We start from the raw sequence: 288,358 nt of genomic DNA on the forward strand, positions 1-288,358 counted from the left end.
ATAGAGAGGGGCTAGGGGGTGGGCCAATTTCTTGATTTAACATTTTCTCAGTTTGTCATGGTCTCAAATCTTAAATTCAGTGTACTACATTTCTGCATCAGTTTGTGATATTATTTATTTCCACAAAATATTGCCAGCATTTTCGTGTGCATTTTCCCTAACATAAACTTTTTGTATGCAATTTTGCCTGATTTACACATTTTTTCCCCAAGCAATCTCCACTAATATAATGTATTTTATGTTATTTTAACCAGTATGTGCATTTTTATTATTAGGGATGCTCGCTTCTTGGGAGAAAAGCAATGACAAACCTAGACAGCATCTTAAAAAGTAGAGACATCACCTTGCCGACCAAGGTCTGTATAGTTAAAGCTATGGTTTTCCCAGTAGTGATGTATGGAAGTGAGAGCTGGACCATAAAGAAGGCTGATCGCCGAAGAATTGATGCTTTTGAATTATGGTGCTGGAGGAGACTCTTGAGAGTCCCATGGACTGCAAGAAGATCAAACCTCTCCATTCTGAAGGAAATCAGCCCTGAGTGCTCACTGGAAGGACAGATTGTGAAGCTGAGGCTCCAATACTTTGGCCACCTCATGAGAAGAGAAGACTCCCTGGAAAAGACCCTGATGTTGGGAAAGATGGAGGGCACAAGGAGAAGGGGATGACAGAGGACGAGATGGTTAGACAGTGTTCTCGAAGCTACCAGCATGAGTTTGACCAAACTGCGGGAGGCAGTAGAAGACAGGAAGGCCTGGCGTGCTCTGGTCCATGGGGCCACCAAGAGTCAGACACAACTAAACGACTAAACAACAACAAAGCATGCAGAGTACTAGCCTTTTAGTAGGCTGTTTGTTTGTTTGTTTGTTTGTTTGTTTGTTTGCAGAGTAGTGAGGTTATTTACAAGACTGATATATCCCTATTGGAGGTTGCTCTCATATGGCTCAAACTCATGTTAGTAACATATTGGTCAAACTCATGTTAGTAACTTTGAGAACACTGTCCAACCATCTCGTCCTCTGTCGTCCCCTTCTCCTAGTGCCCTCAATCTTTCCCAACATCAGGGTTTTCTCATGCTTATTTTGAAGAAAAGTGGTTTGCACTGAAATTGAGCTGTGTGGTGGTGGAGAGACAGAGCAATACATCCCTTTTCATCAGGCAGCATATTCACCTGTATGAAATTCCCAGTCACCTGTGGCTACCAGGCAAGTTGCAGAATCCAAGACTGAGGCATTTGATTGATCTGTGGGGTTCACAATGTTCTATGTTTCACCCTAATCGGAATTCTGATTTGACTGGGATAAGTTCCAAAATTAATTCTGGAATTGTAGCGTGTGTGTTTAAAAATTGCTATGTGTGTCTAAAAATTGAAATTTGGGCCCGGTTTATGTAATAATAATAATAATAATAATAATAATAATAATAATAATAATAATAATAATTTTATTATTTATACCCTGCCCGTCTTGCTGGGTTTCCCTAGCCACTGTGGGCAGCTTCCAGCAAAATCTAAAAACATAATAAAACATCAAACATTAAGAAAAAAACCAGATTTTCTTGGCTGATAATCTCTTTTTATTTGTTTATTGTAAGCTTCAGGTTGGAATGGCAGTGGGCTCCACAGCAAATGCAATCTGCACCATATTGGCCCAGGTGATTTCAGAGTCTGCTGAGTACCCTCTAGAGCCAGCTGCAAGATGAATGGGCTGCCAAGATGTAGCTAGTTTCCCCCACCACCCAGGCCTGCACACACAGGCATTTGGTTAGTAACTCTAGAAACATAAAATCCTATAGACATCTTTGGATGGAAAAGTGAAAAGGTAAAATCAATGGGGCAATAAAAACAGCCATGTCTTTTCGTCACATTTTATGACCTCATCACAAAGGAGATCCTCTGGGTTATCATTCTTCGCATTACACTGATAATGGACTGGGCTTGATAAGCTTACTCTATCGCATTATCTTTTGAACTGGTATATTTTACAGTATAGCTCTGTAACGGTCTTTTGTTGTTGTAATGAAATCTATAAGTTTGATGCCATTAGAAAGCTATATAAAGTCTGCAGCGCCAAGGTCAGTCCAGGGTTTTTTGCCTAGTAATGAACATACTGTACAAACAAATAGTTGCACTACCATTTCGATTCGACACTACACTTTGCCTAAACAGAATTTTCAGAGGGAATGTAGAGGTAACTTCCTCAGCAGAACATCTGAGAAATACTGGAGAATCAAAAAGATAAGCACTGTTTTTTCAAGGGATGTTGTGCATTTCTTCGAACTATTGGGGGGGGGGATATTTTAGGCTAAGTTGGGCAGTTGGTTCAGTGCAGATGTCATCTGTCTTTCATCACCACATAGATATACTGGTGGGAAATCAAAGCTGTTGACTCTCCTGTCACTGGGTGAAGTTGACAAGGAATGGGACCAGAGTTGCCATTGATGCTTTGCCTAAAGCAACATTTCAAGGTGAGCTTAGAGGTTCCTACCTGGGATGAACATTGAAGGGATTTCAAAGGAAACCCCAAAGTCATAGGATAAGATTTGTGGAATTTCTTGGGTGATTTCTACGTCTGCTGCTGGCATGTGTCGTTTGTTTTGTTTAGTCTGTTCGGTCCCATTATGGCATGGTTCTGAATTTTTCAACAAGTGCACCTTGAAAAACATTTTAATAAAAGCAGGGCCTAATATTCGCTCCCCTGCCATGGAACCATTCATCCCCCTCGAAAGGTTTGAAGCCATCTGGCAACTCTCAAACTCCCTCTCAGTAACCAGCAATGATGCTTAGTGTTGGGAAGCCAGGAAAGCAACACCATTCTGCTAGTGCCACCAGGGACTCAACTACATTAGAAAAAAATAACATTGTAAATGTGTTGTAACACTGTGATACCAGATGGTGCTGTAGAGCTGAAATCGGAACTCCATGAAATTTTCCATTGTGAGCTTTAAAACATTTTTTTCCAGAGCATTTCCAGAGCAATTTTAATAGCAATTATAGCAAATTTCCAGAGCATTTCCAGAGCAATTATTAGGGTCTTAAAACCCTAATTAAAAATGAAACTGGCAGGGCAAAAGTGGTACACAGCACCGCCTTCCCCTGCTCTAAGTAAACATTAGGGCTGGACTCCAAATTGATTCAGGACGCGGGTGGCGCTGTGGGTTAAACCACAGAGCCTAGGATTTTCCTATCAGAAGGTCGGCAGTTTGAATCCCCATGATGGTGTGAGCTCCCATTGCTCGGTCCCTGCTCCTGCCAACCTAGCAGTTCGAAAGCACATCAAAGTGCAAGTAGATAAATAGGTACCGCTCCAGTGGGAAGCTAAACGGTATTTCCGTGCACTGCTCTGGTTTGCCAGAAGTGGCTTAGTCATGCTGGCCACATGACCCAGAAGCTGTACGCCAGCTCCCTTGGCCAATAAAGCGAGATGAGCGCCACAACCCCAGAGTCAGCCATGACTGGACCTAATGGTCAGAGGTCCATTTACCAGATTGATTCAGGAGCTCGATCCAGATTGGTCTGGCCCCCACTGGGGCCCACTCGAAGTGCTATACTGAGTCTGCAGTAGGACTAGCACAAGGGGAGGGGGCAAGCATTGCAATGCAGTTGAGGATTTTTCTTTGAAAGGGAAAAAATGTTCTGAATTTTCTTACATGTTGTATGCTTTGTATCGGCAATAATCGATGGTCCCCATTCAAACGCACAGACAATTGTGTAATTTAATGCAGAAATTCTTCTGAAGCTGCTATATTGGTGATGCTCCATTGCACATCACAGAATCATAGATTCATAGAATCATAGTTGGATGGACCCTGAGGAACATCTAGTCAAACCCTGTGCAATGCGTCTAAAGCATTGTTTCGCTTTGCATACCCAATTGCTCGACATAATGCACAATTAAGCTGTTGCTTTTGTGTGTGTGCATTTAGTAGATCGAACAGCAGTGTTCACAAGCCTGCTGCATGCCCAGGGCACTTAACTGCATTGTTGAACATGCAATTTTCACTTCAGGAAAAGAAGTCGGTGGGTACTTGCTACACCTTTCGTTCTGCCCAACTTCACCCTGTCTCTCCTGTACTCCTTCAGTGCCTCATTGGGCAACTCCAGATATATATTTCACAGCAGTACATTTCAGAGTGTGAAGTGACAAATAATTTGATCTTTAATTAAGTGGAGAAATTAAATTGCTTCTCAGATTCTGTGAGTGAAGACCTTGGTAATCAGTAGACAGAAGTGTGAAAAAACATATAAAGTTGTTTGATTCCATATAGATTTGTCATAGCCATTCAAGGAAGGTTATTGACATTTCTGTGTGGCTCTTGAGATGAACTCTGGTTTTTAAAGAAATTGGAGCAATCTATTAAGCATGACCTTTAGCTATTGTTACCAGGATAATCTGTAGTAGATTCACCCCGCCCATGACTCCTTGAATCTGAGGGGAGTGAGACTTTGTGCTGGCCATCAGGCAATGCCTTTTTTCACCTGCCATGCCTCACTGCCCAGCCCTAAGACCCTTCAGAACAAAGTTGCTTGTTAAGTATGATTGTTTAATTGTACATTGAAATGGAAAATGACTCTGTATAGCTCTGTATGTATGCTGCTAAATGCCTAGCATGGAAACTTGCACTGTAGCTAAACAAATGAGTTGCAGAGAGCTTAGCAGGTTGATAATTAACTTAGAAGGTATCTCTGCTACTCTGTCATGAGGTGTTTAACATTAGATCACATGGAGTGTATTCCATTGCAAATCTCCATTTTCTGTGATTTGGTCTTTGTTCTCTCTCTGAAGCACCTGAAGAGAAAGGATGCTGTTAATGTCTCTCTCCAGGAGAACACAGGCTCAAGCTGAAATACTGGCTGTGTATGGGCAGAGTTTTGTATTCACTTCTGGCTGAAGCTATGCTTAGACAAGCATATGATGTTCTGCAACTATCTGGATGTAACTTTATTGTTTTAAGTGCCTATTTTGGAACAAGTTCTGTTAGTAAAGCTTTTGAACCATATTTTTGGTCTAGACAATTTTTATTCCTGAAAGAGTCATTTTTTATTCACCCTATTGCTTTCAAATGTGCAATATTAATCACCACAATATTATTTTCATAGGCATTTATAAGTGTCTTTTTTTGCTCTTTTTGTGAGCTGAGTGGAAGATTATGAGTCCTGGAGTTGGGGAAAATATATAGGTGAATTCAACAGTGCTTAGTTTGTTTTTGGTCATTAGCTTATTTATGTTGTTAATTTGTTTTGTGGGTTATAAGTGCTGTATTGCTTTGTGAATCTTAGAATATGACTTTGGTTGTGGTCATGCTGTTTAGCTTCTCTTAGTTGTTTTATTAATAGTGTTTTATAGAAGGTGATTGTTTTACTGATGAGCTCTAATTGTCACTGATGATTTGTTAATTGTTTTATGTTGTATTTATGTTGCAATTGTATTTATGTTGCAATTGTGATGTTCTATTGTGTTATTGTTATTTATTGTTGTTGAGCTGCTTTGTGACTCCTGTGAGTGAAAAGTAGAATAGAAATGGAATGCAATGGAATGAATGAATGATACTTTCACTCAGGATGGAAATAGTTTCAGGACTAAAATCTTTCAAGAACAGAAATGCTACAAAGGCACAGTACTTTATTTGAGGATGGTCTCATCACTTTAATTTCTTCTTCTAAGGGGAAAAAATAACACACACACACACACACACCATGTTGTGTGGTGCTCATGCATTTATGATTCCTTGGAATTTGCTGAATTATATTAGGGAAATGGTTTAAGTAGAGTTGCAGACCCTGGGAATAGTTTATTTATCTTAAAATGAATATCAGAATAAAACATATCAGCTCTCTTGAGACATTCTGGAAAAATTCATCTGAACAAAGGATGATGGTGAGGAAATTGTGAAATTAAGTAATCCAATAAGAAGATTAAAAGATTCTGTTGGCATCATGGACAAAGTAGTCCCTTATCAATAATCCTCCCCACAGGTAACCAATCAGCTATTAACCTGCAAAATATTTCTCCAGAAGGGAATTCTGCAGTAAACAATCCTGATATAACATTTGCCTTTAAAAAAAGAACCCACACACCATCTTGTTTACAAAAAGGAAATGGAAAACAGGTTCACAGCATGATATTTACTCTGAATCACAAGGGCCAAATGGAACATTATTCTGATAAATTAATTTCCTGGGTAGTGCTATAAAAAAAAAAAACAGCAGCCAAACAAAACTTATTTGAAGACTTAACAACTTTCATCTTGCAGTTCTAGGCCCAATGCAAACTTTTCAGAGTTATTTCACGTATACTACACATCCATTTCATACAAAATATACAAAACATACCTACCCATTTTTTACAAATGCGCACATTGTCCACATGCTTTGGAATGACAAGAGCAGTTTGTTTATAGAGCGAAAAATATTGTGTGATCCAGCTTTCTGTCTGGTGCATATACCACCTATCTCGGGTTTTGAATTTAAGTTGCTGAAACCACAACAACAATTTATTATTTATACCCTGCCCATCTGGCTGGGTTTCCCCAGCCACTCTGGGCGATCCCCAACAGAATAATAAAAGCATGATAAAGCCGCTCTTTCAGGTATACTCAGGTATACTGAGGCAGTTTAGGACTTTAAAGGTCAACACCAACACTTTGAAATGTACTTTGAAACGTACTGGGAGCCAATGTAGGTCTTTCAAGGTATAAATTCAGACCCCAAACTTCTCATCTCCCATGCATCTGGCTATGTCCAAATCCAAACTCTTCTATGTCATGGTATTACAGGGCTCAGCTGTTGATCCCTTATGATAAAAATGATATTGCAGAAGTCAAGTCAAGGCATTTAACTCCTATCTTTTAAGGGCCAATACATAAGGCAAGGATGGTGGTACTTTGCTGGGGTGTGGATTCCGAGAGAACTGGACCAATATCTCCAAATATAAAGAGAAGGTACTTCTAGGACCACAGAAAAGCGGGGACAGGGACAGGGAGGCTTCCTTGCTAGCCAGCCTTCCTGCCTGGAGCAATAAATGGCTCGATCCTGAGGCAAGTGTTGGATAGGTTTGAAGGGAAATAATATTTACATGTATGCCGCTCTGAGCCCGACTTCGGCTGGGGAGGGCAGGATATACATAAAATTTATTATTATTATTATTATTATTATTATTATTATTATTATTATTATTTCCATAAATGAGCAGTAATGGTCAATATGTATGACTGTGTGTCCTCTTAAAAGGCCCAGCTACTGGACAATTTATACCCTGAAACCCAGCTATAGTAGAATGGTATTTGTATAGAACTTCAGAGTATTGACAACACTTTTGCTTTCAACACATTATTTTATTGCAATCCTTACATTTCAAGAACCCTGTAAGGCAAGTCAATTTATGTCATCATCACCCTAGATTGTCGCTAAAGGGACTGAAAGCAAGAGGAATGGCTTGCCTAAAGTCACAGGTATTTTTTGTACTGAGCATTTCTTGGTTCCTGTCTATCAGTTTGCTTTTTGGAAGGAGAATCTGCCCCCATGGGAGTTTTCCCATTTTTGGCACATGTCCATGGTTGATGACTCCTATGATACACATTGGGCACTTCCTGATTCCGACTATAATGGACACCTGGGAGTAAGTCTCATTGAACTTACTTCTGCGTAAACATGACTAGAGATGCACTGTCTCTTAGACACCACACTATATCAGCTGTACCTCAGAAATAGGTCGTTGTTTTTGCTTTCCATTCTTCAATCAAGCAAACGATTATTTGTGTTCAATTTTGGTCACATGGAAACCACTTCCCCTTTCAGATGAAATATCACCCAAACTTGAAGAGGCAATATGTCCAAAGATGGACATGAGACATTGAGGAAGAAAAAGGCCATCTTAAACTCAATTCCATAAAAACCTATAAACACAAGGCATGAGGTAGCACTAAACAAGGACAAAGAAAGAAGTGGTCTTCATGGCTTAGATCCACACACAACATTTCTGTAATTTGAGTCTTAAAGATGTGATCAGTTGCTATAAATTTAATATCAGAATTTCCTGCTTCTAAGTTACAGAAATGAGTGCCATCCTCTCCAATATAATTTAATGTAAAGCAGCTTTTGTGTTCTCGTGACCACTGTTTCCCTCCCACATTAGAGCAATCCCAGAATACAATTAAATATTGGGAGGAAACTTTATAATAAAAATGCTTTTCCTCAAAGGGGAGGAGGGAAACAGAAAAAAAAAACTAGAAAACACACTGGGGAAATTAACAAGCTTCAATGCACAAAACTTGAGATAATTAAAACAGCATTTGAAGTCCACTGATTCTACTATCACAAAAGGAAAATTCTGGTCAAATAGCAGGGATGCGCATTGGATTTATACAAATCCCAAATCTCAAGGTGAAGTGGGATGCCTCAGAGTAATTTTTGGGCTTGAAAGAGGCGAAACTGGGTCTCCGTGATGCAACATGAGTCAAAGCAGGGATCCCTGAAGCAATATATGACACCTCAGTGATCAATACATGAAAAAAGGTTGCAAACAATGATCTCCTGTCAGTGAAAGAAATGAGTGGTATCTAACTAATGTGTTCCATCAGCACAAAGATGGACGCTTGTGCAATGGAACTCATCCTCCTCTCCTGTTGCACAAACAGAAATCCTGGGCCCTGACGGAACATGCTAGCTGGCCACTGACCAATGTCTCTAAATTCACCATAATCCCACAAAGGTTAAAAAGGTAAAGGACCCCTGGACGGTTAAGTCCAAACAAAGGCAACTATGGGGTTGTGGCGCTCATCTCGCTTTCAGTCTGAGGGAACCAGCGTTTGTCCACAGACAGCTTTCCGGGTCATGTGGCCAGCATGACTAAACCTCTTCTGGCAAAACAGAACACCATGATGGAAACCAAGCACATGGAAATGCCATTTACAGTCCCGCCAGAGTGGTAGCTATTTATCTACTTGCACTGGTGTGCTTTCGAACTGCGAGGTTGGCAGGAGCTGGGACAGAACAAAGGGAGCTCACCCCGTCGCAAGGATTCGAACTGCCAACCTTCCGATCAGCAAGCCCAAGAGGCCCAGTGGTTTAGACCATAGCACCACCTGTGGCCCCAATAATCCCCCAACACCAGCATGGAATAAGATGGGAGAAGGAAGATCAACAGAGTGAGGAGAGGGTGCAAAGAGAGAAATCTGTAGTGATTGACATGTCTAGCTTATAATCAGAGGGAACACTTTAGCCAGCTGCAATTCCAGTGCTTTGGGAGAGGGAGCAGCTGTGGAAGAACAAAATATATGTCTCTAAACTTAAGGAGGATGCTGGGGGGGCACTGAGGCAATGCTAAAGCCTCAGTGACTAACAGGTGAGGCATGTAAGAGGCAATGGTTTTACCTAGAAACTGAATTCCTTAGTTGATCCCACCACAAACTCAACTTTAAAGGTATCTAGAAGGAAAGACGCTGGACCTATTTGGCAGATTGCTTATCCTGGAGCACCTCTCCAATGTCTGCAATTTTCATACAAAATGCTATAGGAGAATAAGTAATTCCTACACTTATACTGTAATGGCGCTGATTGTAGGAAATCCACCGCTTTCTGAAATTGGGCAGGATTCCTAACTTCACAAAGGGAGATCTTGTCTCCAGTTCCACCCCAAAGTTTATATATTTTATTTTTAAAATCAAAATGTAAAGGTGTCTAATACAGTAGCCTCTGAACATGCACCCCTGTAATTCAGCAGACTTTATTCACTCTGGCAGGGCTGGAATGCCTGAAAATTTCAACTAATTCTGTCAAAAGGAGAAAGAAATATTATAGTCTTTAAAAAAGTTTCCCAAAATTCAATTGCGGGAGGGAGGGTACAAAGCAGACTTGGACCCTGAGCCTAACTGGGCAGTCTTTGAATTTGTCCAAGCTAAATCAGGCTGTTTTTACAAAGAACCCAGTCAGAGTCTGAACTTAATCTTGTGGCCAGTACACAGCCCTGTCACACAGAAGTGGCCCGTATACAATAATGCTTGACAGAGTCTTGCTGTACATGACATTTAAGGAGACATTTCAGAGTTCAAGGAAGGTTCTGGTTGTATCCTTAGGAGTTTATAATGTGTAATAGCTGCAATTTGGTTCTGTGTGGTTAGATACTAGCAGTGCTATCATGTAATGTTAAACTGACGTTTTGCATATATAAAGCTCAGGAATCAAACCACAGTATTTTTAGTTTAGAAAGAAATCACAGATAGCAGGAGATGGAGACAGTAGATAAAAGCACCCTTGAAACCTGATAACCACATATTGGGGATAAGAAAGGATGTTCTAGAACTACAACTGAGAAACAACGAGGTCCTTTTAATGTCATACTTCTTCTGAAGCCTGTGCAAAGATGGAACTCAGTTCTGGCACATCTCAGGTGGGCGCCATTGCCATTGTAAGAGAACAAGAGAGGCATTCATGGTGAGTTGTGGCACCTCCTTTTCTAGGAAAATAGCACTGACAAGGGTTGCCACCTTTGGTTAGACAAAATAAAGGGCAGGTCAGGAAAAATATGGGACAGGTCAGGGAGTGGGGAATTGGGGGCCTAAAAATTACTTTACCTGGTACAGAAATGACTTCAAAGCAATCCATTGCAATGGCACACAAGGTTTACAGTGGTTTATTCAATGCGGGGGGGGGGGTGAGTACTGTGATTTACAACTGTAAGAAAAAGATTGCATATTACACATATAGTTGGGCTTTGTAATGCTAATTGGTTTCCACTGGCACTGGAGCAGGCCTGTGCTGCTGCAAACCCACCTACCCCTCTCTAATTTTTATTAAATTTTCTGTTTTACAATTTAAAATACTCATTTTACACCCTTAAGGTATCAGTGGCTTCCCTTCTTCTCTTTCCATGCTTCATTTTACACAAATCCCTGCATATTTTACGAAAACTATACCATTCAGTATTCCTTTATTGCATCCATCAAAACTTTGTTTACACTGTTGAATTGATCTTAATGCCGCTGTCATTTTCAGGTGTACACAGTTATTTCCCATTTATTCAATAATCGTTTTCCAATCTCCTTTAAACGTATGCTCTTCTTGTTCTCTTATTCTATATGTTAAGTCTGCGAGTTGTGCATATTCCATCAGTTTAAGTTGTCTTTCTTCTTTAGTTGGCACCTCGCTCGTTTTCCATTTTGGGGCCAATAAAACACAGGCGGCAGTAGTGGCATACATAAATAACCCTCTCACACTCTCCATCCCTCTCCCGCCTCTGCAAAACCACTCCAGTTTTGCAGTGTGGTGTAGTGGTTAAGAGTGGTGGACTCGTAATCTGGGGAACTGGGTTCGCGTCTCCGCTCCTCCACATGCAGCTGCTGGGTGACCTTGGGCTAGTCACACTTCTTTGAAGTCTCTCAGCCTCACTCACCTCACAGAGTGTTTGTTGTGGGGGAGGAAGGGAAAGGAGATTGTTAGGCGCTTTGAGACTCCTTCGGGTAGTGATAAAGCGGGAAATCAAATCCAAACACTTCTTCTTCTTCTTCCTCATTGGGCCAAATCACCCTCAGCAATAACATTCTCCCCTAGGGAAATACAGCATCTTCTCTTCTTCCAGGAGGGGAGGGGTGTGGCCAATCTGGCCCCCTCCCATACATGGGGGAGTGGCATCATTCACGTAGATGATAAATTTAAAAGGAAAAGCATGACAGTTCCCAGTCTGTAAGATGCCAATGCCCTTACAGAATTTCATGTCTTTAAAAAGAAGTTTGTCCCTTTTATTCCCCATAAATCAATGTCAGCGACAATAAAGCGAAAGGCACAAAAGGAAAGTAACACTGACGAAAGTAATAACTAAGGTCTGATCAGCCAGTGTTATTAATCCAATCCCAGTTTTTATCACTCAGCAGGAATTTTCTGAAGACTTAATATTCTCTTATATAAAAGAAATGGGGGAGATTGAAAATGATTAAAAAATATAATTGGAGGAAAATATTCATTTCAGCCATAAATGAAAATTGGCAATGAATGAACAATGAATTTCACCATGTGCTCAGTAATGCTATTTAAGGGGAAACTATAACAAAGATTAAAATATGCTGAAATAGATTTGGGGTGGGGAGGCAAGACATGCAGGTGTCTTAATTTCTAATTAGGTACTTTGAAACAGTGAGCAATTTCATTATGACTAAATTGTCCTTACATCTTAAAGCTGTTTCAACAGTTGAACAATTCTAATCACTTCACCAATGGAATCCAAAGTTTGAAACAGGTTTTTTTTTCAAAAAAAAGAAGAAGAAAAAAGATTGCTGACAACATACACACTGTATTTAAGGAGATATCTGAACCCTTGGAAAAACACAAAACAGGAAAACACTGACAGTGCAATCTTGTGCCTATCTCCTCAGAAGTAAATCCCACTATAATCAATGGGGATTACTCCAATGTAAGTGAATAATGGACTGCAGTCTTATTTGCTTGCTTGTCTTAAATCACATACTTATTTTCCACAAACCTCATGAAACACGGTTGTATGCTAAATACTTTCTTGTATTAAAATGGATTTAGGCCTGTGGGTCATTGCCAATTGCCTGGGTTCATTCATTCTAAAATAAAGCCGAAACTCAACATCTTCATGAAGTTTAACCTAAATGACTAAATTCTTATTATACTCAGGGCTTTCTTTCAGCCAGAACTTGCCAGAACTCAGTTCCAGCACCTCTCAGCTGAGTGCCATTGCCATTATAGGAGAACAAGGGAGGCGTTCATGGTGAGTTCCAGCACCCCTTTTTCTAGAAAAAATAGCACTGATTATACTTTATTGGATTTCCTTTGGCCCAAAGGTTTCGTTAATACAACTGCATATAGAAAAGTAGGGTAACCTGTACCACTTTTTTCTCATGCAAAGGTTCAAAGAGGACCAGATTTGATGAAGTGAACATGCGTGAGGGCTGACCAAAGTGGTTGAGCTTTTTTTCTACAATTTTACCCCAAAGTTGTTAAGACTGAAGTTGTTGAGCTTTTTGGGGGGATTTTACCCCAGGAAATAAACTGACGCAGGGGCCAGATTAAACTGACCAGTGGGCAGGACTAAGCCCCCAAAACAGACTTTGGACATGCATGTCCTAGCATCTCTGCTGTGGGGAGGAGAAATCCTGGAGACCTCCTGCCAATCATTGTTGACAGCTAGATGCAATGGTGTTTTGACTTGTTATAATTGTCAGGAGTTCAGCCTACACTCGAGTAGGACCCTGGCAGAGACACATGCCCAACTAGCATGTTCCCTCCTTCCTGGTCGATCATTCGGGAGCTTCAAAAGCTTTCTTCTGCCTGAACATCACAGCGACCGATGCCAACCGACATCGGCACACTTAGAGATCCGCAGAGTTTGTGCACCTTGCATGACAGAACTCAGCATTTTGGCTAATCTACTTTATTTACATATAAACATACATGGAGCACTGCAACATGGCTCCCTCTCTCTCTAGCATCAGACAGCAAAGAAAAAAAAGAACAAAGGACAATAGTCCCACTCCATGGAACACAGTAACACAAAAATCCTGTTTCTGTCACTTCCCACTCTGTGGAGTCAAAACATACACCGTCATGTGACAGACAAAAATCCCATGACTGAAATCATGATCAGGAATTCCAACAATAATACAGGTTCGTGTGCTTGTGATGAGAGGAGAGCTTTCTGCTGCTGCTGCACCAAGGAGGCTTCTGGTAACAACAGATCCCAACATGCTCTGCTAGAGAGCTTAGGATTCCTCTCTCAATAGGTATAGGATTGCAGCCTTTAATGGAAAAAAACAGACAAACCAATACTTCCCCCCTCCGAAACTACAAATGCCTATAAACAAAATTATTATTTGCTATTAAAATAGCAAAACTGAACTGCCGGTAGCCTGCTTTCATTTCAACATAAATAGATCTGTATAAGCATGCAGATTCTTAACCTGCCAAGCCAAATAATCCATTTGAGTAATTTCATCATATGCAACTTAACCTCTGTTCACAATAAGGGAAAAAAGAATATAAGTAGCTAATAATTTTATGTATTATAGCTATTTAATGAAAACAATAGAATGGGGAAAACCAGAGATCTGTTCAAGAAAACTGGAGATATGAAAGGAACATTTCGTGCAAAGATTACAAGGCTGTATATTGTCTCCCTGCTTGTTTAACTTATATGCAGAATTCATCATGCGAAAGGCTGGACTGGATGAATCCCAAGCCAGAATTAAGATTGCCGGAAGAAATATCAACAACCTCAGATATGCAGATGACAATACTTTGATAGCAGAAAGTGAGGAGGAATTAAAGAACCTCTTAATGAGGGTGAAAGAGGAGAGTGCAAAATATGGTCTGAAACTCAACATAAAAAAACCCCTAAGATCATGGCCACTGGTCCCATCACCTCCTGGCAAATACAAGGGGAAGAAATGGAGGCAGTGAGAGATATTACTTTCTTGGGCTCCATGATCACTGCAGATGGTGACAGCAGTCACGAAATTAAAAGATGCCTGCTTCTTGGGAGAAAAGTGATGACAAACCTAGACAGCATCCTAAAAAGCAGAGACATCATCTTGCCAACAAAGGTCCGTATAGTTAAAGCTATGGTTTTCCTAGTAATGATGTATGGAAGTGAGAGCTGGACCATAAAGAAGGCTGATCACCGATGAATTGATGCTTTTGAATTATGATGCTGGAGGAGACTCTTGAGAGTCCCATGGACTGCAAGAAGATCAAACCTATCCATTCTGAAGGAAATCAGCCCTGAGTGCTCACTGGTAGGACAGATCGTGAAGCTGAGGCTCCAATACTTTGGCCACCTCATCAGAAGAGAAGTCTCCTTGGAAAAGACCCTGATGTTGGGAAAGATGGAGGGCACAAGGAAAAGGGGACGACAGAGGACGAGATGGTTGGACAATATTCTCGAAGCTACAAACATAAGTTTGACCAAACTGCGGGAGGCAGTGGAAGACTGGAGTGCCTGGCGTGCTCTGGTCCATGGGGTCACGAAGAGTCGGACACAACTAAACAACAACAAAACTATTTCATATATCCATATTGTTTTATATTGCTACATACATTCCCATGCAGGTTTGTTTAAGAAAAAGCTGAAAATGGGAATCCAAAATGTAAAAGTTGGAATATGTATAACCCATCCATCTCTTGCTTTCACAACATGGTTGATAACTTGATAACACAAAATCCTATATATCCTTAGCTAGGAGTAAGTGCCACTAATATTTTTAAAGAAATGAAATAAAATAAACGTATTTCCTTATATTTTTACATTTTGTGTGTGGGTTTATTTTTCAATGTTGCTGACCTCTAGTGTAGGATTTTGTTCCAGCACTGAACAACTGCTTCCCACTTTCTTCCATGCTCTTACACTGCCTATTCCACCCAGCAGTGCCATTTGCCTTCCAAAAGATACAGGTAATTTGGTCCAAGTCTTTAAAATGAAGCTTAAAATAGTTTTGGCTGATCAATCACAACAGGGCACAAATAATTCCACTCCCCCGCCCCGGCTTCAAGTAGTTTTCCAGAAAATGACAGAACTGTTGTAAAGAATGGAATTAAATCTTAAGAGACAATGTGGAATGAAAATTAAAATCCAGTCTTCTTAACACTTTTTAGAAGTACAAATCTAGCTGTCAAAATATAGGACAGGGATACAGCTTGATCAGATGCACAGGCAAGGACTGTTACTGCAATATTTTGATCAACGCGCACGCACCACTGGCAAGATTTAAGCAAAGGAAATCAATTGCAGAATATGAATAATGTGCCTATAATACTCTAGCTAAAGGAAAGAACCTCTCTGCGTATTGATATAGTGTGTAAACTCCAAATTGGCCAATTGATTATTAATTACCCCTGGGCAGATTGAAAGTCAAAGGGAGCTCTGCTGATATATCTAAATGAGGACAAGGAATGCAACCATAATGCTTTTGGGGGGGATTCAAGCATCAGTAGTTTGAGAACGGCAAAATGATATTATGGTAATGAAGACTCACTCTCCAAATGTCATCCATGGAGAAGCATACAGGGCCACACTTGCCTGGGTTTCAGTAAACACTTTGATTTGGGGTGGATTCCAATGAACCGCTGAGAAAGAGACTAATATGCGGAACCACCAGCAGCGATTTTCCTTGGGGCTGAAATTAGGGATGCTCGAGGAATCTGGCTTCTATGGAGTCTGATGCGAACTGACCTGATCTGCTCCTCCTAGACTGATGTGCAGATCAGAATGTGCTTATCCTTCAGAATTTGCACGTCTCCAAATTTTAAGATACTGCTTGAAGCCGAAACTGTAACAATATATATAAAGGTGCTGACCTTTAAAGCCCTAAATGGCCTTGGTCCAGTATATCTGAAGGAGCATCTCCAACCCCATCATTCTACCCGGACACTGAGGTCCAGCTCCGAGGGCCTTCTGGTGGTTCCTTCTCTGCGAGAAGCCAAGTTACAGGGAACCAGGCAGAGGGCCTTCTCGGTAGTGGCACCTGCCCTGTGGAACGCCCTCCCACCAGATGTCAAAGAGAACAACTATCAGACTTTGAGAAGACATCTGAAGGCAGCCCTATTTAGGGAAGCTTTTAATGTTTTATGTATTATGGTATTTTAATATTTTGTTGGAAGGCGCCCAGAGTGGCTTGGGAAGCCCAGCCAGATGGGCTGGGTATAAATAATAAATTAGTGTGTGTGTGTGTGTGTGTGTGTGTGTGTGTGTGTGTGAAAACACATATTTTAGGCTAAAAGATACATTGTATACATTGCAATAATACATATATTCAACAGAACACATGCAAAATTGACATGAACCAGAGGAAGAATGACCCAACCATTCCTAGTTAAAATGTTCTAATGTAGGATTCCCCCAGCATCTGGTGCTCATCAAATGCTTTGGATTACAGCTACATTCATTCTGGACCATATGCTATGCTATCTGGAACTGACAGGAGTTGTAGTCTAGAACATCTGGCTGCACCAGGTTGGGTAGGTCTGCTCTAATACATCATAAGCGTGGCAGATCTAGAGTGATGGATGTTCTGATTTTGCAAAAACCCTCCAAGATTCAGACATACAACATGATGCTAAAATGTGACTTAAACCCCCTTTGTTTAATTTGAGTTACTACTCTCATGATCCCTAGTACAGAGAGGGCATTTTCTGATTTGAATAAACCCCCTCGGATACTGAATGGTGGCTTACTGTAATCCTGTTTGGAGCAGAACACTTCATTCATCCCAGGCTGTCATGTATTGTGCCCACTCCCCTGGAGGGAAATCTCAGCGCCGCCACACAATTTCACTCTCTGGGGCTCTGGAGGAATATTTTACTCTAAACTTAGAGAAAGTGAAGCAGACAGATTGAGAAGGGCGAAGGGACAGAACAACATGAAGGGAGGAATAGAACCACTTGGAACTATTGTTATGGTATTCTAGAATAAACTGTGTATGACACCAGGATTTCCATGTGGGAGGGGGCGCGCAAATTTGATCCAAATAGCAGTGATGGAGGAGGAGTGGCTGCTTGATCCTGCGGGCTGTTGTTGTAGTCAAAATGCCTCCCCCAGCTGCATTCCCATTGTTGCTGGCATCCATCCATCTCGAGAGACACTCAAGTGCACCTGTGGAGATGAAGTCAAACCACTGGATAATCACAGCGCCTGCTGTGGTTACAGAGATCAGTTACTCGCAACTGCTGCCTCCTGCATTGTTTCTGCTGCATTAGCAGCAACCGAGTGACCTCTCTGGAGCACAAGCCTGGGAAGTAGGTACAGAGGTCCCAGACGGCAAGACACCCCCCCTTCTTGGCCTCACTGATGTGGGCCAAAGAAAGGAGAGCAATACATATTTGGCACCAGTTTGGCTGCAGGAGTTTCCGGAAGGTGTCATACAAGGCACCATCCAACCATCTTAGGAACTCCACTCTGGATTTGTGTAGAGTTTACCCCTTAGCCTTTTTGTCTCCTGAAGATGAGGTTGAGGATCAGAGTTTTCCTTCTCATAAATGGGTTACCTTCCTAGGTTGACGAGCCCCATCTCCCCCTCATTTCTCTCTACAGCACGTCCAGAAACTGGACCGTTGGACCCACTATTGGTATTGTCCACTCAATCCACCAGAACTTTCCTTCACAAGCAAGGGAAGTCCCTAACTCGCCAAGGGTTTGAGACCTATTAGCTACCCTCCCCTGGTTTAGTCAGCCAGTTGAAACCATTTCCTGGAGAATGGCAGCTGCCAGATGCTTCTAGAGAGCCAGTGTGGTGGTAGACTCGTAATCTGGTGAACCGGGTTCACGTCTCTGCTCCTCCACGTGCAGCTGCTGGGTGACCTTGGGCTAGTCACACTTCTCTGAAGTCTCTCAGCCCCACTCACCTCACAGAGTGTTTGGTGTGGGGGAAGAAGGGAAAGGAGAATGTTAGCCGCTTTGAGACTCCTTGGGGTAGTGATAAAGTGGGATATCAAATTCAAAATCCTCCTCCTCCTCCTCCTCCTCTTCTTCTTCGAGCCTCAGGTAAGAACTGAATGCAGGTTGGGGACCAAACTTGGACAAACCACCTCAGAAGGAGCATGACCCATCCCCTCCCAGATGTACTACCCCTCCCCAAACACCCCACGCACTGCAGATGCATTACAACCCACACAGTAAAGGCTATGATCACCTATTTATAATGTGTACATGAAATTAGGAAAGTTACATAAAAACAGCAAAGCCTCTTTCTTGCGTTTCTTTCCCCCTTCACTATCAATAATAGTTACAGATAAATAGTCCAAGATATTAATGTAAGTAGCTCTGAAAATTTGTGCATCTACCACCCTCCCAGTGGAAGAAAAAGCCCAATATGAAGTGACAGGACCAAACAGCCCAATAATAACGGGGCATGGTCAGTGGACATGGAACGCTGACTGTCGTAAGGTCAGCAGTTTGAATCTGAACGACAGGGTGAGCTTCCATTGCTTTCTCCCAGGTCCTGCCAAATTAGCAGCTCGAAAGCATAGCAGCACAAGTAGATAAATAGGTACCGCTGCGGTGGGAAGGTGAACAGTGTTTCTGTGAGCTCTGGCTTCCATCATGGTGTCCCATTATGCCAGAAGAGGTTTAGTCATGCTGGCCACATGACCTGGAAAGCTGTCCGCAGGCAAACGTCAGCTCCCTTGGCCTGAAAGCAGAGATGAGCCCCGCAACCCATAGTCAAATTTGACTGGACTTAACCGTCAAGGGGTCCTTTACCTTTACCTTAATTAAAAGGGGAAACAAGTTGAAAGGGGAATGGCATGCTTTGGGTGGAAACCTAAACAGAACCACTTCACTCTGCAATTGTGTTGCAGGATCCCATTTGTAGAACATACAGTGGTACCTCAGTTTAAGAACAGCCCTGTTTACTAATGAGGCAGTGGGAGGCCTCATTAGGGAAAGTGTGCCTTGGTTTAAGAACAGTATCGGTTTAAGAACGGACTTCCGGAACAGATTAAGTTTGTAAACCGAGGTACCACTATATTATGTTTTATCTTATACTTTTTATTTTGCTGTATGCCCCTCATTCATATAAGATTCACCAAATGGGCCCCATCAGCATAAGCCCTATGTAAAGATTTCTGTTTGCATAATGGGCCTTTCCCCCTCTTTCCCCACCTCCCATAATTCACAGGAGAACCCCCAGAAGCAGCATATGGGGGGCAGGGGAGATTGTTCTGCCTGGCAAGCTGAAATACTTGAGCAGATTGGACTTTCATCTTAGTGTGACACTGAATTCCATCTTGACTCTAATAACCCAACCACCCCTTGTTTCAGAAAATAAGATAAGGGATCTTTCTTTTTCAGAAATGTTCCACTCCAGCAGATAAGCCTTTTCCTTTTGCAAAAGCAGTGGGAGTGAAGATTGGGTATAAGCAAATGTGTTGCTTAACCAAATCATAAGCTTCTGGTGAGCATTTACAAAAATAACTCTGTAGTTTACTGTGTTCAGTAATATGATTATGGGTATAAACAGTACAACTTACAACCAAGGAAATTCAGGCAGATACATCTATTATCCTTTTCCAAAATGGAACTACATCTGCCATCTTTTGAAGACCATGCATATTGCCTAGGCCACGTGTGGGGAAACTGTAACCTCCCAGATGTTGTTGAACTTCAGCTGGCTGGGACTGATGGGAGTTGGAGTCCAACAGCATTTGTAGGTTCCACAGGCTTCCTACCCCAGTTTAGGAAATATACACTTTTTCTTTTCCAGGCTATCAGTATATGCATGTTCTTTGATGTGTTTTGGACACTAAGCATAGTCATCCTGCAAATGAGAACACAGAGCACGCTTAATACAAAACTTTCATGTGGACATATTTTCTGACATCTCATTTGGTCTATGCACCAGGAAATCTACAAACATCTATGAATGTATGTATGTTCTCTTGGAGACTTTGCATATTGACCAGAAAATGTGTACGTGTCTCCATGTTGCTATTGTTTGCACATTTTCCATGATGTCAGATAAATATATACAGTGACTGGCATTTGTGCAGTCACTGTATATATTTATAATGTGATTCAACTTGCATTAACCGCATCATGTGTGCATTTTGAAAATTGATTCAAAAAACGTGGTACTAAACCTTGTAAGCAATCTGCATATATGAAATAAAGGTGTTTTATAAGCAACAGTGGGGATAACAAAATGAACATTTGATTGCAGCGGCTAAAATATGAAGAATCTAAAGGACTGCCAAGAGCCTTCCTGAATAGTTCAGAAACAAAATGAATAGGTTTGGAAAAATATTATGAATTGTTAGTCAGAAAGGAAAAAGTAAGAACTCTGCTGAATCCATTATTTTCTGACTTTCATTATTCATAAAACTCAATTATGTTTGCTACAAGATAAGTGATTAATGCAGATAAGTTATAGTGATATCCATGACAAGAAGACAATCAAGTGAAAAATGTTTCTGTGCATGGAAAATTGTGTCTGTGCATAGAATGTGTTCCTTCTTATTCACATACAAAATATTCCGTTCTATGTTCTTGTAGAATAAATGTTCCAGAGGTCTAAGAAGCAGGAACAACAACAGCCACTGTGATCTAATGACAGAGACAAGGAAATCAGAACTTCAGTAGATCCCTGCTGGAACAGACCAAGGCTCCATCGAGCCAAGCGACCAACCAGATATCTAAACTAGAACACAAGAGTACTATCCCAATCACTATTCCAGCAACTGGTATTGAGACTCATACTGCTTCTGATACTGGAAGTAATAAATAGCCAGCATGGCTAGTGCAGTGGGCCCTCCGGATATGAACTTAATTCGTTCTGGGGGTCTTACGTACCCCGAAAAGTCCGCAACATGAGGCGCCGCTTCTGAGCACACAGACAGTGCAATAGAGCACTTCTGCACATGTATACACTTCCAGGTTTGCCATGTTCACAACCTGAAAGTTACGTTACCGGAAGGTAATGTAACCCGAGGGTCCACAATATATCTGCATGCTTATTCAGCCTTCTGCATGCTGTCATTGTGGATGAGGGTGGTGCTGTGGTCTAAACCACTGAGCCTCTTGGGCTTGCCGGCCCTGATAACAGATCCACAAAACATGAACAACAAGAATTCAATCCTTCTCCTGTCAGACCATTTACCTAGCAACAGATTAAATCAAATATTCCAGATCTTGCCAGGTAGCCAAAACAATTCCCCGGGATGTGATGCAGATGATGAACTTGGAAAGCTATAATCTCTTCAGCCCTCTCTCCACATTTTAATTGTGTTGCATCAGATGTTGGCAAAGTGAGCAAACAAAAGTCTGGGAGAGATTGGGAAGACTCCAGGAAAGCTGGCACCTTGTCAGCAAGTCATATTATGTCTAATTAAAAAAAAGAATGAACTAGTATCAGAGGGCCAGAAACCATCATTGACTTGAGATGAAAGAGATTTGAATTTAGTAACAAGTGCTAGGCTGAGATTGGCAAACAGCAAGAAGGCAACTGGAATCTGAACTCTTGCGCATGGACACTGGGAGGTGGACCAGGATCTTGAACACCCTAAGGCTTGTTACCAGAAAACAGCACACATATCATCTTAGCTTCAGAGCAAAGTTCAGCAGCCCTTTCAAAAAACTAAAACTATGGTCCTTTCCCACACACTTAGAACTAAAAGACTTTTAGAAGACATCTGAAGGCAGCCCTGTTTAGGGAAGCTTTTAATGTTTAATAGACTATTGTATTTTAATATTTTGTTGGAAGCCGCCCACAGTGGCTGGGGAAACCCAGACAGATGGGTGGGGTATAAATCATAAATTATTATTATTATTATTATTATTATTATTATTATTATTATTAAACACATTTAGTTGGAAGAGTGACCTGGAAAATAGTCTGTCAGTCCACAGGAGATGATAATAACTGTTAGGGGTCTATACCAGCCCTGTGTACCTCTTAAATTATGAGTCAAATATATGAGGGTGAGATTTTCACACTCCCAAGTTGTATTGTGACATTAATAAGGTGCCTCAATCAGACCTTCTGAGAGTCCCAATTTGCTCTATGGACTAAGATATTCCTGCATGTTGCATTTTTAAAGCAACCAATGTATTGATGTTGAGAGGTGTGTGTGTGTGTGTGTGTGTGTGTGTGTGTGTGTTAAATGAAACTAAGGAAACACCCTGAGCCTGAATAAGAAGGGAGTGGGGAGATGAAGGTATATTTAATTTTGACAGACAGATCTAGGATTTAATCACAGTGAATTATTTCCCCATGGCACTCCAAGAACATTGAAATAAATATTTATATATTTATTTTATTTTCCTATGAATTTAGGCTTCCTCCTTTGCAAGACAATTGAGAGGGTTCTGTCTTCCAGAGTGAAGAAGGTATATCCCTAAAATTCCATCGGGGAGTGGTGGTGGAATGGAATGTAAAGGTAAAGGGACCCCTGACCATTAGGTCCAGTTGCTTTATTGGCCGAGGGAGCCGGCGTACAGCTTCCGGATCATGTGGCCAGCATGACTAAGCCGCTTCTGGCGAACCAGAGCAGTGCATGGAAACGCCATTTACCTTCCCGCCGGAGCGGTACCTATTTATCTACTTGCACTGGCATGCTTTCGAACTGCTAGCTTGGCAGGAGCAGGGACCGAGCAACAGGAGCTCACCCCGTCGCGGGGATTTGAACTGCCGACCTTCTGATCGGCAAGTCCTAGGCTCTGTGGTTTAACCCACAGTGCCACCCGCATCCCTATAAAGGTTGCCTACAGATGGGTTAATCTGTCAATTTCATTTTCTCATTTTTTCCAATGCTCCGTTCAGTTCATGACATTTCTGCATCCGCATTTTACTGGACATTTCTCCAAATATCATCATCATCATCATTTTATTTGTATGCCACCTTTCCATAGTTGAAACTGCTCAAGGCGGCTTACAACGGATCTCCAGAACGAATTAAGTTCTTAACCCGAGGTACCACTGTATACACAATATGTCCAGCCCACACCCCTTAGGCCCCCTGCCGCTCGAGTCTCGCTGAGGCGGCAGTGAATGTGTCACTCCCTATCTGACTCTCTTCCTTCCTACATGCTTTTGTATGTGGTTTCCCCATAGAGATACACACATTTATGCATGTGCTTTTTCAAAATGTAAGGCTATCTTCACAAATTCATGCATCGCTATGCACGCTCTTCCCCAATATTTGTAGCTCCCTGCCCTCCTTTACATGGGCTATCTCATCACAAAAGTCAGAGTAGCGCAAATTCCAAAGGTTCGCTGAGCTCCAGTTCACCTGTTGCTTTGGGAGGTGTGAATTAGGTTCCACCTTTCTTCCCCATCTTTTCTTGTGTGTATATAGCCTTTTGTTCTGAACCGGGAGATTAGCCTGCTATATTTTCCTAGGGAAAACGAAGCAGGGGGAGGCAGGAGAGAAGCTGTACCATTTTGCACTGGGAATCATACTATCTCCTCTTTGAGTACCTACTTTACAGCTCAGAGTTAACCATTAGAGCCTTTCATGCTTTATTTTCACGGTGTAATAGTGGCTTCATAATGGCACATCAATAAAAATTGAGCAAGTTTGGAGTGGGACAATTTTAAGTACTAGAAATATGCCAGAATGTTTGGAGATTTAAAGTTAAGCAGGATCATTTGTGTCAATCTACTGTCAAGTGGCTGGCAGAAATCTGTAGGGTTTTATCCTCATTTGAAAAGAATGAATAAAAGAAGAATTAAAATAGATTCCTAAAACCGAGCTCTCATTGCTAACACTGGGAATTAACATTGCTAGTTGCTTTCTGGGATTGATAAGGGCCTGCAAGAAAAGAGGGGAGCTTTCAAGAATTACACTTCCATTCACTCTAAAAATTAAAATGGCTTCTTTTTTTTTCACATCCTGCCCATTTGAACTATAAGTGGATGATCTCCATGTCACACTTGTTTTTTTTTTTTTTTATAAATTTTTTTATTGCTTTTTTCCAGAATCTAAATCCATCATCAATAACACAACAAAAGCGGTTTTACAGAAAGAAAAAGAAATTAAACAAGAAAAAATTCATTTTTCGAAGTCTTTTTTTTTTTTTTTCATCATCCACTGGACTTCCCCATCTCCTCCATCCCTGCATTCTTTATAATAAATATAAACAGCAAATTAATACCTTGTTTCCTGTGTTTTTGTATTTTCATCTAATTATTCACTCTGAAATTAAAACTTTTCTCAATCATTAACTTTGTTTCTATCAACTCCGAATTTCAATACTGAAGCATATTTACCTCAAACCTTAGCAAATTTTTAACATTCATATATCTTATAATGTTTTTGTAAATAGTCCTTAAATTTTTTCCAATCCTCTTCCGCAGCCTCTTCTCCCAGGTCTCGGATTCTGCCAGTCATTTCGGCTAGTTGCATATAGTCCATCAGTTGTGTGTGCCATTCTTCCAGTGTGGGTAGCTCCTGTGCCTTCCAGTATTTAGCTATGAGAATTCTTGCTGCAGTCGTTGCATATAGAAAGAAGGTTCTGTCTTTCTTAGGTATCCTCTGGCCCACAATGCCCAAGAGGAAGGCCTCTGGTTTCTTCTGAAAGGTATACTTAAATACCTTTTTCAACTCGTTATAAATCATTTCCCAGAAGGCCTTCACCCTCGGGCATGTCCACCAGAGGTGGTAAAAAGTTCCTTCAGCCTCCTTACATTTCCAACATTTATTATCAGACAAATGGTATATCTTTGCAAGTTTGACTGGGGTCATGTACCACCTGTACATCATTTTCATAATATTTTCCTTTAAGGCACTACATGCCGTAAATTTCATACCGGTGGTCCATAACCTTTCCCAGTCCTCAAACATAATGTTGTATCCAATATCTTGTGCCCATTTTATCATGGCTGATTTGACTGTCTCATCTTGAGTATTCCATTTAAGCAGCAAGTTGTACATTCTTGAAAGCACTTTCGTCTTAGGTTCAAGTAATTCTAGTTCTAATTTTGATTTTTCCACCTGGAAACCAATTTTTTTATCTTTTTTAAAGACCTCTAAAATTTGGGCATAGTGAAACCAGTCTCGCACCTTCCCTTTCAATTTTTCAAAGCTCTGCAACCTCCAAGTGTCACCCACTCTTTCTATTATTTCACAGTATTTTGCCCAGCCACCCCCCATATTAAGTATTTTTGTGGCTTTAGCCTCCATCGGTGATAACCACCTCGGAGTCTTGTTTTCAAATAAGTCCTTGTATTTAGTCCAGACAGAAAACAGAGATTTCCTTACAATATGGTTTTTAAACAACTTATGAGACTTTACCTTGTCGTACCACAAATATGCATGCCACCCAAAAGCATTGTTGAACCCTTCCAGATCTAGGACATCAGTGTTTTCTAGCAAAAACCAATCTTTCAGCCAGCAGAGGGATGCAGCTTCATAATACAACCTTAAGTCCGGCAGGGCAAAACCCCCTCTTTCCTTTGCATCTGTTAATATTTTAAATTTTATTCGGGGCTTTTTGCCCTGCCAGACAAACTTCATAATGTCCCTCTGCCACTTTCCAAAACATTCCACTCTGTCCACGATCTGTAGGGTCTGGAACAGAAACAGCATTTTTGGCAATACATTCATCTTTACTGCTACAATTCTTCCCAACAAGGAAAGTTTCAATCTTGACCAGATTTCTAGATCCTTTTTAATTTCAGACCAACATTTTTCATAATTATCTTTAAACAGATTCAAATTTTTCCCAGTCAAGTTGACCCCCAGGTATTTCACTTTATTAACAACGTTTAGTTCTGTTTCCTTCTGAAACCCATCTATTTCTAAAGGTGTCAAGTTTTTTGCCAAAACCTTAGTTTTTTGTTTGTTTAACTTGAATCCCGCCACCCGACCAAACTCAGAAATTAATTCCAATACTCTTTTTGTGCTGGACACCGGCTCCTGTAATGTCAAAACCAAGTCATCTGCAAAGGCCTTCAGTTTATATTGTTTTCCTCCGACCTGTATTCCTTCCACCTGCTGATCCTTCCTGATCAAATTTAGCAAAACCTCAAGGACAGAAATAAATAGCAAGGGTGATAGGGGGCACCCCTGTCGTGTTCCTTTTTCAATTTTAAACTCTTCTGTCACCACATTGTTTACTATCAATTTAGCCTTTTGTTCTGAATATATTGCATCTATGCCATTTTGGAACGCCCTTCCCACTCCCATCCCTTCCAAATTCTTCTTCATAAATTTCCAAGATATATTGTCAAAGGCCTTCTCCGCGTCTATAAATATCAAAACTGCTTTTGTATTCAAATTTGTCTGTAGAAGTTCCAGAACGTCAACAATGTTCCTAGTATTATCTGACAAATGCCTGCCAGGGAGAAAGCCTGCTTGGTCTTTATGAATAACTCCATTTAAGACTTTTTTCAATCTATTTGCCAAAATGTCAGCAAAAATCTTGTAATCCACGTTTAGGAGTGAGATGGGACGGTAGTTCTTAAGTTGAGTCTTTTCAGATTCCAATTTTGGTATCAAAGTGATGAATGCCTCTTTCCACGATTCTGGTGCCCCCTTCCCTTCCATAATTTGATTACATACCTCCATCAATGGCTGAGTCAGGTATTCCTTCAATATCTTATAGTATTTGGAGGTAAGTCCATCTGGGCCCGGGGATTTGCCTAGTTGCATGTTCTGAATGGCATTTTCGATTTCCTGTTGGGTTATTTTATAATTCAGGTCAGTTTGTTTGTCTTGTGTTAGTTTTTGTAGGCCATAGCTTTTTAAAAATTTATTTATTTCAGTCTCCACTTGGGGTCCTTGGGAAAACAATTTTTTAAAATATCTCTGGAAACACTTTCTAATTTCCTCTGGTTTCTGAATACATTCTCCTTCAACCTCTAGATTGGTAACAAAGTTCAGTTTTTGTCTCTTTTTCAGCTGCCATGATAGCAGCTTCCCACATTTATTTGCCGATTCAAATGATCTTTGTTTCATCTGTTTGATTTTCCATTCAACTTCTTGATTTATCAGTTTTGCATATTGTGCTTGATGGAATTTTATTTCTCTCAAAACTTCTTTTGATTTTGGATTTAGTCTCAACTTTTTCTCTCCGTCTTTTATCCTTTCCAAGATCTTGTCCTTTTTACCGTTCCAGAGTTTTTTCTTAATAGAATTCTGCTGTATCAGAAACCCTCTCATAACAGCTTTGCTTGCGTCCCAGATTGTTTTTTTTTCCACCGAAGTGTTCAAATTTAGTTCAAAGTAGTCTTTCATCGTCTTTTGGGCCTTCTTCACTATCTCCTGGTCTCTAAACAATGCATCATTCATTCTCCATCTGAAGGATCCAGCTGGTGTAAGTCTCAAGTCCATTTTCAAGGGGTTATGGTCGGAGCAAGTTTTAGGGCAGATCTCTACTTTTTTGGTCTTGGGTGCCAGTCCTCTAGATATCCAGATTTGGTCGATTCTTGTCCAGGATAGGTGGGCCTCAGAAAAGAATGTTCCCTCTCTACCTAGGGGGTTCTTTGTCCTCCAGATATCAATCAAGTCCATATTGTCTGTGAGTTCAAAAAAAGTCTTTGGTAGTCTGCCATCTTTAGTCACATTTTGATTTTGTGACTTATCCATGTGTGTGGAGACAACCCCATTCATATCTCCCATCAGAATGATGTTATTATAGTCCATATGGTCCAGCATTGTCTCATGCAGCTTCCCATAAAATTCAGATTTCCCCTCATTTGGTGCATAAATTCCAATTATCAAAAATTTTTCTCCTTGTGATTGTATTTCGATCGCCAAAATTCTTCCTTGTTCATCTTTGAACACAAATTTTGGTGCTAGGCTCTCCTTTGCATATATCACGACTCCCCTTTTCTTTTCTTTAGCTGATGAAATAAATTCTTGGCCTAGTCGCTTGTTTATTAGCACTCTTCTGTGGAGCCTAGTCACATGGGTTTCCTGGAGACAAATGACGTCTAGTTGTTCTTTCCTCAAAATGTGAAAAATCCTTTTCCTTTTTTCAGGGGAATTTGCCCCATGGATATTCCAACTAAAAAGCTGCAGAGACATCCTGGATCAGCTTGTTAGCCGATGGGGTTGTCTCCCTTCTCGTCTATGTCTGGAGGTGGATCTTTTGTACCAGGCGTGGGGGGTGGCCAGGTACCTGCTGTCCCTTTTCGAAGGTCCTCCCCGTGATCGTTTAGGAATTTTTCTTGCTCTTCTGCTGTTCTGATTCTCACCTTCTTCCCTTTCAAATTAAAAGATAATCCTTGGGGGAATTCCCACCTGTAAGGGATTGTGTTGTTTCTTAATAATCTTGCCAGATCCTTGTATGTAGTTCTTAAGTCCAACAATTGTTTTGGTATGTCTCTGAAGATTTCTGCTGTCTTTCCCTGTATCACCAATGGGTTTTTAAAATGTAGGCCAAGTATGTTGTCTTTTTCTTGCTTGTATCTCAATATGATCAAGCAATCCCTTGGTTTATCTTTCTTGGCCACTCTTCCCAATCTAAAGGCGGTGACGATTTTGAAGTCTTTCTCTTCTGCCAAACCCCAGAACTTGGATATTTCTGCAGTCAAAAAGCCAGCCAAATCTTCCTTTTCTAGTTCTGGAATATTTCTAATCCTAAGATTACTTTCCCGGTTTTTCAGCTCCGCCATAGACAGATAGGCCTGTTGTTCAGTGACCTGTCTACTCAGTGGTCTTACTTCCCCTCTTAATTCCTCAATCCTTTTTTTGTTTTGGTCTGCTTTCGTGTTTGCGTCCTCAGCTAATTTTCGGTTCTCTGATATAGTCTTTTCAAAATTTCCTATCGCCTGTGTGTTTTGAGCAACTTGGTCTGTCAACTTATTAATCGTTGCTGTAACCTGGTCAAATTTAGCCGCTTGTTCATCAGCTTTCTTATTTAATGCTGCCAGTTGATCCAATATTTCCTTAGAAATAGGGTCTAATCCTCCTGCAGCCATATCCTCCAAAACTGGCTGTTTAAATTGTCCTTCTTGCAGACCTGTCACAATTGGAACAGATGATCTACGTGGCTGCACAGGCAAAGTTGATTGCAATAGTTCAGTTTGTTTTGCTTTCTTGGCAGCCCTTGTTTTTCCTGCCACACTCATTCCACAACTGTCTAGGTTTCAAGGTCAAATTGTAAATCCCATGGGAAAAGCAATCATCCAGGCAAAAAGATTTCCAAAACAACCAGCAGTTCTCAGAGGTTTATATTTCCACAATCCAGCAGGGGGAGCTCCCCAAAAGTTTCCACCATTTAATTCCCAAATATGGTAAAATCCAAAATAAGGGGGGGAAACCCTCTAAATTCACTTTAAACTGCAGATGATAAAGGTTCTTTGCGAAGGTGTGAACAACAGTTCCTTTTTTGTAACTGCAAAGTAGCCCAATGTAACTTTATGTCTCTATACACAGTTGCCACAGTCTGATGTTACTTTGTATCCAGGCAGCCCGTGAGCTGGGGCTTATAACTTTATAATCCACCAAATATAGAGAGGTATAGCACAGTCTCACAATCAAATCCAAACTTGCAGGGTAAGTTCCAACTTCTTTTAAACTCCTTTCAACGCTTCCGCTTTAAAAAAACTTTGCTCAGTACTTTAAACAGGGACGGAAGACTGACTTCCTTTTTAGCGTCTCCCGCTTTCAGCCGAAATTCACCAATTTGATGTCCAAATAAAGCCTCAAATTTCTTACTCACGAGTTTGTTGTTTCCAATCAAATGTTCAAAGAAGAAAGGTCAGCGCTCATCAGCAGCAGCCGCGCGGCTTCGCTTCCGCGGAAAGAGCGATGGATTCACAGCACCGCTACCCCCTCCACGTTCCGGAGCCCCTTACGGGGTCCCTTCTGCGTATCCGAGGTCGCTCCTGGTGCCCGCCGAATCCCACGGCCACGGGCTCACTCTACCCGTGGTTTTCCTAAACGGGTCGTCGCTGTGCCGCAGCGCACGACCCTTTTCCGCGGAGCCCCTCTTCAACAACTGAAGAGGACCGCCATTGCTGTTTCGCGCCGCCTCCGGAAGTCTCCATGTCACACTTGAAGCCTTCTTTTCATTAGTTTATTGACTTCATACAGAAGTCTCCTCATGTACATTTGCCAACATAAGTTTCAGCCAATGTGATAAATCCCCATTAAACATTTCAAAAAAATGTCACTTCTCTGAGTGACTTGTTGTTATGGCAGGAGCTTAACACCAGTCATGTAGAGCCAAAGTATTTTGTTCCGAGTTATCAGCTTTGCATTTCCTGTTTGCATATATGATCATCCACAAATTGTTTGGTTTGTGAGAATCTGCCATGCTCATTAGTCACTTTTTTCACAAAAGCAACCCAAAGCTACTAACAAACTTTGTAATAGCATAAAGTAGTGCAAAAACTAAAAGCAAGTATAAAAAGCGAAACAAAATAAAAAGTTAGAAACACACACATTCTAGCAGGTGTGACACATTCTGTTCCATTAAAAGAGGCTACAAATACCTAAAACCCTCCAAACTGAGGTGCAGAAACCTGGATAAAATGAAACATTTTGGCCTGGCACCTAAAAATGGAAATGGTTCTAGGTGTATCAACTGGGGTAGAACCTTCCACAAAGAGGGAACAATGACAGAAAAGGTCTGTTCTAACATTGCCGCCCTCTATACCTCCCGTGGAGAGATTCCACAGAGGAAGCCCTGGGGTTCCGAATGCTATTTCCAAAAGCTTTCCGTGCATTGACAGTTGACAAGGCCCCAAAATATATATGATGAGAATTAATACTCAGAAAATGTATACAATAATAGTAACTTTTGTACCTTTACTATTGGGTATTACATCTTGACCCTAAAGCAGGGTAACAAGAGAGTTGTCTCTTCCACAGGTATAAATGACAGGTGTTATGTACTGAAGTTCTCACCCTGGGCCAGCAGGGGGATACTGTAGATAGTTCAGGTCCTCATATGCAAATAAGGGATCGAAAGTGACGTTCAGTGATTGGATAGTTACAGAAAATGGTTACTGTTGCATTGTAGTCGAGCTCTATATAAGCAGGCTGGCTGAACCCTTCAGTTCTGTTCTGTTCTGGCCTGTGAATAAACAAGAGCTGTTTGAAGTATCGCTGTGTCGTCTGATATGTTCACCCACAACTTAACAATAATGTAGAAAGGAAGGGTGATTTACGTAATATTAACTAAAGGACAGAAGATGAGAAAGTATAAGCTGCCCATTACTGGGCCCCCAGGACAACAGTGATGCTTCTGATTCTCTGTATGGGCATGGAGGCAGTGCAGAATCCAGTTAAGAAGGTAGGTGTGCTAATATCATTATCATTGGTGTATGTTCATCCATATTATCACTGTGACAACCTTAAATTCCTGAAAAAATGAACCTCGTGATATTTAACATTTTCTTTCCACTTACATATGACAGCCTTGAATTTTGAATTGAGTGGCTCAGCGGGACCCTCAGAGGGGCAGAAAAATCATGTTCCAATATTGAAAGCGTGGTAGCCAATCAGAGGAGAAGTCTTTCAAGGCACCCAACAGTTAAGCTCGAAATAGGTCCTTTCTCCTAAAACCACTTTGCTTTATTTTCAATCTGGGAATAAAGACTATTTGAAATGCGGTGTGTCATTAGCAACGCTCTTAATGTAGGTCTCTGTTCTTCTCATTCCAGGTTTTTTGTTGGGTTTTTTTTTTTGGTGCCCCAATTTCTCATCTTTTCTCCCACTTCTGTAGTCATTTGCAGCAGTAATTTTCACAAGTGAAAATGTAATCCCTGCCAGAGCGTCGATCAAACGCCATTTGCATGCTGTGAGGAATGTGGTGAGGAATGATGTGAGCATCATGGACTTTTGGTGGACGGGGCTGAAGGCCTCATTACTGATAGATGACACAGCTCCCCTCTCACCCCTTTCCTGCACATCATCTTCCTGCATGTTTAATTATTTGTTGTTCCCATCTCTTTAGAAGCTGAACACTCCTTCTGTACCACTGAGGACTTGTATAGTTTGGGATGTGGGACACTTTCCTGAGAAATGTTGCCTGGCTCATCAAAACTATGTTAGCTTCCCTCAGTGGTTCTTAAATGTTTTCTTTTTTTCCTGAAGAGGTTTTATCAGATGTTTATGGCTCTCCTAGAAAAACCAGAAATTGCTTTGAATCAAGATCATACCTCTCTGGACCAGGAAAACATGAGGGGGGCAGGAGCAGGGACAGATTGAGGTTTGATGAGGCCCTAAGCTACTGAAGGTAATGGGGCCCTTTATATGTCCAGCTGTCCTTAGTCAACAACAAATTGTCACTGTTTTTTTGTGTTGAATATATGCTATATGGTATCTAAGCGGTGATATTTTAGGGAGCAGGCTAGCAGGCGAGGCCCATGACTTACATCATAGGAGCCTACACAACACAACACAAAACACTGTTGCTGTGTGTGGGTTTTATTTTATTTGTTTTTTATCTTATATTTTGGAAATGTACATCCAGGGGTTTTTTCCCCTTCAATTTTTTTGGGGGGGTCTCCAAGAGAGTGGGGCCCTAAGCTATAGCTTGTTTAGCTTATACGTAAATCTGGCCCTGGGCAGGAGCTTGCTATGTTCCCTCTGCTTATTGCACGTCATTGTACAGTGGTGTATGGTGTACTTGTGACATCTTTAGGCAGTGCTTTTTCTGGGGGGTACGCAGGGGTACGTATACCCCTAAACGTTTTTTGAATCTAAGTTTGGCCTCATTGAGGGGCAGTATTTCAATATGAGTAGGAAAATGAAAGTACCCCTAAACATTTGTTTTAGAAAAAAGCGCTGTCTTTAGGAATAATAAGCAGAAACGGTAGCATTATCCTGTTCTCTGGGCCAGGGCCAGGAAACTAGGATCTATTCTAAAGCAATGAATGTATGAAGCAGGGTTGTTGATGGGTTATGGTTGGGGTGGGGACATGGTATGATGAGAGTCTTGAGGGTTAGTTGAGAGGTTTGGAAGGCCACATTCTACTCCTAGGCTTGAGGCTCCCAATCCTTGCTAGGCTCTCCTCACTTTCATTCTTGATCATTGGAGGGGGGAGGAACTTCTCCAAGAATTCTTTATAGCCTAATCTAAACTGTTGTGTTTTCTTTCAGCATTTTTTAAAATTCTTGACGCTTTACCAAAAGAGGACCCTTCCATTTCATTCCTGATTTGGTGGCAGTCTTAAACGTAGAACCTAAATGCAGACCCTCCAAGAGTTCCTGTTTTCCAGGAAAAGTCCTAGATTTACAGATTTTCACCACTTCTGATTTGATCCCAGAATGTCTAGCCTTTCCCTATTTTCATCTCAGAAATGTTGGTGGGTATTGAGTTAGGTTACCCCCTAAGCCAATGAGGTAAGTAACTATTCAATCTTTAGAAGACACCTGAAAGCAGCCATGTATAGGGAATAGGACATCCCTATTTTCATCAGAGAAAAGTTGGAGGGTATTCTATTTTCCTCAGAGAAAAGTGGGAGGTTGCTTGAAATCACTTGAAGCAGCTGTGATCTACAGTTGTTTGATATGGCCCTCTTTTGAAACCCCTGATGTGTTGCCCACACATCTGGTTCTGTTCAGAAGAACTGTCACTGTTCAGAAGAAATGGTAGAGCACTCATTCAGAAGTTCCAAGTGTCAGTCTCTGGCTTCTCCAGTTAAAAGGATCTGATGGGAAAGTGATGAAAAAGTGTTGGGGAAAACCAGCCCAAGACTCTTGAAATCTACTTTTAGTCTCCAAGGAGACCATACTTAACTGGGCAGAGTACTTAACTGTGTCAAGGATGTACAGTAGCTCTCTCCACACAGAAGGCTGGACACTCTGACAGGTTTTATAATCTTTGGTTTTATTGCTATTTACACAAGAAATTCCACCACCCTCATAATCAATCCTCACCGGAGCTGGACATTGGTGCGATTAAGCCTCTGAGCCTAGGGCTTGCCGATCAGAAGGTCGGCAGTTCAACTCCCCACGATGGGGTGAGCTCCCGTTGCTTGGTCCCTGCTCCTGCCAACCTAGCAGTCTGAAAGCATGTCAAAGTGCAAGTAGGTAAATAGGTACCACTCTGACGGGAAGGTAAACAGCATTTCCGTGCACTGCTCTGGTTTGCCAGAAGCAGCTTAGTCATGCTGGCCACGTGACCCAGAAGCTGTACGCCGGCTCCCTTGACCAATAAAGCGAGATGAGCACCACAACCCCAGAGTCGTCCACGACTGGACCTAACGGTCAGGGGTCCCTTTACCTTTACAACTCCAGCACAGAATACGACACCCTTTTCCTGCCTCTCGTCTTGCTTCACATCTGTCCCTTCTTTTTCCTAAATGACGTGCACAGGGAGATTCATAAACAGCCTCATTGCCTGAGTTTGAACTTAACTCCTGCTGTTGCTCTGCCTCCCTCTCCTGCTCTCTGCCTCCCTGCCTGTTTTCACTGACAGGGCTTCTCTCCCCCTTTTCCTCCTCAGCATCTCCATCTGCTCTCCCTGCATCTTCCTCTCCCTCTTGTTCTGGATTTCCATCTTGGCTCATGTCAGGTAAGACAGGAGGCTCCCTGATAGACTGGCCTGATAAAAATTGGCTTCCCATGTGAGGCTGGGTGGGAATGACTTCTGTAACTTCCTTGTGACACAGAATCTTGTGTGCCATACGAACAACCTGAGGAACGGCTTTGAAGAACCAATCTTAGCAAACAATAAACAAGGCTAATAATGGCTACTTGCCATGGCTGTTATGTTCAGCCTCCATTGCTGAAGGCAGTATATACTTCTGAGTACCAGTTGCTGGAAATCACAACTGCAGAGAATCCCATTGGCCACTGTGAGAACAGGATGCTGGGTCAGATGGGCCTGTGGCCTGATCCAGTATGGACCATCTCCTGTTCTTATCATTTAACGTCAAAGAGCCCAATGAAATTATCTCAAAGTCTGGGTAAGGATTGCTACAACTCTCTTTTGGATTTTGAATATAATGTTCCAGTAAGCGCTGAAAGATGATTTTTGAAAAACGGAGGGGGGGAGAAACCCTCACCACTAGATGGATTCTGACCACTGCCAAGGAAGTCAGTTTATATGGTAAAACACATTTGGCCCCTGGGCTACTGTTCTGAAAAATAGCCTACCTCCCACAGAAAATACACATGTTCTATTTAGTTATTTGGGTTATATGTATAAAATTCAATAGAAATACTTTCATAAAGAAAATACAAAACTTGACCTGCCCTGTTACCTATAATTCCATCCTCTCATCCACAAAGGTCATAAGACAATGTTCTTAATGATGACACACAGTTTTTAATATGACTTGATGATGTAGTAATTGATTTAAAATACATGCTGTGGTTGTAGGATGAGTCACATCCTATTTCAATTCCAATCTGAAGGACAAAGCAGACCTTTCTTCCTGGCATCTAATCTACCAGTTCAGCACGCATTTCCATCTCATTACTGTATAGGTTAGTTATTAAATAAAGCCTATTTTGCAAACACAAAGGGAAAAAGGCATTTGCAGCTATAGCAGCAATGGGAAGAAGGGAATTTCAAGCTCTTTAGAAATTCATTCATGCCTTTGTATAGCCCCCAACTCCATTCCCCAGGGCAGCAGATGTAACTCCTAAGAGAAGATGATTTAAAATATGTAGAGGAGACAAATCCAAAAAAGAACTATGACTAGAGGAGCATAGATTAGTGTACAGCTTATTAGAGCTCAGCCAATAATTCACAGTAAATAACTGACTCAATGAATTTAGTCTCATTTGATGCTTGTGTCTGTGCGGAGAATGAGATTGCCTCACATTCATTTGCTCTCCTAAATAACACAGGCACTCTTTTTTTAGGTGAAGCTTTTGCCTCTCTCTCTCTCTCTCTCTCTCTCTTGATTATTTAAATCTTCACAATTCATACTGTGTTTTTAGTTCACTGTCACACAGCACTATTTATCTTATCATTTGGAGACATCTGCTACCATGCCCCAGGACTCCATAAGAAGAGCCAAACTGGGCCAGCCTTGTCTACCATGCTGTTTCCCACAACTGCCTCTGGGAAGCTCAAGGGCAACATATGAAGGCCACACTCCTCTTCTATTGTTACTCTTCAGCAACTAGTATCAGGGTGAGCTCCCATTGCTCTGTCCCAGCTCCTGCCAATCTAGCAGTTCAAAAGCTTCTTTCTTCTTCTTCTTTGGTGATCACTCATAGCTGAGTAAGATTGTCTTCCATAAACACAGTTTTAACAACAGGTCCATAAGTGACTGTGGAGGCCAATTCTGGAACCACACGTCCTTCCACAGTGGGGACATTGGTTTCCGGGCGGAAGTTGATCTTGGTGAGGGTTTGCCAAGCGTGCCTTCCTCTTAGCACATTTCTCCCTTTTGTCCTGTCTTCGAGTGTCTTCAAAGCCCATGACACCTTTGGTAAAGGCTGTTCTCCCACTGGAGCGCTTGCAGGCAAGTGTTTCCCAGTTGTCTGTGTTTATACTACATTTTTAAAGATTTGCCTTGAGACAGTCTTTAAACCTCTTTTGTTGACCACCAGCATTACACTTTCCATTCAGTGCAAGTAGATAAATAGGTACCGCTGCGGTGAGGCGGTAAACAGTGTTTCCAAGAGCTCTGGTTTCCGTCACAGTGTCCCATTGCACCAGAAGTGGTTTAATCATGCTGGCCACATGACTTGGAAAGCTGTGGACAAACAATGGCTCCCTCGACATGAAATGAGATGAGCGTGCACCTCATAGTTGCCTTTGACTGGACTTAATGGGGTCATTTCCCTTACCTTTTTTACCTTATCCAAAGGTTTACTGTGCATGACTTCAGATGCATATGCTTAGGTAGTAGTTAGGCATCTTAGAAGCAGAGCTGGCTCTGCCATTAGGCAGGGAGAGCCAACTGCCTCAGGCAGCAGAAGTTGAGGGGCAGGGAGCAGAGGAAACTATTTTAACAAGACAGAATGTCCTAAGTTCAAGTGCAGTGAAGGGTGCTACCTATTTACAGTGTTGAGGTGTGATTCAACGGCTTTGAGGAGAGGCACCCATCTTACCTTTTACCTCTTGGGACAAAATGCCCTGCTTATATAAGTAGAAAGCAAATATTTAAATAAATCATCACTGAAACGAGCAGCTACCCTTGTTCTAACTAGCTCTTTCCTTTAATTCACACTCACCAGGTTGCAGCAGCAGCACTCCAGATACTGCAAGTCCGGGATGGGGAACCTGTGCCCACTCCAGATGTTGTGAGCATCTGTTTCCTTTCAGATGTTGTGAGACACAATTGGCCATGGTAGCCGAGAGTGATGTAAATTGGAGTACTTCCATCAACATCGGGGGCACCACGGGTTCCTCATCCCTGCAATAATTGAAAAGGGAGGGAGGGTGACCGGGTGTCTCCACCCCTCCTCTCTCTAGTCCTGAGTTACTAGCCTTTTGAGGGATGGGGAAAAACCTGCAGGGTTGCACTTTTAGTGGATGCAGCAAGGGTGTCCAAAGGATGCTAGATTGACATGTGAATGTGGCATGAGTGGAGCACCAAGAAGAGCAGGTGAATGTGCAGGAAATGGACCCCGAGAAGATACTGAAAATGATAGTGTAAAATCTGCTAATTTTTTTGGTTCCCTCTGTATTTAATTTCATAGTGCTGGCACTGAAAAATGAAATTAATACAGTATTATCTTTATTCTATTCAAATGTCTTTTTTATGGGCAAGTAATCTCATTTTAAGGGTGGCCCATAAACATAAATATTGGACAATAGTTTGTGTTTGCATATAAATCCCTTTTAAAATCAGCATCTGCATTTTATTCTTTTTTTTTAGGGGCTACTCCGTGCCCATATCCTCTTTTCTGTGATCCATCTATTGAAGTCTCAATTAAGTACAGGAGGAAAGAACCCTGAGCAGTTAGGCAAACTAATATCCAAGCAGCAGCTGTAGAAGATAATAGATGGACTTACATTTTTCATTTTAATCACATGGACTTGATGAATTATTTAGAATCCTTAAATGTATAATGCATTCAAAGCAGGGAAATGGACCGGGTTCCCAATGATATTGACTTCCAAAGTGCTATATGGAGAGGTAAAGTATTAAATTTTTAAATATTCTGATCTTAATCTTTACATCACAGACTATCAGGGTATTGATTGGAGCGGTATTCTGGCTTTCTTCTGGTGAAAGCCATTTGGAGATATCACTAGCTGTCATTCTGGGAAAATGCATTATTGTATTTTCTTTATCTTTCAGCAAAATCAGAGGCTTACAGAATTTATTTTATCAGAATCTCCCTGCCCCGCCACCCCCACTCTCTTCCAAGCATGCTGTGTGATTCTAATTTTCAAGAAGAATGGTTTTCTTTGTTCCATCATTACACTGGTATGAAGATGCCTGTTTAACTACTTGTACGAGTTGCATTTGACTTGAAACTCAAACATCTCAACAGGAAGGAAGGAAGGAAGGAAGGAAGGAAGGAAGGAGGTCAATAAAAATTAAACTGGGTGGTGTTAAGGCAAAAAAGGAGGACCAGTCTCAAGATGCTGGAAGAGGGGACAGTGGGTGAAGAAAAAGCTGTGAGGGGAGGGGAGGCCCTTTCCCCATCCTTTGGACACACTGGGAAACTGAACAAACCTGCTGTACCTGGAACTGGGTCTGGAGAGTTCAGCTGAATGGGACAAAGCCATGGGCAGTCTGAGGAAGAACCATCCACCTTGGGCCTGCCTAAAAAAGCAGGACTAAAGTGAGAGTCTAGGGTGATGCCCACTGTTTCCAGGAACTCTTCACATTCTGAGACTTCTTCAGGTGAGAGCCCAGAGGCTGAGAGGGAGGGTGTGTCAGAAGGAAAATAAATTGATACTGATTTATATATGTATTGGGATGCGGGTGGCGCTGTGGGTTAAACCACAGAGCCTAGGGCTTGCAGATCAGAAGGTTGGCGGTTCGAATCCCCGCAATGGGGTGAGCTCCCGTTGCTCGGTCCCTGCTCCTGCCAACCTAGCAGTTCAAAAGCACAAAGTGCAAGTAGATAAATAGGTACCACTCCGGTGCGAAGGTAAACGGCGTTTCCGTTCTGGTTCGCCAGAAGTGGCTTAGTCATGCTGGCCACATAACCTGGAAGCTGTACGCTGGCTCCCTCGGCCAATAAAGCAAGATGAGCGCCGCAACCCCAGAGTCGTCTGCGACTGGACCTAATGGTCAAGGGTCCCTTTACCTTTACCTATATATGTATTAGTAACTTTGTATTAATGTAACATATGTGACTGTATTTTTGGAATACTTTGTTTACATTCTCTGCTGTTTCTTCAGTTTTTTTATACACCGCTTAGAGATGTTTTAAATATGTTAAGCAGTATAGAAATTAAATAATCAATCAATAATCCATGCTGAAGAGTACTTGGGTGACATTACTATTAAACATAATTGTATATCAAGAGTGTGGTGGTGAGGGCTGCCATATTAGGGCTGCCATATTTCAAAAGGTGAACAAAAGTTGTTGAGCCTTTTTTTGCAGGGGCAAAATCTTTTTAAAAGAGAGAGAGTTTTTGATGTATTTTTAATTAAATTTGCCAAAAACGACACTTCCGACATAGGCTGCCATACACCCGGAGTTTCCCAGACATTTAAACGATATCTGCCTGGATGCGGTTTACGAGGGCAAAATACTGAGTGTGTCCATGAAATTCTCAACATATGGCAACCCTAATATATCTCGCATGGAGATCTTAAAGATGTTAGGATTTTGCACTGACTGTATCTATTGATTCCCAGAATAAATGTTAAATTGATGTATGTCTTCAATTCTCCACATCACTTAGCAAGACCCATCAGCAATCCGTATCCTCAGGCTTGGAAGACATTCCACCTGCAAGTCATTACAAGGCAAGATGAGGCTGCACTGAAAATTGGGCTTGACCCATAATGGTGCTTGCATTCTCCATCATCTAGAAATTGCTGCAGGAATAGGGAGACCTCTCTATGAGATTTCCATATCTCCCCAGTATCAGGAGCAGCACTTCCCAGGCAGGGAAGTTAATTGCCTCGGGCAGCAAATTCTGCGGCAGTGGCAGCCTCACAGCCATTTATCGTGACCCTCCCCCTGCTTCTTGTTAATCCCCTCTGTTGTAGCTCAGAGTTATTTGTTAAGCCTCCTATATCTTCTGTAAGCTAGCCTGCTGTTCTCAGGTATACCTGAAGACGCTATCCCATTGTCATTGTAGAAGTAAGATTTCACTTCCAATACCATCAGCTTTTGCTCATGGAATTTTATTGGGGAGGGGGCTTTTCCTCGAGAAGTAAAATCTCCTGGGCCAGTCCTAGTCCTGAGTGCTACAAACCCTGGGAAAGGTAGTAAGTTCACAAAAGTTTCCAAACTTTGGTTTCCAAAGTTTACTGAAAACTTAGCTTTCATCTCAGACATCTGGGAAACCAGAAGACAATGGCAATGTAATGGATGCCATAGACTGCTTAAAAGAATGACTGCTGGACCAAGAATTTAAATATTTAATTTGAAGAAGTTCAGTGTTTTGTTTTAATTAGATGAACTAATTGTATGGCCATTTTTCAACTTAAAGATTAATGGCTTTGCAGATTTGGGAGAATCAATCATTGTGCCAACTTTTCTTTATGGGGTGTGTCTGGTACCTAAAGGAATATTGTGAGGGATATTTTAAACTCCCACCTCTGTGTGTGTGTGTTTTATATAACAAAAATAATGCCTAGCCCCTTGAGCAGAGCATCACCTTGGGTGATATGAACATGGAACAAACTACGAGGGTGGGTATTTTTAATATTCCTTGAGTAACGAGAGAGAACCTGTGGAGATGTTGGCATCTGCATTGTTCCAGATACATGCAATGGTGTTTCAGAGCAGGATATTCACAGGGAAACCAAAATGCTTGCTTACAAAGCTATTGTACTACCAACCTTACTGTATGCTTGTGAAACATGGACCACTTATAAATGCCATCTCCAGCTCCTCAAAAGATTCCATTAACGGTGTCTCCGAAAAATTTTACACATCACTTGGGAAGACAGGCAAACTAATACCAGTGTACTGGAAGAAGCAAAGATCACCAGTGTTGAAGCAATGATTCTTCAACATCAACTTCGTTGGGCTGGTCATGTTGTGCAGATGCCTGGTGATTGTCTTCCAAACCAACTACTCTATTCCAAACTTAAAAATGGAAAGCGTAATGCTGGTGGTCAGCAAAAGAGGTTTAAAGACTGTCTCAAGACAAATCTTTAAAAAATGTAGTATAAACACCAACAATTGGGAAACACTTGCCTGTGAGTGCTCCAATTGGACAACAGCCTTTACCAAAGGTATCATGGGCTTTGAAGACACTAAAACTCAAGACGCAAGGGAGAAATGTGCTAAGAGGAAGGCATGCTTGGCAAATCCACACCGTGATCAACTCCCGCCCGGAAACCAGTGTCCCCACTGTGGTAGGACATGCGGATCTAGAATTGGCCTCCACAATCACTTACAGACTCACTGTTAAAACCGTGTTTATGGAATACAATCTTACTCGGCTGCGAGGGATTGCCAAATAAAGAAGAAGCTTTCCCCAATGTAATTCTAATGTCAACTTCAAGGGGCTTAACAGTGGCCTGATTCCATGCAAGAGTTTTTATACATAGAAATGTCACCACAAGGTGATGTATTGGCCGGAATCTGCATCTTTTGCTTTCTGCACAGCTGCACAAAATTATAAATGCATGCATATTGAATGGCAAACATTACATTTGTTCAATGTACCTAGCGGAGAAAGAATCAATGTGCCTAATCCATTTCGGAGGAGACAGTGCAAACAGTTAAGGGGAATAGGGTCGGGAGAGAAGAAGAGAGTTACAAATTGCAACTGACTACTGGCAAATCACCGAAAGTTGCCAGTAACAATTGTTTCTAATAGAGGTAAGTGAAATATCAAGGCACCATCTTCAAAGCTGTAGAATTTTATTAGTCAAGAGATCCATTTCCTAATTACTGTCCCCTTAACTTGCTTATCTGACCTTAAAGGTGTTGCTGGGAAGGTCATCAATAAAGACTACCTTTGAAAAGGAGAACAAGCAGTTTAACATAAACAGATGGTTCTGCTGAAGCAGCAAGAGCAGCCCATTGTGATTATAAGCTGGAGCTAGTGCTCTCTTGCATATTCATCATGGAGGCTCACACCCTTAAATCATGCCGTGTTTATATATTGTAGCATCACCATTGATCACATCATAATAATGCAGGGAATAAAATGACGGGAAACGCAGGACAGAATATTTTATGGTGGCGAGAGATGCTCATTTGTGCTGAAATGGAAACCTAGAATGGTGGGATCTTGAAACTGCAAGAGATGCACTCCCATCATGCTGCCATTGTTACTATTCTCCCTATTTTCATCCTTATCACCATTTCACACATCTAATAAAACAAACTGAATATGATTATCATTGTCATTTTCTATTGAGGTTGAAAGAAATAATTATTTATGACACTAAATTATTTGTCCCGTTTTACGATACTTATCAAATCCTATCAAAAAGAACAGGTGAAATGTTTTAATGTGCGTTGATTTCTATTCTTTGTTAAAGCAAAACATCCAGCGTGAAAACACAAATTAATAAATTCAGTACAACTTATTAGAATCAGTCTCTTACAGGTTAAATGAAATGCAAATTAATTTAATCGCCTAACATGTAAGTCTAGATCCTTGAACTTTATACTTTATCAACCAAATCCAAAATCGTGCCACTTTAAAAATTCTGATAATTTGAGATCTGAAGCTTTAAAATGGAAGATTTATTGTTATTTCTCTTCAGCAGAAGCAAGAATCATGCTGATTGCACACACACTCAGAATAAAACATCAGGACATGGCTAACTAGTCTTGGGTTCGCTAGGACCAGCTTTATTAATTGAAGGTGATGTGAAGGAACTCTTTTGATCTCTTCCCTCTGTTTAAGAAGGTAAATCCTACCCTTGCCTGGCTCTCTTTGGACAGAGTTGTAACTGCTTTCATGACTAGCCTGCTTGTTAGTTACGCAGAGACATCTTTCTCAGGTGGTGCAGTGGGAAAGGTGATGGATTTGTGCCCCTTACTGCACAACCCAGCCACCTACCATTTAGCAATATCTTTTTTTATTTCTTTTTTTTTTACCAACAACCAAAACACAAACAGTGAAACCCCCCAGGCGGCTGATACATTGGGTATACATAATCAATAATAACATATTCAAATCAACCATATGTACACTTCTATATACCTTAACACTCCTCCCTCCACAAGGTTTATTTAACTTTTAACATTTTTATTGCCCCATATTGTTCAAACCTACCCAAATAAATCAATATCTTCTCAAACCAATCCTCCTCTTTCTCACTGACCTTAAATCCTTTCATTCTGTGTATCTTCACAGTTAGATATTCTAAAATTATAATATTATTCAGATTTTCCTCCATTGGTTCACCCCTAGCTCTTCATTTTTCCATTTACTCGCTATAACCTGTCTGGCTGCAGTTACCATCAATTTTACCCATTTACATTCCTCTTTTGTTTTTAACTCGGTGCTGCTCAGACGAATAAGAACCATTAATTTAGATATTCCCAGCTTCCTACTCACAATTCCCGATATTTCTGTTTCCAGAATTCATTAACTAACCATTTAGCAATATGAACGCAGCAACACACATCCACCAATGTCACCGAGTTTCCATCTTGGAGTGGATGTGAGGGCGATCTGGCTGAGACATCTGTCACCCCATTGATCCATCTTGGAGCTAACACACACCCAGACCCTGATTACGCTGAGGAAATGCCGCATCAACAAGAAGCAACCAAGCAAGGCACAGATGAGGCGTCTGAGAGCAGCTCAGTCTGTATCTGAGTGAAGAGAAGATAGACCAGAATCAGAAACGATAAAAGGGTCGCTTTAAAACCTATCAATCGCTTTTGTCTCCTGGCCACTGCTGAGATGGTATTTGTCATGGTGTCCTTTGGTTGCCCACTCTTGATGGTCCTGAAGCACAGCAGAGATGAAGGCAGCAACACCCTTGTCTGCCAAGCCACTGGGTTGGAGAAGAAAATATAGATTTTAGGCCCTGTAGAGTTTCTGGTGTGAGGCCTCCAACATCTTACAACAGGGATAGGCAAAGTGGTGTCCTCCAGACTTAGTAGTAGTAGTAGTAGTAGTAGTAGTAGTAGTAGTAAAATAATAATAAATTTATTATTTATACCCCACTCATCTGACTGGGTTTCCACAGGGACTCTGGGCGTCTCTCAACAGAATATTAAACCATGATAAAACATCAAACATTAAAAAAATTCCCTAAACAGAGTTGCCTTCAGATGTCTTCTAAAAGTCAGATAGTTGTTTAAGTCCTTGACATCTGATGGGAGGGCGTTCCACGGGGCAGGTGCCACTATCGAGAAGGTCCTCTGCCTGGTTCCCTGTAGCTTCACTTCTCACAGTGAGGGAACCACCAGAAGGCTCTCGGAGAAGGACCTCAGTGTCCGGGCTGAATGTTGGGGGTGGAGACACTCCTTCAGATACACAGGGCCGAGGCTGTTTAGGGTTTTAAAGGTCAGCACCAACACTTTGAATTGTGCTCAGAAATGTAATGGGAGCCAATGTAGGTCTCATCAGCACAACCACCATAGGCAACGGTTAGTGGGGATGATGAGAGTTGTACTCCAGCAAGATCCAGAGGGCGCCATGTTGACTACCCTGCCTTACAATATGCCACACACTCTGAATCTTCTTCATTACTCAACACAGTTACAAGAAGTCCATCAGAACTCTTCACTAATCGATTGCATATGCAATTTGTGACCTGCTGCCTTTAGAATGGACTTCTATTAACTCCAGCATACATTGCAGAACATCAGAAGTCATGGGCGTGATCGCTACGCCAACATTTTAAAAGTATTTGGCAGAACACTAGCATAAGCTCCCTGCCTCTTCAGAGTTTGCTGCAAACAAAGAAATAGCAGAGAATAGCTAGACTTGGAAGGGTTTACAGAAAGAATGGCTCCCCACCTTGCCCTCGTGTATTAGCAACATTAAAAACAAAGGTTCTTCTCGAGAAAATAAAACTCAATAAGTAAAGGACAAGCCCAACAAAATGGTACACATATTTATAACCACACAACTGGGCTTCTGGCATAATGGGTTACAGTTTCACAAACAATCAATACAAATTATTGGATCTAAAATTACTTTTTGATTACCACTGTGAAAATACAAGCTGTTTGAGTCATTCCTCACACTATTGATTTTACTCTGCTGTGTGTGTGTGTGTGTGTGCGTGTGTGTGATGTCTTGAGCCTCCATTCTATTGTGAAAAGCCAAGAAAATATACAAAGAATCAAACAAGAGACTTTGAGGGCAGTGACAGTTTCTCTTTTCTGTTAATTCGTGAGTTTTGTTCAGTGCTTTAATTTTTTTTTTTTTAAGGAAAACTTTTCAGAGGCAGGCTATACTTCCCAAGCCACAAGAATTTTATAATAAGCTCTTAACTTGTTCATCCATTTTGTGTATTAACCTTTATCACTCAGCAGCAGCTCCTGTCATGTGGCACTTTGCTTCCTGCTGGTTCCCATAGCAATGATCAGGTCAGCTGTTGTGGAAGAGACCAATATGCTAGTGCCAGTTGTCAAGGCTAGCAAATGGGCTGCTTAATTTTTCTCCCTTCGCTGTCAAGTTGTCAAACATTAGGCTGTTCCCGAGTCTAATTTCTCAAGAGGAAAAATGTTGTGGCTACAGAAGTGGAGGAAGTGAAAACAGAGGAGAAAGGAGAGATGTTGCTGCCTCAGAAGCTTAGCCAGCCCCTTGTGGTGGAGGACAACAATAATAATAATAATAGGTAATACAGTGGTACCTCGGGTTAAGTACTTAATTCGTTCCAGAGGTCCGTACTTAACCTGAAACTGTGCTTAACCTGAAGCACCACTTTAGCTAAGGGGCCTCCTGCTGCCACGCCGCCAGAGCACAATTTCTGTTCTCATCCTGAAGCTAAGTTCTTAACCTGAAGCAATATTTCTGGGTTAGCGGAGTCTGTAACCTGAAGCGTATGTAACCTGAAGCATATGTAACCCAAGGTACCACTGTAATAGGCTCCATGTAGAGTGTTGTATGCACTGCAGAGTAGTAGTAGTAGTAATAATAATAATAATAATAATAATAATAATAATAATAATAATAATTTATTTACACCCTGCCCATCTGCCTGGGTTTTCCCAGCCACTCTGGGCAGCTTCCAACAGAATATTAAAATACAACAGTCTATTAAACATTAAAAGCTTCCCTAAACAGGGCTGCCTTCAGATGTCTTCTAAAAGTCACATAGTTGTTTTTCTCTTTGACATCTGGTGGGAGGGCATTCCACAGGGCGGGCGCCACTACCGAGAAGGCCCTCTGCCTGGTTCCCTGTAACTTGGCTTCTCGCAGCGAGGGAACCGCCAGAAGGCCCTCGGTCCAACTCTTAGCATTCCCCCTCAGAAAAATGTGCCTTTGTGGAAGGCAGTGGGGAAAGTCTGACTTGGACCTCCATGTGTATAAGACGCCATGAGGATTAGCTGAGTCACTTCTTGCATTAAGTGAAGGAGCGCCGAGCACCTCACCTGCTCCATGGGGGAAAGGTAGCAAGCCAGAAAATTACCATACCTTCCCATGTATAAGACTATGTTGCTGTCTTTAAAAATCATGCTAAAAAGTGAGGGTCATCTTATAGATGGGTAATGCATAGGGTTGGTTGCTGCCACGGCTGTCAGCGGCTACTGTGCATGTTATTGGTTGCTGCGTCAATGGGTGGTTTTGATTGGCTGAAGCTGTGGCAACTGGACAGTTGATTGGCAGCTTCTGCCAGCGAGGAGACAGCCGTGATGCATGTGAGGGTGAGGGATTTCCGGCAATCCCCCCTAAAAAAAGCTCAACAACCCTGGGTGATCCCCCCCCCAAAGCTAAAAAACTCTGTGCCATCTCCCCTCATTTTCTTAAATTTAGTCCCCCCAAAATAGGGGGGATCTTATACATGGGGGCATCTTATAGATGGAAAGGTATGGTATTTAGACTGGCAGAACATATTTAGGCCATAATCCTATACCCCCTTATCTGGGAGTAAACTGGGAGTATTGGGTCTTACTTGAGAGTCAAAATGCATAGAATTGCACTATTACTCCACTTTACACGGAAGTTAAGGATAGAAAGATTATTCGCACATACACCAACACAGCTTTTTACATTTAGGTCATTCTTCCATCACTTGATGACATGCACCTGAATCTGAGAGGCAAGAAGGGAGCTGCAGACCAAGATCGGTAAAGAGGTACTAAGGGGACCCCTAGCTACTTTAAATGAATTGAAATCTCAAGGGCCTGATAAGCTGCACCCCGTGAGTTTGTAGAAGTCATCTCAGAACCTCTAATCTTTAATCTTTGAGAATTCTTGGAGAACAGGTGAGAGTCCCTGAAGACTGGAGGCAGGCAAATGTCTGCATTTAAAAAAGGGGGGGAGAAGACCCAGGTAACTACTGACCAGTGTACAGTAGCCAAAACTGCTCACAAAAGAAGAAAATTGCTGTATATCCTCTCCCACCCAGCTGTTGTTTTTAATATGTTCTCTGTTGTTCTTGATCAGGGGTCTGCAAACTTTTTGTGGCTTGGGCCGGTTCACGGTCCCGCAGACGCCGCGGTGGGCTGGAATATGTGTGTGTGCACACGCACGCAAGCGCAAAGGCTATTTCCGGCGCTCCTTCCAGCATGGAGGAGGCATGCGCAGCTTCCCATTGGCTGCAGGAGCTTCCTGCAGCCAATGGGAAGTTGGCCAGTGTCGTGAAGAAGAGAAGAAGAGTTTGGATTTGATATCCCACTTTATCACTACCTTAAGGAGTCTCAAAGCGGCTAACAATCTCCTTTCCCTTCCTCCCCCACAACAAACACTCTGTGAGGTGAGTGGGGCTGAGAGACTTCAGAGAAGTGTGACTGGCCCAAGGTCACCCAGCAGCTGCATATGGAGGAGTGGGGAATCGAACCCAGTTCACCAGATTACGAGTCCACCACTCTTAACCACTATACCACACTGGCTCATGGAAGGAGGTTCCCACTCTACTCCGCACCGGTTTAGCGTGGTGCATGGGAGCCAACCGAGTGGGCAGCGAGGGCCCCCAAGCGGGCAGTGGGGGTCCATGGGCTGGTTAAACGACCCCCATGGGCCACTTTTGGCCCATGGGCCTTAGGTTACCAACCCCTGTTGTGAATACTCAGGCTGTTTTTGACCATCCCTGCATATTTCTCTTGTTTGCATATACAGGGTGCTTTGGGCTTTCAACTGCTTTTGAAGTTTTTATTTTATTATGCTTAGATGCTAGTAATGCCTGAATGGTGGTATATTATAAATCCTTTAAATTAATAAATGCAATGAATAAAGTGGGTTGTAAAACTATCCCGGTCTGAACAGGGACCATTAGTTTAGTAATGCCCGGAAGTTGGTATATCTTCTTTAAAAATTAATACATTAAAAACAGTGGATCATAATCTGAACTGGACTCAGAGAATAAGGAGCTGAATCAGGGCTCAGTTTGAGAATAGCCATTCTCCCCTATTAGGCAACGCATGTGTATGTATTTTATTTGGTACCTGTATTTGTCAGACGTGTTGTTTTTCATCCAAGCAAACTTCCCTTCCTTTCCTACAGGCTGGTTAGCTGTTGCATCCCAATTTCACAACCTTGACTGCTCGGGGCAACCATATATTTAATGAAATCTGCTAATAAATCTCAAATTCGCTTTGAGTAAGCAGTCCTGCTGCAGACTCAGCTCTCTGTTCCTTGACTTTACTAGAGTCCAAATAAGATTTGTACTTTGACAGGGTAAGCATTTACTTTATCAGAAAGCATATTAGCGTGGGCATGTCTCAGCATAATGTGTACCAAATCAGAGGGTATGACTAATTTGTTCTGCTATTAAGTGGATGATAAAATGATTTAGACACATATAAATATATATGGGGCACTGGGCACTTTTAGGAATTACATGTTGTGTATCTCATCCTAACTCTGTCAGAGTCTGGGAGCTTTTTATATGCTAAATGACATTTACAGGAAATACAAGGCTTTTGCCCAGAACTTGGATATGTTTACCTAAGAAAAGAGAAACTGTTGGAAAATAATCATTCCCTAGTGTTTAAAACCTGCAAGCGCCTACCATGAATTCTGTTACATGTGACAGTTTGCTTTCTTGTGTAATACTGTGCTGAAAAAAGTGGTGGTGTGGCCGTGTTATACCATGCTATAAATGTAATCATTGTCGGGAGCAGAGTTACAGTCATACCTCGGGTTACAGACGCTTCAGGTTGCATTTTTTCGGGTTACAGACCACTGAAACCCGGAAGTACCGGAACAGGTTACCGTACTTCTGGATTTTGGCAGTCGCGCATGCGCAGAAGCGCTAAATCGCGCTTTGCACATGCACGGAAGCACCAAATCAAAACCCGTGCATGCACAGACGTGCCGCTGCGGGTTGCGGATGCTGCAGGTTGCGAACGTGCATCCCACACAGATCACATTCGCAACCTGAGCGTCCACTGTACTTCAGAGGCAGATTTAGGGGAATGTGAACCATTTGTTTTCACTGGATGCAAACCCTCAGGGGTGCTGGGGCGGCGGCGGGGGGGGATGACGACAAAACTCTGCTGTCGAATGGTTTGCGAGAGATGGGAGGTGCTGAATTTGGGCACCGCACAGGGCGCTGCTGAAATTTGAGACCCCAGTGTCTGACACTGGACACTTGCGTGTGTGTGTGTGTGTGTGTGTGTGGAGTGGCAAAAAGATGTCAGCAAGGGTGCCAGGTAGACCTACCTGCGACACCTCCCCTCTCTTCCCCACCCCAGTCCAGGCTGTCAGTGACTTTAGTGACTGGTAGTGGTTACTGAGGAAAAGCCCTTCTCAGTGATGAAACTCTGATCATCAGAGAGACCTGCTTGGTGCTACTTGTTGGTACCAGGCAAATACTTTTGTGTTTTATCTTGGCTGGGTTTGCTGTTTTTAATCCCAATCTAGTGATTCCACTTTTGTTTTCGTATAGTTTTCTGTGCTTTAAAGTTGTTTTATGCTTGGGAAGTTTTGTTAGCCACCGTGTGGATTTTGCTGAAAGGATTATTTAAATCCTTTAAATAAGTAAGTAAGTAAATAATGTAAATTATTTGAATGCATGGAGGGAATTTCTGAAATGGGCTTTAGTTCCGTGGGTATGTGTTTTTTTTTAAAAAAAAGGAAGATTAAGTGGGTTGTCACACTCTTGGATTCTTTTTGACAAGACTAATTTCATCGCTAGTTTTCAGGGGAATTCTGAATTTTTGCAGCATCCTTGGGCTTGGTGGTTTGAAACAAATAAGTTACCCATCTTGTCATTTCTAATCATTACCTTTTCATTCTTTTTTTACCTCAAATTTCTAATTGTAAGCCACCCATCATTTCCTCCCCAAAATAAGGAACTTCCATTCTGTGGAACAAAAACCCTTTGTTTCTAACTTATCATCTCCTACAGATATTGTTTTACTGCAAGAAAAACAACAACATTGTATTTGTTATGCCATGGGCAGTTCAGATTAATGTTCCTGATACTGCCTAAAGAATTAAAAGACACCTCAAGAACAGGAAAATGTGCTCAGATTTTGAAAAGCGGAAAACTGTACATGCATGCACATCTACAGCACATGAGGGCTCCTGTCAGCGCTGCCCAAGGTCCCAGCTCACACAAGACCAACGCTGCTCCTTGCTCAAGTTTAAAAGTCTTTATTGAAGTTCAGTCTCATTTCTAGACGCGCAGCGCGCAACGCTACATCTATCCGTCAGACCGTAGAACTCCCATCTGAATCTCCTCCCCCTTGACACCAGCTTAAGATTCTAGCCTTACTCCACCTCTTCCTCTGTTCCTTCTTTCTCTGGGTCTTTCTGCTAGTCGGAGTCTCAGCCCTCCGAGATTCCTCTGACGCTGATTCTCCCGACTCCTCCCCCCCCCTCTTTCGGGCTTTAGGACCTGGCTCCCAATCCGGGTTTTCTGCTGTCCCGCGCTCCTCCACATTTGAACTTGGCACGCGCACGCAGCCTCCCACTTTCCTTCTGACCGTTACACTTGTGTCACTGCTCCCCCTTTCGGGGAGGCTAGCTGGACCTGGCCTTCCCTCCGTCTCCCCACTCCCCGATGGAGGAGAAGCTGGCCCTGACTCACGTGACTCTTCCCCCCCACTGTGCTCTGGTGGGGGAACTGGCCCTACTGCTCCGCTACTCCCTTGGGACTCCCCTCTGGTTCCTTGTTTATGGATCGTCCCCTCTGGGATTCGCCTCGCCCTTACCATAGGCGCCCCCTCCTGGGAATCTTCAGATTCGCTGGAGAAGCTCATGGAATCTCTCGGTCCACTGTCATATTCCCCTACGCTCCCCTCCGATTCCTCTCCTCTGCTCTCTATTTGCTCTCTCCCCTGCTCTTCTGCTCCTGAACCTCTGACAGCTCCCATTAGTAGAACACAGGTAGCTCCACACCCCTAGTCATTGTCTGCCCATCTCCCAAGTTGGTACAGCCTGTTTTACATCTATGCATTGGTTTTCCATGGAATTGAGACTGATGGGCAATTGGAGGCCTCAACTGCATTGTTCATGTACAAGTAAGCAGGTACTTGTAGACACCCATGCTCAGTGCATGAATGTCAACATGGGGGGGACCACTGAGGTAATGTGGTATTGGTGATGAGGCTAGCAGTGCAGCTGGGCCTGTGCAGGGTGGTGGTGGTGGGGAAGGCTCAGAAGATTAATGTCAGGAGTCCAGGTTTCCAGCTTGATAACACAGTAAGTGTAGTTCTAGTTACAGGTAGGTAGCTGTGTTGGTCTGCCGTAAGGTAAAGGTAAAGGGACCCCTGACCATTAGGTCCAGTTGTGACCGACTCTGGGGTTGCAACGCTCATTTCGCTTTATTGGCCATGGGAGCCGGCATACAGCTTCCGGGTCATGTGGCCAGCATGACCAAGTTTTTTCTGGAGAACCAGAGCAGCGCACGGAAAAGCCGTTTACCTTCCCGCTGGAGTGGTACCTATTAATCTACTTGCACTTTGACGTGCTTTCGAACTGCTAGGTTGGCAGGAGCAGGGACTGAGCAATGGGAGAAACAAAATAAAAAAATTCCTTCCAGTAGCACCTTAGAGACCAACTAAGTTTGTTATTGGTATGAGCTTTCGTGTGCATGCACACTGACAAAAATCAAGACTCCTTTCTCTCCATTCCCCTCCCACTTTCCTTCAGCCCAGGGCAGCCCTGCCCTCTGCCTCAAAGCACATCACATAGGGATGAGCCTTAGCAGTGGCAACCTCTTCATCCTCACCCACTCTCCAGCAGCGGCTATGAGCTGCCCAAGGGAGGAGGCCAGCTGCAGCGGCCATGGAGAGGCCATGGGGTTGTTTCCTTGCTACCACTGCCACTGGGAACAGGGGCCAGCTCATCCTCCTCTTTGAGCTTGGTGGCAGGGAGAAATAGGGGCATTCTAGGTTCAAATCAGAAGCCGGGTTGGCTTTCATAATTCCTGGACTACCCCTGGAAAATTGGGACGCTTGGAGGGTACGTGATAGCTGCCGTTCTACTCTACTGAATACTCCCAATTTAACATCGTCAGTATGTGACTACAGTTGGATCATAAGCAACAGGAAGCAGACTTCTTTCTATGCATTGCCCCTTACATCATTTCAAAATGGATGGGGTTCCAGTTCTCGAATTTCCCGACCATTCATGTCATATATCATAATCATCTCCAAACTGTCCTTGAGCTAGAAGGGAAAATGTGCAGAGGCACCTGTATAGTCAATCTACAACCTTCCTTCCCTATTACAGCAGATGGAACATCAATGTGAATGTCCATCTGCCACTGGCTAAGATGTCTGTCTATTGTATAATTAAAATGAAAACTTACCTTATAGAGATCCTCTCTGCCTGTCTCATTTATACAGACTCTCTCCACGAGGTCAGCTCTTCCTCTGACATTACAAAAACTGCTTTCAGGCCTTCAGCTGCATTTAGTTTCATAAGAGCCACTAGGAACTTGTACACTTGACCTGGCATTCGCTGCCTCGCTGCAGTAGGCAGCACACTGTCATGTGCAACAGAGCCTCAACATCTGCACACCCAGGTGGACAAAGCCATGGAAAGTTTCCAGCTAAGTGAGCTTTGAGTTTTGTCAAACTTCTATGGAACTGATCCAGTCACCCTCCTGTTTGGAGGCACTATCATTTATATATATATACATTTTTATTGATTTTTTAACATATCCGTTCCAACAGTTCATACAACATATCTTCTCATCTTATTCAATGTTTTAGACTTCCATCAACACCTCTGATGATTTTCCATTCTTTATCACTTATTCTGCATTTCTTTATTTCTATATTGCATTTAATTGTCCTTAACTAATAATTCTTTTCATAGTCTTTCTTGTAATATTTCAGATAATCGACCTTACAAAACCTCTTGCAGTCCTACTAACGTAATCTGTTCATCACAATTACTTTTCAAATAATTCATATATTTACTCCAGTCCTCTAAGAATCTCTGATCCCGCAGGTTTTGAATCCTTCCTGTTAATTTATCTAATTCTGCATAGTCCATCAACTTCATCCTCCATTCTTCTTTTGTCGGTAACTCTTCTTGCTTCCAGTTTGGAGGCACTATCAATAGAGATCTGAGTCATTATCCACATGTACAAAGGAAACGTTGAGAAGGGAATGTGGGACCATGATGCTGACCTCATCCCAACACCATGTACCACCAGCTCTGTCCCCTTGACATTCACGAATTCAGTGTGACATAGCAGACCCTCCAAGTGTCCCTATTCTCCAAGGACAGTTCCAGATTTACAGAAGCCGTCCTAGTTTCTGATTTGATCCCAGAACGTCCCACTTTTCCTTAGGACCTCCCTATTTTCACCAAAGAAATCTTGGAGGGTATGGAGTTATGCAACCCCTAAGCCAAGGAGAGAACTATACAACCATCAGAAGATATCTGAAAACAGCCCTGTATAGGGCGGGTTTTTAAAATGTTTAATATATTATTATGTTTTTATATATGTTGGAAGCCACCCAAAGTGGCTGAGGCAGCCCAGTCAGATGGGCAGGGTAATAATAGTAATAGTAATAATAATAATAATAATAATAATAATAATAATAATAATAATAATAATAATAGACCAGGACATCCCTATTTTTATCAGAGAAATGTTGGAGGGTATGCAATAGGTCACCAGCACATGAGCAGGTGAACATATATAAGTTCTCCACATGATTGGGAACTTGCAATGCACATTTATGGCTTGGTTGTGCACTGTTATCTTATAGTGCATAAGGACATTAGCCCAGTTTCAACTATCATAAATGACAATGTTTACCCAGTGACTAAGGCAAAGGCCTTTCTCACTGCCTTGTACTTACATTAGTGGAAATGCCAGGGACAGGACCTAGGATCTCATAAATGCAAGCTCTGTCCCTGAACTATGGCCCTTTCCCACAAATACTAGGGAATCGCCCCATTTATTTCGTAAAATTCAATCACAGCCTTAGAGTAAAAAGACTATAGAGACTGACGCAGATACATTCAGGTAGAGTTGTCTAAAACCAGCTTGCGTTGTAACTATTTTATATGCCAATTCCAGTAAGTGCTGTAAGCTCTCATGACCAGTAAAACACTCTGCACATTTCTCATTAAAATACATTTTACATGTGAGCATTATTTTTCATTATAATTGTGTTGTAATACCCCAGTCCAAGATTGCATGAGCACTCTTTTTTTTTCTTTTTTTTTTTGCAACTGTCAACTGACTCATAAGTTGAAATGTGATATTATGCTCCAGGTCTCTGTGATGGCTTTGGTAATTTAACAAATGTTACAAGCGTGAAAATTAAAGCTAAAAGCAAGCACCATTTCCCCGTGCAACTGGGTTAGTTAGTTTCTTTCTTTCTCTCTTCCAGTGTTAATGTTCAAGAGATGTGGTGTTTCTTGGCAGGAAACACATTATTAACCCAAAGTAGTGTAATTCCTTTGAGACTTTATATCTAAAGAACCTAACAATCACAGCTGGAAGCACATACTGCTGCGGTTAAGGGCTAGAAATAAGTTGTATCCACTACCACTTTGATTCTAGACAAAAATCATTTACTGGAAGAAACAAAGTAAAAAACCCAAGCATGCACAATTATGTCTCTATGTTGGTTTGGGGTGTGTGTGTGTATGTGTGTGTGTGTGTGTGTGTGTGTGTGTAAGCAAATTATATACTGCTTAATTACATTGGCCCAGATTCAGCATTCTCTAACCACCAGCACAGGCATTGTTGGGCTAGCATAAGGGCAAGAATAATGGTTGCACAGTATGAAAAACAACTCAACAGTGGCTCTAGCAGAACTTTGTTGTGCAACTGGTTCTGCATCAGGAAGCATTGGGGCTGGAGCAATCTGTTTCACAACCAGTCACAAGAACCATGCTGGCTTCCTGCAACTTCTCTTGTGCAAGCCATTTCAGTAGTGTAAGGTTACCAGATGTCCCCTTTTCCCAGGGACAGTCCCAGGATTTACAAATCAGTCCCCATAAAAAATCCATTGAAGTTGAAAAGTGTCCCCGGATTCATTGAAAAAAATCTGGTAACCTTACACTAACCCTGTTTAAGGAAGTTTTTTATGTCTGACGCTGTATTGTTTTTAATATTTGGTTGGAAGCTGCCCAGAGTGACTGGGGAAACCCAGACAGATGGACAGGGTATAAATTATTATTATTATTATTATTATTATTATTATTATTATTATTATTATTATTATTACACTAGTGCAGCTAGTACACCACTAAGGGACTTTAACTTAGTGCAGCACTCAAGTCCTCCCATTAGCTTTCAATGGGATGAAAATAAAAATCACTTAAAATTATAAAATCATAATAATCAATTACAATGCCTGCTGGAATAATAAGTCTTCAGTAGGCTCTGGAAATTCAACAGGAAGTGGATCTGTCTAACCTGAGTTGAACTGCATAAAATTGGGCCCACAATTCTGAACACATGTCTCCTGGTAGATATGGGCCATGCCTTTGAGGCATGCGGTGAGGGGCAACTAACAGTAACTAAGGACCTCAGAGACAGTTCTCTTTCTCAAGCACTAGGAGGAAGACCTTGCATTGCCTACAAACAGCCACCCAATCTTAAACAACTCCTCACCCACCATAATACAGCAACCAGACTTAACATGGACACTGGTACCAGAGCCTGCAGTAAACCCAGATGCCAACTTTGCTGCCACATACACCCAGACAACACCATCACTGCATCCAACAACATCAAACATACCATCTCAGGACTATTTAATTGCTCATCTTCTAACATTGTGTATGCCATCAAATGCCAGCAGTGCCCTTCAGCTCTCTATATTGGTCAAACAGGCCAAACCCTATGCCAAAGGATAAAAGGTAAAGGTACCCCTGCCCGTATGGGCCAGTCTTGACAGACTCTGGGGTTGTGCGCCCATCTCACTTAAGAGGCCGGGGGCCAGCGCTGTCCGGAGACACTTCCGGGTCACGTGGCCAGCGTGACAAAGCTGCATCTGGCAAGCCAGCGCAGCACACGGAAACGCCGTTTACCTTCCCGCCAGTAAGCGGTCCCTTATTTATCTACTTGCACCCGAGGGTGCTTTCAAACTGCTAGGTTGGCAGGCGCTGGGACCGAGCAACAGGAGCGCACCCCGCCGCAGGGATTCGAACCGCCGACCTTTTGATCGGCAAGCCCTAGGCGCTGAGGCTTTTACCCACAGCGCCAGCCGCGTCCCATATGCCAAAGGATAAATGGACATAAATCTGACATCAGGAATCACAAGACAGAGAAGCCAGTAGGAGAATACTTCAGTCTCCCAGGACATTCAATACAGGATTTCAAAGCAGCTGTCTTATTACAAAAGAATTTCAAGAATAGACTTGAAAGAGAAGTTGCTGGATTACAACTTATTACTAAACTGAATACTATGGAGAGACCTGGTCTGAATAGAGATATTGGATTCTTGTCTCATTACATGTGCTAAAGCTATTTTTGGTCATGTGCATACTATCCCTTGCTTTTTCCTGTAGGACTAATTGCAGTTGTTAACAGTCGTCAACAGGTTTACCATACCCATTGAGTCAATCAGCCATCTCCTACTACCCTTCTGAGAAAAACCCCACCCCACCCTCCCACTATATATAAGGGTCTGGTGACTTCTGTTTCAGTGTATCTGAAGAAGTGTGCATACACACGAAAGCTTATACTGTACCCAGAACAAACTTAGTTGGTCTCTAAGGTGCTACTGGGCAATTTTTTATTTTTATTTATTTATTTTGACTACGTCAGACCAACATGGCTACCTACCTGAATCTAAAGACCTCTGAATTTGGGCAGCGATATAAGGAGTCAGTAGGTCCTTGAGGTATCCTGCATCCAATTTATTAAAAGCCATGCAAATTAATATGAAAACTTTGAATCTGGCCCAGTAGCCTAAAGCCAGCCAGCACAAGTTTTGGAGCACCAGAATTCTGATAGTCCATACCCTGCAAATGTCCCCGGAGAACTGGGACATCCCTTTTTTTTCCTACGAGAGCATAGCTGCCATTTTGGGCGCCATGATTCTTGTGCAATTTCACATGAAATCTCAACCCAAAAAAGCACTTTTTGGGGGTGGGGCACAATTTCATGCGGTGCTTGAAACCATGTGTTTTGGGATGCTGTGAGAGCACAGCGTGTCCCGGTTTTGGGACTCATCATGTTGGAGGGTAGGATACTCTACTCCCACTAACAGTCTAGCTGTAGCATTTTGTAGCACCCAGAGTCTCTGTGCCAGGTCCAAGGGCAGCGTCACACAGAGCACATTGCAATAATCAGGTCTTGCCACATTGGCAGATAGCCATGCATGGCTAAGGTCACTTAAAAGGGGGGAATAGAGAAGCTGTCTTGGACCAGGTCAGGCTATATTGTCATTCTATTCCAGCATTGTCTATTCCAGGGGTAGCTAATATAGTGCCCTCCAGAAGTTGGCTTGGCCTATAACCAGGGATGATGGGAGTTCCAGTTCAATGACAGTGGAAGGGTTCCATGTTGGTTACCCGGATGTAGGCAATGTGCAGTGGTTCTCTAGAGTCTCTGGCACATCACATCATCCCTGGAGGGGCTACATAAGACCTTCTGCATACAATTCATGCACATTACCACTCATATACAGTATGCATGCAAATTCTTAACTGTGACAGCCGCTATATATAGATCTGAAAGGCTCCTTAGATTTACTTGCTTGTTTAAAAATAGTTTTCCCCTTCCCATTGCTGCACTGCAGACTGAGTAAGCATGGTGTTTATGTGTATTCTCAGTGGGGGCTCTATTTTGCAGAATGATGCTCAGGGGCTGGAAGTAAAATACTGCTGTTGCGGCAGCTTGGTTATAATAGCAACAAGTGAAACATGCAGTGAAAGGTTGCAATATGGTGTCCTCTTGTTCAGGGCTCCAGATAGGACTTCTTTCGGGATGCTCCATTCCATTTCCCCCCCCCACAGCCATTTTCTGTTTCTTTTCTCCCAACAAGCAGTAAACCATGCCCGTTACATATGCTCACTCCTCAATTCCCATGGGACTTTGAAACATGAGTCTACACTTCTGCAAACCTTATGATTCCCCCAAGCCTGCATTTTGAATGATGATGTTTTCTTCATCAACTTTTTGACAAAGGACGTGGGGTGATTTATAGAAATCTATTATTGCTGACCATTGGACCTACTATTGGTTTTGTCCATACGGTCTGCTGGAGCCTGTCTTTGCGTGCAAGAGACGTCCCTAACTCAATGAGGGTTTGATGCCAATAATAATAATAATAATAATAATAATAATAATAATAATAATAATAGATTATTTATACCCTCACATCTGGCTGGTTTCCCCAGCCATTCTGGGTGGCTCCCAACAGAATATTAAAAATACGATAAAACATCAAACATTAAAAACTTCCCTAAACAGGGCTGCCTTCAGATATCTGTCTTCTAAAAGTCATATAGTTGTTTATTTCCTTGACACCTGATGGGAGGACATTCCACAGGGCAGGCGCCACTAACAAGAAGGCCCTCTGCCTGGTTCCTTGTAATCTCACTTCTTGCAGGGAGGGAACCGCCAGAAGGCCCTTGGAGCTGGACTGCAGAACAATGGGGGTGGAGATGCTCCTTCAGGTCTACTGGGCCGAGGCCGTTTAGGGCTTTAAAGGTCAGCATCAACGCTTTGAATTGTGCTCAGAAAGGTAGTTTGTTCACCTTTCATAGGAGCCAACTCCTAGGGGCCGTAACCCACACAAAAAATATTTGAGGGAACCAGCCCCCCCAAAAAAAGTTGATGGGCATTCCCATTCAAATAGTGTGTGTGCACTGTGTCATATGATTGATTATGCTGGGTGGGGCTTACCTGGGTCCTCACAATATTTTATTCAAGTTGCCATCCCTGCCACTTTTGGTCCTCAACCTGCACTCATATCAGCTCCGGTCTGCTATATGTCTCAGTGAACTAACCTCACTGCACCCAGAGGATGTGGAGCAGAATTTCTTCAGGGATTTGGGGTGTCTGCAGTCTTCCTTCCCTGAGTTAGCCTCCCACTCTTCCTCTGACTTGGGGCACTCCTTCCCCAAGTGTTTTCTTCTCTCCGTGCAACCCTTGTGGTCCCCTCCTTACCTTTGCTTCCCAGGGCGGGCGAGGAGACAGCAAACCTTTATGCACATCTTTGGGCACACTGGGATGCAGAGCCATAGAGGAGTCAACTACTGCATGCTCAGTAGTTGCTTGGTGGGATATATAAAAGCCAGAAAGACTGTCTGCAGACAAATGTCGGCTCCCTCGGCCAGTAAAGCGAGATGAGCGCCGCAACCCCAGAGTCGTTCGCGACTGGACTTAACTGTCAGGGGTCCTTTACCTTTTTTAAAAAAGCAACACTGGATAGAACATGATGCATTTAGAGGGGGAAAGCCAGCATTAAAAAGGTAAAGGTAAAGGGACCCCTGACCATTAGGTCCAATCGTGACTGATTCTGGGGTTGCGGCGCTTTATTGGCCGAGGGAGCCAGCGTATAGCTTCTGGGTCATGTGGCCAGCATGACTAAGCCGCTTCTGGCGAACCAGAGCAGTGCACGGAAACACCATTTACCTTCCCGCCGGAGCGGTACCTATTTATCTACTTGCACTTTGACATGCTTTCGAACTGCTAGGTTGGCAGGAGCAGGGACCGAGCAACGGGAGCTCACCCTGTCGTGGGGATTCGAACCGCCAACCTTCTGATCGGCAAGCCCTAGGCTCTGTGGTTTAACCCACAGCGCTGCCTGCGTCCCTAAGCCAGCATTAATTAGGCTTAAATTATGTTATGTTAGAAATATTTGATTTCATGATGACAAAGAGCTGGGGGGGGGGAGAGACTGTTGCTGATGCACAACATTTGATGTGCTTGAGAAGTAGCATATTGGCAAAAGTTTACAGAGTTTGAAGGATAAGCCAAAGCCAGTCTATAAATAATATTAAGCAGGGCCTCATCCCTCCTCCCCTCCCAGTGTACTGTCGCCTGCATTCTACTAATAAATCTGAAAAGGGGATAGCTCAGCTGATATTTCAAAACCTTTTGCAACAATGTACACACCGTATTTTTTCTCTTGCAGTTGACTGCCTGCCTCCCTTTATTACCCCTCACCACCCCCCTCTACCCCATACTGGGAAGCAGAGTTCCAAAAGGGTGTTATATCACTTGTAGGCAACGTCATAAATCTTTTTAGCAGGGAACTTTTTTTGCCGCAGTTTAACAGTGATACATTTCAACCTCTTTCGACATCTAAGGGCTGCGTGTGTGAGTCAGTCAGAGAAGGGGTGGGAAAAGAAACCAACAAACATATCTAAAATAGCAATCCTTGCCCAGGGAACCGGAGAACTTCATGGGGATATGGCAAAGGCTTAAAACAAGAGAGACCCAGGAAATCCAAAGCAACAAGGTTAGACGCTTCTGCGGTTTATGTTCCTCACAGGTAAGTAGTGGATTGAAAGCGGTGTTTGAATCGGCCTCTTCTATTGAGGCTTGAGGAGCATCTGTGGATACATCATCATTCTTTGCACCTGTATTTTATTTTTCAGGAGATTTTTGTGAGGTGGGCTGAGATTTTGACTGCCTAGAGGCCTGCATGGGGTTTAATCTGGTCCTGGTTATTATTATGCTTTAGAAGAAGAAGAAGTTGTTCAGTCTGGTTCTGGTACTCAAAACCAATTCCCTGGCTTGGATTTAATTCTGTAGCCCTGCATAATAGGCATTTGTTATCTGGCTTGAATTAATATGCAAGAGGGAAGGAGGAAACAAACTCAACGATAAATGCATAAATAAAACCGCTGCAGCCTAGGAAGCTGAGATTTATTTAAAGAATTCGGTTCTTGTTTTTGGAGCTTTCTATTGACTGTGTTCCTAGGATTTTTCCAGTCCTTCTTTTCTTTTACAGTAATTCTGAACTATTCTCCACAGATTTATTACAGCAATTAGCATTCTCTCCACCCAGTTTTATGGCTTCTTATTCTTTTAACCGATTCAGCTTCCTTAAGCAAATTGGCACTGGCCACTTGGTTTTCACCTACCTCATAGCAATCATCACAACTTTGTAAGGTCTGGCAGATAGGCACTGGAATAGTGATGTGTGGGGGAGGGGACGTGTGCCATCACCTGCCCCTCCATGCTCTAGGGTATTCCGTTAAAGGAATCCGGGGGTCTGGATCTTGTCGAAAGCCTGGGGATGGGCTAGGGCCATGCCACAACCCCAGCGGGAACCTAGGGGGGCTCAAGTCGATCCGCATCAGCGGCCCCCCCCTATTGGTGGTTTACCCTTCCAGACTTCTTGCAAAGCCACTTCCGCCCTGCAGAGGAGGTGGGGTTGCGGGCTGCACGCCCCCACCATGCACGTGGCAGCTGGAGCCCAGCCCCCGTGTGATTGGGGGAATCCCCGGCTGTGTCACCCCCTGGCCAGCCATTTGGCTGGCTCTGGGGGCATGGCCTGCCCTATTTAACACAGGTGCGGCCAGGGTTCTCCCTCTTTTCCCACCTACCAGCTGTTCCTGTTTGTCGGAGATCTTATCGCCGCATTGCCTGCTCTGGAGCACTTGCGCCTGCTTGTTCTTTTGCTTGAATTTTCCCCTTTGCTTTTAGTTGCCATGCCTGCTGCTGCCTGCCTTTTCTGGCTGCTGCTTTCCCCCTTAAGCGCCACCATTTGCTCTTTGCCGGCAGGAGCCATTTCTTTTCCTGTAGTAGCGCTTTGTCCTGCAGCCCTCTGCCGCAAGCCTTTTTTTCCTGGCTTTGGAGCCTTCCCCTAGTTTCAGGTGCCTTCACCTCAACCCTGAGCACTTTGGAGCCACTGCTTCCATGAGACTTAGCTGTCAACTTACAGATTTGAAAATAAGGGACCAGCAGCCTCAAAAATAAGGGATCAGCAGCCAAAATAAGGGATTTTAGTCAACCAGCAGCCAAACGAAGCCTCAAGCGGTGGTTCCCACACCGGAGAAACCCGGCAAAGGGGATGCAGCAAGGAAAACCACTGTCACCTCTCCGCTGGGAAGCGCTGAGCAAAGGCGAGTCCCCAGGCAATGCAGCTGATTTGATCGGCACAAGGCATGCAAGCTCCAGCCCCCAGTCGTTCTTAGACTCCTTATTGGGTGAGCAACGCAACCAAGCAACACAGTTGGAGCCTCCCTCCTCCCTGGCCGGCAGGGAGGGAGGGAGAGGAGCTGCTTCCTTTGAAACCCAGGAAATTTAAAGGACATCATCAATAAGGGACAGCAGCGGGGCACGGCACTGGGATAAGGGACTTTCCCACCAAATAAGGGACGGTTGACAGCTATGCCATGAGAGTTGAGAGAGTCGTCACTGGGTGAGCAGCAGCAGCCCCCGTTACAATGGTTCCAGCTCCCCCTTCTATGTGCTCAGCAGCCAGCGCCAGGCTCAGCTGATCTCCAGCCCCTATTTGTGGTGGCGGGGAGTGCCAGAGCACCCCCCCATTACAAGGAATCCTGCCCGTACCTGCATGTGCTGACCCTGAAAGATATAGTCTGTTGATGTCAATGCCTAAGCCAATACCTCTCATATTCTGTAACCAATAACGTTGTGGCCTAAAATTTGCCCATTAACATTTAACCTAGAATTCTTTGTCCTTTTGTTTTTATTCTCCTGGGGGTGGCTTGGGTGCCTTGACACGCAACTAGCATTCTCTCCACCCAGTTTTATGGCTTCTCGTTCTTTTAACCGATTCAGCTTCCTTTGCCTTGTATCCCCAGCATCCTAGGCATCTGCAACACCTTTGGGCATCATTTGCAAGTTTAATTAAGACTTCAAATAAAAGTTTCTGTAAGACTGAAGTCACCCATACTCTATCTCACGTGATGCATGGCTGCTTTGCTCCAGAGGTATCACCTATTGTCCTTAACCTACCCAAAAGAGTGTGTTTTCCATTAACCTCCTAACCTGAATCCGCCAGAGGTGAAATTCTCAAACATTTATGGCACCTTCCATCCCCACACAAGTACCTCTGTATGTGTGGGGAGATGAAGTGTTAGGCATGGGGTTGAAGGAAGATCTCTTCCTTCTGCCCCCTTCCCTCCTTGCCTGTGTCAGTCATGTGTTCAAAGGTAGACATCCTGTAGCTAAGGGGGACGAAGGTGTGAATTGTATCTTCAATCAGTTTTTCACCTTTCTAATATTCAGTTTAGTTTGCCACATTTCCATATCAGTCTGTCAGTGCTTTTTTAAAAAAAAACACTCACAAAAATTAATCAGTGTGCATTTCTCCAAATATATATATTTCTGTATGCGACTTTTGCATAACATGCATATTGTTACAAGCAATTTCCCCTTTAAAAAAAAGGATTTTTAATGTTATCTTCGCTAATTTATACATTGAACACATAATTTCCCCAAATATTGGACACCAGTATTAGATTTATATGCACCAGACCAACTTTTAAGCTCACTAACTGTCTATAAAGCCTGATGCTGCAGAATAGTGTGCAGATTTCCAATTTTTTTGTTTTATAAAAGTAGAAATGTATATAAAACAGTACCATAAAGTAAAATAGGACAGTAAACAAGAGAGGAAAAAATAGAACCCTATTATGCATGAGGAGAATGTGTCAGAATTCTCAAAATTCATTTAATGTTAGGCTTTGGGGAAATGGCTTCCTCCCTCCCTTTGGCCATGGATAAGCAGAACAAAGCAAAAATAGTCTCTTACCATTTAAAGAGATTTTAATGATCACAACAAAGAGTCCATTCTTGAATAAAGGTGCTACCTATTAAGGTTTCCACCTACTTCCCCCCTGAGTCACCCTTGTCACTTCCTCATCTTGCAACCTGATCGCACAACCCCTGTGCCTTCTGCGCAGCTACCTTATCTAATCTCAGTGACCTTGAACTGATCAGCTGGGCACTTTCTAGCAAACCAGAGTCTGTTAACTCTCTCTCTCCCAGTTCTTCTTCTCCTAGCTGTTCACCACCCAGTTCTTCCCAACTTCTGTCTTCTGAACTATGTCCCTCTGCGAACCGCTGTTCCAAATCTATACTGTCCCACTGCTTCTGGGAAGATTCAGGATCCTGATCAGGAGCAGGGGGAGTTTCCCATCATACCCCATCAGAGCAGCCCTCCTCAGTACGGCCCCTGATATCTAAGAACCTTAGAGCAGATCCTGTAGTTATTCATACTAGTGTCTACAACTTGAAGGGTCTGCAACCGTCAATCGTCTGATATCACCATGAGGTCAGGTGACTTCCAATCCTACAGTTCTATGATTCTGTGATCCTATGACTGGGAGCTTTGAATGCTTGAAGGTGGGATGTCAAAGCACCATGCAGGGCTTACAAAGAACCCTGCGCTGTGCCTTAATGCACCTGAGGCTTAACCTTTAACACCCAGCAAATGAGTGTCTCATGCAGCCAACCCAGCAGGCTTCAGTTGTACCTCCCATCAGCTGATGGGAAGGGGAACAAAAGCCTGTTTCTCCTGCCAATGCACAATGGAGGGGGGCAAGTTTCATAGCAAGACACAAGGGTGCGCTTTAAGAAAGCAGTGTGTGTGTGTGTTAGCATTTGTTGTTGCTAAACCCCATTTTTCCATGCTGTGTTAACTATGGCAATGCTAACAAGACAAATTAAACAGTAATGAATTGTACTGTAAAGGGATTTGTGTCGTTGGCATGTATACTTACCACATTGACCTCTTTCATTGATTATAAAAACTGTCGGTGGGGAAACCAGTGAGGTCCAATTGAAAAGTGATGCCAGGTTGGCTGAAATTATGTGGATTCATGTTTAAAGGAGGCCCTCATTCACAATACATGCAGCGATGGTACCATGCCAGGATAGTTAGAGTCCACAGGAGCCACAGATCTTGGGCACATCAGTGGCTAGGAGCCCAATTTAGATGTGAAGGCTTCGTGAAACACTACAGAGGTCAGCAGTTTTAACCCATCTGACAAATCAGGTCTGCTATAGGAACAGATATTCCTGAGGAAGCATTATGGCTGACCTGAAGCACAAACTGGGGGCAGAGGGAAGCTGCTCCTTGTTCCCTCCTCGCCACTCATGAGCATATGAGCATATTGCAATACAGGTTTGATTGCTGCTGGTATTTTTTCTGCTAATAGCAGTTCCGTGGACTCATTGACTTCCATTGATTTCATTGATTTCATTGATAATAGGTATTTGGCTATTGGAATTGGGACCACATAACACTGGTCCTGAGAGATCTGCATTGGCTCCCTGTACGTTTCTGAGCACAATTCAAAGTGTTGGTGCTGACCTTTAAAGCCCTAAACGGCCTCGGTCCTGTATACCTGAAGGAGCGTCTCCACCCCCATCATTCAGCCCAGACACTGAGGTCCAGCGCTGAGGGCCTTCTGGCAGTTCCCTCATTGCGAGAAGTGAGGTTACAGGAAACCAGACACAGTTCCTTCTCCGTAGTGGCGCCCACCCTGTGGAACACCCTCCCATCAGATGTCAAGGAAATAAGCAGCTATCTTATTTTTAAAGGACATCTGAAGGCAGCCCTGTTTAGGGATGTTTTTAATATTTAATGCTGTATTGTTTTTAACACTCAATTGGGAGCCACCCAGAGTGGCTGGGGAAACTCAACCAGATGGTTGGGGTATAAATAATAAATATTATTATTATTATTATTATTATTATTATTATTATTTGTGTATAAAATATCAATTTGTGTAAACAAAACCTTCAGACGTCGTCTGGCTGAGAGCCCTTTACTTTGGTGTAGTGGTATGCAGAAAGGGGATGAAGTGGAGCCAAGAGAATGATCTATACTTCCTAATATTTGTGGGCATGGTCCATTCAGGAATAATTAATTTTTGCACCTGGTGGATGTGTGGTTTCAAATTAGGAATCTGAAGTATGGATCAAGCTGGTCTTCCTCAGTCCCTAGTTCACCGAGAAGACTTCAGACAGCTAAATAGCCTTCTTATATGTACTGTCTACTGCGTTTTCAAATTGAATTCGTATCTGTCTTAATAAGACAGCATGGGACTGAGAACCACGTGACGGCACTTGGCTGAGAGATGCATCATTGGTATTGATTTCCCAGATGAACATCTCCGATGGGAAATCCAATGCAGATTCCGGGGAGTTAACAGTCAGGAAACAAATTTTATAATTCTGTGATGCTTGGTTCCCCCCACCCTTGCCAGAGTGTATAACTCTCTCCCTTCCAATTCTGTTTACTGGCACACCAGCCAGGTTTCCTAGCGAAATCTGCAAAATCAGATTGTCAATATATAATAGTTTGTATAATAATACTAATTCATAATAATTCATATCATACTAACACGGTCACCCACAAGCTTCTTGTCATAGGAAGCTTAGTTGTTGAGAACCAGGGGGACAGATAGAGCAGTGGATTGGTAGGGCTTGATGGTGTTTGCAGGGCATCAGACGTGGGGACATGATCAGATTTTTAATGCTGATTTGGTGCTTTGTGAATGTACGGTTTTCCTCTTCCACTGCTGTACACTCATTGGACATAATGACAACCCTACAGGTGCAGCAACCCCACCTTCACCCCTCCATATAATGTGGGTATTATTGGTGTTTCGCAACTTTGACCTGTTGCAGGACCTTAGCAGAGCATATGCAGAGTTCCAGAAAGCAATCAGTTGCAGGCAGGATGGACAAAGCAGGAACAAGACGCTGCTACTAGTAACTTGGTTACTTAGAGGTTTTCATTATTTACAGCAAACTCTACAAGTTACTATATACAAGAACAGATACGGATCTTAACTAGCTCTTTCTTAACAAACTCCAAACGACTCTCAGAACACCACACTGACCAACAAACTATCCAGTCAGTAAGGTCATAAGTCATCATGCCTGTGTGAGACCTCAACCAATGGTAGAGCTGTATCCAAGGTCCCATATCTCCAGGCAGTCATCCTTGGCTTTTGGCCAACTCTTAATTGACTTCGTGTGAAGCTGCACATAGTAGAAAAAACCCAACAGGTATAGGCAGGGCCGGATTTCAGTTTGATGAGGCCCTAAGCTACTGAAGGTAATGGTGCCCTTTATATGCCCAGCTGTCCTTTGTCAACAACAAATTGTCACTGTGTTTTTGTGTTGAATATATGCTACATGGTAATTTATGGACCTAATAGGTATCTAAAGCCATTTGCACACGACAAATAGGAACCTACAAAACACTGTTGCTATATCTAGGTTTTATTTTATTTGTTTTTTATCTTATATTTTGGAAATGTACAGTGGTACCTCAGGTTACATACACTTCAGGTTACACACTCCGCTAACCCAGAAATAGTGCTTCAGGTTAAGAACTTTGCTTCGGGATAAGAACAGAAATCGGGCTCCGGCGGCGCGGCAGCAGCAGGAGGCCCCATTAGCTAAAGTGGTGCTTCAGGTTAAGAACAGTTTCAGGTTAAGAACCGACTTCCAGAACGAATTAAGTTCTTAACCCAAGGTACCACTGTACATCAAGATTTTTCCTTTAACTTTTTTGGGGGGGGGCAAGAGAGTGGGGCCCCAAGCTATAGCTTATTTAGCTTATACGTAAATCCAGCACTGGGTATAGGCTTACTCTGTTAGTCAGGCACCCCCAAACTCGGCCCTCCAGCTGTTTTGGGACTACAACTCCCATCACCCCTAGCTATCAGGACCAGCGGTCAGGGATGATGGGAATTGTAGTTCCAAAACAGCTGTAGGGTTTCATCCTCCTCTATGGAGAACTGTGCACAGGAACACAGGGAGATTCCTTACACTGAGTTGGATCACTGGCCCATCTAGTTCAGTAATGCCTAAACTGGCTAGCAGTGACTTTGCAGGGTTTCAGACAAGTGTCTCTCTCAGCCCTCTCTGCCGATTAAACCTGGGACCTTTTTATGTCTTTATACAAAGCAGATGCTCTACCACTAAGCTATGTGCCTTCCCCTGAGCTATCACCCCGAAGATGGCATTTCTTTTCAATATTTGCATAGCCTAGGTGCGCTGGGAACCTCTGGGCTCAGTTGGAGGTCTGCTGGATCCTCATCCTGGCAGATCTTGCTGTAGGTTTGCACACTAAATCATACAGAAATATAGTATATGGGCTCAGCTGAGAAGGATTTGGGTGTTCAGTCATGTATACTCATCCATCCCCAAAAACATGGGCAGGAAACCCACCGCTACACAGATTTTATTTGACTTCAGATTCATAATAGCTGAACATTAGCAATGATGGCTGGGATTTAGGTGAGATGGGCCACTGGTCCTCAACCCTGATCTAAAAGTAAATCCTTTCAGCAGCAAGAATAATGTTTCCCCTCTAATTTTAATTGATGGGGAAACATCAATTTGGGAACATCAGTTGATGGGGAAAGGAAGGGTTCCTCAGACTTGGAGCAGGAGAGATGTTGACATGAGGAGAAGGATTTTGGTTCGGGAAAGCAAGCTGGTATAGGTGATGTTTTCTTCTAGGAAAACCCAGTCTGTTTTTCATCAGCGAGAAGAACCATAAAGCCAATATTATTTGCATATCTAGTGCAGGGAGGAAACCTCATCGGCAGATTTCCAATCATCTCCGCCTTACTTCTCAAATAAAGGAAACTGCCCTTTCTAATTGCCAGATGGTGACACGCCAGAAGAGAAAGCAGATATCAGCGATTCCATAACAGTCGTCCGTTACTGATTTGGAGAGAAATGATGCCTTTGGCACAGAGGCTTGTTAGCACACATAGTCTTGGCTGAACTGCCTGAAGCAGCATTTGAAAACAAAGAGGAGGTATCTACAAAGAGAATGCCTGGACCAATGGCTTACCAAATCCAATCAGCAGTTAGTCGTTCTCTCCCTTTCCCTCTTTCCCATAAAGGGCGAGGATGTTTCCTTCTTTCTTTTCTTTTCTTTTTTTTAAAAAAAATACCAATTTCCCATTGCGGCTGCAAATTGGCTCTTGCTTGACAAAATTCGATAGCCACAAAAATGCCTACCACTTCTTGACTTCTTCCAGCAGCCAAACAGGTAGACGAAGGAAGAAGATTTGGTTTGGGAGAGGGGAGGCAGAGGGAGCTAGAGGGAGGCAGAGAGTGAGAGTGAGAGAGGGAAAGGGAAAAAAAGGCAATTAAGCTAATGCAAGTCGGGTGTCACAAGGTTATAGATATTTCAAGAGCTGAGCAATTTACCGTCTGGAAAAGGAGGCGAGCACTTGCATAAAATGTCCCCCAGTTCAGATTTATTATGCTTTTAGTTGTGTTATATGTGATACAATTAGCAGGAGGTGCCAATAAGGCATTCTCTCAAGGACGTGGTCATTCCATACCATCTGTTATTAATTGCATTGTCCTTTCACCAGCCAGCTAGAGGGGAAAAAGTTCTCGAAGAAGCACCTGCAAATTCTCACTTTATGATGACTGGAATTTAAAAATACCTACAGCATAGGGAGGGAGGAAGGAAGGAAGGAAGGGAGGGAGGGAGGGAGGAAGAGTGAGAGAAAGGGTAGCTGGGTAGGGAGGGGAGGGGGAAGCACAAAAGTGGATGGAATCCAAGGGAAAAACAAACTATATAAATTAAGGACTCTAGTGAAAGCTACTTGGGGGTTACATTGATTTTCTCCCGCCCTGCTCCCCCCTTCCCATTATTTTAACTTCTAGCCGCATTGATAGCTGCCCTGTAAAAATCTACTGCAAGAAATGAAAGCAGAACAATTAAAACCTTCCATTGGAAATATAGCTGTCGAGCATATACGGTTTGGTGAAGATATGGATAGTTTAATAGCTTTCTGTTTGCATCTCTCCCCTTTGCTGCTCATAAAACTGAGGACCAAAGACAATAAAGATGGATTTTTTTAAATAAAAAAAGAAAAAGAAAAAGAAGAGGGGGGAAAAGAGAGGAGGCGGTGAGTCAGGATTACACCTCACACCTAAAAGCTTCCTTGCAACTAAAGGCAATAAAGTCTATGGTTTTATTCTTGGCACCCTCTGTGTCATTTCAGCTGCTGGCAATAAATAGTACGGGAGCAAAAGCTGTGACTGATTCTAGGAGGAGACAGGCAAGTTAGAATTGATCTAATGTGTTAATGGCGAAAATATCTTTCATCCATGCATCTCTCTCTCTCTCTCTCTCTCTCTCTCTCACACACACACACACACACACACACAGCGCATTCTCACTGTCCAATTTATATTTCCCATTTTGCCAGAGGCTGCATCTATCTAGAAATCTGGGACCTCCTCAAAGCTGTTTCAAACTAGTTGACTCAATAGTATGCAAATGCACTTGGCAGGGAAGGTGTGTGATTGGCAGGTCTCATTTACACAGTCCTGAAGAACGGTTGAGCAGAGCAGGTTGGGGGGGGGCAACAGTGTGGGAAAGGAAAAGGACATGTGTGGCCGACAGTGAAAAGATGGTAATGCCACACTTTAGGGGGGGGCAACCATAAAATATAATACTGGTAAAGCGGGTGGCGCTGTGGGTTAAACCACAGAGCCTAGGGCTTGCCGATCATAAGGTTGGCGGTTCAAATCCCTGCGACGGGGTGAGCTCCTGTTGCTTGGTCCCAGCTCTTGCCAACCTAGCAGTTCGAAAGCACGTCAAAGTGCAAGTAGATAAATAGGTACCACTGTGGCGGGAAGGTAAATGGTGTTTCCGTGCGCTGCTGTGGTTCACCAGAAGTGGCTTAGTCATGCTGGCCACATGACCCAGAAGCTGTACGCCGGCTCCCTTGGCCAATAAAGCGAGATGAGCTCCGCAACCCCAGAGTCTGTCACGACTGGACCTAATGGTCAGGGGTCCCTTTACCTTAACCTTAAAGCTGCTACAGATGGGGAAGTTTCCTTGGAACAAGTCAGGAAATAATTTGAAACTGCCTGGCTTATTTTCTGAGCCAATCCAGTTTAGCAATTGATGGAATCTAGAGGTTATGTGGTGAAGACCACACACAAAAAATGTTGTTGGGCAGGACTGTAGCATTGGTAGAAACTAGTGGATTATAAGTGAGGTCCGAAAATTCCCTGGATTTTCAACAGCCGAAACTATTTTTGGCTTGTTGTCACATGGTATATGAGACAACTATCAGTGGTGAACAGCATTAGGCTTGGCTGATAGCATTAGGTTTGGAACTCCCACCAGAGGCCACACAACTAAGAACCACTGAGGAAGCAGAAGAAAGCACCTGTGGTATTTTGAATAGAGGGTAGGAAGAAGTATACAGAAATTAGCATTTCCAGAAGTGAGGCATGAATGGGATGCAAAGTGGTTCACAGATCACACGAGGGTGCTTTCTTGTGTCTACATCTAAGTACCTCTGAGTTTGATTGACTTTTCTTATCTCACAATCATAAGCATCTTTTGAATGCCCTGGATGCCATGGTCAGATAGCTACACCCTATAGAAGCTTTTTTTAAAAAAATATTTACTACTTTAATTTTGAAACAATGGAGGCACTGTCGTTGATAAAAATGTTTGAACGGAAATCTCCCCTGGGAAACAAATGGAGTAATATGGTTCTCCTCCTCTTCTCCTTCTCCTTCTCCTTCTCCTTCTCCTTCTCCTTCTCCTTCTCCTTCTCCTTCTTTTCCTTCTCTTCCTCCTTCATCTTCTTCTGGGGCTAATTGCTCCCTGCTCTTTTGGGACCCATGAACCCACTAATTAAAACAACAGAAAAGTTCAATGGAAAGAGGTTTTATTAAGGTATAAATGGTTTGGTCCACATCTAGTAGCTGCTGGCTCATCAAAATCCCACAAAGTAGCCATAATCTTAAACAGTCATCTGGATATTTGAATATTCGCCACACTCTAAGATAGAGATTGTAGGTTTGTGTGTCTGAGGGGCATCATAGATGGTATGAAATATATGACTTTTAGTTAAATTTATACCTCCAAATGAGGGCAATTTAAGGTTTTGAAAACTTTATTTAGGAAACTACAAACCTTTGCATCCTGTGAACTTGTACTAGAATGTGAAAATAATTTACATTGGTTCCTCATTATTCATTTAGATACACATACCTTAGTGTGTGATAGTGTACTAAGTATTCTTTTATCAAGTATCTTAGTTCAAAAGCTAATAGTAAGGTAAAGGGACCCCTGACCATTAGGTCTAGTCGTGACCGACTCTGGGGTTGCGGCGCTCATCTCGCTTTATTGGCCGAGGGAGCGGGCGTACAGCTTCCGGGTCATGTGGCCAGTATGACTAAGTTAATACAGTGATTAAAAAAGGATAAAATGCAAATACAGAAATGGAATTCAAGCAAAATAAAATTTAGTCCTTGATTTTGACACATTGTGCATGACACTGGTGAAATTTATGATGTGCAAATGCTTCTAAAGCTTTTACATGTACTGCTTAGTCATTATTAATTTAATAAGTGGCTTGTTTTTGTTTTTACCCTGCCCTTGCAGGGGGGGGGTAATTACAAGATTATCTCAATACAATAAAACATGAATAGACAAACAAACAAACAAAATCAAATAGCAGCCAAATTAAATTGGAGCAGCATAAAATCACCCAGTAAGCTAAAGTGATTGGAGGGGGAGTCTTTGCTTATCTCTAAAAGGAGAGTGATGCAGGTGAACATCAGGTCTACCTGGAGAGAGCACAACACACTCAGGACAGATCATCTGCCCTTTCACTGCATCTCAGATGGCAAAAGAACCTGAAGAAGGGACTCTGAAGAGGACCTTAGTACGTTGCTAGACACCTGTTGAGGCAAGCAATCCTTCAGGTAACCAGATGTTGTTGTTTAGTCATTTAGTCATGTTGGACTCTTCATAACCCCATGGACCAGGGCATGCCAGGCACTTCTGTCTTCCACTGCCTTCCGCAATTTGGTCAAACTAATGTTGGTAGCTTCGAGAACACTGTCCAACCATCTTGTCCTCTTTCTTCTCCTTGTGCCCTCCATCTTTCCCAACATCAGGGTATTTTCCAGGGAGTCTTCTCTTCTCATGAGGTGGCCAAAGTATTGGAGCCTCAGGTTTAAGATCTGTCCTTCCAGTGAGCACTCAGGGCTGATTTCCTTAAGAATGGATAGGTTTGATCTTCTTGCAGTCCATGGGACTCTCAAGAGTCTCCTCCAGCACCATAATTCAAAAGCATCAATTCTTCGGTGATCAGTCTTCTTTATGGTCCAGCTCTCACTTCCATACATCACTACTGAGAAAACCATAGCTTTAACTGTACAGACCATGAAACATCATAACACATGGTCCAGAATGTTGCAGGTCTTTTGACATCAACACCACTCTTTTACTGGAGTCTGGAGAAGTCTTCTCCAGTGTGGTACCCTCCAGAGGCTATGGACTGAAGCTCCCATGACCACTGGCCATACTGACTGGGGGTGATGGGGGTTACCACCAAACATCTAGCCTGGGGAAGTTGGTGTAAAAACTTTGGTGCATACACAGTGCTCCTATGTGTGGAGGGGCTCTCTCATAAAGTTCATATTGGGGGCAGTTCCATTGCCCCTTTAGCTCCATCCCAAAGCCTAGCTCGCAAGAAAGAGCATCTGACAAAGCTTTAGCCTGGCTTATTTTTCGAGCATGCCATGTAACATTATTGCCAGTGGAGGTAGATAGAGAACAGGCCAAATTCCACATGCTTGTGAAGAATGAAATTTACCACTACATGCAGAGGAAATATTCTGTGAGGAATATTGTTGCTTCTCCGTTTTGTTCTGACAGGGATAAACTAATACTAAGGATAAGAACAGAAAGGATATTTAATACAGAACCTCCACTGATATAACACCAAGGGGCTCAGAACATTGTAAACCAGAAACAATTGCCTTGAAATAAAATTTGGGTTGAATATCATGCTGGCAAGAGGAAGTGGATTTATAGCCCCAGAGACTGGAGTCTTTTTATTAAGCTATAGGAGGGAGACACCATCTGCCCTTTCACATTTAGATGAATAGGGGAAAGCAGATGAATCTGCTTTATGTCTACAAGCATAGAAACATCACACACAGAGGGAAAAAAGGTCTTTAGGTGCTCAACATCAGGCTAATACAAAAACCAGAAGTATGAGGGAAATGAAGAAGAATTAATATAAAGTGTTTTCTGGCAATAATCATTGTACTTCTCTAGTTATTATCTATATAAACTCTTGTCTGGCCATAAACTGGCTCAACAAAATGGATCTTCCTGGGGTTAATCAGGCCACATGCAATGTGTTGTGGCCTTATATCAGGTCTATTCAACACGGAGTGGGAGTAGGGAATTGCAGCCACTTCTATTACTGAATTCTGTGAATGCATGTGTTTATCTCATTCTCGCTTTACATTTTTAAATCTTGGGTGTGCACCTGAATAGACAGCCATGTTTGAAGTGGTTATAACAAAGTTTATTAGGTGTGGGAATGGAGTGTTTTGATCCAGTGAGAATAATCTTGTTCCATGGATGCAGACAAGTATCCCAATCCTTTCTTGTGTTTGATGTAATCCTGGCTACTTACCATTTGGAAGATACTCAACATGGAGCCAAATAAACTAAGCCAGAGTCTCTCTCTCTCTCTCTCTCTCTCTCTCTCTCTCTCTCTCTCTCTCTCTGTGTGTGTGTGTGTGTGATAGAGAGAGAGAGACTCTGGCTTAGTTTATTTGGCTCCATGTTGAGTATCCTACTCAGGCCTTAATTCCAACTGGCTAATCCCATTCTGAAAATGGGTTAAGAGATTGGGGTGAAGGGATGGAGGAGATATTTGATCCAATTTGCATTTAAAGGTGCATTCACCTAACTCACAGCTCCTGAAGCAATGCGCAAACCATTCTCCAAAATTAACACTTCTCTGAATTTTGCAGTGCAGTCCTACACCCAAGTAATGTGTACAAAATTGCATATTTGGAGAGTAAATTGAGCATGATCATGCTTTTCTTAGTCAACATAACGTTGAAATATATTATATTAGGGGGAAATCATTTTGGAAAAATGTGTTTTTCAGTTAAAATTGCACACAAACATGTATATTAGGAGAAATTCATTGATGAATTTTCACGATGATTTTTTTTTTGGGGGGGAGACCACAAATGGAGAACTGAACTTCATTAAGATTGAGGGAAAGGAAGAACTGGACAAAACTGAAATTGACAGTTTTAGTTTCTTCTCCCGTTAGATTCACAAAATGTTTAGGGGTATGCGTACCCCTGCATCCCCCCAGAAAAAAACTGTTGTGTAGTAGTATAACCTTAATCTGAAAAAAGATTAGGAATGCTGTATTGATCCTTTTATTATTTTCAAAGTTCTGTTTTCACTGCAATCAATTTCTACTTCCTGTTTCTTAGTGGTTAAGGTCAGTTCAGTCATTCACAAATGGACCATTCACCAATTTGGCTGAGCTATCGAATCACAAGCTTTCTGAAAATGGCCACACAGCTAGATAAAGGTAAAGGTAAAGGTACCCCTGCCCGTACGGGCCAGTCTTGACAGACTCTAGGGTTGTGCGCCCATCTCACTCAAGAGGCCGGGGGCCAGCGCTGTCCAGAGACACTTCCGGGTCACGTGGCCAGCGTGACATCGCTGCTCTGTCGAGCCAGAGCCGCACACAGAAACGCCGTTTACCTTCCCGCTAGTAAGCGGTCCCTATTTATCTACTTGCACCCGGGGGTGCTTTCGAACTGCTAGGTTGCTTCAACAACAGCTAGATAGCTTCAACAACAGCTAGATAGCTTCAAGCAAACCCAGTGATTTGTGTCCGTCATCTTAGGCGATGTGATTATTACTGCTCTCGCATGATAACAAATGGCACCTGAGTATGTCTCCAATGGGAACTGCAATCACAGAGGAGAGGAGGATGTTCCCGCAGCCTCCCAGTTCTTCTCAGTACATTTTCCAGGAGACTGCACATTATGGATGTCCAGGACATAAAGTTCTCCACAGTGAGGAGCTATTTCTCTTGGGCTGTAAAACACCTCTAGAAAATGTGTCTGCTGGAAGTCTCCCAACCAGCTCTAGTAAATGCTCAGTTATACAATAGCTGTTGACATAAAGGAGCCAAAATCTATCTTCCTACGACTTAAAAATGTCTATTGCTTATTGGCTGTAGATTTGTGGATTGGGGTCATATGAGCAAAGGCCGTGATTCTGGAAGCGATGCCGCATAGACAGGGCTGCCAAGCATAAGTCTGGGGCCTTCAAGATGACTCTACAGACCCTTCAGTGGTTGCCTACCAGAGGGTCTTTACTTTTGTTCTGCTTTTCCCAGCGGGTGCACTACCACCACAGCACAGCTCCTGGCAGCCACACATAAACATACACTGCCACCATTTTGATTCCCCAGAGTGCGTTCCCAACATGGGCCCAGAGGCACATGGGAAACTGATGAGAAAATAAGCATGGCTATTGCCTGCTGTGAAGACCTTAAAACAGAAGAGGTTGTGAGACTGTTACTGCTGCCAACTGGCTTGGCGGGATGAAGAGGGGGACCAGGCAGGCAGCGAGTATGGCGCTCGTGCCTTTCAGAAGGAGTGGATTCGCCACACAGGAGAAAACACGACTGTTTCTTCCATGGAGAGGGAGTCTTGGGCAGGAGTTCCCAAAAGGATGGAAGTAATCAGGCTATTTAAGCCTGCTCTTCCTTTCCACCTCCTCCTTCCGTGGTCTGCTAGCAAAGGTCTCCTTGCATTGTTTCTATCCTTTGTTCAACATGTCTTATGGAGATTGCTGGGCATGCTGGATTTTCCCCAAAATGCATTGGGCTCACAATAAATGACAAATTTAAGCATTTTCCTTCCTTCCTTCCTTCCTTCCTTCCTTCCTTCCTTCCTTCCTTCCTTCCTTCTTCACCTGTTAGTGGTACTACCCCATTTTTGTGGCTGGTTTTTTGACAAGCCTCTGGAGCAATAACAGGAGTCATTTCTGTAACTATCATGCAGTTAATTTATATTGAACAGTGTGTTGCAATTCTAACTTTGTTTTTAACTTTTTAGCTGCCCTTGACTTTCATGAGAGGGCAGGATATTAGACATACAACAGCACTTGCACTTAAATGGACATGGATGGACACTTGTACAGACTATAGCCGATCTGCATTATTTTTTTTTGATGTTTTTCTCTATAATTCCATCCTGGTTTGTGCACTGATCTGTATTTTAAAAACAATCCTCTAAAAGTGCACATTTAAACCCTATGGGTTGTATTCAAAGCTAGTCCTATTCAGACAAGACCCATTCAAAGTTAACAGACTCAACTAACTCAGCTTCGTAAATTTCAGTGGGCTTGCTATGAATGGGATTTAGCAGCATACAGACATATGCATAGGTATATTTTCTCCCAATGTACATGTTTAAATGTCTGTCTCCATACATTTTAACTGCAAAATCCAGTAGATAACTCTATCAAGATGGGCACATTAGTTTGAGGCATAGATCAGGTCATTTGGTACAGGGATTTGCAAAGACTGAATACCTGAAGCTTTCTCAATATATAATTCTTCAAGCACCCCAACTTGCACTGACTTTATCATGCAGGCATTCCTGTCAAAGCAAAAAGAAGAGTTCAGTGGGTTTGCCATAGCTTTGCAGTGAAATGTTATTACATATCAGAAGCCTGTTTCCTGTTGTGTGGATGGTCTCCTAATGGCCAGGATGGTACAGATTACCCATGTCTTGTCCTATGTCTGTTACAGTCCTGTATGTCAGATGTCTTCTTCACTGGAGATCTTGAACGTTGAGATGAAATTCCAGTTTGCTGTGTGATTTTATTTGTGTTCATTTATTGTGGTGAATGATATACTAAATTGTAAAGGTTTTGCTTATGTGCTGAACCTCTGAATATTAAATTAGCAGTTGCAATATATTTATCTCCAAGAAGCTAGCACTGTTCTTGATTAATAGATTAATAGGTTAGGTTAAACTGGCTCTTTTTCATAATTTGTTTTCTCCATATTAATTTTATTAAAAATACCCCTGGCTTTAATTAACATTTAACACATAAAATTGTGTTTGGTAATTGGCTTAATTTTTTTACTAATTGGTTACTAATTAAATCCTCATTTTCTAAGAATGTTACACATTATAAAGACTAGCAATTTTAGCTGACAAAATATTCATCACCTTGAAGAAGGCATTTACTTTTGAAGGTAATAATGAAAAATACTTTTTGTATAGAATTACCTGTAGGGCTGACCTATTAAATCCACCGACATTCTGTCAGTTTCACTAACTCTGGTTTCTGGTGCGTGAGCATCAGAATGTAATAATTTGCTGAGCCAGTAGCAAAATTCTATTGTTAGACAACTAATTTGTGTTTATTTAAACAAAGATAATTACCAGCCATAACTGCCTGTTGGTTAATTGCTTAATAATTGTATTTACTGGTGCAAATGAAAATCACTGCTTTCAACTAAACTATGCCGCACAGTCAACACCTATATGTGTGTGTATGGGGGGAAAGTATGATTTTTGCTGTTAGTCAACATTTTGAGATAGATCTGTAGCTGAATACTATGAAAGCCCCTGCCCCCTTTTAATTTACAGATTAATTAATCCAACCATTCATTTACTGTTTATAACACACTGTTCCCAACTGGCTTCATGGTAAGGGAATAGATTTGGGTGAAACTAATATGCCAATTAATGGACTGAAATATCTACCCTCTGAGGATTAATTAACTAATGCTAGTCGAGACCTTTGAAGATGAAAAATATATATAATTACTTAATGTATCATTTTTCATGCTAAATAAGCTAAAACACTTATAGTCCAATCCTTCAAAGCCCTGAATGAAAGAAGCCACCAAACAGATTCCGGGGATGTGAAGAATCCATTTGTAGAATATTTGGAGAAATATAATAGTCAGATGGATTTACATGCAGGATTTGAACTGTGACCACCAGCGAAAAATAACAAAGATATTCTGTGTAGTTAAAGGGGTGGTTAGGAATGACATGGGTGGCATTGTGGTCTAAACCACAGAGCCAAGGGCTTGCCGATCAGAAGGTCGGTAGTTCGAATCCCTGTAACGGGTTGAGCTCCCATTGCTTGGTCCCAGCTCCTGCCAACCTAGCAGTTCAAAAGCACGCCAGTGCAAGTAGATAAATAGGTACCACTCCGGCAGGAAGGTAAACGGCATTTCCGTGCACTCTGTCTTCCATCATGGTGTTCTGTTGGGCCAGAAGCGGTTTAGTCAAGCTGGCTACATGACCCGGAAAGCTGTTTGTGGACAAACGCCGGCTCCCTCGGCCCGAAGCAGGATGTGTGCCACACCCCATAGTTGCCTTTGACTGGACTGAACCATCCAGGGGTCTTTTACCTTTACCTTTACCTAGGAATGAAGTGCAGCAGGACAAGGGGAGATAGGGGAACCATGGGGAGATGAAGGAGAAGTGGTGTTTAGAAGGTGGATTTGCTTGATGTGAGGCAGACACATGGGTGGATGGGGGTTATGACTGCCCATGTATGAGGTGCTGGAGGGATTGGACACAGCTGCACACTCAGAGTGCATTCTGTTGTGGGGATTATTGTGTTTGTTTTTCTCGTTATAACGCTAGAGCAGGCATAGGCAAACTCGGCCCTCCAGATGTTTTGGGACTACAACTCCCTTCATCCCTGACCACTGGTCCTGTTAGCTAGGGATGATGGGAGTTGTAGTCCCAAAACATCTGAAGGGCTGAGTTTGCCTATCCCTGAGCTAGAGCTTCTATCCCAGTTACTAATGGTCATTTTACACTGTTCCAAAATGGAACTGGTTTTTCTTTTATTTTCAGCAATATACCATCGCGTTGTGCTCAATTTCATTCACACCAGCAGGTGTGGTGTGACACAACAGCATATGCCAATGGACCACTCTTTATGTGCATGCACACCTCTCCCCCTGCCCCACCATAATTCATGCATGAAAATGGCAGGATACCACCCCACATTTCATCCCATGATTTTCCAGGTTAACAGGGTTGCAAACAGATTGTCTTTTTCTGGGAGCAGTTAGCACACAAATGAGCACCAAACATCCACCAGATTCCACTAGATTTCCGAAAATGTGAAAGATCACATAAAAGTGAAAATCTCCAGGTAAGGAAACAATGGAATTAAGTGCTGTCAGAATGCAGCCTCGAGGGCAACATTATGGGCACAATAAGGTCAGAGTTAGACTCTGAATTGGATTCAAAAGAACTAAGCAATTTTCCGAGCTTGATGAATACTGATTTGTTTTTTAGAACCTAGTTTGGAGGTGGACTAGAATGAGTTCACACATCATTCCATTGAGGCCTTTTGTGTCTCTCTTCCCTCCTTCCTCTCTCTCTTCCCTCCTTCTCTCCTCTTATCCTTTGGCATATTGACCAAGATCCAGGTCCCTCATCTTCTCCCTTTAAAAATTATTACATTTAAGGAATTCCATGCAAAGTTGGCTCCTTCTCCAGTTGCAATATCTGAACTGGGGTTTTGATAAATCACCTTTTCTCACAGATGATGACAGTGTGCTGTTATAAAATATTTCATACCTGATGACCTTTGAGTGTTACGTATTCAAAGATTCATGAAAGCTTAGCATGAGGTATGTCTAATGATCCTTGTATAAACACACCGAAGTCTCCCTCCTACAAAGGCTCCGGCAGTCAGAAGACACATTTTCAACCCCCAGTCTTCAATCTAAGGTTCTTTGGTAGCACCCGACAGCTCTCATTTGCTAAATAAAGTACAATGTGTCAATCCAGAATAAATGTAAATTATCACCTTTCTTCCTTGTTAATTAAGGTCTGATTAATGCATCTTGGCAGTTGCTCCTCATACAGTATGAGAATGGCTTTTGTTGCAAAAACAAAACTCACATATAAATCACGGCTCTGCCTCATCTATCGAACTTCAGCTTAAAAAGGTAACCTGTAAAGATCTATGCTGCTTGAAAATGTGGAGAACTTGACACCTTGTTGTATGAACAAATGAATGTCTAGAAAGAAGAATTCAAAGTCAAGTGAATCTCCTCTAGCTATTTGGGAATTGGTAAAGATATGAAATGGTGAGCGATTATATGCATATAATAGTGTTCACTTGAATTCAGACACATTTGAGCCCACTGCATGCCTTAAGACATCAGTAGCAATATTGGAAGCTATTTCTAATGTTTAGGTACAGTACTACATAACACATCTCTTCCTCAGAGGCTTTGTTCAGAATGGTATAAGGTACAGTGGTACCTTGGCTCTCAAACTTAATCCGTTCTGAAAGTCCCAAAACCAAAGTATTCCAAAATCAAGGTGCACTTTCCCATAGAAAGTGATGAAAAATGGATTAATTCGTTCCAGACTTTTAAAAACAACCCCTAAAAAGGCAATTTAACATCAATTTTACTATGTAACAAGACCATTGATCCATAAAATGAAAGCAATAAACAATGTACTGCAGTCGCACAATCAATCAATCAGTAGCTGAACTGGGTTCCACACAGTCACAAAAACAAAACAAAAAAGCTGCAAAAACAAAAAAAATAAATAGTAAAAACAGACAGACCTCAGCGTAACACTCAAAACGGAAGTGTGGCACTCAAATTGGAAGCATAACACTCCAAACGGAGCATGTTCAGCTTCCAGAAAAAGTTCGCAAACCGGAACACTTACTTCCAGGTTTGCAGTGTTTGGGTTCCAAGGTGTTTGAGTACCAAGGTGTTTGAGAACCAAGGGATCTGTGTTAGAGTACCCAATTTTCATTCAAAAGGCCCTATGTGTAAGCTCTGGCATTGCCAGATAGAGTCACAGAATCATAGAATTGTTGAGTTGGAAGGTGCCTCGAGGGTCATCTAGTCCAATCCCCTTCAATGCAGAAATCCACAACAGGTGGCCATCCAACTTCTGCTTTAAAACCCTCAAGGAAGGACAACCCACCACCTCCCAAGGGAGACTGTTCCACTGTCGAACAGCTCTTACTATCAGAAAGTTCTTCCTGATGTTGAGTCAGAATCTCCATTATTGTAACTTGAAGCCACTGGTTCATGTCCTACACTCCAGAGCAGGAGAAAACAAGCTTGTTCCCTCTTCCATGTGACAGCCCCTGAGATATTTGAAGATGGGTATCATATCCCTTCTCAGACTCCTCTTTTTCCAGGCTAAACATGTCCAGCTCCTTCAACCGTTCCTCATAAGGCTTGGTTCCCAGACCCTTGATCATCTTGGTTGCCCTCCTCTGCACAAATTGCAGGTAGGGCTGGACAATGCTCCTGTTTGACCTTCTGAACAGCTGCTTCACATCAATGTAGATGGTGCTGAGCTGGATGGACCAGTGACCTGACTCACTATAGGGCAGCTCCCTATGTAGCCCCAATCCAAACTATTTAAAGCCACAAAGGGACACAGAGCCCCCCCCCAAAGAGGGCTTGAAATGAACTCTGGAGAAATGATGATTGCAAGCAAAACCTCAGGTGCTGCTTTCCTGACCTTGAGCCTCACGGTGAAATGGCTTGGCATTTCCTTAAATCTCCAGTGGGATTGTTAACAATAGATCCTTGTAGAGGTTTTCCTTATAAGCGACATAAAAAGAAAAAGGAAAAAAAAAACCATAGAAATTTGCTAGCAATTCACATCAAGAAGGCAAAGCTTTATATCACAAGGCTATACCTGCAATCTTTGAGATTCTCCTCCAAATCCATCTTTTTGAAACCCCCTTTCTTCTTTTAAAAAAATGGATTAATTTTATTGATCAATGAACTGATGTTGTGTTCTGAATTAGGACACTGCCATTTTCTGTCTGGGCACAAAGGAAAACACATCAATGGACTACTTGGAGAGGAAAGAAATTAAATAGAAGGCCTTTCCCCATAATGGAAAAACATATTTTTTTGTGGTATGCATAAGGAAGGGTTTGAAATATCATTTCAAAAAGGTCTACTTTCAGATCTTGAGCAGCGATAATAAAGGGATTAGAATAACAACAATGGCGTAGTACCAATTTATAGCTTAATACCAACTCACTTTAAAAGATTTCCACCCTTTCGTCTCCTGCTCAAGTCCATGCTATCCACTGAAGGATGAAGGAGAAATCTGATTCAAATGCATCTGTGCCACACACTCCAACATCCCTCAAATGAAAATAGGGACCCGCAACTGATCCTCCTCAACCCCTCAATTTTGGCCCCCCGACCCAAAGAGCATTTTCTATCAGAAGAAGGGCAAGTGCCACCACAATTACACCAATGAGTCACGACACACACGCCCTCAATCATCCCGAGAAACCCTTTAATCCCACTTTTATTTTATTCTTTGGTATATTTACAAAAACACATGCCAATGGATACATTTTAGAAAGAGGAAATATTAGAAGCAGATGCACAAAGCATTTTTAAAAAATAAAAATCAACCAAGACTCCTTGGGTCCCACTCCACTCCCCCTTTCTTCCTGCCCAAGGTGGCCCTGCCCTCTGCCTGCCCCTAAGATCCAGTGCATCACGCAGGACTTCGCCTCGGTGGTGACAACCTCTTCTCTTCCTCCTTGTCTACTCTCAAACAGCCACTACAAGCTGCCCAAGGGAGGAGGCAGGCAGCAGCGACCATGGAGAGGCAATAGGATGGTCCCTCATCACTGCCAAAGCTCAGGACAAGCCCCAGCTCATTCTCCTCCCTGAGCTCAGCAGAGGCAGCACTGGTGGGGGGGACTTTCCGGGATCAAATCAGAAGCCGGGTTGGCTTTTGTGATTCTGGGACTGTCCCTGTAAAATCGGGACACTTGGAGGATATGCTGTACATTATATGTGGTGGTTCCGACTCAATCCACCTTTGCCCGCATTGGACAACCTCTTGTAATGAACATCCACTTAGGGGAGAGGCTGCAGCTCTCTCCTTCACCAGAAGAAGAAGAAGAAGAAGAGGAGGAGGAGGAGGAGGAGTTTGGATTTGATATCCTGCTTTATCACTGCCCTAAGGAGTCTCAAAGCGGCTAACAACCTCCTTTCCCTTCCTCCCCCACAACAAACACTCTGTGAGACGAGTGGGTCTGAGAGACTTCACAGAAATTTGACTACCTCAAGGTCACCCAGCGGGGAGGAGCGGGGAGACGAACCCAGTTCATCAGATTACGAGTCCACCACTCTTAACCACTACACCACACTGGCTCTCAGGTCATCTTCTGACATTCCAGGTTCATCTTTTGACATCACCAGGTAGGGCTGGCAGAGAGCTCTGTCTGAAAAACTGGACAGCCACTTCTAGTCAGTGTTAGGATTCTTGGTCAGTGTTTGCAGTCATGAGATTGTTGTCTATCACATGACGGTGTGTGTTTTCATTCCACAGTCTGGGAAGTGACGGAGACAGGATGTTTTGATGCTATTGTGTTCTGGAATGTAGGACTATTGTCCTTTGTTTCTTTCTCTCTTTGCTGTCTGGTAAGAAAGAGGAAGGAGCTAAGGCAGAATTCTCTGAGTGTATTATATGTAAATAAACATAGATTAGTCAAGATGCTGTGCTACTGTGTTCTGTTACGCAAACTGCAAATACTCTGTGGATCCCTAAGTGTGCTGGTGCTTCTTGGTATCAGTCACTGTGATGTTCGGGCTGAAGAAAGCTTTTGAAGCTACCGAATAACCGACCAGGAGGGAGAGAACATGCCAGTTGGGCATGTGTCTCTGCCATGGTCCTACACAAGAGTAGGACGATTCTAGATGGATTAATGGTCTGACTCGATATAAGGCAGCTTTCTTTGTCCAAGCTGCTCATTCACTGCTGATTATATATATAAAAGAGTCAACCTCCATCTTGTTCTTCTGCACGATAAACAAATGACCTAAATCACCAGATACCCTATGCCTTACCTTCCACAAGCCAAAGGGTTTCCTGTCAACCCAAAGCTTCTTTTTCCCATACAGTGGTACCTTGGGTTACATACACTTCAGGTTACATACGCTTCAGGTTACAGACTCCGCTAACCCAGAAAGAGTGCTTCAGGTTAAGAACTCTGCTTCAGGATGAGAACAGAAATCGTGCTCCGGCGGCACGGCGGCAGCAGGAGGCCCCATTAGCTAAAGTGGTGCTTCAGGTTAAGAACAGTTTCAGGTTAAGAACGGACCTCTGGAATGAATCAAATACTTAACCCGAGGTACCACTGTACTGCCTTTTGAAATCTCCCTTGTTTTCAGTTGCCACAACATAGCGTATTCTTCTCCACAGACACAACCAATTCTGTTTGGGATTATTAAGTCTTCAGTAAATGTCTGACAGGATTGGGTGATGGGGGAAGGGCGGGGGACATTTGTCATCACATGAATAATGGTGAACTTTCTTTCTAAAGTATCAAATATTTTTTTAAAAAAGGAAATATATCAGTATGACCTTTGTCAGTCTAAAATGTACCCCTATTGTTGTGAATTTCCACCGCTGCCAGTCTATTGACACAGAGGGATTCTTTTCTAGGGTGGCAGATTTGCCTCAAGGATATCCTGATACCTTATAGCTATATATAACAAAGATGTAGCCACTGACATTTGAGAGGTGATGTACTCCCTTGAAATCTCAAATCTCCATTGAGGAATGCGCGAAGGATTCGATCTTTGTAAATTGCTGTATGAAATGACCCCTCATACGAATGTACAGATCGGAACACAGCTAAGCACTAGAATTTGCACTCCTGGTGGGGCTGATTTGCCGCATTCCTGTATTTTGTTTTTTTCTTTGCCACATCTGTTTAGAACTGTTGGCGTCCTCCTCTGTATTGAGGAGTTGAACGTTTCCCTGCAAGATCTGCCACAAGGTTTGTTGGATCTTGTCGTCAGGAGATGGCAGAAGGCAACGGAGCTTGGGCTGGCTCTTTCTGGTGATATTTAGGATGTGCTGGAAACTATTTTGGACATGGTGCAAGCACCATGAGGAAACACCCCTTTGTGAAGGACTTTTGACCAATCACCTTGCATTGCCATTCAGCATTGCCATGTTTGGTTCATGTGGCCTGAATGAAGGACAGTGAAAACAGAGTGGAGAAATAGCCGCCCCTATTCAGCTCATCTTCATGGAGAGTTGGCCATGAGAACCTCACCTTAGTTAAATCAGGTGATAGAGTTTGATCCAGAGATAGACACCTGCATGCTTTTTCCCAAGCCCACTGTTGCTTGCTATGCCTTGCTGCTGTTCTTTAAGGTAAAGGTACCCCTGACCGTTAGGTCTAGTCGCGGACAACTCTGGGGTTGCACGCTCATCTCGCTCTATAGGCTGAGGGAGCAGGCATTTGTCCGCAGACAGTTTTTCCAGGTCATGTGGCCAGCATGACTAAGCCGCTTCTGGTGAACCAGAGCAGTGCACGGAAACGCCATTTAGCTTCCCGCTGGAGTGGTACCTGTTTATCTACTTGCACTTTTGACATGCATTTGAACTGCTAGGTTGGCAGGAGCTGGGATGCCTGTAAATTAAGTTGTGGTCTTTACACCAAATTCACATCCCATGAGTCCCAACTCTGGAGTTGTGGGGATAATTGTACCCATCAGAACATAGCTGTCCACTGAAAACCACATTCCTCCAGATTTTGTGACCCAACACTCAGCTAGTTAAATGGTTCAAAGCTCACATTTAGATACGTATTATGAGAGAGAGAAAATGAGGATGTGATTCTGTACACAATTACATGGAAGTTAGTCCCGTTCAGTGTAAGTGGGACTTACTTCTGAGAAAATTTGCATAGGATTGCACTGCCAAATAAGTATTTTGAGAGAAACACATTTAACTATGTATTTTAAGATTTTAAATCGAAGACTAATATGGAAAGAGAATGGCATGGGATGATGGGAAGAAACATGCAAAATGTCACATACTAGAGAAAATAATATTCTCCTATCTCTGCCTTTCCCCCTCTTTTGGCATGCCAATAATCTCCATATTCATTTCTCTTTCTTCTCTCCCTCCCCACTTTTTTACATGTATAGGGACACCCTCTAAGTGTCCCTATTTTCCAGGGACATCCATGATTTACAGAAGCTGTCCCAGTTTCTGATTTGATCCCGGAATGTCTCGCTTTTCCTTAGGACCTTCCTATTTTCATTGGAGAATTGCCAGGGGTATGGAGTTATCTGACCCCCAAGCCGTCTGAAGCCAATCGTGATTAGGGAAGTTTTTTTAATGTTTAATGTTTTATTATGTTTTCATATATGTTGAAAGCCGCCCAGAGTGGCTGGGGCAACCCAGTAAGATGTGTGGGGTATATATATAGTAAAATTATAATTATGGAATGGGATGTCCTTATTTTCATCAGAGAAATGTTGGAGGGTATGCATTTTTACCACATTTGGTTATATAATCGCAAGTCATTTTGAAACATTTTTGTGGTGTGCAATGAATAAATGCAAATAATGATATTTCTTCAATTACATTGCAAGACAATGAGCCAATATTGCCTGTTTTCCTGTTCCGTTACCCACAATTCCGTATCTAAGACAAAGTAAAAATGAATGAGTCAGCGACATTTTGTAAACCATTCTGGGAGGTTGTATACCTAAAAACTGCTGCTTAAATAAATAAATCATTTTCACTGAAGAAAACTGAAGGCAATTTTGGCACATATCTCAGAACATACATAGCAGATCTCTGTCATTTATTTTCCTGTTGGGTACCATGATAATACATAGTGACAAAATTCTTTCGTCAGGAGTCCATATCTTTCCCTTGCCTCATCTCCCAAAACCCAAGCATTAAAGGAAACTCATATATGTTATACCAGCACAATGATGCATAACTTTAAAAAAAAAAATTGTATACACGTACACATATGCTCCAACCATTTTATTTTTGCTTACCTTATCAAGCTGATCTTTTATTAATTTATTTCATTTCCTCATTATCGTTTCCCGAAAGGCTGTCATTATATTCACAGGCAAAATTCCAGCCTTTTGGGGAGCACTGTGCCCTCATTCTAAATTGCTTTGTGGACTTTGGCACCAATTAATTAGTAGAATATTTTCCTCTCAGTCTCCTATTGATTTGTAGGACAATTATCCACAGAGAGGGGACAGCTTCTGCAATTCTAACTCAAATAAAATTCCTGTTCAAGTCAATGTGAATTCCCCTCTGAGGAAGGGGACGAGACCTGCTTACCTTTCCCCAGGTTAGACATTCAACATTGGTGGTGAGTGATTTGTTTTCGTGTTATAGATCTTGACCATGGTGGAGTGGCAAGGCAGCATTGTTAGAATTCCTCAAAACAGCCTTCCTCAACCTGTGGAGTACCAAGGGTCCCAATTCTCCAGGGGCAGCCCCGGATTCCATCCCAGTTTCTGATTTGATCCCAGAACTGTCCCAGTTTCCCTTTTAATTCCCCTGCATGTTTTGGAGAACAATTAGAAGGGGTGTGTGTGTGTGTGTGTGTGTAGGTGCAAAAATGGAGTCCTGTTTATACGGGAAATAAAATCCCTGCACCAAATGAAGGAAATGGTGAAGCTGGCATATTAAATTATTCCTATAATCTTGAAGGAAAAGGTCACCAATCAGGTTTAAATTCTTTATTGCCATGCTTCCGTAGCCAGCCATTTCTTAGGAAACACAAGGAGCATTGATTCCTTTCTTGTAAATGGAGCCTGACACTGTCTACTCAGAAGTAAATCCCACTGTATTCCATGGAGTTTCTTCGAAGGTAACTGTGTAAATCTGACAGTGGTGTAGTGGTTAAGAGCGGTAGATTCGTAATCTGGTGAACCGGGTTCGCGTCTCCACTCCTCCACATGCAGCTGCTGGGTGACCTTGGGCCAGTCACACTTCTTTGAAGTTTCTCAGCCCCACTCACCTCACAGGGCATTTGTTGTGGGGGAGGAAGGGAAAGGATAATGTTAGCCGCTTTGAGACTCCTTCAGGTAGTGATAAAGCAGGATATCAAATCCAAACTCTTCTTCTTCTGCAAACTAAGTCCCAATAAGATTTGGTATGTCTGGTATGCTCCTGATCACTCTCACTGTTTCTATTATTTTATTATTGTGGTTGTGGTTGTGGTTCTGCCTTTTCCCCTGACAGGGACTCAAGGACCCTATTTTCATCAGAGAAACGTTGGAGGGAAAGCTGTGGCCTTCCAGATGTTTTGGACTACAACTCCCATCATGCCTTACCGTTGACCATTCTGGTCAGGGCTGAGGGAAGCTGTGGTCCAATACATCTGGTAGACACTAGGCTTCTTTTTGCGTGTCAAGACCCCGCAGCCACCCCCTTGTTGGAAATAACTCACACAAGGACACGGATATTAGGTTTATGTTATTGGGCAAATTTTGGCCACAACCTAATTGAAATTACAGAATGTGAACGGTATTGGCTTAGGCATTGATTGGACCTGACTATATCTGACTCCTGCCTATTGTGCAGGAAGTCCAGTAAGGGCAAGCCACCAGTAGGGGGAGCCCTGTCGATGCGAACCAACTCAAGCTCCCCCTGGTGTTCCCGTCGGGGTCGTGTCAAGGCCTTAGCCCCCCAGCCAGGCTTCAGACTAGATCAACGTCCCTGGATTCCTTTAACGGAATACCCTTAAGCATGGAGGGGCAGGTGATGGCCACACCTCCCCTGCCACACACAAGGTCAAACAATGCCTAACTGCCACAAGAGCCCCAAAGGCTCGCCGCCAAATACTCTCACATCTGTAACCAAAGCCTCAGGCCCTCTGCAATGTCAGCCAGCCATATATCATTCCCCCAGTCGGAAAGGTGCACGCCATCGTTGCGAAATAAGGCCATTTTACTGCAACATTCGTTCCCCTCAAAGCAAAACAGCATATCCTTGGAGTCCACAAGGCTCCATCCCTCACTCAGCTGAAGAGCCAGCTTCTGTCTTCTTTGCTGCTACGCTGCAGTTCCTGAACTGTTTCTTCGAAGCCTCCACTCAAGCCTGTGGTGTATGTCCCAGCCTAGTTAAAAGCCACTAGGCACCTTCGTTAAAGAAATATCTAAGCATCAAGAGCCATCAAAGAAGGATAATCAGCTACCCAGAGAAACATCAGCTGATCATCAGTGCCCATTAGCAAGCAAGCAAGTTCTGCAAAAGATGGCCGTCCCCTCACTGACGGTTTCCACTTGCCATCTAGAAGTTTCTGTAATGAAAACTAACAAGTCAATTCTCTGATCTGTGCTTCCCTCGATATCTGTAGCACACCTGGAGATTAATAGCACATGGAAATAATCTGCTGTCCTTTGTAGAGAAAACTGTACAGTTGTTCTTGGGAAGAAATAATTGCTACATTGCTTATACAGCCAATGCCTGAACTTAATGGAGCATAAAGAGGGTGGTATGTATCATGAAGGCAGTGTATTATCCATTTAAACAGCTCTCAGTCTTGCACATAAATTAGATCTTTGACAAGCCTCAGAATACAGAAACCACGCAGTAATGAATTTGCATGCATGCATAATCCTAACAAAGAAATGCATCTAATGATGAACAAGGGGAGAGAAACAAACTAATAAGTAGAGGACAAAACTTGAATCTAATTATCTTCCCCGTATAGCTCTCAGTTCTCCGATACTTGTCTCCCCTTTAAATAAAGGGAAAGTATACAGTAATAGTTTTATAGGCCACAAACCATTGCATAAAAGTGAATGCCAAAATGCATATTCATATAGAATATAGATTCCTTGTGCAGTAAATGCTCACTGGCCTTTTAGTTATAACTGTGTTCCTATAATCTAATAAAAGATTTTCTGGAAGAAAGTATATTGGGGGAAAATGTCCTAGTTCAGACTTTAGCCTGGTGAGATTCTTCATGTACTGCTTAAGTGGGGGTGCCTGCCCTTATCCATTATTATTATTATTATTATTATTATTATTATTATTATTATTAATCCCAACCCATCTGACTGGGTTGCCCCAGCCACTCTGGGTGGCTTTCAACAGATATAAAAACATAATAAAATATCAAACATTCACAACTTCCTGATACTGTGGAACCTCGAGCTGTGGACATAATCTGTCCCGGAGGCACGCCCACAACTCGAAGCATTCGCATCCTGAAGCGCCACGTCTGCGCACGCACGGGCTCGATTTAGCACTTCTGCACATGTGCAAAGCACAATTTAGTGCTTCACAACACCGGCGGCTGTTACTGCTTGCAAGTAGGAGAGGGGAAACAATTTTTTTCCAATTTCAGTTCTCTGTGTATCTCATTCTTCTTAAATTTAGTTTGCCACATTTCTGCAGGAATTTGCAAATAATTGAATACGAACAATGCACAGGCTTAACATATAGAATAAGAGAACAAGAAGAACATGTGTTTGAAGAAGATTGGAAAACGTTTATTGGATGCATGGGAAATAATTGTGTACAGCTGAAAAGGCTGGCAGCATTAAGATGAATTCAGCAGTGAAAACAAGATTTGATGGATGCAATAATGGAATATTGACTGGCATAGTTTTTGTAAAATATGAGGGATTTATGATACGTAAAATGAACTATGGAAAGAGAAGAAGGAAGTAAAATGAGTATTTTAAACTGTAAAACAGAAAATTTGATTAAAAAAAATTCTCTGTGTGTAGAATTTGCAATTAAACCCTCACGAAAAGTCACCAGCATTTTAGTATGAACACTTTTTTGTATGTATTTCTGACTAATATATACATTTTTTGCAAGCACTTCCCTCTAATATAATATGTGCTTCTAAGTTACTTTCTCTAATATACATTTATTTGTTTGTCTGTCTAATTAACAACATTTGTATACTGGTTAATTGCAACAAAGCTCTAAGTAGTCAGCATGAAACTTTGTGCATATTTTCCCCCAACATATGCATTTTTTTGTCCATATTGTTTGGTTGGAAAATCTACTAAAGTCAGAGAGGCACAGATTTTCGATGATAGCTGTGTTTCAGTTCACCCATTGGTTGCAGAAGTGCAAATTAGGTATTTTGTCATTAAAATGCAAATAAAAATCCCTCTCCATCCCTAGTTGCACTGGAAAACAAAGCATAAACCTATGCATGTTTACTCAGAAACAAGCCCTACTGTGATTAATGTAGCTTCTTTATAACCTTAAAGTGATATAGCAGTGTACACGAGAGGCTTAAAAGTCCAGCAGTGAATAACAATTATTCTGTTAGTTAATTTGTGGTTCGGTGTGGTCAGCAACCAAGAAATCCCTTGCCCCTCTGTGTAAAGTATCACGATGAAATTTTAATGGAATTCTGTATCCATAGCTGAATCCTGGATTGCTCTCTCTGTATGTCAGTTTGATTCCAGACTCATCATGGACATATCATGATGCAATATTCAGCTCTTTTCTTGTCTTGCTTAAGAAACCACAGGAGTTCCAATTAAATGGGTATCTAAAGAAGAAAGTAAGAACCACCCTTTCCAAGCACCCTTAGGAGACACTGGCCCATTGCACTGAAAATTCAGAAACAATAAGCCTGACAAAAGCAAAAGAGAGCAAAGAGTATGTTTTCTAGCACATCACATATTTCCCAGTGTCCTTCCAACCAGCATCCTCCAGCACCTACCTAATGAATACAGTGGTACCTTGGTTCTCAAACTTAATCTGTTCTGGAAGTCTGTTCCCAAACCAAAGCGTTCCAAAACCAAGGCGTGCTTTCCCATAGAAAGTAATGCAAAATGGATTAATATGTTCCAGACTTTTAAAAACAACCCCTCAAACAGCATTTTAACATGAATTCTACTATCTAACGAGACCACTGATCCATAAAATGAAAGCAATAAACAATGTACCGCAGTCACACAATCAATCAGTAGCTGAACTGGGTGCCACACAGTCACAAAAACAAAACAAAAATGCAAAATAAATAGCAAAAACAGACAGACCCCAGCGTAACACTCAAAATGGAAGCGTAACACTCAAAACTGAGCATGTTCAGCTTCCCCAAAAAGTTCGCAAACCAGAACACTTACTTCCAGGTTTGCAGTATTTGGGTTCCAAGTTGTTTGAGTACCAAGATGTTTGAGAACCAAGGTACCACTGTATTCATGATTTTTCTTCCTCATGTCAACTTTTGGGGCACTTTTCAGCTGATAGAGACTGAAGCAGAGGGAACTTAGGTGGCTGGGAGGGAACATTGGTCAGTGTTAGGAATGGCGGATTACCAAATAGGCAGGGTAGGCACAAGCCCCATGTCTTTTAGGGGTCCCATGACAAAGGGTTAAAATAATGTTGATTTGATCTCAAAGGTAAATTACAAAAAAAAAAAGTATTAGGAGATAATTTGCAAAGCCCCCGCCCCCAAGATTTCGACTGCCATGGGGCCTCTACAGGGGTTTAATCCAGCACGGTTGAAACCAATGCTACAGTAAGAAGGCCCCAAGGGATGACTGAAGAAACTTTATGTGTCCCCCAAGTTTGTGTATCCCCTTGCAGATATTTGCACAATGCTGCCTCCTTTCCATATTCATCTCCCTCCACCCCGGCCCTAGGGCAAGTGGGATATTGATGGTTGCAGACTTTATAAAATGCTACCACAAGAGACCCCAGATGCTATCTGATGGTGCCAATGTGGTGTAGTGGTTAAGAGCAGTAAACTCGTAATCTGGTGAACCAGGTTCGCGTCTCCGCTCCTCCACATGCAGCTGCTGGGTGACCTTGGGCTAGTCACACTTCTTTGAAGTCTCTCAGCCCCACTCACCTCACAGAGTGTTTGTTGTGGGGGAGGAAGGGAAAGGAGAATGTTAGCCGCTTTGAGACTCCTTAGGGTCTCCTTAAAGCGGGATATCAAATCCAAACTCCCCTTCTTCTTCTTCTTCTTCTTCTTCTTCTTCTTCTTCTTCTTCTTCTTCTTCTTCTTCTGTGGGTTAAACCACAGAGCCTAGGACTTGCTGATCAGAAGGTTGGTGATTCGAATCCCTGTGATGGGGTGAGCTCCCATTGCTCGGTCCCTGCTCCTGCCAACCTAGCAGTTTGAAAGCGAGTCCAAGTAGAAAAATAGGTACCACTCTGGCGGGAAGGTAAACAGCGTTTCCGTGTGCTGCTCTGGTTCACCAAAAGTGGCTTAGTCCTGCTGGCCACATGACCCAGAAGCTGTACGCTGACTCCCTCGGCCAATAAAGTGAGATGAGCGCCGCAACCCCAGAGTTGTCCGTGACTGGACCTAATGGTCAGGGGTCCCTTTAGCTTTACCCTTACAGCATGTTTAGCTTATACGTAAATCCAGCACTGAAAATGGAACAGAAACACTAGCATTAAAATCTGGAAGACTAATGCAATGTTCCTCATGTCTGAATACACCCTTGAACTTGTATCCTGCACAGTGTGTTGTTCTGCCCTAAAATTCTTACGGATCAGTCTGGATGTATATGAGTACAAGCCCTATTCCTTTTAATGGGATCAGAATCAGCGAAGAATCTCTTCCCCTGTTTACCCCCCCCACACACACACGCAAACACACCTTCTGCATTTCAAAGCAGCTCCGTGGGATGAAACACAAGGAGGAGGCGAGGTTTTAAATCGACAAGAGTTTCTGGTATAGAAAATTGTGAGTAAAACAGACGCCACAATGCCATCTCCTTAATTTGAACGCAGAGGTTCTGAGCAGTTCAAGCAGCTAATAAAGAGGCAAGAAAGAAATACAATTTGCAGCTATTTTGGAGGAGGAGGGGCTGGGGGGTGGAGAGAGAGAAAGGACCTTTTACAAATAGCTCTGGGTTTATATCTAGCCAAGCAAGTAGGAAGGCAGCGGCAGATAATAATGTGATTACTTTGGTAATGATATGCATTAGATACATTATGGGAAACAATAATACTCCCCACTGAATGCAGTCAATCCAGTTATTGATTTTTCTTAATGGTAAAAGCGCTATTCCAAAACCAGAAAGAGATATCCTTTATTTATTCTCCTTCCCTTGCGAGCCTCATCTTCACAGACCCTTTGATGCAGAGTACTATGCAGAGATAATGGAGTAATGTATATCTAATCTGACACCTACTGGGCCAGGCTAATGTCTCAGATAAAAACTGCTTGGATTGCTGTTGCTATTGAAAACAGAATCTATGAAAAATAAAGCAAGAAGAAGAAAGAAAGAAAGGAAAGGAAAGGAATTCTGCTAAAAGGCTGAACTTTGCTTTTGCTTCCTCCTGGAGTTTCTTTGGTGTTTTCTGTTTTGATTTTCTTATATAATTTAATCCTAATCTATGCCCGTTTCTTCTCTTGGAATCCGTTCAGCCAACTCCTGCCTGACTGATGGGATGCTCAGCTAGAGCCCTCTCCACTTTCTCCAACACAAATAAATGTGTAGAGGGTTGCTCCTGGATGTTACTAAAAGTACCCTTTCCTTTAAATACGTAGCCCCTTCCCCCACTTTGTTGTTGTTGCTGTTGCTGCTGCTGTTATTTCGATTAATATACCACCCTTTATCAGGGTGGTGTATGACATGACAAACACATTACAAAACATCAGTGATGAAAATATAATAAAAACATAGTAAAAAGCCTTCTGAAGGACAGCCTAATACAGTGGTACCTCAGGTTACATAAGCTTCAGGTTACAGACCCGACTATTACCTCAGGTTAAGAACTTTGCTTCAGGATGAGAACAGAAATTGTGTGGCAGCGGTGCGGCAGCAGTGGGAGGCCCCATTAGCTAAAGTGGTGCTTCAGGTTAAGAACAGTTTCAGGTTAAGAACAGACCTCCGGAATGAATTAAGTACGTAAACAGAGGTACCACTGTAGTAAAATAATCATAATCCTCTCCCCCACATTTGATAGTTTCCCCCAAAGAAGCCTGGGAACTATAGTTTGTTAAGGATGCTGGCAGTAGTTAGGAGATCTCTGTTCCCCTCATGGAACGACATTTGCGGGACCAGGTGCAGGCAGCACATGGTTGTAGAGGGCTGAAGAGAGGAGATAAATATTGTGCAACAATCTCGGGTTCAGTTAGGCCACAACTTTTATTGATTACAAATGTAATATGTCTTTGGCCAATCCGCTTGGTATGCACCCTGAATCAGCCCGTCTACCTAGTGGCCGATTATTTAGCTGGGTCAACTCTTGGTCACCCCTTGATGTGCATCAAATAGGGCATCCCCCAGATTTGCCATTTTGGGAGGGTGTTCTGGGCACCTAGACTAATACCCCCTCCTGGACCCCTTCAATGGGGTACCCATTTTTTGTACAGGTAGATTAAGGATCCCACCCAGTGCCTTATCCACCAATAAAGTGATGAAGAAAATAGGCAAAACCCTCCAGACAGGGAAACTGTCAGGCTTTGGGGAATTGGTTTCCTCCCCCAGCAGTAAACAAAAGATCAAACGAAATGAATGTCTTACCAGTTAGACGCTTTAAGAGCCAGTGTGGTGTAGTGGTTAAGAGCGGTAGACTCGTAATCTGGTGAACCGGGTTTGCGTCTCCGCTCCTCCACATGCAGCTGCTGGGTGACCTTGGGCTAGTCACACTTCTCTGAAGTTTCTCAGCCCCACTCACCTCACAGAGTGTTTGTTGTGGGGGAGGAAGGGAAAGGAGAATGTTAGCCGCTTTGAGACTCCTTGGGGTAGTGATAAAGCGGGATATCAAATCCAAACTCTTCGTCTTCTCTTCTTTAACAATCACAGTGCGAGAACAAAGAACACATCTCCTAGAAATGGCAGTGCTCCCAATTAAGGATTACACCCCCTTCTGTCCCTATTAATCTATGTCACTCCTAAACCTTGTAATCTGAGTTTGTAACATCTGTGCTTTCTGTTCTGAGACTTTCTGAGCTCTTTGAGACTTTGGGGAGATCAGAGGAATGCTGTCTGATGACTGTGAATGAGTTAACCCTCTCTCTTCCAGTGTTCCCCATCCAGTATTTCCCAGCTTCTGCCCTCTGCAAACCACTGTTCCAAATCTATACTGTCCTCCTGCTCCTGGGAAGATTCAGGAGCAGGGGAAGGGGGTGGTTCCCACCATTCCTCCTCAGTGCAGCCTTCCTCAGCATGGTCCCTGACAGACAATTTGTCTGTAGGGGGGCGGGAATTCTCCCTGGCCCCAAAGCTTGGTAGCAGAGGGAGTGAGTGTGGGGGATCCAACTCTGACTGAGCTGGGTGGCTCAGGCATCATCATCATCATTATTTTATTATTTATTGAATTTATATACCGCCCTATACCCAGACGTCTCAGGGCGGTTCACAGAACAAAAGCAAAATATAAAACTACAAAATATATCATCAAAATAAAAACAACAACCCAATACCGCCCCCAAACCCCACATCTTAAAAAGGCGCAGGACGTCAATCAAATCAGCTAAAGCACAATTTTTTGCAAGCAATTTCCTCTTGTCTTTTATATTATTTATTATTATTATTTATTGAATTTATATACCGCCCTATACCCAGAGGTCTCAGGGCAGTTCACAAAAAAGATCACAATGTATAAAATTAAAATAAAAAGAATAATCCAATAATACACCGCAATTGACCGCTATTTTATCTAGTTCTTTTCTCCTGATCTTCTTAGCTGCCAACGCATATAGCGCTACTTTATAAGTTAGGAAGTCATCAGTATTATGGATAATATGGAGAGTTATAATACATGGATATTGAAATAATATGCAGTCAAAGTTGCTGATACTAGACCCATGGAGGGGATGGTGGGAAGTCAGGAGTTTCAGAGAAATCTCACTATATGGTTATGTAGTTAGTATTGTTATAATCTTCTGTTTTATAAAATCAAATAAAAATTCTTTCAACCCCCCCCCCCCAAATAGTCAGTCCCTATTCCTGGAAAACTCTGGAAAGGCTGCACCCATTTGTTTGATTGATATCTGGCTGCAGATACTTGACTGCTGACTAAATGAACATGACTGGGATGGAGGTCTTACTATAACCAGGGCCTGTCTTACTATAACAAGCAAGACAAAATTTCTGCAGCCTAATTTACACAAGTATTTCAAACCCTCCAACATTTCTTCAATGAAAATAGTGGTGTCTTATATAATAATAATAATAATAATAATAATAATAATAATAATAATACTTTTATTCTTTATACCCCGCCCATCTGACTAGGTTGCCCCAGCCTCTCTGCATGGCTTCCAATGTATATAAAAACATAATAAAATGTTAAACATTAAAAAACTTCCCTATACAGGACTGTCTTCAGAGGTCTTCTAAAGATTTTCTAGTTACTTATCTCCTTGGCTTGGGGGTTGCATAACTCTATACCCTCCAACATTCTCTGATGAAAATAGGGACGTCCTAAGGAAAAGTAGGACATTCCAAGGTCAAATCAGAAACTTGGACGGCTTTTGTTAATCCAGTTCTGTAAATTCCTGAAAATCGGGAAACTTTGAAGGTCTAATATTTTCATATAATAATAGGCATTGCTGTATGTATGTTTACATGCTGGATACTTTACGAAATGTAGAGTGCATTTGTTTGCAATATGCGAATAGTCTGTATCTAATGATGCCTATAACATGTGCGAGGTTTGCTCGTCTTTTTAGCAGAACTGTCAAAAACAAATGCGGTTCTCGTAGAGATAAAAGAGGGAGATGTGTTTTTTAAAAAAGTATTTGTGTGCATGCGGATAAGCTCAATGCCAACATTTTCAGAGATTTCCATCACTGTTCTGAGGTTCCTGAAACTTCCAGAGCGGCTTTTCAGGGGGCACAGGGGAGTGTGAGGCAAAAATCACTTCTGTGTTCTTCCAGTGAGAGCATCCGATGTGCGGAGTGCCACTCATCTCTGAATTGAAGTCTGAATAGGAGGCTGTGTGTGCCAGATTCGAGGACAACCATTTTGACACCCTGTGTCAGTGAGGGACGGAGTCAAGAAGTCGGGCGCCAGAGCATCTTTCTCTATCTGAGTTTTCAACAAGCTGTCAAAACAGCCACTCATGGGGACTTTTTCTTCATTAGTCCTTTCAATCGACAGCTTGTCGTCCTCTGTTCAGCCGCAATAGCTGGACTACTTAAACAACCAGAGATTCTAACAGTTTGATTCTTTCCTTTTGTTTTTCAACTTTCCATTAATTGATTTGTGCATGTGGTGTTTTGGTTTTTTTATTTAAAAAAGAAGTTTCGTTCTCTCTTCTATCTACTGTAAAAATAAAGCAGCCTCTGTCGTCTGAATAATTAAAGGAGAAGAACAGAGCGAAGTCAAAAGCCTCTTATATGACTGATTGCATACATCAGTAAAATCAAGCAAAGCATTTGTAGCAGCTATTTGAGCTACACCTAATTTTCACTGTGTTCCATTTCCTCCCTGCCACCGAATGCATAAAAGGAAAATTCAAGCTTACTGTTTCTTGCCACAAAAACGCTCTCTGTGTTAACTTTCACATGAAAGCTAAAAGCGCAAATTCCACCCCCCTCCACTCCTCCTAGCAAACCTTTGATCAGCTTTAGACCTCATAAATACAACCATTGATTCCCCTGATATTATATTATGCACTATATAAACTATATATTTAACTAAGGTTTCTGCCACAGTACAAAGAATATGGGGAAGTCTGAAATTCCTAGCTTCTTCTTCTCCTACTCAAGAGCTGCCCAACATGAAGAACTGTTTCTTAGAAACACCACTGGTGCAAAATATAGGAAGAGGGGGCAAAGTTGAAGGTACTCTGAGTGCATTGCATAAAAGGAGGAGGATTTCAAGACAGGGAAGCCCACACCATAGATTTAAATCACTCTTAGACCATTTTTAACAGACTCGCTCTTCTCTGGTACAATGATGCTTCTTGGCTCTGCAGGCAGAGGTTCTCAGATGGTAGATGGCAGACTTTGAAGTTTAACTCTGTACATTCTGCACATGTGCTCGCCCAATGTGCTGGAGCCCCTCTCCTCTAGTGCGCCATCTCAAAACGGCAGCACCACTGTGACACTGCAAAGACGAGTCTGCTGTTGGCAGGTCTGGCTGCCAAAATGTTTATCTAGCGGTGCCAGTTTAATTTCCCCTCACAATTTGATCTGAAAAGCAAAACCAAAAAAGCACAGAGGAAACCCCTCATTAAAATAACAGATATCTTATCAATATTAACATGGTGCATACACAGTGCTAAATGATTCATCCAAATGGCCTCGATGACATCCAAAAAATGCGACAAAAACTAGACGTTTAAGTAAACAAGAGAGTTGCTTCCACAGAGCATGTTAAGAACAAATGCATCACGAATTCAGTTGATCATCCATTTTAAATAGCTGGTGCTCATTTGCGATAACAATTGAGTCCTACTTCTATTATCAGTCCAGCAGAACCTTCAGAGGTATCAGTTCCTTAGCTGAGTTTAAGGAAAGGAGACGTTTTGTTCTCCTTAATGAAGAATTAAGACGCAGATGGAGTTCAACTACGTTTCACTCTGCCAGCGTGATGCTGACACAAACCCCCTACACTCAGGGCCGTCTTACCCATAGAGGCTAGTGGCGCAGGGCGCCAGGGCGCCAAGTTGTGGAGGGCGCCAGGGAAGAGGCAGAGGCTGAACGCAGCACCTCCTGGCATCAGCACGCCGCCCTCACCTGCTTCTGCCATGCCATGCCAAAGCAGCGCTGTGCTCAGAGCCTCCGTCTGCCATGGTCACTGTGGCACGAAGCGGCCAGCTGAGCCGGGAAATGCCACGTCCCGCCTCCGCCTCTTCCCCACTAGAGGAGCCACCCTCCAGCTGCTGGCCACCTCCTCCAGCCCCGCCGGCAGTGCCGTCCTCCCTAAAAAACTCTGGGAAATCGGCAGAGGGGAGCGCCAGAGGGAGCTTTGCACCACGGCGCCAGAGATGCTTAAGACGGCCCTGCCTACACTAATAATATCCAACAGGATGAAAGAACAATTCCCCATCTCTCTCTCTCTCCCTCTCCACCCTTTCCCCCGAAATGCAAGATGTCTATGACAGAAGTGTCTCTCACTAAATGAAACAATCTGTGAAAAAGACTAGGGATTGAAAGGGGAGACAAAAGATGTGCTTTCCCCTCTTTCTTTGTTTGTTTTGTAACACAAAAAACTTTAATAAAAACTATGTTTTACTCAGAGTACAGCCACTGAAAGTAATGAATTTGTTGACTATGTTAGGCCCATTAATTTCAGTGTGTCTACTCTGAGTAAACTTAGTTGAACACCACCCCAAAGCCTCTGACTAAAACCCAAAGAACACTATCGGTAGAATAGTGGGTAGGTTCCGTTAGAGAGACAGAACTACCATATGCATTTGTTGGTGGTTCAATAGGGTCCTGGCAAATTTTTTAATGTGCTTAGATTGCATCCTGCACATAAGGTCTAAAGTGTCATTGTATTATGCTGCTGGTACAAAAGGACTGGATTCCATTTTAATGAGAAAATTCTTCAGTTGTGCAGCAAAAGAAAAAGCCCACAACAGAGCAAACATAACGGCTTGATGCCAAGTGCATTTGGGCAAACGTGGTGATATTTTGATTTCTGGCTTCCTTGAATTTTGGCAGATTGCACACATCTAGAAAGGCCAGCAAACAGATTCAGTCTGAGACTCTTTGTATTCAACATTCTCTGTATTCAACATTCCTGCTGAGCATCCATGCACCATTACTTAATGCGCACAGTTCATCTATTTTAATAATAATAATAATGTATGTGCTTGTGGGAGGGGGTGGGTTATTTGTTTTTGTTTTATTATGTATTTTGTGTTTCCATTTTGTATTTTTATGTTGTGCACTGCCCTGTGATCTTTGGATGAATGATGACTAATCATCATCATCATCAATAAAAATAATAAACCCAGGACCAACTGCAGATTGCTAGACTTCAGTGTGTGACATAGGGTCAGCCGGCAGAACAGAAGACAGGGCAGAAGAACGCTCCGCATTCCTCTCCATTTCCAGTTTCAGGTTTTTTTTTAATTCTTCATTTTCTCTTCCATTGCTTCCAATGTAGTCATACTTCCAGCAGGGGGAGGAGAGAGAAAAAGGAGAAGCTTAGACATGTTGAGATACACATCCAAATTCCCCCATGGTTTGGGGAAAATGGAAGTGCCTATGATTCTTTGGGTCCTGGCTGGTTCTTGGCAGTCCCCAAAATGCCCTCAGTTTGGCCCGTCTGATGATGAAGCTCCAACATCCATTCGGCCAGGGAGCTAGAGGAGCTATTGTCCTCAGAAAGGGAGGCTACGACATTGGAACCCCTCTGCTTCCCCTCTCCCACTCAGTTATTGGCAGTGACTTCCTGTCAGGAGCTCGGCCTACACTTGAGTAGGACCCTGGCAGAGACACATGCCCGACTGGCATGTTCTCTCCCTCCTGGTCGATTATTTGGGAGCTTCAAAAGCTTTCTTCAGCCCAAACAGCGACCGATGCCAACCAACACCGGCATACTTAGGGATCCGCAGAGTCTTCACAGCTTGCATAACAGACCTCAGCAACTCAGCATCTTGGCTAATCTACTTTATTTACATATAAACACACATGGAGCACTGCAACATGGCTCCTTCTCTTTCTAGCATCGGACAGCAAAGAGAAAAAGAACAACTTCCCACTTCACGGAACACAGTAACACAAACATCCTGTCTCCATCACTTCCCACTCTGTGGAGTCAAAACATACACCATCATGTGATAGACAACAATCCCATGACTGCAATCATGGAGCAGGAATTCTAACACTTCCATGTTGGAGAGCCAGGTAAGCAATGATGCCTCATGCCACTCCATCTTGCTGGCCACTATACCATGGCATGCTGGACCTTTGTTTATTATTCCACCCATGTTTTTAATTGGGGGGGGGGGACCACATACACCCAAAACCTCTACATGTACAGGGATTCCCAACCAATGATGTCAGTTGCCCATGTAACCTGCTTGCTTGCATAAAAGCCAAGAGACCACCAAGCACTGTTAAATTAGTTTTTTGCCAGCTCCATATTAAAAGAGAGTATCCTCAGGTGACAGCAGCCGCTGCTGACAGAACGAACCTGTTTATATTAAAATCGGTGCTGATTGTGCTTGTTGGACAAAAGGCAGGCAGGCAGACCAGCACCGGACTGGATTTAAATGTTTCATGTTGAACACGCCAGCATTTTTCAATCAAAACACATTTCGCCTTCGTAAAATCAGATGCTCCGAGACAAGCAGCCCTTTCTTTGTTCGGGATAAATGTCTTCCATTCCCTGAGTTATGAGCCTTTGTTTTGAAGATTACAGAGACAAAATATGCTCAGAGCAGCATTGTTTTAATACCCATGGTAGTCAATAATGAACTTTAGATGAGTTATATGTTGCTGTCCTCCTACTCTTCTTCCTCAGTTTACTGCAGGTTTCCTTTGTTCACTTTAATACCTGGTATCATGAAATCAAACTTTCCAAAACTAGTCCCAGCAAAAGTTGCTTCCATCAGCCCAGCAAACCTGGCCAATGCTCAAAGGCAATGGGAGTTATAATCGAAGAACATCTAGAGGGAGCCATGTTGGAGATACTGTGTTTTGTATTTAATAGTACTTTATATTAAATAATATTTTGTGCAGTCAGGTAGCTCAAATGTACACGATACAGGCTCTGATTTGTTGTTGTTATAACAAATTTAAAATACAGTACAGTGGACGCTCAGGTTGTGAATGTAATCCGTGTGGGATGCGATTTGGCGCTTCTGCGCATGCGCGACCGCCGGAAGCCGGAAGTAACCTGTTCCGGTACTTCCAGGTTTCGGTGGCCTGTAACCTGAAAAAACGCAACCTGAAGCATCTGTAACCTGAGGTATGACTGTACTACAATCAGTTAAAACAAATTACAGTCAAGAGAATAGGAGGGTCCTGTAATACATGGTTGGAATTCAGTGTCACATGAATATGATTGTCTCATCAGTGCAAATATTTCTGCATGCCAGAAGGAACCATCTCACTTTTTCTCCTCCTCCCTGACCCTATCCTGTGGCTTCTTTCAACCCGCCCCCCCCCCAGGGCAGAGCTTTCCAAACTTTTCAAGTTGGTGACACACTTTTTGGACATGCATCATTTTGCGACACAGTAATTCAGTTTTAAGGAACCTAGCAGTTCAAAAGCACATCAAAGTGCAAGTAGATAAATAGGTACCGCTCTGGTGGGAAGGTAAATGGCGTTTCTGTGCGCTGCTCTGGTTTCACCAGAAGCGGCTTAGTCATGCTGGCCACATGACCCGGAAAAACTGTCTGCGGACAAACAGTGGCTCCCTTGGCCAGTAAAGCGAGATGAGCACCACAACCCCAGAGTCGTTTGCAACTGGACTTAACTGTCAGGGGTCCTTTACCTTTAATTCAGTTTTACTAGCAAACCAGAGGTTTTCAAACTCAGGACACAAGGGAGAAATGTGCTAAGAGGAAGGCATGCTTGGCAAACCCTCACTGTGATCAACTCTTGCCCGAAACCTATGTCCCCACTGTGGAAGGACATGTGGATCCAGAATTGTCCTCCACAGTCACTTACGGACTCACTATTAAAACCATTTTTATGGAATACAATCTTGCTGGGCTATGAGTGATCGCCAAAGAAGAAGAAGAAGACACCTCCAGCCTCAGCATGGGGAGCGTTCATGCGACACACCTACACACTGCAGCCGACACACTAACATGTTGTGACACACAGTTTGGAAAGCTCTGCTCCACGTAGTATTTGGGGGATACACAGGGAGAGAGGAGAGAGGAGGGGAAAGGCCTGCTGCTTTAGCAGGAGTCCTTGTGCTAACTTTTGCAAACACACCCTGTTAGCTGAAACTGGTTCTATAACCTGGTGTCAAAAGTGAGGGGTCCATGCAAGCAGATCTATGTTGGAGCTACAACTACACTAACCATTTGTGTACAAGCCATTTTCTAGCCAGCAAGGCGATGTTTAAGCAAAAGACAGCTGCTGCGTTCCCATCACCCTGCCTTCTTCAGACAGCTGTATTTTAATTTGTTGCCTTGTATCAGTTGATCAGCATTAATTTTCCTGAATGCCCTGTGGCAAGCGAGCGATGGGCAGTCTCAACATCTGCCCCCTAAAGTAAGCAAGGTCTGTTGGCAACAGGGGCCAAGTTCTCTGCACCTCTTTTGTCTCCAGGCTGGCGAAAGGATGGTGATGGGGGAATTAGCATCCCTCAGTCGGCCAGATTTGGCCCAGGGGCTTCCTCTTACTGATTCCTATCCAAGACAGACTTTAGTTGTAAATTGTAGTTGAAAACTGTAGTTTCAATGGCTCATCCAACCGCATGAAATATACGCAACTTGGGAGAAGTTAAATGAAATATTAATTTTGACATACATAACAATGTTGCTGTTGCCAGTTCACATATCCATTCACCCCACAACTCCTTTCACCTAATCCTAATTTATTCCATAGAACTCCCAAGCAGCTGCCTTCTGAATTCATCTGATCCAGTAAATGCTGGTTCTCCTTTTTCCATTCCAACTCTTAGTTATGATTCATTGAGCAGTGTGACATTGTGCTTTGCCTGCTTTTTTCTTCCTTCCTGGTCGCATCTCCTCCCACAGCAATAAAATTGCTCCCAGCAGCAAGAACACAGAGTTTCAGAAAACAATGTCACTGTGACACCAAAATACCCAGCTGGGATTTGAACTTGCTGCACCAAAATGCAAAGAGGAGGGAAGAGGTGAAGGGTCAAAAGATGAACTTGGCAGCCTGGGATGAGATTCAACGCATCTCCTGTAATTAACGCTTTGGTGGCCGACTTCATTTGTTTGCTGCTCAATAGAGGAGCGTGGAATGCACCCACTCTGACAAAATGAAGGGATTTACCATTTACACATGAAAGGCCTTTTTGCTTTTCAAAGCTCTTGGGACTCAACAAGGCAGACACTGGCACTCTGCATATGTGGTACAGTTAGGAGCTTAGATCTTTGCTCCCATGCTGTGTTCTGACAGACCCCCCTCAAGTCTGAATCCTTCCTCACCCTGCCACCTGCAAAGGGTGCACAGGCCTGGTTTGATTTTGCTTCTCCCCCCCCCCCCAAAACACACCCTGTTTTCTGGAATGCTGCATTTAACTGAGTCTCAAATCTGAAAGCTGCCAACTGATCGGCTCCCGAGCTGAGATTAAGAAAAGGCAGTCCGGTTTAACCACTGCATGGCCTGAGGTGAGCTTTTGTCGATGAGAAATTCAAGGCTGAGGTGTTGTCTCTCTGCAGCAGTTTTTCCCCTTTTCTTTTTAAGAGACAAAGCATTCTATGTATTACTACATCAAGAGATTTATGTCACTGATGGGTTGTTCATAATGGGTTTGTAGTGTTGCCGAGCTGATAAAAGGACAGCAACCATATCCCAGTTAATAGAGTTATTAACTAGAGCTAAATCGGTCCCCTAATCTGAAAGCAGTTGGAAATAGCACTGAAATACTTTGGCTTCCCACTTAGAGGCCCTTCGTAGGCTTACTCAGCTGCAACAGCTAAATACAACTCCAACACAACAAAATACACTATATAGATCTGAGGAGAATATAGATGCTCCTCAGCTATCCAAAATACATGCATGCATTCAGTATTATGGGCAGGGACTATGGTCAATCTCAAGGGTCAAGCACACAAAATACATTGTTGTGGCCCCAAATTTAGTCTCGCAATTTTAGTATTCAGGAGAGAGCAGGATCCGATCCTGGGACCTCGAAGAGCAGCTTTCAATCAGAGCAGACATTATGAGGGAGACAAGTGGTCCTGTTCACTATGTAAAATAGCTTATCTCTGCAATAAATCACAGTGAAGATTTGTTTATTTTATTTCACTTGTTTCAATCATTTCTATACCGCTACACATTTTCAAAGGAATCTCCACATGGGTTACAACAGTGTGCCCTAAATGATAAAACCGAACATTGCAAAATGGCAGAATGTAGCATTACAAATGAGAATCAGATACAAACACAGTAATGAGTTATATTGTTGAAATTATTTGGGCTTCGACCTAAATACCTGAAGGATCTCTCTGCATGCTGCCTTGGCCCCTGAGAGCTCCAGCAAGGGCACTCCTCATGGTCCTGCCATTGGAAAATACCTGCTGAACCGGGACCCAAGATAAGGCCTTTTGTGCTGTAGCACCTTGTGTTACATGTGTGCAAAGTGCATACCTTGGTATGTATGGTATGTTTTGTTCGTTTAATTGCTTCTTTTGCTTCGGCTGCACTGTGCATATAAAGGAAAACCATGCATACCACTTTAAACCCAGCGGCATGTGGTCAATGGACCAGGAAGACTAGGCTAGTCCCCCTAAATATTCTTGGTAAATTAGAGTATTCAAGTGTGTACCTTTTACTCCAACCCGTTCCGTTTACATTCATTTCTGTATTGTGATGTTTATTACTCTGAAGTCAGAGACCTAGCTCCTCCTTCCCAAAGCCAGGGAAGCTTCTTCCCAGCTTAAAAAAGGTAAAGGGACCCCTGACCATTAGGTCCAGTCGTGACCGACTCTGGGGTTGCGGCGCTCATCTCGCTTTATTGGCTGAGGGAGCCGGCGTACAGCTTCTGGATCATGTGGCCAGCATGACTAAGCCGCTTCTGTCAAACCAGAGCAGTACACCGAAACGCTGTTTATCTTCCCGCCAGAGCGGTACCTATTTATCTACTTGAACTTTGATGTGCTTTTGAACTGCTGGGTTGGCAGGAGCTGGGACTGAGCAACGGGATATTCGAACCGCTGACCTTCTGATCGGTAAGTCCTAGGCTCTGTGGTTTAACCCACAGCGCCACCCGAGTCCCTGGCATTCCCAGCTTAGCGAGGGAGATATGATGCTCTGACGGGGTCCCAAAGTCTGCCCAGCTTTGGGAAGGAGGCAGCAGGGTATCAGCATCCTGTCAGAGGGCCTGACACCTTCTTCCTAAAGCCCAGGAAACTTCTGCCCAGCTTAGGGAGAGAGGGGCAATGTTCACACAGGTGACATCGTGCACCCCCCATCGCCCTTGCAAGTGGGCACCTCTGGCCCTAACTGTTCCCTTATGAAAAATTTCACTGCATGGCATGGTTTAAGGTAAAGGTAAAGGGACCCCTGACCATTAGGTCCAGTCGTGACTGACTCTGGGGTTGCGGTGCTCATCTCGCTCTATGGGCCAAGGGAGCCGGCGTTTGTCCGCAGACAGCTGTGGCCAGCATGACTAAGCCGCTTCTGGCGAAACCAGAGCAGCGCACGGAAACGCCGTTTACCTTCCCGCCGGAGCGGTACCTATTTATCTACTTGAACTTTGATGTGCTTTTGAACTGCTAGGTTGGCAGGAGCTTGGACCGAGCAACGGGAGCTCACTCCGTCACAGGGACTCAAACTGCTGACCTTCTGATCGGCAAGTCCTAGGCTCTGTGGTTTAACCCACAGCGCCACCTGCAACCACCTGCATGGTTTAAACCCCCCAAAATCCTGGGAACTGTAGTTTGTTAAGGGTCCTGAGAGTTATTAGCAGACCCTCTATTCCCTTTACATCATTCCATGCGAAGAGGGTTTTTTTTGTTAAACCTCTCTGAAACTTTATTCCTGAGAGGAGAATAGGAGTCTCCTCACAACTCTTAGGACCCTCAGAGAATGCTTTAAATGTGTGGGGCATGCAAAGCTTTTGCTGCACTTCTAAGCCACCATTCATTAAAATGAATCCCAGGGTGGTTTGCAAAACAAATCAATCCAATAGATTCTCAAGTTGATAAAATAAAATGCACTGAGACGATGAGTGTTTTTTTGTTTCTTGTTTCTAAAGAAGACCTGTTTTAAGTTGTTTGGTCACTGCTCTGTTGTTTTGTTTTGGTTTTTTTAAAGCGTTTATTAATTTTCCAATAAGAACATCCAATTAACATATCAAATCCAATCCAATAAAAATAAAAAAACTAAAATAAAAAAGTCCAATTGTCTTCCAAATTGTAATACCGTAAATTTCGCTCCATAACACGCAGATTTTTCCTCCTAGAAAGTAAGGGGAAATGTCTGTGCGTGTTATGGAGCGAATGCCTACAGATGGTGGGGGAATCTGCTGCAGTTGTGAGCAGTCCGTGGCTCGCTTTGAAACAGCAAAGCGGGTGTAAGCGGCTCCTGTCAGCTAGCGGAGCCAGGGAGGAGGGAGAGAAGCAGAGCGGGGTTGGCTGCTTTAAAACAACCCCGTCCTCTATGTTCCTCTCTCCTCCCCACTGAGCTGCTAAGTAGCAGCAAAGCTTTTCAGCCAGCCTAGCCGGGAGGAAGGAGAGAAGCAGAGCGGGGTTGGCTGCTTTAAAACAACCCCGTGCTCTCTGTCCCTGCCTGCAGTTTTTTGCTGTCCGATTTTGGATTAGCCATTGTAGGGGCTGTGTGTGTGTGTGCTTGAGCTATCGTTCTCCTCCTCCTGCTTCCCGTTCACTCTCCCTGCGCCCCTGCACTCTCCCTCCGACTTTAGAATTGACACTCTGTGTGTCTGTGTGTGTGTGTGAGGGCTCCTTCTCCTTCTCTTTGCTTCCGTTCACTCTCCCTGCGCCCCTGCGACTTTAGAATTGATACTCTGTGTGTCTCTGTGTGTGAGAGGGCTCCTTCTCCTTCTCTTGCTTCCCGTTCACTCTCCCTGCGCCCCTGCGACTTTAGAATTGACACTCTGTGTGTCTCTCTGTGTGTGAGGGCTCCTTCTTGCTTCCCATTCACTCTCCCTGCGCCCCTGCAACTTTAGAATTGACACTCTGTGTGTCTGTGTCTGTGTGAAGGCTCCTTCTCCTTCTCTTGCTTCCCGTTCACTCTCCCTGCGCCCCTGCACTCTCCCTCTGACTTTAGAATTGACACTCTGTGTGTCTGTGTGTGTGAGAGGGCTCCTTCTCCTTCTCTTGCTTCCCTTTCACTCTCCCTGCGCCCCTGCGCTCTCCCTGCACCCCTGCGACTTTAGAATCGACACTCTGTGTGTCTCTCTGTGTGTGAGGGCTCCTTCTCCTTCTCCTGCTTCCCGTTCACTCCCCCAGCGCCCCTGCAACTTCCAGCGCCCTGCGACTTTAGGGCCAGTTCTCTCTCTGCGTGCGTGCGTGTGTGTGTTTTGACCTCACTGCGCTTGTTGGGGGAGAGTGTTGGTCGCAACTTTTCTTGATTTGTCTCAGAGTGGTTACTATCATGGTTTCCTTGCCGGGGAGGAGGGAGAGATGCAGAGCCTGCTTGTTCTAAAGGAGCAAAGCCGGAGAGGAGCCTCTCCTGCATTATTAGCAGCATCCTTCTCCACACACCCCACGCGTGCTCCTTGTCCCTTGAGTTCTTTTCCTTCCTTCCCCACTTAAAACGTGGTTACAAAGCACGGATCCACATGGATCCTCAGGATTTTTGCACTAGGTCACCCCAAATTCACCATCAGATCACATAGCATATCCATGGCTACAGCCTGCACCAAAAAACACACGCACCCACTGTTTCATGGGGCCGCAATGGCGCAAAAACGTGGTTACAAAGCATGGATCCACATGGATCCTCAGGATTTTTGCATTGGGCTACCCCAAACTCACCGTCAGATCACATGTCTGTGGCCACAGCATGAACCACAAAAATCATACATCCACTGTTTCGTTTAGAATATTTTTTTTCTTGTTTTCCTCCTCTAAAAACTACTTGCGTGTTATGGTCAGGTGCGTGTTATAGAGCGAAAAATACGGTAATTTTTTGTTTTGGCTTCCCACGGTCTCACTGCTCTGTTTTAGCGCACAAGCTGTTCCGCAATTTTAACGGATAACAGTATATAAATGAAATATATAAATAGAATTATTGTTTTCTAAAAGTACGTAATTCAAGGTGATATCCATTAATAAAACATTACATGACAATAGACAAATAGGAATATTAAAACAAACTGAAAGAGCACCATCAACAATTAAATGCTGAAAGAAATGCTAAGTCTGAACAGGAAAGGGTTTGTTTGTTTGTTTGTTTGTTTGTAAGTCATCACTGCTTGGCTCAACGATGTGTCGTGTCTTTACTGCTCACCTAGATCAATCAGTCAGTTGATCAACCAGCCAACAGAATATGGAGCAAGCCCTTTTCTGCATACTCATTTGCTAATTTGATTTTGAATTGATTTTAAAATGAATTGATTTTAGAACGCTGTGTTACTCTTATTGTTGTTAGCCACTCTGAGCCCGGCTTTGGCTGAGGAGGGTGGGATATAAATAAAATTTAAATATGATTTATTAAAAAGGTAAAGGTACCCCTGCCCGTAAGGGCCAGTCTTGCCAGACTCTAGGGTTGTGCGCTCATCTCACTCTATAGGCCAGGAGCCAGCGCTGTCCGGAGACACTTCCGGGTCACGTGGCCAGCGTGACAAGCTGCATCTGGCGAGCCAGTGCAGCACACGGAACGCCGTTTACCTTCCCGCCAGTAAGCGGTCCCTATTTATCTACTTGCACCCTAGGGTGCTTTCGAACTGCTAGGTTGGCAGGCGCTGGGACCGAACGACGGGAGCGCACCCCGCTGCGGGGATTCGAACCGCCGACCTTTCGATCAGCAAGTCCTAGGTGCTGAGGCTTTAACCCACAGCGCCACCCGCGTCCCTATTATTATTATTAGTATTATTATCTGGCGGTGGACGCGGGGAACCCAGACGGGGGTCCCACAACAAAAGCTGAGTTCTTGGGCAGATTCATTGTGATGGAAGTGATTCTTGATATATTGTATTTCAAGACCACTTATCTGGGACCTCCAGTTTGTGGCCTAAATAGGCCTGGCATGATCAGCTGATAGGCACAGACTTCAATCTTATTGGGATCGGCTGCACTAGGGAATTCTCGATGTGGGACTCCATTGTCATACCCCACAATTGTCCCTATTTTCCAGAGGTGGATGAGCCAATGCTTGTCCTGAGCGATAGCAGTGAGGGTGTCCCATTGCTGCTTCACAGCCTCTCCATGGCTGCTGGTGCCAGCCTCCTCCCTTGGGCAGCTAGTAGCGGCTGCTGGAGAGTGAGAGAGGAAGAGGAGAGGCTGCGGCTGACGAAGGCCAGTCCCACATGACATGATGGCTCTGAGGGGCAGGCAGAGGGCAGGGCTATCCTGGGCAGGAAGGAAGTGGGAGCAGAGCAGAGCACCAGGAGTCCTGATTTTCTTTCTTTTTTCCTTTTATTGATTTAATTTTTATTTTATTTAATTTTATTCACATAATATACTTTCTTCACAACAAACAGCTCCAAAATAAGCAGACAACTCCAAAATAAAATCATATGTTACAAAACCATAAGTCTCGTGTTTTCATTTACACTGATGTCCTCTCCAATACCTTTACTTGATATTTCTTGCTGCTTTCTGTTTTCCTTATAGAATCTTTATAAAAAATTAAATCTCTTAAATACTATACCAATCTTTAACAATTTCAATTAATCCCTTCACCTCCCTCCCCCACAACCCAGTACTTCCCTCCACCTGTGTGCAGTCTTGTTTACCTACTATTATTTTTGTTATTGTTGCGTCATTCACTTTATTTGCTATTCCATCCTTGATATATTATTATCCTATCTCCTTGCACCTTTTAAACTTTTGCATATTAATTTTTAAACTCCAGCACCGACTTTTTTCATGTATTCCTTAACGCATTCCCACTGTTTATTAATTTTTTGATTAGAGTAGCCTCTAATTGATGCTGTTAATTTTGCCATCTACTGATTTTGTTTTATTTTATTTATTTCATTTCTTTTCTTTTCTCTTGGCTTTGTGCATCCATGTCTAACCTTGCCCCTTTCTAAAATTTATTTATTGGTGTGTTTCTTTTTGTAAATCTGCATTATGCACCTGAATTCTGCTGAAAGCAGGGTTTAGAACCAGTGCTTTAGAATTTCTGAGGTCAAAGCTAGCACCTTGAATTGAGCCAAGGAAACCCAGCTATTTAAAGGATCAGGGCAGTGCAGGAGCGGCTTGCCCAGTGAGTGGGTGGAAGGGGGAGCTGCAGATGTAGCCTCCCAGCACTCTAGCTGCAACATAGTCATCAGGGTTAGCAACCACTTATCATAGAACTGGGACCATCAGGATCATCTACTTCAACCACCTGCAATACAGGAATCTTTCAGCCAATGTGGGGCTCGGACCCACAGCCCCGAGATTAAGAGTCCTATGCTCTGTCAACTGAGGTATCCACCATAAATTTGTCTAATCCTTCTTTAAAGTCATCAAAGTTGGCAGCTGTCACTGCTAGGGTTGACATATTTCAAAATGTGGAAATCCGGACACAAAAGATGTTGTGCTTATCTTGGCAAAGTTGCTGAGCATCTTGTTGTTGCTTTTTTTTGGTGGGGGGGGGCAAAATTGTTGAGCTTTCTTTAGTTTTGTCCAGAGCTGAGGTTTTTTCTTTCTTTCTTTTTCATATGAGAGCCAATTACTGGCTATGTCCAGGAAATTCCAGACATCTGGAAACCCTAGTCATTGCCTTTGTGGCAGTGAATTTGATAGTTTAAGCATGCATTGTGTGAAGAAGTACTTTCTTTTGTCTGTGGCATGCAGCCCTTGGCTGTATGAGATGAGTCAGGGATGAAAATTTTCATTGTGAATGGAACAAATAGTGTGTGTGTGTGTGTGTGTGTGTGTGTGTGGCATTTCAAAATCAGATGTTCAAATGTTACAAAATCCCAGAATTAATTATGCTAACGCAAAAGTTTCTGTGGTCAGATCAAGCAAACATTGTCCCATTTGAGTTAGTGGTCTTGAAGAACATTTAATGGGTGCCAGTAAAGTATTGGGAGAATTTATCTTCCTGCCATTCTAGGTTTATTTGTGTCACCCATTGAAAGCTTTATGTCCTATAGGTCTGACTGGGTCTGAGCTGCTGGGATGATCTCTTGAAGGTAACATCTGGAAGACACTGGAAGGGGCTGGAGGGAAGTCATATGTCAAAATATGGAGTAATTTTGGCTACTGGTCTGTGATTGACTGAAGACACCAGATCATTTCTTCTTGATTTTGCTTTATAAGCAACTCCAAGAAGAATAAAACATGGTTCTCAGCCCCATTCGCAGTTGTAACTTAAGAGCTGATGGCACTTCCTGGCCTCCACACTGTAAAGCAAACGGTAGCTTTCTGACACCAGAAGAAATCTATCAAACAGAAAACCTGCCTCACATGCAAAATTCTCTTGGATCCAAAGTGATTGCTTAAATTACACTTTTCTCTCCTCGGAGATCTGTCCCAGAAACAATACACTTTCTGCCCTACTCATGCACCTTACAACGGCCATAAATATCTACATATTCAAAGTTCATCACAACATACACCAGTAATATTGAACTGGATGTGAATAGCACCAAAGGTGTACTCCATTAATTCTTTACAACAGCTTAAAATGCTTTTTCTTCTTCTTCCTGGCACTGAAATGCTACTCTGCATTCCTGCTGGGGCTTGCTAGACCTCCCCCCTCCTATACAAGTTGCTCTGTATTCTTGCAGTGCCATCCTTTCCATGCAACTGGAAGGAAGAATGTGGTGAGATAGGGGTCTGTTGGTAGAGCATGATATTTTTAATCTCAGGGTCACAGGTTCAAGCCGGGCAAAAAGATTCCTTCGTTGCCAGGGGTTGGGCTAGATCACCATCGTGGTCCCTTCCAGCCCTAGAACTCTATGATTCTATGAGAAGATGTCCTGACACCGATGCACAACACCCAACCCTGCCATCCCTTAAAGCAGGATGGGATCATCTAGTTTCTTTCTCCCCCCCATAATATTTTATTGAGTTTTCCAATTTAATAATCCAATAAGAACCACATTATATTCTGAATTAAAGGTAAAGGTAAAGGGTCCCCTGACCATTAGGTCCAGTCGTGGATGACTCTGGGGTTGTGGTGCTCATCTCTGGCCGAGGGAGCTGGCGTACAGCTTCTGGGTCATGTGGCCAGGATGACTAAGCCGCTTCTGGTGAAACCAGAGCAGTGCACAGAAAAGCTATTTACCTTCCTGCCGGAGCGGTATCTGTTAATCTACTTGCACTTTGATGTGCTTTCGAACTGCTAGGTTGGCAGGAGCAGGGACTAAGCAATGGGAGCTCACCCCGTCACAGGGATTCGAACCGCCGACCTCCTAAGCCCTAGGCTCTGTGGTTTAGACCACAGCGCCACCCACATCCCATATTGTAATATTCTGAATTACTATACAATGGGGGGGCAAACATATTGCCAAATTCTATATCTTTTCGTGACTTCCCATGCTCTGAATTTCGTGGAGTGCTAATTATCTCATATCACATTGCTTTTTTAAAAAATAGTCAATAAACCAGTCTGATGTTAATCCTTCACTTAATTTTCATTTATGTTTGCAGCCACTGGTCTGTCCAAACTTTCATCTTCATAATTCTGGTGAAATATTTTCCCTGATATTGTCCACTTCCAGCAATTCCATTTTCGGTTTCTGCCAACAGGAGATCATCTGGTTTCTTATTAGAGCTGAGTTCTCTGCCTGACTGGAATTGTGCCTTTTTTAAACCTACTCCATACTGCAGAACATGTGGTTTGTAGGAAAGTTTCTCCTGCAAGTTCCGTAGATCACAGAGGCCCACTCTGCACTAACTCAGAGCATGGCTTTTAGAATGGCTGCCCTTGTTTGGTAGAATAGTGTTCCAGTTGAGATACAACAAATGCCCACTATCTGCAACTTCTGGAAACTGCTGAAGGCACTACTGGTCCAAGAGGTATGCCCAGCTGGACAAATGGGTCTTTGCCGTGAGACTTTGTATAGTTTTTGTTTTGTTTCAAATGTATTGGCTTTATTGTGTTTTTAACTGTTGTTGTTGCTGCTGCTTTTTTCCTGTTTTTAGCATGCATCACCTTAAGACAATTGAGGAGGAGAAGGGGGAAGACTGGGTATCAATGGACTTATTTTTGTTGTCACTGTGTTGTGTTGTGAGGATGGAAGGGATTCACTGGAAAGCACTCACAGCTACAAATTCACTATTCACTACACTATTCTGATGCTGCCATCATCTCACATTGATGTTGAGCAGGCAAGGAAGGGCACTTATCAGTTGACCAGCTGATCTGAAACAGATCCTCTGATCCCTGACCATACCTAGAGTTAACAGCCAATCACCTTCCAGCAAAAAAACAAACAAACCCTGTCTCATTTGGAAGATGAGGAATTCTGAAGGTGGCATCAACTGCAAAAAAAGAGGTTCTGGTATCTAACAATATTTCTCAGAGATGTTGTGCATATCCCTAAGTTTTTAGAAACTTTCACCTGAATGATAATACTCTGTGGAGGTTATTGTTTCATTTGTTATTATGGTATGTTAGACAGAGGGAGGGAAGGAGGGAGAGAGAGGGGGAGAGAACCACCCTGTGATCTTTGGATGAAGGGCGGTATAGAAATTTAATAAATGATAAAATAAAAACAAAAACTTTGAAGCACATTTGGAGATTACACACAATGGAATACTGGGTGAGGGCTAACACTATAGAATACTGGTTGCATTGCCATTTTCATTGTCAACCTTTGAGTCTGCTTTCTGACTTACTTGAGGACTCTTACAAATCTAGATGGTTCCAACTCTTACATAGCAAAATCAGATCTATTGGTATTGAGTTGGAACTCTTGTATAATTCAAATGAGCAATATATTTATTGCAATATTCAAACCAGATTAAAAACAAAACATCAAGTCAGCTGTAAATAAAATTCTATGGTTTAAATACAACAGATAACAGGATCACTTATATTTCAGATATTTAAACGACAGACATTGCAGACGTTCTTTGAATGTGCTGGACACTGTAGAACATATCCCTTTCTACTGTGCATTGTACAGCCAGCTATGCAAAAGCGTGCTATCCCCTTTTTTCGGTAGTCTAGCATGGTCTAGCACAATGAAAACATCAGATTCTATATGTCTGACATTAACCCGGAAGTAACTGCAGGGCTGGCTGAGTTTTTATCAATAGTATCTCTTAGAGCGGTGAATGGCACTATTTAGTAGGAAGAAACTCCAATGAAAATCCTTGTTATTACATATTTTACATGGCTGTTCTTTTGTATATATTTTAACAATTTATATATGGATGTTTTACAGTGGCCTATACTTGTAATGCCTAATAAAGGTTTGGGGAAGTAAATAAGTAAGTACATTTGGAGATTTCTGCTTGAGAGAAGCAGGGGGAGCTAACTCTGGTCGGTTTAATGCAATCCATTTTCCTCTCCCTTTTGTTGATGCACTTTGGCAAATAACAACACTCTGAAGCCAATTAATGCTAGGAAATTACAGGTGCTTGCAAAAAATCCTGAACAAAAGCTAAAAAAATTTTTTTTAAAAAAAAATTATATGAAAATAGGTCCATTGATCATGCCATTAAACGTAAAGGTCGTGATCCAGCATTAAAGTGCACAACTCTCATTTCAATAGGCTTAGACCTGCTTGGATTGCTGTCAAAATGTATTATTTCTTTAAAGCTCTATGGCTTAAATCTGATAGAGATACATTAGCTGTTAGTCCTTGACTTCCGGCCTCACGAAGTCCCCTTTATTATTTTTAAACTCAATCACTTTATTCAGTCATATTTGTCGAAACAGTGTTTCCAAACACTGACTCATCTTAATCTGGATTCCCCATGACTACATCAGCTACTGGTTTGATTTCCGAATATAATTCAGTGCTGTAAAAGATATGATCTTGTGACAGGAAAATGTTCTGCCAGTAAATGGAGAAAAGAAATTACAGAGCTTTGACCCTTATACAACCATTTCCCTTTTTTATCCCAGGACATCAAATGCAAAACATTTCGGGAGATTTATGCATCCTTTCAGAAAAAAAAGCCTTGGATTCCTCAAACTTTCCTTTTGCAGGGAGCTGGGAAAAGGCACAAGGGAACCATTCAGAAGTAGGCTACATTTTGAAAACTTGGGGATACTTTTTGCTAGGGGAGAAAGGTTCCATCTGAGGCAATATCTCACAATGCTAGCTTTGGACTGCAGGTGTGTTTATGTACTTAGAAATGTGACCCAGCCACCGCTACCACATTCACCCTTGAAGCTCTTTTTACCACCTCAGGGTTCTTCCTCTCCTTGTTACCACCTAATCCTGATGCACATGCAGACCAGGCCATCTTTTCTGGCATAACCCATTCTGCCATTGCAACCCTATATACAACCCATTGGTTGTTAGTGCCATTGCATTTGATGGAGCTCACTCCCTAATAAATGGGCATAGGATCGAATCTTAGATATGATACCCTGACTGCATTGATGTGCACGTGTTAAATGGCAGATCCAAAAAACAGAGGTGTTGGGCTTAATGTTTGTTTTATGGGTTGATAGCAGTTCTAGCCTGATTATTCCTTAAGGAGGCTTAAGAGAAGCTTACTTAAAATCCCAGGTAGTTTTCTGCCCAGGTACTAACAAGGCTGAAAACTGCTGAGCTTTAACATTGCAGCAGTATGATATGTGTCCTTGATCCATTATTCGCTCTCTCTTTTCACCCTTTAGTGGTATCAAATCACTTCCACTTGTAATTTCTGTTTTTCGAGGAAAAGAAATAACAAGATTGAACTACGGATTAAGAGTGCTGAGGCTGAGGTGGTAAGAAGTTTAGGGAAGCCTAGATGTTTTTTACAGATAGTGGTGGCTTGAAAGGGCTGAATTATTTTTCACTGGAGCAACACACTATTTGTCTCCACTACCAGGAGCTACAAGGCAGTAAACATGCTCTCATTGGTGAATCCGATGTGAGTGATCACTCATAGATGAGGCACTACTGAGCCACAATGATGTCAAATTCTGTGGTGCTAGCAAAATAACATGGGCTTTCCAAGAAGGCGGATTAGGCAAAAATCAATCATGGGTTCAGTCCAAAAACATCATTAAAGGCAAAGCTGCGCCCCCTCTTCCCCCCTCCTTCTTTTTCCATTTAGTGAAATGGTTTGTTCTTTTCTGGAAGCAATGAAACAGAGATATATGATGCACAGAACTAAAAATTCAAAAAGAGCCAATAAATGCTTTCATCTTCTAGCACATGCAAATATAGAAAGAATCAGGATCATGTGAGATAAAAGGGAAAGGGGCTGGAACCCACCCCATTGGCTCCTTGACCTAAAAGTGCCTGAACCAGCATTTCAGTTATTTATCCTTCCAAACCCACCCACCCACCCGCACTGCAAATTTGACAGCAATTCCAACGAGAGTAGTTTTCCAAAATGATCTCTAAATAGGAGGAGGAGGAGGAGGAGGAAACTGTGGGAGAAATCTCCCTTGGGTGCTCCAGAATGGAGGCTCACACCAGATCCCCACTTGGCCATACTTTATTCAGCAGTGCCTTACAGGGCAGAATTCAAAGAGTCATAGAATTGTAGAGTTGGAAGGGACTGTAAGGGTCATCTAGTCTAGTGCAATGCAGGAGGAATCTGTGAGAACGTTTCATTAGGTCATACTCTATGTAGGGAAAAGATACATCATGTTGTCCTTGTTAGAATTCCTGCTTCATGATTGCAGTCATGGGATTGTTGTCTTTCACATGACGGTGTATGTTTTGACTCCACAAAGTGGGAAGTGACTGAGACACGATGTTTGTGTTTCTGTGTTCCGTGAAGTGGGACTATTGTCCTTTGTTCTTTTTCTCTTTGCTGTCTGATGCTAGAGAGAGAGGGAGCCATGTTGCAGTGCTCTGTGTGTGTTTATATGTAAATAAAGTAGATTAGCCAAAATGCTGAGTTGTCTGAGGTGTCTGTTGGCATCAGTCACTGTGATGTTCGGGCTGAAGAAAGCTTTTGAAGCTCCCGAACGATAGACCAGGAGGGAGGGAACATGCCAGTCAGGCATGTGTCTCTGCCACGGTCCTACTCAAGTGTAGGACAAGCTCCTAACAAACTCCATATATGCCAACATTTCTCAAAATAGGGATGTCCTAAGGACAGTCCTCTGGCCAGTCACCTTCTGCCACCCTTCATTTCAACATTTCTTCACCCAGCCACAATCCTTGAAATGCAACTTGCTCAATTCATTTTCACTGAGCCTATCGGAACCCTCCTTGTACCTTATATGGAGTTGTCTTTCACTCTAACAGTCAGCTTTAGGTTCCTACTGGTTTTGTGGTCCGGTCTCTCTCTACATGACACTGATGCCTCACTGATGATGATGAAGATGATATCTTTATTTCTATCCCGCCTTTTTCCCTGTCAGGGCTCAAGATAAAAATGTCTTGCAGAAATTCCACATCAAAGCCAAGTGGGAAACCCTTTTAGATTCCATCATGCTTTCAAAATACCTGCCAGGCTTGCTTTGGATATGCAGCAGCTACAGAGTCTAAAACAGTGTCACCACAATTTTCATGTATATGTTGCTGGTGTTCGCACAGAACTGGAAACGGAGAGAAAGAAAGAATCCAAATTGGGAAGGGGAAAAAAATATTATTGGACAACCATTGTGATGAAACACGATTGGTTGATTGATCTCAGGGTGGTTCACTGAATAAAATACAGGATAAAAACATGAAAATAAATAAAACTAAACAGCAAAACATTACCCTTCTTCCCAAGGACACATTTAAAAGGCTGTAAAATATTAATCAGGGACGCGGGTGGCGCTGTGGGTAAAAGCCTCAGCACCTAGGGCTTGCCGATCGAAAGGTCGGTGGTTCGAATCCCCACGGCGGGGTGCGCTCCCGTTGCTCGGTCCCAGCGCCTGCCAACCTAGCAGTTCGAAAGCACCGGGTGCAAGTAGATAAATAGGGACCGCTTACTAGCGGGAAGGTAAACGGCGTTTCCATGTGCTGCGCTGGCTCGCCAGATGCAGCTTTGTCACGCTGGCCACATGACCCGGAAGTGTCTGTGGACAGCGCTGGCCCCCGGCCTATAGAGTGAGATGGGCGCACAACCCCAGAGTCTGGCAAGACTGGCCCGTACAGGCAGGGGTACCTTTACCTTTACCTTAAAATATTAATCAGCCAAAGGCCTGGTTGAAGAGGAATGTTTTTGCCTGGCACTTACAAATATATAATAAAGTCACCAGGCAAACCTCCCTGGGGAGAGTTTTCTGCAAATGGGGAGCCACTGCAAAAAAGGCCCTTTCTTGTGTTGCCACCATCTGGACCTCACATGGAGGTGGCACATGAAGAAGGGCCTCAGAAGATGAAAGCAGAGTCCAGGATGGTTTATATGGGGGGAGGCAGGATGTTTCAGTAATGAAACATTGCTTCAGTGAGGTTTTAGGGAGAATCAAAAGCTATCATGTTCTCACACATATTTATTTCTAGGACTGTGGTTACCAAATGTGCAATGCAAGGAACCATTTCTACTTTGACCTGACCACTGAGGCAATACTGCAAAGGATTCGGGGGGGGGGGGCAGGGAGATTCTCCAGACGACACAGACACTTCACATTGGGATCTTGCCAGACCCTTCCATCACATTGCATCGCTTCAGTGTTATGGGTGGCAAAAGTAAGTATGAAGAGATGCATGGGCCAAGTTTAGGTGGTGGCCAAGTATTGGCTCAATGTGTCGTTCTGACTGTAGAGATGGCAGCCTTTAACTGCTCTAGGGACAGATACAAGTGTATAGCGATTGGGTAAAAAAGAAAAAGAAGTTCATAATGACCTTGAAGACGGTGTATCCATATTCATCTCTAGCTGTGCTGTCGATATCCAAACCCAGGGTGTCAGGGGCAACATTTTGTTAGGACAAGTTTTTTATTATTATTATTTTAATGACACTGTGGGGACCAGAAGGGACAGCTGTTTTATTCCAGCCAAGATCTTGGCCCCACTGCATGAAATATCAGGGAGGGAGAGGAAAGTTAAAAATACAGCAGTCGCTGACTTCAAATTAAGTGGTAATGAATGCAGATTTCCATGAAGATTCCACGAGTTGGTAATTACGGTTTTATTGCAATTGGAAATGGTGAAATAAACTCGGTCTCCACCGTCCCATCCATGTAATTGATGAGTTAATTTGTCTTTAGCCCTCTTGCTGTTCTAATATTTCTCCATCGACGCCATGAAAATTAATAGGAGGCAAAATGTATAAAATTATACCCACCCCAAAGCCACTGTACAGTACCAGTGAGGCATATTTATTTCATCTGCTGATGGTGAGGGTCACCAGCATTTCCCTCTCCCCCTCCCCCTCCCCCCCACTCTTCCCAGTGACATTTTCAGACTTGACATTATATGACATTTTCAGTTTAATATTGCTAATACTCTGGCTGCAGAATTAAAAGTACACCCAGAGGAAGCTTTGAACTCCAGCGCATCAGCAGAAACATTGTTGGGGTTCTCTTCCTAACAAACATTTACATGTAAACAGCTCTCCAGGTAAAAGCCTGAGTTCAGCTCTCACCACCTCTGCCCCTCCCGTACTTGTTACGGTGGCTCCCAAAATGTGTGACCCACATTTCCCACAAGAAGGCCGGGGGGTTGCTGTTTACTTTCCCTTAAAGCCCTTTGAAGAGACGACTCGGTGAGAAGATAGCCAGAGGAAAAAGCAAGCAAGCTGGGTCTATCCATGCAGAAGAGGTAGGTAGGAATGAGATGGTAGAAGTACAGGGCTGGCCCCACCAGCAATGGGGCAACTTTTGAGTGGAGGCAAAGACTTTCATGTCCACAGCTACATCTCCAAAGTCTTGCTTACCTGTTTCCTCCCCTCATCTCAAACTCCGAGAAACATACCCACCATCTTTAGCAATATTTAGTAATGACCCTGGGTGGCCTTGGTCTTTTGCCGTAAGATTTTTGAAGACTTGCTTCTTATGGGTATAAACCCTCAAGGTAGATTGGACCAGCATCTATGCCATCCTTCCCCAGCCTGCTGCCCTCACCATGTTGCTGGGCTCCAACTCTCATCCTCCCTGACAATTAGCCATGCTGGCTTGAGCAGACATAATGAGATAGGAAAGCTGGGGGTGGGGACATGTTTGGCAACCAAGGTGCCCCTTTGTTTTCAGATAATAATTATTATTAATTAATTAATTAATTAATTATATTTATACCCCGCCCTCCTCAGCCAAGACCGGGCTCAGGGCGGCTAACAACCGATATAAAAACAAATTGATGGAAATACAACTTAAAAACAAGATTAAAATACAACATTAAAACATTAAAATGCAGCCTCATTTCAATGGAAACTTTAGAGACACCAAAAAACTTTGGACAGATTCTGAGAAAGGTGATGTGACGCATTTTTAAATTGGGATCCACCATTATGGGAAAGACCGTGTTGCAGAGATAAATAGTCATGGGGGAGGTGAGCTCTTAATTTGTTATTATATCTGTATTTCAAGTCTGATCTGGCAAATCTCCTCTGGAAAGACTAATGTTTGATGCAACCTGTCTGAGGAAATTAATGAGCAAACGCCTAGATTTTATTTCATCAGAACTGCGAGAAGATGGTGTCTGCCACTAGAGAAGGACGTTTGGATTGATTCGGCATAAACACCAGCGTGTGAGGACATTCTGCAAACAATGGACTTACCAGCTGCAAAAAAAAAGGAGGGTCATATAAATTCCACACAGAAGCACATTATTGTTTACTTCAACTCGCCTGTGGAAACAACTCAGAGGCCACGAAAGAATGAAGGATAACAACAGGAAGATTTAAAGAAGGAACTATTTGAAACTTAAGGCAGTAGAAACATAAGATGATTAGAGCCGCACTGAACTTGAAGCATAGGAAGCCCCAACAAAAATTTATAATTTGGCAGAATATTTGGACTATATGATATGTATTTTTATAATTTGGAATATTTAATGTGATTTGATTGGATCGTTAAAATGGAAAATTTAATAAAAATTATTTTTTAAAAAAGATAGACAACAATCCCATGACTGGAATCACGGAGCAGGAATTCTAACAGTTCCATCACCCTTAGAAGTAGGGGTTGGGGGTTGGGGGGAGGTTGCAGCCCAAGAGAGGGCATTTTCTGAGGCAGCCCCTCAGCTGTGAAATTCTCTTCCCACAGAAGTGCAGCTGGAACCTTCTTTGTGTAAGTTTTTTCCTCTGCTGACAACATACCTATTTATCCAGGACTTGGACATAATCTTCGGACCCACTCTGCTCTTGTGACTATAATGTGTTTTAATTGTATTTTTAAATTCTTACATGCCACCTTACATAGGACCTTATAGTAAAGGGTGGGTAAGAAATGCTATTATTATTATTATTATTATTATTATTATTATTATTATTATTAACAGAGATCGGATTGTAAAGGGCTGCAACTGTCAGTTGAGAGCATGTTCATTAGCAAAGCCAATGTGTAATGATGGATCAATGAAGTATCATTCTCCTCCAGAAACTTTGAGTTAGCCACATCAGTAAAACATAGAAAACCACACAGAGTAATGATTTCTTACTCTTTCACGTTACTGCTTCTTGATAAACGACGCTTGCGAATATTTGCATCAGTAAACATCGCCTCACTCTTTATATTAATACTGAACTTCAGCCAGTTTCTCCAAGATTTCCATTGTTGACATCAAGATGGGTATTTTGAAATTCAAATGCTGAACTTTGACAAAATGTCATTTCACTTGTACAGCTGGAGGCAGACTCCATTGAAGCATACCTCCCAGGTGATGGTCATTCTGAGGAACCTCATAAATGACTGACTTTGAATGATACCACGTTCCTTCTCTGGATTTGCACATTTCCACCATGCTTGGCTCTCAGCACCCAGAAAAGAGGGCATACTTGGGAACACACAGGATGGTTCTGGGGACTTAAAGCAGGGCTAGCCAACTGTCAGGCTTCAGGGAATTCTGATCCTTCCCCCTCATAGCAGACTGCTAAGGAAAGTAGACAATGAAGCTCTTACCGAGTCTTTATTAAATATTCACAGGGAGAGGCTTAGGAATGCTGCTTCTTAGATTAATGGTGTTGCTCCAATTGAGTTCCTCCCCTCTACCTCCCTAGCAATAGCACTTCCCCTTACAGTGGCCGCCAGGAGCTAATTGTCTCTGAGTCCTTTGCTCTCCCACTTTCAATGCACGCTGGGTTCTGGGAGAAGGGAGGTCGGGAATGCTTTCCAGTGATAACGTGTCAGCTGGCTGCTCTGTCTCTGTCTCCCCCTTCTCTTCTCCCATCACCTTCCAACTCTTCTGTTCACCTGTCTCTGAACTGTGACCTTCCTCAAACCACTGCTATAAATCAATACAGTGGTATCTCTAGTTACACACTTAATTCGTTCTGGAGGTCTGTTCTTAACCTGAAACTGTTCTTAACTAGAGGCGTGCTTTCGCTAATGGGGCCTCTTGCTGCCGCTGCACTGCCGGCTCACGATTTCCATTCTCATTCTGGGGCAAAGTTCTCAACTGGAGGTAACCCTTCCAAGGTTAGCAGAGTTTGTAACCTGAAGCGTTTGGAACCTGAGGCGTTTGTAACTCGAGGTACCACTGTACTGCCTTCCTCTTCTCTGGAAGGTTCAAGAGGAGGAGGGTGATCTCCACCATTCTTCCTCAGTCATGTCCCTCATACCAACATGGTGCCTTCTAGATGTTGTTGGACTCCAATTCCCAACAGCCCTAGCCAGAGCTGGTTAATGGTCAGAAATGACCAGGGCAGCAACATTGGGAGGGCACCATGTTGGCTTAATAAGACATTCCAATAATTTATGGAGCCATTGCCTTCCTCTCTCTTCCTCCTAAGATCTAGGTTGGAGTGGGGAATGTGTGGCACTTGAGTTCTTCTTGAAACCCCAACTCCCATTGTCCCTGATGATTGTTTGGAGATGGTTGCAGTTAGTATAGGATTGTCATACATCTGGGAAATCCCGGACATGTCCTTTTCCCCTTTTTGGCGGGCGGGGGGGACAACCTGGCCACCCAAAGTTTTTTTTTTCATTTCTAACTGAAAGTCCTAGGTTTTCTTTTCTTTATTTAAAAGAAAAGTGAGCAGGCAATCACAAAAAAAGCTCAACAATTTTGGGGCTCAACGTCTAGAAGGCCACAGGATCTCCTTCTGTAGTCTAGGTCATGCATGTCCAACAGGTCGATCGCGATCTACTGGTTGATCACTGGGGTGCTGCAGGTCAATCTCCCCCCCCCACAGAAAGCTCAACAACTCTGGGCAATGCCCCCTGCGGAGATGGCAGCACTGAATCAGTGGCGCATGTCCTCCTGATGTGCACTCTTTACAAAGACCTGAGGAATGAGATTATCACCCCTCTTTTATTGTCCATTCTGGGCCGCCCAACCACTGCCAGTGTCTTTTCTCCTGGCAGATCAAGAGGAGCAGATGACTGCAAAGGTTGCACGGTTTCTAGCTGGGGCAATCAAAATAAGGTCCACTTTTTTATTTGCTGATTCAGGACCCTAAACTGTGTTTTATATAGTCAAATTTTTATTTTGTTCTGTGTACATCCCAATGTTCTTTTGTTGCTATGGCCGATGGCTGACGCAAATAAAGTTTCATTCATTCTCATTCTCTCTGGGCAATGCTCCCCTCAAAAAGCTTGACAACTCTTGGCAACGACAGTGGGTAGATCACTGCCAGTTTTATTTATATGCTGGGAGTAGATCAATGTCTTTTTGGAGTTGGACATGGCTGGTCTAGGTAAACCACTACATATGATCAGATAGTGTCCTCCTGTACATTGCTTACCTCAATCCATATCACTGGCTGTCAGCCACGAAATGGGGGCAATGCAGAGTGCCAATTCTTCATATGTGGCAGGGAGTATGGGGCAAAGGACAGGGACACTTCAACCCGCTTGTGAAGATTATCAGAGATCACAAAGAAAGGAATATATGATGATAACAAGAAGATGAAGAAAATAACAAAGAGACTATCTGGACAGAACTGGACAGAACTGTGTAATTAAAGCAGCAGCAAGAGTGATGTTTGGATCCCTTTTGGAGCTCGAAGTATGGGTACCCCCAACAAAATTTTAAAAATTTGGCTGTATAATTTGGAACTAATGTGATTTGGAATTAATGTGATTTGATTGGCCTGTTAATAAAAATTATTTTTTTAAAAAAGGACAGGAACACCTCCATATTTGTCTTATAACCTCAAGTTAAGCCCTTAGTGCGAAGGATACTTCAGCGACAGAGTAGCAATCTGGCAATATCCCACCAGAGCAGTCATGGATGGTGTGGGGCTGCGCTGCTCCCCTGACCTTCCTTCAGCTGAACTTCAACTACATGCGAGGAAAGATAGGGGGAGGGGCAGGGCAGTGGTAAGGTCAACACAATGTCTCTGCCCGTGTGTTTGCAATCTAAAAAAAATTACACATCATTTGGGAAGACAGGTGAACTAATGTCACTGTACCGGAAGAAGCAAAGATCACCAGTGTCGAAGCAATGATTCTTCAACATCAACTTCATTGGGCTGGTCATGTTGTGCGGATACCTGATTATCATCTTCCAAAGCAACTACTCTCTTCCGAACTTAAAAATGGAAAGCGTAATGCTGGTGGTCAACAAAAGAGGTTTAAAGACTGTCTCAAGGCAAATCTAAAAAAATCTAGTATAAACACCAACAATTGGGAAACACTGGCCTGCAAGTGCTCCAATTGGAGAACAGCCTTTACCAAAGGTGTCATGGGCTTTGAAGACACTCAAACTCAAAACACAAGGGAGAAACATGCTAATAATAATAACAGTAATAGTAATAGTAATAATAATAAATTTTATTTATATCCCACCCTCCCCAGCCATAACCAGGCTCAGAGCAGCTAACATCAAAATATAAATACATTAAAACATAAAACTCAAGAGGAAGACACGCTTGGCAAATCCACGCCATGATCAACTCCCACCCGGAAACCAATGTCCCCACTGTGGAAGGATGTTTGGATCCAGAATTGGCCTCCACAGTCACTTACAGACTCATTGTTAAAACTGTGTTTATCGAAGACAATCTTACTTGGCTATGAGGGATCGCCAAAGAAGAAGTTTGCAATCAGACTCGCCAAGTGGCATGTTTCCATTCTGCTGAGCTCCCCACCACCTCACCCCTCCCCTTCTCCAACCTGGTAGGCAGCAGTGACTCATGCCATCCGCTGCTTCACCAGAGAGAAGAAGAAGAAGAAGAAGAAGAAGAAGAAGAAGAAGAAGAAGAAGAAGAAGAAGAAGAAGAAGAAGGAGGATGAAAAGTGGGGGGTGGCATATATGAGCATTGCTTTCATTTGTATTTGAGGCATGGAAAAGCATTGTTTATGTAAGGATTATTTAGGCATCATTGGAATGATAATGCAGCACATGTGAAGTCATGCTATAACTGGCCTCCGGGCTTTAAGATGCCATTAATAAAAGTTTATTCTGCCTAACTTGGCAAATCAGGATATATTATGCAGAGGATTAACAGATGTCTGCTCTTAATCCCCAATTAAATAGTTGTCCTTTGCAGCCAAAACCTACTTTAGGCCTTCCAAGGTATTTATATGCATCCCTCCCACACTGCTGTATCTCTACATCACCCAGCGATGTATTTGATGACTGTATTCTCATAGAGTAGCTCTTAAGTAGAAAGGGCTGTTAATCCCTATTTTACAGCCAAAGAGAAATGACCGAGTGGTTAACGTTAACAAAGTAAGGCCAGCTAAGTACTTTTGTCCATGTCCCTCTAGAAAAACAATGCTAGAAGAATATTGTGAAGGACATAAACCAAAGCCTTGCTTCTTTCTTGTGGCTCTGATCAAATACTTGACTCCTTCAACTTTACTACCTTTATCTGGCTGAAGGTCTGTTGCTCTGATAAATGATTCCACTCATCTTGTTGTTGCTCCCTAGGTCAGAAAGTCCTTCCTAGGACACCTACATCTGCAGGGAAAACCTTTGTCCCATGGAGAAATGGACTGGCATGGGTCCCTGTTTGGCCCATAAGGCCATATTCCCCAAACTATGCCCACCTACTCTCCACCTGGTGTCACTGTGTCATCACAGCTGTCTATGGAGGCACAGGTAAATTATGTGTCCAGGGCAGCTTGTCTACCAGCTCCATCTGGTATGCAGGCTGAGACTCTACCTACCTGTGCACTGTTTCACCAGAGTGATACATGCTCCTGTTATCTCCCACATGAACAACTGCAATGTGCTCAGTGTAGGGCTATCTTTGAAGGTGACTCAGAAACTACAACTAATCCAAAATGTGGCAGCTAGACTGGTGACTGGGAGCTGCTGCCGGGACCATATAACACCAGTCCCAAAAGATCTACACTGGCTCCCAGTATGTTTCCGAGCACAATTCAAAGTGTTGGTGCTGACCTTTAAAGCCCTGAATGGCTTCACCTGGTATACCTGAAGGAGCATCTCCTGAAATTAATGGACTATGTAGAATTAGACAAACTGACAGGAAGGATTTGAAACCTGTCTGAATGGGGAGCCAAAAAATAACCTGCAACAGACCTCTTCCCCTTTTTCGAATAGCTTACAAAGTAAAACCCTGCTGCCTCTTTGTGTTTCTGGTAGAAAACCTGCTCCACGACCAACACAGACACAGTGAGTTTTACTTCTGAAATTGTCTGAACGATGCAGAAGCGATGGGCTGCCAGAGCTGCAACAAGAATTAGAAACTGGTGTTTCTCAGCAGCAAAAGAAAAGTAAAACAGACAAAGCCCCCACCACCTCCACAGTCATTTTAAACCTTCCAAACCTTATAAAAGAAAGCCCTTCTTTGTAATCATAACTGCTGAAAAACCAACCCCCAACTGCATGTCATTGGAAACATAAGAAGGCTTCGTTTTCCGTTCAACCCTGCATTTTTCGCATGCAACATTGATTCCATTCTGCTGCACTTCATCTCCTCCCCAAAACTCCCTTGCTGTCTTGCTGTGGCAAAATTACATAACATACTCTACATATGTGATTAACTATGTAACAGACACTTAATATCTGTATGTTAAGTTCTCTTTATGTTATTTCACCCTGTTCATTTCAATGCAAAGGAAACAGAATTCAAATGGGGGAGAGCCCCCTGAAATCAATTAAGTTATCATTTGCAGACTGAAAGCAACAACAGCGAATACCGATTGTATTTGCTAGACTGATTTCTAGTCCAGACATGGAACAAATAAGCAATTTCTGCTCCCGTTTGTTTTTGTCAGAAACCTCCAGCATATCTCTCTCTCTCTCTCTCTCTCTCTCTCTCTCTCTCTCTCTCTGTGTGTGTGTGTGTGTGTAGCATTTTTTCATACACCTTTGAATGTTGAAGGCTAAGAAATCTGCAGTGTTCAGAGGCAAGCATAGTGCCTTGGAAGCAATGGGTGAAAAGGCAAGAGAAGTCTGGTAGGAGGAAGGGGACATTGCCAGCATCCAGCATATCCATGTTTGAAGGTGAGAAAGCTGAACTACTGTCAGTAGAAATAAAAATGAATCTGTCACCTTCTCCAAGACGCTGAATCTGGATATGATCTAACAAACAGGGCAAACCAAAGAGAGCCTCGGCAGGCACATTACTGAACTGGAGCGTGCTGCCTGTTTACGAGGAATTGCCACCACAGCCAGATTGTCAGCGATGAACAAAAGTCTGTTGCCTGCCAACAGCTGACCCCAAATGGCCATCAACCGAGGGAAATATTCCAAGAATCTGATGTTTCTCTCCATCCTTGCCAAGAGCCATTTCTTGACTGCATACCAATCCCCCATTTCAAATCACAGGCTTTTCCTGGTGTCTTCTCTTGGCAGAGTTGCAGATCAAATATTGGTGCTAATGACCGAGTCTTATTTGATCTCCTCCCTACGCCTATAATTTTGAACATCCAATCCAATGCACAGAGGGAAGCTACTCTCTTTGCCAATTCCTCATGTAATCCCTAAGACAATGCCCAGATCATAGTAGTTTGGGACATTGTATAATACAGGGGGATGCAGAAGCACAAGCAAGATCACACTTCCTGTTTCCTGTGTTTCTTTGTTAATACATCACTTTTAAGGGTTCGGTTTAGAATTGACTTGAGTTTTGATGAGCCATCTTGGTGAACATTTGGGGGATGAGGGTGGATATGCAGGTTTTGCAAGGATTCTCTCTTGGCTCATAACATTGGTGCATTCATTACGATTCTGCAATGTGCATGTACAATAATATATTTTCTCTTGGGACTTGTAGTTACTCTTGTTTTGCATCCACACCACTGTACTAGCCATGGCAGAGTGCATACCTTCCAACATTTATCCAATGAAAATAAGGATGTCCTATTCCATCATTATTATTATTATTATTATTATTATTATTATTATTATTATTATTCTACTTATACCCCACCCATCCGACTGGGTTTCTCCATCCACTCTGGGTTGCTTCCAACAAAAACAGGAAAATGGGGACACTTGGATGGTCAGAGATTGCTATAATGAAATTCAGTCCTCTATGCCCAATTAACTCAGGTATGAGAGATGGGTTTAGATCTGGATGATAGGAAACTGCTAGATGTTTGGAAGAAGCTACTGAGAGTAAACAGACCCAAATGTAGAAGACACTCACCCAACCAATAGCTGTGATGCTGGTGCCATCCAGTCAATCACTTCACAGCAAGATAGTTTCCTTGAGATGAAGGGGCTAACATTTACCTGCAAAACAGCTGGTTAGCCATAAACAGAAGCTCATTTAACAAGCACAAAGGCCCACTTGTGAATGCATACAAAGTTAAACTGAGAATAAGCAGAATTAACGTTGCCAAAGTTTGCAATTCGCTGGTTCAGAATATGAATCTTATAATGCTTCTCTGTATTGGGAACAGAGCATGACATCATTTCTTTGTTTTTGTTTGGTCAAGGGGGTGGGTGGGAGTTTGCAACAGTTTGCATGCAAAGCTAGATTCAAGTTCATACCCTTTTTTTCTCTTGAGATAATCCAATTATTCACCGCCGATAACGTTGTCAGACAAATGTGCCCCCCTCCTGCTTTTTGTGAGTTGTTTATAAACTGCCCTTGCTTTTGATGAATGCATTTGCCATTTGAAGGTATTCCTCAGACAAGTCTGCTCAAGCAACCTTCATGCTCTTTTGAGTTCATGAACGGTTCATTTTTATTCGTAACCAGGCAATGCTCCCCCCATCTCAACCTGTGGTCAATTTGACAGCATGGTGACCACTTTTTGTTTCTTGTTTTTACTTTTTTAATCACGCAAATAATAAATGAAAAATGACAAAGGTCAAACCATGATTGATCGTGTTCTCTGGCTTTCGATTCAAATATGAATGTTTTAAAATGACATTTTTTCTGATACAGTGGTACCTCGGGTTAAGAACTTAAGTCATTCCAGAGGTTTGTTCTTAACCTGAAACTGTTCTTAACCTGAAGCACCACTTTAGCTAATGGGGCCTCCTGCTGCTGCTATGCGATTTTTGTTCTCATTCTGAAGCAAAGTTCTTAACCCGAGGTACTATTTCTGGGTTAGCGGAGTCTGTAACCTGAAGCGTCTGTAACCTGAAGTGTCTGTAACCTGAGGTACCACTGTATTTGTAGAAAACAATTTTTTTGCTGTATTTGATGATATTGATAATAACAATTAATAATAATAATTCAGCAACTTATTAGACACCCCCTACAAAAATAATATGTGGATCGAGAACTCCCAGAAGTGCAAGCTGGATTTAGAAGAGGCAGAGGAACCAGAGACCAAATTGCAAACATGCGCTGGATTATGGAGAAAGCTAGAGAGTTCCAGAAAGACATCTACTTCTGCTTCATTGACTATGCAAAAGCCTTTGACTGTGTCGACCACAGCAAACTATGGCAAGTTCTTAAAGAAATGGGAGTGCCTGATCACCTCATCTGTCTCCTGAGAAATCTCTATGCGGGACAAGAAGCTACAGTTAGAACTGGATATGGAACAACTGATTGGTTCAAAATTGGGAAAGGAGTACGACAAGGCTGTATTTTATCTCCCTGCTTATTTAATTTATATGCAGAATACATCATGCGAAAGGCTGGGCTGGATGAATCCCAAACTGGAATTAAGATTGCCGGAAGAAATATCAACAACCTCAGATATGCAGATGACACAACCTTGATGGGAGAAAGTGAGGAGGAATTAAAGAACCTTTTAATGAGGGTGAAAGAGGAGAGCGCAAAATATGGTCTGAGGCTCAACATCAAAAAAACGAAGATCATGGCCACTGGTCCCATCACCTCCTGGCAAATAGAAGGGGAAGAAATGGAGGCAGTGAGAGATTTTACTTTCTTGGGCTCCATGATCACTGCAGATGGTGACAGCAGCCACGAAATTAAAAGACGCCTGCTTCTTGGGAGAAGGGCAATGACAGGCCTAGACAGCATCTTGAGAAGTAGAGACGTCACCTTGCCAACAAAGGTCCGTATAGTTAAAGCCATGGTTTTCCCAGTAGTGATGTATGGAAGTGAGAGCTGGACCATAAAGAAGGCTGATCGCCGAAGAATTGATGCTTTTGAATTATGGTGCTGGAGAAGACTCTTGAGAGTCCCATGGACTGCAAGAAGATCAAACGCATCCATTCTTAAGGAAATCAGCCCTGAGTGCTCACTGGAAGGACAGATCGTGAAGCTGAGGCTCCAGTACTTTGGCCACCTCATGAGAAGAGAAGACTCCCTGGAGAAGACACTGATGCTGGGAAAGATGGAGGGCACAAGGAGAAGGGGGCGACAGAGGACGAGATGGTTGGACAGTGTTCTCGAAGCTACAAACATGAGTCTGTCCAAACTGCAGGAGGCAGTGAAAGACAGAGGTGCCTGGCGTGCTCTGGTCCATGGGGTCACGAAGAGTCGGACACGACTAAACGACTAAACAACAACAACAACAAAAATAATACTGAGGTGACTTGCAATATAAAACACAGTAACATTAAATATTTATTTATTCAATTTATCAGAAGATCTCAGGGCGGTGTACAATATTAGAAACACATTACAAAATATCAACGATAAAAACATGGCAAAACGCATATTGACAGACAGCATGGTAAAATAACCATCATAATAACAGTCCTCTCCCCCACACTTTCACAGACCATAGATTATTTAATAGCCATGGGCTTGGGTAAAGAGGAATGTTTTTTCCTCCCATCTAAAGACATGTAATGATGGCACCAGGTGAGCCTCTCTGGGGACAGCATTCCACAATTGGGGAGCCACTGCAGAAAAGGCCAGTTCTCTTGTTGCCACCTTCTGAACCTCTCTGGGAGTGGGGGGGCATAGAGATGGGCCTCAGTTGACAAGCACAACAAATTGCCATACATGATCCCTACTTCCCTAATTTGTAAAAATAGGAGCCAGGTCTATAGGGCTTTCCCTCCCACATCTCTGGAGCCCAGCCAAGGAGCCTACCCATCTCTCTGGAGCCCTCCCCAGCAAACTCTTCACTCTCACTGCTGCCTGGTCACTTGTACTATCCCTCTGGGCCCAATCCCCACAACTGCCCAGAGGGAAGCACATCCTTACTGTAGTCATTACTTGTACCACCCTATTGTCCCTATTTGCCAGGGACAGTCCTGAATTTACAGAAGCCGTCCCAGTAGGGGCGGAGGAATGGGGTGGGTGGTCTGCCCCGGGTGTCATCACTGAGGGGGATGACATTCAGCAGCCGACTCCCAAGCCTACCCTGAGCTGTTGGGGGAAGGAGTGCAGCTGTGCCGCCTTGCCGGCGGCTTTCCCCCTTCATTTTGACAGCTCAGGGGAGGCTTGGGAGTTGTGGGCGGGCGGCTCGCCATTGCCGCCCCACTCCCAGGCTGCTTCCTGGGGGGGAGCCTCCCCTGAGCTGTCAAAAGGAAGAGGGAAGGGAGGAAGGCTGCTGGCAAAGTGGTACAGCTCCCTCCCCCCTCCCACCATGAAGCAGCCCACTATGGGTGGCTCGCTCGACCCTCCATGGGTGGCTCGCTCTGCCCCCATAGGCATCTCACCCCCTGGGATGCTCGCCCCGCCCCCATGGCCCCTCCCCCATGTGCACAGCATTTGCACCGCTCCGGGTGCCGGAACAGCTAGCTCCGCCTCTGCGTCCCAGTTTCTGATTTGATCTCAGAAAGTTCCACTGTTCCTTAGGACATCCCTATTTTGAGAAATGTTGGAGGATATGGAGTTTGTTAGGAGCTCGTCCTACACTTGAGTACGAGCCTGGCAGAGACACATGCCCGACTGGCATGTTCTCTCCCTCCTGATCTATCGTTTGGGAGCTTCAAAAGCTTTCTTCAGCCCGAACATCACAGCGACCGATGCCAACAGACACCGGCACACTTAGGGATCCTCAGAGTTTGCACATCTCGTGTGACAGACCTCAGCAACTCAGCATTTTGGCTAATCTACTTTATTTACGATAGTCCCACTTCATGGAACACAATAACACAAACATCCTGTCTCCGTCACTTCCCACTTTGTGGAGTCAAAATATACACTGTCATGTGATAGACAAAAATCCCATAACTACAATCATGGAGCAGGAATTCTAACATTGTTATACGACCCCTGAGCCAAGGAGATAAGTAACCATTAAGCCTTTAAAAGAAAGCAGCCCTGTATAGGGAAGGTTTTTAATGTTTTATTATGTTTTCAATATGTTGGACTGTGCTCAGAGTGGCTGGGGCAACCCAGTCAGATCAGTGGGGTATAAATGATAAAAATTGTTGTTGTTGTTGTTGCCATCATCAGCATCATCATTGAATAGGACATCCTTATTTTCATTGGGGAAATGTTGGAGTGTATGCATGTTATTGGAGTGCCGCTTCCATGAACCCAAGTCAACATGGCCAGTGGTCAGGGATGATGGGAGTTGTAGTCCAATGCCACCCGATGGAGCACAACTTCACCATCCCTGTAAAACAGTGTAGAACATATGAACAACTGCCTAGGAAAGCTGTTGGTCGCATACATTTGCAACTCAGAAAACAGCAGCATTTCCAGAACCACCTAGTTCCTACTCACCTTCCATTCAGTGTCTCTTTGTTAAAGTAAAGCTAGACATGGGTATCAAGGCCACAAGCAAAGACAAGCATAATATTCATTCATCTCTTCTAAGAACTACGTTCTTAGTTACAATCATTAGAATAGCTGGGGAAAGCTGAAAGGCAATGAAAATAGATGGATTTGTGTATGCTGAAAGAAGATTAAATCTGAGAAAAGTGGGGAGAATATATATAGAGAGAGAGAGAGGGAGAGAGAGAGAGAGAGAGAGAGAGAGAGAGAGAGAGAGAGAGAGAACGTGCAGGAGACAGATGCTGAGGGGGGGAAACAGCTATTATATACACTTGAACGCTCAGTAAAATCATGAGAAAATGGGAGTTTTTGAAGCTTCTCCTCCACAGTGTACACAACATAATCATTAAAACGACCATGCAGCAAAGAAAATAGAAATGAGCTTCATGCCTCATATTATTTATATAGTTGCATTAGTAATGGTAGGCTGGTGCTGATATGCACTGACCAACTTCTCCATTTCCCCCCTTGTATATCCCTGTGAAAGGGGAAGGCAATGTCATTTGGTGGAGGTGATCTGAAGCTGACTATTGGGAGGCCAGGTCCAGCTTGTTACACTTTGGGTGGCTCTGCAACAACAGGCTAGAGGTGAGGTGTCCCTGGAACAAATGTCTGAGCACAAACCATGCTCATGCTGAGAGCTCAGAATGGTATCTTGTCCTTCTACACTTCTGGCTGGGTTCACACACAATTGGCAATTATGAGAACATTTGTTGTTGTTGTTTAGTCGTTTAGTCGTGTCCAACTCTTCGTGGCCCCATGGACCAGAGCACGCCAGGCACTTCTGTCTTCCAATGCCTCCCGCAGTTTGGTCAAAGTCAGGCTGGTAGCTTCGAGAACACTATCCAACCTCTGTCATCCCCTTCTCCTTGTGCCCTCCATCTTTCCCAACATCAGGGTCTTTTCCAGGGAGTCTTCTTTTCTCATGAGGTGGCCAAAGAATTGGAGCCTCAGCTTCAGGATCTGCCCTTCCAGTGAGCGCTCAGGGCTGATTTCCTTCAGAATGGATAGGTTTGATCTTCTTGCATGGGACTCTCAAGAGTCTCCTCCTGCACCATAATTCAAAAGCATCAATTCTTCAGCGATCAGCCTTCTTTATGGTCCAGCTCTCACTTCCATACATCACTACTGCTGAGAACATAGGAACATACTTTAGACTATTTCTCCATCTAGCACAGGATTGCTGACTCCAGCCTTCCTCAAACTGGTGACTTCCAGAATGACAACTCCCTTCAGATACAGCCTGCATGGCCAATGACCAGAGATGATGGGAGCTAGAGTCAAAAACATCCATGACAGATGGCCACCCAACCTCTGCTCAAAAACACCCAAGGAAGGAAAGTCCATAACCTCTTGAGGGAGTCCCTTCCACTGTCAAACAGCTCTTCCTGTCAGAAAGTTCTTCCTGATGTTAAGTTTATTGACTAGATGATCTTTAGGGTCCCTTCCAACTCTGCTGCTCTATGATTCTACATATGGATTGACCTCCTCAGTCTGCTGCTTGTAGGATTTTACTTCTCCCATAGAAGTGAATGGTTGCCATGAACTCTTCTGGGGAAAGATAAAGGACCACATGCAGTCGAAATAAAGACAAACATTTCCACCTGCCATTTACATTAGGTGGTTCTGTTCTATTGATTGATGGATGGACTTTATATACCACCCTTCAATGAGATCACAGTGAAGTGTACAATATAAAAACACAAACATGCATAACACAATAAGAAACAAAACTATAACCCCACTATACACACACAGTTTAAAAGACCATAGATTGTTTAATTAGCCAAAGATCTGGGAGAAGAGGAATGTTCTTGGCTGGCACCTAAATATATGTAACAAAAGTGCCAGGTGAGCCTCCCTGGAGAGAGCATTCCACAAGTGGGGAGCCACCACAGAAAAGGCCCGTTCTCATGTTGTCATCCTCCAGACCTTTCATGAAGGGGGCACATGTAGAAGGGCCTCAGATGATGACCGCAGGATCCGGGTCAGTTCAGATGGGGAGAGGCAGACCTTGAGGGGTTGCTAGCATGTGCAGATGGTCAACAGTGGCTGGCACCCAATGACAATGGAAGGGCAGAAGGAAGGGAGACCAACAGCCAGAGTCGGTGACTGGCAGAGCTTTCCCTCCTTGACTGGTTGTAAGCAAAAAGGCAGGCAGGTAGGAACTGGCTGATGACAGACCAAAGTTGGTTGCACAGTGCCCCATTTGCCCTAATGTGCCAGCCTCCTCCGCATACAATTTCAATCTGTGGCTCTAAGTGGGTTTCGTAAAGGGCACTGCCATACCTTCCAACATTTCTCTGATGAAAATACAGACGTCCTAGGGAAAAGTGGGACATTCCGGGAACAAATCATAAACTGAGATGGCTTCTGTAAATCCGAGACTGTCCCTGGAAAATAGGAACACTTGGAGGGTCTGCTGACTTCACCATTCTAGGGGTCCTTGAAGCACACCACCCTTGTTCCACCATAATGATGAGTCCATTGCTAATACTCTCCGACTCAGAAAAGAGCTTATACTGGGCATCTGCTACTAAATTGTAAAAGCAAAAAATAACTAACTCTATTCTTTACTGCCATTTTTACTCGAGGAAAGAGACACAGCAGAATGCTGAAAGGGAATGGTCCTGTTCCATGCTGCCCCAGCTTTTAAAAGGGAAAATATCTAGTTTGTGTGGTGATGAATAAACCAAGAATCCAGAGACAGCATGTGCTACTTTTTTAAATCGCATAATAGATGATATTTAGTGCTAATTTTCTGCCATAACGGACCATGAGCAGAGGAACATGGAATGGCTGCATCAATCATAAGTGGGATCTTTCCAACTTACTAGCTGTCAGGTGAAAATTTAATAACCAAGTTTGTATGCAAGGAATGACGTTCCCGATTCCAATCTCAGATGAGCAACAGTGGTTTGCCCCACTACAAATGTCACATGCAAGTGTAATTTTGGCTGCATATGAAAGCCAATAAACTGGGAATGCCAAGATGCAGAGAAAAAGCAAATATTGCTCAAGAGTTGGGCTTGTGGGGGTCTTCCTGCTCTCATTAATGCAACAAAATGATGCAGGCCTCTCTTCAGAATTTTGAACAGAAATCAGTGGGAAGGGTGGGCAGCACTGGGTCGGTGCTGAGGAAGCTGCAGAGGAGAGGAGGGGTGTGGTACCACCACCATTCCTTCTCCCCATTGCTTCAGCCCCCGGCTTTTTGATGTCCCAGATCCAAAGGTTGGAGGATATGAAGTTGTGCTTCTCCCTAGAGAGCTGCTTGACTAGGTTGGCGATACTGCAATATGACATGCTTTCACAGATCAATATTAAGCTGAACTGCAGTCCATTATCTAGGAAGTTGCTCCTCAGTCAGCCAGAGACAAAAAGTGGGACCCTTGGTTTGATGTAGATTATGGTCTTATACTTCATTTAATCAGATCAAAGATTTTTCAGCACTCAGAAATAATACTCATTTGAAACTAGTAAGGAGAATAAAAGCTGAACATCAGAAAGTGCTTTGGGGGGGGATGAAAATAACTCTCAGACTTCCTGATAATTGGGTGTTTGGGGACTGGGAAGTGTTTTGCAATCTTAACAAAGACAGGAGAGTATCTACATCATCTACACTGATGTTGTGAAGGCTAAATCGACCAAGAACTAAGTCCTCTTTGGAAGTTACCCAGTATGTGCTGCAAGAACATATGCCATGGTCCTGCCACCAACATCTCCATCTCCATCAACTCCATCTCCAGACCTTTGCATGTAGAGTGAAGCAGAATTGAAGCCTTGCATGACTGGAGTTCCCCACTGTGTGGAGGGTCATGTATGTGTTTGGCTGTGTGTGAAGAACATCCCTCTTCAGAACTTCTACCCAATGCATGAAGGCCTGGGTTGGAGCTGAGTGAAGAGGATGTTGGGAGCAGGTCACAGAGGGCAGCTTCCAGTGATAACTATGCATATTGGGCACTTGGTGACTTCAAGGACTTAGCAGTCTTGTAGATGAGTTAGTTAAAGTTCTTCCATATCACCTCATACAAAATGCTTTGAGAAGCTCAGTTAAATTATTTCCCTCTTTCCCAGTGAATAACACCTCTCCATGCCATATCTCCAGAGCAGTAGAAAACAAGCTTGTTCTCTCTTCCATGTTACAGCCCTTGAGATACTTGAAGATGGCTATCATATCTCCTCTCAGTCTTCACTTTTCCAGGCTAGACATACGCAGCTCCTTGAACCTTTACTGGTTTCCAGATCTTTGATCATCTTGGTTGCCCTCGTCTGCTCACTTTCCAGCTTGTCAACACCTTTCTTAAATTGTGGCATCCTGAACTGGACACAGTATTCCAGGTGTCCTCTGACCAAGGCAGAATAGAGTGGGACTGCAGCACAGCCAGTAGCATCTACCATTCAGTGGGCAGGTGGGAAGTGAACAGTGCAGGGCTGGCACCACAATCTTGTGTGTTTTTGGGTGCCGTGGCAATTTGTGGAACAACCCACATACAAAAAATTATCAGGCTGTCTTGTCTTTTGGAATCCTGTCTCAGGCTGTTCCCTTCTCATCCATAGAGCTAGAAATTGCTGTATTATACTGCTACTAAAGCACTGGCAAAATCTAGATTGTACCAAAAATTGTCCATTGTACCAATTCTAATATCCTTTTTAAAAGTGTGTGTCATATTTTACTTGTAGCTCATTTTGTACAGTCCTATTTCAGTCCTCAATTTAGTACACCACTGAACTCCCTGTACCCGGTTATTTGTGTTCTGAAGCAACGACAATGAAATCTTCCATTTTAGCCAGCCACTATTTTCAGCATATCATGCCCACTTTAAACTAGGTCATCAAGAGACTGAGTAAACTCCTGCTAGAAATCAGTATCAATTTTATACCTTCCTTCCTTCCTTCCTTCCTTCCTTCCTTCCTTCCTTCCTTCCTTTCTTTCTTTCTCTCTCTCTTTCTTTCTTTCTTTCTTTCTTTCTTTCTTTCTTTCTTTCTTCTTTCTTTTTTTAAAAAAGGAAAATATGGACTAGTGCAAACCAGAATTTTTTTCCTGCCCACTTTTCTCCCAATAACGACTTCTGACAGTCTCTCAGAATAGAGGAAAGTCTTGCGTGAAACAGAGATACGCGCATATACTTGGCTGAAATTTCTGGGTTCACTAGAGTACTTTGCTGAGCTGCTGGGATCAAGATATTGGTTTGTAAAGCCATGTTCACCTACTGCAGGCACAGGCAAACTCTAGCTAACAGGACTAGTGGTCAGGGATGATGGGAGCTGTAGTCCCAAAACATCTGGAGGGCCGAGTTTGCCTATGCCTGATCTACTGCCTAGCTCCAAGCTGCTACATGCTCAAGTGTATCATTTGCATCAAGCCTGCATGTGTATACTCAAACAGATGCATCCTCTTGTAAAACACAATCTGGGACCCTCCGTTTTCCAGGAAGTAAACTAGGACCAAGAAATAACGTATCTATAAGCTTTGTTTCTGCAAATAGAAGTGAAAGAACCATTCTTTTTAATCATGGTAAAAAATAATAATCGTGTGTGTGTGTGTGTGTGTGTGTGTGTGTGTGTTTGTCTGATGTCTTGGGCAAGAATGACCATCCCATGACTCTCCAGATGTTGCTAAACTCCCACTCCCATGAGCATCTACATTATGGGCAATGTTCAGGATTGATGGAAGTTACACTATAGCAACATTTTATTTATTGGTTGGTAGGTTGCATTTCGGGACGCAGGTGGCGCTGTGGGTTAAACCGTAGAGCCTAGGACTTGCCAATCAGGAGGTTGGTGGTTCGAATCCCCGTGACGGGGTGAGCTCCCGTTGCTCGGTCCCTGCTCCTGCCCACCTAGCAGTTCGAAAGCATGTCAAAGTGCAAGTAGATAAATAGGTACCGCTCTGGCAGGAAGGTAAACGGCATTTCCGTGTGCTGCTCTGGTTCGCCAGAAGCGGTTTAGTCATGCTTGCCACATAACCCAGAAGCTGTACGCTGGCTCCCTTGGCCAATAAAGCGAGATGAGCGCCGCAACCCCAGAGTCGGTCACGACTGGACCTAATGGTCAGGGGTCCCTTTACCTTTACCTTTAGGCTGCATTTATATCTTACATTTTCCTCCAAGGAGCTCAAGGTGGTGTGCAATGGTTCTCCCCTTCGCCATTTAATTCCTCCAACAACCCAGTGAGGTAGGTTAGGCTGAGAGACAGTGACTGGCTCAAGGTCCCCTAGTGAACTTCAGGGCCAAGTGGGATTCAAACCTTGGTCACCCAGTGTCATGGTATTGCCAGAGAATGCAGGGGAGGAGCAGGAACAGGCAGAGGGAGGGGGGCAGGAAGTGGCGATTGAGGAAAGAGGAGAAAACCAGGAGGTGGGACGGCTCTCAGTTGTTGAACCAGAGCCTCAACACCGCACAGGAAGTTCTGGCATAGACAGTGAGACAATGCCTATTCCGTCTGCCAGGGAAAGGAGGGAGTTAAGGGGGGGGAGTGAAACTTCCCCACCTTTTCTGTTGGAGAAGGAGCTGGCGTAAGCCACTCCCAGAATCTGAGCCGGAGGATTCAGATGCATGCTTGTAATGCGCTGCCTGTACATATAATAATAATAATAATAATTTTTTATTTATATCCGCCCTCCCCAGCCAAGGCCGGGCTCAGGGCGGCTAACAAGCAATAATAAAAACAAGTTGAATGAATACAACTTAAAAACAAGATTAAAATACAACAATTAAAATATTGAAACATTAAAATATTAAAATGCAGCCTCATCACAGGAGGAGAAAGGAAAAAGAAAAAAGAAAGAGGGAGAGGGAATCAAATTGGCTCCAAAGGCCAGGCAGAACAACTCTGTCTTACAGGCCCTGTGGAAAGAAATCAGATCCTGCAGGGCCCTGGTCTCATGAGACAGAGCGTTCCACCAGGCCGGAGCCAGTGTTGAAAAGGTCCTGGCTCTGGTTGAAGCTAATCTAACTTCCTTAGGGCCCGGGACCACTAGGGTGTTGCTGTTTATGGACCTTGAGGCTCTCCGTGGGGCATACCAGGAGAGGCTGTCCCGTAGGTACGAGGGTCCCAGGCCGTACATTTTTACACATGTAAAATAAAGACTATATATATATATATATATATATATATATATATATATATCTCTGAGTGAGCAGAGGTACTTCTTGCAAAGAGCATTCACAAGCCATCATACCCGGGCCCTAGACCAACACTCTGACCACTATACCACACTGGTTCTCCAGAGAGTCAAAGGTTAGCTGCCTCTGCCTTTCAGTAGTTCTCCTGTGACTAACACCCAACATGTTTAGCCTACAGCTTATATGTAGTGATACTCGCTTATCCCATTACAGTGGTACATTAGTTCTCAAACTTAATCCGTTCTGGAAGTCTGTTCCCAAGCCAAAGAATTCCAAAACCAAGGCACGCTTTCCCATAGAAAGTAATGCAAAATGGATTAATCCGTTCCAGACTTTTAAAAACAACCCCTAAAACAGCAATTTAACATGAATTTTACTATCTAATGAGACCATTGATCCATATAATGAAAGCAATAAACAATGTACTTCAGTCACACAATCAGTAGCTGAACTGGGTTCCACATAGTCACAAAAACTAAACAGAAAAAAGCCGCAAAAGCGCAAAATAAAAAGCAAAAACAGAAAAACCTCAGCGTAACACTCAAAACGGAAGCGTGGCACTCAAAATGGAGCACGTTCAACTTCTGAAAAAAGTTTGCAAACCAGAACACTTACTTCCGGGTTTGCAGTGTTTGGGTTCCAGGTTGTTTGAGTACCAAGGCATTTGAGAACCAAGGTACCACTGTATTTGTTGAATTATTTTTGTTTTTTAAAGGTTCCCATCTAAGTCTCATTCAATTTTTGCTTCATTCATGGTCCCTCAACCTTCTCTTTAATGCGCACAGCATCCCATTCCAACCAAACTAACTCTTCCAGAACTTGATTCTGCAGTCTTAGACTCATGCCACTAAAAAAACCAAAAAAACTTTACAACTCCAATTGTACTTCTGCCCTTTTGTATTTGTATTTAACCTTTTCTCTCAACCTTTGAGCCAACAAGGCAAATGTACTTAATGCAAAGTAAATGCCTTTACTTTGACTGATTAAAAGCCAAATTGATTTTTCTTGATCGGACTTATACTCCTTGACTTTTATCAAAGGTGTAACCCATTTTGCCCTTAATTCATTACATAGCAGGAAAGACCAAGAATAATTATTTAAACTTTTTTTACCACGTTTCCATGACATGGACATTTTCTCTTGGGGAGGGGGAGAATATTTTTTACCAATGTCTTCTTAGCACTGCTGACATCATCTAATTGTAGCACACCTTGGTCAACATTTGCTATGCTATACACACAAGCAATTAAGGTTCAGATTTAAAATGAAAAACTCACAGAAACTGCTTCCATCATTTTATTGTTTCTCTCCAAAGAATACTGTTGTGTCGTGCAACCAAGCTGCAAGTTAAGTCCAAAGGAAGCTTATTTTTATAACGAAAACAGGCACAACAATTGCAGGATCACTTAAGAATGTAAGAAGGGCTGGCTAGATTAGGTTAATGGCCCAGCTAATTCAGCATCCTTTATTCACAGTAGCTTGGTGCTCTGCATGGGGCTAACTTTGAAGGTGACCCAGAAACTACAATTAGTCCAGAATGCGGCAACTAGACTGGTGACTGGGAGTGGCCACTCAAACTATATAACACCGGTCCCGAAAGACCTACATTGGCTCCCAGTACCTTTCCGAGTACAATTCAAAGTGTTGGTGCTGACCTTTAAAGCCCTCAACGGCCTCAGCCCAGTATACCTGAAGGAGCGTCTCCACCCCCATCGTTCTGCCCAGACGCTGAGGTCCAGCTCTGAGGGCCTTCTGGTGGTTCCATCACTGTGAGAAGCAAAGTTACAGGGTAACAGGCAGAGGGCCTTCTTGGTAGTGGCGCCCGTCCTGTGGAACACCCTCCCATCAGATGCCAAGGAAATAAACAACTATCTGACTTTTAGAAGACATCTGAAGGCAGCCCTGTTTAGGGAAGTTTTTAATGTTTGAAGTTTTATTGTGTTTTTAATATTCTGTTGGGAGCCGCCCAGAGTGGCAGGGTTTCCCCAGCCAGATGGGTGGGGTATAAATAATAAATTATTATTATTATGGCTAACCAGACATCTATGGGAAGCTTGCAAGTAGGACCTGAATACAAGAGGCCTCTTTCCCCACTTTCCAGCAAGACCGCTCATCTTCAGTGGTGGGCAGTTTTGCAGCCAGGTCACGTCCATGCCAGTGATCTGGTGAATGGCTGGGTTGGATGGCCTGCCTGCTGTATTCGGGGCCGAGCAAGAATTTTTCCACTTGGCAAATTGGCACCGACCATTTGGTTTTCGCCTACCTCATGGCAATCACCACAACTTGGGTAAGTTGGGTAAGCCTTAGTCTTGGCTGGAGGGAAGGTGGCGCTGTGGTCTAAACCACTGAGCCTCTTGGGCTTTGAATCATAGAATCATAGAATCATAGAATCATAGAATCATAGAGTTGGAAGAGACCACAAGGGCCATCGAGTCCAACTCCCTGCCAAGCAGGAAACACCATCAGAGCACTCCTGACATATGGTTGTCAAGCCTCTGCTTAAAGACCTCCAAAGAAGGAGACTCCACCACACTCCTTCGCAGCAAATTCCACTGTCGAACAGCTCTTACTGTCAGGAAGTTCTTCCTAATGTTTAGATGGAATCTTCTTTCTTGTAGTTTGGATCCATTGCTCCGTGTCCACTTCTCTGGAGCAGCAGAAAACAACCTTTCTCCCTCCTCTATGTGACATCCTTTTATATATTTGAACATGGCTATCATATCACCCCTTAACCTCCTCTTCTCCAGGCTAAACATGCCCAGCTCCCTTAGCCGTTCCTCATAAGGCATCGTTTCTAGGCCTTTGACCATTTTGGTTGCCCTCCTCTGGACACATTCCAGTTTGTCAGTGTCCTTCTTGAACTGTGGTGCCCAGAACTGGACACGGTACTCCAGGTGAGGTCTGACCAGAGCAGAATACAGTGGCACTATTACTTCCCTTGATCTAGATGCTATACTCCTATTGATGCAGCCCAGAATTGCATTGACTTTTTTAGTTGCCGCGTCACACTGTTGGCTCATGTCAAGTTTGTGGTCAACTAAGACTCCTAGATCCTTTTCACATGTACTGCTCTCAAGCCAGGTGTCACCCATCTTGTATTTGTGCCTCTCATTTTTTTTGCCCAAGTGCAATACTTTACATTTCTCCCTGTTAAAATTCATCTTGTTTGTTTTGGCCCAGTTCTCTAATCTGTCAAGGTCGTTTTGAAGTGTGATCCTGTCCTCTGGGGTGTTAGCCACCCCTCCCAGTTTGGTGTCATCTGCAAATTTGATCAGGATGCCCTTGAGTCCATCATCCAAGTCGTTGATAAAGTTGTTGAATAAGACCAGGCCCAAGACAGAACCCTGTGGCACCCCACTAGTCACTCTTCTCCAGGATGAAGAGGAACCATTGATGAGCACCCTTTGGGTTCGGTCAGTCAGCCAGTTACAAATCCACTGAGTGGTAGCATAGTCAAGACCGCATTTTACCAGCTTCTTTACAAGAATATCATGGGGCACCTTGTCAAATGCCTTGCTGAAATCAAGGTAGGCTACATCCACTGCGTTCCCTTCATCTACCAGGCTTGTAATTCTGTCAAAAAAACGAGATCAGGTTAGTCTGACATGACTTATTTTTCAGAAATCCATGCTGACTATTGGTGATCACAGCATTCCTTTCTAGGTGCTCACAGACTGTTTGCTTAATGATCTGCTCCAGAATCTTCCCTGGTATTGATGTCAGACTGACTGGGTGGTAATTATTTGGGTCCTCTCTTTTCCCCTTTTTGAAAATAGGGACAACATTTGCCCTCCTCCAGTCTGCCGGGACTTTGCCTGTTCTCCAGGAATTCTCAAAGATGACTGCCAGTGGTTCTGAAATCACATCTGCCAGTTCTCTTAATGCAGTTCATCTGGCCCTGGAGACTTGAATACATCTAGACTAGCCAAGTATTCTTGTACTATCTCCTTAGTTATTCTGGGCTGTGTTTCCTCTGCTGAATCATTTGCTCCAAATTCTTCAGGTCGGGCATTGTTTTCTTTATCGGAGAAGACTGAGGCAAAGAAGGCATTGAGGAGTTCAGCCCTTTCTGTGCCCCCTGTTTGCATTTCACCATCTTCTCCTCTGCGTGATCAGAAGGTTGCCGGTTCGAATCCCCATGACGTGGTGAGCTCCTGTTGCTCTTTCCCAGCTTTTGCCAACCTAGCAGTTCGAAAGCACACCAGTGCAAGTAGATAAATAGCTACCGCTGTGGCAGGAAGGTAAATGGCATTTCTGTGCGCTCTGGTTTCTGTCATGGTGTCCCGTTACGCCAGAAGCGGTTTAGTCCTGCTGACCACATGACCAGGAAAGCTGCCTATGGAAAAACGCCAGCTCCCTCGGCCTGAAAAGCAAGATGAGCACCGCAACCCCATAGTCACCTTCAATTGACTTAACCATCCAGGGGTCCTTTACCCTTTTTTTTGTAGCCTCTGCTTTCCCCTCCTTGGTTAAGGGTGTCCTGTTAAAGGGATATGGGAGGAGTGACTTCTCTCCAATGCCCAGGTGGGGGTTAGGGCCATAGCACTCCTGCAACAGGGACCCCTCAGGGGGTACCTCTATTTGATGCAGGTCATAGGGCCCCTCAAATATGTGGTTTACCCTTAGATGTTTCTTGTTATTTCTTTTGTTGTTGTTGTTGTTGTTGTTGTTATTGTTGTTATTGAAGTCACTTTGAGACACTTTGATGTAAAAGGCGACTAACAACAACAATAGGCAGTTTTCAGATGGGGACAGGTTACAGGACCTGCTGCACCCAGGGGATAGTTGTGGGTCCTCTCTGGGATCAATGTGGGCTACCTGCCCAGAACTGTGGGGCCAGAGAGGGTGAGGGCTAAGGAAAGTCACCCAACATCTATAGTGATGTGGCCACTGGGAAACCAAATCTCCAGGGGTCATTGATTTGACCTATATGTAAGCTAGTTGTGTTGAGCTAATAACTGAGCCCAAACATGCTAGGTTGCAGATGATGATATTTATTCATACCCTGCCTTTTTTCCTGACAGAATTGAAAGCAGCTGAGTTAAAACCTGTGCCCCTAAGTTTACTCACCGCTTTTGTGTCTAATCTCATTGACCCGGGGTGCACCATATGGGTATGCAAACTAAGGCCCGGGGGCCAGATCCAGCCCAATTGCTTTCTAAATATGGCCTACGGATGGTCTGGGAATCAGCGTATGTTTACACGAGTAGAATATGTCCTTTTATTTAAAATGCCTCTCTGGGTTATTTGTGGGGCATAGGAATTCATTCATTCTTCTTCTTTTTCAAAATATAATCTGGCCCCCCACAAGGTCTGAGGGACAGTGGACCGGCCCCCTGCTGAAAAAGTTTGCTGACCCTTGTATCTAGTCCCAGCCCCTGCAATGCAGGAATCACAGCTAAAGAATCACTGACTATTGCATGTTTAAAGATATCCACTGAAGGAGAGACCATCATCTTCCATTCCGCTGCCAAATAGCTCTTGTGGTCAGAAAGTTATTGTTAAATGGTGCGTTATCTCATACTTCTTGGGGGTGGGGAAAGATGCTTTGGTGATATTCAAATATGTTCCAATGCTCAAAATCACTAAAAGGCAAGTCATCAACTTAAACTGCTTTAATTGGCTGACAGCCCTATAAGCAGTCGCTACACTGTTCCTGGATGCGCATGACATAATAACTGTGGCTTCTGCTATTTGCACATGTCAGGAGGTGGCTATTTTTCTCTTTCATGCTCCCTCTCTATGGGCTGACTGATGCAAATCTGCTATCTTTGCTCATGTATATATATACACACATGCAAACAAATGGTATCTTAAATCCTAATAGGACACATAGCTTCTGCTTCTCTATTAACTTGTTAACCCCACATAAATTGTTCCTGTCAGTGTTTTAAATTTGATGCCTGCTGAATGGGAGACCAAGAGGCATCATAAGCAGATGGTTGTCACAGACCACATATTGCAATTAAGAATCAGCAAAGCAACTTGATGCAGCCTGGTACAGTGTAAATGATCTGAGCATGTAAACGCCGTACAGGAGCAGCCTTGGGGGAGAATGGACTTTTATCATTCCTTCCTCTTTGTTGGTCATGCCCTGCTTTCTTTCTCTTGCATTCATTCTTTTATTATTTCAAAATAGGAAACTGAGGCACTTTGCAGCATGTTCTTAGCCCATGGCATCCTTACTGAACATTTCTGCCATTTCCCTACATTAGGGGTAGGGAAGCTGTATCATTTGGGGGGTTCACATTCCCTTCTGGGTTACCTTCCATAGGCAACACGTCAAACATGTACCTTGGTACAGTAGATTAGTTTCTATGCAATCTACTGTTGATTTGTGCTTTTTGCATGTTTGTGGTGAAAGGAACTGTTGAAAGATTTTAAGGAATTATTCTGAAAGTTGTGCATGTGTGCGTGCATGCAACTGTGTAGGCAGCGAGGGGAAAAAAGTTTTGTGTTGCAGTGGCACCTGTCCACCTGTTAGGATTCTTGCTCCGTGTTTGCAGTAATGAGATTGTTGTCTATCACATGATGGTGTATGTGTTCATTCCACAGAGTGGGAAGCTATGGAGACAGGATGTTTTGGTATTACTGTGTTCTGTGATGTAGGACTATTGTCCTTTGTTTCTTTCTATTTGCTGTCTGATAAGAAAGAGGAAGGAGCTAAGGCAGAATGCTCCGAGTGTATTATGTGTAAATAAAGTAGATTAGCCAAAGCGCTCAGCTATTGAGTTTGTTACACAAACCGCCAATACTCTGCAGGATCGTAGTGAGCTGATGCTTCTTGGTATCAGTCATTGTGATGTTCGGGCTGAAGAAAGCTTTTGAAGCTCCCGAACAACCGACCAGGAGGGAGAGAACATGCCAGTCAGGCATGTGTCTCTACCAACATTCTACTTGCGAGTAGGACGATTCTAACACCACCACCACCCAGCTACATCTCTGACTGTTCCTGATTACACCCATAATGTTTGATTTCACTCTCAGTGTTGTGTAAATTGGCATTTAGTCTCTACACCAGGCATAGGCAAACTCGGCCCTCTAGATGTTTTTGTCCTACAGCTCCCATGATCCCAAGCTAGCAGGACCCAAGGGTCAGGGATGATGGGAATTGTAGTCCCAAAACATCTGGGGGGCTGAGTTAGCTTATGCCTGCTCTACACTAGAACCTCTTCCCTATAGCCCCTCAACTTGACTTTTCCAAACTAATAATTAGAGGTTTCTTAACTCTGCTCCCCTCCAAATGCTTTTTGCTTTAGGCAATACTTGGTATTGACGGGGATCCTGTTAATAATGATGAATTGCTCTTGCACTTAGACTTGCTGATGTCATCTTCTGCCCCAAAAAGGGATGCTTGGCTGCAGTCCTACATGACATTATCACACTGCCTACGTGATCCCTGATGGCACCAATGCCACAAAGTAGGAAAGCAGGATCTCTGAACAGGCTGCCAATAGTGTAAAAAGAAGGTAGATGAAGGGGTTTTTGTGCAGCATTCTGCCACTAATCCCTTCTCCTTTAAGAGCCAAAAGTGGCATAGGCAAAGATTTGGCTCAGCCCTAGATACGACATTACTGTAAATCATTGCTTTTAAAGACATCTTTGTTGAAAAAGCATTGGTGTTTCACATTCAGTTTAATAATCCCGCACTGTTTGCTATTTATTTCTCATTCTGCTGAATTCATTTTGTTGAATGTGATCCTTTCCATTTCTTTTAAATGGAATGCAAGCAAAATTAATTTGGGAGAGAAGACATGTGTCTTTACCAATGAAGAGGACTATTAACTCCAAAACTGGCTCGGAACCAACATTCTCTGTAGAACAGAGGTGGGAGACCTCTGGCAACTCAGATATTGTTGGGCTTCCAACTCGCATGAGCCTCAGCCAGCATGGCTGATGGTGAGGGGAATTGTAGTTTGGCTGCAATTCCTCATACTGGTCATTGAACCTGATGTATTTGTTTACAGTTAAAAGCAATGACTCTGCACCATTAGCTTAAGTTTATATGCACTTCCAATGAATGAATTAACTGGAGCATCACTCATATTAGCAAGAGCATGTCCTGTTTTCCATTAGTGGTGTGCTATTAAAGTTTCCCAGCAGCACAGAATGGAATGGTGACTAATTGATAAGTAAAAGCACAAAGATAAATTTCGACACTCCTTGATTTTAAAAAAATGTAGAGCTTTTATCTTCAGTCCCAGTTTTGCCTTAATAACAGGGAGTCACCCCCACCCAATATTGTTGGACTCTTGACTCCTATCAGCCCCAACCAGCAAAGTCAATGGTGAGGGATAATGAGAGTTGTAGTTAAACAATACCCAAAGAGCCACAGGTATAGTGGTACTTTGATTCTCAAACTTAATCCGTTCTGGAAGTCCGTTCCAAAACCAAAGCGTTCCAAAACTAAGGCACGCTTTCCCATATAAAGTAATGCAACAAGGATTAATCCATTCCAGACTTTTAAAAACAACCCCTAAAACTGCAATTTAACATTAATTTTACTAACGAGACCATTGATCCAAAAAATGAAAGCAATAAACAATGTACTACAGTCACACAATCAATCAGTAGCTGAACTGGGTTCCACACAGTCACACACAAAAAGAGCCGCAAAAACAAAAATGCAAAATAAATAGCAAACACAGACAGACTTCATCATAATACTCAAAATGGAAGTGTGGCACTCAAAATCGGAAGTGTAACATTCAAAAACCGAGCACGTTCGGCTTCTGAAAAAAGTTCACAAACAGGAACACTTACTTCTGGGTTTGCAGTGTTTGGGTTCCAAGTTGTTTGAGTACCAAGGCATTTGAGAACCAAGGTACCACTGTATCTCATTGCTGCCTTAAAGTTTCACTGGAATCTGTTCTGTCTAGGTTGCTTGCTTTTTTTTCAAAACCCAAGACTTCTGTTGGTAGTTACACCAGTGATGGTTAGATAACATTCCCTCAACCCAGATGATCATATAAACAGTAGGTCTCAATTTTTCATGACAGGATTTTCACATTAAGGATTCATCTGGAGTATTTGCCACTCAGATTCATTCAGAGGGAGCGAGAGAAACACCTCAGAAGGCTTTCATCTGACAGTACCTGACGTCAAGTTTGCCACGGCTGTTGGCTGTTCTTTGACATTCTGAGGAGGCTGAAAACAGGGCACAAAACCATTCAGTCAAAACTCAGCTATGTTCTGGGCAGGAATGTATTTACTTTATCTTCTCAGGCTGCATATTATTGACAGGCCTCTAAGCATACATACTAGTAAGCCCCCTCATTTGGTATCTTCAGTGTGTAACTACAGAACTGAATGATAATTTACTTCCATTATGGTAGGGTTCCTTAAGCTCCAGCATGGAACAATTGACTCTAATTTACTGTAAGGTAAATTACTTTTATTATTCAATGCAAAAAAAAGCATTTAACCTCATTTAGTGGGGAAAAGGACATAGCTCATCAGAGAATGTGGTGTTGAACGAGGAATCCGGACAACACAAAGGTGGAGTTCTTAACTTAGACCATCTGCAAAAATTTGTGATGTATCCTGTAACAGTCTTTCCAAAACACTTGGTTTTCTCATCTACTGATAAACACCTGATAGGTTTCATGACCTATGATTCTGAGAAGCTCTAAGTTAGACTTCTCCCATATCCTGGTCTAAAATGCAGGAATCAACGCACTGTCTGCTAACTTCTGACAATTCACTCAACGATTTGTTTTCTATGTATTTTAGATACCATGTTGGTCTTCAAAAGGGGAAACTTCCTTTGAATGGAATTCCCCTTGATATGCATTGTTTATCCTCTTGCAGTGATCACATAGGGCTAGTTATTATTAAGTGAACTTTACACATTATTCATTTCATGTATGGCTCAGGAAGCACAGCTTAAAAATTACTGTGAAATTATCCTTGCAAGAAAGGTCCATCATAGACTTTTACAGGTGGGCTGCAACCCTTGCAGGATCAGCAAGCGATTAAGACACACAAAGCAGGATGGGATTTCTCCTCCTATCTGGTGATGGGAAACTTGGGGCATCTTTGCCATGGAAAAGTGTGTGAGCTACAGATACAGACAGCCTGTTCATCTCACTGATGGCCAGGTGTTGGTGGTGAGTAGACAAGCTAAACGTTATGCACATTATCCTCCCTCTGCATTTGAGGTTGTAACATTTTTGCAAGAATTGTTTTTCCTGTTTGTGAGTTGCTGAGAGAACCCTTTGGATTTACATCTGTGATATATTAAATTCTAACAATAAATGCCTCCCAATCTGGGGGAAAAAAACCATTCAACCATACAATAGCTAACTTATCTTGATATAGTAATGTGAAAATAATGGAATAGGAGATTTTGATGAACTAAGCTACTGATACGACTTTCTGTGACCTCGTAGGATTTAAGATTAGAGTTTTTATAGAAACCATAAACAATTCATGTATAGTTATACCCTATAATGCAATCAGGTATAGGGAACCTGTGGATCTCAACATGTCGGACTACAACTCCCATCCTCCCTGATCACTGGCCATGCAGCCTGGGGCTGATGGGAGTTGGAGTGCACCAAGATCTGGAAGACCAGAGGTTCTCCACCACTAGTATAAATAAATTCCAAAATACAATTTCATATTTACTTTCCATCACTGACAAATACATTGCCAGTATTTCACAATGGTATAAACACCAATTACATGATGGCCTCAATACTTTCTGAGCACTTGGTGTGGGCAATTTAAATTGCACTTCGTTGGATGAGGTGGTAGGCTTCAAGATTTCCATACTTTTCAAAGACTCTGATTTTATACAATTGGTTTTTTTTATCATTATAAGTATCCTATGTGGATTTTTGATCTTATGTAATACATCCTGTACAAGTGCCCAGCATGAGCTCTTTTCTGATTTGGAGAATATTAGCAACGGGCTCATCATTATGGTGGAACAAGGGTGGTGTGTTCAAGGACCCCTAGAATGGAAAAGTGCAGACTCTCTAATTGTCCCTATTTTGCAAGGACAGTCCCAGATTTACAGAAGCCATCCCAGTTTCTGATTTGATCCTGGAATGTCTTGCTTTTCTTTAGCATGTTCCTATTTTCATCAGAGAAAAGTTGAAGGATATGCGACCCCTGAACCAAGGAGAGAAGTAACCATACAATGTTTAGAAGACATTTGAAAGCAGCCCTGAATAGGGAAGTTTTTAATGTTTAATATCTTATCATGTTTTTTATATGTTGGAAGTCACCCAGAGGGGCAGGAGCAACCCAGTCAGATGAATGGGGTAGAAATATAATAATAATAATAATAATAATAATAATAATAATAATAATAATAATAATAATATATATATATATATATATATATATATATATATATATATATATATATATATATAAAGTTATCTCCCACTTGGACTACTGCAATGCACTCTACATGGGGCTATCCTTGAAGGTGACCCTGAAACTACAATTACAGTGGTACCTTGGGTTACACACGCTTCAGGTTACAGACTCCGCTAACCCAGAAATAGTACCTCGGGTTAAGAACTTTGCTTCAGGGTGAGAACAGAAATCCCGGGGCGGCGGCAGGAGGCCCCATTAGCTAAAGTGGTAACTCAGGTTAAGAACAAACCTCCAGAACGAATTAAGTTCTTAACCCGAAGTACCACTGTAATCCAAAATACGGCAGCTAGACTGGTGACTAGAAGTGGCTACCAAGACCACATAACACCGGTCCTGAAAGACCTACATTGGCTCCCAGTAAGCTTCCAAGCACAATTCAAAGTGTTGGTGCTGACCTTTAAATGCCTAAATGGCCTAGGCCCAGTATACCTGAAGGAGCATCCCCACCCCCATTTTTCAGCCCAGACACTGAGGTCCAGCTCCGAAGGCCTTCTGGCAGTTCCGTCATTGCAAGAAGTGAAGCTACAGGGAACCAGGCAGAGGGCCTTCTCGGTAGTGGTACCCGCCCTGTGGAACGCCCTCCCATCAGATGTCAAGGAAATAAACAACTATCTGACTTTTAGAAGACATCTGAAGGCAGCCCTGTTTAGGGAAGTTTTTAATGTTTCACATTTTATTGTGCTTTTAATATTCTGTTGGGAGCTGCCCAGAGTGGCTGAGGAAACCCAGTCAGATGGGTGGGGTATAAATAATAATAATTATTATTATCATCATTATTATTTTCATCAGAGAAATGTTAGATGCTATGCCCTTACACATGGGACATGGGTGGTGCTGTGGTCTAAACCACTGAGCCTCTTGCCAATCAGAAGGTCAGCGGTTCAAATCCCCATGACGGGGTGAGCTCCCGTTGCCATGTCCCAGCTCCTGCTAACCTAGCAGTTCGAAAGCACACTAGTGCAAGTAGATAAATAGGTACTGCTCTGGCGGGAAAGTAAACAGCATTTCCGTGCGCTGCTTTTGTTTTGGTGTTCCGTTGCGCCAGAAGTAGCTTAGTCCTGCTGGCCACATGACCCGGGAAAACTGTCTGTGGACAAACGCCGGCTCCCTCGGCCTGTAAAGCATGATGAGCGCCGCAACCCCAGAGTCATCTGCGACTGGACATAACTGTCAGGGGTCCTTTACCTGTACCTTTTTATGCCCTTACACAGAAGTAACTACTACAAAACCACTACAACCAATTTTGTAGTCACCTGTACATGTTTCTTTTTAAAAGAGAAGCTTAGTCTTTCCTTCAAAATCTCAGTGAGGGAATTAATTTCACTCAGTCAGGGAGAATGGCAATTTGGCACATGCCAGAGTGCTGCAGAATGTCTCTTTTTAAAGTCACACCATACCAATGTCTATATGAAAGGAAGCGCCTAATGTGTCTTGCTCCCCCCCACCCCACCCCCGCCTCTGAATTACAGCTTATGTGGTTTTCATGGAACTGCTTGAGCAAATGGGATATGCGCATTCTGGAAAAAATCCCCTGCTAACTTCACAGAGAATACAAATGGGACTCTTTAGTGACTGTTGGGTTCTGGGGCACATAGACAAGAATTTGACTCAAAGCTAGGAAAGCCTGCTGAGCTGGAAAAGCTGATGCCATACACACCCACGCCTCTCTGCCAAGCACAGAATTAGACACACAAAAAGTTTTTCGCATTTTCCAGCTTTTGTGTTACCACCTTGCTGTCTTCTTGGGATTTGAGATTTTTGAGATGTGTGCATCTGAGTGGTTCCCCCCCCCCTTCCACCCAGTGTCACAAGCACTATGTTCCCTGTCTCCAGGAAGTCAGACGATCTGAAATGACTGCCAAGATGTCCAAGAAATCAAACACAGAACAGTGACAGCTAAAATGAGCATATTTTCTATTTTCCCCCTTCTTCCGTGACAAAAAAAGTGATCCATGAAGCTGCAAAGTTACAGATTATGGACTCAGTTTCAATAAAAAAGCAACCTCTTTCTGTAAACTGTGTTCTTGTTTTTCAGCAGTATTTTAACAGCTAAGTAAATTTTGTAGAAGGGGGGAGACTCCAGCTCTTGTTGGACTACAGAATCCATCATCCTTGACCATTGGCCATGCTACTGGGGCTGGTGTCCAACAACAGCTGGAGACCTTTAGATTCCCTACCCCCCTCTCTACTGATTCAATCTAGACTTTTAATAGGGGATGGCAGCAGGCCCTGTGGAGTGGCAGATGTGGATTAGGGTCTTCCACTTGCAGGTCCATTTCAGAGTGAAACTCACTATCTGAGCAGGAGGTCCAATCTGAAATGAATCCCGATTGGGCCCCTTTGCAGGTCTGTGGCCCTAGTAAATACGTGATGCATCAGAGAAAGCTGGGAATCATGGGAGATTGCACACACAGCTATCTCAACAGCTGCTGCTGCCTTGGGGCCTTTGAGGGAGATATCCCTACTGTCTTGGATGCAGTAACATGAAGTGAGGTCAGGGGTGCTGACTCCTAGGTTCTGAACACCTTTGAACCTGCCCCCAATATTTGTTAGGGGTGTTCTGGGCACACTGTCACATGCAACATCTGGGCTTTGCACAGCCGTGCGAGCCAGGAATGTGGTGCAGCTGCGGAGCATATGCCCGCACTACCCAGCATGGACGCGCTCCCAAGGGGGCCAGGGTGCAGAGGGTGCCCTCCCACATGCCACAGTTCAGCATACGAAAGGGGAAGGGAATATTCTGCTCACTCTCCTCCTGCTCTCCACAGCCGGGTCAAACATGACAACAGAGAACTTCCGGGTTAGCGCCATCGACTAATGGCGGATTCCCTCTGAGCTCCAGAGGGAATCGGCTCTGCAGGATCGGGTCTTGCCGCTGCGGTGACGCGGGGACCCATAAAAATCACAGGCGGTGAAGCCTGTGAACCTGGTGACTCGGTGGGCACCATTTGCACCCCCCCGACCTGCGAAGGAGCCTTTTTAAAGGCTTTGGAACGGGGGACGGGGTGAGCGGCGCGGTGCGGAGAGTCGACTGCTTCTCCTGCAGAGTGAAGCCGCATTGCCATGGTCGGAGAGCGCTGACTTCTTCTTTTGAACAATTGGACTCTAAAAGTAACAACCCGTGAGTACTACGGAAATTGGTACTGTAAAGAAAATTTTGCTTTTAAGAATTAGGCACGATCGGGGAAGGTGTAAAAAGGAAGTCTGCCTCCCTGTCTTGTAAACAAGTTAAAGCAAAGACCTGCTAACTAAGGTCAAGAGAACCTTTTCTTCTTTCCTTCTTTGGTAAAAGACTTTAATTTCACGATTTGGCAGTATAAGAAATTTTGCTGGAGGATTAAGAGCTAATTTTGGGAACCGAGGTGCCACCCTCCCGGACCCGGGAGTGTTCCGCGAGAGAGCCTGTCGATGAGGTACTAAAGAGTTTGACAGCTGTCAAAGTAGCTGTCAAAACGGAAAAAGAGAACTTTGTTTCTGTTGCTTCTGCTGGTTATATATGTTACAATTTTTGTTATAATTTGTTGAAAACAAGGAAGAACTGATACAAACTAGCTGGATTTTTTGACTTGGATTGGAATGAACACTAAGAAACCAAAATCCCTCTAGAGGGGGATTTGGGACATTACAAGAATGGCTGGAGAAGGGAGAATTCAGGCTGAATTGGACAGAGTCTTTGTTCTCTTGGGAAAGTTGCAAGGCCAAATTGATGTTTTGGCTATAAATGTTACAACTCTGGACTCAACTGTAAACAATATCATTGAAACTGATAAGGAGTTGAATCTGGAAGTTTATTCAACTGAACAGAAAGAGAAACTTGACAACTTTGAGAATTTGGAGAAGGAGACATATGTTGTCCCTGAAGAGCTGCAGATGATGAAGGCCTGACATGATGGTAATGAAGGAAAATAAGAATTTGATGTGGAAAATCTGGTCTGAATTGGAGATTGAAGAAAGGAAAGATCTCCTTATGTGGAGATCCGAAGACCTAAGGATTATAAATTTGCTCAAGGTGGAGGTTGGAGCCTTGGGGACATTTGGACTTGAAAGGAGTAAGAAACAAGATTTGGGTTCCACCTTTAAGTATGGAGGACTGGTTGAAAGAAACATGGATCCTGAAGGGCCAGAGCTTCTCCGAGAGTTGGTGTTTAATTTTAAGGACTATCAAAAAAACCAGCAGAGAGGAATTGAGAGAGAATTAAGAGCCTCAGATGTGAGGTCTCCAGGCTAAATAGTAGATTAAGACTGATGGACATTTGTTGGGGACTGGAACCGGGAAAGGGGGGGGTTGGGAATCCAAAGGGTACATAAGTATAATGTGTTTTGCTTTTATTTTTGTTTTTGTAATGTTTATGAAATTTGGGAAATTCGTGGAAGGGAATTTGGGTCGACTTTAGAAAGAATGTTTTAAGAATATGTATTGATGTATAAGTATTGATGTTTAAGTTTGGATAAGGTAAAATTGTTTTTTTTAAAAAAATGAACTAAATTAAAGGAAAATAAGGTTAGCAAAAATAAATTGAGGAAATGGATGAAAGAGTAAAAGTAAAATAATAACATGTTAATTTATTAGGTTAAGAATTATGGTTAAGGATTTGTTGAATCAATAATTTGAATTGGAATACAAAAAGGGGAGGTATGAGGAGGTCGGGAAAATATGTCAATGAAAGTAAATTTTGGTGAACTTAATGTGTTTTTAATTTTTATGTATCTTTTTTTCTGTTTTTTCGTATTTTTTTTCCTTTTTCTTTTTGACTTTTTATATTCTTACTGTATTAATTTTGAAAATTTTAATAAATATCTTTAAAAAACAAACAAACATGACAACAGAGATGCTGTGGCCTGGTGCACCTCACCACGGCTGAGAAGGGCTGCTCTCTTCCGCTGGGTCAGAATAGCTGCTGCTGCCAGGCGCAAGGTGCGCTGCCCTCTCGCCTGCCATTTTGTCACCCCCCTCAATCATGACACCCAGGTTGGACCGCACCTACCTTCCTACGCCTCTGACGTGGTAGCTCCTCCTCCTGCTGCTGCTGCCATGGAGGGGAAACTGCCCTTAACCTGTGGTGATGACAGGAGGAGGAGCTGCCAGCGATGGAGTGCAGTGACTACAGTGGTACCTCTGGATGCAAACGGGATCTGTTCCAGAGCCCCGTTCGCATCCTGAAGCGAACACAACCCGTATCTGTGCGTCTGCATGTGCGCAGGTCGCAATTCACCGCTTCCGCGCATGTGCGTGATGTCATTTTGAGCATCTGCACATGCGCGAGCTGCAAAACCCAGATCGCCGTGGAGTGCAACCCGAAAATGCTCAAGCTGAAGCTACTTCAACCCGAGGTATGACTGTACATTATTACATGAGCACTGTTCCACAGCATTTGATATTTTCATTTACATACATTCATTTGAAATAAGATGGGTTTATGAAGCAATTCTATATCCTCCCACCACGCTGACGAAGAATCCTACGAAACAGTAGCCAATATCCGGAATCACTGTTCAGTGTTGGACATCATATTTGCTGAATACACAAAGCTTCACAGCTTGTCTTTCATCGTACAAAGTCTGGTACCTCACTTCATTTAAAGATTTTCAGAGACTTTGAGACTAAAGATTTCATTTTGTAATTGTTATGGTTTGAAGGAATTCTATAAAGATTGTTTATTGCATATGTACATGGTCATTGTGTTGCCTAGACATTGCTAGCGATGGAAGCTGAGCTGCCATGCAATAGCATCACATACAACATCTGGGTGTCATGCATGACATCATGACAGCAGACATGATGCCCAGATGTGATGTTGTGATGTCACACATGACATCAGCACCCTCCCTCATATTTTTCCAGAGTCTGCATGCCTGAATGAGGGTAACAAGCAAAGGAAGAAGGTGTGATAGTTATCCCTTGGGTGTAATTTAGAGTGTGGATGAATATTCTGAAAATGGAAAGATGTCTGAAAAGGATTTATTCGTTCCTAAATATCACACACACACACACACACTCCAGTAACAAAATATGTTTCTACAACATGTGCCTGGGCAATAGCTTGTTGTTCTATTCTCCACCCTTAAAGTTTATAGCTTGGTGAATCTGCCCAAATCTGGAGATGTAAGAGCCTACTCATACAAGAATATTTTCAAACTCATTATTTAACCAGCAGGAAGAACTGGGTCCTAGAAGGAAATGAGGTTCTGCATTTTTTCATAACATCACCACCCCTAAGCCTTTCACACTTTTGACAAAACATTCTTACCATAAGTAAAAAAAGAAAGAAAACCACAAGCCTGTTTGTCCCATTTTGGTGAATCTCATGCATGATTTACACAGCAAAGTGTGAGCACAGTTTTCTGCACTATTTCCTCCTAAATTATATCATAAATCATAAATCGCACTACATTGACATTCATCAATTGCTTTTCTCCAACCACTGAAATAGCCATCTCTCCTCACTAGATGCATCTGCAGGGTGGGTCATACTCTAAAATGTGTGGAAGCAGAAACTGGAAATAAGGTACTGGAACTAGTCAGCATGTGCTATAAAGAAAGGTGGGTTTGCAAAATGGACTTGTAATGCAGACTAGATCGTCCAACCTTAAGAAAGTTAAGGCAACTGTGGTGTTGACTCTGCCAAATTGCTATATGCCTTGTCATTAATTCACAAGAGCTAGCCAGTTCTGTCAGTGATGAATCACTGAAGTCAAATATCGTACAATCTCATGATATAAATGTTCTATGATGGGGCATGTGCAGAGTTCCCACTCAGCACTCCAGCGGAGTGTGCCAATGGAACCAAGAAACACCAGACAGTTCTAGGTAGGGTCAGTCCCTTTGCTGACAGTATTATGCAGTTCTACAACTTATAGGTTACAGTTGTAATATACAGTCCTTCCAGCAGCACACTGTCTCCTTGCAGTATTCCAACACAGACTAGAGGTGGATCTACACTCATCATTTATAACATTAAGGAAGGGTTAAGGAATGTTTTTCATAACATAGTAAAGATAAAGGGACCCCTGACCATTAGGTCCAGTCGTGACCGACTCTGGGGTTGTGGCGCTCATCTCACTTTATTGGCCGAGGGAGCCGGCGTACAGCTTCCGGGTCATGTGGCCAGCATGACTAAGCCGCTTCTGGCGAACCAGAGCAGCACATGGAAACACTGTTTACCTTCCCGCCGGAGCGGTACCTATTCATCTACTTGCACTTTGACGTGCTTTCGAACTGCTAGGTGGGCAGGAGCAGGGACAGAGCAATGGGAGCTCACCCCATCGCGGGGATTTGAATCGCCGACCTTCTGATCAGCAAGCCCAAGAGGCTCAGTGGTTTAAACCACAGCACCACCCTGATCCCTTTACCTAATAAGAAGTAGTTGGTATTGACAGCCTTATTTTACATATCCCAAAATGTACACTGGGAAGAATACAGGGAGGTTTTCGTGCTTGCCATGTTATGGGGTGTGTGCATGTGTATGTGCTGGGTAGGTACCATGGAGCCACTGCCATGCATTGACTGGCTCTTTTCATCAAGCAATGACATGACTGGTGAATGGTGTCTGAGTTGCCATGGCTCCTGAGGGACCCCTTGTCACTATTGCTGCATTAGGATGGTTTTGGCAAGTCCTAGGCTCTGTAGTTTAACCCACAGTGCCATAACATAGATGACACATTAAATTTTGCTTGTTATGTGTTATTGAAATGTGACGCCAAAGGGCTCTGCAGAGCAACCAGGAACCAGCAGTAAGGGAAACTGCGTTGTTACAGACAAAGCAAGGTCAGGAACGTTTTTTAATTTACCAGTATGCCCTGCAACATTTTAGAACAATATATCTAATAATGTTAAAAAGGTCAGTGTAGATCCAGCCCAGGTCTGCCTAAGCTGGGCAGGGGCAAAGAGCAAACTTGCTTCAAAAACAAGTGTATAGTGTATAGTTTAGATTTTGCTGAGTCACTCTCACTGCCTGCTGACTCACTCACTCTCACATGGTTAACTAGTAGCAGGTGCAACTCTTTCTTGTACTTTTTCTCTACATGCATAAACTCTTCTATATTAACATGCTACCTCTACTGTTGGAGGCATTATGTTTCTGAAGATGCCATGAACACCATCTCCAACTCCTCAAAAGATTCCATCAATGGTGTCTCCAAATAAAATTACACATCACTTGAGAAGACAGGCGGACAAATGCCAGTTTACTGGAAGAAGCAAAGATCACCAGTGTTGAAGCAATGATTCTTCAACATCAACTTCATTGGACTGGTCAAGTTATGTGGGTGCCTGATTACTATCTTCCAAAACAACTACTCTCTTCCGAACTTAAAAATGGAAAGCGTAATGCTGGTGGTCAACAAAAGAGGTTTAAAGACTGTCTCAAGGCAAATCGTTAAAAAATGTAGTATAAACACCAACAATTGGGAAACACTGGCGTGCAAGAGCTCCAATTGGAGAACAGCCTTTACCAAAGGTGTTGTGAGCTTTGAAGACGCTCAAACTCAGGACGGAAGAGAGAAACGTGCTAAGAGGAAGGCACGCTTGGCAAATCCACACTGTGATCAACTCCCGCCCGGAAACCAATGTCCCCACTGTGGAAGGACGTGTGGATCCAGAACTGGCCTCCACAGTCACTTACGGACTCATTCAGACAATAGCTGGAAACCTTTCAGCAACAATATTCTCCTTAGGGAGGCCTGAAGAATTTGATCTTTCTGAATTCCAGTATGAATTGGTATGACCCACAGCTCCTGCATTATTGCGCAGATAGAACTCACTTTTGCACTACAGCATGTACTTTCTAAATCAGGCATAGGCAAACTCAACCCTCCAGACAACTCCCATCATCCCTAGCTAACAGGACCAGTGGTCAGGGATGATGGCAATTGTAGTCCCAAAACATCTGGAGGGCCGAGTTTGGGGGTGCCTGTTCTAAATGCTCCAGCACTGTCCACAGATGGGGGGGAGGAACACTCCTCAAAAATATTTCTTTAATGTGTGTTTTGAAGGGAAATGATTTTAAACTATTTAACCATATAATAAAATGCAACATTTTTGTGCATATTATTTAAAGCAGCAGCAGCAGCAGCAGTTTAATGCAGAAATAGAATGGAACGAACTTACAGGTGAACAAATGTGAGAGACCAGATATTTACTCATTCATCCATCTCTTGTTCAGAGTTGTCTCTCTGCTTAAGTGGCAACTGCCTCATTCTCTTCAGTGATAGGAAATAGGAATCCTCTTGGTGCATATGGCATTCTTCATTGCCAGAGCCTTATGAAATTGTGGATTACAACCATAGCCAGACAGTTAGAAATGCAGGCTTTCTTTTCTTTTTCAGTGTGTTTTCATATAAGCAGTGCTGATTTTTAGTCTCAGAAAAGTTTAAACTTCTTTTTCGGTCATTGGCTTCCAAGAAATCAAACCATGATAATATTGTGCTTCTGCACTGATAAATATTTTATAGTCATCCATAACCCATTGATATCACATGCAATATGAAGCTATTTTACCAATAAGGCAATCCATTTTTAGAAGATTGATTCTCGGTGATGCTTACCTAGGAGATTTCATTGCCTAATGCCATGCTTCAGCCCTTGACACCTGTCTAGCAAAGGCCTCATAAGAAGACCCCAGTATGAAAAGGTACTGGGTCATGTGGGACTCTTGTGCTGACTAGTCAGCTGACCACCTGGTGGTATCTCAACACGTTCCTGGAGGAGTCAACTTCCTGCTCATATACTTGTTTAGGCTTAATATTAGTTCTCATATTGTCAATCAAGTTAAAATTCTGAAATCTATAGTTCTTTTGTCATCTTTGCTTTAGCTCCATTCAGCCACCTTTGAGTGCTTGCAATGTTCCATCTTTGCAACTTCTGATAGAAACAAACCTGATCTTCATGTCCTAAACTAATGAGTAGGTTACAACTTGAGCCATTTAGGGCTTTAAAGGTCAGGAAGAAGAAGAAGAAGAAGAAGAAGAAGAAGAAGAAGAAGAAGAAGAATTTGGATTTGATATCCTGCTTTATCACTACCCTAAGGAGTCTCAAAGCGGCTAACATTCTCCTTTCCCTTCCTCCCCCACAACAAACATTCTGTGAGGTGAGTGAAGCTGAGAGACTTCAAAGAAGTATGACTAGCCCAAGGTCACCCAGCAGCTGCATGTGGAGGAGCGGAGATGTGAACCCGGTTCATCAGATTATGAGACTACCACTCTTAACCACTACACCACACTTTGAATTGTGCTCCGAAATGTACCGGGAGCCAGTGCAGATCCTTTAAGACCGGTGTTATATGGTCCCGGTGGCCACTCCCAGAAACCAATCTGGCAGCCATGTTCTGGATTAGTCATAGTTTCTGAGTCCCTTTCATAGGTAGCCCTACATAGAACACATTGCAGTAGTCCAAGCAGGAGATAACCAGAGCATGGACCACTCTGGTGAGACAGTGCACAGGCAGGTAAGGTCTCTGCTGGAGCACCAGATGAAGCTGAGTTGAAATTTACATAGGGGTGAGTACAGAAAGAAACTGATGTGTGCACCCTAGCCACCCTTACAACAGATTTTGTTTCTGGAAATTTAATTTGGTGCACCACCACGTTCCGAATTTTTACAGGAATGTTCCGTTTAGGATTTTGAGCTGCTTCTAGCACAGTAAATCTGAAAACACCATGTTGTGAAGAACCACAGGCTATGCTGTAAAGATGCTTAACAAGCATGAATCCATTGACTTTCACAGGTACACCTAACTCTGCCAGATCTAGGATTGATAACAGACTGATCTAATGAAGCTTTTATCAACAGCTTGAGGGATTAGGTGGCTGGGTTCCTCCCCCCCTCCCCTTTCTTCCTCAGACGTATTATTGGATGCTTTGAGACAGGTTGCAACTTTCTTGTCTTGTTTGGAACCGACAGGTAATGAGCAGTCTTGTCTCACTGCCTTTTTATAGACACAATGGGCTAATGGAAAAGTCTCAACGATAGCATCAGCCTTTATTCGCAATTTCCAAATATATGTTCCATTTCTCTCCCAAAGAGTTTAGCAGGCTATTATTGAATCATGTTTATATCATATCATATACCTTCCTGCTTGACATCATTTCCACAGAAGACAGCAGGCCAGGGACATGACCTGTTTATATAGGTTGCCCCCTTTTGCCTAGCTGGACACAGTGGGAGTGGCTCTCACAGGGGGGATATCCTGTAGACCCAACTTCCTGTTTGTGTGCTGTTCTAGCAATCAGAAGTAAGGTAAAGATAAATGGCCCCTGGAAGGTTAAGTCCAGTCAAAGGCGATTATGGGGTGCAGCACTCATCTTGCCTCAGGCTGAGGGAGCTAACGTTTGTACACAGACAGCTTTCCGGGTCATGTGGACAGCATGACTGAACCGCTTCTGGTGCAACGGGACACTGTGACGGAAGCCAGAGTGCACGGAAATGCCATTTACCTTTCCACTGCAGCGGTACGTATTTATCTATTTGCGCTGGTGTGCTTTTGAACTACTAGGTTGGCAGAATCTGGGACAGAGCAACGGGAGCTCACGGGGATTCGAACCGCGAACCTTCTGATTGGCAAGCCCAAGAGGCCCAGTGGTTTAGACCACAGCGCCACCCTCATCCCTTTACCTGATAATAAGTAGTTGGTATTGACAGCCTTATTTTACATATCCCAAAATGTACACTGGGAAGAATACAGGGAGGTTTTCGTGCTTGCCATGTTATGGGGTGTGTGCATGTGTATGTGCTGGGTAGATACCATGGAGCCACTGCCATGCATTGACTGGCTCCTTCCATCAAGCAATGGCATAACTGGTGAATGGTGTCTGAGTTGCCATGGCTCCTGAGGGACCCCCTTGTCACTATTGCTGCATTAGAATGGTTTTGCTGTCAACGCAGAGCATCCTAACTACTAATTCCACTGGTATTACACTGATGTTATCAGCCAGTGGTGTAGTGAGACCATCAGACTGCACTGTTACCTCCTGACAAGTACTATCAGGCAGTGTGTGTGTGTACACACAATGAAACACCTATACTCTCCTACTGTACTGACACAGAAAGCACATTAAAATAATAAATAGATCAATGAATCAAAGCAATGCCAGCCTAAGACATTTTACCACCTGAAGCAATGAACCTCTGCCACTAAGGCCCCCACTTTAGAAAGCTTGTTGCACATTTCAGACCCTAATTCCTGCCTTCCTGTTACCTCCCACCCCCTCAATTCTACCGCCTGAAGCAGGCCGCTTTACCTTACTGCGTGGCAAGCCTGGCCTTGCAACACAGCCTCAAAACCAGTTGTCCAAAGTGCCTGCACCTCATAAGTAATACATAGGAAAACCTTTCTCAAGAGTAAATAAGTCAACCCCCTAGAACTCACCAGTGTAATTCTCAAATCAATTTCCCGACAATAAGAAAGGCAAAATTCATCTCAGCGTGCTGCATATTTCAAAAGAAAGTTGCAACTGTGTGCCTTGTGCAAAACCCTTTTTGCAAAATAAATCAATTCCACTGTATGAGATGAACATCAAAAGGTCCCCTTTCATAACTGTAATGATGTTTAACACCAGAAAATCTTGTAATGAAACACTTTTATCAAGTCAGATTGCAGACACAAAAGTTTGCCTAGGAAGCTGAAGTGGAAGATCCTTCCGCTGTGTGTCGTGGCCATCACATTCTCTAAAAACTCACCCTGTTTGATCAATATCACTAATATGTTACCTGCACCAAATGCACTAACAAAACGGAGGGGAGAGAACATGCTGGGAAAGGAAGAAAGGCTGTAGAAGAAAGTCTACAAGAGGAGAGGCAATCTGCAGCCCTCCAGATGTTGTTGAAGTACATCAGAGGTGGGGGAACCTTTTCAACCCAAGCGTCACATTCCCTTCTGGACAACTTTCTGCAGGCTACATCCTGGGTTTGGGATGTAATCCATTGGTGCAGTCAAATGCAACATTCCTTATTCCCCTAGAGTGGGCACAGGCAGAGGGACATCCGATCAGTTTAACTTCCTGTTTCACTGGTCTGGAGCATCCTCCCCCTGCATGTGACCTGGGAGATGGGCGTGGCTCTGGCTGACTCCATAAAAGAGCCGAGTCACGCAGCCATTTTCTCACTTGTTTTTCTCTTCTAGCTTGCTGATCTTTTGCTGCCATGCTGCTCTCCTGCAGCCATTTTGTTGAATTAATGTAATTTTGCTGTCTGAGAGCCAGCAGCACATGAGTTCAGTCTCCATATGAGAAGAACTCACAGTTTGTTTATGTAACTACCAAGTAAAGCCTGCCTTTCAGGGATCAAATCGTGAACTGAAATGTGAGTAAACTTTTGCTGCTTTACTCAGAAAGACTCTTATGTCTTTATTCTTTTAAGAAGGATTAAAGGGGACACCAGGAAATAATCTTAACTAAGAGATTCAAATGAATCTGCAAACTAGCTTCCAGCTATTTTGAGGGGAATCTGCTCTGCTATATCACTTCACTAGCATGAGTGAAGGAAGGATAATACTTATTCAATATATCCTTTCCTATCATCCTTAACATTCCCACACTGGGCAGAGCCCACACTTCTGGAGATTCCATTCACTCCCCACTTGGTCATCATATCAATAATTTGATATGTATATTTGCCTTTTCATCTCCCCCACGTGGGTTTGCCCTTGCATGTGTTCATGCAAGAGTATGCATGAGTGTGGAAGCAACAAGCTTTTTCTGTAGACAATGCTGAGCTATCTGGACCAGTGATCTTCTATCTGGCTATGTGTGCAGAGTTAGGCCAGCATCTCTTAGAATCTAGGGGCTGGAAATTCCTTTTAATACAGACCCAGAAAGTTTACTAACTTCTTTATTGAAAGATACAGATAATTTTACACGGTTTTCTGATATTATCCTCAAACTCAGGCAAATAGGGATTGTGATAGATTCCCTTCTTCTATTGGATGAGTCACAAATCTTCTCTCTGATCCAACAGAGACTGCTAAATCATGAAATCCAAAAACTCTACCCCTCCCAGCCTTTTGTATGTTCATCTGCTTACTTAGGATTGCAGCCCCAACATGGAGTAATGCCTATTTACTTTTATAATTTAGATACTCCATCGCATCACAGAGACAGCCATCACTGAACCCTCTCCATGTCCTCCTCAAGCACTTCCCCCTGGCTGGAATGTGCCTTTGAACTTCAATAATTATTCTTACTTGCCTGGCTGGTTGATGGAGAACTGTGGAGGGGTGCGCATCTCTCTATCCACCAGCCGGGCAAGTTCATATGGGGACAGGTAGTTAAATAAAATTTAATAATAAAATTATATAATACCAAAAGGTTATACCCATGGTGTGCGCCTTCACATAGCCATGGTAATAAACTCATGATACAAGTAGAGATGGGAAGAATATTGATTTCACCTTGCATTTAAAGGTAAAGCTACCCGATTCTCAGTTCTGGAAACGAATATGCAAACCGAAACTTAGCCATCCTGCAAAAATCACACTTGCAGTTCTCCTGTTAAATAATGTGTATATAAAATGCAAATACTAGGGTAAGAGGTGCATGGAACAAACAGTGCATTATATTAGGGGAAATTGCATATGCAAATATGCATATCAGGAGAAATTTATTTTAAAATGCTGGTGCAATCTCATAAGAACTTCTTTTTTCAAAAAATTACAAACTGTCCTGAAATGTGGTTAACTGAATGTAAGATTAGAAGGATGAGAAATGGAGAAACACCAAAATTGATGGAGGTTCCTTCAAATGGACTTATTTCTGAGTAGACATGTATAGCATTGCAACAGGAGAAGCCAAAATTAAGGTATTTTGTTCATGCATCAACAAAAGAACATTCTCCACACCTCTCAGGGTTAATAATGCTGGGATAAAATGACAAAAGCAAGGCTTAAAAGAGACGAGGAACATGTTTAAATTGACAAAGGAAACTTTAATGCACTATAACATTGAAATTTATCTAAATTCAATATTGTTAAACATTCTTAAAGATCAGATGAATTATACATGAACTATATGGATTATTTGTCCCAGGGAAACCATGGTGACATTTCTGTCTGTCACTTAGTATGACAAGGTTAGCATGTTTTATTCAAAAAATTTAAATAGTAAAATGATTTGTATGCATTACTCTTTCTTTGGATTGTCAGAGAAAGCAGAAAGAAACGGTTAGTCTATGACACAAAGGCAGCTTTTGCACATTAAAAAAAAATTGACAAAATGAGATTGCTTCCGGCATCCATAAAACAGATACTTTAGTTTTCTTCTCATCTGTAAAAAAATAAAAAATAAACAAAGGAAGAAGATAGAAGCACAAAGAAATAAAAGCAGCATGAATGGAGGAGGGAAAGGGATTCTGGGATTCCAGATTCCAGAAACAGTACCTCTTTGTGGTTACCTTTTTTCTTGTGCAATAAAATTGTGGAATTCATTGAGAATCATGACAAATCCTTATGCATAAATGTGAATCTCATAAGAATGTGTTTCTTAGCTCTCAAATGTAGAGAACCTGGGGTCTGGTTCTACTTTGTTGTAAGGGTCTGTTGAATCCCTAAGGCATTTCCTCCCAGGGAATGGCTTGGAACTCTAGAAGGCTTTTGGATTCTGTTATAATAGGCTTCCACAGTTAGGTGCCCCCCGTCATCCCCAGCCAGAATGGTCAATGGGATGGGTGGGGGCCAATCATGGCCTGATTGGGGGGGGGGTCCAATTTGGCTGACGTGTCCATCAACTGATGTCACTGGTGTTTGCTGATTATTTGCTATTGGTGTCAGTTTAAACAATAAAATCATACAAAGTCTTCTATATACATTGATAATACAAACACATACAATCTAGACTAGATAGCCACCACTGAATAAATCAGGCAACATTAGATTTAGATAAAAGAAGGGACTCTATTGCTATCCCTATTTGCCTGGGTTTGAAGGTAATATCAGAAAACCATGTAAAATTATCTGCATCTTTCAAGAAAGAAGTAAACTTTCTGGGTCTGTATTAAAGTGAATTTTTGCCAGTATTTGAAAGTCATAATCCATCAATCTGGCAGAGTCTCCAGGGCCTGAGGTTGCCTGGTATAGAAATTGAAAATGCAATGCATATTTCTGAAGCTAGAAAACAGAAGACAAGGAATTCCATAAATATCAGGGTTCCATCCATCCATACGTTGGGGTTTTTTTTGCTAAGCATGTATACATAGTTTCCATCAAAGTTTTGATTCTTCCACTTAAGTAAAACTTTGTTTAAGTTATATTGTTCAAATAAAACATGTTTGTTTAAGTTACATTGTTCAAATAAAACATGGTTATGATCCATTAAAAAAAAGGAAAATTATTGAAGGTGTTGGAGCAGCAAGCATTTTTTCTTTATTGAAAAAAAGAGGTGGGAAATAACATTATTCCCACTGTTAAAAGGCAATTTTCTAAGCATTTTAACTAGGCCTGATAGCTTAATGTGTCTCTTGCTCTTCAGAACCACATTGAACAGAGGTAAGAGCAGTTTGAATAAGGTTCCACCACCCCAAAGTGAGAAAGGGCACGTCTATTCAGTTGTTCATTGCGAGAGTGCTCTAGGAATAGAGAATGGATTCATTCCTTCCAACAGCATATGAGTGCCAGCAATCTTTAAAAGAACCACAGTGAATCATTCACATTTTATGGAGAGCAAAATGCATTTGAAGGCAGTCACTCAAAGCCTGTATTTTCTAAGACATCTCATACAGTTACTGTAAGTCTTGTCGTCTTCTTAGCCATCAAACACATTAGGGGCAGCATTTTATAGGCTTTTGTGGTGCGGGGCTGGAGCATGGAGTCTCCAGCATATAATCAAAGGTAACTGGGAAGGAATCTTTGCACCGAAAGTGGGTGTCTGACAAGTGACACTTGGTGCTAGGAGCCATTGATGGGCCTTAGGACCTAGGGGCAGCCATGAAAATCAGACAACACCTGGGAATGGGAAACAGATTAGGAAGATAAATGTTGAATGGGGAAATGAGGGAGAAATTTGCTTCAGTTTCCGCTTATAGGCAAACCTATCTAATTTGTAGTTGACAAAATTATTATTATTATTATTATTATTATTATTATTATTATTATTATTAGACTGCCCACCTGACTGGGTTGTCCCAGCCACTCTGGGAGGCTCCCAACAAAATATTAAAATCACAATAAAATAACAAGTATTAAAAGCTTGCCTGAACAAGGCTTCCTTCAAATAGATTAGATTAGATGATACAGACAGACAGACAGACAGACAGATGATAGATAGATATAGATAGATGATAGATGATAGATGATAGATAGATAGATAGATAGATGATAGATAGATGATAGATAGATGATAGATAGATAGATAGATAGATAGATAGATGATAGATGATGATAGATAGATAGATGATAGATGATAGATAGATAGATAGATAGATAGATAGATAGATAGATAGATAGATAGATGATAGATGATGATAGATAGATAGATGATAGATAGATAGATAGATAGATAGATAGATAAGATAGATAGATGATAGATAGATAGATGATAGATAGATAGATAGATAGATATAGATGATAGATAGATGATGATAGATAGATGATAGATATAGATAGATAGATAGATAGATGATAGATAGATAGATGATAGATAGATAGATAGATAGATAGATAGATGATAGATATAGATAGATAGATAGATAGATAGATATAGATAGATATAGATAGATAGATATAGATAGATAGATAGATAGATAGATAGATAGATAGATGATAGATGATAGATAGATAGATAGATAGATAGATAGATAGATAGATGATAGGTAGGTAGATATAGATACAGTGGTACCTCGGGTTACATTTGCTTCAAGTTACATACGCTTCAGGTTACAGACTCTGCTAACCCAGAAATAGTGCTTCAGGTTAAGAACTTTGCTTCAGGATGAGAACAGAAATCGTGCTTCAGCGGCACGGCAGCAGCAGGAGGCTCCATTAGCTAAAGTGGTGCTTCAGGTTAAGAACAGTTTCAGGTTAAGTACGGACCTCCGGAACGAATTAAGTACTTAATCTGAGGTACCACTGTAGATATTTGCACTCATAGGATCCAATCCTGAAAAAAACACTGCCTATATTGTGGGTTCTACTAAACTCAGTGCAACTTACTTCTGACTACACAGCCTTAAGCTTGTGCTGGAATATTTATAGAAGGACAACAAACATTTTGGAAACATATTGTACTGACTAAAATAAAGAGAAACTGAGGAGTTATTTTCTTCCGTACAGGATTCAGCAATACATATGGACTGTGGGAGCAACATTTAAATAATGCTTCTTCCCGAGGACTTCCCACTTACATTAAGCTATCAGGAAGCCAAAAAAAAAAAAAAAAGTTGCTAAAAGACTACTGTTTGTCTCTCAAGATGGTGTGTGCACATTGCATTTGCTCTTGCTTTCTGTAACAAAAAATAACTGTTGTGTGGGCGTTTCTAATAGGGGGTGTGCATCAACCCTGTATGTATCCAGAATAACAAGGTAAAGCAGGCCATGATATTGTTTCAAAAGTTGGGTGCCTGCACCTGTCTCTGCCAAGAGCCCATGGGGTTCCAGGCACTCACCCAGGGTCTGTGGTCCTTTGGAGAATTGAGATACGACGGAGTCCGTCGAAGCTTTAAGAACTATTGTCTATTCACTTATTTATATCTTCGGTCTGCATGGAGGGAGTCCAGATCTTACAGCATGGCCATCTCAAAAGGAGTTTCTTCCCAAGAACAGTGCAGCCCTGGAGTCAAAGTCATCTCTCCTAATTCTGCTGTTCCTAAGAACTAAACCTCCTTTATTCAGTTGCTTACTAATGGTCAGTTCTATCCACTCAGGTGTCCCTTAACAAAGGAGTTCCCCTGACTTCATCAACACCTGTTGATTGAGTAGGATTAAAGGCTGGTACACACATAGGACATTTACCTAGGTTAATTAACTCTTCGCATGCTAGTTGCTGGTGCTCGGAAGTAGGTATACACATTCCAATACACATGGCTCTTGATTACATTCCCAAAGTCTGACATATGAACAATAATTTGAACACCTCAAACCCTGTGCACAACCCCCTTTCTAATACACATTGAGACCGTCTTGCAACATATCCCAGTTATAACATACAAGTTCTAATTAAATCCTAATATTTACTATACCTAAACATTTACACACCAACCGAGCTATCCTGTTGCTTTGTGTGTGAAATTCTGAAGAATGAAGGATGCTCACATTATAATTTATGTTTGATTGTGCTATACAGTGGACGCTCGGGTTGCGAACATGATCCATGCGGGATGCACGTTTGCAACTCACAGCATTCGCAACCCTCAGGGGCACCTCTGCACACGTGCGGGTTGTGATTCGGTGCTTCTGTGCATGCACAAAGCACGATTTAGCACTTATGCGCATGCATGACTCCCGAAACCTGGAAGCAACCTGTTTCGGTACTTCCGGGTTTCGGCGGGTCCGTAACCCGAAAAAACACAACCTGAAGTGTCTGTAACCCGAGGTATGACTGTATTAGAAAAAGACAACAATAATTATCAACCAAACAAAAGTTATAATGTGAGCATCCCTCATTCTTCAGAATTTCACACACAAAGCAACAGGGTAGCTCAGTTGGTGTGGTTCCAATAACACCAAAGTTGCAGGTTCGATCCCCATATGGGACAGCTGCATGTTCAGATTGTATTAGATGATCCTCAGGGTCCCTTCCAATTCTGTGATTCTATGACAGAGTTGCCTCTATTATAAGCATGCCTATGAAAATCCTGCACTCATGTCCTGAGTGCAAGAGCCCTCTCCCCTCCTGCGGTTTCTAGCCACTGGTATTCAGAAGCATATTGCCTCTGTGATAAGAATTTTAAGGTCTCAGATGCATAATAAATGTTCATAAATGTACCAACCAAGCACGTACATAGATCAGCACAGGAAGACTGACCTGAAACCATTTTTGATTCCCAAACTGACCAAATGTTTTCTCTGCAAGGTCAAAGGAAAATGGAAAAGCCTCCCCATTGTCTTTTCCTTCACAAATCCTGCCTTAAGGGTATGTCTGTGTTTGAATAGGGTGAGGCTGTGACCTGGGCTCGGGAACTAAGTATTTATCATTACAAAAGACTGGCCAGGCTCCACAGGGTATCGAAGCAAGTAAGCATTAACAGGTAACCTGCCAGACAGGAGATAAACAATGACAGGAAATAAACAATGCACTCAGATTTCTGCTGTAGACCTCCCTTTCTGTGATGTAGGTATGATGTGTCTGGGGGTGGTGGTCTTGAGCTACACCCATTCTGTGATGGATGTATGATGCTTCTGGTGGTGGTCTTGGACTCCAGGGCGGGCAATTTGAAATGTCTATATAAGAGTGGGCACACCAGGTTCTGGATTCCTCCTCCTTTCCTGCGTGTGAGGGGAGCACCCTGTTGCAACAGATCAATAAAGATCAGGCTTACTAGCTGCTTTGCTCCTCAATATTCTCTGGTTGGCCTCTGTTATATCAATAGCCTTTACCTCCATGAATTTATCTGATCCTCTTTTAAAGCTATTCAAGTTGGTGGCCATCACTGTTTTCTGTGGGAGAGGATTCCATACTTGAACTATGTGCTTTCTTTTGTCTGCCTGAATCTTCCAGCCTTTGGCTTCCCTGAATGTCCCCATTGAGAGAAGACCAGATACGTCTATACTGTACATCCTGTGTAGTAATTAGTATAGAGGTAAAATTTGCATTCATTGCTCAAACCACTTTTGCCTCGTGCTTTAGCCACCACTAGCATGTGTCCTTCAGACTGAAAAAGTATCAAAATGAGCTCTTATATCTAAACCCTAACTATTCAGATGTCTGATCCTAAAACTTTGCCTGACTACCGCATCCATTAGCTGATCATCATGTTTAGGCATTCGTGATAAGCTATCCCTTTTCCCCTTCAATGTACTATCCAAATATTAAATTTGGCATCCCAGTGTGAGAGCAAGACTTTGCTAGGAAGCTGGGTGCTGCTGCCCTTTACCAGGATAGAATGACACCTGAAACATTCCTCATTGTGGGCATGTGATCCTCAGCCAGATTAATTTTTAATTTTCTAATTTCTTAAAAGGGCAAATCTTAAAACTGGATATATTTTCCCCCTCGCTCTGTAATTCACAGAATGTAAAAATGTCAAGACCATTGATCAAATAGCCATAATTACACAAGGGGAGGACTTCTTCACCTGGTTGAAACCTAAATCATTGAATGTTGAGTAAGTGATGTTTGGATAGTCAAATACTCCCCACCTGCTCTCTCAGCACAAGTAAATAGCACAAAATCATTCCACTATGATACAAGTAGACACCAGGGGGAAAGTTCTTTCTGGAAAGGAAATTCCCAAGCTTTGCTTGGATAGAAGTGAAAAGGTAAAGGACCCCTGGACAGTTAAGTCCAGTCAAAGGCGACTATGGGGTGCAGCGCTCATCTCGTTTTTCAGGCCGAGGAGCCAGTGTTTGTCCACAGACAGCTTTCCGGGTCATGTGACCAGCAGGACTAAACCACTTCTGGCACAACAGGACACTGTGACAGAAGTCAGAGCGCACGGAAACACTGTTTACCTTCCCACTGCAGTGGTACCTATTTATTTACTTGGACTGGTATGCTTTCGAACTGCTAGGTGGGAGAGGCTAGGAAAGAGGAATGGATATAAAAACTTACGGACTGTACAGAAATGGTGAAACTTACTGGTAAAATAAGAAATCAAGATAAAAAAATTTTTTTGTAAAAGAATGGAAATGGTTTATTGAATATGTACAAATAAGTTATAAACAGGTAAGAACATTGGCAGGATTATTGTAATAACCTGCAGTTTCATTAGAGAAATAATTAAAGTAGATGAATAAAAGAATAAGTTAATTTAGAATACTCAGGAAATGATAAAAATAATTTTAAGGAACCGCAGAAAGAGGAGGAAGGAAGTTGAGTTTTGAAATGTTAAAATGATTGTAAAACTATTGAGATGTATATAACTGAAAATCATAAATTAAAAAATTAAAAAAACCTATACATAACTTACAATAAAACAGATACCAACTAATTAAAGCAATCCATCTTTTATAATATTACCAACAGCACACTAAATGTTTGCGTAAAGAACTGTGTCTTGACCTTTCCCCTAAAGCCCAGAATGTGCTTCGTAGAATAATAGAACTGTAGAATTGGGACGTGGGTGGCGCTGTGGTCTAAACCACTGAGCCTAGGGCTTGCTGTTCGCAAGGTCGGCGGTTCAAATCCCCACGACGGGGTGAGCTCCCGTTGCTCGGTCCCAGCTCCTGCCAACCTAGCAGTTCGAAAGCACGTCAAAGTGCAAGTAGATAAGTAGGTACCACTCCGACGGGAAAGTAAACGGCACTTCCGTGCGCTGCTCTGGTTCGCCAGAAGCAGCTTAGTCATGCTGGTCACATGACCAAGTAGATAAGTAGGTACCACTCCGGCGGGAAGGTAAACAGCATTTCCGTGCACTGCTCTGGTTCGCCAGAAGCAGCTTAGTCATGCTGGTCACATGACCCAGAAAAATTGTCTGCGGACAAACGTCAGCTCCCTCAGCCAGTAAAGCGAGATGATCACCGCAACCCCAGAGTCATTCACGACTGGACTTAACGGTCAGGGGTCCTTTACCTTTACTCTTTTTTTTAAGAGTTGGAAGGGACCCGAAGAGTCATCTAGTCCAACCCCCTGCAATGAAGGACATGCTTTCTTCAAGCATCCAAATTCAGACCACCCAGCAAGGGTGAAGACAGACTGGAGATTTGTCCTCTTACATTGGGAATACTTTGGAAGAAAAAGTGAAAAAGTAGGACACTGTTTTGGGGATTAGTGATTCTGGAGAGTGGCACACAGGGTTGTGCAAGCGGTAGAGCAGGGGATGGATCAGCTTTGAGGCTCACCTGTGTCATTCACTCAGAGTTGTGTGGCTATGGTGTGTGTGCGCTTCAGTAACATTCCTCTAGGGTGCTGAGGGACTGCTTAGTCCATGGAAAGTGGATAGCATTTTAATCTGCTCTATTTTGCTGTTTTGCTGGTTTTCTGTGACTTTGGCCTTGCATATGTTTTTCTTAAAACTCTTCATTTTCTTTCTGTTTCCGAAAACTCTTACTCATTTCATAGTTCTATGTGTCTCATATTATTTTTAACACGATCATGCTTAGAAGTTATAATGCCATGTGACCTTAAGAGTCTCCAAGGAAACAGACAAACTGCGTGAAAAGGACAATAGTGACTTTGAAAAAAAAATGGGAACTCTTTACAATATATTTGCAGAAACAATAGAAAGAAATGGTCTCGCTTGCAGGATTTAAATAAACATTTACAATTTTATTTACAGAGAACAAGAAGTATAACAATGTGATAACATAATATTGTATATAAACAGCAGAATGTATCATATGATGTAATAAACCAGAAATGGTAGTTGAGGGAAGTCAACAGGGAGGGGGGAAACTGGAAAATGTGTGTTTGACAATGATATTGGATATTTGTTTTGAGAAAATAAAACTAATACAAATTTATTATTTTATTTTTTAGAAAGTGTCTTCAAGGAGCCCCCGGGAAAATTTGGGGTGCTGTTTGATAAGGGGCAGCCTTGTGAAAATAATTAACTCCTTGTCTGGTGACAGCTGTTATATAAAGGATGGGAGTAAGGCTGAGAAGACAGGCACATTCTGTGGGGGCCAGAAACTCTCTTCCCTCAGATGGCACAACAGCCAGGGTGGGTGGGACATGACCATCACAGTCTCAATAAAACTGTTTTGCAAAACTGACTTTTTATTTTTTTTAGCCATGTGGACATTTAGGCCTCCAATATGTATTGACAATCCAGCATTAGGTTGACAAAATGTAAATTTCTAGGGATAAGATTGGGCTAGGAGCAGACTTTAAATTTCAGGTTGATTAAGGATTTCTTTTAAGAAACTGAACCTTTTCTTAACACTCTTAAGTCCTGGTTTAGGGGTTTTTTGGGGGGGTCTAAAGCAGCCCCCATTGATCATAAATGGATTGCAAGGGAATAGAAAAGCATTTGTTATCCACTTTGTAGCTAAGGTTGCTCCAAGGAAATCCCCTTTTAAGTGACGATAACGACTAGTGGGGGGGGGAGGGAGAAAGATGTTAAGGTTCATAAATCATGGCTAAGGGGGGGGATCCAACTGAGTTTTCTTCAGCTATGCACACGCAGCAGATTGGTGGGAAGGGGGGGGAAACAAGTAGCTATAGATGTACAAATGTATAGATCACGTCCACAACAGATTGAGAATGAATGGCAAAAGTATTATAACAAAGCCCTGAGCAAACTAACATTCCAGTCCCTCAAGATCAGTACCACTTCCTCTGTCTCCAACAACAGCAGTTTGTATTATTGCATTTGGTATCCTCCAAGACAGGCGTTTGATGCCATAGCAAGTTTTAGGAATAGGCCAGTGAAACATTATTCCATGGCAATTGGTGGCATTCTTTCATAAAGAAGTTTCTTAGGAGGTCGTGGGTATGTGGAGGTTGTTAGTTATATGCATTTTTAGAAGCTGAAAAATAAAGTTAAGGAGCTTAAAAGAAGAAGTCGCGCTCAGCTGAGACCTCATTTTCACCCTTACCCCATGCTTTCCAATTAGAGATGCTTCAAGGATTTGATCTTCACAACTTCTGATCTGATCTGATTTGACACTTGCAACTTCTGCCAAAGCAATCATGATCAACCATTTATTGAACTATTAGCCATAGAACTTGCTGGACCCACCCACACCCGGCCGGGAATTCCCATTATAATGGCAGAATATGATTCAGCCAACTCACACTTAACATACAGCCATGATTTTGGCTCTCTAGGGGACAGTCACCTTTTAAAGAGGGATGTATGTCCATTTTCTCTCAAGGTAATCGTTACACCCAAGATGTTGTTGTTGTTTTTAATTTCTCTTGTAAAACAAAATATCACTAATGCTAGTGACTTGTAAAAGACCAGAACATTTAGACTTTGGGATAGATGAATATAGTTCAAATCTAGAGACAGTTTAGGGAAGAAATGGATCACTTTGTACAAAATGGGGGGGTCCAACTCTGGGCTGGGGCTAGAGTGCATTCTGGTGTTAGCTTCTATCAGTTCATTTCCAGAACAGAATTCTGATTTCAGGTATAACAGTGATGCTGTGGCAGGAGCCAAGTTGGCACTACCTACTCAATGAGACTCTGGTATCTTCCCTTCAATCTCCTCACATCTGAATTGCTTGCAGGTGGTCAAGCTGTCTTACGTTTGATTCCTGCAGTTCCTCAATAGGTGAAAGAATAATCTTGCAAATATTGAACCACATCCAGGTCTCAGACCTTCATTCTTAGCATGGGGGCAATATGTAAGCTTAAAACTTTTCTATAAGGTCCAAATTTGAATCTCCCACTCTACTACACTGAGAATTTCTCAGGATTTTTAGCCTCTCAGTGTATTTGCTATCAAAATAAAATGAAGCACACTTTGTGGTATCCATTTCTCCCACCACGAACAGGTAAATAGTATCACGCACTCAGTCATTTTAATTACTGTTACCTGTTGACGAAGCTGTTTCATTCAGCAGCTCTGCAGTGATACTAAATGTCCAATTCAGACTACGTTTTTAAGTATCTCAGTAATACGTAAATAACAACCCTATGCATGTTTACTGACAAGTAAAACCTATGTATATTTATTCAATTACTTCCTAGTAAGTGTGTTCATGGGATTACAGCTAAAGGAGATTTGTTTATAAAGTGTATTAAGTTATCTATCCTGTTTCACTGGGTCTTGATGCTCACGGGAAAAGTGGAAGCAGTCAAACAGAGTCCCCTTCTGGGCAGATTGCGTCAGGCATAAGCATGTTAAGGCAGGTCTCTTTTAAACAGAAATCAGGACCAAGGACAGTTCCCACTGAGCCCTGATTTCTATAGAGAGATTTATGAGCAGAGAGCTAAAGCCAGCGGAAAGCTTACAGCGGGCATAGGCAAACTCGGCCCTCCAGATGTTTTGGGACTACAATTCCCATCATCCCTAGCTAACAGGACCAGTGGTCAGGGATGATGGGAGTTGTAGTCCCAAAACATCTGGAGGGCCGAGTTTGCCTATGTCTGGCTTACAGGCTAGTAAGGCCTGTACTGTAGTTGGGGGTCTGTCCATGGCATCTTAAAGAGCCCTTGACTGATTCTGGAAGCACTTACAATGATGAGTCTGAGAAAGGTACCGTATTTTTCGCTCTATAACACGCACCCGACCATAACACGCACGTAGTTTTTAGAGGAGGAAAATCCATAGGCATGCCACCCGTAGGCATTCCCTCCATAACACGCACAGACATTTCCTCTTACTTTCTAGGAGGAAAAAAGTGAGTGTTATGGTGCAAAAAATACGGTAGATGTGCTATTTCCTCAGACCTGGAATGGCCAAGAGGGGCAGCCTGCATTCTCCTTATACTGGCATTCAGAAATGGATTCAAGGATGACATCATCTGAAATAGAAGTGCAATGATGTCCTCGCAGAATGTGCTTCTTCTCACACATAACACCCATTTCCTACACTTCCAGCATACATCTCTGGACTTGGAATGCATTTTAGTGGAACACTGCATTTTGCCCATCTCTCATAAAATTTGCCATCTGTAAAACTGGAATCATCCCGAGAGCAACAAGTGTTCTGGTCTGAATGCACTTGAAGCAGCCACATTTAGCAATTCTTAATCTGATCAGTGCCTGGAGAGGAGACTGCCTATGAAACCTATCTATGCCCTTCCCTCGTAGAAGAAAGACAGGATCCAATACAATAATGCAGATAAACATTTCACACAAAAATACCCCTTGTATTAGTGTCGTGCAATATTATGGAAAACTCTGCCAATAGAGATTCAGTAAGGCACCTTCTGTTTCAACTTTTAAATACCTGCTGACAACCAATCTATTCCATTAAGCTTAAGATCACAACTTTCCATATTGGTTAGCTGATTGCTGATTATATTTTTATACGATTTTTATTGTACGGTTCTATACATAATTGCTGTAAACTACTCTGATATTTTTCATAAATAGTGGTATATAAATATTTTTTATTAATAAACAAAAAACTGGAATGCTGATATACACTTAAGGGCAGATAAAATCTTTATAGAGAGCCAGTGTGGTGTAGTGGTTAAGAGCAGCAGTCTCGTAATCTGGTGAACCGGGTTCGCGTCTCCGCTCCTCCACATGCAGCTGCTGGGTGACCTTGGGCTAGTCACACTTCTCTGAAGTCTCTCAGCCCCACTCACCTCACAGAGTGTTTGTTGTGGGGGAGGAAGGGAAAGGAGAATGTTAGCCGCTTTGAGACTCCTTAAAGGGAGTGAAAGGCGGGATATCAAATCCAAACTACTCCTCCTCCTCTTCTTCTTCTTCTTCTTCTTCTTCTTCTTCTTCTTCTTCTTCTTCTTCTAATTAAAATGAAAGTGGTTGTTGTTGTTCATTAGATTTATATACAAATTTATAGGCCTATCCTCCCCATGTTTTGAAAGTGTGGGATTAAAGGCACATAAATATGATCTAGGATGTCAAGTGACTGGTAGGGTCTCAAAATATACAGAGTTCTCTGTAGACAACATTTCTTCATTAACCTTTATCCAAGGAACTTCTTTGTGCAAGTAATGGCATTCAGTTGAGAGCTACCCCCCTGCCCTGACGTAAATGGGAAGGACCACAAGATGGCATTAGAAAATGCCTGAGGTTCTTGCTTGGGACCCTGGTGTTCCACACCCTGACAAATGACTCATCTGTTGCCGTTGGAAATACTTCACGGGGAGTGGTAGCATTACATAATTTCCATAATTAGCAATTGTCCGGAATTTGGGGGTGGAAGTGAAGAAGTAAACGGATTTGTGTCTATGAAGTCCTGTTGAATCTCCAACATGTCATAGGAGGCCCACTAGACTCAGCTGTTTTAATACACAGATCAATTTTGCATTACCTCCTTCTAGCTGTGAGTGCTCATAGCGGGAGGCCATAAAACATTTATAGGCCCAAGAATGCAAATTGAAGCAAAGAGTGAATCTTCAGTCTGTGGGCAGGCCTTCTGGTGAAGCAGGATTGTCAAAAGAGGTTGTGGTGAGCATTTGCTGTGCCTCAAACCCCTATGAAAATTTTATTTTCATTTCCTTTACATAGCTTCACCTATCTTACGATTATGGGGGTTTCAACATAACATGGTTTTTTTATATTAAAAAAAATGCACATATGAAGATTTGCCATGCATTAAAATAGCAAGACAGACAGAGCAACAGATTTTATTCCAAGACACCACTGACAGGAAAAACTAACTCATGTTTGGAAGCAGAATGAGGTACAGGCTTGTTAAGAGTACACCATTCCGGGCAGCAGAGAGGGGATATTATTATTATTATTATTATTATTATTATTATTATTATTATTATCATTTTAAAGTAGAAGTCCTATTCAGCTGTGCTAGTTTTCTAAGGGAAAGCCATTCTTTATGAAGAGAGGGAACCAAACAATAACTTTTCCATTATGACAGCAAAAGCTGTAGCCTATAGCATGAGAGAAAAAGGAGGCAAGCAAACCAGCTCATCCAACTCTACCTTCATTGTATCACATGGCAAATCTGAACATACAGGTTATTCTTAGAGTAGTCAAACAGGTCAGAAAAGAAGCGTAAATGAAACCAGGGTTGAGAAATACATTTGCCAGGTTTAGGGATGTCAGAGGAATCCATTGACAATGGACTGTCAAATAGTTCTCCTTCGGTCTGCCCATTCAACTCCCTTCACAGCATGGACTCTTCCTGTCAATCCTTTTTACCTTCTGTGCAATGAAATTGTTTTGTTATTATTATAAAAATATTACATATAAATAAATGCAGGTTGTCCTTTGCAATCTATGTTGTTGACATATTCATTGATATATAATTGCTGCTGTCCTGACAGGGGCTTCATTTCTTTCTCTCTCTCTCTCTCTCTCTCTCTCTCTCTCTCTCTCTCTCTCTCAGCTCTTCATTCCTAGAGGCATTGTATATGCACTAAAACTGCAATCCTAATCATGTCTACTCAGAAGGAAGTCTAACTGAATCCCAGGTAAGTGAGGTTACAAAGGCAGCCTTAATCCACTTCCCACATTGAATTTTAAAAACCAGTGGAATGTGTCCACCCACCGCATTACTGTGTGGTTTTTTTTCCAAATGGAAAGAAGTGATCTCTTATGTTACCTGCAAGTTTTATCTGTGTTCCTCAATAAAAGTCTGAGCCTCGGCCAAAGTGGGTAGAGCCATCTGAACTTGACTGCTCATTTATGACCATCCGTCCATCACATCTTTGTTTTAAGATCTTTGCTTAAAAGTGTCTGTGCTTCCATGCATTATTCTTTTTTACATGACACTTTGCCTTACACATGTATAGCACAGACTCAAACTGGTTAGGTACATTAGTAAAACAAGTCCTACGCACTAATTCAGTCAGCTTCAGGATTTAGATTTTATGTATTCTATTATATGAGGCCTCGGAGACTGAAATGGAGAAAAGTAGGATGCACTCAAAACAAAAGAGGACAATAATTCTCTAACTGATCCTAGACTTGTATAATTCAGTGTGGGTTTTCAGCTCTTAATTAGAAGACAGCCATTAAGGCATGTGTCTATGTGTATTGGATCAAATTGTGGCATATATTATCAGCTGCAGATTTAAACAAATAAGAGATGTGATTTGATGAAGAAGAAAAAGCCTTTTTCTTAACTGATAAAAATATTGTAATATGCTTAATATCAAATGTGACATTGCATAAGTGATGTTTTCTTCAATAATTAGTGAATTTGCACAGGGAAAGGCTGGAAAAGCATTTGTTAAATTTAAAAATTCAAATTATGTCTCCCTGTTTTCTCTCTCACTCTAATTTGGGTTTGGTTTTTCGGACCTTCGTGTAAAGTCAAATCTTTGTATGCCGGAATATCATGACTGTGTCCCAGATTCATTTCTCTTTTATTTTTTATTTTTTTATATATAATATTTATTAAGGTTTTACAAAAACAAAAGTTTACAACATAAAGAAAAAGCATAAAAAAGAGAGAAATAAGAGAAAATACAAAAAATACAAAAATACATACCGAAGAAAAAAGAAGAAAAACGGGAAAAATACAAGATACAAAAAACAAGTAAATAAGAAAAAATTAAAAACAAATCCATTTTTTTATATCTTTAGGCTCATTTGCTTGTTTCCTTGACCTCCTCACACCTCCCCTTTTTGTATTCCCATTTACATAATCAATTCAGCAAATCCTTACCCTCTTTCCTTTATCTTAACTCTATATCTTAACATATTATAACTATTTTTTCATCCATTAACAATCCATTTTTGCATATTCTTATTAACCTTGTTGCTAATGCCACTTAATTTCAATCCAGCATCATTTTAACATTCATTAATTTTACAATATTTCTGCAAATAGTCTTTAAATTTCTTCCAATCTTCTTCCACCAACTCTTCTCTCTGGTCTCGGATTCTGCCAGTCATTTCTGCCAATTCCATATAGTCCATCACCTTCATCTGCCACTCTTCCAGGGTGGGTAAATCTTGTGTCTTCCAATACTTTGCAATAAGTATTCTTGCTGCTATTGTTGCATACATAAAGAAAGTTCTATCCTTCTTTGGCACCAATTGGCCGACTATGCCCAGGAGAAAGGCCTCTGGTTTCTTCAGGAAGGTATATTTAAATACCTTTTTCATTTCATTATAGATCATCTCCCAGAAAGCCTTAATCTTTGGGCACGTCCACCAAAGGTGAAAGAATGTACCTTCAGTTTCTTTTCATTTCCAACATTTATTATCGGGCAAATGATAGATTTTTGCAAGCTTGACTGGTGTCATGTACCACCTGTATATCATTTTCATAATATTCTCTCTTAAGGCATTACATGCCGTAAATTTCATACCAGTGGTCCACAACTGTTCCCAGTCAGCGAACATAATGTTATGTCCAACATCTTGTGCCCATTTAATCACAGCAGATTTGACCGTTTCATCCTGCGTGTTCCATTTTAACAGCAAGTTATACATTCTTGAAAGTATCTTAGTTTTGGGATATAACAGTTCTGTTTCCAATTTTGATTTTTCCACCTGGAAGCCAATTTTTTTGTCCAAATTATAGGCCTCTCTTATTTGATAATAATGAAGCCAATCTCGCACTTTATCTTTTAATTTCTCAAAACTCTGCAATTTCAATTTGTCTCCTTCTTGTTCCAGAATTTCCCAATATTTCGGCCATTTGGCCTCCATATTGAGCTTTTTCTGAGCCTTTGCTTCCATCGGTGACAACCACCTTGGGTTTTGTTTTCTAGTAGGTCCTTATATCTTATCCAGACATTGAACAATGCTTTCCTGACAATATGGTTTTTAAATGCTTTATGTGCTTTAACCTTGTCGTACCACAAATATGCATGCCACCCAAAAACGTTATTAAAACCTTCTAAATCCAAAATGTCTGTGTTCTCAAGAAGCAGCCAATCTTTCAACCAGCAGAATGCTGCTGATTCATAGTAAAGTTTAAGGTCTGGCAGGGCAAATCCACCTCTTTCCTTTGCATCAGTTAATATTTTAAATTTTATTCTGGGCTTCTTGCCCTGCCAGACAAATCTAGAAATATCTCTCTGCCACTTCTTGAAACAATCCATTTTGTCCAAAATTTGCAGTGATTGAAACAAATATAACATTCTTGGCAATACATTCATCTTTATAACAGCAATTCGACGCAACAAGGAAAGCTTCAAATTTGACCATATTTCTAAGTCCTTTTTCACTTCTGACCAACATTTCTCATAGTTATCTTTGAATAAGTTTAAGTTCTTAGCCGTCATATTAACCCCCAGGTATTTTACTTTCTTAACCAATGTTAAACCTGTCTCCTTCAGAAACCTCTGTTTCTCAATCGGTGTTAAATTTTTCTCAAGAACTTTAGTTTTTAACTTGTTCAGCTTGAATCCTGCCACATGACCAAATTCTTGAATCAGTTCTAATACTCTTTTAGTACTAGATTCTGGCTCCTGTAACATCAAAACTAAGTCATCTGCGAACGCTTTCAGTTTGTATTGTTTGGCTCCGACCTGTATACCTTTAATCAGACGGTCCCTTCTAATCATATTTAGCAAAACCTCCAGGACCGAAATAAACAGCAATGGGGAAATTGGGCAGCCTTGTCGTGTACCTTACTCTATCCTGAGATCCTCTGTCACCACATTGTTAACAATTAGTTTAGCCTTTTGTTCTGAGTAAATTGCACTTATACCATTTTCAAACCCTTGACCAACCCCCATCCCCTGGAGATTTTTCTTCATAAAATTCCAAGAAATATTGTCAAAGGCTTTCTCCGCATCTATGAAAATTAAAACTGCTTTAGTATTGATATTCACTTGCAACTTCTCCAAAATGTTAATTATATTCCTCGTGTTGTCAGACAAGTGTCTACCTGGGAGAAAGCCGGCTTGGTCCTTATGTATCACTTCCACTAATACTTTTTTTAATCTATTAGCCAAAATATCAGCAAATATTTTATAATCCACATTGAGCAGGGATATGGGGCGGTAGTTCTTAAGTTGTGTCTTTTCAGACTCGGTATAAGCGTAATATAGGTCTCCTTCCACGACTCTGGCGCTTTTCCCCCCTCCAAAATTTCATTACAAACCTCCTTTAGTGGTTGAATTATCCAATCTTTCAAAGATCTATAATATTTTGAGGTTAGGCCATCAGGCCCTGGAGATTTGCCCAACTGCATATTCTGAATGGCACCTTCTACCTCCTGTTCTGTAATTTTATGATTCAGCATTATCTTATTTTCTTGAGAGATTTTTTGTAATCCATTTGTTTTTAAAAATTGGTCCATATCAAACTCTTTCTGTGGCCCTTGTGTATATAACTGTTTAAAATACCTCTGGAAGCATTTTCTAATTTCCACTGGGTTCTGGATGTTCTTTCCTTCCAAGTTAGTAATAGTATTGAGCTTTTGTCTTTTTTTCATTTGCCAAGCTAGCAATTTTCCACATTTATTAGCAGATTCAAATGTCCTTTGTCTCATTTGTTTAATTTTGCATTCAATTTCCTGATTCATCATCTTCATATATTGCACTTGGTATAACTTTATATCTCTCAGAATCTCTTGTGACTTTGGTTTCGCTCTCAGTTTCTTCTCACCCTCTTTTATTTTTTCCAAAATTTTATCTTTTTTCTCATTTTGGGCTCTCTTCTTTATTGCATTCTGTTGAATAAGCAACCCCCTTATAACTGCTTTACTTGCGTCCCAGATTATTCTTTTTTCAATAGTGGTGTTCAAATTTATCTCAAAATAGTCTCTCAAGGTTTTTTGGGCCTTCTTGGTGACCTCTTGATCTCTAAAAAAGGTGTCATTCATCCTCCATCTAAAGGAACCAGTTGGTGTTAATTTCATCTCCATTTTCACAGCGTTATGGTCGGAGCAAATTTTTGGGCAAATTTCCACTTTTTGAGTCTTAGGTGCCAGTCCTCTAGTTATCCAGATTTGGTCAATTCTTGTCCATGTCATTTTGGCTTCAGAAAAGAAGGTTCCCTCTCTACCCAAGGGGTTCTTAGTTCTCCAAATATCAATCAAGTCCATATTGTCAGTCAATTCAAAAAAGGTTTTTGGTAGTCTGCCATCTTTGGTAACTACCTGTCTCTGCGACTTGTCCATGTTTGTAGATACCACTCCGTTCATATCTCCCATCATAATGATGTTGTAGTCCATATAGTCTAGTTTAAAGTTTATATATAGAAATATTGTAAAATTAATGAGTGTTAGAAAATTGTTGGAATGAAACTTTATGGCTTTAGTAGAAATGTTATAAGGAGTTAAGTATAAATAAGTACTTTAGTATTAATGGAAATTAAGGTTAAAAATATGTTAAGATATTCATAATGATAAAAATAGAGAACGATGGACTGTGTCCCAGATTCATTTCTCTTTTATTTTTATGGTTGGTTTTTTTTTCATGATTCCACAAATTCAATGATTCCCCTAATTTCATGATTCCCCTAATTCAAAGCTGGTGACTGGCAGACTGAAGAGAATTTTTATTTTTAGTGTTCTTTATTTTTAGTATTCTTTATATCCATTCAATTTTTGTCTCCATGGAGCTCAAGAGCTCCTTTCCCTCATGTTATCCCCACAACAAACCTTTAGGTAGGTTAGACTGAGGGATAGTGAATGGCCCAAAGTCATAAAGTGAACATCATAGCTGAGAGGCAATTTTAACCCTAATCTCCCAGGTCCTAATCCACTTAATATCTCTCCCATTGTAACAAAATTAATGGACTATGCAGAATTAGATGAAATGACAGGAAGGATTCGAAACCTGCAGGACCAGAAATTTACAAAAGATTGGAAGAAATATACGAACTATTTGAAGAGCATCTGTAACCAACAAATTACACTAGTAGGACTACAAGAAGCTGTGTAAGGAGAAATGTATGAAGCATTGCGAATTAGAGGAAAAAATAGTGATATTAGTTATGAGTTAATAGTGGGAAATGTGTATTTAGTGATTAGATTGGAAAATTTTCAGATGAGATTGATGGAAGTCAAAAAATGTATAAGATGTCAAAATATGTTTAATTACTGTTGGAAATGATATGTTGAAAACTAATAACAATTATTATATATAGTGAGAGGGTGGGGTGGGGTATTACTCAGAAGGGTGGTGGGAATGGGTGATTGGCTGATAGGTGTGGTAAACCTGTTGACGACTGTTAACGACTGCAATTGGTCTTACAGGAAAAAGCAAGGGGTGAGATGGCTAAAAATAGCTTTATCATGTATAATGAGATAAGAATCCAATGTCTCTATTCAGACCAGGTCTCTCCATGGTTTTAAGTTTGGTAATAAATTGCAGTTCAGCAACTTCTCTTTCCAGTCTATTTCTGAAATTCTTTTGTAATAAGACAGCTACTTTGAGATCTTGTATAGAATGTCCTGGGAGACTGAAATGTCCTCCTACTGGTTTCTCTATGTCTGGTTTCTCCCTGCCCTCTTACTATGTACTGTATAAGGGTCTGGTGACCTCTGTTTCAGTGTATCTAAGAAGTGTGCATGCACACGAAAGCTCATACCAATAACAAACTTAGTTGGTCTCTAAGGAGGAATTTTTAAATTGTGTTATCTATGCTAACTGTAGGGACGCGGGTGGCGCTGTGAGTTAAACCACAGAGCCTAGGACTTGCCGATCAGAAGGTTGGCGGTTCGAATCCCTGTGACAGGGTGAACTCCCGTTGCTCGGTCCCTGCTCCTGCCAACCTAGCAGTTCAAAAGCACGTCAAGGTGCAAGTAGATAAATAGGTACTGCTCTGGCGGGAAGGTAAACAGTGTTTCCGTGCACTGCTCTGGTTTGCCAGAAGCAGCTTAGTCATGCTGGCCACATGACCCGGAAGCTGTACACCGGCTCCCTCGGCCTATAGAGCGAGATGAGCACCGCAACCCCAGAGTCGGTCACGACTGGACCTAACGGTCAGGGGTCCCTTTACCTTTACCTTTATGCTAACTGTAAGTGGATCTCCAAGGTGCCAGAAAGGGGACATTCCCACTCCCACCTGGAGATGCTGAGGATTAGACCTGGGACATTCTGCATGGAAAGCAGGTGCTCTATAACTGAGCTAAGACCCTTCCCAACTGATGTTACAAAGGATTTTTTTAAGTGCTTGCCCCAAAGTGAGGCACATCTGGGCTCCACATCAGACAGCTAAATATATTGGGGCAGGCCACTACTGTATTAGCTTCTTTCTGCACTGCTGGGTTTCTGTTAGGAGTATCTAACTGATTTATTAAGATAGCCAATGAGGGTGGTGGTATGGGAGAGAGGGGGTCCTATTATTTCTTATTATGTCTATTGCATCTATGTACATTGTCTGCTATTTACTCCCAGATTTATGAACCTTCACATTTCACTTTTTAATTAGCAGGATTCTGAACTCATTCAAGCACGTCACAGGCATTTAATTGTGAAGGAGATAAATAATTGTGAAATGAGTCTGGCTTAAGAAAGGAAGGAACCCAAATGTCCCATTCAAATGCAGCATCTCAAAGAGTGTTCTTCTTGGAACACAGAATGCGCCTTTATTATAATATTCAAAACAATCCGAGGCTGGAAAAAATGGGTTGCTATTTTTAAAAATACGCACACATATTCAATGTACAAGAGTATTCCTAGAACATGACTCAGCTTTTCCTTTAGAATCTGACTTGCTTTACTTGCTTGTTCTTAATAAGATTACCAAAATAATGTGGCACATTTTCAGCACTTCTGACAGATGCTGAAATGGGAAAGGACCGACAAGGAGAAACCTTCACATCAAAACATCTTTGGAAGTTAGCAGATGGGGGTGGGGGGAATGATGACTACCTGGAGGGAAATGGGCAGGAGAAGACAATGCAGCTTGAGAGGGGAAGACACATAGCCCCATAACTCCCAGTGAGTGACCCTGCCTCAGGGGTCATAAAGCTCTTTGTGCAAGTTTCTTGAATAATTGTTCACCTGAAAAGTGACTTGGGATACGCAACAATTGTTCCAGGCTCTTGCCTTTCCAGCACACACCTGCCAAGTGACCAAATTCTACTGTTGTGAGTGGAGGGAGCTGGGTTCATCCATCCTTCATGCACCACCTAATACAGTGGTATCTTGGTTCTCAAACGCCTTGGAACTCAAACACTGCAAACCCGGAAGTAAGTGTTCCAGTTTGCAAACTCTTTTCGGAAGCTGAACGTGCTCCGTTTTGAGTGAACGCTTCTGTTTTGAGCGTTACACTTCCGTTTTGAGTGCTATACTTCCATTTTGAGTGCCACACTTCTGTTTTGAGTGTTATGCTGAGGTCTGTCTGTTTTTGCTATTTATTTTGTGTTTTTGTTTCTGTGGCTCTCTTTGTGTGTGTGTGTGATTGTGTGGGAACCCAGTTCAGCTGCTGATTGATTGATTGATTGATTGATTGATTCTGTGACTACATTGTTTCTTGCTTTCATTTTATGGATCAATGGCCTCGTTAGATAGAAAAATTCATGTTAAACTGCTGTTTTAGGGGTTGTTTTTCAAAGTCTGGAACAGATTAATCTATTTTGCATTACTTTCTATGGGAAAGCACGCCTTGGTTTTGGAACGCTTTGGTTTTGGAACGGACTTCCGGAATGGATTAAGTCTGAGAACCAAGGTACTACTGTAGAGAATTCGATTGTTGAAGTAGCCAGGCCAGCTTCTAGCTAACAGGCCCTAAGTACAGGGTTGTTAGTATAAGAAAGAAAGTTGTTTTGTTCCAGAAGCCAGAGCTGAGTTGTGTGAGAGAGCTGAGCTATAAGCAGGTTGCAGCCAGAAGCCTGAGTGGTAGAGCTATGCTTGATTTCTGTTTGAACCCAAGGCTGTGCTATTGGACTAGATGATCCTTGGGGTCCCTTCCAATGCTACAATTCTATGAGAAGCAAGACCTTCTAGGGTGTTAATGCTGTGAGCCCCTCCATCGCAGGCTCAGGTTGTATATATGTGTAAATAAACGATATATCATAAAGACACCATGGTCTCTGCTGTGCCTCATTCCAAGGAAACCTAGCCCTGGGTAAGCGTCTGGAACCCCTGCAATCTCACACTGCTCAGAGATTTATTGGTATTGCTGCTTGTCACCCCAGTCTGGCAATCTTGCCCTCATTGCTAACTTCATCTACCCAGGGCCACAGTATGGAGTAAGCAAAAAATAGGCAAACATCCTCCTGCCAGCCAATCATAGGAGAGAACAAAAGCATGCTACTCAGCCCCATATAGTCACTGGCTAATCTTACATTGCGAACTGCGAAGGTGGGCGGGGTGGTGTGTCTCTGAAGAAAGAAGGGGAGTAGGCTGGCAAACTGCCTTAAATCTCCTCCGCCTGCTCCTCAGAACCCATAGCATCTGCACAAGGGTGAGCCTGGAAGTGGCTTCTTGCCCCTTCCTCAAATGTGCTCCCATCCGAACCTCTTTGGAAACCCAGATTAGGGAGCAGCTGTCTGACAATTTTATATGGCGTTACTAGTGCTGAAACATGTGATGTAGCAAACCTTCTAGTTGGATATTATCTTGACAAATATGAGGAAACAATGAAATGTAATCCTGGCATTCATCCCAAAGCTTTTTCTGCTCTACCTGCTGAAGCCAAATCTTCCTATCTTTACAGATTTTATTTATTAAATCCTAATTATTCATATCGTACCGGCGAAATGTCTGAATTGTTATGATGCCACCAGAAATGGAACAGAAGACAATGAGAGCCAGGACGTTCATATCGGATGTGCTAAAAATATTTAATTATAATACCGTAAGCTCCATTTGATTGGCACACAGCCCAGTGGAAAGAGCAACCTGCCAATTAAGCAATGATCCCCAATTATCACGGGCTCATAGGAGAATATTGTTCCGGAAGATATTCTCTTTCATTTCATGAATTACTTTTAAATAACTATTGTAAAAAGCATTACAACTTTAAAAAAATTATAAGAAGGCAAAGATTAACCGACTGCTACAATAATGGAGCACAAAAGCTGCTTGAAACTAACAAAAGGCCAACCAGCAGAAACATATTCTATTAAAGAGCAAGAAGGGTCTGAGAGAGTCTAGTGAGAGTGAGAGTGATTCAGACTTAAAATGATCAGAGTTCAGGAGACAATTTACAATCTCATGAGATCTGCATGAAAATCTAGGGTACCATCCAACCGGGGCTCAAAGTATGGCGCTAGAAAATATGTGGTTTGGTTTCTTTTCAGATTTGGTCAGAATCAATTATGCCTGCTGAAAAGTACAAGGGTGAGGTTCTGGTTTATCTTCATCTTGTCACCAAGAATATGGTGTCGCTTCTGCCATTGTGAATAGACCCATGGCACTTGGGTGAAGCCCATGTCTCCAAACCAACCAGTCTCATGAGTGAGTGAGCTGGTTCTCAACTTTAAGAGATGATGAGAGAGGTGTGTCTGTCAAGACATCTTCACAGCTTTCGTCCAGTCTGTTTTCAAACCTGCTAGCCACACCTTCAGTATTCTACTCCTATGGCCTGACCTACTTTGTTGCTAGCCTTGAATAAGGTTTAATTCCTACTTACGCATAAGAGCCATAGCTGTGGTGTTTGTGGGGTGGGAGCTAGAACACATTTTCTCTTTTCAAAAGTTCCTCAAATGTACTGAGAAAATGGAATCTTTTCTGCAGTCTCCCAACCTCTACACATTCATTAGAAAGTTGGGATGTTGCCTGTGCATGTACAACCTGCTAATGTTTCTGCTCACTTTGAAACATCCAATTTCATTTTTAGGGGGTGGACACTTTGGCTTGATCCCCAAACAGGGAGAAGACAGGAGTAATACCTGTTCCCCTTGTCTTTTGATTTTTCATTTTTAACTTCCAGCGGCTTTGCTGGTGGAGTCGTCAAAGGTAGGGTTACCAGATGTCCCTGGTTCCCAGGGACAGTCCCCAGATTTGCAAATCTGTCCCTGGACAAATTCCGTCCCCGGAATGTCCCCAGATTTGCAAATCTGTCCTCGGGAAACGTGGCAGCGGCAGCCTCAGCAGCCCAGAGCCAGCCTGGTAGCGTAGTTGGCTCTGGCTAGATTCAGGAGCTGCTCTCTGCCGAGGGAGAACCAGGGACGTCTGGCGGTACAGATCTCCTGCCCCTTTCCCCCTTTGTTTTAACAGATTGGGAGAGGCTCGGGAGTCGTGGGTGGGCGGCCATTGCCCAAGAGGGGCGCAAGGCGCGTGGTTTCTCTGCCAGGCAAGGTGCAAAGCCCTTCTTTCGTACCCTGTGAAACATAAATGCGCAGAGTTTTAATAAAACTGTGGAACGGCTGCCTGCCCACGATTCCCAAGCCTCCCCCGATCAGTCAAAACAAAGGGGGAAGGGGGCAGGAGATTGGGGGAGGCTTGGGAATCACAGTTGGGCAGCGCGCCATTGCCCAGTTTTTTAAAAACTCAGAGTATTTATGTTTCACAGGGTGCAAAAGAAGGGCTTTGCACCTTTATACAACATGCATGTGTGCTTGGGCCCAGGGTCTTTTACCTCACCATCCCCACTACTGACTCCCTGTTGCTACTCAGCTTCAAAAATTCTTTGCAAAAATCTGCTAACCATAGACAAAGGAGCTCTGAATGTCAGAGTGCCCAAACCTTGTAAGTCACATTTAAGAGTTTAGCTCCAACTTTAACTTTCTCCCTCTGCAGCCACATGCCTCAAAAGGGCCTAACCTGGCAGGATCGGCCTCCTATATGCCTTTAACATACCATAGCATTTTGAATTGTCTTGCTCCTACCAGCTAATGTGGCATAACTCTTTTGTAATACCCAAAGGTAAGTTCAATAGAGGCAGGATGAACCATGCACTCTAAAACTTTCATTGTTCAGTATGAAAGCAGGTTTACGTACAAACAGAACTAATGAATTTTATTTAATACTGGCTATCTCTGAGTGGCTCTACAACAGGGATAATACAAGGAAGCATTGAAGAAACCTATTATATAAAAATAATATATTAAAGTGTCACAGTCACACATCACTAAGGAGCATTCTAAGAAGGGCTGTGTTTTTCCCCTACACTAAGCAACTGCTTATTTCATGGTTAAAAGTGGCACATTACACAGCACATTTGACCAAAAGAGGGGAGACGGTTGGAAATTAAGCAAACCATTTACTGCTGTTTCAAAAGAAGTTGAGTGGCATTTTTAGCTATCTGCAATAAGTATCAAAAATATAGATTTATTATACTGCCTATAGGTAAGGCAATCATCACCATCATCATCACTTCTGGGACCACAACGCTACCATTACTGAATCCTAGGTGGCATGCAACATGCATTAAGAAAAAGCCTAAACCCAATTCAAATCCGTTTGTGAAAAACAATCGTCACCACCTAATAGCAATTCAACAACATATTGCTTAGTGGTCTGTTGATGTGTCAGAAAGTAGAGGGGAGTCATAACTGGCAGGAACCATGACTGGCAGAACTTTGCTGTCAAGTCTACACTTAGAGTCTAGACCAGGGTTTCCCAACATTTTTCTGATGGTGGCCCCCATCAACCTTGTTTCCCTCTTGACTGCTGCCCCCCATAAATAAAAATCAATACAAATCTGAAGTCCTGCCCCCTCCTCACAAAAGCCTGCCCCTTTAACAAAAATCCTGGCAACACCCATGCCCCCCCCATCCTACCGGTAGAAAGGTAGCTATTTAAATGTTTTGCTTGTAAATAGAACATGCTTTTTTATAATTTATACAAAATACAATTACATAAAATGATAGGAACATAATGAAATGTTGTTAAAGCAGAAAAACATAGAATCCTGGAGCTGGAAGAGACCCCGAGGGCCATCTTTCTAGTGCAACCCTAAACAATGTAGGAAACTCAGCTAAAGCATCCATGGCAGATGGCCATCCAAACTCTGCTTAGAAACCTCCAAGGAAGGAGAGTCCAGAACCTCCCGAGGGAGATCCATCTTCACTGTATCATAAAAATTAAACAACACTTAGGGGACGCGGGTGGCACTGTGGGTTAAACCACAGCTCGAATCCCCATGATGGGGTGAGCTCCCGTTGCTCTGTCCCAGCTCCTGCCAACCTAGCAGTTCAAAAGCACACCAAAAGTGCAAGTAGATAAATAGGTACTTCTCTGGCAGGAAGGTAATCATTACAGGAAGGTAATTAAAAACATAATTAAATTATATTTGTTAATGACATAGCAGTATAACATAGACTTTAGTGGATCAGAAACAGTGCTGATTTCAATGATGGGATGGACATTGCTGCCTTCTTACATCTCTACCCATAAAGTCCATTGGGCTTGATCCATGTAAAGATCATTGTTGGTCCCAATGAAAGCAAAAGGGCTTAACTGAGCTGTAGTTCACTCATTCCGTTAGGGGATGCGGGTGGAGTGCGTGGGATGTGGAGTGCGTGCTTTCAAATCACTGGAAAAGAGAAGACTGAGAGGAGATATGATCTCTCAAGGGCTGTCACATGCAAAGGGGAACAAGCTTGTTTTCTCCTGCTCTGGAACCAATGGCTTCAACATAAAAGAAAGGAGTTTCCAACCTAAACATCAGAAAAAACCTTCTGTCAGTAAGAGCTGTTCCACTGTGGAATGGTCTCCCTCTGGAGGTTGTGGACTCTCTTTTCTGGAAGGCTTTTAAGCAGAGATGGAATGGCCATCTGTCATTGGTGCTTTAGCTGAAATTCCTACATTGCTGAGATGATCCTTGGGGTCCTTTCCAACTCTACAATTCTATGATTCTATAGGCATACAAGGTGATAGTGTGTACGCTAGATGTCCCTAACCCAGTGTGTCAGGAATGTGTGCAGGAGCCAGGCCCTGTGACTGGTAGGGCTTTGCAGGACTGGGGCTTTCCTAAGTTTGTTCTGGAGAGGCAAGGCATGGCTGCACAGGTGAGGCCGATTGGTAACTCACAGCACCTGGTGGCAAGAGTTGGGAAGGGATATAAATTCAGCATTTCCCTTTGGCTCTTTGCCACAGCAACATGCTTCCTGCCTTGCTGCATTTGGATTCTTGACTCCTTGCTTCCTGATCCTTGGACCCTTGGCTCCTTGCTTCCTGACCCTCGGACCCTTGGCTTCCAGACTCCTGGCTTCCAGACTCTCATTCCTGCTCCCACCCTGCCGTCTTGCCCCCAGTCCCGACGTCCTCCTCCAGGACTTTGACCACCCGTAAACCAGACCATGAAAGTGTCCTCTAGATGTTTTGGAGTCCAACTCCCATCAGCCCCTGCTAGCACAGCCATTTGTCAGGGACAATGGGAGTTGTAGTCCAACAACAACTAGAGTGCAATAACTTGGGGAAGGTTGTGAGTCATCTTGCCTGGTGCAGTCTTAAAGCTGCTGCTCTCTGTGGTCCAAGGCAGAAGCCTTTCCAGTTTGAACCATCTAAGAACTGTTAATGGAGTTTACACCTGGAAACAGTCACTGTGGGGGGAAAAGAGCTGCAGCCCACTCTCCTGCAAGCAGAGCTAGTGACAGGATGTGCATTAAAAAATAATGTAGGGCAAGCAGCATTTGTGTAAAGTGTATAATGAAATAATGAAAAGACATCATGCGGGGAGAACAAAATGTCAGTGCTTTAAATAAAGAAATACGTACATTCAAGGGGATGTGAAATGAGTACTGCAGAAGTAAGGGGGGGAAGTGCTTAAGATGCAACTACTGCATATGGGAACACTGCTCTCTAGAGTTGGAGGCTCTCATGTTTGCTGGCAATGCTCCTGACTGTTGCTGGCGATCATTTATTGGTGTCTAAGCATAGCCAGTTGTGTTTCACTTTGGGTATGCCTCTTCTTTGGTCTCCACTCCTTACTGTAGTTGGGGGGTGAATGGACAAGTGGCAAAGGCTGGACTTGTTTTTCAGATAAAACACATGGCCATCACCATTTGCTGAATTATATAGAATGAGCTTCTAAGGAACCTCACTACACTCAAGCAGATTGTTCTTTGCAATCTATCATCTATCTATCTATCTATCTATCTATCTATCTATCATCTATCTATCTATCTATCTATCTATCTATCTATCTATCTATCTATCTCTCTAAACAGCCATCTAACTTCCTAGTCACCAGCACATCTTGAGTTTGAGAATTCCATAAATTAGCAGCTGTGCTATGTCAAAATAAGTATTTCCTTTTTGCCTGTCCTAAACCCACTGGAAGTCAATTCCACTGGGTGACTCAAAGTCCTAGCATGATGAGACATTTTATTAAACTGGCTCTGCACTTACACCAATCCACCTTCATATGTTCTTCCAATGTCAACTCAAAACTGAAATGCCACCATTCAATTTTACTTCTCCTTAATTGGTGTTATGTTGTAAACCACCCTGTGATCCTTGGGTGAAGGGTGGTATAGAAATTTAAATAGTAAATAAGACATTATTTTTCAAGCATTTTGAATGTCAATAGGACTTGACATTGTTAAAAAAAATGTTTTAAATAAATAAACAGGTCTGGAACTGGCATTCATTTCTCACTCATTTAATTTCTACATCTGTTGTGATCATGGCAAGTAGTGTGAAAAGACTCTGCTGAACTGTTGTGGGCACAAAGAACAAGCTAAAAAAGCAGTGGGCTGATTTTAGAAACTGCCAAGATCCAATTCTATCATTGAGCATATGTTAGCAGTCAATACAAAACATCTAACCCTGTATTTTCATCATTCTAAACAGCAGCATTAACACAGCCCCATCTGGATCAAACCAAAGGCCCATCACATGCAACAGTCTGCACTCTCAATGGCCAACCAGAAGCCTATGGGAATCCCATAAGCAGAACCAGAGTGCCACAATACTCTCCTACTCATGATCCCAAATAACTGGTATTCAGGGGTACACTTTATCTATTTTTGGAGATAATATATACCTGGCATAACTTGTAACCATTGATGTGCCTATCTTCCATAAATTTGTCTAATCCTCTTTTAAAGGCTGCCAAGTGTATGGTCTTACCTACATCTTGTGTTAGTTAATTCCATAGTTTAAAAGTGTTGTGTGAAGTTGAACTTCAAGCTGTCTGTCCTGAGTCCCTCGGTCTTCACCTTCATTGGATGGCCCAGAGTTCTAGCCTTATGAGAGCCGTGCAGGAACTTTTCTCTATTCATTTTCTCCACTCCATAGATAATCTAAACCAGGGGTCAGCAACATTTTCCAGCCATGGGCTGGTCCACCATCCCTCAGACCCTGTGGTGGGCTGGACTATATTTAGGGGGGGATGAATGAATTCCTATGCCCCACAAATAACCCAGAGATACATTTTAAATAAAAGCACACATTCTACTCATGTAAAAACACCAGACAGGCCCCACAAATAACCCAGAGATGCATTTTAAATAAAAGGACACATTCTACTCATGTAAAAACCACACTGATTCCAGGACCGTCCGCAGGCCAGATTGAGAAGGCGATTGGGCTGCATTCAGCCCCTGGGCCTTAGGTTGCCTACCCCTGATCTAAACCAAACTACTCCTATTTCAGACAGTCTTCTTTCCAGCTATCACAGATATTGTCACAGAAGAGTCTCAAAGGCTTCAGTTTGAAGTTCACAAAAGTTTGCTGCTGCAGAAGCAACAGTGACCCAACACACTACGACAGGAAGTCCCACTGGGACTGGCTCGTGCAGTTTTTAATCTACTGCAATCTATACATGCTTTCTTTGAAGTAAACCTCATTGAGGGACTCAATGACTACATGTGTAGAGCTTGCAACCTTAATTTGCTAGATAGGATTTGCACCGGGTATAAATCTCTCTCTTTTTCATATGGAAAGAGATAATTCTGCAGCATATTTAGTAATACCTGCCATTGTATGCTACAGATAAACGATGGGGTTAACTTTTCTACTACGTATGCTATAGACCAGAGAACTGGTGGACCCAGTTTCACTGCTATAGTTAACTTTTCTGAATTGGCCAGAACAGAACAAAATCCATTCATAGGAAATACCTAGTCAATGTACTTGATTTATACCATTAGTAACTAATGTTCAAATTAGACAACATAGATTTAGAGACCTGGCCTGTGGAACCCCTGTGTGGTGAAAGTCCTAACAGCAATAATACAGGTTTCTCAAAAAAAAAAAAAAAAGCATTTTTAATTGGCTTTGATCCAATCACACATGCTTGCAAAAGTCTAGAGATGCAAGGAACCATGGGGAATTTTTCCAACATCCCTGGAGGATGCATGTGATCTCAGCAGCACAAAAGACCTGAACTTTATGATTGCTCAACTCTATCACTCTTTTTTCTCTGTTTTGGTAGCAGAAGGAGGAGGGCCCCACTGCTCTCACCTGCTATAGGATCAGTACTCCAAAGAAGCATTTATTTAGGAACTAATAATAATGTAAGAGCCTAACATTTGTGTCCAAGTGTAAAACATCTTAGCAAAAGATATTTACTAGATAGATTAGATTGTGGCATTTCAACAATATCTGCATACATGAAAATGTCACTGTATATGTAACAGCTCTAAAACAAGAGTGTGGTGACAAAGGGGGATTTGAAATAAGCCATGTGTAAAATGTGAGGAAAGAGATCAACTTGGCATTTGAAATTAAGCCCACAGAGCGGGGGGGGGGGGATCAAGACAATTAAAAAAAAATGGAAAAAATGAAAGCAAATGTCTCAGAAAGACAAATGTATGCATTTTCTGGGTTGTTGACTACCTACTACTTTGACCTTCTTTGTTGGCAGCAAATTATCTGATTCATGTCACAAAAATCTGAAAAGCGCAAGACATTTATTTGGCTGCTTGCAGGTAAAAACAAACACAGAAACTTGGTGTACTAGGATGAGTGCTGATAAGTGTTAAAACCGATAAAGTGTTTGCTTAATTTGGGAATTAATATATTCCCTTAAAAGAAAAGTAGAAACAAAATAAAACCAAGGATGGGGAACATGTGCCTCTCCATAAATTGTTAGACACCAGTTCCCATCAGCCCCAGAGGGCATGGATTATGGAAATTTTAGTCTAGCAACATCTGAAAGGCCACAGGCATCCAATCACTGGCCTAAGCCATGAGTGCATGCACACATACTATGTGAAGCCATCTACTGGGCTCAATGGAGCTGTCCAGGGTTCTGTAGGATTTCTGCTCAGTTCAGATTTCTGACTTTGGCTCGTGATTGCTCACTGCCTGCTTCCCCAGCAAGCCCAGAAGCAGATGCAGGACTTGATGGAGACTAGCTAGAGTAATTGCCAACAAAGGTCTGTATAGTTAAAGCTATGGTTCTCCCAGTAGTGGTGTATGGAAGTGAGCCCTGGACCATAAAGAAGGCTGATCACTGAAGAATTGATGCTTTTGAATTATGGTGCTGGAGGAGACTCTTGAGAGTCCCATGGACTGCAAGAAGATCAAACCTATCCATTCTGAAGGAAATCAGCCCTGAGTGCTCACTGGAAGGACAGATCCTGAAGCTGAGGCTCCAATACTTTGGCCACCTTATGAGAAGAGAAGACTCCCTGGAAAACACCCTGATGTTGGGAAAGATGGAGGGCCCAAGGAGAAGGGGATGACAGAGGACAAGATGGTTGGACAGTGTTCTCGAAGCTACCAGCATGAGTTTGACCAAACTGCGGGAGGCAGTGGAAGACAGGAGTGCCTGGCGTGCTCTGGTCCATGGGGTCACGAAGAGTCGGACACGACTAAATGACTAAGCAACAACAACTAGAATAATAGTGTGTGAAATCACTATCCTGCTTCATGTTGATTGAGGCTCGTAGGGGAAGTGGGCATAATCAAGCTGAGACTCTTCTGGGAAGGTCAAATCAGGCAGTCAGGTCACATCTCCTTAAGCTAAACTCTATGAAATACTATTTTGATGCTCACATTGTTGCCAGTTTTTTTGTTTTGTTTTTGTTTCTTACCCAGGCTGATAGAAACAAATGAGAATTCTTAACATTGTGCAATGTATGAAAAAATTATAGTCCAACTACTTCATTCATGAACTTGTGAATAAGGCCATCCAGTGAAAGGGCAAATCTATCAGGAAAAAGGGGTGGGTGGTAGACACAAGACAAATCATAATTAAGCCAAAAGATGAATAAAACCAGAACGATTTTTTCAAAGTTTGCCACTTTATTCCATCAATTTCAATGAGACTCTTTGCTGTTGCAGCACGATCTATCAGCCTGGTATTCCAATCATTGACTGATGGATTGCTGGAGGATTAATGTTGGGGTCATAATGAAGGAAAGAAGCTACCACTCCTCTTGATACCTATTAATCTTTGAAGAAATGATCAATGTCTTGCAGTAAAATAAAAAAATAAAAACAAGAGACCGATATATGATACATTCTCAATTACTTCTAAAAAAAAGTTCAGCAGTCTGTGCAACTGACAGATGAATCCTACAAGCCGGTTTTACACAAGGAGCAAAATCACATGGCAAACCTTCTTCTGAATTGTACCATTTGGCATTCTTATAAAGATAATACTATATATTGGAATCCGTTTACATTTTCCAACGTGAATCAAGTTGTCCACCAAAGCAATGAAAATTTCTTCCCACCTCCTACACATGCCTCATGCCCTCCCATTTGTCTCTGGGTGGGGAGAACCCACCAACCCACCCACCCCAAAAATAGCACATGGGGGAAGGAGAGGATAGACTGTTACAACGAGCAAGCAGAAATACCAGTACTTGCACAACTTGAGCAATTTGCTTAGCACTACATTGAATTCCTCAGAAATAATGTTTAAATCTCGAGATTAAGTTATGGCCCTTTCTGATACCTAACATTTTCTCAGAATGTCACCCTCTTTTCTTTTATCAAAGTTCGGGCAACCTAATTCAGAAATTCTGCCTTTCCCACTCACATATTTGATGCTCATCAACCATCCAACCGGTCTCTTGGCTGGCTACTTTCATATCGTGTCTTTTGTTGGAAAAATGCCCATTCAAATGTTTTCCTGCCCCAGTTTTGACTAGCTGTTTGATCCCAAGAGGTTGGGGTTTAGATGGCAGTCTTTAAAATGTTTCAAGTGACAGATTATGCTCAGGAACCAGCTGTTCACATATTTGAACAGCCAGCAGGAAATCTTTGGGCAGCTCCTGCGTTAAAAAAAAGAAAAAAAGAAAAAGAACCAGGAACTCTGCTGGTATTTTGTGACACTGTTTTTAATCTTCACCATTTCCACTGACAGGAGGATAATAGCGAGCCACAGGAGACCTGTCAAAACTCTACATCCATCCATTTTGCCACCAGTAGATCTAAACAGCCCAAGCAAGCCAACCAAGCAGTCGTGAAACATAACATTTTGGCTGTGATTACTACTTATTCTATCACGAATGCATTTACTCTTCAATCCCCAACCTTCCACCATAATTGCAAATTGCCTTTTCAGGTTTGATCTTGCTACCACGTTTTATTATTAACACCATATAAAATGAAGGCAGCAACCAGAATTGTAGTCATGATCCAGTCACAACTAAACACTCCTGAACCCCATGGATTTTAGTGAAGAAGTTAAGGATGTGATTTTATTTCTGTGACCAAAAGCAATGGGACTTTAATGGGCTTAACTTTGCCAGGATCGTGCCTTGTGTTTTTAATTGCTTGCTTCCCATATATGGTGTATCCTAATGACTACCATGTGGTGAAACCTTTTCAGAGCTGCCTTCCCTTCTGCTTCAGCCAATATGAAGCCTACAGCGTTAATGTATGTGTATTGCTGATGTGCAATGGCCAATGACTTTCTGTGACAATACACCAGGCACTTGATCCTGATGGAGGAGAGCATCAATGTGTAAGAGACTGAGCTACAAATCAGAAATCTCTGCTTCAAATCTCACTTCTGCCACAACCTCGCTAGATATGCAACACACTCTCAATACACAATACACACTCTCAATCAGCCTTAAACCCTCTGAAATATGATGCAGTGTAATAGGCGGGAGTTGATCACGGTGTGGATTTGCCAAGCGTGCTTTCCTCTTAGCATGTTTCTAATCTAATCTAATCTGGTGTACCGGGTTTGCTTCCCCGTCCCTCCACACGCAGCTGCTGGGTGACCTTGGGCTAGTCACACTTCTCTGAAGTCTCTCAGCCTCACTCACCTCACAGAGTGTTTGTTGTGGGGGAGGAAGGGAAAGGAGAATGTTAGCAGCTTTGAGACTCCTTCAGGTAGTGATAAAGCGGGATATCAAATCCAAACTCCTCCTCTTCTTCTTCTTCTTCTTCATCTTCTCCCTTGCGTTGTCAGTGTTTATACTACTTTTTTTTTTATTTGCCTTGAGACAGTCTTTAAACCTCTTTTGTTGACCACCAGCTTTACACTTCCCATTTTTAAGTTCGGACTAGAGTAGTTGCTTTGGAAGACGATTATCAGGCATCCGCACAACATGGCCAGTCCAACGAAGTTGATGTTGAAGAGTCATTGCTTCAACACTGGTGATCTTACTTCTTCTAGTACACTTATATTAGTTCACCTGTCTTCCCAAGTGATGTGTAAAAAATTTTGGAAACACAGCTTGGAAGTAGCACATAAACATCCTGACATGTAGTAGCTACTGCTAGCCCTTTCCATGATTCTTTTTTTTAGTCTCGTGGCCACCATTAGATCGCATAGAATCTGTTTCCTCTGTCCTGTTGTCAATTTCGATACAATGGGTGTATAGTTCAAGAGCCTGTTCACCTCTGAAAATCTTAAATGTTTCCATTGTGTGTTGTTTATATAGTTCAGCACTTTCTCCCAAAACTTAGTGTGGGACACAGTAACAGCATATGTTTCAAAGAAGCATTGTCTATATTACATGTCCAACAAAGAGCTACATTAGATAGTCCTTTCTTCAATAAGCATAAGCATAGGTGGTAAAATGTCTCAATGGCTACTTGCCATTATAGCTCTCTCCAGGATAAGAGGCAACGTGCCTCTGAAAACCAGTTGCTAGAGAACAGCAGCAGGAGACATCTCCTGCCCTCCTACCCTGCTTGTGGGCTTTCTGTAGGTATCTGGCTAGCCATCTGCTAGGAATCAGAATGCGGGACAAGACAGACCTTTGGCTTGATCCAATAGGGTTCTTCCTATGTTCCAACCACATGGCTAATATTTCTAGGAAGGAAGTTATTCTGAAGTGATAGGGATTGGTAATACCTTCAATGCTCAGTGCATGGATATAGTTTAACACCTTTATCAACCATGCTAACAGACTTTGTTGTAACTTTAGGCTACCACCGAGTTCCGCTAACATGGCTGCAAATGTGCTAAACTATGCCTGCTATAAGTGCTAAAGAGTGTACTGAATCATGCAACCTAAATGGATTTTTAAAAGCCCTCTCAGTCTATTTTTAGTCCAGGCAGACCTTTTAGTCAGAGAGTGTGAAGTAGCAGCACTAGCACATGTAGACAGCACAAGAAAACAAAAGTTGTATGTTCTTTACCCTTGCAGCCATGCAGCAGGCTAGTAAAACAACTGTGGACTTAACGTGCAGAGATTGTCCAAGGGCAGATCATGAAAGCCTGTAGATCAGTGTCGGAAGTCATGCTACACATGCAAAAGGTTCTGGGTTTGGTCATCTCCAGGTATGTCCAGGGAAGACTCCTGAGCACATGGTTGAGCTAGTGGTCTGCCTTGCAATATAGCATTGTGCCATGTTCATCAACAATCACTGGAGAAGCTTTCAGAATGCAGGATGTGTGCAGTTTGCATTAGGAAATTCAGTCAAAGGATCTAACATCTTTTGTTACATGTAGGTGGGTGTCAGATGTGGACAATTGAGAATTTAGGGATATTCTCTTGGTGGAAAAGAGGAGACTGAGATCAAATATCTTAAGGGATTTCATGAGGAAGATGGAGCAAGCTTATTTTCTCCCGCTCTGGAGGGTAGGACTTGAACCAATGGCTTCAGAAAGGAGGTTCCAGCTAAACTTCAGAAAGAACCTTCTGTCAGTAAGAGCTGTTCAACAGTGGAGCAGTCTCCCTTGGGAGGTTGTGGACACTCCTTCCATGGAGGTTCCTAAGAAGTTGGATGGCCATCTGTCATGGATGCTTTATGTCATGGTCCAGTTTACGGGCAGTCGACATCCCAGCTGAGGACGCTGGGACCGGGGGCAAGACGGCGGGATGGGAGCAGGAACAGGAGTCCGGAAGCCAGGAGTCAGGAAGTAAGGGTCTGAGGGTCAGAGAGCTGGGAGTCAAGAAGCCAAGGGTCTGAGGATTAGGAAGCAAGGAGCCAAACGCAGCAAGGCAGGAAGTGTGTTGCTGTGTCAAAGAGCCAAAGGGAAATGCTGACCTTATATCCCTTCCCGGCTCTTGCCACCAGGTGCAGTGAGTTACCAATCAGCCTCACCTGCGTGGCCATGCCTTGCCTCTTCAGAACAAACTTAGGAAAGCCATAGTCCTAATGGTCACAGGGCCTGGCTCCTGTACACACTCCTGACACTTTAGCTGAGATTCCTGCATTGCGGGGAATTGGACTAGATGACCCCTGAATGACGCTAAGATTCTATTAAGTATATATTCTGAAGTAGTTCCCTGTGAGGCTCTTGTATTACTTCATTATGGGGTTTGTTGGTAATTATTTCACCTAGATTCAGCCAAGGGATTCAGATTCAGAGGGATCTGGGCACCAGTCAAGTCTAATTGAGACAGCCCTGGATAACCGTGGGTAAGATTGGGTGATCCAGAGTGATCCAGGGCTCTCAGAGGGCAGAGCATCAGGCAGGGGAACCTGCGAGGAGGCTGAGCCCTCTCTGACCACTGGCTGCATCTTCTCAAGAGAAGGTAGGAGCACGACTCTGCTGGCCTCTCCTTTCTGCCTGACACCCCTCCCTGCAGAATCAGTACCTCAGCTGAAAAAATTCATGGAGGATAGGGATACTGCCCACAATGGCTATACTCAGCCTCCATGACTGCAAACACCAGTTGCTGGAAATCACAGGAGGAGAGAGTGATCATGTCTTTGAGTCCGGCTTGCAGGTTTCCCACAGGAATCTGGGTGACCACTTTGAGAACAGGATACTGGACTTGATAGGCCATTGCCCTGATACAACAGGTTCTCCTTATGTTCTTATGACTCTGCTGCACTGGGGCTTTTCCTTTATTTAATCCTCTAAGTTTCTAGTACTGTTTTGGTTCAGAGTAGCACCCCTGTATCCTTAAACCAGTCTTACATACCTTCCAACATTTCTCCGATGAAAATAGGGGTGTCCTATTCCATATTAATAAGAATAAGAATAACAATAATTTTATCATTTATACACCACCCATTAAACATTTTAAAACATCCCTACACAGGGCTGCCTTCAGATGTCTTCTAGAGATTGAGTAGTTACTTATTTCCCTTGGCTTGGGAGTTGCATAACTCCATACCCTCCAACATTTCTCCAATTAAAATAGGGGCATTCTAAGTGAAAGTGGGACGTTCAAAGATCAAATCAGAAACCAGGACAGCTTCTGTAAATCTGGGACTGTCTCTGGAAAACTTGGGGGGGTCTGGTCTTGCAGAATTCCATATTTTTCCATGTATTAGACGAGGCTTTTTGACTCAAAAATCATGTCAAAGAACTGGGGTTGTCCTTCACATGGATAGTGGCATGGAGGGGGGGAGCTGCGCACAGCCAGCCAGCTGGTTGGCTGGAGTGCAACTCCCCCCCCCATGCCGCTGTGGGAGGTGCGCACTCTAGGGAGTGTTTCCCGCAGTGGCTTGGGGGAAGCTGTGTGCCCGCCCGCCAGCTGGTTGGTGGCCCACGCTATAGGGAGCTTCCTGTCGCAACTGCCCTGCTGGGGTGATGGCATGCATGCAATTCCTCCTAAAAAAAGCTCAGCAGTTGAGGGCATCTCCCCCAAAATAGGGGGCGTCTTATACATGGGGGCGTCTTATGCACAGAAAAATACAGTAGCTGTTCTTACTTGATGACCTTCTACTGTATCTTGCTTCAGAAATGCACAAGTGACAGCCATTTTCACAGCCAGTGTAGGAGAAAGAAAAAAGAATGACAGCCACATGTCACTGGGAGATGAAGAGCTCAATGAGAAATAAAAATGAAATGTATTGTATTAAACTATGCCTCAGAAAACAAGTCAAAAATAGGACAGATGAGAAAACGCAGCAACAAACTGAGACAAAGGTCACTGGATATTTATATAACTTTCATATGAACAAGTGGAAACAAAAACTAGCACCTATATGGGGAGAGCATCTATTTTTGCATCTCATTTCTTTGTGCAGCCTAGGAGTGAATTGTCTCCTTTGTCAATTTACATTGCTTCACCACACCAGGTTCAAAAAATGACACCCAACAATAAATCAAGTGAATGAGATGGAGGAGAAACGCTTACTTGTAACCTATGGATAACACCAGAGTTAATAATAATAAAAACTCACCAAGGCCAAGACTAATAATAATGAACAGAAGCAGTGCTTGTGTAGATAGCAGGCTCTCAGCTGAAGATTCAGTGGTGGAAATATCTGGTCAAAAGGTAGGTGCTAACTTGGGGTATGTAAGAGTATAGGACATTTTCTCCAAGGGATCATCTCCAGTGCTATTTTTCTAGAAAAAGAGGTGCCAGAACTCACCATGAACGCCTCCCTTATCTTATACAGTGGTACCTCGGGTTACAGACACTTCAGGTTACAGACTCGGTTAACCTAGAAATAGTACCTCGGGTTAAGAACTTTGCTTCAGGATGAGAAGAGAAATCGTGTGGCGGCAGCACAGCAGCAGCAGGAGGCCCCATTAGTTAAAGTGGTACCTCAGGTTAAGAACGGACCTCCAGAACGAATTAAGTTCTTAACCCGAGGTACCACTGTAATGACAATGGCACCCACCTGAGAGCTGTCGGAACTGAGTTCTGGCGAGTTCTGGCTGAAAAAAAAACTCTGGTCATTTCTACTGTATTTTGAGTGTCTGTTGAAGGCTTTCTTCAACCAGCCTTCTAAATTGATTTTTTAAATTCTCAGCCAGTATTCCTATTGAATTGGTTTATATGTATATATGTTTATTTGTATATATGTCATGGTCTTTAATTGGTTTTAATTGGTGCAATTGTTCAACTATTTTTATATAAGCAATTGTGAAACCACTTTGAGGTGCTTCATAAGGAGTGATTCATAAATGAAAGAAATCATTGCCACCACCATCACTATCTGAAGAAATGATGTTGCCAGCATCATGACGTTGTCAGGAGCTTCACTTTACAAATGGTCACGGGGGAAGGGGAAGAAATAAATTGATAAAAGAGGCTTGCTGGGTCTTTTCTATCTTTGGGCGAGCCATTTCCATCATCTGCTATCCCATTTGGCCTTCGTCCCCCACAAAAGTGGTATGGCCATAGCAGCAGAGTGAATTGGGCCCTGTGAAATGTTCCTTCAAATGCTCAAACTAGCCCACCTCCAAAAGTTTCAAGCATTCAAGCATATGACTCCAAGGGCAATTACCTCTGGTACTAATTTGACAAGGGTTTTGCACATGTTGACCTTTCGGGCTATGCCACTAGTACCAATTTAGGGCGCCAGATGTTTGGACTAAGAGAAATTAGCATAGCTGTTAGTCGATTCCAGCATGGCTTGGTGGTATAAATGTCTCTGACATTTGAAAAATTATTCACCATCGGTATCCTTTCAGCTGCTTCAATGTGTCTGTCTCTCTCTGTGTGTGGCACACAGAGACCAATACTCCATTTATATGCCACACTTAAGAGCTGCTCACAGGTTGTTCCCAGGGTATCTACTTGGTAGTCCTGTTTATCTTCAAGGACAGCACTGCTTTGTGTGCCTTTATGCCATTCTCTGGGCCCTTTCTGTGTAAAAATAGTATTCCATGCAGTGCTGCAAGTGGGGGAGTATCTTACGTGCCAACAATGGAGATAAACATTGTTGCACTACAGGAGATGTTTCCTACCCACAGGTAATACCCAAATGTGTGAAAACCGCATTGGCTCTCCCTGAGAAATCTGGCAAATTTTAGCACATTTGTTTAACTTTGCTTAATAGTCCTAGAGATGTTTTGCCTGAGAAACATGGATAGCCTGGAGTTCAGCCTACACTCAAGTAGGACCCTGGCAGAGACACATGCCCCACTGGCATGTTCACTCCCTCCTGGTTGATCGTTCGGGAGCTTCAAAAGCTTTCTTCAGCCTGAACATCACAGTGACCGATGCCAACCGACACTGGCACACTTAGGGATCCACAGAGTTTGTGCAGTTGCGTAACAGACCTCAGCAACTCAGCATTTTGGCTAATCTACTTTATTTACATATAAACACACATGGAGCACTGCAACATGGCTCCCTCTCTCTCTAGCATAAGACAGCAAAGAGAGAAAGAACAAAGGACAATAGTACCACTTCACGGAACACAAACAAACACATACCGTCATGTGATAGACAACAATCCCATGGCTGCAATCATGGAGCAGGAATTCTAACAAGTTTGGTTGGTTAAAGTGTGCTGATAACATCAAGGTTGCAGGTTCAATACCTGTATGGGACAGCTGTGCATTTCTGCATTGCAGGGGGTTGGCCTAGATGATCCTCAGGCCCCCTTCCAACTCTACAATTCTATGATTCTAAAATGCTTTAAAATCACTTCAAATTTCCCTTGAGGCTAAATCTGAAGGTAGCTTAGGCCTGGTTAAAGCAACCGAGTCAGATGGGTGGGGTATAAATAACAAAATTGTTGTTGTTGTTGAATAGGATGCCCCTATTTTCTTCAAAGAAATGTTGGAGGGTATGGGTTGCACTGGACTTAGCTGTATCAGGAAGGAGACAGGAATTTCCTGCTTCTGTTCTATCTTTAATAAAGGCAATAAAGTTCTAAGGTAACTTCCTTGTGGTCTATCCGCTAAGCAACACCCACACAGGATGCATCAAATGCAATAATGAAACTGGTAAGTAACAAGAACACGGTGCTCGAAATAGCCATAGAAGAACATAAGAACTTGAAGTAAGAGGAAGACTGCAACAACTGCTGCAATCTCTGAAGAAGATTAAGGTAGGGGATATCTGATGACTGATGGAAGTAAAGCAATTACTGCGACAGATCTGTCAAAAAGTCAGCTGATAGCATGCTGAGTTCAAAGATAATGGTAAATTATAAATGGAAATGGAGTGTTGGGGGGTCAGAAGTGGAATCGGAAGGGGAAGAAAGTCAGGTACAATGCCAAAACTAAGTTGGCAGAAGAAATGAGAACATGATCAGATCCTTGCACACCCCTAGCTCTGCTACATACCATGCTCACCACTCCAGAGCAGATTCTGGGACACATGGGGGAATCCATTTTGCCAAAGGCGGCCATTGTATTCTTAGTTGAAAACTCATGAAGAAGAGATGGAAAGAAGATAAAGTCCCAACCAGAGAAGAATGGCAGATTAAGTTGATGGATTATTCCGAAATGGCTAAAATGACTGGAAGAATCAGAAATCAGGAAGACCAATTTTTTAAATAAGGAATGAGGGGAATTTATCTTTTATCTTAAAAATAATTGTAAACAGCTAAAATCATTAGTAGGATTGGAATAACACTTGTAGTTTAATGGTGAATTTTGGATATGATGGGGGTTTAAAAGATCTGGATTATTATAGAAGATGCAGGAGGAAATGACTAACTATAGGACCCACAAAGGGGAGGAAAGAAGTCCAGGAGATTCTTTGGAATCTTGTTTTTATGATGTATGTTGGATATGTGATTGTAAAACTTTAATTTGAAAAACCAAAAAATTTAATTTTTTTTATATATAAAAGAAAACTCATGAAGAATTGTATCAGGCGAAGTTCCAGCAGACTGGAGGAGGGCAAATGTTGTCCCTATTTTCAAAAAGGGGGAAAGAGAGGACCCAAATAATTACCGCCCAGTCAGTCTGACATCAATACCAGGGAAGATTCTGGAGCAGATCATTAAGCAAACAGTCTGTGAGCACCTAGAAAGGAATGCTGTGATCACCAATAGTCAGCATGGATTTCTGAAAAATAAGTCATGTCAGACTAACCTGATCTCGTTTTTTGACAGAATTACAAGCCTGGTAGATGAAGGGAACGCCGTGGATGTAGCCTACCTTGAATTCAGCAAGGCATTTGACAAGGTGCCCCATGATATTCTTGTAAAGAAGCTGGTAAAATGTGGTCTTGACTTTGCTACCACTCAGTGGATTTGTAACTGGCTGACTGACCGAACCCAAAGGGTGCTCATCAATGGTTCCTCTTCATCCTGGAGAAGAGTGACTAGTGGGGTGCCACAGGGTTCTGTCTTGGGCCCGGTCTTATTCAACATCTTTATCAACGACTTGGATGATGGACTCAAGGGCATCCTGATCAAATTTGCAGATGACACCAAACTGGGAGGGGTAGCTAACACCCCAGAGGACAGGATCACACTTCAAAACGACCTTGACAGATTGGAGAACTGGGCCAAAACAAACAAGATGAATTTTAACAGGGAGAAATGTAAAGTATTGCACTTGGGCAAAAAAAAATGAGAGGCACAAATACAAGATGGGTGACACCTGGCTTGAGAGCAGTACATGTGAAAAGGATCTAGGAGTCTTGGTTGACCACAAACTTGACATGAGCCAACAGTGTGACGCGGCAGCTAAAAAAGCCAATGCAATTCTGGGCTGCATCAATAGGAGTATAGCATCAAGGGAAGTAATAGTGCCACTGTATTCTGCTCTGGTCAGACCTCACCTGGAGTACTGTGTCCAGTTCTGGGCGCCACAGTTCAAGAAGGACACTGACAAACTGGAACGTGTCCAGAGGAGGGCAACCAAAATGGTCAAAGGCCTGGAAACGATGTCTTATGAGGAACGGCTAAGGGAGCTGGGCATGTTTAGCCTGGAGAAAAGGAGGTTAAGGAGTGATATGATAGCCATGTTCAAATATATAAAAGGATGTCACATAGAGGAGGGAGAAAGGTTGTTTTCTGCTGCTCCAGAGAAGCGGACACAGAGTAATGGATCCAAACTGCAGGAAAGACGATTCCACCTAAACATTAGGAAGAACTTCCTGACAGTAAGAGCTGTTCGACAGTGGAATTTGCTGCCAAGGAGTGTGGTGGAGTCTCCTTCTTTGGAGGTCTTTAAGCAGAGGCTTGACAACCATATGTCAGGAGTGCTCTGATGGTGTTTCCTGCTTGGCAGGGGGTTGGACTCGATGGCCCTTGTGGTCTCTTCCAACTCTATGATTCTATGATTCTGATTCTATGATTCTATGCGGAAGAAGAAATAATCAGCAATCCTTCCCACATGTTTTCAACTCATTTTTTCTCTTCTTTAGATATCTGCAAACTATTTTTGCCCCTACATTGGGGGGGAGCCCCCTGAGTGGTCATTGAAACCCCCAACCTTAGGGTTTCACTACCCTACTGATAAGCATGGGACCAATTCGTATACATTCCTAGCATGTATTATGAAGATGATAGTGAAAGAAGATTAAAGGTGTGGGTTGAGCATGTGGGAAAAGAGAAGATTCATAATGTAACCCTCAGTTTCCCCCTTCGTTCATTACAATCCACAGGGGTGTTCTCCTGCACTCACTTCACCACAATGAAATGCTCTCTTGCTCAGCTCCCATTCACTTCAACAGGACAAGTTCTCGGTGGCTTGTGCTCCTGGATAAAATTCCATATTTCTTATTTGTATGATATAGTGAGAGATGTAATTTCCAGAGTGTCCAGGATCAGTCAAAGGAACAGATATCCAGCATATTTATTTTTATTTTACTTTGTACCTCCAAATAGAAGCTCCACCAATTTGGAGCAGGGGTGACAAACCTTTTTCAGTTTGAAGGCCACATGACCTCCCAGGCAACATGCTGGAACATCCTCCAGGAACATGCTGGTGGTGGGTGAGGCCAGAGACAAAAGGGGGTGGAGAAATAGATGTTTTTCCTATGGTAGCTACAGAAAAGTCAAAGATTTCTGTGCACTCCCATCCACACACGTACTTCACACACAGAACTTGCAGGCACAGAACTTGCTCTTCAAGAAGATCATCAGGACAACAAGCATCAGGGAGGAAATGGTTAATCCCATTGTAGACACTTTCACAAACAGCCAAATTCCATTGCCGCCAGCCACTCTCTCTTCCAAAACAGATTGTCAATGTTTTCAGCGAAGTGATGGCTTATGGTTCCCGTTCCACACATTTGTCAGTGGCAGAGGTTTAAAAGAGTTGATGGGCATCGCTGCATCTCAGTTGACAAAACACATATTTTACAACCTACAATGTTTTCCTGCTCCACACGGCTGAGAATCAGCATTGCCAGTGAGTTACGGTCCTGTATCAACAGTTTAAGCATAACAGAATGGAAGGCAGCCAAAAAAACAGACCTAGGCATTTCTCAGAACGAGGACGAAAGGCTGGCCTTTTAATTGTTTTAATAAGCTTTCATCTCAACAGACAATTTTATTCAAAGAGTCTGGATTTACTTCTCATTTAAACAACTACTTAGAAAATAGTTGTCATGCTTACTCATGGACACATGTACCTGATATGAACCTGATTCCATTTCCTGTGAGTTCTTTTAGGAACTATGGATGATGGGGGGAATAATCTGGTCACCAGGGGAAAGGTTTTCCTCTGCAGTCCCTATTGAAAGACAGACTGATATCCATCTGGTACAGCTGTCTTAGAAAACTAACACCTTAGCCAAATTCACAAGTGCTAGCATGTGTACCTCAAGACTCTTGGTCTAGATAGCTAGGGCTGCCATACGTCCAGGTTTTCTAGGATTTTCTTTGATGAATCAGCAAAATGTCCAGAAAAACCCAGACATATGGCAAGTTGGGGTATTTTCATTAAAAATTGTTTTAAAAAATCTAAGAAAAGCCTCAAAACACAAACTTTTTTGGGGGGAGATGTACAGAGTATCCCTGTAAGGTTTCCAAGACGTAACAGACAGAATCAAGACTTCGTAGGACTTAACCCAGAAAAGAGAGTTCATTAAGAGAAAGGCAAAGAAACACCTGTTATGAATCTTGGCTTGTATTCAATGACTGTTCAGAGTAGATCCACTGAAATTAATGGACCCACTTTAGTCATGTCCATTAACTTCAATGGATCTGAATAAGGCTAGCACTGGATACCATTGTTTGTCACAAAACGAGCATTTTAGGTTATCCCAGGAAGAGAGGGAGTGGATTGAGACTGGGGGCTTTAAGATGAGCTGAAGGACAAGAAAGGAACAATTTGTGTGACTGGGTGAGCTCCCGTTGCTCAGTCCCAGCTCCTGCCAACCTAGCAGTTCAAAAACACGCCAGTGCAAGTAGATAAACAGGTACCACTGCGATGGGAAGGTAAACGGCATTTCTGTGTGCTCTGGTTTCCATCACGGTGTCCAGAAGCTGTTTAGTCATGCTGGCCACATGACCCAGAAAGCTGTCTGTGGACAAACGCCGGCTCCCTTGGCCTGAAAGCGAGATGAGCGCCCCAACCCCATAGTCGCCTTTGACTGGACTTAACCATCCAGAAGTCCTTTACCTTTACCTTTACTTAAGTCAGTCATAATTAAATCTGATTTAATTGTATGTGGTTTAGACTGCACCCCTATATATATATATCCTACAAGTTCCATTAAGTTCATTTTCTATGACTCATTGATAAATCAGAAGTTGTTGGAAACCCTGAAAGTATACAGAAGATCCATAAGTGCGTTAGAATGGATCTTTAGAGAATCCTTCCATTTTCAACATGCATTCAAACAAAGGGCTTTTAAAGAATAAGAAAAAGAACAGATTTTTACCGTATCAATAATTTGAGTTCTCTGTCACTTGAGGCAGGGGGAATAATCATTTTTCCAGTTTGCACAGTCCATACCTTTCATACACCAAAATGAACTGAATCTGCAATTTCTTTTTGCAGACCAGAAGATGTTATGTTGCTGCCTTTTTCTTGACAGAATGATCAGAGCAAAATTACATTCTGTTGACAAAAATGTAATGAAATGTATTTGGTCAACAAAATGAAATGAGAGGTTTGACCAAAGTAAAAATGCATCTTGTTCACCCAAAGGGCTCCATGGAGCCCTTAATTCTATGTTTCTGCCTATAATCTCCAGAAATTGGAACCAGAGCACTTACATTTAAGTGGAATCATATTATACTTTCAAAGTTCTGCTCTTGCTTGGAGTATTTCTGCAAAGATCTTCAACCACCTTATGCCTGAGTAGTTCTATCAGTAGCAATAGCAGCCAATTTGTTTTGCTCACTAAAGAGTGACAATTTGCAAAAGTTCAGTTTACCGGGGCGTAGCTTAGTCTCTCCATCTGGGGTCTTTTGGCTGCTGACTTTCAGCTTCCTAAGATTTCCCCCTACTGAAAGGAAACAGGAAAAAAGTTTGGATGGGAAGATGAAACTTGCTTTGTTTTTCTTGAGTGATCTAGACATCAAAAAAGACCCATCTTCAGTCTGGTCAACTCAGCTTCTTTGCTCACTCGAACCTATGGAAGATGATAGGAGACTTGTCTTCAGGCTATCAGAGAAGCTTGTACTTGCACTGATCCATTTATCTCAGCTTTCCCCAACCTGGTCAAAGGTTGTGGATGATGGGTCCTGGAGGACAACTGGAGGGCACCAGGCTGTGCAAGGCTGATCCAGGTGATACTTTGGCAATGGTTCACTGATGATGATGATGATTCCAGTGGTTCCGTCCCTGCAAGAAGTGAAGTTACAGGGAACCAGGCAGAGGGTCTTCTCAGAAATGGCGCCCGCCCTGTAGAATGTCCTCCCATCAGATGTCAAAGAAATAAACAACTATCTGATGTTTAGAAGACATCTGAAGGCAGCCCTGTTTAGGGAAGTTTTTAATGTTTCACATTTTATTGTGCTTTTAATATTCTGTTGGGAGCTGCCCAGAATGGCTGGGGAAACCCAACCAGATGGGCAGGGTAACAAAAGTCGCTGAGAGATCCAGCAGAACTAGAAAACAGCTCTCACCTTTGTCCCTAGCCCACCAGAGATCATCAACCACTGTGACCAAGGCAGTTTCAGTCCCACGATGAGGCTTGAATCCCAACTGGAAGAGATCCAAATGTAAAGCTTCCACATATTAAAACAACTCTCTGGAAAAAACCAAACATGTCTAGGAACAATATTCCATTTCAGCCTGCTGCCTGCTACACTAGTTTTCTATTTGCGGGTAGGGTCTTATATTTACATAGGGAAAGATTCAAAACTTGAATCTCCCACCTGCAGCCTGAAGGGTTTCCCTTATTTCCCTATAGAGGAGATAGTCTTGGGCAAGGCAAATTGTTGGTCAGAATTGATGCAAATAAGATTTTTATATGTGCATTAAACAAAAACAAACTGTGAGTTAATATTTTTATAAACGCCAAATCCTGCATCTAATTATCTATAGCATTCTTTTGTTTAAACAAACCACAGTTCCCCAATTTTGGGCATCACAGGGAATTGAAAATGGAAGTTTTTGATCTCCACCTTACTGGGACTAAATGTATACTTCCAGACTTCATACAATCTGTAGAGAAACCAGAGAATAATGACGTTTGGGCTGAATTTACACAAAACATAGGTGTGTGTGTGTGTGTGTGTGTGTGCTTGGATAATAATAATAATAATAACTATACATTTGATAAGTATACATGGAATTCGAATTGTTAACTATTATAATGAAATAGTATACCTTTAATTTCAATTTGTTCAATTAAACTGTTCTTTAAAAGCAAATCAGTTCCAGCCTTAAAATGTTGAAGAGATACACCATCTCCAACACCAGCAAAATAGCCAATTTATCTGAAGCAGTTTTAAACAATTGCTTCATCCCCCCCCCCCCATGGCTAGTAACAATTTCTTACTAGATAGACCATTTGATCTGTCTTCAGGCATTTTGTCTTCATGTTAAAAGGTTTGCCCGTTATTCAGTGTGGTAAGGTTGAAGCTGGGGGAGGGGGAGATTAAGAGAAGTCTTTGTACTGCGCCCATTAAAAAGCATGACACATTGTGTTAAGACTGGCATGCTCCTATAGCGTCTGTCTTGGATAAGTAGGGGTGCCGTGAAATAAACTTCCTGTAATTAAGGTCTCAATGTTCAGCAATTCCAACAAGCATTCATTTCAAGATGATACTACTGTATTGCCGATGTTTCAGTTTTAGGGTAGATGAGCGCTACCTTTATATATATATATATATATATATATATATATATATATATATATATATATAAACCCAAATCCAGGTGAACCTATTCATTATAATTATATTTAGACTTATTTGCGTCACTGAGTTCAGGTTTCACGGCTGGATACACACACACACACACACACACACACACACACACACACACACCTCTAAAACCAGGGGTTTTTTTCAGCTGGAACTTGCTGGAACTCAGTTTCAGCAACTCTCAGATGAGCATGAGGGAGGTGTTCATGATGAGTTCTGGCACCTCTTTTCCTAGAAAAATAGCACTGTCTAAAACTGTTCCTCAGTAGCTTTCAAGTAGGCACAAGAGCAGTGGTATTTCTTCCCAAACTTACTCACACATGTCCCACAAATAGGGAAGTCAAAGAATTCTGTTCGAAGGCAAACAAGAATGGGAATTGCTGCAGTTAGCACGTTCATCCAAGGTTAGCGATGGAAATCATGCAAGTGAATACAGGAAGCATTCACTATTATTATTTTTTAGTCTGCATACATTGGATAAATAATTGCATTGCTTTCTGCCTTGCTTTTGACATTTCCCTTTGACTAAACCACAATGAAATTAATCACGTAATTAAAAACATAATTAAATCATATTTGTTAGTGCCATAGCAGTATAACATAGACTTTAGCAGGAACTGTATTGGATCAGAAACAGTGCCAATTTCAATGATAGGGTGGACATTGCTGCCTTCTTACATCTCTACCCACAAAGTCCATTGGGCTCGATCCCAATGTTGGTCCCAATGAAAGCAAAAGGGCTTAATTGAGCTGTAGTTCACTCATTCCATTAGGGGACATGGGTGGCGCTATAGTCTAAAGCACTGAGCCTAGGGCTTGCCGATCGGAAGGTTGGTGGTTCAAATCCCCGTGAAGGAGTGAGCTCCCGTTGCTCGGTCCCAGCTCCTGCCAACCTAGCAGTTCGAAAGCAAACCAGTGAAAGTAGATAAATAGATACCACTCCGGCGGGAAGGTAAACGGCATTTCCGTGCACTGCTTTGGTTTCACCAGAAGCGGCTTAGTCATGCTGGCCACATGACCTGGAAAACTGTCTGTGGACAAACATTGGCTCCCTTGGCCAGTAACATGAGATGAGCACCGCAACCCCAGAGTCATTCGCAACTGGACTTGACTGTCAGGGGTCCTTTCCCTTTACCTTTTTTCTCACTCGTTCTCTTGGCTTAAATAGGTCTCCTACAGCTGGGGTGCCACTAATCTGCCTGAAGGAGAGTGCAGGGGAGCAACCATTGGTGGTGGCTGTTCCTCAATGACATTGCCACACCAGTCTGGTGAGACAGAGAAAGCAGCAATGAAAGCAAGCAGCAGCTGCAGAAGAACAATGGGCCATTCTGGAGCTCTGAAGACTCAGCATCTGCCTGGGGATGTTGGCCAGACCTATATTCTCTTGGAATTCATACTCACTGAACACGGGTGAGCAAGACAACAACAAAATAATTCAGCGGCGATTTAGCTTTGTACAGAAGCATCAGTGCATCCCACCTTTCTGACGGAAAATGCCTCACCTGAGAACATCAGAGCGTTACCCACTTCTTTTAGCTTCATCCTATTGATTCCCAGCATCTCGTGATCAACAGCCACTCTCTCAAGACCTCCTTCCTTCTCCAAGTGTTTCCCAATGTAGAACAGTAGCAAAAACGTTTGTTCTTTCCCCAACGTATGACCTTACACACTTCTCTTGTTTATAAAGCAAAGAATCAATGGAAACTTATCTTCATGAAATATTCACAAACCCGCAGTAAAGTTTGGCCTATCTTTTCTTCCTTCCTTTCAGATGTGTGTATATATCTATATATATGGAATAATGCTTTGGAGACTTCAGAACTACAGAAAATCTAAACAAAAAGAGAAGAAGCTCAGCAAAGCACATTCAGAGAACCCCGATTTGGAACCAACCTGTGTGTAATCCTCTCTGGGCAGTAATTAGTTCATCACAGTCAACAGTCTACATCAGTGAAAGCTGCTTTGAAAGCTACTTGTTTTGTAGTGAAGAAAAGTGGGGTCAAGGTTATGCACCGCAGTTTGTGACTCTTTCTACTTTCAGCAAGGGGGAAAAATTGGCAGACAAAGACACATTATAGCAAAACCCTTGAAGAGATAGGATGCACATTAAGTTTTCATTATTTCCTCCTGCAGATAAATGCTATAAATACAAAAAGGAAATAAAAGACAAGGTTCTGCTCAAGGAACATTGCAGTTCAGGGAAGACTTGTTTTTATTCTGAATATCCACAGGATTGGTACTCTAGGGCAGAATTCTCTAACTGGAGCAGAGCTCAGTAATCTAAACATGCCGACATTTTATTTTTAAACATGCTTCTAGCATTCATAGATGCATAAAAATGAAAGGAAATAAATATATGGGGTGGAATTCTGTGCAGTAATACGGTTGTTCCAACAGTGCAAGTATTTCTGCTTGCAGATGGAACAGTCTCCCCTCTACACCTCATGGGCTGTTTTGTCGGTCCTCCTCCTCCTCCAGAGTGGATTTGGGGGAGGTGTGGGGGCATGCAGGGGGAGAAGAGAGGAGAACCCCATTGGACTAGCAGGCATCCTTGCACTGGTTTCTAAGATGCTAATTGTGGGGCTGAGATGAAATCTGATCAATGGAAACAAGTGCAATGTGTAGCAGGGGGAGAGGGAGAGAGCAGGCAAGAAAATAAATAACAACAATACAGAAAAGTGGTAGAGACTAGGGGCATGCATTGACGTTGTGTGTACCCCGAATAATGAGATAAACTGGGGTGATTGATGTTACTGTGTCATGAGTGTTCGAAATTAGCCAGGTGCCAGGCACATTTTGCACTTAACTATTGGCCACTTGTGACCAAGTGAAGATGCCTGGGCACCACGATGGCACCTGCCATCTCTGCCATCTGGAGGTACATGCCTGGGGGTCCTTAGATCTTGACTGTTTTCACACACTAGCAACACATCCTATAGAATGTGCTATCTTTTATCTGCACAATTGGAATGAGTTTCTGGACCCAAAATGCTGCTTCTGTGCAGGAGCAGTGAACAATATTATAGTTAATTGTCGTAGCTTGTCTTCACTTACCCCACCCCACTGTGAAGAATATTCTCACGTTATGAATGGTCCGTGCCGCCATTAAGAAAAAGAGGTCAGAACAGGCTGATATATATGTGGACTGGCCCTGGATCAAGTGACTTTTCTTCTCGAAGTTCTCTTAAATTCTTAATCTAGCTCAAGGTTGTTATCTGAAGTAGCCAGGTGTTTAACTGATAATCACAGTCAGTCTATCATTAGAAAAATAAGATTTAAAGAGCCATCTTGCCCCAAAATGGAAACAAAAAATGGAGACATACTGTTGTGACCACTGTAACCTTGATTTAAGGAGCCATTTGGAGCCTGGCATATATATCTGAGTTTCTAACATTGTCATTAACAAGGCATGCCAAAGTTTTCTTTTCTTCTTCTTCTGATTTTAAGGAATCAGTGGATTTTAAGGAATCAGTTGAAGTACTACTGAATGGAATGAGGAAAGATGCATAGGATTACACTCCAAATGTTGCTTCATCTTAGCAGACGTGTTCCTTTAATGAATACAAAAATTATCGTATTGTGTTACCTATATGCATGTTCTCTGTGCTTTGCATGAATCCTCTCCTCACTTAAGCAATGATTCTTCAACATCAACTTCGTTGGACTGGCCATGTTGTGCTGATGCCTGATTATTGTCTTCCAAAGAAGAAGAAGAAGAAGAAGAAGAAGAAGAAGAAGAAGAAGAAGAAGAAAAGTTTGGACTTCATATCCCACCTTTCACTCCCCTTAAGGAGTCTCAGAGAGACTAACAATCTCCTTTCCCTTCCTCCCCCACAACAAACACTCTGTGAGGTGAGTGAGGCTGAGAGACTTCAGAGAAGTGTGACTAGCCCAAGGTCACCCAGAAGCTGCATGTGGAGGAGCAGGGAAGCAAACCCAGTTCACCAGATTACGAGTCCACTGCTCTTAACCACTACAGCACACTGGCTCCATTCCAAACTTTAAAATGCAAATACTTTATTCCAAACTTAAAAATGGAAAGTGTAATGCTGGTGGTCAGCAAAAGAGGTTTAAAGACTCTCTCAAGGCAAATCTAAACTGGGAAACTGGGAAACACTAGCGTGCGAGCGTTCCAGTTGGAGAACAGCCTTTACCAAAAGTGTCATGGGTTTTGAAGACGCTCGAACTCAGGACAAAAAGGAGAAATGTGCTAAGAGGAAGGCACGTTTGGCAAACCCTCACCATGATCAGCTTCCACCTGGAAACCTATGTCCACCACTGTAGAAGTACGTGTGGATCCACAATTGGCCTCCACAGTCACTTACAGACTCACTGTTAAAACCATGTTTATGGAAGACAATCTTACTTGGCTACGAGTGATTGCCAAGGAAGAAAAAGAATGTATGTTCTCTGTGTTTTGAATGAATCCTCTCCTCCCTTAAACTCCTTCATTACAATATTCCAGCTTGTCTGGTCACCTAGATATTCAGCATATCTAGATGCCTGGGCTAACATAAATAGTTCATCCATCCATCCAGATATTTGGTTATCCCAATCTTCTTGTTGTTTTTTCTGCCAGGATGTTCACTATGTTTGATAACAGAGAGGTCCCACTATCATTTCATTTCCCCCCTTTTTTAATGCAACTTTTTATTGCTATTATCTTGTAATTGACATTAATAAGTATTTCTAACAAAAATTAGCAGTCAAGATCAGTTTTCCAAAGACTCTGACAATATGAAAAAATAATTGAACACAAATGAGGGACTATAATTAAATACGCTATTTCATTTCAAAAATTGGGTTATAATATGCTAATTTACAATACTAATTGACAATAGACTCTGAGCATTCTTAGAGCATTCTAAACCCAAAGCTTACATGATTTCTTTGACAATATTCAATAAAAAATATTCTATCTTGTCAAAAAGAATGTAATTTCTTTGTTTTTATTCCCTAAATCAGGGATGGGGGGAATGTTTTTGACTCCTTATAAGGATCTACCTTGTGGCCCAAATTTGTCAAAGCTGCCCAATAGTCAAAATCCCTTTTGCTCCAATGTTAAAAGGGAGGTGGCTGGAGGCTCACACAAGCCTTTGCAAATTCCCCACCTTTGAGATTGGAGTCAGATTGGGGATTTAAGAGGAAAGCAGGAGAGGCTTTTAGAAGAGTCCCTTTCGCTCTGATCTCAGCTGAAATGAGAGCATGGATGTACCTTAAAGCACTTCTCACAAGTGCTGTTTAGTCCCTACTCCATCAGCAGAGGAGTGTGGATTAAATCCTACTGCCTTGGGAACAAGGCAAGCAGTCAATGCAGGATTAAACTCTGTCCTGCTGCCCATCAGCTGATGGATGGGTGGGCATGTTTGGGGTAAAATCATCATGAGATGAACTGGTCTCCTTAGAAAGCCAGAAGTGGCCCATGGACCAGAGCTTCTCCACCCCTAATTTAAATCTAAGAAAGTATGTCAACTGAGCCATAGCAGCAAATTCCATTCTTTTCCAAAGCCATTTTTGATAGAAGGTACTGTAGACAATTTCCACTTCCTTGCAGATAATATTCTAGCCGCCAATGGAAACAAATTTTGATTTTATATATTACATATATATCCCACCTTTTTCTCCAAGGAGCTCAAGGTGGCTTTTCCCCTCCTCATTTAATCTCCACAACAACCCTGTGAGGTAGGGCATGAGTGACTGGCCCAAGGTCACTCAGTGAAAACTTCATTGCCGAGGTGGGATTTGAACCCTGGTTTCCCTGGTCATAGTCAGACTCTATCCTCTACTCCACACTTGTTCTCTCAAGATATGCTGTGTTGTTGTTGTTTAGTCGTTTAGTCATGTCCGACTCTTCATGACCCCATGGACCAGAGCACGTCAGGCACTTCTGTCTTCCACTGCCTCCTGCAGTTTAGTCAAACTCATGCTGGTAGCTTCGAGAACACTGTCCAACCATCTCGTCCTCTGTCGTCTTCTTCTCCTTGTGCCCTCCATCTTTCCCAACATCAGGGTCTTTTCCAGGGAGTCTTCTCTTCTCATGAGGTGGCCAAAGTATTGGAGCCTCAGCTTCAGGATCTGTCCTTCCAGTGAGCACTCAGAGCTGATTTCCTTAAGAATGGATAGGTTTGATCTTCTTGCAGTTCATGCAAGATATGCTGTAGCAGGAAGAAAAATGGCTGGTTTCCATGTCCAGCACTCCTGTCAGAGGCTCAGGAGCAGAAGAGCAGGGGAGAGAGCAAATAGAGAGCGGAGGAGAGGAATCAGAGGGGAGCGTAGGGGAATATGACAGTGGACCGAGAGATTCCATGAGCTTCTCCAGCGAATCAGAAGATTCCCAGGAGGGGGCGCCTATGGTAAGGGCGAGGCGAATCCCAGAGGGGACGATCCATAAACAAGGAACCAGAGGGGAGTCCCAAAGGAGTAGCGGAGGAGTAGGGCCAGTTACCCCACCAGAGCACAGTGGGGGGGAAGAGTCACGTGAGTCAGGACCAGCTTCTCCTCCATCGGGGAGTGGGGAGACGGAGGGAAGGCCAGGTCCAGCTAGCCTCCCCGAAAGGGGGAGCAGTGACACAAGTGTAACGGTCAGAAGGAAAGTGGGAGGCTGCGCGCGCGCGCCAAGTTCAAATGTGGAGGAGCGCGGGACAGCAGAAAACCCGGATTGGGAGCCAGGTCCTAAAGCCCGAAAGAGGGGGGGGGAGGAGTCGGGAGAATCAGTGTCAGAAGAATCTCGGAGGGCTGAGACTCCGACTAGCAGAAGGACCCAGAGAAAGAAGGAACAGAGGAAGAGGTGGAGTAAGGCTAGAATCTTAAGCTGGTGTCAGGGGGGAGGAGATTCAGATGGGACTTCTACGGTCTGATGGATAGATGTAGCGTTGCGCGCTGCGCGTCTGGAAATGAGACTGAACTTCAATAAAGACTTTTAAACTTGAGTAAGCAGCAGCGTTGGTCTTGTGTGAGCTGGGACCTTGGGCAGCGCTGACAACTCCTTTGGATTGAGATTTGGCCAACCCAAGCATTCCAGCTTTGAATGAATTGTTGCATAACGTCAATATCAAAATTCATCAGCCATATGTAAAATGGAAACATTAGGCTCATAAGGGGTGCCATCTTGTAAGGCACACAGGAGAGCAAGGAGAGCTGTCCGTGAATCCAGAAGATTATTTGCTTTTCCACCTGGCCCTATGGGCAACATATTTTTGGTGTCCTAAAAGGGCAGGAAATTGCTAGTTATTTATTTTTACTGCCAAGGAGTGGGGAGAGAGGTGCTGGTGAGATTATCAGCCAGCTTTGGATACTATGCACGTTGACTTGTGGGTGAGGAGATACCTCAAGCGGCAGAATTTCTTGGGCCTTCTTCTTTCTTGGGAGTTGCTTAAATGCTTGAGGGAAGGACACTGTTGGATGCAAGTAGGGGAGGCATGCAAGGACCTGTCATGGAACGAGTGTACTGGTTGCAGTGCATGGAAACTGGCAACAGTTCCAGTAAAGAGCTCTACTGATTCCACTGCAGCATGGGGACTCTGCATACTACTCTGTTTGTATGGGCCATGCAGAATTGTCAATGTAAATGCCAAAAAAAAAATATTTTACCTTAAAAAAGATAATTTTCTGTATGGCTTATACGCCTGTATTTACAAAGTGGTATTATCCTCTTAATTCAAGAGGTTTGAAGTAATATGTTTCTAGCTCCCTCACATAAGAAAGGAGGCAGTGTATGTTCAACATCTGAATGGATGTGACTTACATCAGCAAAGTCAAGATTCCCCATTCATTTAGTTGATTGAGCTGCTTAATCACCTAAGAAAACATGACCCAGAAGTAATCATACTAATGAAGTTAAGAGCCCATGCAAATATTCTGAAACTGTTACTTGCATTTGAAGATTTGCTGATGTGGACAAATCTTGCAGTGCGATCAATGCATCAGACTGGTTCTGCCCTTCCAGAGAAACCTGGTCATCTACATACAATATTGGCAGCAATTTTGCTTCCGAACTAATGATGCAAGGGTTGTTCAGTCACTAGCCCTCCATGTATATTCTGCATGGGAGGGCGACTGGGAAAACATTTTCTGCCCCCAACATACACACATTGAATGGAATGCCAGAAATGAATGCACTCTGCTCCCAGTTAGGAAATCCATAATTTTGGGTTTCCAGATCTGTACATGTACGGCTCTCCTTCCTGGAATTCCATTGTGTGAAAACATTGGGAGCAGCAGCAGAGAATGCATGGACGTTGGAAAGGAGTTTGGATTGTGCGCCTCCTTGTGGGCGCGTGCTAAGAAGGGAGCATCCCACTCGGAGAGCATGCTTGCCCATCAGAGTGGACACTATGCGATTCAAATTCTCAAACCTTTATTGGCATATATACATGATTCCGGTAGGGTTCGATACAACAAAATGACTCATCAAAACCTGCATCTAACACTTAAGTTAATTTTGTAGAGAGATAGAGCACCACAGCAGCTACCCTTGGAACTAGAGAGCACCACATTGACCCTTCCCTAGATGTGGTAAGACTACAACTCCCATAAACCCCAGTCACCATAACCAATGGTTAAGGATTATGGGAGTTGTAGTCCAAGAACACATGGAGAGCATCACACCAGCTACCCATGAATTAGATGGCTCCATAATCTGTCTCTGTATAAGGCAATCAGGGGCATCTTGCCCATAGAGGCAAGTGGCATGGGGCACCGGGGCACCAAGTTCTGGAGGGCACCAGGGAAGAGGCAAAGGCTGGATGCGGCGCCTCCCAGCATCAGCTCTCCGCCCTTGCCCACCTCGCTGAAGCAGCGAGGCTTCAGCCTCTGCCTCTTCCCCACCGGAGGAAGCTGCTGCCCGCCTCCTCCAGCCCCGCAAAGCTGCCAGCAGCACCGTAAAAAGGTCAGCAACTCTGGGAAACTGGGGGAGGGGGAGCTGGAGGGATCTTTGCACCATGGCGCCGGATATATATACTTAAGATGGCCCTGAAGGCAATTCCACATCCTCATTTATCTCTTGAACTAATCTACTTCCTATGATTTTATGAGGAGTAAGAGAAAAGCATGCTACCCTAAGATCTTTGGAGGAAATATAAGGTAGCAACATAGTAAATGAACTAAAAATGGACGTTGAGAACAAAAGGGTGACGGGTATCCAACTTTGCAAATTATAAAGTTGCTGTGAGAATAGGAAAGAATGCTGAAACCCCTTCAGCTGTTTTCCAAAAAGCCCAAACAGTGATCTCAGTTTAGGAGAAATGAGGTAAGACTGTTCTTCTACTTTACTCTCCTGAGGCAGAGCTATGTGACATAATCAGCAGTTATCAGCCCGGCACAGAGGGAGAATGAAACAACACAGCTAGCATGGGCTGGTGACATGGAATAATAAGATCTACCTCATCACTATAAGGGGGAGGATGAGGAATGGGGTGCAGTAATTTTGCACAATTGTAGTTCTTGCTTTCTTCTGTCATCATCATCATCATGTCATATATACACATGACACTTTACAGGGAACAAGAGAATTCCAAGGGTTTGCAATACAAAAACAGAGACAATGGATACAACAGAGGAAGGCAAGGGTGGTGGACACAGAGATAAAGAGGGGAAGGATCTGTGATTTCAGTTAAACATCCTTAGGCTTAGAGTAAGGTAATGGGACGAGCAACTTGTTCCCAAGGCCTCTTGATAAAGGTCTGAGAAAAGGTTTGAAGGAAGTAAGACAGGTGGTCTCAGAGAGATATACTGGAAGGCAGTTTCAGACAGAAGAGGCAACACTGGAAGTAAAGCCCCCCCCCCTCGCATTGTACAGTGGACAGAAGACAGCCAAAGCTATTGGGAAGTTCAATCAGGCAGGAACAGAGAAGGAAGTAGTCTGTCAGACCAGGAAGAAGTTGGAGCTGATCCAGTCTCTCCTAAGAGTTGGCTAAGGGGCGGACTGTTAGACCGTAAACAAAGCAAAAGACGCAAGGTTCAAAAATGCAATATCTTCTGTAGAACCCGGAAACAGTCTTCAGAAGGGTCATCTTGATTGATGATCCCAGAGGCTATGTTACAGCCATCTGGAGCTATCTGTTTGTTCTTGCAATAAATCCTCCTTTTTAATTAACGACGCTTACTGTGTTGCTGACTCCATATACAAATCTACAAATGAATGAACACTGGATGCATGCATGAAGGCTGTGTTGGTCTAGACCAGGCTTCCTCGGCCCTCCAGATATTTTTGGCCTACAATTCCCAAGATCCCTAGCTAGCAGGACCAGTGGTCAGGGATGATGGAAATTATAGTCTCAAAACATCTGGAGGGCCGAGGTTGAGGAAACCTGGTCTAGATCACTAGCCACATGAACCCCTTCCCCTGCTTCCGCTCCTTCTCTCTACATGTACACACAGAAAGCATTTATCTATTACTCATTTCTCTTTAAAAAATAAAAAATAAATGCCTATAAGTAAGAGGCAGCAGATAAGATTGAGAGGAATCATATCAGGGAGCAGGGAGATTTTGTGTGCCTGGGTGGAGGAACCAGAGCAGCAAAGGCCAAGGGTCTCTTGGGGTGTGAGAGGGATGGATAAGGATGCAAGGTGATAAAAGTTTTTGAAGGTAAGGACAAGAAGGTAGACTTGCCATCAGCCGAACCACTGTATATTGGATTATGCTGGGTATTCCCAAGCGATGAAGTTAATTGCACTTGTCCTGAGTTTTGTTTCTGGGGTTTGTTGTTATTCTTATTGCTGTCATCATTTCCCCTTCATTAAAACAGAAAGCTCCCAGGCAGCCTGTATGTGTTACAAAAACACGATCTTCTTTATTCGTATCTTAATAATCCTTTCCATTTTGTATATAGCACCCTAAGCGTGAAATGAAAGCAACCTTGTTAAATGTAATAGTATATTATAAAAACGAGAAGGGTGCCATTTGGGAAAGTCGCCGTATTATAGTAAAATATTGTCTCCCCCTCCCTGCATGAAATGTTGCACTGCCTGTTTTGATTGTGGAAATAACCCAAATATAACAAGGATGGATCAGACAAGTGGCTCAGCAGAGTTGGGCAGAAATACCATGATTTACGGATAGGGAAAATGCTGTAGAATAAATGAGTAGTCAGCCTAGTTTGTTGTACTGAAGAGGAGCGACGTGATTCAAGCAGAATAAGGGATGAATTTTTCACATGGCAAATAGGAACTTATATATAGAACTCCCATCATAACAAATGACAAGAGCTGTCCGTCTCATGTATTGCACATTCCTTTAAAATGCATTATAGAATGTCAGGAAATTGTATTGGTGGAGGCATTCTTAAGGTTTGTTTTATTGACAGGTGATGAGCAGGCTCAAGTTTTGCTCTTGCCATTGTATTGGCAAAGGCTTCAGCAGAAGTACAGTCAGTTGTGACTTTCGTTAGATAAATATCCTGTTGGTTTGTTTTTTAAAAATACACGTAAGCTTCTCTTATTGTAGACATATCTTCTGAACTAATATTGTGCAGTATTTGTAGGAAGAAGTATAAGCTACAGCAATCCTATACCAGCTTGTTTTGTAAGTCCTACTGAATTCAGCGGGACTTATCTCTGTGTTGACATGTATAAGATATTATTTATATCTTAGGGAGTGGGTGGCGCTGTGGTCTAAACCACCGAGCCTCTTGGGCTCACCAATTGGAAGGTCGGCGGTTTGAATCCCCATGACGGGGTGAGCTCCCATTGATGTGTCCCAGCTTCTGCCAACCTAGCAGTTCAAAAGCACACCAATGCAAGTAGATAAATACTGCAGCAGGAAGGTAAACAGCATTTCCATGCGCTCTGGTTTCCATCATGGTGTTCTGTTGCTCCAGAAGCGGTTTAGTCCTGCTGGCCACATGACCCAGAAAGCTGTCTGTGGACAAACACCGGCTCCCTCGGCCTGAAAGTGGAGATGAGTGCCACAACCCCATAGTTGCCTTTGACTGGACTTAACAGTCCAGGGTTCTTTTACCCTTTTTAAAAAACCTTTATTATTTATATCAACAGCCTTCACCAGCTGCTTCCTTTGGCTTTAACAAGTAACCAGCAATAAGAACACTACCCTCCACAGTGATGTGAGTCTGTATCATAATCTATAATTATCTGAGATACAAATCAGATGCTTTCCTTTGGGCCCTTCTCACGCCACCCCATTCAGAAAGAAGGAATCCATCAGCAGCTAGAGGATATGTATTCAACACCCCTTCACTAAAGAGTTGGAGAGCACCATCCCTAGTTGCCTTGCGGTCCTCTTAAGTTTCCTAAGTATTAGGCTACCAGTGTTGTCACACAGTCTTTTTGGGGACCAGTAATTGTGCAGAGTAAAGGACTGTGTAAGTGTGAGTGAATGTGTGTAGGTAGACTGAGGACCAAGTGTGCAAGCTGGTGTGAAATTTAAGTGGATATCGAGCAAGTGAAATCCTTTAAAAAAAAAAAAGATGTTCATGCTGAAGTTTGTTCAAAAGTGGTATATAAATACTGTAGATAAAACAATATATCTATCTTCTGTGTTTTTTTGGTGCATCTAGACCAAGCATGGCCAAACTTGGCCCTCTGGATGTTTTGGGACTACAATTCCCATCATCCCTCACCACTGGTCCTGTTAGCTAGGGATGGTGGAAGTTGTTGTCCCCAAACAGCTGGAGGGTCAAGTTTGGCCATGCCTGATCTAGACCAACACAGTCCTCTATAACTGGTATCATCTATCCAGGGTTCCAGACTTTCACATCACCCACTACTTTTAGCTGGGGAGGCCGGGCCCTCGTTCATCCAGATCTCATATAGAAGCCCTCCTACTTCTGCTACATCACAATGTTCATTTCCTCTTGGCGCTGATGAAATTGAAGTTCCGAGGCATCATCTTCAGAAGCAAGAGACAAATCAGTTCATAGTTGTACCCAACTTCAAGCCCTTTCTCCACCTCCTTCAGAACTCTTTCAATAGGTAGATAGGTGCATGTGTGTTAGTTGTAAGAAGAAGAAGAAAATATCCTAGCATTATAGAACAAATTATTTTCATCCCCAGGAGGGCATTGAACTCAGCTGGCTCACTGAATTGAAAAGTTGTTTTCTCAGAGTAAAAACAGGGAATTCCCACTTCCCATATTTCTTGCTTCTGGTCATGCACATATTTGAATTCAAAACTATTAAACAGTTTATTACAGACCACTTCTGGAATGCCAACTGCTAAGGAGAAAAAAAGCGCACAAACATTTCTGTACGTGAATAAGCTGATTACCTTTCTGCGATGCTTTATCTGTTTACTTTATAACTTGCCCAGTCCTAAAGCTCAGCATGGATAACAGCATTTCCTAATCTCATTAATCCTCACAATGACTCTGCAAAAGCAATTCGCTGTTGCTTTACAGAAGGGGAACTGAGTCTAAGGGAGCAGAACACTGGAGCTTGTCCAATGAAAGGATGGCTCAAGTGGAGTTTGCAAATAAGTCTTCTCAGTTGATCGAAACAACACAATGCCAAAGATGCTTGTTGTGGCATCATTTACAGTGCCTGTTGGAAAGTTCTTTGTTGTTTGCGATGCATTCGAACACCTCTTAAGATACAGCAACCCAATTTTGCATTATGGTTCCTGAGATCAAGGAGCAGTTTTTCTTCTGTGTCTGGATACAATTGGACATCACTTTGAATCAAGATGGAGAACTGAAACTTTTAAAACTGCAGTGGGTTTAGCCAAATGTCGCATGATGGTTCCTGAGGTTCCTGAGCTGTACTGATTATGGCAGAGCTGTTTCATTCAAGACCACACATCCAGAAAGCTCAAAGCAGGCTTTTTGTAGACAGGCAGAGGAAGGGGGTGGTTTTTAATTTGAGCAGATTGGATATTTATCAATTAGTATTTGCTAATAGGGAGAGAGAGCTTCAGTGGATAGTCTGAGTTTCTTTTTATAATAAATTTTTAAAATTCTTAAACAGTTTGCATTTATATTTGTGAATGGGCAAAGATTGGGAGGCAAATTGGCAAAATGCTATGGTGGAAAATGGTGTGCTGTGGATAGCATGTGTGTATTGCAACAGGAGAAAGAATGCAATTTGCTCAGAGAGAAAGCAAGGATTGCTTTCTCCTTAGGCTTGATTGCACAAGAGAGCCATTGGAAAGTGGGGGAAAGGGCTCCAGTCCAGTCCAGCTTTTGCTCTCTTTACTAAGACTTCAATTCTAACCGCACTGGACTTATTTCTGAGTACTTCTGTGTAGTCATGGTTATGACTGTTCTACATTGTTTAAAAGGTAAATCTGCAACCCTGACCTCACTTACATAAGAGTAAACCCCATTGAACTCAGTAGGACTTACTTTTGAATAGATGTTGTTAGGATTACACCAGTGGTTCCCAACCATTTCCTCCCCCCCCCCAATAAACTTTTATTATTTTCTCAACACAGTTTTATACAATACATCAAACCACATATATACAGTGGTACCTCAGGTTAAGTACTTAATTCGTTCCGGAGATCCGTTCATAACCTGAAACTGTTCTTAACCTGAGGTACCACTTTAGCTAATAGGGCCTCCTGCTGCCACCGTGCTGCCAGAGCCTGATTTCTGTTCTTATCCTGAAGCAAAGTTCTTAACCTGAAGCACTATTTCTGGCTTAGTGGAGTCTGTAACCTGAAACGTATGTGACCTGAAGTGTATGTAACCACTGTACTTTTAGTTCTGCCGAGCTTGTGACTTCCCTCCTTCACTTCAACAGGTATCCCTTATTCTTTTAAATCATGTATTTTAACCATTTTGTGGCCATGCCCCACCTAAAGGTAAAGGTAAAGGTACCCCTGCCCGTACGGGCCAGTCTTGACAGACTCTGGGGTTCTGCGCCCATCTCACTCAAGAGGCCGGGGGCCAGCGCTGTCCGGAGACACTTCCGGGTCACGTGGCCAGCGTGACAAAGTTGCATCTGGCGAGCCAGCGCAGCACACGGAAACGCCGTTTACCTTCCCGCCAGTAAGCGGTCCCTATTTATCTACTTGCACCCGGGGGTGCTTTCGAACTGCTAGGTTGGCAGGCGCTGGAACCGAACGATGGGAGCGCACCCCACCGCGGGGATTCGAACCGCCGACCTTTCGATCGGCAAGCCCTAGGCGCTGAGGCTTTTACCCACAGCGCCACCCGCGTCCCACCTAAGCATCTCTAAAATCCTGATCCCCCCCTCCTCGTGACATATAATTCTTATTATTCAAAAACTCCTGTTCACATGGAAGAGGCCTAAAAGGGTATTAACTGTCAATAACTCATTCTTGAATTGCCCCCCCCTTAAAAATCAAATCAACATGGTGTGTGTCCCATGATGGGAATGATGGGATTACACTGTAAACTGGTGACTTGCCCAGTGAAAAACTGGTGTTTTCCCCATAACCCTGCATCATTAAAGTTTGCAGTACAGTCTAATATAATAGGCAAAATTGCCTAGAACATATGCATATTAGAAGAAATTCACATTAAAATGCGGATAAAATTTCAAGGATGCTTTAAAATATATACACTGTATATTGCAAACTGAACTGAATTTAATATTGGGAAAATGAAAAGCTTTAATTGCCAGATTTGCCCAAATAATAGCAGACAACAACTATAATAAAATATAATATGATAAAATAATAATAGAGGCAAATTCAATGATTGGGAACAATGCTATATAAATATGTCGGGAAAATGCGCTGAGTGAACATAGGAACGGGCTCTAAATTTGGAGTTTATCTGCTGTTCTCTCCCTCCCTCTCTAGTCAGCTTGCTGTGCATCCTCCTCCTTTCCCCCAAAAGCCAGAATGTTTTGCTGGCATCCTGATCAAAAACCTACAAGGCAACCCACCGACAAGTCCCATCATGTGGGAATCCTTGCCAAATGGCTTATTCCTATTCATGAAACAAAGTCTGCCTGACTGTCAGCTGGGTGAGGGAATGAGGAAAGAAAGCCCACATGAACAGCAAACCCCTTAGTCGTCTAAAAGAGACTTGGCATTGCAGAATCGAATCTTTCCAAACCATCCAGCTTCATCCATCGTTTCAAAAGAGGGAGAAAACCCAACAACTGAAGCCATGCAATCTTCAAATATGACTTTTTACATTTTAGAAAAATGTCAAAAGAAAGACTAAAATATTGACTCATTTTGGGTGCAATGAGACTAATAATGTTTGCAGTGCCTAATAACAATCAGTTAACGTACCAGGAAATGAGCCCTTATCAACAAATTAGGAACCATGACTGGAAATGGATGAGCAAGCTTCAGTCGCATCACTGCTCTACAATGGGCACACAAAGAAGGCATCGAAAATTTCTGTCTTCATTGTTCCTGAACTATTTCCATATCAATGTTTCCATGGTGGGTGAGTCAGAACATTAGAGACTCCTTGTCAATCTTCTGCTTCACAACGGGCCAGCTCTGTCGTTTTGGCCACTTTTAAGCAACATTGTGCAAATCCCATTTAGTCCAGGGCCCAACTTCTTCTGGGCAACAGGAAAGCCATACCTATTGATGGCTTTGGGGGCTGGATGACCTGAGATCCACCAAGTCAAATTTGTCAGCTAGGTATGGAAGCCTGGAAAGGCTCTGACTCCCTTCCCTTTATTCTTGTAGTCAAAGGCAAGGTGGTTTGTAAATAAACCTCGTTCCCAGAAGTTCCATAGAAGATGAGTGGGCTAGATTGGGCAGCGATGTAGTCTGGGTGGTCACTTTGGCTCAGGGCCAGCTGCAGGATGGAGGAGACCCTAATCAAATGGAAATCTGCAGGAATCTTTCCAGGGGGGAGCAAAGATAAAGACTGAAAAGAGCAGCCTAGTTTCTCACAAAAGCACAAGGGTTTGCAATCAACGTGGCACACGGCTAAGGTTCCATCAGCACAAGGATTTTCCTTGCACGGCAGAACTTCCTTCCACCTTGCAGGTCCCCTAAATCTGTTCGGGGGGGGGGGTTCCTCCCAACCCTCCAGAACAGATTTAGGGATGGCACAGGATCTGTGCATGGGGTTAGGGGAGAATTCTCAATGTGCTGGCAGGAATCTTTGTGCTAGCTTCCACTAGCACAACAATTTAGGTCAGGCATGTCCAAAGTCCATTTCAGAGGCCTAATTGGGCCTGCTGGTTGGTTTAATCTGGCGCCTGCACCAGTCTATTTCTTGGGGTAAACCCCCCAAAAAACTTCAACCCTAAAAAAGGATCAAAAACTTTGGCCGGCCCTTTGGCCAGCCCTCACAGCCCTTCACTTCATCAAATCTAGCCCTCTTTGAAAAAAGTTTGGACACCACTGATTTAGGTGAATATGGTTCAAGAAAAAGTGACTGCACATTTTGCCTCATATCTCAGGTTATACAAATGCTAGAAACTTCCTTTCTCTTTTTAATGAAAGCTAGGAGACTTGATATCATGGTTTGGAGGAGCAACTGCCCCATACACTGCCCCCCCTTCACTGATATCCATGAGCTATCCCTTCAAGCCCAACCCAACCAGCATTTGGCTAGACACTGATGAAATGAGAATACTGGTCTACATGGCTTTATCAAAACTTGCCTAGCAAGACATGTTTTATCCCCAATTGTATGAAAGCACTGGATTGGGGCAACAAAGTTGGAATTGTGGTTTCCGCAAGGCAGTGGCCATTTCTTTCTTTCTGACATTATAGCTGAGCTATTTCTCTTACTTCACGCATGAGATACGATGCATTCAAATCTAAAGCTAGCAATTTAAAATACAAGTGTAGAACGTCAGCATAAAAGCACTACCCTGATATTACTCTAACCTTTGCCGCTACGATTTGTCCAAATCATTTGGCTTATTGCAGAAATACTTGTTGAAAGTGCTCACGTTGAGCATGTAAGAACAGAGATACTGCACACCGCTATGAGCATGTTTGTATGCCCTTACGAGGGCTTGGAGAACAGCATCACTCAAACACACCCCATTGGCATGGTAATGCTCTGCTGGGTGAGCTTTTGATGAGGACTGGGGTTGCACTTCCCATCCCCACCCAGGCCCATGCTTCTTAATGGCGCTCATGCACAGCATCGCATCCTGCAATTTGCTTAGCTGCATAAGCATGTGCATGAATTACTTTGGGGGAAGGAATCTAATGTGAAAGAAACAAGGCAAGCTGTGCTAATGTACCAATGCTGAAATTAATTTATTAGAAACCCTCTGTCTAAAATCAGAAGACAAACAGCGTGAGGCAGTGGGGAGGAACCAACTCACAGAAGAAAAATGAAATGCAAAACTCCGCCTTCCTGGTGACCAGGGACGGTGGAAATCTGTAAATTTCACTTTCTCTCATTTTCTCATTCCCCCCATCAGCCAGTCTTAAGTTCACCCTTCCAAATCAGTTTGCAATCAATCAATCAATCAATCAATCCTCATGAAAATTCATCACCATTTTAGTGTAATTCTCTCCCAAGAGGCAACTATTTCGATGTGATTTTGTCTAATATACATATTTTTGCAAAGCATATCTTCTCTAATACAACACATTTGGGTATGTTTCTTTTTCTTTTACTAATATAATGGGTTTCTATGCACACTTTACTCCAGTGTGTGCATTTTTGTACGCGTTCCTTGGCTGGAGAACTGCGCTGAAAAAATTGGCGAACTACGAATGTCAAAGACTGGCTGTGTTTCAGTTTGTGAATTGTTGCAGGAAGTGTGGTTTAGGCAGTCTACCTTTAAATGTGAACGGAACGTAATTTCTTTCCCATCCCTACTAACCACACTGTGGATTTGATCGAGAACAGAGCTTGGGCTAATTTTCAATATTACGGAACATGTGTCTTGTCACTTCCAGGTAAGTCTGACAGCCTCTTGTCATGGATGGCATTTTTTTTTTAAGCAGAAGAAAACTAAGGCTGACAATTTCTGCCACCTGCACGTCCTCTTCTCAAAGCTTCATAAAATCTCCCTTCACAACATTTCCTTGTCTCAGCTTGCTGGGTTTCTTTTCTTTTTTAATCAGAAGCAGAATCTTTTCTTCTTCCTCCTCTTCTCTGTTGAAAGCCAACCAGCCAAGTTCTACCACGATCCATGCATGGTGGAATCTGAATTTGACAGCTATTGTTAGAACATCACTTGAATGCTGAAGTTGAACTCATAATGCCAATGGAGCAAAGTAACTCTTCAGGCTCAGCACACAGCTTTTGTTTGGATGAAGCTTGCCGAGGTGGGTGGGGAAAAGGATTGCAGGACAAAAATGTTATGCTATCCTGAGGCATTGCAGTGTAGGGATAGGGAACCACACCTTGTCTGCTCCCTGCGGTTTTTCATTGTGAAGCAAAAGCCATAACACTCTTTATCATACATGGTTTCAGGTTCAGCGCTGATGAAAACTTGTGTATGTAACTGATGAGTCTGTACTCGACTCTCCAACCTCTTTAAGCAGATCTCCTTTTCTTCAATTATATTTTGTTAAGTTTCAACCTTTTAAACATATTGGACTGCTGCAATGCACTCTACGTGGGGCTACCATTGAAGGTGACTCGGAAACTACAACTAATCCAGAATGCGGCAGCTAGACTGGTGACTGGGAGCGGCCGCCGAGACCATATAACACCGGTCGTGAAAGACCTACATTGCTCCCAGTACGTTTCCGAGCACAATTCAAAGTCTTGGTGCTGACCTTTAAAGCCCTAAACGGCCTTGGTCCAGTATACCTGAAGGAGCGTCTCCACCCCCATCATTCTGCCCGGACGCTGAGGTCCAGCGCCGAGGGCCTTCTGGCGGTTCCCTCATTGCGAGAAGCAAAGCTACAGGGAACCAGGCAGAGGGCCTTCTCGGTAGTGGCACCCGCCCTGTGGAACGCCCTTCCAGCAGATGTCAAAGCGATAAACAACTACCTGACATTCAGAAGACATCTTAAGGCAGCCCTGTTCAGGGAAGTTTTTAACGTGTGATATTTTACTGTATTTTTGGTTTTTATGGAAGCCGCCCAGAGTGGCTGGGGAGGCCCAGCCAGATGGGCAGGGTATAAATAATAAATTATTATTATTATTATTATTATTATTATTATTATTATTATATTCAACCAAAACACAATTTCATATTTTCCCTTATATTTGTCAACTTCACACCCCGTTTTCCATGAAGTTGTTGTCTCTCCCCTTCTGTTGCACCCTTTCTTCTATTTCTTAAATCATGACCACTACATTATAATTTAATAATTCTGTTGTTCTCTGCAGTGCCTTTGGTGAGGCAGCGCCCACATTGCGGAATACCTATGATGTTCACAGAAGACATGTTTCTTTTGCCGTTGGTTTTTCATTTCACATTAGAGACTTTTGTTTTTTCCCAAGCAATCCTGTGTTAGTGACCTAGTCATTTAAAAAATAAATAAATTATCGGTCACTCAGTTTTTCTGCCTGTTTTACATTGTATTTTATTGTTTATATTGGGTGGTAGCCAACTGGATTTCACTCAGAGTAGATCCATTGACATCCATGAACATGACTAAGCTAAGTCCATTCATTTCAGTGGGTCTATTTTTTATACAATGTAGTTGGATGCTGCCCTCTGTTTTCCATTTGCACAATGGAATGTCCCCTCCCCCCTCCCCCATGCAACCCCCTTCCCAATCTGATCTGGATGTCTAGAGCATGGGTAGGCAAACAAAGGCCCGGGGGGTTGGATCTGGCCCAGTCGCCTTCTATTTTTTAAAAAATATATATTTTTATTAGTAATTCCAGCATAATATTTTATCAAAAAACATATCATCCTTAATTTCCCCCCCCCATTCTTCCCTCTCTTCTCCCCAAAATATAGCCCCCCTCCCCCCCCGGACTTCCCTCAGCTCCTCTTTCTGGTTTATCAACATATGTTATTTTCTGCATGTTACAAAGCTGTACAGATCCTTAATTTATCTATCTAGATGTTATCAATAAGAAGTTTGTGAATGTTTATTCAAAACCTGCCAAGGAGTCCAGTTCATTTTGTTGTTTATTTAAGTACTTTGTAAAGGGTTCCCATTCATCTTTAAAGTCACAGTTATCCTAGTCATGCAGTTTGCGTGTCAGTTTTGCCAGTTCTGCGTAGTCCATCAATTTCTCTTGCCATAGTTCTTTGGTCGGGATTTCCTTGTTCTTCCATCCTTGTGCTATTAAGACTCTTGCCGCCGTTGTCACATACCAAAAAATATTTTTCAGTTTCCTTGGCAGGTCTTTTCCTACTATCCCTGGCCCAATCGCCTTCTAAATCCAACCCACAGACTGTCCAGGAATCAGTGTGTTTTTACATGAGTAGAATGTGTCCTTTTATTTAAAATGCATCTCTGGGTTTTTTGTGGGACATAGGAATTCGTTCATTATTCCCCCCCAAAAAAAAAAATAGTCCGGCCCCCCGCAAGGTCTGAGGGACAGTGGACCAGCACCCTGCTAAAAAAGTTTGCTGACCCCTGAGGAACCCTCAAACATGCCCCCCCCCGATGCACTGGAGGAGAAGGGAGGAAGCTCCATTGTGAGATGCAACCCTATTTTTGGGATCCACCACTTGGACATTTTTATGATTGTGCAATAAAAATAATTAATAAATGTGAAATCAATGTATTGTTTCTGGCCAAGATACAATATGAAATCCATGCTTACTTGACTTGCCTCTTCTTCTACTGCATCAGCAGAACAGTATCTGAAGAAGTGTGCAACATGCACACGAAAGCTTATACCCAGAACAAACTTAGTTGGTCTCTAAGGTGCTACTGGACAATTTTTTAATTTATTTTGACTGCGTCAGACCAACACGGCTACCTACCTGAATCTAGAACTAATAGATGTTTTGTGGAGGAAAGGTAACACTAGTAAAAAAGGGGGGGAGGGGGGTAAAACTGGTAAGAAATGCTACTTGAATGCACTATCTATATTGCATTTATAAGTGCAAAGAAGCCATTGCATCCTCAAATAGGAATTCAGGCTCTCCCAATCAAAGGCAATACTGCTGTTTTTTAAACTCCCAAAATGTAATGTTACTTATATGAATGACCAAATACTGTAAATTCTTTATTTGCAATGGCTTCTCTGGGAGTGGGGCAACAAACGAATGGAGATCTTATGAAGGGTGGTATACAAGTCTAATAAACAAACAATCTGTAACCTTCTGCCCCTTTCTTTGACCTTTATAATTCCCTTTTATTTTTGTGCAATTCTGGCCAAAGAGCTCGGGTGTTGTATCCTAGCATCCCTTTTCCTATTTGATTACAAAGGGTTTGCCGATTGGTCACATAAAACACGTCGCCTTGGCTTGCTGACAAAAAACAACTTTTTATCAAGCCCATTTTCCCCTATTGTTTTAAACAGGACCATGGACACACACACACACACTCGCAAATAGAAAATAAGTCCCAGCTAAGCCACATGGCTCACACTTTAGATTAACCTTTTCATTATTGTCAAGATTGGATTATGTTCCTTCTCTGTTTGGGCATGCAGGCTTAATGCTTTTCTTGCGCCATTTGTGTAGCTGTCAATTTGAGTTTCACGTCCCCATTTGTGTTTTATGACTTCATCTTCAAGAGGAATAAATGTGGGTCTTTGAGAGGGAAAGCCTGGACTAGGGGAGGCAGCAAATAACTATTCCTTCAATTGTCAATTACACACACACCAGCACAAGGCCAGATGGCTAAGGCAAGAGGACGGTCCATTGTTCAGCGATAATGATTTATATATTTATTTTTGCATCTGCTGGTTCGATTATAACTTAGTTTCCATTCACTTAGAGGCAACACAATTAAAGCTCCCCTGAAAAATTAAATCACGTAAACCTCAAGTCATCTTTCTAGCGGGTTATGCTCAATAACTCTTTTTAGTGGGTTATGCTAAATACCTCAGAAGTTGAGTGAGATAATTGGCTCCTCAAGGCTACTGCTATAGATTCTGACCAGTAACAGCTCTCCAAGTCCTTATGCAGAGGCTTGCTCCTCACCCGTTCCATGACAACAGGGTGACAACAGATAACCTACATGTGCATTGCAAACGCATCCTCTGGCTCCCCTTATGGAGCCAAAATGGCACCATCCAAGCAAATATCAGCAGGCTTGGGCGGGGCAGGGGTGAATGCCTAAGGTATGCAGAAATACAAACCTGCACAAAGGGCATGCTCAGTGGCCACAGAATGCTGGCTCACAGTGGAGAGAAAGATGGGTAAGGAATGGAGTACCCAGAAAGAAGGCATAATGATGATACGCTTCTAGTCCACATTATTTGAGGCACCATGTGGGACGCAGGTGGAACTGTGGTCTAAACCACTGAGCCCCATGGGATTGCTGATCGTAAGGTTGGCAGCTCAAATCCACATGACGGGATGAACTCCTGTTGCTTTGTCCCAGCTCCTGCCAACCTAGCAGTTCATAAGCATACCGGCACAAGTACATAAATACGTACCACTGTGGCAGGAAGGTAAACAGTGTTTCTATGCACCAGAGGTGGTTTAGTCATGCTGCCCACATGACCCGGAAAAGCTGTCTGTGGACAAACGCCGGCTCCCTGGGCCTGAAAGTGGAGGTGAGCACTGTACCCCATAGTCGAATTTGACTGGACTTAACCATCCAGATTTACCTTTTACCTATCTGAGGCACCACAGAACCTGTTGAGCAGTGCAGTAAAGGTAAAGGGACCCCTGACCATTAGGTCCAGTCACGGACGACTCTCGGGTTGCGGCACTCATCTCGCTTTATTGGCCGAGGGAGCCAGCATACAGCTTCCAGGTCATGTGGCCAGCATGACTAAGCCACTTCTGGTGAACCAGAGCAGCACACGGAAACGCCATTTACCTTCGCACTGGAGCAGTACCTATTTATCTACTTGAATTTCACACTTTCAAACTGCTAGGTTGGCAGGAGCTGGGACAGAGCAACGGGAGCTCACCCCGTCGTGGGGATTTGAACTGCCGACCTTCTGATCAGCAAGCCCTAGGCTCAGTGGTTTAACCCACAGTGCAACCCGCTTAGTAGTGCAGTAGTCTTCTCCAAATCTCTTCCCAACATGGGCTGGGCTAGTCTAAGAAACATTGCAAGAGGCTCAAGCACCCTTGCTAGTGTCCCACCACCAACGCCCAGGCTCAAAATACTTTTCTTTTGAGCCTTCCCTGGGGGGGCTCTAGGCTGAGCGGATTCCCTCACTTTTCTTCATTCAGCCAGTCCCTGACATCTGGAGGGCCAAAGGTTCTCCACCCCTGATTTAAGCCAGCCTCTATATTTCAACCAAACTTCCCTCACAGGGTTATCATCACATAAAATGGGAGGTTAGGAAGAATTATGTGCAGCACCTTGTACACCATTTTGCAGAAGGCTGGTATAAATAAATTCCTTCAACATAATGGAGCTGACTGGGAATTAAATGTCTATATTTGACTTGCTGCAAGAGGATGACACCTAAAGATGGAAGGCAACAGCAGCAACCCATTCTACTTCAGTGATCATAGCAGCTGATAAATACAGTAGTGCAGAGCTGATATTATCATGTCTGTTGAATTCTTGTAAAATAGTAAGAGTGAGCAGCCTGAGTAATTCCTGGGAGATCAAGTCAGCAAGCTGGCTGATACCGCATCGTGTACCCTGTAGGTGGGTGTAATAAATTCATCAGACATGGACACCAAACATCAGCCAAATGTGTAGGAGAATGACATTGCAAGCCCTGGAAGTGTTTCATTGTGCTGCTGCTGTGTGGATAGTCCTAAAACTAGGAGTGAGTTAGAGGGCTTCAGGTTTCACTGGGCTGAATCCGCCTGACAATAATGTGCACCTACCAAAACAATTAAAAATTGATGGCATGAAAAGTCATCTTTCCAGAGAGTTCATTTCAGGTGAGCAAAGTCTCTGTGTGTGTGGAATTCAGCTTAGCAATTTCGAGTGAACTAACAGACCAAGGGAGACCTCCATCCATCAAGATGCAGGTGGTGCAGATCTTATCAGTAAACATTCCCCATCGATCACTGTGAGAGACAAAAGGTACTGGCCTTCTGCACACCACACAGAAAGAATAAGAACGTAGGAAGCTGCCTTATACCGAGTCAGATCACTGGTCCAGCTCTTGTATTGCCAACACTGACTGGCTGTGGTCCTCCAGGGTTTCAGATAGAGTGAGCCAGTTCATCCACTGTGCCCCCACTGACATCACTGCCACCATGCCTCTCCCTATCTCATTTACCAGCAAAGACCTTCACAATGAGAAACCAGGGACTCAGCTATACAGCTGCAAATAAAATATTTTAAGTGTGTTGTAAAGTACAATATACAAATGTGGCACTAGATGGCGGTGGTGAGCTATGGCAAATTCAATATATTTTTCAAAACTTTTTTTAAAAAAAGCATTTTCACAGCATTTTTTATAAAAGTGTGTAGATTCCACCCAGGTAAGCAATGCTGCCCTGCTCTGTTCTACTACTGCTACTGTACCTTGGGCATGTTGTATTTTAGGTAAGGTAAAAAGGTAAAAAGGTAAAGGACCCCTGGACGGTTAAGTCCAGTCAAAGACAACTATGGAGTCGCTTTCAGGCTGAGGGAGCTGACGTTTGGTGACAGACAGCTTTTCAGGTCATGTGGCCAGTATGACTAAACCACTTCTGGTGCAATGGAACACTGTGACAGAAAATAGAGCACACAGAAATGCTGTTTACCTTCTCACCGGAGTGGTACCTGTTTATCTACTTGCACTGATGTGCTTTCAAACTGCTAGGTTGGCAGGAGCAGGGACCAAGCAATGGGAGCTCACCCTGTGGCGGGGATTCAAACCACCAACCTTCTGATCAGCAAGCCCAAGAGGCTCAGTGGTTTAGACCACAGCTCCACCCGCGTATTTTATACTAGCTGTTGTTGGAGGGATTGAGCTGAGTTACTGATTTATTCCTATCTCCCCATTGTTGATTTAATGTCAACTGTGTTAGGCCTGCAGAACCATTGTCTACCCAACTTTGCTTTGTGTGTTCTTGACCACTGAAAGCTACAGGATCCTGTCCTACAGCTGACTGGGCAGCTATGGACTTCATCCACAATGTTAAGTTTGGCACAAAATTTAGAAATTAGGATATGCCATGGAAACCAGAAATTCTGTTTCGCAAGCAGATGGGTTGAGGAAGGTAGGAGGAGGCCAAATCTTCATTTCAGATAGAATATAAACACTGATAAACACATGGCTCTCCAAATCTCTTTTCTGATGAGAGCAGCTTTTGCATCTCACTTGGAAACGAAGGACCCAGAGTCTGGAGGAAGAATGGGGAGGCACACAATGCCAGATGCTTGAAGTCCAATGTGAAGTTTCCACAATCTGTGTTGATTTGGGGAGCCATGTCATCAGCTGGTGTTGGTCCACTGTGCTTCATTAAGTCCAGGGTCAACGTAGCCGTCAACCAGGAGATTTTGGAGCACTTCATGCTTCCTTCCGCAGACGAGCTTTATGGGGATGCTGATTTCATTTTCCAATAGGACTTTGTCACCTGCCTACACTGCCAAAAGTATCAAAACCTGGTTCAATGCCCATGGGATTACTGTGCTTGATTGGCCAGCAAACCCACCTGACCTGAACCCCATAGAGAATCTATGGGGCATTGCCAAGAGAAAGATGAGAGACATGAGACCGAGCAATGTAGAAGAGCTGAAGGCTGCTATTGAAGCTTCCTGGTCTTCCATAACACCTCAGCAGTGCCACAAGCTGATAGCATCCATGCCACGCCGCATTGAGGCAGTAATTGATGCAAAAGGGGCCCAAACCAAGTACTGAGTACCTGTGCATGCTTCTACTTCTCAGAGGTCCAATATTGCTCTATTTGCAGTCCTTGTTTTGCTGATTTCATTTAATATTCTAATTTTCTGAGATTGTTAATTTGGGGTTTTCATCAGCTGTACACCATAAACATCACAATTGTAACAAATAAAGGCTTGACATATCTCGCTTTGCATGTCATGAGTCTATCTCATATATTAGTTTCACCTTTTAAGTTGAATTACTGAAATAAGTGAACTTTTCCATGATATTCTAATTTTTTCAGTTTCACCTGTATAATGCCATTTTGAAACTGTGTCTTCTAAGAGCACTATAGAAATATCATTATCTGCCATATCCAGATAATATGCCTTAAATGAAGAATTGTGCACTAATAAACAGACTGATTTGTTTCCGTTGTAGCCTGTGGTCTTCATTGCTGTTTGTGTTGTGCTCTCTGTCTCACGGGGTTGCTAGTGAGCAAATCTGAACCCTGATTAGAGGACCAAATGAACATTGATACACTTGTCTGGAATTGGACAGGTAAACAGTAACATTGATTGCACACACACCCAAATTAACACCTGTAGCATATAAAATTATTTACCAGGGATAGGAGAATCTGTCCATTTCAGTTTCTCAACTTTCCAGTCTTAAGTTCATAGTTCCACATCACTTCCACATAACTCGGAAAAACAAACCCTAGGTCCTGAAGGAAATTAACCATCATTTTGTGTGAGTTTCTCCTAATATATACACCTGTGTGCAGTTTTGCCTAATGCACACATTTCTTCAGTTGTCCAGCCACATTCCAAATGGCATTTTCAATAACAATATCATCTTGTGAGGGCAGTGCATTCTGAAAGACAGGCGATCATAGAATCATAGAATTGTACAGTTGGAAGGGACGCCAAGGGTCATCTAGTCCAACCTTCTGGCAATTCAGGAAACTCAGTTAAAGCATACATGACAGATGGCCATCCAACCTCTGCTAAAAAAAAAACTCCTGATGTTTAGTCGGAATCCCCTTTCATGGAGCTTGAAGCCACTGGTTTGAGTCCTACCTTCCAGAGCAGAAGCAAACAAGCTTGCTCCACCTTCTTTGTGGCAGCCCTTTAGATATTTGAAGATGGCTAGAGATCTTTTAAATAAAAAGGAAATGAGTAAAAATCAAGGTTGAGACAGAAGGAACTGGCAATGCCATTTTTAAAAAAAGTCTGACCCCTAGATCAGACAATTTGAAGCCCCACTTTCAGATTCCAACAAAATAAAATAAATTCCACCTTAGACTGGATTGTGCCTTATTCCCTCTTAGTGATGTTTATAGGGACAAACCCATAGTTCTTCCTGACAGTTGTCTAACCGCATTCCAAACGGCATTTCCAATCACAGTGAGCATGTAGGCAGGGAAGGAACAAAGATATTGCATGGTCCCAGCAAGAAAATTTCACCCAGATGCTGGGTAAACATTTTCCATGAAACAGAAGGTACAGTGGTATCTCAGGTTAAGAACTTAATTCATTCTGGAGGTCTGTTCTTAACCTGAGATACCACTTTAGCTAAAGGGGCCTCCTGCCGCCACCACGCCGCCACCGCACAATTTCTGTTCTCATCCTGAAGCAAAGTTCTTAACCCAAGGTACTATTTCTGGGTTAGCGGAGTCTGTAACCTGAAGCATCTGTAACCTGAAGCGTTTGTAACCTGAAGTGTCTGTAACCTGAGGTGCCACTGTATTAGCTGGAGAAAAACCATCTGGCCAAATAAGTAGCAATGGTGCATTTATCATGGGAGGGGGGGAGTAATCTGTAAAGAACCTCCAGAGGTCCTCAGGCTACAAATGTTCAAGGAGAAGGGGTTCATAATGGGAACAAGCATTGTTGAAGTAGACACTCTTTGAGTAGTGCATATAAAAAGGTTGATGTATATTTATGATGCTTGAGATCTCCCCTTGATCCCTTCACTTCAGTGGCAATTCACTTAAGCTGAAGTGAACTCTCACTGGAGTCACACCAAGCAAAGCACCAACAAGCGCCAAACATCTTTTCTTTTTTCCCCCCCTTTTCCAAATGCAGACTTTACTTCAAACCCGACAGCAGGAGCAGCTGGCAACCATGATGAAAGCTGCGCTTGAATTCCTGTGACAGTACAAAACAGAGAGATTATTTTACACCCAGGGAGCTGAAGTTGCCGGCATCAAATGAGCCTCCCAGTCAAACAGAATGCTGCAAATACCTGTCACTGCTGAATGGTTGGACAGCGCAAGGCTGGTCTTGCCAATGGGAAGGGGCCACAAGGAAGGCAGACTGCGCAGCCACAAGGAGAGAGAAGCAGATAGTAACAGTTCTGTGCGCTTAAGTATGATACAATCTCAAGAGAAGATGAAGTCTGGTTTCAACAGGAAATGTGGCATAGGAACGAAGGATACTATATCTTCAACTACTGCTAACTCCATGCAGCTCCTCTCCTCAAGGGCTGAGGGTCACTTCCAGGATAAGAGCTTGGCTAAGCTGAGGGAAAAACAAGGAGGGGGTAAGCCCATATGCAAGGAAACAGTTCCGAATTCCTCACCTGGACTTATTTACCAAAGCTCATTGCATGCAGAAGGTCCACAATTCCATCCCTGGCACCTCCAGCTGGGATGATCAGGGAGCTAGGGGCAGGAAAGGCTTCTGTCTGAGTTCATGAAGGCCCTGCTTGCAGTCACAGTAGATGATATTGGGCTAGAGAGTCCAACATGGTTAGGGAGGTGGGTGCCGCTGTGGTCTAAAGTACTGCGCCTCTTGGGCTTGCCACTCAGAAGGTTGGTGGTTCGAATCCCCACAAGGGAGTGAGCTCCTGTTGCTCTGTCCCAGCTCCTGCCAACCTAACAGTTCGAAAGCACACCAGTGCAAGTACATAAATAGGTACCACTGTGGCAGGAAGGTAAAGGGCGATTCTGTGCACTCTGGCTTCTGTCATGGTGTCCCGTTGCACCAGGAGCGGTTTAGTCCTGCTGGCCACGTGACCTGGAAAGCTGTCTGTGGACAAACACTGGCTCCCTCGGCCTGAAAAGCAAGATGAGCACCACAACCCCATTGTTGCCTTTGACTGGACTTAAGCATCCGGGGTCCTTTACCTTTACCAACCTGGTATAAAAGAGATCCAGGGCTGAACTGATATTACCCTTGCTGGTACCTTTCCCGGGAAAATCAGAGGCTCACTATGTCAGGTTCCTATTGGAAGACTGGACAAACACTAGAACATTAGCAGTGGCAAAGTTTTTATCGGTGGTTGCAAGAACCAATGATCCCTATATTCTGAACAAAATGCTTCTTTAACCTGGAGGTAGGCTGTATGAATTGTGTATTGCTTTGTAACAATTTGTTGGGTCTCTGGACTGTAATAAAGGTTGATTTGATGAGTTTTCTATATTTGCTGATGACCCACCCACTTTGCTTCTATATTTGGGGAGTTTCCACTGCGGAAGTAGTATGGCTCAGTGATAGAGCATCTGCTTCACGTGTTAAAGGTCTCAGGTTCATTAATGGCATCTCCAAGAAGATCTCAAACTCAGGAGAACCACCTTCAAGCCACTCACTAGATGAATGCACCAACATCTTGACTCAAGCTAAGGCAGCTCCGTATGTAACATTGCTGCCGTTCTCTCCTTCCCCTTGTACGCGCCAAGAACACAATATAAAAACCATAAAACAGGGTAATAAAGAATGACACAAACAGGCGTTCAGTTTTGAATTGTACAGTTATTGTTGGCAGCTAGGCTAGTAGCAGCAAGGCAGTGGGGATTTCTGGAAGGAACACCAACTGGCACATGGCATAAGAAGGAACAGCAGTTAGCTTTGATAGAAAAACATGGCCAACAGATTAAAGTTTGCAAAAAGACCCATTTACAACAAACTTGGTATGTGTTTATTATGTATCTAATGAAAGGATCCTCCTTCACACTGCAAAATTTCCTGGCCAGTGTAATTTTAAACTATTAATTCTTTATTCGACCAGGTAAGTGACTGAAAGGGACGCGGGTGGCGCTGTGGGTTAAATCGCAGAGCCTAGGATTTGCCGATCGAATCCCCGCGACAGGGTGAGCCGACCGAATCCCCGCGACAGGGTGAGCTCCTGTTGTTCGGTCCCTGCTCCTGCCAACCTAGCAGTTCGAAAGCACGTCAAAGTGCAAGTAGATAAATAGGGACCACTCCGGCGGGAAGGTAAACGGTGTTTCCATGTGCTGCTCTGGTTCACCAGAAGCGGCTTAGTCATGCTGGCCACATGACCTGGAAGCTGTCTGCAGACAAACGGCGGCTCCCTCGGTCTATAGAGCGAGATGAGCGCGCAACCCCAGAGTCGGTCACGACTGGACCTAATGGCCAGGGGTCCCTTCACCCTTTTAAGTGACTGAAACTGCATTGTTTTAAGGGCTGCTGACCTCACAGTAATCTGTAATTTCATCTCCTGGGGAGAGCAGGGCAGGTTGTTTGTTTTACAGTTCTTTGATTATTTGTAACTTGAGAAAACAAAACAACAACAACTAAAAAACAAAACAAAGCAGACATTCAGATGCTGATTCCAACTCCCATCAGTTATCCCGGGTAACTGGAGTTGCAAAACAATAATATCTGGAGGTCCACAAATTCCCCATTCCTCTACTAGATGAGGCCCTGATCCAGCAGGACACTTACATTCAAGTAACCAGACTGAAATTCATCCAGGACAAATATTAATTGGTACATAAAGCAACAGGCTGCATATAGAGCTGTTACCTATAGAAACAGTCCTACACATACTTACCTGGGAGCAGGCACCATTGAATTCAGTGGCATTTACTTCTGAGTAGACAGGCATAGGCTTGTGCTATCTTTACAGTATTTCCCAAGTACAGGAGAGGGACATTCGCTCCACAGTCATGCTGCTCTAAGATTGTTCCCTGTTAGTTGTTTCAGTCCACACTCATGGAATAGAATGTTGTGTCATTTTAATGACTCTTAAGGGGCTCCTTCATTTATTTAAATTATTTAAAAAAACAACCACAACCAGGAAACATTACTTATAGCTTCAATGCACACATTAATTCACTGAATGAATGAGCCCCCATTTAGACATCACCTCAAAACTGATCTACTTTTCATAAGACCTCCATCGCACCTTGAAGTGTGTGGGTACATTTGCCTCAGAAACACAAAACTTACGATGCTTGAATGCATCCACAATGAGCCACCTGTCACCTTATAAGAAGCACCAGGGATGGAGCGGGGGTAGAGACTTTACAGCCGAAGCTGACAAACAGGAAAAAAACAAAAACAAATGGCATCTTTATTTTCCTGATATAAATAAACACATCTCCCTTCCTCCCCAGTTTGATGCAAAGCTACTTCTGCTTTCAGATTCCTCCTCAAGGAAAGGCCTGGTGAATAAGATGGGAACAAGTGGGGCTTGCTGCGAACAAAGTGCTGTCCTGTGGGGTGGTCCTACTTAGGGCTCTAGCCAGCCATGCCCTCCTGCAGGATCCTCCATTCCATTCCCCTTCCCCACTGGTTTTCTCCCTTGCGATCAGGGAGCATGCTCAGTTCCTGCTGAGATAGAATGGTTTGTTTTTTTCCAGTCAAGGAAAACCCATTTCTGGGTTTCCTCATGCTTGCTAATATACCCTTCTTGCATACACATGGTACTATTTTGGCGACATCATGCTCTACACTTGGAGAATGGGTGTGCCATTGGTGTGTTGTGATGGCTTCTGGAGCGAAAAATGAAAATGGGAATGAGGATGGCAGGTTTCATTGGGCTCAAACTGATCGTCTGGGAGTGCTTCTAGATTATGGGATGGAATGCTCTTCATGCATGCATGTCTTTTGCAACATTCACACCATAAATGCTAGCCTACATTCCCTGCTCCCATTTGACCCATATTTACACTTTGAGGGTAGGTGTCTGATGTAATAATAATAATAATAGCCTCTTAGGGATGCGGGTGGCGCTGTTGGTTAAACCACAGAGCCTAGGACTTGCCGATCAGAAGGTTGGCGGTTCAAATCCCCACAACGGGGTGAGCTCCTGTTGCTCGGTCCCTGCTCCTGCCAACCTAGCAGTTCAAAAGCACATCAAAGTTCAAGTAGATAAATAGGTACCGCTCCAGCGGGAAGGTAAATGGCATTTCCGTGCGCTGCTCTGGTTTGCCAGAAGCAGCTTAGTCCTGCTGGCCACATGACCCAGAAGCTGTCTGCGGACAAACGCCAGCTCCCTCGGCCTATAGAGTGAGATGAGCGCCTCAACCCCAGAGTCGTTCGCGACTGAACCTAACGGTCAGGGGCCCCTTTACCTTTACTAATAGCCTCTTGCCAAGTACCCATTTTGCAATATTCCAATACCAAGCTCCGTTCTGAAAGCACCTCAACATTCTATCACTCATTTGCAAAGACATCCAGGTTTGCCAAAAAGCTCCAATGGCACTCTCCCCATCCTGATGTCATACATTGGGAAGGAGGCGGGTGGGAAATTGGCTTCGTCTCATTACTGTGGTGACATAGCTTACTGAAACTGCATTAACGGGATATAATGTGGCAGGCCTCCCACTTGCAAAGAGCTAGTGTGGCCACAGATGACATCCTTAACTTATGCATCAGTGCTCCATTGCATAGGTTTCAAGGCAAGGAGCATAAATTATTGGCCTTTCAGCAGAAGGCAGCTATGGCAATAACAATGATAGCCATTCCAACTGAATTTCAGTGAAAGATGCCTTCTGAATCATGCACACTACAGGTTTTCACTTTCCATCCTTGTGCAAGGCTTCTGGGCTAGTGCCTCTTCTGTACAACACCTATTATATTGCTGGCAAATCCATGGCTGGCAAACAAAGGGGGGAATGCCTAGGGGGTAGAAGGCATGGGTAGGGAAAGGATTAAGCCAGGGATGGGAGACAAGTAGTCCTCCATAAGAAAAGAAGAAGAGCCCACTGGATTCAGCATCCTGCTCTTGTAGTGACCACCCAGATGTTTGTGAGAAACCTGCAAGCAGGATTCGAGCACAAGAGCACTCTTGTGGTTTCCAGCAGCTAGCATTCAGAAGGATTACTGCCTTCCGATGTTGCTGAGATGCACCACCCATCGCCCCTAACCATTGAGCCATGCTGTCTGAGGCTGATGGGATTTGAAGTCCAAAAAAAATTGTTACAGAAGTGAGGGGGGCTCCCCCTCTCTTTGCCGAGCGGTGGCAAGAACCCATGCTATTCCCAGGGTCTGTGGTCCTTTGGAGAATTGAGGCATGTCGGAGACTGTCATAGCTTCAAGAAATATGGTTTATTCACCTATTTACACCTTCAGTCTGCATGGAGGGAGTCCAGAACTTGCAACATGGTCACTTCAAGAGGGACTTGTCCACCACAGCAGGACACCCCTGCAGTCCAAGGCATCTCTCCCAGTCAGCTCTGCAACCTGCCTGCCCAAAGATGGATCCCAGTCTCTCTTCCTCCTTCACCTTCCCAGAACCCCTTGCTACCAGGCTCTCTTTTCCTGCCACCTCAGGCACACAGCTACCCTGGCAACCTTCCAAATCCCTGTCTCTGTTCACACCTCAGGGCAAGGGGAAGAACAGTTCTCTTGCATTGCCCATGGACCTCAGTGGTCCTCTATTATTATTTTTTCTTAATGGTCCTAGCTTAGCCAGGATGTTTTGCATAAGCTAGTCCTGGTTTGTTTTTCTCCCTCCACATCCCAAATCATCAAAATTCTAGCTTTTATTAATTTCTAGGGTCTAGGGAGTGTCCCCCCAAATCTATAACAGTATCTGGACTGCCATACCTATAACAATATCTGGGCTCCTGACCACCATTTCTCCCTTGGAAATGACATACCCATTGCCTTGCAGAACATCCAGTTTGCCTCGAAATGACCTTGATGCGAAATCCCCAATACAGGTGTCACCTTCGTTAACAAAAAGTGTTATAGTCTATCAGATCTTCAGTCTGAGTTAATGCTCTCTCTCTCTCTCTCCCCCCCCCATGCATTTTTTCTATAGGGCTGTGGCAGGACAGAAGGCTCCCCCTTTAGCACTAATGCATTTCCCTAATAGCAAAGCTGTTCCCTAATAGATTTAAGCCAGGACAGGCCAACTGGGACAATGGAATCAACCCCCACCTCCAAGGCTCTGTGTGGGTGGCATGCAGGCAATTATTTTTAATCGTTCACATTCATACAATGAAATGATTTGCCGGCCTGTAATTTCTGCCTGCCTATTAGCGCTGGTGGAATCTTTATTAGTTTGCTCATTATTTACTGTCTTAAAACACACACACACACACACACACACACACAACCCCAGCATTGAGACTCTTCCTTTGGCTAATAACCCACCTAGTTAAGAATGACTCCATTATCCTTCCATAACCTAAGGAGTACTGCAGAGGCAACGTTCTCCATCTCCGCCACGGAAGAGAGCAGATGGCCTCTCATGGCTCCCCACCGACCAGTTCTTAGAGTGGCTTTGATGTCAGCCAGTTGCCTGCCCTCTTCGGATGTGTGACACAAATACAGCTGGCCCTGAAGGGACCGAGCTGAACAACGGAAGCCGGAAAATTGACAGGGAAGGAGCAAATCTGTCTGTGAAGGATTAGTATTCAGGAGAACTGGCCAATTACTGTCAACGATCACCTCAGAAGGGCAACCAATGCACCAAAGTGGTGTGGTCTCTCATATGCATCTTTCCATCTCACTGCTACTAACAGCTAACAACTAACCCACTCTTGCCTGTGAGAGCCAGTGTGGTGTAGTGGTTAAGAGTGGTAGACTCATAATCTGGTGAACAGGGTTTGATTCCCTGCTCCTCCACATGCAGCTGCTGGGTGACCTTGGGCCAGTCACACTTCTCTGAAGTCTCAGCCTCACTCACCTCACAGAGTGTTTGTTGTGGGGGAGGAAGGGAAAGGAGAATGTTAGCCGCTTTGAGATTCCTTCGGGTAGTGATAAAGCGGGATATCAAATCAAAACTCTTCTTCTTCTTCCTGGGAGTGCACCCCATTGAATTCAACAGGATTTCCTTCTGAGCAGGCATGGTTCGGATCTCAGCCCAAGGATCTTCCGTAATGCTTCTCAGCTAATTCAGAATATGTAGAAGGGTCCTACAAATGTGAGAAGATTTGTGAGCCACAAGGGGATGGGGGAGAAATAGGATTCAGATCACATTTAAAGGTGAACTTACCTAACTAACATATGCCAATAAATAAATACATGCATACTCAGGGATTCCTTAGCTATGATTCCTCCCTTGCAGGGGCTTGGACTACATGACCCCCGATTCTACAATTCCATGATTAACTTCAATAGGTCTACTTTCAGTAAAACTGAGTTGAATGCCACCCTTGGATCCCAATCTATAGACAGATGCGCCCGATACACTGGTTTGCAATTGTCCAATTGACAGAAATGTGTGTCGGGGTGTGTGGCTGTTCTGAAAAACACGATTCCTCTCTCTGCCATTTGTGAATTGCAGTCTGCTGTATGGATAAACTAGGAGGGATAAACCAGGAAGAAAGAAAAGAGGTAGTAGACTTTTACAGAGGAGTTTAACTCCCTGTTTGAATCCTGGGTGTTACAGAGACCCAACTGGCCTCAACTAAAAGCTAGGATTTTACAACATTCTTCCAGCAAAGATTCTGCAAGCATCCTTACTTTTGACATTCAAGTGTCTCTCAAATACATTTGTGTGTGTGTTGTGTGCTGACATGTTTTTGCAGCTGTTTAATTTTTGATTAATTAATTTTGATTAATTAATTTTTGTGGTTCTGGGCACCACAGTTTTTGTGGTTCTGGGCACCACAGTTCAAGAAGGACATTGACAAACTGGAACGTGTCCAGAGGAGGGCAACCAAAATGGTCAAAGGCCTGGAAACGATGCCTTATGAGGAACGGCTAAGGGAGCTGGGCATGTTTAGCCTGGAGAAGAGGAGGTTAAGGGGTGATATGATAGCCATGTTCAAATATATAAAAGGATGTCACATAGAGGAGGGAGAAAGGTTGTTTTCTGCTGCTCCAGAGAAGCGGACACGGAGCAATGGATCCAAACTACAAGAAAGAAGATTCCACCTAAACATTAGGAAGAACTTCCTGACAGTAAGAGCTGTTCGACAGTGGAATTTGCTGCCAAGGAGTGTGGTGGAGTCTCCTTCTTTGGAGGTCTTTAAGCAGAGGCTTGACAACCATATGTCAGGAGTGCTCTGATGGTGTTTCCTGCTTGGCAGGGGGTTGGACTCGATGGCCCTTGTGGTCTCTTCCAACTCTATGATTCTATGATTCTATGATTCTATGATTAGTCAGTCACCTGAACTGATGATCAGTTTGTTGTTAGTGATCATAATAATTTTAAAGGATTGCCATGTTTTATAGTGCAAACTGCCTTAATCAGTTTTATGGAAAGATGGTATAGGATTTTTAAAAATAAACTTACGTCATAGTGCAATAACATCTGCATACCTCTTTGAACATACCATATTTTTTGCTCTATACGACTCACTGTTTCCCTCCTAAAAAGGAAGGGGAAATGTGTGTGCGTCTTATGGAGCAAATGCAGGCTGTGCAGCTATCCCAGAAGCCAGAACAGCAAGAGGGATCGCTGCTTTCGCTGCGCAGTGATCCCTCTTGTTGTTCTGGCTTCTGAGATTCAGATTTTTTCCCCCTTGTTTTCCTCCTCCAAAAACTAGGTGCGTCTTAAGGTCTGGTGTGTCTTATAGAGCAAAAAATACGGTAGTTTCCTGGCCTCGTTCTAATGTAGTCTTAATGGGTTGTCTGGTCCAAATCTTCTCCCACTGAGCTTTCTGAACTTAGTTGCCCATCTCTACCTCCTCAGAGAATTCTAAGCTGCAGGTGTCCCCACTCATTTAAAAGACTATTCAGGACAATTTTAATTGCTAAACTGTCTCAAAATGGAAATAATAATTATGATTGGGAACTCGGTTCTCAAATACCGACATCCGTTTAATGAAAAGTAAGTGCTGTTCTCTCCCTTTATAATGTGTTGCAATGAAAACAGCTTAGCTGTTATCCAAACGTAATGGGATAAACAATAGCTATCTAATAACTTTGGCTTTTCCTAAGGTTACAAAATTGCTCAACTCTTGTTCTGGTTTAGTGCTGATTATTAGGCAATTATATCTTTGTTATGTTTTATTATGAAAACACGTCGCAAATGAAGAAAGACATGTTTCCATGCTGGTGCCCGGCCACGAGAACTCTTTTCCTAAGCATGTTCTCCACTGCTATGCTTTTTGCACCAGGCAAATTGACCAGGTGTTTTCCTAGTTATAGGGATGGGGGGGAACTTTGATTCAGTTCACACTGAAAGGCAAATGGACCCAATCTGATTTTTTCAAAACAGTATGAGACCTGAACACAGCCATTCTTTGAAAGTCCCACTTATCCTAATTTTGCTATGTCATTCTCCAGTCAAGTAATGCTTACCCTCTAAGATTTCTCTGATGAGAATAGGGATGTCCTATTCCATCATCATCATTATTATTATTATTATTATTATTATTATTATTATTATTATCCCACCCATCTGAGAAGGTTGCTCCAGCCACTCTGGGCAGCTTCCAACACATATAAAAACATAACATCAAACATTAAAAACTTCCCCATACAGGGTTGCCTTCAGGTGTCATCTAAAGGTGGTATAGTTACTGATCTCCTTGGCTCGGGGGTCACATAACTCCATACCCTCCAACAATTTTCTGATGAAAAGAGAGGTGTCCTAAGGAAAAGATGGGACATTCTGGGATCAAATCAGAAACCATGGCGGCTTCTGTAAATCCAGGACTATCTCTGGAAAATAGAGAGGCTTGGAGGGTCTGGTAATGTGTACAAAAATGCAAATGTCAGGTAGGGAATGGAAACTCCCACCATTGCCCAGTGTAGGTAGAAGCTGTGGAGAGGGCAGAGAAGTCCCCCTTGATCAGAGACAAAGCAAAGATGCTCTGTGAGTCACTTGTTACAGACGACATAACAGGGTACTGTATGAAGACAGACTCTGTATATGTGGACAACCGCAGGTGGAAGTCATCTTGCACTCTATGTTATACAGTGGTACCTCAGGTTAAGTACTTAATTCATTCCGGAGGTCCGTACTTAACCTGAAACTGTTCTTAACCTGAAACACCACTTTAGCTAATGGGGCCTCCTGCTGCTGCCGTGCCGCCAGAGCCCGATTTCTGTTCTCACCCTGAAGCAAAGTTCTTAACCTGAAGCACTATTTCTGGGATAGCGGAGTCTGTAACCTGAAGCGTATGTAACCTGAAGCATATGTAACCTGAGGTATTGCCCACTATACAGTCATACCTCGTGTTACAGACGCTTCGGGTTGCGTGATTTCGGGTTGCACACCACGCCAAACCCGGAAGTACCGGAACTGGTTATTTCTGAGTTTCTGTGCTTGCGCATGCACAGAAGCGCTAAATCGTGCTTTGTGCATGTGCAGAAGCACCGAATTGCGACCCACCCATTCACACCCGCAGCGCTGCAGGTTGCGAACTTGCTTCCCGCATGGATTACGTTCCCAACCCGAGCATCCAATGTACCTTGGACCCAGGAGGCGATTTCTCACCTTACCGGAAATATGTCTCTCCCTGTCAGAGAAAGTCCTATGACTTCTTAGCGATGTAAACGCTTCAGTGACTCACAAAGTCGCCTTTTTTGCTTTGGCGGCCAAAAAGATCAAAAAGAAGACCCCGGATGATATAGCAGTGAACTGTAAGGGAGACGCAGAGGCTATTATTTTTGGCGGTGCATCCCTTCCGCTTGTATTTATTTTTGATTCGGATTTGTCACGGCCAATGGCTAGCACGATAAGGTCATTTGGATTGGACTGGAGTCGCTTGTGAAACTGGCATTAGTCGATATTGGAATGGAAAAAGGAAACCTCTATGCACAATTATTTATCCTGTTGCAATTCTTGAATACAAGCCCATAACAATAACCATCAATGTGCAGGGCAAGATCTTCAGGTGAGACAAGCAACTCTGAATGCCAACATTTCCTGCCCTCCAACAGTCCCTCCCAGAAAGGAGATGGCTGGAGGTGCATCCAAGATGCTAATTAGTATACCAAATTCCCTTCTGGTTTCCTGCCTGGCTCAAACTCTCTCTCTCCAAATCAGCTGCCCATCTGCCCATCATTTTCCAAGAGCACATCGCAACATTTCCTGCTGAAAGAGCCCAATGAAATATCCATTTAGGCAGAGATTGCCAAATATCTGTTTTCCCCCTCCTCCTTCCCTTTATCATTCCAACTGTGAAGTTGCTCTAAGGCATTTGTCGAAATTGTTGCTTTTAAGCTGGCTTTTGTGGAGAAGGATTTCGTGACTCTTGACCCCTAGAGGGCTGTTCTTTGACCCGCCACTTTTCTTCGCCATCTGGCATGTTTACTTGAAGCCGACGTGCCGGGTCAGAGGTCAAGGCAGACATGTGGAAGGACAGCTTTGTCCTGAAGGTGGCAAAGAGTGAGTGGGCGCTCTTGAATATACTGCTGCTTATTTCCCCCAGCTGCTGAAACACAATAAGGCGAGGTCAATTCTTGTGGCTGAGGCGAAACTAAAATGGGGTTTACACACAAACACACACACACACACTCACACAGAAAGCAAGCACAAGAGAGCAAGATTGTGGAGCGTACAATGAAGAGGCATTCAATCTCTTTGGATTTTTAAAGCCCTCTTTGGAGGCAAACGGCAAAAGGCCCCTTTTTATAGGACTGCATTATATGTCACACAAAAGACTGGCCGCAGCCTTGAGGCCTTGAATCACGAAGATTAGAGGTAGGCCAGTTCGACTAAAAAGAGATATCAAGGTTCCAGCTGTCAGGTCAACATTTGTTTACATCCTCCTCCCCCCCACCCAAAGAAAGCCCTGCACAAATTGGTGCTTTTATCACATTATGTCTCTTAAAAGAGTTACAGGAAATAGCCATTAAACACGGTGTGTTCCCTTAAATGAGGATACTCTTCATAAAATACAGCAGAGAGAATTGTGCCTAGGTAAACCAAAACCTATAATTTATTTTTTAAGCCTTGGGCCCACTAAGGTTTAAGTGCCACTGTTCCTTTCCAAACCTATTCATTGTTTTAAGAGGAAGCCACATCACATATTTCACTCACCTTTTTTTTTTGAAAATGTGGGCAGTGATATATGTGTCCTTATTTAGATTGCAGAGAGCTGGGGGGCAAGAAACCATGTTTAAAAGCTGCGGCTTTTATATCCAAGGGTACCTTAGTAAGATCAGCAATGGCAGAACAAACAAGCATCCTTGGGAGAGAAGTTGCTCGGTGTTCTTCCTGTTTCTGTGCAATGTACAGTTGCAACAGACAAAGGTTATGAGACAAAAATCATGTAACTATATAGAGCTGGGTTTATTGAATTTGGTTGTGGGGGGGATTTCGAAATGCATTTTAAGCCCTTAACTAGATGTCTCCTGGTAGCAGCAAGAATAGTAGTGCCTAGGTCAGGCATAGGCAAACTCGGCCCTCCAGATGTCTTGGGACTACAACTCCCATCATCCCTAGCTAACAGGACCAGTAGTCAGGGATGATGGGAGCTGTAGTCCCAAAACATCTGGAGGGCTGAGTTTGCCTATGCCTGGCCTAGATATTAAAAGAATTTAGAAGTGGCATCCTTCATGTCTTGTTATCTGAAAGTCTAGCAGATTTCTTTGCATGACAAACTTACCTGAAGGTGTCGAGAGGCGTGGGGGAATGGACATTGTTAAATGCCACCCCAGTCTCCACAGCAGGGAGATATGCCAGGCATTACAGATTTGTGTTTCCGTTGAAATGAGGCAGAGTGGAGATAAATGGCTTATTTACGCATGCATATATAACAAATTAATACAACATTTTCCAATTAACAATCAATCAACATTGAACTTCCTCTCCAGCCCTCCATGGTTTCCTCAAATTTTCAAATATTGCTGCATATTATAGTTATTCTCCACCATATCTCCACAATTTTCTCAGATATGATTTTGCTTCTGTTCTTATTCAAAGCCTACTTGAGTTTTAACATGTTTACAACAGGTTTATTCACACATGTCATGGAATCGTATAATTGTAGAGCTAAAATGGATCCCAAGGGTTATCGAGTCCAAACCCCTGCAATGCAAGAATCTCAAATCATATATGACCGATGCCCATATATACAGCCCGAGCCTACTGCAGAGAGGTTTGGAGTTCTGAGACCCTGAAAAAAGGTTTTCTCCCATAGGCACAGTCCTGGATTCAAACAGGAATCAGCCATGCTCCCTGTCTCCTTTCTGCAGAATAAAAGCAGTCAGTCTGCCTTCTGCTGAGCCCCACACCCCACCTGTCACTGCTAACAGACTCAAAGGCGTTTTCTCCCCAGCCCACAGCAATTCTGAATCTCCCCACACACCATTCTGTCTTTCTTGCTAATTACTCAGAGCCCAGGGCGGGGCTCGCCTCCTCTGGGTCAACAAAGAGATTTTGCCTTGTTGGTGGTGGGTCATCAACCTGTCTTCATTTGCTTAACGGCTTGCCATTCAGGCTGGCCCAGGAAGGGCCATATTTACCGGGGTGCATGGGGTGCGGGCCACCCAGGCGCCAAATTCTTGGGGTACCAGGCACCCCCCACTGAAGCCGCCTAAGCTCTTAACTATCTAGGTAAAGGTAAAGGGACCCCTGACCATTAGGTCCAGTCGTGACCAACTCTGGGGTTGCGGTGCTCATCTCGCTTTATTGGCTGAGGGAGCCGGCATATAGCTTCCGGGTCATGTGGCCAGCATGACTAAGCCACTTCTGGCGAACCAGAGCAGCACACGGAAATGCCGTTTACCTTCCCACCAGAGTGGTACCTATTTATCTACTTGCACTTTGATGTGCTTTTGAACTGCAGGAGCAGGGACCAAGCAATGGGAGCTCACCCCGTCGCGGGGATTCGAACCGCCGACCCACAGCGCCACCCACGTCCCTCCTTAACTATCTACCTGTTATGAAATAATAAATAATTTTGGTCAAGCTAGAAAAACAAAATACATATATACTTAGGTATTACCGAAATGTATACCTACTGTTTCACTAAAGGACTTTTGACTTTGTACGCTCATTTACCAAAGACGCACTGCGCCAGCAGTGGCGCTTTTTATTCACAACAGTGGTGCTTGACCCAACGACAGCACTTGTCATTCTCAATGGCGCCGTGCACGCAAAATTAACTCTTACATCAAAATATTATGCTACATGTTGTATTGAGCTGCTATGCGGCAGCGAGGTCAGCAGCACCTTTGACATGACTGATGTTTCTCCTAAGTAGGTGCCTAAACAATACTTATAAGTTTAAGTGTGGTGCTGTTGTATACTTAAGTATAAGTGTAATGTAAATAAATGAGGGGGGGAAGTTTGTTTCTTTTTCCTCCCTCCTTTCGTAAACAAGAGATAAGGAATAAGCATGGTGTCTGACATAAGCATAATCAAAGTTAATTTGGGAGCTAAACTACATTTGGGGGCGCTGGGCGGCTCTTTGCACCCCGGCAGCACATATGCTAAAGACTGTACTGGGCCCGGGCATAGAGAAAAATGGTTTGGCCTGTATTTTATCATGCTAAATTCATTGTCTGGCACCCCAGGATTTGAAGGGGTGTCCAGGCACCCCACAAACCTATAACAATACATTCACAGTGGTTTATTACATATATGACTACAATAGACAATACTGGTCTTCCAGTACCTTACAATATCTGTTGATTGGTTCAATAGCTGGACTATATATACTTTCTTCTGATTCCTCGGATCCTGATTCTCTGTTCTTTCTTACATATCTTATGGATGCCAGTCAGGCTTACCTGAACTGGGCTATACCTTAGTTGCAATGGGTGGGAGGTGTTTTGAGAAAAGCCTCTACCAAAGGTGTCATGGACTTTGAAGAAGCACAAACACAGGATCAAAGAGAGAATTGAGCTAGGAGGAAGGCACGTTTGACAAATCCTCTCCGTAATCAACTCCTGCCCGGAAACCTATGTCCCCACTGTGGAAGGATATGTGGATCCAGAATTGGCCTCCACAGTCACCTACGGACTCACTGTTAAGATCATATTCATGGAAGACAATCTTACTTGGCTACAAGTGATCGAAGAAGAAGAAGAATTGTGAGTGGTAAGTTGCATGGCTCATATCATAAATACCTAATGACAAATAATAAAATAATAATCAAAACACATGTAACATAATGCAATGCCAGTCCAAGACATATTGAAGTAGGGCCTAATGCCCCTGCTCCTTACTGCATTTAGGACCAACACTTATTTAAAGTCTTGCTGTAGTATTCAGAGACCAATTCTGGCCTTCAACCATTCTGCATTCAACACCCACATCCACACCCCACAACACCACCTAAATCAGGTCACTTCTCCATGATGCATGGCAAGACAGTGGTTGGATGCATTTCAGAGTGTGCTGTAGGGCAACAGTGAAGGCCCAAAAGGCTGGTGATCATTCCATGCAAACTGAGTGTGAATCCAAAGATTTCCCAGCATCCTTTGCAACACACATACACAAGCAGGGTTCACGGGGCAGACAATTACCCTGTAGCAGACCCATGAAGTGAAAAGGTCCCTCTAGATAAAAAGCTTTGCAAAATTTGTTGATTTTCTTTCTCTCTCTTTTAGCAAATATATTAAAAATGTTTATGCGGGGGCACCTTAGGTTTGTATTCCAAAATACTCATTAATATAAGAATGTGTGGACTAGTAGCAACTTCGGTGGACTTACTTACAAAGCTAAGTTAATTGGCTCTTTTCAAACCATTCTTGGTCAGCAACGTCAAAAAGCAGTGGCAAAATGATTTCCATTTGAAGGAAGAAGAGCAAGAGATGCAGGAAAACACTTATCTCCAGGGGTAAGACAACTCAGCACTGATCTATTTTGAAGAGTGGTTCAGATCTAGCCCTTAATATTTATGAAGCACTTTGAGCACAGCCTGCTTTGTCTGCGGCAGAGTCTGCCTTCGTTCTTGCCATCCAAACCTCACTTTCCTTGCAGCTGGAGTCAAGCGTCGCTGATAAAAGGGAAGCCCATTTGATGCACAAATGGAAAACAGGATCACTGATCCTATGCGTTTTACTGAGACAAAATGCTCCCTGTGATTTCTGGATCAGACTCAACAGCTGTGCTCTCTTTGCACCAGTAGCAAAATCTCATCCATAAACATCTGAAAGACTGGGGGAATGAAAAGTTAACACGCCAGCTTCAGCTTCCAAACTTCTTTTGCACTGAGAAAATAGATTAAAGGACTTTCCATTACAGTGTGAATAGACTTTTTCTCTCCGTGGAGAATAATTTCCAGTGCTACTCCTCTACCCCCATTTTAAATATTTGCACCGCCGGAGAAAGAACTGGCCCCAATGGCTTTAAAGGATTGGTGCAAGAAAGAAAAAGACATGCCCAGCCAAAATCCAGTTCTGGCTTTAATCTGACTAATTCACAGGTCGGTGGTGGCACTATGTGATCTTGTTTATTCTTCTTCATAATTATAAAAGAATTTCCGCGTCTCTTCTCCGGAAGGCACCTTCCCACACGAAATGTCCTTTCATCCATATTTAATACAGGAGCTATATAAAACTGTATTGATGCAGACTACAAATAAGGACATCGTTTGGGCCAGGAGTTTCATAATGTTCTTCCTGGCAACCAGCCCAATAAAGCAAACAAACAAACAAAAACTCCAGGAACTGGATGTACCAGCCAATTGCAATATCGTTCTTTGCACCTTTTCTTTTCTTGGAAGGTGAAAACCCCTCTCTCTTTTTTGTACCACGATCATTTCCAATTCTTGTTCTTGTGCCTTGGGTGAAAGTTTCAAAGGTGAGGGTCTGAAGTGCTAATGCAATTATTCAGCAGCACTCAGTAGAGCTGTAGCAGTGGTGAGGACCCTCCAGATATTGCTGGACTACAACTTCCATCCCTTCTGACCATTGACCATCTTGGCTGGGACTGATGGGAGTTAGAGTCTTACATCTTTAGGCTGCCACAATGACTGTCCCTGCCTTAACCAATTGCACTCCTCTGTTCCTGAGGAAGGTTTCCACCAAAATCGGTCCAACAACATTGTGAGGGCCTCGGGTTTTCTACCCTGTGCTTCTGACATAAGGGAGGGAGGGAGGGACGGACGGACGGACGGATCAATGATAGATGGATAGATGATAGGAGGGAGGGAGAGAGAGAGAGCTGCTGCTGATGATGATGATGAATAGATAGATGATAGATGATGATGATGATGATAGATAGATAGATGATAGATAGATAGATAGATGATAGATAGATAGATAGATAGATAGATAGATAGATAGATGATAGATAGATAGATAGATGATAGATAGATAGATAGATAGATAGATAGATAGATGATAGATAGATAGATAGATAGATAGATAGATAGATAGATAGATGATAGATAGATAAATAGATAGATGATAGATAGATAGATGATAGATAGATAGATAGATGATAGATGATAGATAGATAGATAGATAGATAGATAGATAGATGATAGATAGATAGATAGATGATAGATAGATGATAGATGATAGATAGATAGATATAGATGTCATGGTGGAACTGGGTGCAAGGTGCATGAGAGGAGGAAGGTAGAGCATTGGTTCAATATCAACTGAGGTTAAGAAGTGGGGAAGCTTCTCCTATGCCACAGAGATGTGTCAGGTTGGCTGCGAATTGTCTGAGAAAACTTTCAACATTGTCAGCCCTCACTGCTGACTAATCCATTGAGGTGACATGAGACGCAATGTGTGCCCTTTCACTGTTTCGCTGTCATTTTGAGGGGGCTAAATCATCAGATCTCAGTATCAGTGTAAAAATAAAAATAAATAAAGCTTAATGGCTCAAAAAGCTCTGACGTTTTTGCCAGGCCACCTAAAACCTTCAGAATTATCAGTAAGCATTCGCCATGTTTCAGACATTTGCACAGACGTTGTGCTCTCCATCTTGCTCTGGAGGGATAGGAAGGGACCAATGGTTGACTTACTGGGGAGCTCTTAATTCCATTTTGTGTGGGGTACTTCCTAACCTGCCTGTTTGAATAAAACATTTTGCTTTCCCTTCCAGGTCCCTGGGGAGCAAAGGGCAAGTCTCGATCTCCTCTTTTGTCGTCAAGAGAAGCAGGGAGCCCACTCACAAACCTGGCTTAATTTCCACAGGCAAATTCAGTGAGAGAACTAAATTCAGCTTTGTGACATGAGAAATTTCCCATCATGCCTTCAAGACAGGCTATATCAGGGCAGTAACTATAACAAATGCTCTTTAGTGGTCTAAACTTACCTTACTGAGACTCTTCTCTCCCTCCCTCCCTCTCTCTCTCTCTCTCTCTCTGTCTCTCTCTCTCTCACCCACACACCCACACACCAAGCACTCGGAAATGTCAGAGCAACAACAGCTTTTAGGTTTTGCTCTGGATTCATCAGGGCAGAATCTGGAACAACGAAAACAAATGAGCAGGTGGTGTCAGGTGGTGGTAAAAGATCCATTAAAGAAATGCTACACCCAGGAAGCACATGAATCATCCAGTGAGCTCAAGCCTTATGCAATTTCTCCTTATGGGAGAGTTACATCATGAAAGCATCAAGCAGAGTCATAGGCAGAGGGCTTGAAGAGAATGGAACGACGAGTCAAAAGCTAGAATGGATGGCTGCGTAGCCTGTTCAATACAGTTACGTTAGGTTTTTGAAGTAACTCAGGGTGCCTGGGCATTTATCCACGAGCAACAGTATATGAATGGACATCATTCGAGAAGATCAGCTATGGATTCTCAAGCTCTTTCCAGTGTACAAACCATCCCACAATCCCTTAACTTACCTGTGTGGTCAGTTCAGCTAAGGTCACGGCTGCCCATGGAGCATCGCAGCTGCAGAGGGACCCATGGCAAAGGGCCATACCCTGTATGAGAGTTAAGCAACCTATGGCTCTCCAGATGCTGATGGACTCCAGCCAGCAGAGTCAATGGTCAGAGATGATGGGACGGAATTGTAGTCCATCAACATCTGGAGGGCCCCAGGCCATCCTTGTTCTATGGCTATGAAATATAGTCCAGTGGTACCCTGTCTAATGAAACTTATTGAATGTAGACATTGTCTTTTTTTGGCAGAAGAAAAACAATTGTGACCCTGAAATTATGACAAGGCAGCATCTCCTTTCACTCTCTTTTTTATTTTATTTATTTTATTTTATTTTGCTGATCTCTTTAAGTGTTATACAGCACAAAATCCTGCCGGTAGAATCCTACATTCCAAAGTTCTGCATCAGAGACTTGAATGCCTGTGTTTTGAATCCCTTGCCACTTGGGTAAACATTGTACATTTCATTGGATATATAAGCCATTAAAGTCAGTAAACAGCAAAAATGAATAAAACAGCAACTTACATATTTTCGACACCTCTGAGTGAGAAGACCGGGGGGGGGGAACCAGACGCACACACAAGCCCCACTTTGCAGCAAGGAAAAGGAACAGATGCTCCCTTCTAAATACTAGAGCTTCAGTTGGGAATATGGAAGATACAACACTTGCCATCTGTTTTAAACTGTTCTCTTTTAACTGTGCCCTCCTATCATCCTTTCTGAATGCAGGGCCATACAGTTCCAGCAGGGAGAATGAGACCCGAATTGCGTAAGGAAAGCATTTGCAAGTATTCTCTTGCCTCTGTTTTTCATTGGGGGTTTTTTTTTGGGGGGGTTTAAAATCCAGCTCCTTGGGAATTATCCACTTTCAAGTTCACATATTGGAGTGCCCGCCACCCCTTATCTTTTTTCCTAGGGTATGCCAAAACGGTGCCCTCTGAATTCTACATCCTACTTGCAGGTAGGCAAGATGAGAGTTGGAATCACCAACTGATCTCTGGTCGGCCATGGAATTCTCAAGCAGAAAGAGGAAGACGGGAGGGGGACGATCAGAATAGTTTCTTCTGATAAATTGTGGTTCAGTTACAGTGGCATCACTTTGAGGCAGAGGTCCAAGGTGCCACTTGAGACAGTTTGTCCTCAAGCGCTCTCCTTGGTTTTATTGATTTTATTTTAATTATAATATTAATATTTTTTATTATTTATACAGTTGAAACAGCATTCATTTGTTAAGCCGTTATCTTGCACTTTTGCTAAAGAGTCAAACGCAGTTGACAAAAGCATGCTTGCCATTGCCATTCCAAGAGAACAAGGGAGGTGTTCATGATGCGTAACGGCGCCTTTTTTTCTAGAAAAATAGCCCTGGGTCCCCGTGTCAGTTTCAGTTTCTTGGTTAATTTTTCTAGTGGGGCTGTTTCCCATACTATTTGGTACCATTGGTCCATTCTTACTCCTGACAGGTCTCTCCAGTGTCTGGCTATGGTGTTTCTGGTTGCTGAGAATAGGTGGGTTATGAGTTCTTTGTGATGTGAACGGGCATTGTTGTCTTGGATGTCTGCTAACCTTAATCTAAAGCCATTTGCACATAACAAAGTATGTATTTTATCAAAGTAATTGTTGAACTGAAATACAATTAAGAAGTATATTAATAGTGAAATACAATTAAAGGGAAGTATATTAATAGTGAAATAATTATTAAGCTCTAACTGTATGTAGATTTTATTTTATTTGTTTTCTATCTTATATTTTGGAAATGTACATCCAGGGTTTTTTTTTCTTTAAATTTTTTTTGGGCCCCAAAGAGACTGGGGCCCTAAGCTATATCTTGTTTAGCTTATACATAAATCTGGCACTCTTCCAAGCACTCTGAATGCTAGAAATTCACGATGTGAAAACTTCATCTTGCTTCTTGATCCTTGGACCCCTGACTTTGTGACTCCTTGCTTTTTGATCCTTGAACCTTGGCTTCCTGACTCCTGGCTTCTGGACCCCTGTTCCTGCTCCCACCCCACCATCTTGCCCCCGGTCCTGACATCCCCTGCCGGGACTTCAATCGCCTGTGAACCAGACCATGACACCCGGAAAGCTGTCTGTGGACAAATGCCAGCTCTCTCAGGCTGGAAGTAAGATGAGCGCTACAACCCCATAGTCGCCTTTGACTGGACTTAACTGTCCAGGTGTCTTTTACCTTTAACCTTTAGCACTCGCAAGCTGAACATCAGAGGTGGAAGGAACAATTAGCAGGCGGAATTCCAGTTAACACAGAATCCTTTAATCATTTGTGCCCTTCTTACTGTGGGCACCAGGTACCCTAAGCATGCCATATGAAAAGAACAAGACTGTGCCCATGGTGCCCACTTCCTTCTGGATTCACGCACTGTCTTTGGATTAGGCATTTCAAGCAACTTAATTAAATGTTCGCTGCAATATAATGATCTAACATTTTGGTAGCCCTGCCATCTGCTTCTATCAGGGAGGGATGAATACCTTTCCCACTGCCAAATCATCTAGTAAAACCTGCCAGCAGTGCCTTGATAAGGTTACCTTTTATTTTTATTTTTATTATTGACTTGGCTCCATAGTATAAAAATACCTGGTGCAATAAAACACTGAAGTACTACCGGGGAGGGGGGGCAGAGAGGACTCTGGGTAATTGCCCAGCCACCTTTCCTGGCATGATGTACGTGGTATTTATGTGAGATGCAGAACAAGCAAGACTTGGGAGGAAAAGGTGTCACATGTCAAAACATGTCATATCTGGGAAAAGGGAACAAAACCAACCTATTTTCTGGGATGGCGAGTATTAAGATGGAGTACACTTTCAAGCTAAGGGGCAGGAGAGTGACCAACCCCTATTCTTTAAATTTTATTCATTTAAACACTTTCTATACTGCTTAACTACAAAAGTCACTAAGGGGTTTGCAAAGATGCAATAGAAAGTATGATAAAAACACATGCGTGTCTTATTTGTTTGCTATAATTGTGACTTTAAAAAAACCATACTTAATACTTGCTTAATTGCTGTTGGTGTATTTTGCCTTCCATTTTCTTGTCTCCTTCCCATCCTACTTTATTCATTTGATGCTTTCAAACAAATATATTCCCCTGTGAAAATCCAGATGGCCCAGTTCAATGCAAGGACCATATCTCCTCAGCCTATAAAAACTTCTAGACGAGCTCTTAAGATACAGTCTTAGCAGTTGATCCAAGCAGAAACCTCAAGTAATACATCTGCAGCAGGATTGTACAATTGCAGGTGGAGAACTGAATCTTCTAATCCTTCTCTCACACTCCCAGTGCGTACAAAATAGCCTAGAAAAGCTTGTATTATGTGTAGAGAAAGTTACCATGAGAGTTTCCGTGCGCTGCTCTGGTTCGCCAGAAGCGGCTTAGTAATGCTGGCCACATGACCTGGAAGCTGTACACCGGGTTTTGGTTTTCTGAATGCAGGGGTTTTTATTCTTAAAAATGCCTGCTACTGAAAGAGGCTTGGTGGAGTCCCGGGTCCAACTCAGGAAGATATTGACATTGTCCTTAGAAATGTAAGGCTTGGAGATGCGCCCCGCAAATCACTCCAATTCACCTCCTTACTCAGCCACCAGACAGAACCAAGGCACACCCCTCACAGATGAGTAGATCATTGCCCTTTGCCTCAGCAACAACAACTTGAAATAAAAATAAAATAAAAAGCATAGAATAATGGAGGGGGAGAGAGAGAGTAGAGTCGTCTTCAGAGCACCAAGTCTGGATAGGAGTTCACATGTTTTACCCAGATGCCTTTGACCACTGCATGACTCCTGAGGAAGCCGATATAATTCTTAAAGGTTAAGCACCACAAACAAATTTACCTCATGATGAGAAAAATGTCAGGGAAAAGAATTAATTAAATCTGAAAAGATGTCCGTGTGTAGCCAAAGACTTACCTTGCAGTTAAATCAAGATCTTACAGTCTCTAAAATGTCAAATTCATTTTTTAAAGCTGAGGAAGAAAGAAATGCAAGAGAAGAAATGGAAGCGCAGAACATTCTGTGTGCAAGGCTGAGAATAACAAAAACTTGAATGCTCTCTATTTGATCATTTCTCCCCCTCCCCTCCCAAAAAAAATAAACATTTGGCATCGAAAGCAAGGTTCAGGGATGCAGTGCATCTTTGCAAACCATAAATGTTTGATATGAGATATAAAAACTGCTGGATGCAAAAGGCTTTCCCATTTCTGATTCATGTGGTTCAGAAATATTTTGTTGCACTTAAGACAGATGTACAAAACAAAAAATACAGGTGGCACTGTGGTCTAAACCACTGAGCCTAGCACTTGCCGATCAGAAGGTCGGTGGTTTGAATCCACACAATGGACCGTTGCTTGGTCCCAGCTTCTGCCAACCTAGCAGTTCAAAAGCACGCCAAAAAAAGTGCAAGTAGATAAATAGGTACCGCTCCAGCAGGCAGGTAAACAGCGTTTCTGTGCGCTGCTCTGGTTTCGCCAGAAGCAGCTTAGTCATGCTGGCCACATGACTCAGAAAAACTGTCTGCGGACAAATGCCAGCTCTCTCGGCCTGTAAAGCGAGATGAGCACCGCAATCCCAGAGTCATCTGCAACTGGACTTAACTGTTAGGGGTCCTTTACCTTTACCTTTGCATTCTGTCCCATATATACATTCCCATCTATAGTCCCACAGATATATATTCTGTCCCAATTTTCTGTGTCTTTTTTGTCTATTTTAAGTCCCATATACAGTGGTACCTCGGTTTACAAACTTGATCCATTCTGGAAGTCCGTTCTTAAACCAAAGCTGTTCTTAAACTGAGGCGTGCTGTCCCTAATGAGGCCTCCTGCCGCCGGTGCCCTTCCACTGTTCGGTTTCTGTTCTTAGACTCTGCGGTTTTGCAGAGTTCGTATACCGAATAGTTCGTAAACAGGGCTGTTCTTAAACCAAGGTACCACTGTATATGGTGGGACATAAATGTCCAGATCAATATGGATAAAACTATGGAACGAAAGGTTAAAATTTACGGCCTGTACTGCGTTAAAAGAAAATGTTATGAAAATGGTATATAGATGGTATATAACACCAGTGAAGTTAGCAAGAATGTACAAAATGTGTAATAAATGTTGGAAATGTAAAGAAAAGGAAGGGACTTTTATGTGGTGGGAATGTAAGAAGGTGAAAGGCTTCTGGGAAATGATATATAATGAATTTAAAAAAATGTTAAAATATGCATTTGTTAAGAAACCAGAGGCATTTTTGTTAGGAATGGTAGGAAATGAAATAAACAGAAAAGATTATAAGCTTTTTTTATACGCAGTAACAGCGGCAAGATTACTGCTAGCCCAAAAATGGAAACAAGAAGAATTACCATCGATGGAAGAATGGAGAATGAAGTTAATGGAATACGCAGAACTTGATAAATTAACAGGAAGGATTCGAGGCCTACGAGACCACAGATTCACTGAAGACTGGAGTAAATTTGTAGACTATTTGAAAAGTATTTGCGATGAACAATTAACGTTTGTAGGTTTGCAAGACGCTCTGTGAAAATAATATTAGAAATATTGTAAAAAAGGGAATAAGAGGGAGGAGGTTTTTAATAAAAGGCAATATTAGATTAAGAAATGCGGAAGAAGGACTAAAATGGAGGATTTGCAGAAGAGCTGAGGGAACTCCAAAAATTGTATTTGTGAAAAATTGTGTTACATGTTTTTATATTTTTGTATTGCAAAATGAATAAAAAATAATTTAAAAAAAAATGTCCAGATCAATAAATAGAAAACTTTGGCCGCACATGCAAAAAAAGAAATTGCTCAATCATGAGGTCTCTTAAGCACTTAAATATAGCCCTTAAATATTTCATAAGCCATGTCCCCCGTGTGTATACAAATATGACTCATTCTTTCTCTAATTGCCAATATGTCGCTGCTAAATATACATATGCAGTTGACAGACTGCCCCACCATTTGCTGGTTGTGAGAGAGAGGAAGGTTGGCTTTTTGGGGGGTGGCGGGGGGGGAGGGAAGGGCAGCTGTCACAATGGTATTGGTGCTCAGGCAGGCACAAATTCCATTATCTCAGTCTTATCCCCTAATCCCACCATTCTATGGAGAAGGGTTGTTACAGGCCCCAGCTGCTGTGCCCTGCTAGTTACCATCAGCTGCTCACCGCAGTGGACCCTCGAGGGAACGCCAAGTCTGCAGCTTTCGTCTATAGGCTACAGATGTTAAATCAGTCCTGATCTTTCCTTGTCCTGCAGAGATACACACACACACAAAACCCACAAAACTTCAGCAAGACATTCAACTATTGCGACGAGGGAGTCATCTGTGGGCACATGCAAACATTCAAAGTGTTGGTGCTGACCCTGTAAGCCCTAAACGGCCGCAGCCCTGTATACCTGAAGGAGCGTCTCCACCCCCATCGTCCAGCCCAGACACTGAGGTCCTCCTTCGAGGGCCTTCTGGCGGTTCCCTCCCTGCAAGAAGTGAGGTTACAGGGAACCAGGCAGAGGGCCTTCTCGGTGGTGGTGCCCGCCCTGTGGAATGCCCTCCCATCAGATGTCAAGGAAATAAAAAACTATCTATGACATTTAGAAGACATCTGAAGGGGGCCCTGTTTAAGGAAGTTTTTTAAGTTTGGTGTTTTGTCGTGTTTTTACTGTTTAGTTGGGAGCAACCCAGAGTGGCTGGGGAAACCCAGCCAGATGAGTGGGGTATAATAAAGTATTATTATTATTATTATTATTATTATTATTATTATTATTATTATCTTTATTCACTGTTTATTCTCAGCCACAGTGGACACCTACCCTCCAACATTTCTCCAATGAAAACAAACCACAGAGCCTAGAACTTGCCAATCAGAAGGTTGGCGGTTCGAATCCCCGTGACAGAGTGAGCTCCCGTTGCTCGGTCCCTGCTCCTGCCAACCTAGCAGTTCGAAAGCACGTCAAAGTGCAAGTAGATAAATAGGTACCGCTCCGGCGGGAAGGTAAACGGCGTTTCCATGCGCTACTCTGGTTTGCCAGAAGCGGCTTAGTCATGCTGGCCACATAGCCCTTTACCTTTACCTTAGGAAAAAGCGGGGCCTTCTGGGATCAAATCAGAAACTGGGACAGCTTCTGTAAATCCAGGACTGTTCCTGGGAAACAGGGGCGCTTGGAGGGTCTGTGAGCAGTTCAATATGCTCTCTTCTTTGGCTTTGACTAGGAGATTGAAGGGTTGCAAAGCATCGCAGCTGCAGGATGGCTCACTCCTTTCCTTGTTTCTTTCTGTTGTTCTTTTTTTAAAAAAAGAATCCCTCTAAGCTCTTAAGATCCCACCATTGAAAAGTGCAATTTCTCCCTAATTGCCACTATCACTGGTAAATATACATCCATGTCCCCAGATGCTGAAGGTGAAGGAAATCTGGAGGGCCCCCCCGCTTCAATCTGTGCTCATCAGATATCTGCATAGATTACCCTATCACCACCAGCCTAAGAGCAGTGATTGCATTTGCCTTCCCTATTATTTGAATTAGGGACGCGGGTGGCGCTGTGGGTAAAACCTCAGCGCCTAGGGCTTGCCGATTGCATGGTCGGCGGTTCAAATCCCCGCGGCGGGGTGAGCTCCTGTCTTTCGGTCCCAGCTCCTGCCCACCTAGCAGTTTGAAAGCACCCCTACGTGCAAGTAGATAAATAGGTACCGCTTTATAGCGGGAAGGTAAACGGCGTTTCCGTGTGCTGCGCTGGTGCTGGCTCGCCAGAGCAGCTTCGTCACGCTGGCCACGTGACCCGGAAGTGTCTCCGGACAGCGCTGGCCCCCGGCCTCTTAAGTGAGATGGGCGCACAACCCTAGAGTCGGACACGACTAGCCCGTATGGGCAGGGGTACCTTTACCTTTACCTTTTACCTTATTACTTGAATTAGGGTTGGCCCACGTTCTTTGGGGCCATTCATACATGGGGCAGGGCAAAGTGCATTTGAGGCACACAGATGCAGTAGCTACTTGATACTATAGATCTGATCATTTGTTTCAGGACCACAATTTGTTATGAAACTTCTTTGTCAGAATAACAGAAATAAATAAAGCAACTTATCAGAGGTTGGATAGTGGGGAAAACAAAAACACAGATCTATAGGTGTATCAGAAGAAGCATTCTGAACTAGCTGAATGGTGCTTGGCATTCTGCTGGGGCATAGCTAGATCCTTAAAAGACTCTCTAGGTTTGGGGCTGTGGACCAAATTTGCATACAATCTGCATATGCTAATTGGTATGTGCATATAACACACATTTAGCTCAACTTTCTCATGAGGAAAACCAAATTCGGGCCTTTGGCAAATTAAGATGGCAGTTGACCCAAACTTGCTGCAAAAAGGTTTTCAAACAAATTATTTTTAAAAAAGAAGGATGGAAGTAAGAAAAAAAATGATGTAAGTAGCAAAACATCTGGGGCTCAGCAGAAAAATTCCAGGGTTTGCACTGCCGGGGAGTCTGTAGGACATTGCAGACATGGATGGCCCTGTGGTCTAAACCATCAAGCCTCTTGGGCTTGTCGATCGTAAGGTTGGCAGTTCGAATCCACACAACAGGGTGAGATCCCATTGCTCTGTCCCAGCTCCTGCCAACCTAACAGTTTGAAAGTACGCTAGTGCAAGTAGATAAATAGGTACCACTGTGGCAGGAAGGTAAATACTGTTTCCATGCGCTCTGGCTTCCATCATGGTGTCCCCCTGCGCCAGAAGCAGTGTAGTCCTGCTGGCAACATGACTTGGAAAGCTGTCTGTGGACAAACGCCAGCTCCCTTGGCCTGAAAGTAAGATGAGCGCCGCAACCCCATAGTCGCCTTCGACTGGACTTAACCATCCAGGGGTCCTTTACCTTTACGTTTAAAAAAAGGACATTGCAGAACAGGAAGGTGTCCCTGACACTTCAAGACTGCTTAGGAAAGTAAGCATGGAGCCAAGGAATCTTGCTTCAGAGTAGACAGGAGGTTAAAACATTCCACCTTTATTCCCCTCAGAGTCTCTTGAATTTGGATTACATTTCCATACTGATCTGGGGTTTTTAAAGAAGAACAATGTGATGAAATTAGCTATTTCTAAGCAACAACAAAAGGTTTCAGAGGGACTTTTATATGATACACGAGATATCCTACATTTCAGCTGCTACAATTTACATTTGCATCTGTGTGAGAAAGCAAAAGGAAGGCTGCTAACAGTTTCAATGCCTTTCTTTACAAAGTCGCAGAATATGTGTGTGTGTGTGTATATACATACATACATACATACATACATACATACATATATATCTATGGATTTAAATAGTCTCAGAGTTATTGTACATGAAAAAATAAATGCTAAGGGGTTTTTAAGCAGCTCACTTGAAAATATGAATTATTTGCAATTTAGCCATTTTTCAGCTTTTGTTTCCTCCACATAACACTTAAACCTCATCCAAACAATGCCTGGGTTACTTGCACCCACTAATAATCTCCATAATAATATTCTCAGTGACAGCTAACATATGTCTGCCCACCCAGAAAGAAAGGGCTTTCTCAGGACAGAGATCAAGGCCTTTGTGATGTCAGCAACCAGCCGACCAATCTTTTCCTGGTGCCTTTTCCCTCATTTGCATGCTTGAAAACCCCAAGCTCAGCAGACTGCAAACATCATTACCATTTGCTGGTACCTCACTAGTAACAGTAAGCCCCAGCCACTCTGGGCGGCTTCCAACAAAATATTTAAAAATACAATAAAACATCAAACATTAAAAACTTCCCTAAACAGGGCTGCCATCAGATGTCTTCTAAAAGTGAGATAGTTGTTTATTTCCTTGACATCTGATGGGAGGGTGGGCACACTACTGTCAGGAGTGCGTGCAGGAGCCAGGCCCTGTGTCCAGTAGGACTTTGCAGGACTGGGGCTTTCCTAAGTTTGTTCTGAGGAGGCAAAGCATGGCTGCACAGGTGAGGCCAATTGGTAACTCGCTGCACCTGGTGGCAGAGCTGGGAAGTGATATAAGGTCAGCATTTCGTTTCAGCTCTTTGCCACAGCAACACGTTCCCTGCCTTGCTGTGTTTGGTTCCTTGACTCCTTGCTTCTTGATCCTTGGACCTCTGACTTCGTGACTCATTGCTTCTTGATCCTCAGACCCTTGACTTATTGACTCCTGGCTTCTGGACTCCCGTTCCTGCAAGATGTTACCAAAACAGCTGCATTTTGAGGGAACATTGGCTGTGAACAGGCACAGATGTGACCCCCCAAATAGTGGAAGATTTGAACATGTATGCAGAATCTCTCCCTGCCCCCGCTCTCCGTGTGAATCTTCCAAAAATTCAGCATAGCATTATCTGGGAAATCTGTCCAAGCTAGGAATCACAACAAACAGCATTAATTTGCTCAGAAGCTGTTCTTTTAATAGCCTGTCCTAAATTAATACCATTCCCCACAAAGCAAGAAAAATTGCAGCTACTCTGAAATTTATCACTGAACTAATAGATGCAATGAAATTAACCGGAAATGTGACAGTTCCTGTGAAACTACCTATCTAGGATATACACTGTGAAACTGCCTTTAATCACACAATGCTAAACTGTTACTGGGACAGGAAAAGGCCAGCAGAAATTATTCATGTCATGGGATTTCACGTGTAGAATAGCCCTTACAACTATATGTGTGTAAAGACAAGGATACAGTGTATGAAAATTTGGAAGTTTAAAATAAATGTTGCCTTGCACTGGAACATAACTGAACAGAAAGACCAATTGCTGATAGATTGTGCATAGTTATCTTTGCTACCTACCCATCAAACACAGTTCAAAACTCTCCAAATTATTATTATTATTATTAGACACCCATTTTACCGGATTGCCCCCACTACTGTGGGCGGCTTCCAACAAATTAAAACATTAGGCAAACCTTTGGGGGTCAAGTTCACTGCATGTACTTTGCTAAAGGAAAATATAATGAAAATGATGTATAGGTGGTATTTGACTCCAGTAAAATTAGCAAAGATATATCATAATTGTGACAATATATGTTGGAAATGTAAAGAAAAGGAAGGAACTTTTTATCATATGTGGTGGACCTGTCCCAAGGTGAAAGACTTCTGGGAAAAAAATTATAATGAATTGAAAAAAAATGCTGAAATATACATTTATAAAGAAACCAGAGGCCTTTCTTCTTGGAATAACAGGTTTGGAATTGCTCAAGAAAGATGTTAAATTATTTTTGTATGCCACAACTGCTGCTCGTATTTTGTTAGCTAAAAAGTGGAAAACCCAAGAATTACCAACAGTAGAAGAATGGCAGATGAAGATGATGGATTTTTCGGAGCTAGCCGACCTAACCGGAAGAGTCCAGAAGGAAAAGGAATATCAGGAAGAATGGAATAAATTTAATGATTATTTATAAATTTAATGATTATTTAGTTAAATTTGTTAAGCTAAATTAACCGGAAACAGCTTGCAGATACTTAATAGGCTTAGGATTTTGTTTATGTTAAGTGATGAATTAATATGTTTAATTATATAAGGTGAAGATTTATGTATGTTAATCTTTAAGTTAAATTTCATAAAAATTGGGATTTGGAAAACCGATAAAAGGACATGCAATGAAATTCAACTAAGGGGAAGCGAGGAAGTCACTTAACAAAGTTAATAACGGTAATTTTCAATAAGGCTATGATTTATGTTTGTTATGTTTGTTTGTCTTGTGTGTTTGTTTGTTTATAATATTGTGAAAACCAATAAAATGTTTTTTTGGGGGGAACATTAGGCAAACCTTTGCTTTGCACTTTGCAATTTTTAGTTGCATTTCCTGAACTTTAAAAGCAGATTTCAGGGTGTTTTGGTTGCACACATCGGGATTTCATGTACTCCACAGAATAGTTGCATTGCATTGTGACATTTTCTGCCTTGAGGCTGCATAAGCAGCCATTTTCCAACATACAGCTTCACTTGATGCTCTTCAGAAACTCCATGAAGCCATTGAGTTGGCTTCACAGCTCCACTTCTCCTTTAAACTGGCAGATGTGGCAGTGGATGTGTTGGACCAGTGTCTTGCCTTGGCAATGGACTGGACATGGGCCAAGAAACTGAAGTTCAATGCGGACAAGACTGATGCACTGTGGGGGGGGAGGTGTGGGTGGCGCTATGGTCTAAACCACTGAGCCTCCTGGGCTTGCCGATCAGAAGGTTGGCAGTTCAAATCCCGACGATGGAGTTAGCTCTTGCTGCTCTGTCCCAGCTCCTGCCAACCTAGCGGTTTGAAAGCACACCAGTACAAGTAGATAAATAGGTATCGCTCCAGTGGGAAGCTAAACGGCATTTCCGTGTGCTCTGGTTTCCCTCCTGGTGTTCCCTTGCGCCAGAAGCGGTTTAGTCATGCTGGCCACATGACCCAGAAAGCTGTCTGTGGACAAATGCCAGCTCCCTTGGCCTAAAAGCAGAGATGAGCGCTGCACTCCATAGTCAAATTCAACTGGACTTAACCGTCCAGGGTCATTTACCTTTACTGTTAGTGGATGCAGTGCCAGATTTACGTTTAAGCTGAACAAGCTATAGATTAGAGCCCCACGCTCTTGGGGGCCCCCCAAAAAATTTAAAGAACAAAACCTGGATGTACCTTTCCAAAATACAAGATAAAAAACAAATAAAACAAAACCTACATACAGCAACAGTGTTTTGTGTTGTGTAGGCTCTCATTTGTTATGTGCAAATGGCTTGAGATACCTATTAGGTCCATAAATTACCATGTAGCATATATTCAACACAAAAAAAGCAACAGTTTATTGTTGACAAAGGACAGCTGGACATATAAAGGGCCTCATTACCTTCAGTAGCTTAGGGCCTCATCAAACCAAAATCCGGCCCTGAATAGATGCTTTCCTAGAATGGATGAGTGAGATGTGCTCTGCTCCAGATAGGTGACACTCCCTCTTAAACAGCATATGAGCATGTGCTTGGGGGCAGTTCTGCATCCATTACTGTTGCTTGAGGTTCAAGTGGCCTCAGTGATGTGCAGTGCCATCAGCTTGGGCTGGTGACAGCCTAACATCTGTTTTCTACACTCTAGTAACCTAGGGTTACCAGACGTCCCCGGTTCCAGGGAACAGTCCCCGGATTTGCAAATCTGTCCCCCGGAAACGTGGCAGTGGCAGCCTCAGAAGCCCGGAGCCAGCCTGGTAGCGCAGTTGGCTCTGGCCGGCTTCAGGAGCACCTGCCATTTTTCCTCTCCGGAAGTCCCCATATGATGTGTCTTGTGCACAACCCATCATATGGGGACTTCTGGAGAGGAAAAATGGCGGGCGCTCCGGGCTGCTGGCTGCCGCTGACACCGCCACTGCTGAAGGGGAATCGGGGACGTCTGGCGGTACAGATCTACCCCCTTCCCCCTTTGTTTTGACTGATCGGGGGAGGCTCGGGAGTCGCAGGTGGCTGGCCATTGCCCAGTTTTTCAAAAACTCTGCGCATTTGTTTCACAGGGTGTAAAAGAAGGGCTTTGCACCTTTATACAATATGCATGTGTGCCTGAGCCCAGGGTCTTTTGCCTCACCATCCCCACTACTGACTCCCTGTTGCTACTCAGCTTTCCCCCCCCCCAAAAAAAAGTCTTCCCGGATTCATTGAAAAAAACCTGGTAACCATATAGTAACCTCCAGTGGTGGAGCATGCTTTTATGGTGTCTGGGGTGCACACATGCCGGGGGGGCGGGACATGAAGGGCAAACCGAGCCCACTGTGATCCAGCCAATCCCTCGCTGCCAACACTGCCAGAGTGACACCAGCCCTGAGCCGCTTTCTGAGGCTCGAATGATCGGCAGTGGCCAAATTATGTTATTTATGCAATTACATAAATTACGTTGTCTAATTCCACCTCATTCATTTCAAGGCAGAAGAAACACAATGCAAAATGGCAGGATGTATAATTTGTGAGCTCAAAGCAACAGCAGCAGACACTAATACCAATAGTATTCACTTTATTGATTTCTTTTCTGGACATGGGATGAATAAAAAAACATTGGCAGTTTCCACTCCCATTTCCATTTTCATCAAAATTCTCCAGCATCTCCAACAGTGTGGTGTAGTGGTTAAGAGTGATAGACTCGTAATCTGGGTAACCGGGTTCGCGTCTCCGCTCCTCCACATGCAGCTGCTGGGTGACCTTGGGCCAGTCACACTTCTCTGAAGTCTCTCAGCCCCATTCACCTCACAGAGTGTTTGTTGTGGGGGAGGAAGGGAAGGAGATCATTAGCCACTTTGAGACTCCTTCAGGTAGTGATAAAGTGGGCTATCAAATCCAAACTACTACTTCTTCTTCTTCTTCTTCTTCTTCTTCTTCTTCTTCTTCTTCTTCTTCTTGTTTTTCCATAGGTAGTGTTTATTTGCCCTTAAATGCTTTGGAAACTTATCGAGACCAATGAAGCTCAATGGGACTTACTTCTGAGTAGACATGATTGGATTGCCCTGCTGATTGCTTACTTGCTATGGAAAAAGTAGCATACTTGCTGTGGAAAAACTGGATGACAGAAAATATGTATAAACACAGGAAAAAACAAGAAATGATCACTGTCTATTCAGTACAGTGGTACCTATGGATACGAACGGGATCCATTCCAGAGCCCCGTTCGCATCTAGAAGCAAACGTAACTAGCGATGGCACGTATGCACACACACGTGTCGCTTTTCGCCGCTTCTGCACATGTGCGTGACGTCATTTTGAGTGTCTGCACATGTGCAAGCGGCGAAACCCAGAAGTAACGCACTCCATTACTTCCGGGTTGCTGCGGAGCGCAACCCGAACGTGCTCAGCCCAAAGCGCATTCAACCTGAGGTATGACTGTATATAGAAGAGGAAAGGCGCTCAGACAATATAAGGGGTGCCAACTTGGATAAAATATTGTGGGGGCCCAGGTAAGCCCTGCCCAACATAATCGATCACATGATGCAGCGCGCACACAACATTTGAATGAGAATGCCCCTCAACCTTGTGGGGGCCCGGCCCCCTCAAATATTTTATTGTGGGGGCTTTAGCCCCCATGGCCCCTAGGAGCTGGCTTCTATGGACAATATCATCCCACAAGTCTCCTGTAATACTAAACATTTCAGATGACTTTTTCATAGGAGTGGAAGAAATTAGCACCCCATACGGCATGATGGCTAATATCATTAAAAGTAATTAACCTTAAAATGAGCCAGACTGGAAGAAAATGGTCATATTCATGGGTTGATATACTACCTTCACAAGGGCTTTTGCTCCCTTCATTGAGGGAGCTATACCCCAGCTCCCTCAGCCAGTAAAGCCAGATGAGCACCACAACTCCAGAGTCGTCCACGACTGGACCTAACGGTCAGGGGTCCCTTTACTTTACCTTTAAGGTATGGCTCACCGAAGGTGACATGTCTGCTCCTGAATCTTAATAGCTGTGCAGAAGAGGAAATTTCAGAAGGTACAACTTGTGGCAACATCACAGTGACATCAGAGCAAGCTATCCAACGGCTACCAGAGGCTCCACCCACACACAAAAATCTCACAGTGCACTAAATTGCATTGACAACGCTGATTGCATATCGCATTAATTTTACCCCACTTTTCTTCCAAGCTTTGAGACAGTGACTGCCGCAGGGAATCTGAAGCTGGGCCTCCCCAGTCCTAGTCTATTACAGTGGTACCCTGGTTCTCAAATGCCTTGGTACTCAAAGGCCGAAAACACAGAAATGTTTCGGTTTTCAAACATTTTTTAGAAGCCGAACGTCCGATGCGGCTGTTGGCTATTGTTTCCAGGGCGCCTGCACTAATCAGAAGCTGCGTCTTGGTTTTTGAACATTTCGGAAGTTTAGTGCTTTTGTTTAGTGCTCTCTCTTTTTTTGCTATTAATTTTGCATTTTTGTTTTTGAGGCTTTTTCGGTTAATTTGTTTTTGTGACTATGTGGAACCTAGTTCAGCTATTGATTGATTGATTGATTGATTGATTGATTTTGTGATTGCAGAAATTGATAAAAGCAAACAATGACTATAATCAGTGCAGGTAAGAAAAAAAAATAATTTTAATTTTTATCATCTATAATACTGTCTTATTTATTTTATGGTACAGTACATTGATTATTGCTTTCATTTTATGGATCAATGGTCTCGTTAGGTAGTAAAATTCATGTTAAATTGCTGTTTTAGGGGTTGTTTTTAAAAGCCTGGAACAGATTAATCCGTTTTGCATTACTTTCTATGGGAAAGCACACCTTGGTTTTGGAACGCTTTGGTTTTGGAACGGACTTCCGGAACGGATTAAGTTTGAGAACCGCTGTACATCCTTCTTACTTGTCTCAGACATGCAAACAATGATACTGACTTTATTCAAAAGAAGAGGGGAGGAAGACCATGGTGCACACAACAATGACATTTTTCAAGTCTTTGTAACGATTATGATTTCCAGGTCTGCTATCATTAGTGTCCAAAAATATAGATAACAGGAAGCACAGAACTAATGTATTTCAATACATTAAAGCAGTGGTGGCTGGGATAGCTCAGTCAGTAGAGCATGAGACTCTTAATCTCAGGGTTCTGGGTTCAAACCCCACATTGGGCAAAAAATGCTTACATTGCAATGGGTTGGCTAGATGAGCCTGGTGGTCCCTTTCAATTCTACAATTCTGTGTTTTATCTCAACAGGAGAATCAGGTTTTATTTGTTTTTTAAACAATAATAGTAATAATAAAAAGTCTTTGCCACATAACTGATATTAACGTTTTATTATTTATTACACCAGTCATTACTAACCACTATAAAAAAAAATAGGAGGAAAGTCATTTTCTTTTTTCCCTTTTGGGCAAGATTGGCCTTTGCTGCTGTGGCAACTGCAGATTCCTGTATCGGAGAAATTCAAAAGCAAGGAACATTTTGACATTTAAGTGTTATTGCACGAGGTCGGCTGAAAGGATGGACAGACGGCTTTTCGACATACACAGGCATTTGCCTTTTGCAGTTCCCATTGATTATATTAAATATTTATAAGATTTAAAACAAACACTCTAATATGCGGAGCAGAGATTAGACGTGGAGATTCGGCTCCCATTTCCTAGCATCCAGCCTTTATTTATTTAAAACAAACGAAAAGGCTTTCGGCATGGTAAAAAGAAGGGGGGGAGAAAGAACACTCATTTTCTCCCTCATTAAGATAAAAAAAGGGATAAATTCCTTAGGGATTTGCTTATTTCCTCTCAAAGATCAGATGTCACTGCTGGTGGATGGCCTGAAATCACTGTTTTAACTCTGGGCCACGCTTGCTTGCAGCTGCGGGGGGGGGGGATGTATGTAACTAACTTCTATAAATCTGCAACAGTTCAATGGTTCCATTTTTAGTTTACATATCTCGGCTATTAGTCATAACACAGAAGAACATAAAATGGGGGGGGGACAACACCAAATTTGTTGCCATTTTTTTATAACTGATTATTATTATATGAGTGGATGGCGGGGACTGATTCCATTTCTGCTGTTGCACTGTAAAATATTCATTTCTCAACCAAAGAAGGTCAACCATGAGCTGTTTGGGACATCTTTTTGCCCAGGATTTCCCTGACCCATAAGATTTAATCCCTTTCCCCCCCCCCACCCACCCACCCTTTTGCTACTTGGTCAAATCTTCTCCATTTTGTTCACTTGCATAGCTTTTGTGTCTTTATATATTGCTGTTTTCTTGATTTGTTGATCTTTCTGTTTTAATGATACAGTGGTACCTCGGGTTAAGTACTTAATTCGTTCCGGAGGTCCATACTTAACCTGAAACTGTTTTTAACCTGAAGCACCACTTTAGCTAATGGGGTCTCCTGCTGCCGCTGCCGCACCGCCGGAGCACGATTTCTGTTCTCATCCTGAAGCAAAGTTCTTAACCTGAAGCACTATTTCTGGGTTAGCAGAGTCTGTAACCTGAAGTGTATGTAACCTGAAGCGTATGTAACCCGAGGTACCACTGTATCTAGATTTCTGAAATATTAAGCGGCATATAAGTCATAGAATCATAGAACTGGAAGGGACCGCAAGGCTGATCTAGTCCAGCCCCTTGCAATGCAGGAAACTTTTTTGCCCAGTGTGGGGCTCAAACCCATGAACCCTGAGAGATGAAGAGTCTCATGCTCTACTAAAGCTAAGAAAGAAAGCTGAAGGCAAGGCAGGATGGCCATGTGTCCTACTTTACAAATGGCAATGCTTTATTGGAGGGTGTCCCCTATGAAAGACATGTCCAATCTAAGTTAAGGTAAAGGTAAAGGGACCCCTGACCATTAGGTCCAGTCGTGAGTTGCGGCGCTCATCTCGCTTTATTGGCCGAGGGAGCCGGCGTACAGCTTCCGGGTCATGTGGCCAGCATGACCAAGCCACTTCTGGCGAACCAGAGCAGCGCACGGAAATGCCGTTTACCTTCCCTATTTATCTACTTGCACTTTGACGTGCTTTCGAACTGCTAGGTTGGCAGGAGCTGGGACTGAGCAACGGGAGCTCACCCTGTTGCGGGGATTCGAACCGCCGACCTTCCGATCGGCAAGTCCTAGGCTCTGTGGTTTAACCCACAGTGCCACCCGCACCCCTTAATCTAAGTTAGCGTTGATGATAAAAACAATCATAAGAAGGCAGAATATGAGGCTTTGAATCTGCCCATCAGCAATGAACATCTGGGCAGCAGATTGAGCCGGCACACAGGTCACCCGGCCACCAACTTCCCAACTATAACATGATGTATTGCATTTCTACAGTGCCCTACCTTTGTTTTCGTGATTCATTTTTCCCAATTCTGGAGTTCGTTTGCCCCTTTTTTTTTTTTGTTAATATATTTTATCAAGCATCCACAAATTTCCCTTAGACATATCAAGACATAATATTTTTTTCCTTTTGTTTTATTTTATTTTGTTCCTTTTGTTTTATTTTCTGTGGGTTTTTATATTATTATTCCTCCCCTTAGCTCCACCCTACCTTCCTTCCTTCATATCATAACCATAATACAATAATCTCTCATTCTTTCTGTTGCTCATACTTCAAATCCGGGTCACAAATTTATCATGCTATAATATTGCTTTAAAATAAATATTGCAGCAGCATGTGGGGGGACGCAGGGGGACACATACCCCTAAACGTTTTGTGAATCTTAGTACTTTTGTCCATTTACTGTGTTTCTTTTTCCCAATTTGAACTGTAAATTGGTGATTTTATTGAGTCAAAATGAGAGTACCCCTAAACATTTTTTTAGGGGAGGAAGCACTGATTATGAATATCTGAAAAAGGCTTATATTCTTCCATAAAACAGTCATTGCTAAGTGTTATGTACTGAGCTTGGATCCTAGAACAATAGGCAGGTAGGATCCTAGAAGGCAGCAACCTGATTGGTCTGCAGGAGCTGCCAAATCAGGCTCCAGGAGGAAGTAAATCAGCAACCTGATTGGCTTGCAGGAGCAGCCCAATCAGGCTCCAGGAGGAAGTAAATCAGCAGCCTGATTGGCCTACAAGAACAGTCCAATCAGGCTCCGGGAGGGGAGTTGAATCAGCCAATCACATGGGACCCGTTGTGTAAATAATGTATATATAGCCAGAGGTTTCGGGGGAAAGGACTCACTCACTGTTTACCATGAGCTGAAATAAAGACCATGAAATCAACACTCAACTCTGAGTGTATTTCACTAAGTGCTCTTCTTTTAGCTGTTAGCTTTGCTGATTCAAAGTAGTCCATCACTCATCCATTCCTCTTTTGTGGGAAGGAAAGGATTTACCCTTCTAAGGAGGCCAGGTCATCTGCGTTCGAGGGCCAAGTCTCAGCTCATCTAAGTGATGGCGAGACCAGGTCATGTAAATGATGGAGGCACTTGGCCATTTGGAAACAAGCTTACCACCTAAAGCATCCCACCCACATCTCTCTACAGAATGCCAACCTTTTGTGGTGAATGTACAGGTATTCCACCACACACAAATCAACCTCAAAAGTGTTTCCCAAAAGCAGACCGAAACATGAAATAAATTGGACACCCTGGGTCAACGTTAAGAGTCGAAGCTCACTGTTCTTGTCGCGGCTAAATGGAAGAGTAATGAAATCCCCTCTATACAAGACTAGATCCAAAAGCTGACAGAATATGCCAAATTAGACGGTCTATCAGAAAATATAAAGAATAAATCAAACCAGGAATTTGTTTCAAAATCGGAGGTTTTCAAAGAATACTTGAAATGTAAATATAGTAGTCTAAACTTTGTTGCAGCATTCGAGGAACTTCAGTAATAGATGTAAGACAGATATAAGAAATAAGATATATTAAGAAAAAGTTTAATTACGATAAAAGTGTGTAATGGCAAAAAGTAATATGGAATCGAAATATGGAATAGACGGGAGGTTGGGTCTTTAGTGTTAAGACCAATTTATGTTTTATTGTTTGTTAAGAAAATTCTGTGTCTATGGTTATTTCTGTGTGTAATTTGGTATTTGTGTTTTCTCTTTTTCTTTTCTTGCTGTATCAATTAAAAAAAAAAAAGAGTCAAAGCTCACTGAAGTCCGCAGACCTCTTCCCATCTGTTGAAGGAAATTTTGATTGTGTCAGACCTATCTGTGAGCTGATTGATAGCATCAGGCTTCTGTAACCGGCGACGGTAGAAAATTTGCCGTGAAGAAACGTTTTAATAGACCCAGATAGGCTTCCTGCTGCTAGGAAAGGGACTCTCTCCTCTCCTTCCTGAAGTATATAGGGCAATGGCAGTAGGAGTTGGCCCTGAAACTAACTGCAAGGATGGAGAACTTCACAATCAGGAAAGCCGCAGCAGAAATCGGCTGACTGTGACTCCCTCGCCTTGCCGTTCGGATGGAGCTTTGATAAGCAGCAATGAGATTCTGATTGGCAGCTAAGATATTAGGAAAGGAGACCAGTGCATTTCCTGTCTAGCGTTCTTCGGCATGGAAGAAGGAGCTCAGCTTCCTCCTGAGTGTATATTTGTGATTAATTGTTAACACAAGCAGAGGAGGACTGTAGTGGTAAATTCTGGCATAAAGGCATTTTTCATGACAACCCCTATAGTCTAAGGCTGGGTGGTGGTGCTGGGAGATTTTTGTTTGCTCCATAATTTGGAGCAAACCTTTCTGGTCTACACCCAGTAGATCATGGCTGGATTAGAACATAGGCATACTGGACAACAACCATACGAGAAATATGTAAAATAACTAAGCAAGTATTAGAAATCACCTCAGAACTGACCCTACTAAACATCTTCCAAGATAATAATGCCCATTTACACCACAAAGAACTCATAACCCACCTACTTTCAGCAGCCAGAAACACCATAACCAGACACTGGAGAGACCTGTCAGGAGTAAGCATGGACCAATGGTACCAAATGGTATAGGAAACAGCCTTACTAGAAAAATTAACCAATAAACTCAAACTGATACGGGGTCAAATAGAAGAAGATGTCTTCACCCCAGTACAGCTCCCCTTTCTCACATACACAGCCCAACAAGACAATAACAAAAATCCACCAACAGCATACAAATCAATATGGCTAACCTGATCCAAAACATCCACCCACCCCACTCGCACATGAATGCAAAGACCACCACAGCCAACCACAAATGAACAACCACACCCTAGGCCAACCCCAATCTCTCTCACCACCAAAGGAACACAAGTGAACAGCACAGAATCTGCACAAGCGACGCTGACACAAAACCCCACATATATTAAGTAAAATAGAAACATCGCCACCCGACCCCATCTCCCCACCCCTTTCCCCTTCTTCTTCCAAATGTCTCAACGAATGAAACTGATCTGTAAAAAATGTTACTTTGAGAAAGAGAGAGAGAGAGATTGCACATACTTTTGTAAACTAAGAAAATCTTTAATAAAAATACATTTTTTTAAAAAAAATAGACATACAGATTAGATCATAGAATTGTAGAGTTCGAAGGGACCCCAAAGGTCATCGAGTCCAACCCCTTGCAATACCGGAATCTCAGCTACAGCATCCATGGCAGACAGCCATCCAACCTATGCTTAAAAACCTCCAAGGAAGAAGAATCCACCACCTCCTGAGGGAGACCATTCCACTGTCAAACAGATTTTACTGTTGGAAAGTTTTTTCCAATGTTTAGTCATAATCTCCTTTCTTGTAACTTGAAGCCGTTGGTTCGGATCCTACCCTCCAGAGCAGGAGAAAACAAGCTTGTTCCATCTTCCATGTAATAGCCCTTCGGATATTTGAAGATGGCTATCCTATCTCATGTCTACGGACCTTTCTGAGCACGACTGACTTGACTTAGGCTTTTTTCTGAAGAGGTGAGCGGTCCTCTGCCCTAGCTGGGTTTGT

This window comes from Podarcis raffonei, chromosome 17 (genome assembly GCF_027172205.1).
Source record: "Podarcis raffonei isolate rPodRaf1 chromosome 17, rPodRaf1.pri, whole genome shotgun sequence".
Taxonomy (NCBI): Eukaryota; Metazoa; Chordata; class Lepidosauria; order Squamata; family Lacertidae; genus Podarcis; species Podarcis raffonei.